This window comes from Oncorhynchus mykiss, chromosome 2, assembly GCF_013265735.2.
Source record: "Oncorhynchus mykiss isolate Arlee chromosome 2, USDA_OmykA_1.1, whole genome shotgun sequence".
In the NCBI taxonomy this organism is placed as follows: domain Eukaryota; kingdom Metazoa; phylum Chordata; class Actinopteri; order Salmoniformes; family Salmonidae; genus Oncorhynchus; species Oncorhynchus mykiss.
The window spans coordinates 70706149-70994429 of NC_048566.1; the positions used below are offsets into that span (position 1 = coordinate 70706149).

The window sequence follows — 288281 nt, forward strand, 5'->3', positions numbered from 1 at the left end:
GCAGTTAACCCCCTAGGCTGTCATTGAAAATAAGAATTTGTTCTTAACTGACTTGCCTAGTTAAATAAAGTTAAAATGAATAAGGCTTGAAAGGACTTCTTTTATCTTTTATAAATCAAATAATACAAAAAATGTTTTCACCTTCCTTATAACTGTAGACCACATATTTGAATATTTAGTGTTAGAGAAAATGTGCATATTTTCTAAAGGTCTCTCTTGATCAAAACGTCTGCCCCCATCTCTGTGAATGTCTCACAAAGCTCTAGCTTAGCTTCCTGAACTCATTTGTGTATGACAAACAGAAAGTGTTATTTGCTTTAAATCTATGAATTATTTTTCGATTAGCCTACTAGCTATAAATCAATCTCTGAATGTGCTTCACCAACAAAACCACTCTCTCCTACTGCTGATTCCAAATACATGCGTTATTCATCCCATCTTCCAGTGGTGTCAGATTTCACATCCTGCTTCATTCAGTCAGTAGAGACACTCCTGTGTCCATTAGAATAAGGGCTACTGCTCTATGCAAGCCATTTCAATCAACGGTGTCCACAGATCGGTCGGAACTGTTACCAGAACCATGCAGGTCCCCTAAACAGGGGACTTTAAATCAAATAGGTTTTATGTGGACCTGCAGCTCTACATTTCATAGTTCCCTTCTCTAGGAACAATGAAAAGTCACTCTCATTATAATGTTGATTGATTCAGACTGTGCAGCGATACAGAATATCTGTCTCAAAATAGTAAACACAATTATGTTATGTCATTGTCATCAGCTGCTCTGCCATTTTGTTAATTGCTCCGCGTGAAATTAGAAGTAAACATTTAGTCACTGCTGTTAACCGCTTTCCTCGTTGGATTGCCAACACTGTGAATACAGTTGAGGACTTCGCTTCACCCGTGGCCTCCTCTTTCATGTTCAATAGAAATGTATTTTTTCTTTATACTGAACAAAAATATAAACTCTCATGTTTCATGAGCTGAAATAAAATATCCCAGCAATGTTCCATACACACAAAAAATATATTTCTCACAAATTCTGTGCACAAATTTGTTTACATCCCCTAAAAATACAATTTATTTATTTATTTTGTTCAGAAAATGTGGCCCTCCCTGCTATAGTGAGACAACATTCTTTAGTTAGTGTTGCTGTATAACAACTCTGTCATAACCAAGAAAATTACACTGAACAAAAATATAAACGAGTGTTGGTCCCATAATTCATGAGCTGAAAAGAAAAATCCCCTACATTTTCCATATGTGCTTATTTATCTTAAATTTGCTGCACACATTTCTTCACATCCCTGTTAGTGAGCGTTTCTCCTTTGCCAAGATAATCCATCCACCCAGACAGTTGATCAAATCAAATCAAATGTTATTTGTAACATGTGCCAAATACAATAGGTATTTTACCGTAAAAAATAACAATAACGAGGCTATATACAGGGGATCATGTACTGAGTCAATGTGCGGGGTAAAGGTTAGTTGAGGTAATTGAGGTAATATGTACGTGTAGGCTGGGGTAAAGTGACTATGCATAGATAATAAACAGTGAATAGCAGCAGCGTATAAAAGGGGGTCAATATGCAAATATAACATTTGATTAATGTTCAGCAGTCTTATGGCTTGGGGGTATGTTAAGAAGCCTTTTGGAACTAGACTTGGCGCTCCGGTACCGCTTGTCGTTCGGTAGCAAACAGTCTATGACTTGGGTGGCAGTAATCTTTGATGATTTTTTGGGCCTTCCTCTGACACTGCCTGGTATAGAGGTCCAGAATGGCAGGGAGCTCAGCCCCAGTGATGTACTGGGCCGTGCGCACCCTCAGTAGCACCTTGTGGTCGGATGAAGAGCAGTTGCCATACCAAGACGTGATGGCAACCATAGGATACTCTCGATAGCGCAGCTGTAGAACTTTTTGAGGATCTGAGGACCCATGTCAAATATTTTCGGTCTCCGAAAGGCATTGTCGTGCCCTCTTCACGACTGCCTTGGTACGTTTGGACCATGATAGTTTGTTGGTGATGTGGACACCAAGAAACTTCAATCTCTTGGCCTACTCCACTATAGCCCTGTCGGTGTGAATGGGGGCGTGCTCAGCCCTCCTTTTCCAGTAGTCCATGATCAGCTCATTTGTCTTGCTCACGTTGAGGCAGAGGTTGTTGTCCTAGCACCATACTGCCAGGTCTCTGACATCCTCCCTATAGGCTGTCTCATCGTTATCGGTGATCAGGCCTATCACCGTCATGTCATCTGCAAACTTAATGACGGTGTTGGAGTTGTGCGTGAACACGCAGTCGTGGGTGAACAGGGAGTACAGGGGGACAAAGCATGCACCCCTGAAAGGCCCTCATATTGAGAATCAGCGTGGCAGATGTGTTGTTGGCTACATTTACCACCTGGGGACAGCCCATCAGGAAGTCTCGGATCCAGTTGCAGAGGGAGGTGTTTAGTCCCAGGGTCCTTAGCTTAGTGATGAGCTTTGAGGGCACTATGGTGTTGAACTCAGTGTTGCTTGCCTCAAAGCGAGCATTGAAGGCATTTATTTGAAGGCATTTATTTAGTCTTAGTCCTGTGTTGACACATTCATTGCCTGTTTGATGGTTCATCGAAGGGCATAGCAGGATTTCTTATAAGCGTCCGGATTAATGTCCCACTCCATGAATGCAACAGCTCTAGCCTTTAGCTCAGTGTGGATGTTGCCTGTAATCCATGGCTTCTAGTTGGGATATGTAAGTACGGTCACTGTGGGGACGTGGTCAATGCACATATTGATGAAGCCGGTGACTGATGTGATATACTCCTCAATGCCATTGTATGAATCTCGGAACATATTCTAGTCTGTGCTAGCAAAACAGTCCTGTAGCTTAGCATCCGTGTAATCTAACCACTTCTGTATTGAGCGAGTCACTGGTACTTCCTGCTTGAGTTTTTGCTTGTAAACAGGAATCAGGAGGATAGCATTATGGTCAGATTTGCCAAATTGAGGGCGAGCTTTCCACGCATCTCTGTGTGTGGAGTAAAGGCGGTCTAGAGTTTTTTTTCTCTCTGGTTGCACATGGGACATGCTGGTTGAAAAGAGGTAAAACGGACTTAAGTTTTCCTGCATTAAAGTCCTGGGCCACTAGGAACGCCGCTTCTGGTTGATCATTTCCTTGTTTGCTTATGGCCTCATTGAGTTTGGTCTTTGTACCTGCATCGGTTTGTGGTGGTAAATAAACAGCTATGAAAATTATAGCTAAAAACGTTCATGGTAAATAGTGTGGTCTACAGCTCATCCAGTTTATTCTCCAGTTTTTGCACGTTCGCCAATCGGTAAAGGTGAATTATCCACTCCCCAACAATTTCTCACCAAGCATACAGATTTTTGGCCCCTGTATCTGCATCTCCTCTTCATGCGAATGACGGGGATTTGTGCCTGGTCTGGGAGGAGATGTAAATCTTTCGCCTTCGATTCATTAAAGAAAAATCTTTGTCCAGTCCGAGTTGAGTAAGCACTGTTCTGATATCCAGAAGCTATTTTCGGTCATAAGAGGCGGTGGCAGAAACACTATGTAATAAAAAAGTCACAAACAACTAGAAAAAACATACTGAAAAGCACAATTGGTTAGGAGCATGTTAAAATGGCAGCCATCCCCTCCGGTGCCATTTTCATGATTAAACTGTGGGTTTGCACAACCGAAGAATTTCTGCTCAAACTGTCAGAAACCGTCTGAGGGTTTAGATTAGATTATTGCCTAATGAATGTATTTCAATTGACTGATTTCCTTATATGATCTGTAACTCAGTAAAATCTTGGAAATTGTTGCATGTTACATTTATATTTTTGGTCAGTGTAGAATAACAAAAAAAACAATAAAAACAATGATAAATAAATGTCATGACGGGATGTAATTTGAAGTTGAAGAATGTATTTTTCCTCCAGTGCACAGGCTAATAGTCAGGTGTGGTATATGTTTATTTTAAAGCTTGGCTTTGAAATGTGAGTGTGGAGTGTCGTGGTTGGAAACAAAAACAATGCAGTGTTATTTCTGAGCTCCTGCAAGCTACAGCAGAACATGATATATGGGACTTTACAGGACTCCAGATTTACAGGACTCTTGAGGATATCTGTCAGGCACCACTGATGATTTCATAACATAACCATATGTCTGAGAGAAGCATGTCAATTCCATATGGTTTACACTTGATATACAGACAGTACAGACAGTGCATGTTCTTACTGTATGTCAATTGTCTCTTATATCCCCCCTCTGGAGGGGCCTTGTTGTTGAGTTACATCAGGGATACACAGAAAAAGGCTGGGTGGAACTACATTTTTTTCCTGAGTTTTAGAGTTAAACTGTTTGAATTTAGCATGTAGTATCATCCATTCTTAGTTTTGGGACAACGTTTCAATTGAAGATAAAATAACAAACATAAGATTCAACAGAGGTGGGGTATGAGCGTTACTATGTTGAGAGACAACAAAAATATACTGAAATATCTACTTTTACTGTGGCATTATTGGAGTTGTGTGAAGTTGGTGTTGTGGCCTTCTGCCTGTCAGCCCTCCCTGCTGAAAAATGGACTCATTCCATTCTGCTTCTCCCACATTGACCCTTGGGGAGAGGTTCTCCCTGGCAGAAAGGAGAAACTTCTAGACTTTACCAAGCCCTAATCAATGCTTTGTAGACAACAGATGGAACTACATTTGAAATTCTTCCTTACAGGTCATTTTCAACAATGATCATAAAGATCATAAAATAAAAAAATAAATAGAAATAGTGACACAAGGAATAAATACACAGTGAATAACTAATAAAAATAATCAGTAAAAGATTATTATACTTATTTTCCACCATCATTTGCAAATAAATTCATTAAAAATCCTACAATGTGATTTTCAGGATTTTTTTTCTCATTTTGTCTGTCATAGTTGAAGTGTACCTATGATGATAATAACAGGCCTCTTTCATCTTTTTAAGTGGGAGAACTTGCAGAATTGGTGGCTGACTAAATACTTTTTTGCCCCTCTGTAGGTATGAGTAAAGTGACTTGGCAACAGGATAGACAGGATAGTTAATAGACAGTAGCATATGTGGTGTCAGCATGCATGTGTGTGCATGTAAAGGGAGGTACCTAGTCAATTGCTCAAATGAATTCAACCAAAACCTGTCTTCTGCATTTAACTCAACCGCTCTGAATCAGAGCATTGCAGAGGGCTACCTTAAATGACATCCACGTCATCAGCACCCGAGGAGCAGTTGTTGTTGGGAGTTAACTGCCTTGCTCAAGAGCAGAACAGCATCATTTTGGGGGGTGGACTTCCTCTGATACCGTTTGGTATAGAGGTCCTGGATGGCAGGGAGCTCGGCCCCATTGTACTGAGCAGTATTCACTACCTTCTGTAGCGCCTTATGGTCGGATGCCAAGCAGTTGCCATACCAAGCGGTGATGCAGCCAGTCAAGATGCTCTCAATGGTGCAGCTGTGCGTAGAGGGTCAGCGTGGCGGATGAGTTGTTGCCTACCCTCAACACCTGGGGGCGGTCCATCAGGAAGCCCCTGGCAGGCATACCTCAGACAGACCAGTTATTCTAAGGGCTACACATCACACATCAGTCCCTTATTCTCACTGCGTTGTTCTGTCTTATCTCTTGTTTATCCTCCCTGTTGAACACTTTCCAAATCCCACACATTACCATCTTTGAGGCAGAGTTAGATATGAGCCATAGAACCATCTCCACCACAATAAAAGCTGTCTTTGTCAAGGACAGGTCTCTGGCTCACTTCTGTGCCTTGTATTCTCCCTGATTAGTATTTTCTGATACTGCAGCACAGCACTTTCCCTTCAGACGTCCCTCCAACTGTATAGAAGAACTTCCAATTGGCCAGAGATACATGTCCAATTAGCCTGGCAGAAAAGACAGAGAAAAAGGCATTTGAAGAGCACCAGATGTAACACAAAGAAACTCATCGGTAACATACTCTGTAAAGTACATCAGATAAACTTGATGAAATATAGATTGGAGTAAAAATGTATTAATAAATACACTGCAATTCCTCAGGGCAGGAGTATCAATCTTCATCTGTTTACACTTAAAGTAATAGGCTCTGCCTTTCTTTGAAGTTTCTAGAGACCCTGTGTCTATCGTGAAACTACACCCATTTAAATGATAACACAAACATGTTTTTAGCTGAGGAATGTGATTCTGTGCTCATCCCTGCATGTGGCCAGTAGTCACACCATGATGGGGTCAACAAGAAAAGACAAGGCCAGATCAGATGTGGTGCTGGCATGTTAGCTAAGGTCAACAGGCAGGGGTTGTATTTTAAAACAACAAGGACCACCTGGAGCAAATGTTTTTTTTATTCTGCTCCCAGCTGAAGATTAGAGCCATTCTCCCACCGATATTCTGGCAACTCTGTGAAATGTTTCCTTTGTGGAGTTAGTTTGAACTGGTTGAACGTAGATCAAGGTCTTTATCAGTGTCATTAGTCAAACCTCTGTGTCCTGGAGAATATAATACATTTAACCCCATTTGTCACCTCAGAGAGATCAATGTGCAAAAAAGCCAAAGAAGGGGAGAGGAGATGATGACATGACCACAAAAAAACACAGTAGTTACATAATCGCCGAGGACAACGTGGCATATGCCATAAACTGATGAACGCAACAAGATGAAAGATGTGTCATTGGAAGTGAATGTACAACTGCTTTGTAGAAGGAAGGCAAGGTTTCGAGGAATTACATAACATGTGACTGTCAGCCCATTCTGAGTCATCTTATCCAGTCATCCAATGGAACTCTAATTGTTCATACACTTATCATTGATCCAGCACTTTGTCTACTTATTAACATACATCATTGACCATGATGGTGCTGGCCACACACAACGCAGAACAACAGTTATGATAGGAACTACTGTATTTCTTATGTTATCTCTCCTTCTTTGTCTTTTTTGACAGAGATTAAACAATGTGATTGGCGCAAATCTATGGTACAATGTCACAGTGAATCATATTTCCCCCTCAGTTATACAGACTGATTTGCAAGAATACACGTTTTATTTCTTTATCTTTATTGTAGTACTTGTGCAAAGCAGTAGAAGGTACAGTAAATGTATATAATGAACTTGCCATAGTGGTACATTTTCAAATGACTTGACCCTTGCTATTTACAAGGGAAGAATTTATACGGTACATATTTTCTTATTTTAGTGTATATCTGCATAGCTATCTTTATAGGTAAGCCAGGCTAAACGTTTGCACTCACAAAATAGAGCAGTTGGGATCCTTTCACAACATATACAAATTTGACATTCAGTTCAATTATCCATAAGATTACAATATTCATAATCAACAATATTCAGTGTAATGTAGAGGAGCTCCTTCTTCCCTCATGTTTTGATAATCAATCGCATGTTATTTGATCTCTGTATTGAATGGCAAAACATGAAATACAGCAAGGATATAGTCAGAAAACTGTATGTGACACTGTCAATTACAATTCCATTTGAATACATTTGGATCAATTCTTATTTTATTATCTCAAACTAATAATATAGCATGAAAGTGAGGTGTAATGTACATACAAATATACACAACATATACCTGAAAATGGAATGTAGTTGATCACACAATAATGATATAGCAGGTGTTGAGAAAACAGGAGTGAGATGTGTTTCAACAAGGAAAGAGACAACTTTCTTATTAAGAAAAATACATATTCCATTTAAGGAAAACATTTAAAACGTTATCCTTAAAAATGCAACTGGTCAGGAAAGTGCCACTCATCTCGCTCCCAGGCTAATAGCGTATGAGCATAGGGAAGAAGTGTCTGGTGAATGAGATTGAAGTGCCACTGACATTGTAGCCTACGCAACAATGTCATTTCAAAGTGAAGGCTCATATTTGTTTCAATATTATATTAACCAGATTAAATAAACATGTTTACATAAAACAAATAGAATGATGAAATACAGAATAGAAATTCATATTAAAACAGCACTAATTATCACAGTTTGGTTATGAATTTTTCACAAAAAAAAAGTAAAGTAAATATTTCCAGTCCCCAAACACATTCTAAATATATCATTATACATATTAAAGACCTCTACATGAGGATTTTTTTACAACTTATTTACAGTTCTTCTCACAACTACATGTGCAACTGTTTACTCCAGCTGAATAGCACAGTAAGCATCTCTATTGTTTGTCTGTTTGAGTTAAAGCTGAGAGCGTTCCTGTTTGCCATTTCCTTACTTATCCAATGTACTATCTGTGATATATTCAATCAATCAATCAAATGTATTTATAAAGCCCTTCTTACATCAGCTAATGTCACCAGGTGCTGTACAGAAACCCTGCCTAAAACCCCAAACAGCAAGCAATGCAGGTGTAGAAGGACCTGCATTTTCATAATGAATATATCTGTTTGAATACCAAAACCATTTCAATGACCTATTCAGAGCTGATACTCTTACTCTACACAATCCCCATCTATTGTAAGTACAAAGTAGGGTAGTGAGGTCACCATTACTACACTCTTAGAACAAAAGGTGCTATCTAGAACCTTAAAAGGGGTTTTCAGCTATCCGCATAGGAGAACCCTTTGAAGAACACTTTTTTCAAAGAGTACACTGTGTTTCATGTCACATTTATCAGATTATATTTACAGTACTGCAGGTGGGGAATGCTGTTAGCCAGAGACGCACCCATCTAATTGGTGGCTCCAAATATTTCCATATGCAAGTCATCTTAGAGGAATTACTTTTGATAAAGAATGAAGGAAAACTGAAATGTATTGGATGGATGCAAAAAAACTAACAATCAATTGAAACTGAGAGTTTAGTTATTTGACGTATGTTTTGAACCTTGCTCTTATGTCACAGAAAATGTACTATTGCCGTTGGGTCACAGATAAGAGATTACTGGGTTTTCAATAAGCAAGGATTTTTAAGGCTCATTGAGACTTCTGATCTTTTGAGCTACGCCAGAACATTTCCAAACAGGAATGGACTTCCTGGGGATGTAACTTACACCTCCGTTCAGAATGAAGATTTTTATCCCTGTCTTAATCTTCCTGATGTTCTTTGAAGAAAAGACAGGCCAAGAACAATCTTGACCCTGTGAGCGTGTGTTATAAAGGAGCGTAGTATTGTGCAAACACTGAGCAGCGATGCATGGGGCACCAAACCAGATATTCATGGTTTCACTTTGGTCCATGCGATACCAACTATAGCGAGCGTTTCATTCCCAAAGCACAGGTTCGCTATTAAAGCATGGTCCTACACCCTGATTGCCTGTCTGCATTATTTTCAATTAAGCGCTGTTAATCCATTCATCCTCCACCTCCTTGTTACAGTATGTGGTCCCTCGCTTAGACCCCCAAGCTCCGTTTCTGCTCAAAGTATGCATCAAACCTGGCCATGGCATACTCCTGTGGACAGACAAAGGAAATAAAAATATTGGAACATTTGCACAGAATGGATTTCAGACAATGGATAAAGAGAGAGAGAGAAAAGGAATCAAAATGAAAATCCGCCTCGCACAGTATGTGTGTCAGTTATATATATTTCAGCAAAGAAAGGAAATATAACAGAGATAATCTTTACCAGGTTGACCATGGAAAATATTTGTGTATAGTTCAGAGTAGTCTATGACACCTAACATAGCAAGGAACACACTGACAGTGCTTTCTGATTGTCTGGGTATAAATTGTATGCTTCCATGTCCTGTCTTATGCAACATGCACTTCTGATTTATTTTGTTTGAGGGAGAATGGCTGTGTTTTTTTATATCACACATATAAATGTGTAAAACAAAGGCATGGCAACCAGATAATGGACACTCACCATGTATCCAAACTCAATGGTGGAGATTCTCGCCTGGATCATCGACCACAGACCCCAGAAGAAGTGCGAAGCCAGAGCAAACCTGTGTAATTACCAACAGACAAATGTTTCAATAAAACAGTGGACGAGCACAATGGCAGTATGGTCCATTAAACATACATATGGGTGAACTGAGAAAACCTTTGGTCCATAGCAACTGCCACATGGAAATGTGCTATTTCATCACTACTGGACTGATTGCAGAGTTTTATTTCCCAGGGAGCATTTTACAGTAACCAAGAGGCCCAGTCTGAGGGGTTCATTATTATTAGGATTTACTGCTGCTCTCTCAACAGGAGGCCATTCTAAGTACTAAACCACAGGTGTCCTCAGAGTTGTAAAAAAAAACAGTAAGTCAACTTGTCCTCATGTGTCATGATGACTCATATGGTGTGTCAGAGACACGTGAGAAATTTCACCCCTCATTCACATTCCAGCAAAAAGCCTTGGCCACTTCAACGTGGTGCTCACCTGTTGGCTTCCACAAACAGCTCCTCTTTGAGTTTCATCTGGTCTTCAGCACTCTGATTCTCAAATCCCTGCTCAGTCTCTGACAGGTAGCTTCCAATGAAATGTAGCTGAAAAGAGGAACATCACAATGTTATTGGCTGTCTTTTGCCTAGAGAGCCACTCATTCAGATTCAGAGGACAAAAAGTCTTACTTACTCACCTGTTGGGCTTTAGTGGGATAATTATTTGAGTTGACATGGAAAAATGGGAACTTGTCATTTGTATAGTCATACATCCATTCACAGAAGTGGTTTCCTATGTCAAATCCCCTGAAAACACAAAATATGGAGAGAAAAAACATTAACAATGATATCACATTTGCCAGGTCAGCAGTCCTGTCAGTTACACCTGATATTTGATAAGCGTATTTTCAATGTTGCAGAACTGAACATTCTTGCAATGTACATTGCATTGCCACATGGATTGAGGATTATGATTGTTTGGGCTCTTTTCCTTGTATACCCAAATGAAAACTAGGGCTGCAGTAAACTGTTACCATAGCAAAGGAAGAGAAATATGAGATGATTTCTCACAAAGGGAACGAAAATGGGTAGCTCTTTGTGAAGGGAATCACAGTTGCTGCTGTGGAAACCAGACAAGAGGAACAACTTGGAGGATAAACTCTTTCCCAACATTTCTCTACCCCTGGCTGCGGCATTATGGGTTAGTGCTGAAAACCTGTTCAGTTCAAACCCTTTCAAGCAAACCACACCTGCTGCTAAGGAAACCAACTGAGAAGAAAACAGTGGGAAAACAAACAAGATGTGAGTTTGACATGGGCCTCCTAGGACTGTTCTCATTGTGTACAGAAGTCCATGTGACATAACCATTTTTTTTGGTATGAACACAGCTTGTGACGGCCCTGAATTTTTCTGAACCGTCTCAGTGCTTCTCCTTCCAATAGGGCGCTTCCCCTTCAATTCCCATTTAAATAGTGCTTCTCCTTCCAATAGGGCGCTTTTCCTTTAATTCCCAATTAAATAGTGCTTCTCCTTCCAATAGGACGCTTTCCCTTTAATTCCCAATTAAATAGCCAGCATCAGCTGCGCAAAAGTGGGGTTGTGATGGAGACGGTGTGAATGAGGATGTGGTCAACCCTCAGTTCCAAAGCGTCTCTATTCCGTGTGTTTTGTAGCCTAATAGAGTTTTACCCAGGATCGGATCCACTCTTGCGTCCGTGAACTACACAGCTCAGCGAATTGGATTGTCTGACTGACCGACTACTACAACCTTTTTGTATACGGTATTTCATTTGATGTGATGTATACTGTGATGATTTATGTAGTTCGTTGTAGTTGAGGACTTAGTAAGAGTTGATACCTTTAAAGATCTGTGGTAAAATAATTGTTATATTGATTGTATGGTTAATACTGGGTTTATGCTACACTTGAATGAACTGACAAACATTACGTGACAAAGGTCACTTGAGTTCCCTGAACTCCTTTACCGGGCTGGACTCTTTTTTTAGGCCCGAGGTACAGGACATTTCTGGAGGAACCAGAACTCATTGTGTTATTTTTTTTTAAATCTCTGAAACTGGAAACACTTATCTCCCTCACTAGCTTTAAGCACCAACTGTCAGAGCAGATTACTGCACCTGTACATAGCCCACCTATAATTTAGCCCAAACAACTACCTCTTTCCCCACTGTATTTATTTTATTTATTTATTTTGCTCCTTTGCACCCCATTATTTTTATTTCTACTTTGCACATTCTTCCACTGCAAATCTACCATTCCAGTGTTTTACTTGCTATATTGTATTTACTTTGCCACCATGGCCTTTGTTTGCCTTTACCTCCCTTATCTCACCTCATTTGCTCACATCATATTATTGTATTACTGTATTATTGACTGTATGTTTGTTTTACTCCATGTGTAACTCTGTCGTTGTATGTGTCAAACTGCTTTGCTTTATCTTGGCCAGGTTGCAATTGTAAATGAGAACTTGTTCTCAACTTGCCTACCTGGTTAAATAAAGGTGAAATTAAAACAATTTGTGTAATCATTTGTTGGTAATACAACCCACGCAAAATAATAGTTGTTTTGAAGTTATTTCCAATGTTTTTAAGGGTTTATGAAAAGTTTATTTCCATCCTGACTTTTACATAAGTCCTTTTGTATTGGTGTAGCCTTGACGGACCAGATGGGACTCATTCCCTTCCAAATCAAAAGGAGAAACCAATGTTTTCTCTGGTAGGCACAACCTACCTGGCACCCCTATAAATAATAACCTCAAGTCAAAACTGTTACAAGCTTCCTAATGGTGCCCTGTTCTACCCTACCATAGAGGTTTGGGAGGGAATGAGTCCCATCTGGTCCGTCAAGGCTACACCAATACAAAGGACTTATGTAAAAGTCAGGATGGAAATATCAAAGCTTGGAGAAGGTGAAACCTGAGCCGTCTTGCGAGTGACGAGCACATGTGGTGACGTACAATGACTACGAGGGAGCCCGAGGGTCAGGACAGCGGGGCGGGGGGGGGCTGTTTTGACGGAACTAACTTGGCTGTGAGCAAAGGCCAATAACCGTGAAGGTCCTTTCTGAAAAATAGGGCACTCAAGCATTCCATGTTTTACAAAGAAGGCTGTGGTACAGGAAAACATACAGTAAGATATTGTGTGGAAGTTCTGGATGGCTTAGTTAGAGTCTGAAATAAAACTCAGTAACCCAGATGAAGACAGCTTGCTGCTGAAATATTGGAGATTTTAAATGAATCTCTAAAATATGTGGCTACATTCTTGTCTTAAATACAAAATACCAGGGTAAATTCCTTCCATCAATAGCTGTGTTGCAGCAGACATTACATTAGAGTTCCTATGAATATTTCATGAGGCAGAAGCTGTGAATGATAAATGTGAAGGAATATGGTTGGAGAACAGTCAGGGGAGCTTTGGGAATCCACTGTTAGATTCTGTGCATAAAGCTAGCTGGATGATTAGATTGAACAGGTTGTCTGGCTCTGCTCCACCAGCCCAGTCTGCTTGATTCCAGAGACTCAGACACACTCAGAAGGGTGAAAGAATGTCACAATGGATCGGCCATGGGGGGTATGATTTACCATCTGCCGAGACAGTGTCACCTTGGATAGACACAGCCCTCCCACATCGTACAGTGTGGTCAATGTTTACTGGCTCTTAGACACCCAAAATGTTGTACATTCACTACAATTTGTGACCAAAGTAGTTGAATCGGTTGTAAAGGAGATGATTACAGTATACACTGACTAGTGCCCTGAGCATGAACACACCTGTAGTTGTAGCTGCTGTATTCAAAGTCAATCAGCATGAGCTTCTGTCTGTCAGAGCCTTCACAACCACTGAGGAGAAGGATATTTCCTAAAGGATGAGCGAATAATTATTATACCACACACACATACACAGTGCAACACATTAGCAAGGGATTTCAAAGATTTTCTTCACTAGCTTTATACAAACTGCAATACTATGCCTAACAGAGGCCTAGCACAGTTTCACGGGGTCTCCGTAAGGTTGGAGCAAGGACAAACCCCCTCATAAACATGGGGCATAGAGAAAAATGTACAGTTTTATAGCTAATGTCATGCTATTCTACATATTTTGCCATGAGGCTGAGAGAAAATTCAGCAGCTTTAAAGCTAATTTCCTGTCATAGGGTTGGCCCCCCGGTGTGTGTGTGTGCTATGCCAGTGTACACACTCCTGTGTACACACTTCCCATCCGAAACAGATCAGAACAGTTAGTGCATATATTATGACAACATTTTGTTGGTTTTGGTCTTTGGCCAGGTTTTTTTAGGCTGTTTGTCCACACAACATTTTATCTCGAGGCAAGCCGAAAATCTACACCCCTTCGTCAGTCATTGGTCAACAGTAGGGATTCTTCAATGAGGTGTTTGTTGCCATTCAACGATAGACAACTTGTTTTCATATACAGTTTTTTCACCTGAGAAATACTTCACCAAACATCTTATTTAGATGTACAGTTCTGTGACTAAGATCTCCTCTGCAAAAATGTACAAATGTATGACAGATTTCTTGAGTTATCTTAGATTCCTTCTGACTATTTTCAGGAAGTGTATACTGGCTACAGAGTCTCAATATGGACAAACAGTACTATTGTCACTTTTTCCTTGTTTTTCAAGCGACAGTCTTTTATTAAGGGAGTATGCAAGCACACTCGTTCGGTTCGCCTAGCCGGGTTCGGCGAGGTGCCAGCCAAACCGAAGCATGCAGAATCCTTCAGACCCCTTACCTTCTTGACAGTCATTGTGGCAGAAAACCACAGGGGAATGACTGGAGTCCAGCAAAGACCTACAGAGACAAACAAGCCATATTTAAGCAGGAAAAAAGCAGGAGATATAAGTCCACTAATTTACTGTTTACCCCCAAAAACAGGATGCAAAATGCCCAAACATATTTCAACCATATTTTAATATAATTATTGGTTTATTGTTGTTGACTGGATTCTACACCAATTTAGTGGAAAACACCATATGACTAGTCCATAACTGAATTACTGCATATACATGTAATCATGTCCGTTCATGTGTGCTTAGTGTAAATACTGTTGTGTACGTTATGCAGGGACCAGGGTGGATGTGATGTGGGCCTTACTTGAGATTCTCCATCTCTTGGGGCAGGTTACAGCTCATCAGACGGGCAAACTTGAGCATGTGGGACTCCCTGGTGAAGGTGAGTCTCATCACCTGGTTCAGGTACCTGTGGATGGGGGAAAACATCAGGACAGTCAGGGTACTGTATGTATGGGAACACTGGGATACAAGCCGTTGAAGAGTTAATAGATAAGACGGATATCACTATTTTATCACAACGATGCACTTCGATGCACAGCACTCGTACAAATCACACATTATTTTTGCTGACAAGCAACCTTTCCCTTGTGATTTACCTGAAACTATCCTCAGACCACGACGAAGGACACTCTGATAAGCGAATCCCTTTAACAACTTAAATGACTTTAGTGTAAGCAAAGAAGACATTCATAAAACACATCAGAGGGGGCAATTTTTTTTGACCAAGACTGTTATTGATGTGTAGTTTTACTCTACAAATGCCATAGGAAAACATAATTTGTCTCTCTGTTATCCTCAAACCAGGTGACTAGAGAATCAACCAACAAAAGCAAACTAGCTAACCATTTTGTAAGAGGAGATATGTGTGACAGCTAATGTTTGTTTGGAGTGTTCAGTGAGGTCAAGTTAGGCAACGAGGGTTTACAGTTTCTAATAAGATACCAACTCACTTGTCAATAGTTCCAAACAGCCATTTGGGCTCCTTGTTGAAAGGCATCCTCATACCATGGAACTTGGCCATCTTCTCAGCTATTTCAGCAGATATGCTAGGCATGCTCAGCTCATCCGTATCCAATTTACGACTCTATTAACACAAAGAGGTCAAGGAAGTAAGGTCTACAAGTCTTAGCTGAATACAGGTTGTCTTCATTCCCCTCACGCTGACAGCTTTATATGCAACAATAAGCAGAAACACCATTACCAATAGACTGCTGACAGTGTTGTCATAAAGAATGGAGGGTATAACCTGTTCCAATGCCCTTAGGCCCTCTAATTTGCTCACCGTCAACCTGACAGTTTAAGATCTTATCAAAGAGGAAGATGTTTAAAGGCCACACGCTTGACCTCTGTGGATTCTTGGTCTCTGAGTACTAGTGAATAACTCAAATGTTTCATTTTTACTGCTATTCTCAAAAATGATTAATAATATACAGGCCATTTCATTAACCCTGTGTGGATCTTCATGCACCATTGACCTCAGTGAGAAGAGGAAGAAGGTAGGTCACAGGCTATACATTACCAGTCAAAAGTTTGGACACACCTACTCATTCAAGGGTTTTTCTTTATTTTTTTACTATTTTCTAAGTTGCAGAATAATAGTGAAGACATGAACACTATGAAATAACACAGATGGAATCATGTAGTAACCAAAAAAGTGTTAAACAAATCAAGACGAATCAAAACTTCTTCCCAAGTAGCCAACCTTTGCCTTGATGACAACTTTGCACACTCTTGGCATTATCTCAACCAGCTTCACCTGGAATGCTTTTCCAAGAGTCTTGAAGGAGTTCCCACATATGCAGAGCACTTGTTGGCTGCTTTTCCTTCACTCTGCGGTCCAACTCATCCCAAACCATCTCAATTGGGTTGAGGTCGGGGGATTGTGGAGGCCAGGTCATCTGATGCAGCACTCCATCAGTCTCCTTGGTCAAATAGCCCTTACACAGCCTGAAGGTGTGTTTTGGGTCATTGTCCTGTTGAAAATCCAATTATAGTCCCACTAAGCGCAAACTAGATGGGATGGCGCATGGCTACAGAATATGGTGGTAGCCATGCTGGTGAAGTGTGCCTTGAATTCTAAATAAATCACAGACAGTATCACCAGCAAAGCACCATCACACCTCATCCTTCATGCTTCACAGTAGGAACCACACATGCGGAGATCATCCGTTCACATACTCTGTGTCTCACAAAGACACAGCGGATGGAAACAAAAATCTCAAATTTGGACTCATCAGACCAAGGGACAGATTTCCACCGGTCTAATGTCCATTGCTTGTGTTTATTGGCCCAAGCAAGTCTCTTCTTATTGGTGTCCTTTAGTAGTGGTTTCTTTGCAGCAATTTGACAATGAAGGCCTGATTCACGCATTCTCCTATGAACAGTTGATGTTGAGATGTGTCTGTTACTTGAACTCTGAAGCATTTATTTGGGCTGCAATATCTGAGACTGGTAACGCAAATGAACTTACCCTCCACAGCAGAGATAACTCTTCCTTTCCTTTCCTGTGGCGGTCCTCATGAGAGGCAGTTTCATCATAGCGCTTGATGGTTTTTGTGACTGCACTTGAAGAAACTTTCAAAGGTCTTGAATTTTGTTTAACACTTTTTGGGGGTTACTACATGATTCCATATGTTTTATTTCATAGTTTTGATGTCTTCACTATTATTCTACACTGTAGAAAATAGTAAAAATAAATAAAAACCCTGGAATGAGTAGGTGTGTCCAAACTTTTGACCTGTTATAACACATTCATGAAATGCCTATAGATGTGTAATAAACGTTATGGATAGTCAAAGTAAATCATTACCCACTTGAGTAAATGAGGGATACAAAGTATATTGAAAGCAGGTGCTTCTACACCGGTGTGGTCACTGAGTTAATTAAACAATTAACATCCCATCATGCTTAGGGTCATGTATAAAATGCCCAGTTGCCCATTATTTTCGCTACCATGGCTAGAAGAAGAAATCTCAGTGACTCTCAAAAGAGCATAGGGGATTTACAGGGTGTGTGTGTGCGCGCGGGTTTGTGTTTATTTTATTTAGGCAGTTACCTGTACATCATACAAGCAAAACTCGTGATTCAGATAGAACATGACTATTCTGATGGTCTATACGATATAAATTCAAACTGTCTAGCCTAGGCGTGGGTTGAATTTAGCAAGAGAACTCTCGCTATGGGAGAATGCCTGGGCAACGTGGGCGTGTATTAAATTTACCAATAATACTCTCGCTAGCACAAAATGTTAAATTACAGAACTTCAAGCTATTTTTGCCACTTTAAGTAGGGAATAGATTTAGCATGGTTCATGTATTCCCTTTTCTATCAATTAAACACACATCATTGAACAAAACACACATAGACACATGCAAAGATCCAGACACCTATACGCACGCATGCACACAAGCAAGCATGCAATCACATAGTCATTAATGATTTTTTCAATGATTATCACTCCACATAGAGTAACTTACTGGGACAAACTGCTCCAGTCTGCCCTGAGGGAAGATGCCAAAGAGTTTGGGCCCAAGCTCCCGCTCAGCCAGAATGGCAAACATCACACTCTCCAGCACCATGGCCTCAGCACCCTGCAGACACAGAGAACAGGAATTAGCATGCACACAAACAGATAGCTGAATGAGAGAAGGTTGTGGTTGTTGACTTCTCTTATTAAACCTTGTGATTGTCAGTCACTGCTGCCTTGCACAATCAACCCCGTCCTTAGAAATTATGAGGTTAAATGACTTAGTCATTGGTTAATGCTTTCATGGCAACCGGACGTGAGGACAATTAATAGGATGAGCTGGATGACTGCAGCCAAACTGTGGTCCATTGTTAGCTGAAACTGTCCGCAACTATCACCATCAGGTGGGGGTCAGTTGGACAGAAACTCATTCAATTCCATAGGATTAAATGAGGAACAGCTTAGACAGAGGAAGCTGATGATGAGCACATGACCTTGCGGCTGTCTGGAAGAGATGGGAGTATATTTTTTCCAGGGATCTAGCATTCACAATTGATAAATCAACTATACACAGATCCAGATCTTTGAGGCATGTTAACTGTAAAATGTAAAATGGCTACCTCAATTAATCAAATTACATTCCCAACTCTGTCAGTGAATTGGCAGGTATTTTTATCCGTCACGGTGGTAGGTTTAAAAGCAGATTTGGACCAGACGGGAGAATTGAGTTGCGTTCCACATGATGAGAATGATAAAACAAGGGGCCAATTGTACTGAGAGAGGCAGAGCCTGCCAACAGCATCAATCGGTAATTGTGGCTGCTTAATCGAAGAAGACACCTGGGCTTTTCTACTGGGGAGGAAAAATGGTGTCAGGAGCAATTATCTGAGGCCAGAGCTCTGATATAGCTAGCATTCAAAAGATAGGCCCACAAAAAAATGTGTTAACTTACAAATACATCTATGTTAGCACTTCTAAATACAGGGTCCTTGTTACTGTGTAGTTATTAATGAAAGTACATTAAAAAATATTACTAATAACTATTTCCAATGTTACACTGTACAGTAGTAACTCTAATAATAACCCATAGCACTGGGTGCAATCCAAATGGTGCCCTTATCTAGGTCTAGTGTAACCTGCTATGAGCTGGCAGTGACCTGTGGACTCTGACAGTTGGCCAAGGAATGTGCTAAGTGGTGCACTTCAAAGTGGCTTGGCGCTTCCTGTCGGAAACCAGATAGGAGGAAAACAGATCATAGTAGTGCATTGCTTATGACCTGTTGTATGCACTGTGGACCGACCTCATATGACTATAGACATGGGAAAAACATTATTAGTCAATAATCAATGACAACATGGGGGGTATTCTATAGTCCTCATCTAAGATATCTTTCCCTCTAGTCAAAAGAGAGATATTGTGATCATCTTTAGGGACAGTATATCCACTGTGTGGATGTCTTGCCTTAAAAGGGGTGAGACCCATCAACCATAGACAATATGCGTATATGAGACCATAATGACCCTTGGTTTGGCAGACCTAAAAATAAATAAAAAATAAGCCAAAAAACTAAGCCAAACTCTGCAAAGTATTCATATACATTGACACATTTACAGATGGGTTCTGTAGTGCTGATAAATGACAAATGCAAATCTGCTCAACATATTATCTCTGTTATCATGATCATCCTGACACACATCGTGGCCTTGCAGCCTGTATGTAGGTCTATGTGTTCAGTGCATTTCTATGTCCAGAAAGTCCCTCTAAAAGTGGGTCAGCAGCCAGCCTCAGTTTTCCAATTACTTTTATTTAACTTTCTATTACCTATTTCTATGACCTACTGGTCAACAGCAACCTAACAGGTTGTCAAATTAAACTGGCTAAGTAGCCTACTTTTCAGGTTAATAATCAGCAATGCTATCTACTGGTCTGTTGACATTGTTGTGAAATTGTTCATCATTCCATTCCGCCAACCTTCCTCATTATTGAAAAAAATAAAAAGTGAATTTTTGAATGGCTATCACTTCCTTTGTTGCAACTCAATATATGATTTGTAAATCAATTTAAAAAACTTGATTACATTTATTCTGTGAAACAGGAAGGGAAACAATGAAGTGTCCCTTTTAGCAGGATGCCATAGTCCACTGTGGCCTGTCCTAATGTTAACACTACTATCCTGAGAAATGGAAGGAAATCACACTTCCTCAAAAACACTACTGAGGTCCATGTTTCATAATGTTGACAAAATAATGTATTTGGAAAATCATGTCACTTTTCTAGCCTTAGATTTGTTTCCCTGTAGCTCTGACCTGGATATCTGTGCATGTGGATAACAAGACAGATAGCAATAATGAACTCAATCAGTAGTAGCCATGGCCATGGGTAATGAGTACCTCTATTGACTGAAAATAAGATTGATCATATTCCACCACCTTAAAAAAAATCATTGTTGACAAATGTGTGAATGAACTCCTTAGTTTCACAATTCTCTCACCTTCTGTAATATAAATGAAGCATGAATAGTTTCAATGCTAATTTGAAAGTTCTGCTAAAAACACATTAACAGTAGGTTCAATGTCACAGTACCATCCCCTGAATATCACTTCCCCTCCCTCTACCCCCTGTGTACCATGGCTACGGTCACATGACCATGGAACAGCAGCTGTGGGGATTTTCCAGTTGAAGCTCCAGTTATGAGCACTGTTCCCTCATTACTGTGCTCAAGCAGAATAAATATCAGACCACCTAGAGAAGCACAAGATTGAACCTCACTCGACTTTCTAGAGTTTTCCCCGTTAGTTAACACTATCAACGTTTCCCTTTATTGTGGAAATTGTGATCGAATCAACGCAATATTCGCCACTTTCAATGTAACATACCGAAACTAAACGAACTATGCAAGACTTAGTATGCAAGACTTAGTAGATTTTGTAGAATTCTGTTACTACCCATACTATCTACACAGACATGTGCGGCATAACCAATCAGAGCTGCAGTAGGCCTATATTCAAATAGACCATTGCCATATATGGTCCTATGACATTTACTTTGAACTGGACTATTTACAGCATGAGCGGTCCTGAGTAGATACGCTTGTTTTGGGATTAAAGAGAGGTGCATGTACCCACTTGTGCACATTTAGTTAATATCCTTTGGTACTTAGTGAGTTATTAGTCCAGTTATAGATAATTTGTAGTCAGCTATAGGGGAGTGATTGCTACATTTCTAGCCATCTTTGAAAAGCAAGTCAGTTTAAGAGCTTTTTTTTTTCTTAAAGGGGCAGTGTTGTATGTTCACACAGGCTTGAATAAGCTAAGTAGCCAATAGGCAGAGGGTAGCATAATTTGTCTGACTCTCTGTAATAATGGTTTGGGCCTACATTATGATCAAATAGCCACAGTAGCCTGCTTGGCCACTGTTAAAACTGTAACTTAAAGTGGGTACAGCCTCAGTGTTCACAGTAAACGCGCACTGGAGGTTGCACAGAATTTTCACAACGTTCAAATTTCCCCTCAGCAGATCTCAAATTTGCTCAGTGCTGAAAATTTTTTTGAGGGAACATTGGTTATGAGTGGTGTGTTTACTATTACTGGAATTAGTCATCATATAAAGGTGAGAGTCTATAGTGAAGTATGCCACGTTGTTCTCAAACTGTATTTTGAAAACCTAATTGGCAATCTTGTTGTCAATTTGAACTTGTTTCAAGACGGTATAGGGAAAAGGCCATAAACATGCAAATGAAGGCTAAGGAGTGGTGAGGTTTACGAGGGGACAGACTGGCTAGCCAAGCTAGGATTAGCCTCTATGGGATCAAACTCTATGTGACTCTCATGCAAAAGATAGTAATTGCAGATTTACGCCATGACATCATGAATATTAATGTTTACCCTCTTTTTATCTTGCTATCATCAACTGACTAACAGAGGTCACCTCAATCCAAAGAGATGACTCAACAGTGCTATTTTTTTACACCATTTTACACCATCCAGTTGGGAGAAAGGACTGGGATTGACATTTTCCAAAGTGATCACTAAGTCCATTGGCAATTACTAAAACCTTTGATGCTAAACTATACAGACTCATTTGATCACAGACTCCAGAAAATGTATACAAAAACATAGTATCGAGGCCAGAACAATGACACATGCTGTGGGGTCATTTTCACAATCAGATAGCAAATCTAACTAATAGTCTGGGTAAATCACCTTTGCCATTAGTTACTTACTTGAAAGAGATTTTCTTTGTTTGACTGTCTGGGCTCCCCCTTATTACAGGACATCTATCAATGAAAGAAAAAGCAAGAAACTAACCATGAGTACATGTATTTTCTCAAAAGACACATCATGCTACATAGCATTCTCACAAAGAGACAATGACAGAGTACAGTATAGTCCCCAAGTCTGACGGCCAAAGAGGCAATAGGAAAACTCTCAGTGCCTTTAACAACCTCCTTGTTGAGAAAGTAAAGTTGTAGAAAGAAACAAGCTCTCGCTCTCTCTCTCTCTCTGAAAGGCATATATTATCTCCTGATCAAGGCAGCTGGCACTGACTGTATGCTTTGGCATAAAATGCAGATATTGACATTGTTGTCCTATCTATGAACTAGCACTTTTAATATTTTCTCCTCTGAGGAAACTCGGTTACTCAACGAATTTCTGAGTTATTAATTAAATGAGGTATTTGATAAGACAGCAGTGTATTTTATCTGTGCATGTGCTAGCTCCAGCTTAGCGAGCCTCCCTCTGTAGTTCAGAACAACTGAATGTATACGTGCGTCTTAGAAATCGTTTTCACATATAAACTTTACATGTCCGAACTCAGAATCAAATATTCTTCCCAAAAATAACTGTCGCTGTGGAAGAAGGTTGATTTTGATTGCCAATGTTCTGCATTTATCCGAGTGCCACCAGGTTGCCTGATTTCACGTGTCCATGTAAACAGGATTATTAGGGAAATCGTTCTTTTGCAAAGCATGTAAACGGTTTAATCGAACTATGATATTAATCTGACTATCCACAATAATCACATTATTGTGTGCATGTAACCATGTAACCACTCATACGCCGGATTGGCGCGCATTCAACAAATCTGATCTAACAAAGTGGATATTCGTCAAATCTGTCATGATTGATGTATAACAGGCCCACAATGTGGGAACTAAAGTCAGATTTGGATATTTGTCTGGTTTTGCTGCATAACATTTAGAAGTGGTCTCTTTACAGGTTTAGAAGAAGTGACTGCTAAATGCTAACTCCCTTTCGTATAAGCTGGTAGCATAGCTAGCATACATAATTTGGTGGTGGTAGTCAGTAATTTTTAACTGTAATGAAGTTGACATTAACATGTATTGGGGTTGAAATCCATACAAGCATTATACTATTCAACATAGTGTGAAATAGACATATAAACAATAGCCTAAATGTAGGCTAATTTTGCTGGGGGGCAATGAGGAGATTCGGGGCTCTTTCCCCCATGTGTTTCCATGGCATTTTCATTGTTTTGGTCAAGTTCAATTGATCTCTTTACCACATGTATTATCAATTAAAAAAACTCAAACTACTTGAGTCTATAATGTATAGATATTAATATTCCATTCTATTCGATTCTTCCAATAGTCGTGGGTGCTTTACATCTCCTGGCTTATTGTAAATGTTGAATTAATGGGTCCTCCAGTTCCAAATCGTGTATTACTTCTTACTAGAATTGTGGCATGTCTCTTTTATTTTCTATTTCATAGTGTTACTTCAATCATTTATCACTGAACTGTTTTAGAGCAGGGCAGTTGCTTTTGTCATCCCCATCCAACTTACATAAACATCCAGTTCTTTGTCAGCTTGACTGAATCTTGACCTGGATTTTCTGGTAATCTAAATTTAGTCAGGAGGTTAACTTGGGGTTGCCCTAACTAGCCTACCATCATGTGACCTATGAGTAATGTAGTGTGGACCTACTGACACATCATCAGGAATGATATCATCCTGTGTCCTTTGGCTGTAGCTCATGATGCACACTCTAAACAAAAATATATCACTGGTTGTTATCATTATCATCATGGGTGGTAGAGTAGCCTAGTGATTAGAGCGTTGGACTAATAACCAAAAGGTTGCAAGTTCAAATCCCCGAGCTGACAAGGCACAAATCTGTCGTTCTGCCCCAGAACAGGCAGTTACTGTTCCTAGGCTGTCATTGAAAATAAGAATTTGTTCTTAACTGACTTGCCTAGTTAAATAAAGGTTTTTTATTTTTGAAATAGAGCGCAACACCTTATATATTAATTGCTGTCAGGTTATACTCCTATTGATTTACACCTGGAGTTCTCCTTTGTATAACTATGGTATTTAACAACTTACTTCCAATATGAAAATAAAAGGATAGGAGAGGTAAAAAAAAAACATTCCCCCCATATCTTCACAAGTGCATCAATTCACAAGCTGACTTCCATTACAATGTGGGTGAACTTTGTTGAGGACAATACTGAGACTTCAGGGATCGCATACTGTACCGTGTATGGTATGGTGGAATCACCTGGAAACAAGTGTGCTCAAGGCACGCTCCTTTTGGAAGGCCTACGGCAAAAAACATACGCATGTACAGCCATGGTGGTACATCACACCACAACAACAGAAACACACACACACACACACACACACAGCTTGAGCCACCATAGACCATGCCATCATGTGGGTATTTGCCCCAAAGGACCTTTCAAAGATGTTTGAGGAAGAAGATATATCTCCTTTCCCTTCTGTCCAACCCCAAATTCCAGCAGCAAAGCAAAGACCCCTCCAGCCTGTTCAGAACCTCTCAGGGAATACATGTACGCTATGTCTTTTCCTAAACTTTTATATTATCACATTCTATTATATTCTAAAGCATGACCAGAAAATCTGACTAAATCAAATTGTACTTTCAAGGGTCCAAGAGTGGACCTTTTCGGTAGGCTACGCATTTAGCCTAAAGAACATTGATTACATTTTCAGATTCAGAACCAGGACGTTTTTAATTAAACTGAAGAGAAAAAAGGTAAGATGTGACTGACTCACTCAACATTGAATTGTCTGTTGTCATACACACCTGTAGAATAGCTCCATACAGACGCAAGAGGACGTTGCGGGGTTCGTCACCTACACTGGTTTGGATGTCGGGTAGGGCGCAGAGGAAGAGCTTGTTGCTGAGGCCACCCCTGTCACAACGTCACAAAAAACAAATGAAGTTCATAAAAGCCTCACATTTCCCTATCTCCAGCGTGTACACATTAGACCAATCGATGTGGCAACCTAAATTACGGTTTTATTCTAGGATAGAAAGCCCATAAATAAGAAGTGATGCTTTGAAAACAAACACACACAATACAATCCCATTTAGGCAAAGCTACCATTTTAATTTGAAATAACATTAGGTGTAACCCAGTATCAAATTATCTGCTTATTAACCCCATCATGACCATTCATTTAAATTATAGGGCGAGAAAATGTGGCCTATATGCAGTTGCAAACGCAGCAACTGTTTATCTGTGTAGTAGGCTATATGACAAATAAATAGTGATAAATAATGGTGAATGTCCTCAAAGAACATATCTACCTTATTATGCTGATTTGAAAATCCTCTTCTGTCACCGTTTTCCACGCACCGTGGAGAAAATCTTTGCACCATAAATACGCCTTGCGCTTCGTGTCCTGGTCGGGCTCATCCGGTCGGATGATTTCCTTGCATTCATCCTCAGTGTCTGGCTGGACCTCAAGTGCGTTTTCAGTGACCAACAAACCCAAGGCCATAGAAGGGGAGGATGACACCCCGTTGATAAATTTTGTCTTCATTTTGTCTTAAAATGAATACTAAATAGCGTACAGTTATGAATTAATTAGATTAAAGTCAATTTATAATTACGCAGCCTTGCGTTGAGGAAGAAAAATATACGATTTGATTTCAAGCAATGTGTCTTTAATCCCCAGCAAAACAATAACACGCGTCCGTTTTATTCAGACAGCAGAATAAACAGGTTCGTTCCGTGGCAAAGAATGAAGACTGAAGACACACACTTGCTGGTTGAGTCAGGCAATAGGCTGAAATCGAGGGGATTTGCATCTACACGTCATACTACCGCACTCATTCTCTCCCCTCATTGGTTGGCACGGGCACGTCCTTTCACGAGCAAACAAAGCCAACCCAGCACCATTTCCCATGCACAATGAAAGCCTCCTTGTAGTTATTTCGCAAATGATAGATAGCAAACCATTGTCCTCTTGCTATTGCTTTTATCCGTGAAAACAATTATTCTGTTTGCCAGAGTGGTGGGCAGACAACTGACTTTATGCCATGCTATGAATTATGCTTTTGTTATTCAAGATCTAATTCAACAAGACTTTCTATAAAACAGTTTACACCTCAATGGGAGACTTCTGGGAATTTCATATTTTCACAATGCATTTCCTACAAATGTTGTGACTATGTAATGTTTGTGCTGATCTGTGTGCACAAAAGGGTCAATTAATATGGCAAAAGCTGAGGTCAAGTCTGTGTACCCAAGGAGTAGTGTAGACTTCAAATGCTATTTGTCCCATTACCCATTCTCAAGTATCAACTCTCACTAAAAATACTACATATTATTTGAAGACACCCCCTACAGTTTACAAATAATGTAGGGCAGCCAAATCTGTTTTGCCTTCTTGCCAGGTCATCCTCGCAAAATAGGTTTTTAACCTCAATGGGTCTTACATGGCTAAATAAAGGTTAAATAAATAAAACATATCCTATATTTCAGGGAATTCACATGATCTTTGTGGGGGCAGCAATTAAGAATGGAAACTAAAGTTCCTCGATTTGACCACGTCTCCATAAAGAGCAGCGAAGTGCATCAGGTCATGAAGACATTACATTTGGAAGAAAACTTTAATTTGAGTACTCAAACTGTAAAATAAAAACAAGATTTTGTGATTTGCATAATAAACTACATTCACCAGAAATAAGCACAAGTTTACTATTGTTTTTCTTTTCCAAAGTAGATGAATGTTAAGAAAAACAAAGTTATAGAAAACACAGCCATGTTTTATCAAATTCAGCTGTAATTCTCAACATTATGCAAGCAACTCAAAAAGGTAGCTTAATCAAGACTACAGACAGTAGCCTACATATGACAGAACACAGTATTAGTGACAGGTCCAAAGTTGTACAACATACTTTAAATCAACCTAGTATAAAAATATACAGTACCAGTCAAAAGTTTGGACACACCTACTCATTCAAGGGTTTTTCTTTATTTGAACTATTTTCTACATTGTAGAATAATAGTGAAGACATCAAAACTAGGAAATAACACACATGGAACTATGTAGTAACAACAAAAAGTGTTCATTAAAAATTAAGATTCTACAAAGTAGCCACCCTTTGCCTTGATGACAGCTTCACACATGATTGGCATTCCCTCAACCAGCTTCACATGGAATGCTTTTCCAAAAGTCTTGGAGTTCCCACATATGCTGACACAGCCTGGAGGCTGTCCTGTTGAAAATCAAATTATAGTCCTACTAAGCGCAAACCAGATGGGATGGTGTATCACTGCAGAATTCTGTAGTAGCCATGCTGATTAAGTGTGCCTTGAACTCTAAATAAATCACTGACAGTATCCCCAGCAAAGAACCCCCACGCCATCACACCTCCTCCTCCATGCTTCACGGTGGGAACCACACATGCAGAGATCATCCCTTCACAAACTCTGCGTCTCACAAAGACACAGCGGTTGGAATTCAAATCTCAAATTTGGACACATCAGACCAAAGGAAAGATTTCCACCGGTTCAATGTCCATTGCTCGTGTTTCTTGGTCCAAGCAAGTCTCATCTTCTTATTGGTGTTCTTTAGTAATGGTTTCTTTGCAGCAATTCGACCATGAAAGCCTGATTCATGCAGTCTCCTCTGAACAGTTGATGTTGAGATGTGTCTGTTACTTGAACTCTGTGAAGCATTTATTTGAGCCACTAAAAATAAAATAAAGAAAAACCCTGGAATGAGTAGGTGTGTCCAAACTTTTGACTGGTCCAGTATATAAAGAGCAATTTAAAAAGTTGAGACATGCACCACACCATTCACAATTCAGACACAGCAGACAGGTGAACTGATGATCAAATGGTGAACAAAATAACAAAGTGAAAAAAGTGTTTGAATATCTACACCACCTAAGCCAGACCAAGTAAGTTCTGAATTTGTGATTGCTAAATAAAGACTGAGAAATTATACAGTTCGAGAATTGAGTGAAATGAATAGAAAAATAAAAATGTGATCAAAAAATAAAATAAACATCCAAAATAACCACATCTACACAAACTAAAAAGTTAACAAAGAGAATCATTATGCAAGCACCAACACATTTTGATTAAGGAATGAGTGATTACAACGGGACTAAAACATCAGAGACCAGCTCCCAGGAATCACTGGGAGTCAAACATTTTCACATACCTCCAGCAAGAAACAAGAATTATGTTCCTTTCAAAAGCTCTCAAAACAATATATAAAATGCTTATTATTTTATATGCACTGTCATGTTGACAAAAGCACATTTTGTTTGCAGTGTGTTCCCAAAAGGGTCCATTCTTGCGATGTCAGTGGAGCAACATTTAGCATGTTTACCAACACAAACTAGAAAATGCTTTAAATATAATTAACAATTGTACAAAATAAAGCTGAAGATATAAAAATAATTGCCTAAAATGTACACATTCTACAATAACGAACCAAGTTCCACCATGTACAAAAATAGTTAACATTTTACAACAGCATGTGATTGTACTTTTATTGACTTAACAAATGAAGACCCATAGAGCTTATGGATTGACTGTTCGTGACTGATTTTCACGTCTCCTTGATGCGATATCAATATCTATAGAGTCTTTACCAACAATGAGCCGGAGGCGTTTTGTTGGTGGAAGTGGAATAAAATCGTCAAACTCTTCATGGTCAGATGCATCTTCATCCTCTTCTTCTGAAGAGGACGAGTCTTCCTCTGTGTCATCGTGCATTCCAAATGTTGCTACTGTGGGCCCAAAGACCTCCCCTGCCTCCCTCTCTACTATACCTGTGAAGGGCCCACTACCATGGCAATACTGGCTTAGCCTCCTGCTGTCCCACTCATGCTGCAGGTGAATCTTCAGTTTGGAAGAGCGAATGTGTTCCACAGGACTGAAGCCATGTTTGGAGGAGCGAATGTGTTCCACAGGACTGAGGCCATGTTTGGAGGAATGGATGTGTTCCACAGGACTGAAGCCATGTTTGGAGGAGCAGATGTGTTCCACAGGACTGAGGCCATGTTTGGAGGAGCGAATGTGTTCCACAGGACTGAAGCCATGTTTTGAGGAGTGAATGTGGTCCACAGGACTGAAGCCATGTTTGGAGGAATGGATGTGGTCCACAGGACTGAAGCCATGTTTGGAGGAGCAGATGTGTTCCACAGGACTGAGGCCATGTTTGGAGGAGCAGATGTGTTCCACAGGACTGAGGCCATGTTTGGAGGAATGGATGTGGTCCACAGGACTGAGGCCATGTTTGGAGGAGCAGATGTGTTCCACAGGACTGAGGCCATGTTTGGAGGAATGGATGTGGTCCACAGGACTGAAGCCATGTTTGGAGGAGCAGATGTGTTCCACAGGACTGAGGCCATGTTTGGAGGAGGGGATGTGTTCCACAGGACTGAGGCCATGTTTGGAGGAGCGGATGTGTTCCACAGGACCGAGGCCATGTTTGGAGGAATGGATGTGTTCCACAGGACTGAAAGTCCCATTACTCCATCTGGCTGCATAAGAGCTCCTTTTGGTCTTTGCACGGTGATGGCTCTTCCCAAATTTCATGCTGGTCTTTGTGGAGCTGGAGGACTTGACAGGGTCAGACTCAATCCTACTGCTGCCGCTGTCCCTTCGTCTCCGCAGGGTTAATTTGGGAATGCCTGAGCTGTTGTTGGCTAGGATCAGCTGGGAATCATAGCGCGTAATCTGCTGTTTCTTCTTCCCCTTGCCAAGGTGGAGAAGCTGGTCTCCCTTAGACAGATTGTCGTGAGTACTACAACAATCAGGCAGGCATTGCAACTCTTTCCTGCATTCAGCTATGTCTGGGGTACGGGCTGCATGGTGCAGGCCTGGAACCTCCTCCTGGAGAAGGGATGCTGGTCTGAAAGAGTGCTGCTCCTCCTGATTTATCATTTGCCTCTGTCTGGGACAGGTCTCACTTGGACACTTGATATCCAGGCTTGGGCTGATTATCCAGTGACCATCTGTGACATAATCTCTGAGGTCTGTAGGCTTGGTCTTACTAACCACACCACAGTTTGGTTCAAGTTTAATGTTGTCAGACCCCTGTGTGCCAACTGATGCTCTGGTTGAACTGCGAGTTCTGTGAGTGCAAGCTAAACCATCAGGGCACCTACTACCATCTTTCATTGAGTTCTGAATGTGTTCCTTCACAGTGTAGTGCACAAGACAACCCCTTGTTCCCACCACTTGCATGGGTCCTTGCTTATCCATCACACTCTTTCGCGAGACCCTGTTACTGACTAATTCTGTGGGGTCCTTAAGGCACAAACCCATAGCTTCCACCTCAATGGGGAACCTGTGAGCAGTTACCTGACACCTTCTTCCTAGCTTGTGTAAAGGCTTTACGGACTTTGAGTTTCGTCTCTCTTGCACGTTGGAGTTCTTTGAGTGTCTTTGATTGAATGATGAGGTAGGCATAGGCATTTTGGACAGAGTTTGCCTGCTTAGGGCTTGTGCGTCACTGAGCCTGGTCACACTGGAGCAGGCTGTCCTCCCTACTGCTAAGATGTGGACCGGAAAAATAAGAAATAACAGCAGAACAGTCATCAGAAAGTTGGACAATCATTACTAAACCTAATGACAATCATTGCAAAATTGCAATGTATTAGAATATTATTATGTAGCATGTTATAGTTCCTAATGCAAGTATGTGTGTCCAGTAAATCTTATAATTGACCAATAGCATCTATACATCCTAAACCCAGGGATTGACCCTAAGGTCTGAAAATCACTTGCCCATTGGGGAAGTCAGGACTCTGGAATATTTTTTAGTTGCCCGAAGATTATGATCACTTGCCTGAAAATGTAAATTAGCTTTTTACATGCAGAAATATAATATATAGCCTGCCTTTCTCCTATACATAGCGGAGGAACCAGAAAGATCACCATTAGAAATCATTGTATTTTGGTTATCAGTAACCATGTCCTGAATTTCCTGGGGCAACCACAAAGTAAACACAACTTGCCTAACTGCCATAAAAGCCAAAAATGGTCCATCTTCCACTTAAACAATGGGGAGAAACTAAAAGCTCAGTTTAAGGCCACTGGAATTCTTTGCATTTTGGTTGTTTTCAGTTTTATTGTTGAAATCACCTGCTCAATGGGGCAACCACAGAGGAGGCTCAACTTGCGTGACTGGTTCAGTTCACTCGCCCTAGCCTAGGCAATATGTCACCCTTAATGTCAATCCCTGCTCAACCTCAAAGGTGCACTTACATGAATGTGTGTCACGATTTTCCTGAGAGTCTGGATCCATATTAGAGCCGTCCAACTGACTGTCAGAGCATTTGCTGTCTTCTAATTTCTTAAGTCGATGGAGCCGTTTGTCTGTCTCTCTCAGGCCATACATGCTGTTGATAATAGGAGTGGCCGTAGACTGCCCAGTCTTCGGTTTGAAAGCACCAGCACTGCGTCTGAAGGGACCAGAAGATGTGAAATAGCAAAATCCTAGCCAATGTAGGACTCATTATTATACATATAAAGTAACTACAAGTTTGATATTAAATCAATAAATTATACCTTTCACAGGTGTAACATTCACAGAGTTCATTATTTTCCCCAAAGAAGCCATCTCCATAGTAACAGGAGATTTCTTCCCCAGGTTCAATATCCCTCAGAACCTTGACACATGCTGTATCTCGCCCAGTGGAAACAAACTGTAATAACACATACATAAACATTTGTTAGCCATTTGTACAATTCACTTCATTTTACACAATACTTTTGATTTGCAGGCATTGGTATTACTTGCCTTGCAATTTGGCCTGCAATCTGGAAAACAAACATATGTTTAGTCTTTTAATATAGGTATTTGAATTCTATCATAAGTGTGTTGAATGAGGCAGACAGTTATTGTCAAGTGCATGAGGATGTATACCATGGTTGATGAAGGCTGCAGGTCCCAGCCACAGTTGAGCACAGTTCTTGCGGGTGGAGTACATCACACTGAAGTCATTTTCACCATGTCGCAGTAAAATGCTTTCCTCATGGTGTGATAGCTCAGCAATGCAGCCCACCAGGTATTCCATCTTATCATTGGTTTTCCTTGGGAAAATATGAATGAGGGATATTTGAGAAAATGTAAAATGACTATATACACAGTGCAACATTTTCTTTAAACAAAATGTATCCTACTAAAATTATGATATCCTTACCACTCTTTTGTTGCTACAATTTTGGCTCCATTCTGCTCAGAGGAATAACGATTGCAGGGAAGTATTTCAAACCCACTGTTAGTTGCAAACATTCGTAGGTAAACAAAAACCTGCCAAAACACACACAAAATAATAGTTTCCACATATTTTTGTTTCGATTATGGTTCATGCTTTTTGCGCAACAACAGATATTTCTAGATAACTTACATGCTCTTTGAAGAGTTTGCCCTGAGCCTTCGTCTTGTGGTGAAAGTGGGGTCTTGACCAGTCCCCAGCAGTCAAGGCATGGAAGGCCTTCTCGAGGTTATCATGTTTTTTAAAGCACTCTAGCACCTCCTTCAAATGTCCTTGTCGGTCCTTGATGGGTCGAAACCTAAGCACACCATCAGTCCATTTTTAACCACCTTCCAAACCATTCTCAATACAAATGTTATGCAGCTGGTGCAGAGTCATAGCCTATCGTGATAGGCAAGTTTGTCTGAGGCATACGAGTAAACCGCCTCCCCAGATGTTGTGAAACTTTGGCTGCTGACTTATGCACAAGCTATTATGACAAATGTGGACAATTGTGAGCCAGAAAGAGACAAACCTGCTATTCATCTTATGGGTCTGGAAGCCGAGGTAGGGGTCCAGAATAAGACTTGTAGTCAAGTCATCATTCTCACAGAGTTCCTTTGGAGTCATACCTGACGACGGGGTATGACGTCTCTCTGCCTCAAGGGTAGAACTGATGACACCTGAGGTGAAAAACGTGAAAAATTAATGATTGAGCCCCCCCCAAAAAAAATTACAATTCAAAAAATCTGCCAATAGCCCAGTGTAATTTATTAATGAAGCTGAAAGGGGTCATTTATGGTGAGCATTGCCAGAGAACAGCACTTACGTTGACTACATCTCCTACTTCTTAAGGAGCCCTTGCTCTGACGCAGGGACCTGGCCGAGGTTATGGATCGATCACTGGAGAATCTGCTGCAATGCCGCCTGCCATTCAACACCATGTTCTTGGATTCCCCCATCTACCTCATTACGCCAGATCCAGCAGCATTTACCCTAGTCTGTGCTTGAAGATCTGCAGTGAGGATGAGGGGAGGTTAGGAGGCCAGGGTGGTTGAATCTTATCTTGATACTGACAGGGATCGAGAACTATGCATTCTGGACCTAGACAAAGAAACAAAATGGTTTGAGAGTAAAGACTTGAAGGCAATGAACTTCAAAGATCAAATAGGGGCTGCTTATGTTTCTGTCAAGTTAGAAATAGCTCTAAGGTATGCAATGACTGACATGACAAGGGGAAAACTGATGATGCACTTCCAAATGTCAAAGTTTCACCTTATATGTGTGTTTGTGTGTGTGTGTGTAGGGGGGGGGGGGGGTAGTTGAAATAGTAGGATGTACAAGTTGTAATTTCCCTCGTCATGTCAGTCATTGCATACCTTAGAGAACTAGTTATACCTTGTCAGAAATGACCTGATCGACTAGCCAGCTAACGATTTTTAGCTAGGTTTTAAGCCCATATATTTTGTTGTTATGTTGGAGTCACTCAAATATCTCATAAATACACATTACACATGGAGAAAGAAAATGTGCTTTAAGACGGCAAAAAATTACCTGCACTACATGACATGTGTAGAATTGCAGGGAATAAGCTTTAAACCTGCAACATTTGCTCTCCGCCAACAAGAGGGGTGTGAACAATCGGTCATGAACAGTGTTTATGCCCATAGAAATAGACGTGATGCGCACAAGGGGGGTGCGGGATGTTCCCCAATTCAGGAAGGGAGGCCTGAGTGAAAACGTATGGGAACCCCTGCTCCATACCATCAGTTGAAAACCTAAGACAAGTTTAAAATGTTATGGTCACATACGCAGGATACAGCAGCTTTAAACAGTACAGTGAAATGTTTAACTGTAAGCCCCTTGAGTTATCGATAGTTACTCCTGAAGGAGAAACTGCAAGCGCATCAACTAAGCAGAAAGTGGGGCCTAATAAAGATACGGAACAGATGGTAGCTAATGGTTTATCAAAGGCTGACACCTTGTGGTTGCATGTCAACTTTCATGAGTTTCCATATCATATTATTTCATCTGGTCTATTTATTAATTTCGTCTTTCTCGTCAGGTAACTTTACACCTGCACACATCGGGTCGTCCTAGCCAGTGTAACGTGGCACAACAATCAACTCAACTAGTTAACGCAATATCCCAGTCGAATTAAAAATCTAGGCTAACGTTAGCATGCTAACACCACATGCCTCAGGACTGATGCAGATGCTATGCGCGTTCTAGTTACCAAGTTAGCTGGGGCTTCATGCTGGCTACATGTAGTTATTAGTACTTACTCTGCTTTTGAAAATATATGCTTCCCACTTAGCTAACGTTAGCTATATACATGAAAGCTAGCGAATGCTAAAGCTTGGGCCAAGACATCACAACGAACAATGCCACAGCTAGCTAGCTAACGTTATTCCACCGAAACAAAGGCCATGAAATCTCCGTTAAAAAAAAGTGTCGCTGATGAGACACACTGTCCAAAATACTCACTTTGTTATTCCTGCGTTTGTACTACTATGTGATCCATCATGCACGACGAGATCTGAACAAATATAAATTGCTACCTTTAGTTAAAACGTCAATCAGAGGAAACAAACATTTACATTTCAAGATGGCGTTCAGGGGAAGATGGGAATAAAGATGTCTGGACATACAATTGGCAGTGTTTGATGTTACGGCAGTTTCATAGATTAATCCGTGAGTACATGAAGTTTAATAACTGTTGTATTAGCTAACTAAATTGTAAAACAAATAATAATAATAACACCACAGTAGCCGACGCTTTATAAATTGAAATAGCCTGCGCACTGCTTACTCAAACTTGAAACACATGAACATTTGAGAGAACCTTGGCGCGCGATTTGATGACGTTGTCAACAATAACACCGCATCACCGGTCACTGCTAGAATGGATACGATTTTGTAAAAGTGACGTAACAGTCCAGTTTGTGCCAATCGAGCTGCATCAGGTATAGTATTTTACTTGTCTACAAGAAGACAGTCTGAACCATTATAAACAGGAGACAAGGACCACATTTGTTGTAAACAAAAATGATAAACCGTCTGCACAGAAGGGTGACTTCGAATTTAATCAAGGAGCGATATGAATCTAGGTCGTTAGTAAACTAGATAGCAAACTCCGTTGACTAGTAACGTTAGTTAGATTTATTGTATTTATTTATTTCACCTTTATTTAACCAGGTAGGCAAGTTGAGAACAAGTTCTCATTTACAATTGCGACCTGGCCAAGATAAAGCAAAGCAGTTCGACACATACAACAGCACACATACAGTTACACATGGAGTAAAACAAACAGTCAATAATAATACAGTAGAAACAAGTCTATATACGATGTGAGCAAATGAGATAAGGGAGGTAAAGGCAAAAAAAGGCCATGGTGGCAAAGTAAATACAATATAGCAAGTAAAACACTGGAATGGTAGATTTGCAGTGGAAGAATGTGCAAAGTAGAAATAAAAATAATGGGGTGCAAAATAAATACATAAAATCAAATAAATACAGTACGGAAAGAGGTAGTTGTTTGGGCTAAATTATAGATGGGCTATGTACAGGTGCAGTAATCTGTGAGCTGCTCTGGCAGCTGGTCCTTAAAGCTAGTGAGGGAGATAAGTGTTTCCAGTTTCAGAGATTTTTGTAGTTCGTTCCAGTCATTGGCAGCAGAGAACTGGAAGGAGAGGTGGCCAAAGAAAGAATTGGTTTTAGGGGTGACCAGAGAGATATACCTGCTGGAGCGTGTGCTACAAGTGGGAGATGCTATGGTGACCAGCGAGCTGAGATAAGGGGGGACTTTACCTAGCAGGGTCTTGTAGATGAGATACCTAGTTAGCTGTAAGTAGAGAGACATGTGTGTTTATTAACATTAATTGATGTTAGATTATCCATCAAACTTGCATTGGGAACTAAAATATGTTCCCCATGACGGAACCCCCTTCCTGGTGGTCGGGAGGAAAACCTACGCCTGCCACCAGGGCGAGGATAAACATGCGAGTGATAAGAAGAGGGAAGCAGAAATGGTAAATTGGCTAATGTTTATAAAGGTGCACAATAAAGGTGATTATGATTGACTGATATTGGGAGGAGGCGATGTCGGTTAGGAAGGTTGAGTTTGAGAAGGGTATGTGTTAGAAAGGGAAAACAGAAGATAACCACAAGATGCAGGACTCCTTGTTCCCCCAATATCTAAGAAAACAGATGGATACAGGGCTCCTCTTTTATGTTGAGAGAATCATACTTGGTTTCAGTCTTGTAAGTTAAAGTAAGTAACTTGTAGCTAAGCCTTGGTCAAATAATCCTTGTCTGAGCATGAATGACCCATATGGGCAGAAGCCTATTTCCTGTTTCTGTCATGTAAGGCAGCTTGAGGTACAAGTAGCCTATACCCCCTGGACAGGACGCTAGTTCCCTAATTCATTAATGCTGAGAACCAAACAGAGAGGCATCAGGTCCATCCTTGCTGTCTCTACTTGATTGACTCTCAACTGGGATTCCATACCACTGACTCTATTACATGCACTGAGTCCCTGGCTTTTTGTACTCAGTTTTTATTTGCCATGGGGCCATGGTCAGCTTGTCTCATCTGGTGTACTGTACTGTCTTTATCTGATGTACCTAAGCATGCTCCCACTAACCCCCTTCTTTTGTCCTTTTCTACATCTAATAACTCCCGGAAGTGTCTGGACTGTGCCTACCTGAAGCCTACCTGGAATGTGGCTGAGGACCCTGGGCATGCCTACCCATAGCCCCTCCCCACACTCCCTAGCATGCTTGTACCTAAGCTAAATTCTGAGTATTCCATCTCACCCTCTTCCTCTCCTCTTCTGTCCTCTCCTCCCCTAAGCCCAGTCCTGGGCACAAACTATTTTATATTGAATTTATATTGAGCATGTTTTTTTGTCCAGGACTAGGTGTAATCTGAGTCTGGGAAACCAGTCCATACTCTAGACAATGAGATTATTCCAGAATACTATCAAAATAAAGATTGTTTTCTATGATTGTTCTATGGTACATTTCCATTCTACAATATGGCCTTTGACAAAGAAAACTCTCTCAAAATCCTATTGTATTTGTGGTATGGTTTGTCTCAGAACAGGAGGCCGGGGAGAAAAGCACAAAACCAAGAGGCTGAGAACAAGGTAAAACAAGGTAAGGATAATATATAAAAAATGAACTTCTGTGGGAGTTTACACACACACACACATCTAAATATACATAACACATCCAAACATACAAAACACCACTCTAAATATAGCAGATAAAACACATCTAGGACTACACACTAACCAATCAAACAAGGGTTAGGGTTGTATCAACCATTATCATAATACTTACACCTATGCAAAAATCTCCATAAGTGCAAAGGGGGTAGTTCTAACATATCCATCCTCACACAATTTGCTACTTAACAGGAGAGAGAAAGGCGAGAACATTTAGGGGAGAGGAGTGGTGAGTCAAAAGAGGGGAGGGAAGAGAAAAAGGAAGAGAATAGGGGTGGATAGGGTACGACTTTATATTAGGAGAGAGAGGGTTCCACTCTTTTAAAGACTTCCAGTTATTTGTCATTTTTAAAGGGGGGGGGGGAATGAAACTAAGCAGCCAATGACTTTATTCGCTTTTTTTCTATCTCGTGGAAGCAGGTAGCCTAGTGGTTAGAGCGTTGGGCCAGTAACCGAAAGGTTGCTGGATTGAATCCCTGAAATGACAAGGTAAAAATCTGTTGTTCCGCTATAATGCAGTTAACCTACTCTTCCCTGCTAGGTCAATCATTGTAATAATAATTTGTTCTTAACTGACTTGCCTAATTAAATTAAAAAGTCACATTGCTAACATTATACTTATTGCTATTCCATTACTTCAGTTCCATTGCTATAGTTTCTGTAGTCTGGTGGCCAGTTAGTATATGAAAATAAATAACTCGTAGAGCTGGGACACCACGTGGGTGCAATAATTGTGAAGAAAAACAGCACTACTCAGAAGCTCCATACACAAATCTCTAGCAGTTGTCCTCTTAAGTTCTACGAGGGCAATATTACTAGCTGATAGCGAAATTCGCGTTTGTATTTACATCATGTAATGCTCAGTAGAATGATATTTATTGCTGAATTGTAGCTAGCTTTTCCCCAGTGGTTCCGCTAGCCAGCAAGTGCGAATTGAAATCAAGTCCAGTCTGCTGTAGAACTCGACGCTGTGTGAGACGCAGTCTCGTTGTAGTGAACGGGACTATGACATAACTTTGACAAAATTGGTATCTCTTTTAGCCCTGACCCAACTCATCCACAGTTTTCCATCAGATAACTACTGTGTTTGACTGTTATCCAATTGGTCTTATAATTAGACATTTGATATCGGCACCCTATGTCATTTAATATTATTAACTAGCTACCAAGAAAAAACTACCAAGGTTGCTCTTTAACGTTAGCTAAGTCTCTTTTTGCATACCATTTCAAGCTGGCTAGCTAAGTTACATGATTAAATAACGCTAGTAAACATGCGGTACAAAACACCAGTTGTTAGCTAGCTATATAACGTTAGATTTCGAGGAGGTAAAAACTGATTTGTTCCATTCTTTCATTGCCACATTGATGACAACCTCAGGCATTTATGTTGGGTTTTTTTCTCAAGCTAGCTAGCTAACTTACTACTTTTATACAATCTCTCACTAGTCACTCTAAACAATGCCACTCTAAATAATGCCCCTTTAATCATGTCTACATATCTTACATTACTCATATCACATTTATATACCATCTAGTGCACCTTGGCTATGCCGCTCGGCCATCGCTCTTCAATATACTTACATGTACATATTCTCATTCACCCCTTTTAGATTTGTATGTATTAGGTAGTTGTTGGGGAATTGATAGATATAACTGCACTGTCGGAACTAGAAGCACAAGCATTTCGCTACACTTGCATTAACATCAGCTAACCATGTGGATGTGACAAATAAAATTTTATTTGAATTGTTAAGTTAAGACTAATGTTATAGTTACAATAGTTAGTATACTATAGATGATTGCTGACAAACATTTGATTCTCTTTCTTAGCTCTGAGAAGAACCAGACCAGAATCTTTTTTGCATAGCTAGCTATATCAGACTTGTGGGGATTTTGACCTCCACCAGTGAACACCATGTCCCCAAGGAAGAAGCTTGTTCCTGTCAGTAGAAGAATAATGGCCAAAGCAGGGGACGACTTCTTCCCTTTCAATCTTCTGCCGGTGGAATGCCAGCTCCCTGTGCTTTCCTTCCTGAGGTTGACAAGTGCAATTCTGCGCTTGTATGCTTCAGTTGGAGTTGCCTTGTGCGATCAGGGAAGCTTTGGAGAGTGGCAGACTTTTCTCACCATAGAGTGCTCAACCTTAGACAGGAAGGACTGCTGGTGTCCAACAGAGAGTTTTGAGCTTTGGAAGGCATGGTTTCACCACTACACCCACCACCTCATATCCTGTGGTGCAAGCCTACTCACCCTAAAAGCCAGCTTTGACCTGGGGGACCAATGCAACAAGTGGGGGGAGCTTCTCTCTGACCTTCTAAAAAATGTCCACTGCAGGGATCTCCGCCAACTGGAATTGAACTAGACATTCACACTACTGGAGCCACTGGACCTGCGGGTTGGCTCCATTTCCCACCACAACAACATTACCAAGATCACGATGGACCAGTTCACTAACTTTCAGGTACTACTGGGCAAACTGTCCCACAGCTGCCCTCGGATCACCTAGATGCGCCTGCACTTTGACTGGTCTGAGACATCAGTGTCACTCCTCACTCAGTTCCAGCACCTCCGTGTCCTTGAGCTCAAGTACTTTTGGGTCTTCAAAAGGATGAGCCCAAGCACTTTGTAGATCCTGACCAAGTCACTGCCTAACCTTAAGTCCCTGACATTGCATATCCTTGTGCCTCTCAGAAACCTTGACATATCTTACATGCTGGAGTCCATGTCTCTAGAGTTCCTGGATGTATCACCTAGTCGTGGTCTAGTCTTCTCCAGTCTTAATCTGCCAGCATTATGGGAGCTAAGGGCCAAAAATATTGCCCGTGGCATTACTTTACGTCAAACCAGGCTTAGGATACAGAGCAGGTGGCGTCTGTACCAGGTACTAAGAGAGGGGACCACCAAGCTACAGGCCCTCAACAATGAGCGACTGCTTCCTGATTGGAGAGGGCAGAGTTCCAAATAACTATCCTCTATCCTCCAGCAGTCCTGTTATTGCCTCCAACACCTGGACAGTTGACTCTGGTAAACGAAATGCTCAGGCTCCAATCCAATGTTAGCTGGAACATTTTAGCTCATTCCCTCACCATTCCATTGCACAAAATTATTGTGCATTTGATTTTTGATCCTTATTTAAAATCCTTATTTAACCTGTCTCCTCCCCTTCCATCTACATTGATTGAAGTGCATTTAACAAGTGACCTCAATAAGGGATCATGGCTTTCACTTGGATTCACCTGCTCATTCTATGTCAAGGAAGGAACCTTAATGTCCTTAATGTTTTGTATACTCTGTGTATTTTATTTCACCTTTATTTAACCAGGTAGGCTAGTTGAGAACAAGTTCTCATTTGCAACTGCGAACTGGCCAAGATAAAGCAAAGCAGTGTGACACAGACAACAACACAGAGTTACACATGGAGTAAACAATAAACAAGCCAATAACACAAACAAGTCAATGACACAGTAGAGAAAAGAACGTCTATATACAGTGTTGTGCAAAAGGCATGAGGAGGTAGGCAATAAATAGGCCATAGGAGCGAATAATTACAATTTAGCAGATTAACACTGGAGTGATAAATGAGCAGATGATGATGTGCATGTAGAGATACTGTGTGCAAAAGAGCAGAAAAGTAAATAAAATAAAAACAGTATTGGGATGAGGTAGGTAGATTGGGTGGGCTATTTACAGATGGACTATGTACAACTGCAGTGATCGGTTGGCTGCTCAGATAGTTGATGTTTAAAGTTGGTGAGGGAAATAAAAGTCTCCAACTTCAGCGATTTTAGCAATTTGTTCCAGTCACTGGCAGCAGAGAACTGGAAGGAAAGGTGGCCAAATTAAGTGTTGGCTTTGGGGATGATCAGTGAGATATACCTGCTGGAACGTGTGCTAAGGGTGGGTGTTGTTATCGTGACCAGTGAACTGAGATAAGGCGGAGCTTTACCTAGCATAGACTTATAGATGACCTTGAGCCAGTGGGTCTGACGACGAATATGTAGCGAGGGCCAGCTGACTAGAGCATACAGGTCGCAGTGGTGGGTGGTATAAGGTGATTTGGTAACAAAACAGAGGGCACTGTGATAGACTGCATCCAGTTTGCTGAGTAGAGTGTTGGAAGCTATTTTGTAGATGACATCGCCAAAGTCGAGGATCGGTAGGATAGTCAGTTTTACTAGGGTAAGTTTGGCGGTGTGAGTGAAGGAGGCTTTGTTGCGAAATAGAAAGCCAGATTTGACTTTGGATTGGAGATGTTTAATATGAGTCTGGAAGGAGAGATTCCAGTCTAGCCAGACACCTAGGTATTTATAGTAGTACACATATTCTAGGTCGGAACCGTCCAGGGTGGTGATGCTAGTCGGGCGGGCGGGTGCGGGCAGCAAACAGTTGAAATGCATGCATTTGGTTTTACTAGCGTTTAAGAGCAGTTGGAGGCCACGGAAGGAGTGTCGTATGGCATTGAAGCTTGTTTGAAAAAGCTAGCCTTTGCTTTCCTGACTGCGTGTATTGGTTCCTGACTTCCCTGAACAGTTATTTTTTTCAGCCTATTTACTGAGGGCTAATGACATTCCAACAAGTCATTGAATTGTATGCTGACATTTCCTTTTTACCATTGATTATATAAAACTCCTTTGCTGTGATTTTAGAATATGGATCCATTAAAGGACCCATGTACAGTTTTTGCTGCTCTATTGTTTGTAATTTAAGGGGGTGGAGGGAATATAATTTACCGTATGTGTGATTGCATATGTGCCTAGGGATATTTTACTTAAAGGAGGACCATTAACTAGTGTAGGGTTGGTTAGTTGAAAGTGAGCCTTTCCTGTCATGGGAAATAAAATACCTAATGGCAACGTTTCTCACAGCTTAACATAAGTCACCTTGTTCACAGTAAGACAACACTGAATAAGGGGGTGTCCAAATACAGTATTTTAACTTTTAAAATGCAGAATGCAAAGAATATATTAACGGTAAACTTGGGAACCTTTTCACTTTCTTTGTTTTATTCTATGCAATGATCATGAACTTGTTGTTCCAATTCTCCGAATCAAGCACATTAAACTTTCTACCATGACTAGATACAAATTAATTACTACTGGAAACCATTGTAAACACGTACCATAATGTCTGGAAAGGTATTATCATGCTTGGATTTATTTGGTCAGGTAAAGGAGGAAAACAATCTCAAGTATTGATACAAAGTAGTTTATATCAACAATATTCTAAATAGTCTAAGGGTTTACAAGCTTTCTTTGATTTGCTATAATAAAAACATCTACAGGTACTTCAATCTATAAACTTTATTTACAGTAGGCCTATGCGTCTATTTTTGTAGAATCTTGGTTTACCACGCAAATATATTTCCTACAGTGTAATTCTATTTGTCACAGACCCAATTTCCCATAATGTTTTGTTTTCTTCAATTTTTTTCTCTTGAGGTAAAGAATTTGTGGTGAAGGGGAGGGGTATATTCCAAATAATAATATGCTAAAATCCCTTCCCCCATAACTCACCCTCCTTGCGCAAACACATGCTCCTAATTGTCCCTGAATACATAGTAATCCAGTGCTGGTGGGACACAGACCTACCAGGACACTCCGACGTTGTTTGGAAGACTAGTAGGGAACTCTTGAGGACTTAGAGGGCTGCAGCTCTTGCTGCTGTCCCACACAGCTGGTTCTATCATTACTTAGAACCGTGAGGATCAACATGCTTCTTTTCTTGCTCTTAAATGCCATTTTTCTTTTGAGAGGAGCTTACACGTTATAAAGTATCACTTTTTGTACCCAGCACTTATTGAGAGGCTTGGGATGGTTGGGAGACAAAGCGGTCCCTTTTGAGGTTCACCTAACACAGGATTGGTGGTATGAGAGGATAACCAATGCCAGATGTGTGGGAGAACAATCTGACTGATTTCTTTTAAATGAACATCGACCTCCTTCAGTATTACTCTTTGCTTGCAATGGCAAGTTAATGCTTAATCTATGAGCAATAACTGGTTAGCACATGCCCATAGCCGTGTGCATGTTTATGGGAGGTCAGATGGAGACAGAGCCAATTAAAAGCAGCTCAGTTCTGTTTCAAGTTCAGTTCTGAGTTTCAAGCTTTACCAACACAACAGGAGGCGGGAGGCTCTTCCAGAAGGACTGGACATGGCCATAGGAATATATATCTCAAAGGTACTGGCCATAGCCACAGTGGTAATGACCGTCTCATCTATTGGAGGAATAATTACAATGATGATTGTGTATGAGACCGAAAGAATCAAGATAAATCCTACACCACCACCAACACCTAATGCTACTATTCTGTATCCAACTGGACCACCACCCAACCTGAGACTCCCTGGAAACCTCATTCCAGAGAGATATGAAATCGTCCTACAGCCTCGCCTCTACACCTTTATAAACAACGCTACCAACCAATCTCTCATCTTCACTGGAAACTCCACTGTGTATTTTAGATGTGTGGAGAAAACCAAAACGATCTTCCTTCACAGTAAACAGAATGTGACTGATGTAACAGTGAAAGATCTTGACAATAAAAAGACCATCAACGTTAAGAACACCATACTGTATAATAATGAAAGCAACTTCTTAGAGATTCGACTGGAAGGTGTTTTGGAGGAAGATGGGAACTACAGTCTCTTTACTGCATTTGAGGGAGAGCTCCTTGATGATCTGGCTGGTTTTTACATGAGTTCATACAAAAAAGAACCAGGCACAAAGGATGACACTAAAACGTAAGTGTTTCTTTGATAACTGCTGAAAAATGAAAAATATCAAATATTTGTTGTCAGACAAATATGAAAAGAATGCTGTGAGATGGAAAATAGATTTGACTCTTATATGAAAACCCATTTACAGGTTGGTCGGGAATGAAACTATTGTCGACCTTGACGAAAGGTAAGACTTGTACAAATCTGATTAATATATGTTTACATCAATTATATTACATAACTGTATTGATCGCCAACCGCCACCCTAACAGTGCTCTAGAGCTTTCAGTATGATAAAGGCATGATCGCATGGGAAATTTACAGGTAATAGTTGTCCAGCGATTCTGATTATGAGAGAAGCACACTTAACTCCTGAACCTGTAAAATGTCCAGACCTTTTGACCCACTGTGTCATTAGATCCAGACCTCTTTTGGCGAAGGCTGTTCTATGGTTACATCTAGGTGTCTATAGTATGAAAGATGATTCTGTTTCTGTCTCTTAAGTCCTGACAGGTTAGGTAAGGCAGTAGCTTACTCTTTTAATATGCAGTGCTTCCTCAATGTATTAATGGTTCTGAAACCACTTGGTCATTACACCTTGACACACATTAATATGTGATCATTACCATGCTGTAAATCAGTGACCTGCTAGTTTACAGATCACAGTGCTTGAACAGAGAGCGGACACAAAGTTTCTCATGATTTGTATTCTATTGTACTCTTGTTTCTCTAAAAAACATGGCTAGTCTGTAAACTAGCAGGTCACTGATTTACTGCATGGTAACGATCACATATTATTGTGTGTGAAGGTAAAAAGACCCCCTGAGAGAATGTTGCACATTTTTCCTCTGTTCACTTCAGCAACAGCTTTGCTTCTATTCCTTGAATAGATCAGGACAGTCATTTGACACAAATTGTTACTTCCTCATGGCTTTACAATTACAGTACTGTATCACGATAAATGTCATGTATCACAGTTCATACTGTAGACATTGGAAGCTTGTATACTTTAATAACTGAAAAGCTAATCGAATCCAAATGAACTAATAAGCAACTATTTTCTGTATTGTATTGCTGTTGTTCAATTCTAGTTGTAATATTTATCCTATTTTTCAACAAATACTTTCCACACAGATTCATTGCTACTAGCCAAATGCAGCCAACAGATGCCAGGAAAGTATTTCCTTGTTTCGATGAGCCAGCCATGAAGGCTGAATTTAAAGTCACTATCATCCATAGGTTTGGCACTCACGCACTAGCAAATGAGAAAGCCACAGGTGAGAAGCACATTTCATTCTATTGTCAGACAAGGCCAAAAGGTGTAGGCTATACTGTATATTCAATAATATAGACATACACTTATGACTTCTCAATAAATTAATAATTTTATATGCATGACTTTGTAAACTATAACAAGGTTTCCATCCAACCTTATGAACCTTTTAATGAAAAATCCCACGACAGGCCTGATGGAAACAGCACAGTTTTCTGTAAACTTTACAAATGTTGACAAAACTAAATACGTTAGACAAGATGGGATCTTTTTGTGTCGTTAAAATGTATTATGCGAGAAATAGTGGTGGACAGCTATTATCCGCAAATGTTGATATAATAACCATCATATCGAAGTAAACTTGGGAGTCATGCCTTGTGTGGTCCTCCCACTACGACTCCACAGTTTATTACGCTACAGATGAAATAACTTATGAACTTCACAGGGTGGTGAAAGTGCACAGTGATATTGATGCTCCTTTCTAATTCTGGTAACATATTGATCGACTACCATTTGACAAATAAAAACGTTTTGCTCTTATCCATAATAATCTCATCATGTAGACTAGCCTACCAGCACAGCCTACCCGCACTGTATCCGCGAGCTTTTGGCTCGAGCGCACGTTCCAGAGTTGGCACATTTGCTATTTAACACAACAGTTTTTGTGACAAATAACGCTATCGTTAGACTTTTTAAAATGCGTTGGAGACACACTGAACTTTAGATTTTTATTCGGCACATGAAAACTAAAGCGGAAAAGTACATTTTGTGTGTGCTATGTCATCACTGAGTGTCTTTTATCCGCAACAAGTCCATTTGGTGGAAACGCCACTGGTGGGAAAATGTGCGTTTTAGAATACTGATTGATATTCCCATGAAAATGTGTCACCTACTGTAGCTATAAATTCACAAATTATGAGGCTAATGCATGCATATACTGTTCCTATTCTTTTAGCTTACATTGAGTAAGCTATTTGCTGTAGATTGTGTCAAAGAAAAGCTATTTTCTTTCTTATTTTCACAGTAATGAATACGTATTTTTTTAATTACTTTTAGGTACAACCCTTGTGGATATCGATGGAGAGTACTGGGAAGTCACTCGCTTTCAAACGACTAAGAAAATGTCAACATACCTCTTAGCTTTCACAGTATCTGATTTTGATTCCATAGTTTCTAATCATGAAAGAGTTGACATTAAGGTATGTATAGTTGCTGAATCATAGCTGTAATAGTGTATTATATGATATCAACAAAATGACTTGTATTTTGTAACATAGGTATAACAAGGACCATGTGAAAAGGTTTGTATTTCAATGGCCATGTCAAAGAAAGTTGATACTGTAGTAAATGAAAAATGAATGGCAATTCCAGCTAGATTTCAGGCAAACCACCATACTATTTATATGTATTCAGTTTAGACTACACTGTTGATTTTCATGGTAGAGATGTGTTTACTCACCATATCATTGAAATGATACTAAAACTCACGTTTTTATTCTCTGTTTGGTTTGTTAAAGACATATGCTAGACCGGAGGCCATAAAAGCTGGACATGCAAAATATGCTGCAGATATCACTGGAAATATACTGGCGTTCTATGAGAGTAAAGAAGTATTTGGCATGATTTATCCTTTGAGCAAGCTAGGTATGTGCACTATTGCACCATAACAATCTAAAATAAGCACTATTCAACAATTCACTTTGATCAAATCCATCTAATCAATTGAATTCTTTACTCCATAAATTACCTGTCTAAAACATTGTAAGAAGAACACTGATCATTTTGTGAAATTCAATTAAATCATCAGCTGAAAGGTATTCAAACCGCATACAACTAATGCAATATAAAATAACCTCTTTCATATCTACTTTAGATCAGATTGCTCTACCAGACTTCAGTGCAGGTGCCATGGAGAATTGGGGCTTGGTAACATATCGTGAGACAGCTCTGCTATATGAGGAAGGAGTGTCTTCCACATCAAACAAAGAGTGGATTGCTACAGTTATTGCACATGAGCTTGCCCATCAGGTATGAAAACTCATAATTACTGTATGTCAAAATGTAGTAAAAGATGTATAATGTAAAGTTAACTACAATTCATTAAAACATGATATTGTAATGTAGTGGCATTTACTGTAACACCACTTATATATTTTTGTTCAGTGGTTTGGAAACCTGGTGACAATGAAATGGTGGAATGACCTGTGGCTGAATGAGGGATTTGCAACATATATATCCTATATGGGAGTGGATCACATTGAGCCAAAATGGAACATAGTATGTCCCCATCAACATTTAATAATATGACTTCCCATTCTCAGTATATTTGTTTTGCATCTATTGCATAAGATTGCAAATTGTGGTCACACTGAAGAGGTTTCAAATGTTTTGTTTTTCCAGAAAGATATGATTGTTCTAAATGACATCCAGACTGTGTTTCAAGTGGATTCGTTGGCCTCATCCCATCCTCTAAGCTCTAATGAGGACGATGTTCAAACTCCTAGTGACATCACTGAGCTTTTTGATTCCATCACCTACAGCAAGGTCTGGATGCGACCAAGCCCAATGGGGGAAGAGAGACAATATCAAAAAAATATTTGTTTAACATTGTACAGGAATGTTCTATATAGTGACGCAAGGAGTTCATGTACTCTATGAATATGAATATATCTTTCCACTCTTCAGGGGGCAGCTGTGCTGAGAATGCTTTCAGATTATCTGAAGGATAAGGTGTTTATGGATGGTCTAAAAGTAAGTCAAAATATGTCTCTGTCCATTAAAGGTGTAGAATGACTTATTGTCAGTGTGTGAAACATCTATGTGGTATATTTGTTTTTTGCAATTTTGCATATGGATGTATCAAAACTAATGGGAACCTTTTGTGGATCAATAATCAATTACATTTTTGTATCCAAATCTTAAGAGTGTGTGTAAATAATATTGCTTCAAATTGTTTCAGAAATACCTTCAGGCTTTCCAGTATAGTAATGCTGTACACAAGGACCTGTGGGAATATTTACAGAAGGTAAAAGATGATACAGTAGTTTTACCAGGCCTATTAACGCAAAACTCATATATATGTATTTCTGTGCTTTCAAGCACGTAAAAAGTATGGAATATTTTAGCGGTATGAATACATGGTCTAAAATGCTAATGACAAAAACTTTTTAGGCGGTGGACAACGACGGCAGCCACATTAAAGTTGCTGAAGTCATGGCAACTTGGACAATGCAAATGGGCTACCCAGTCATCACCATCAACACCACCACTGGGGACGTTTCTCAAGAACATTTCCTCCTAATTCAACCATCTGACTACAAGTAAGGCCAAGAAACACCACAGAGAGAGAAAACAAATGGAAGAGGTTTCCTGAACCAACGACCATCTCCTCCATGTAGAATTAGATGCTTATATAGCCCCCCAGTTTATGTTGCGTAACTTGAAAAATTGTATCTTAAATTCTATTTTTTTTTTAAATCAACATATGTCCAAACACCTGTCATAACTGTTTCTAATACATGCAAAATGACACTGCCTTAACATTCAGTTATGACATGTTTATGACAATATTATGACGCTGTTCTCATCTATATTTCAAATAAGATGTTACTATATTATTATCCTTTAAATTGGATTACATTGTAATGAGTTAGGCCTACATTGAAGCATTTTATTCACATATGTAAATATCAATGGCTGTAGGTCATAATAGTATGCCATTGATTTTTTATGAATTTATCTCTTTCATTAGTTATACATGGCATGTCCCAATCAAAGTGATGAAGGAAGGTTTAGCTCCCACAGCACTACCTACACAAGTACTGGCTGTTCCTAAAGGTAAGGAATATTACATTCAATTAACTTACGTACACTATGTATATTGTTTATGTGTGTCTTAGTATCACCTAATGAATAACCTTTTCCCCAGGGTAATTGAGAGATCTGATCGGATGAGCTATGTAATGTGCAGTAAATCTCCATTATTATAGATAGACTGAACATGGAAAATATCCTTCTGTATACCAGTGTTGTGGGTCTCGAGTCCGGTCTCGAGACCACATATATTGAGTGTCTCGGTCTTGTCTTGGTTTTTAACTCGGTCTTGACTCGGTCTCGAACAGTGGGGACTCGTTATTTCTTCCCGAGACCAGCAGAGTAGAAAACGCATAATTTTCAGCTCCCATTCAGTCAACGGATTAAAACGCTTCCACAGGTCAAATATCCACACTCCTGTCATGATACATTAATATCTTGTCGCCTATTGGAACCTGGTTGGTGGGACATCCCAAGGATTCTGTTATAACACGGACCGAATTTCTTTGCTGCGCTAATGCAGGTTGGCATTTGTTGGGATGACTCATGTACTGGAGGAAGGTCTGCAGGGTAGTCAATAGCTGGCACAGTCATACAATCTGATTTGAAACCTAACCACGCTGATAACATTATGCCTAACACTGATCTTGAATAAAGACCAAAAATCGCATTTTTGTTTTCATGAATTTTTAGTATACAAAGACAATTTTTACTTTGCCACTGACCAATCTAGTGGAAATCGTTTAGCTCTCTGCCTCCAGGACACGATTCATCCCAATAAACGTCACCTGCGCAGCTAGTAGGGAAGTATGGGATAACTATTAGTAAGGGCCAGTAGCGATTTTAGCATGTACAGTCGTGGCCAAAAGTTTTGAGAATGACACAAATATTAATTTTCACAAAGTTTGTTGCTTCAGTGTCTTTAGATATTTTTGTCAGATGTTACTATGGAATACTGAAGTATAATTTCAAGCATTTCATAAGTGTCAAAGGCTTTTATTGACAATTACATGAAGTTGATGCAAAGAGTCAATACTTGTAGTGTTGACCCTTCTTTTTCAAGATCTTTTCAATCCGCCCTGGCATGCTGTCAATTAACTTCTGGGCCACATCCTGACTGATGGCAGCCCATTCTTGCATAATCAATGCTGGGAGTTTGTCAGAATTTGTGGAGTTTTGTTTGTCCACCCGCCTCTTGAGGATTGACCACAAGTTCTCAATAGGATTAAGGTCTGGGGGGTTTCCTGGCCATGGACCCAAAATATCAATGTTTTGTTCCCCGAGCCACTTAGTTATCACTTTTGCCTTATGGCAAAGTGCTCCATCATGCTGGAAGAGGCATTGTTCGTTACCAAACTGTTCCTGGATGGTTGAGAGAAGTTGCTCTCGGAGGATGTGTTGGTACCATTCTTTATTCATGGCTGTGTTCTTAGGCAGAATTGTGAGTGAGCCCACTCCCTTGGCTGAGAAGCAACCCCACACATGAATGTTCTCAGGATGCTTTACTGTTGGCATGACACAGGACTGATGGTAGTGCTCACCTTGTCTTCTCTGGACAAGCTTTTTTCCGGATGCCTCAAACAATCGGAAAGGGGATTCATCAGAGAAAATGACTTTACCCCAGTCCTCAGCAGTCCCTGTACCTTTTGCAGAATATCAGACTGTGCCTGATGTTTTTCCTGGAGAGAAGTGGCTTCTTTACTGCCCTTCTTGACACCAGGCCATCCTCCAAAAGTATTCACCTCACTGTGTATGCAGATGCACTCACACCTGCCCGCTGCCATTACTGAACAAGCTCTGTACTGGTGATGCCCCGATCCTGCAGCTGAATCAACTTTAGGAGACGGTCCTGGCGCTTGCTGGACTTTCTTGGGCGCCCTGAAGCCTTCTTCACAACAATTGAACCCCTCCCCTTGAAGTTCTTGATGATCCGATAAATGGTTGATTTAGGTGCAATCGTACTGGCAGCAATATCCTTGCCTGTGAAGCCCTTTTTGTGCAAAGCAATGATGACGACACGTGTTTCCTTGCAGGTAACCATGGTTAACAGAGGAAGAACAATTTTTCCAAGCACCACCCTCCTTTTGAAGCTTCCAGTTTGTTATTCAAACTCAATCAGCATGACAGAGTGATCTCCAGCCTTATCCTCGTCAACACTCACACCTGTGTTAACGAGAAAATCACTGACATGATGTCAGCTGGTCCTTTTGTGGCAGAGCTGAAATGCAGTGGAAATGTTTTTGTGGGATTCAGTTCATTTGCATGGCGAAGAGGGACTTTGCAATTAATTGCAATTCATCTGATCACTCTTCATAACGTTCTGGAGTATATGCAAATTGCCATTTATACAAACTGAGGCAGCAGACTTTGTGAAAATTAATATTTGTGTCATTGTCAAAACATTTGGCCACGAATGTACATCTTGGTGGGGTAAAAAAAAAAAAAAAGTTGGATGCATGCCAGAAAAGCCACAACACTAAACAATACATTAATTGCACTATAATGGTGACAAACAGTGCCCACAGACTGACAAGGCCTACATAAAGCTGTCTCAACAGCAGTCCCAACATCTTACCACTGCTACACCTGGCTATCAGCAGAGCCTTGTCTGGCAGCGAAACAGTTAATTCAACCTCATTTACTGCCTTTAAAAAAACATAGCTGATATGGCTGACTTGCTTAAACAAATGTGGTTTCTAATGACAATTGAGCTGTACAAACTATGGCGCAAGGGGATGAGAAGCGGATAAGAGGGCAATTCGTATTTTAGATTAAGACATTAATGAGTGAGCTAGGACTGACGTAGTTAATATAACTATTTGTTTAGCACTTTTGAAATGTACAGAGACAGAATTCAGAACATGAGCCGTTCTTACAGTGTTCTCCCTGTACACCAAGTCAGAACCGTTGGATAAATAAAGGGGGTATATAAGCAGACAATGAAAGCTCTTACAATATTCGATGATTGCATTTCTCTAAACAGGTTATAGGCTACATGTGCACTACCAAGTCAGAACAGTAGGTGAAATTAAGAGCGGTATATAGACCAAATTATTAGGGTGAGGCACATGGGCTACTAACATCTTACTACACAGCATACACGTAGTATTGCTTTGTTAGTTACAGTATACATATCTCCCTGGCATATTACATAATTTATGTAGCAGCATACAATACATTTTTGGACTCATGTTGTTGTACTATGCTCACTTGAACAGGAAGGTGGTCTGGCAGTCCTTCATGGGCAAATTTTGTCATCAAATTCTGGCATTCTCTAGATTTATGGTGCTTTCAAAACAACTGGGAACTCTGAAAAAAACATGGTCAAATCATGATGACGTCATTGATCTTCGTAGCTCTAGAAAGAGGCCGGACTTACAATTCGGAGTTGGATGACTGTTCAAAATGTATTTTCCCTGTCGGAGCTCGTTTATTCCTGACTTCCCAGTTGTCTTGAACTCACTGAAGTCAAGTTTCCGCAGTTCCGAGTTAACAGTTGTTTTGAGCGTGGCACAAATCATGCTTAATTGACAGCATGGCCAATGTTGAATATTTACCATTTTAAACTTGGAAAAGAGACCCAGATTTGGGACCACACAGCCACTGTCACTGATTCCTTCCAAACCACTCATTGTTGAATTTGCGATTTCCAACTTGTTGTGTAATGTTTATGTGCAATGGCTGATGAGCACCGATACGTTTTATCTATAATTTCTCTTAATTATTTATCTTCATATGACAAGGATTGAAAGGATTTGCCAGTAGATTGTCGACTTGATTCATGATGATGACTGCTAGCTAAGATTTTGAAAGTATGATTTTGACATGATCAGTCCAATCAAAGGTACTGTAGACATAACGTGATTTGACATCATTTTATCTGTGTCCAATGACCTTGAGCCATCTTGGATGGGCACTTTTAATGTAACTCTATGGCAGCACCCAAGGGGCTTGAATTTTCTAGCTATACCCTTAGACTTGGTGGTGACGTAGTGTTCCAATGAGTGAAAGAACACTGAGCCAATCACGGCGCAATGCTCCATATTTTCTGCTGGCTTGCTCCACCATCACAGAAAGCACTGAGCTAGGCTGAAACACCTGCATTTTGGAGCTGCCTTACTCAAGAAAGCAAAAAATAAACCATGTTTGTATGCAGCTTAATTAACTCAATTATATATTTTTTACATTGTTTGCAAACTGATATGTGACACATATTAATGCCAAAATAACACGCAAAACAGGCAAGCCCCCTCAACAAAAAAAATAAAAATATATATTTTATATATACAGATATTTTTTTGTGCTAAAAATCTGGGTCTGATTGACAGGTCGCCACTGGTAAGGGCTGAATGAGGAAGTTGTTGCATATTTAGTATTTTTATCTATTATTTAGAGACCCGTTTGGGTTAGTGATCATTTGTAGAGTGGCTCTCTATTTTCCCTCTGCTTGCATTTTTTCACCATTCTGAATGTCAAAAAAATCCATATGTTCTTCTGAAATATGAACACAGAAACACTAGGAATTTTAATATGGAGGTGATTTGAAACAATTACAATAATGTCCTTAAATTGGACTCGCATTGATTTGGTCTCGGTCTTATCTCGGTCTCGGCCCCCTCGCCTCGGTCTTGACTCGGTCTCGGGCCCCACGCCTCGGTCTTGACTCGGTCTCGGGCCCCATGCCTCGGTCTTGACTCGGTCTCGGCCACCTTGCCTCGGTCTTGATTCGGTCTTCACCCCCTCGCCTCAGTCTTGAATTGGTCTCCCTTTAGGTGGCCTCAAACACAACACTGCTGTATACTGTATGATAACAGCAAACCCAACTACTTAAATGGTGCTAGTCAGTAGTTCTGTCAATAAAAACCTAATTGAGGCAAAATGTAACTTTCATGTTCTGTATTTGCTCAACAGAGCGGAAGTCAGCGTTCAAGTCTGATGATGGCAAGTGGGTGCTTGCCAACATAAACTGTATGGGATATTTCAGAGTCAACTACGATCCAGCAAATTGGGATAGACTGCTCTCTCAGCTGGAAACTAATATTCATGTAAGTCTTCCTCATTTGTGTGGAACAGTATTGTTCATACAGTCCTAGTCAGACACAAAACAGCACATTATTGCAGGTGTTGAGAAGGCTGCACTTGTGTACAATCATGAACTGTCCTTGACAGAATAAACAATGTAGCATTTTCTAAGGAGACTAGGTGATATTTTGTTATGGTAAGAAATATTTGGAGAGAATGTGCTGGACAAGGTTTTTGTATGTACATTCTTGTGAGTACATTGAAGAATGCCGGACACCTGGCATGCATCAGCTATTTGAAACCCCTTGTCACAGACCATGGAGCATGACCCTTTATACGTCAAATAACATAATATGCTAGCTCCCTTGTGTAGTTTACTTTAATAATTAGAATTGATTTGATTTATTCACAGGAAATTCCACTCATCAACCGGGGACAGCTTATTGATGATGCATTCAACCTGGCAAGGTAATCTCATCCAAGACTGATAAGTTAATGGTTTTCCTTCAAAATGTATATTCTGGTACACATGTCTTACACATTATAGGGATTGCATTTTCATGGTTTGAAATCTTATGGAAATCCTGCTTTCATGATGCAATTAATATCCTCTTTTGACTGCTAAGGTCTTCTTACAGTTGAAGTCAGAAGCTTTTCACAATTCCTGACATTTAATCCTCGTAAAAATTCCCTGTCTTAGGTCAGTTAGGATCACCACTTTATTTTAAGAATGTGAAATGTCAGAATAATAGTAGAGAGAATGATTTATTTCAGCTTTTATTTCTTTCATCACATTCCCAGTGGGTCAGAAGTTTATATACACTCAATTATCCTTCCACAAGCTTTTCACAATAAGTTGGGTGAATTTTGGCCCATTCCTCCTGACAGAGCTGGTTTAACTGAGTCAGATTTGTAGGCATCCTTGCTCGCACACACTTTTTCAGTTCTGCCCACACATTTTCTATGGGATTTAGGTCAAGGCTTTGTGATGGCCACTCCAATACCTTGACTTTGTTGTCCTTAAGCCATTTTGCCACAACTTTGGAAGTATGCTTGGGGTCATTGTCCATTTGGAAGACCCATTTGCGACCAAGCTTTAACTTCCTGACTGATGTCTTGAGATTTTGCTACAATATATCCACATAATTTTCCTCCCTCCTCATGATGCCATCTATTTTGTGAAGTGCACCAGTCCCTCCTGCAGCAAAGCACCCCCACAACATGATGCGTGCTTCACGGTTGGGATGGTGTTCTTCGGCTTGCAAGCCTTCCTCTTTATCCTCCAAACATAATGATGGTCATTATGGCCAAACCGTTCTACTTTTGTTTCATCAGACCAGAGGACATTTCTCCAAAAAGTACTATCTTTGTCCCCATGTGCAGTTGCAAACCGTAGTCTGTCGTTTTTATGGTGGTTTTTGAGCAGTGGCTTCTTCCTTGCTGAGCGGCCTTTCAGGTTATGTCGATATCGGACTCGATTTACTGTGGATAAAGATACTTTTGTACCTGGTTCCTCCAGCATCTTCACAAGGTCCTTTGCTGTTGTTGTGGGATTGATTTGCACTTTTCGCACCAAAGTACGTTCATCTCTAGGAGACAGAATGCGTCTCCTTCCTGAGCGGTATGACGGCTGCGTGGTCCCATGGTGTTTATACTTGCGTACTATTGTTTGTACAGATGAACGTGGTACCTTCAGGCGTTTGGAAATTTCTCCCAAGGATGAACCAGACTTGTGGAGGTCTACAATTTTTTGGGATGATTTCTTTTGATTTTCCCATAATGTCAAGCAAAGAGGCACTGACTTTGAAGGTAGGCCTTGAAATTCATCCCCAGGTGCACCTCCAGTTGACTCAAATGATGTTAATTAGCCTGTCAGAAGTTTCTAAAGCCATAACATCATTTTCTGGAATTTTCCAAGCTGTTTAAAGGCACAGTCAACTTAGTGTATGTAAACTTCTGACCCACTGGAATTGTGATACAGTGAATTATAAGTGAAATAATCTGTCTGTTAACAATTTTTGGAAAATTACTTGTGTTGTGCACAAAGTAGATGTCCTAACCGACTTGCCAAAACTATAGTTTGTCAACAAAAAATGTGTGGAGTGGTTGAAAAATGAGTTTTAATGACTCCAACCTAAGTGTATGTAAACTTCCGACTTCAACTGTAATGATATATTAAATGTTTATCTAGGGCCAAACATATCAATGTGACACTGGCTCTGAGAACTACCAAGTACCTCCGGAATGACACAGAGTACATACCATGGGAATCAGCACTGAGAAACCTGGACTATTTCATTCTCATGTTTGATCGCTCTGAGGTCTTTGGCCCAATGCAGGTCAGTACTCAAATACAGATACTGTACATTAAAGCGCCCTATTATCATAGGAAACTGTATTACTACACAGTTGAGTGACAAATATGAGTGTAATAGTATTTTTCCTATGCTATTCCCAGGCATACATGCGAAAGCAAGTTGGTGGCCTTTATCAACATTTTGAAAATTTCACCACAGTCCCCGAGGATCCTTCTGAACAGTGAGATTTTTTTCTTCTCCCATAATCATCTGATATTTCCTCTCTGTAAGTATGTTATTAACATGTTATTATTTGTTCGCAGGTACAACCAGATTAACGCCATCTCAGTCGCATGCAGCAATGACATTGAAGACTGCCAAGAAATGGCAAAAAAGCTCTTTGACAACTGGATGACAAACAAAACCAGCAATCCGTAAGGAATTGAGTTTCATCAAACCAACATAGCCAGATGCACTTAGCTCTGTATTCCACAGTTGAATGGGCTAGTAATATCATTCATAAAACATAACACATTTATAACCTGTAATATGCGTGATATTGATTCAATAACAGAATACCAGAATGTTATATGCTGTTTTTGATATATTGAGTGTATTGATCCTTTTAACTTTAATGAACAGATATTGTTTCTCTACGGTTATCCCCTCTGTCACAGCATACAACCCAACCTGAAGGCCACCATCTACTGCCAAGCTATAGCTGCTGGGGGAGAGAAGGAATGGGAATTTGCTTGGGGCAAGTTCCAGAATGCCACCACAGCATCAGAGAAAGACAAATTAAGATTTGCCCTCTCATGCACCAGGAAGATCTGGCTCCTGAACAGGTTAGATTGTTTCCCTCTGTACCACCATCTTCTGGGACATTAACTTTAGTTACTGTGCAACCATTTAACAGATATTTCCTTCTTATCTTGCAGATACCTTGAGTACACTTTGAACCCTGACAAGATAAGAAAAATGGATGCCATTTCTACCATCAACTACATAGCCAGGAATGTGGCAGGGCAAGCAATAGCCTGGAATTTTGTCCGCGCCCACTGGAACTACATCAGCTTGGAGTATGTTTGTTTCTGTTAAGTACTGTACATAGGGTTAATGTTATGACAAACAAGCCAGAGAACCAAGTTCCTTTCCAACTGAAATAATGGACCCATGATCTACTAGCAATTATATAGCTTATGTTTTTTGTATGGTGTCTCATAAAAATCACCTAAATAAACCTCAAGCAATATACCAATAAGGAAGGCGTAGACCGATCAACCATGTCTGGTACTAAGGTCTCCTTGGGCAATCAGAGGAAATCACCTCAGCTACAATTTATCATCCATTTGTTTGGAGTTGCCAGGCAGTTATCTAATTTGGCTTTTATCAAACTGCTTGCTGAGCAAACATGCTCATCTCACCTCTGCCCTCCGCCCTCTTCCTCAGGTACGGAGGAGGTATCATGTCATTTGGCCGCCTGATTGAGGGAGTGACGCAGAGATTTTCCACGGACTTTGAGCTCCAAGAGGTGAGCTTCTCCCTATTGGTAACAGGCAGGCCTACAACAATATCTGAGTCACAAACCTCTCCTCCTTTGCCTCGATGACTAAATAGAATGTTCAGTTGTAATTTCTGGGGATGAGAGACTAGGTTCAGCTGGTGGGAGTTGAATTTTGAGTAATCGCTCTAATTACTGGTTTCCGCCCTAATTCTAACTTTTTCCTGATTGTTATTGTGCAGCTGAGGCAGTTCCAGAGCGACTATAATGAAGAGGAATTGGGTTCTGCGAGCAGGGCCCTAGAGCAAGCCATTGAGAGAACCCAGGCCAACATTAAATGGGTGAAGGAAAACAAGCAGACTGTTCTGGAGTGGTTTAGAAAAGAATCAAGTGAGAGCAGCTGAACTGAGCTGATGGGATGAAAAACAGATTTTATTTCATTCTAATTACATACGAAAACAGGTTCCATATAATCAACATGCAATATTATTCTAAAATAAATATGTATATTTCAATGTTTGAAAGGAATTACGTCACTTTTAATTCAACAGGAAATTCTGTTTTATTTCAACAACAAATCCACCATGTATTTTTGAGACTTTCCAATATTGTTTACACTGACAAAGTCAAATCCAGAGAAAGTACTTTCTCAGGTTCATTGACAACTACAATTATTCTGTTAAGACTATCAAACAACACGCAACTATAGCAATAATATGTCTTTATGTATTTGTAAAAGTATTATGTACCAAAGTATTGCATATTGCCATTTTCCTTTTTTAAATCAATGTAAATGTTTGGGCTATCATGTTTGGAGGCGTGAGGAATATTCAACAATAAATATGTACATAATTGTATCTAAGTGCATTATTTGTTAGTAAAGGGCTCAGAAAAATTGAGACATTAAGTTTATTTGTTACATGTACACAAGTACTGTATTCATTAATGCTGGTAACCCAAACAGTTTTGAATCTTTTTTTTTTGAGAATGCATGATTTAATTTAGCCTACATCTATTTGGCAACTTCATACATTTGCACACACTAATAATCTGATTAGCAGACAATGGCTACTCTACTAATAAAAGTTATAACTCTGCCCTTGCATGACCACTCTTACCCAATTGATGGTTTACATTTTGGATGACACACATGATTAGAACAACCCCATCAGATAAATTGACATGTGCTTTATTACAAGGTTAACATGTGCAGTACATATCATTTGTACCCTTCTACAAACAAGGATACATTTTCAATAGAGAGAAAGTAGAGAAGAAAAGCATGTATGACGTTTACCAAAGACAGGTTCAAAGCAATACATGTACACCCCTATACCGAAGATACACTGCAATAGCCAGATTTGTCAACTTCTTGTAGAGAACTCTATATTACAAAAGGAGTGCTGAATAAAAAATGAAACGACCCTCTTCCTCTTTAGTGTGCATATGCTGCACAAGCAATGTTAAGCGGGTGGAACCGTAGAGTACAAACCATCACAGGAATAAGGAGGTTTTACTGTGCAATTCCATTCATCTCCTCATTCATCCTAAAAATAGAAACACAGTGATAGGGGTTTCAAAATTGAAATGTGGTGTCATAAAAGATATACAGTACAGAGAAAATGCTATAATGTATGTAGATCATTTAATTAGACTGTAGATCATTTTTGACATGTTCTTCAAAAATTAGCAAGGGGAAAAAAATCGTGCCTCAAATCTCCCACTCCTCTTACCCATTCCTCCTCATCTGCTCCCTCGCCATGGCCTTCAGACTTCGTTGCACTGCTGGCATCGGATTTGTTGGACATTATTTTGTCTGTCCACGATGCTCCTGCTTCTTTGTCTCCGGCAAAATTGCATTTGGTCACTGTGCCTCCATCGACTTTGGCCAAGGAAACTGAAAGAGCAGACCAAAACTAAGTACATAATGCTCATCCTGTCTAGAGCTACAATCAAACTGGGAGTGGAACTTCGGTTTAGGCAAATTATCAAGGGATTGCTGAACATCAAACTTACAAATAAATGGGCCATCGCCTTTGGTTTTCAGTCGAATGTCCTGGCCTGTTTCTAGTTCAGTCTTGCTCATCTCTCCCTCTGGGTACCAGAAAGCATAGGTCCCACTTAGACAGTGTTTCCCTGTCACTTTAACCAGATCCTCCTTGGTCACTAGGTTTTCCAGCTGGACCTCAGTGAGGCAATCAGTCTCTCCTTTAGCCTCCACCTCTGCACAGTAGAAACAAACAAACACACCAGTTCAGATAGCATCACTAGAGTTGTTTTTACAAAGAATATAGTATGGTGGTAAATTAATGTTTTTACATAATTTTGAGAGTCCTTGAACAAGCTTTGACGAGTAAATGTAAGGTGTTACCAATAAGGTATCGTCTGTGAATCATCTGACCTTAGACTGTAGGCCTATTCACAATATTGTACGAAGTGGATAAGAATACTCACTGAATGATGACATGAGATAACCAGTGTTGACCTTTTTGGTATCACTGAAGTTTGGTTCAATTTCCATTCCTTTAGCATCAAATTTCCTTTGGTGGATTCGACTAGGTTTGATGTATAGGACATAGAAACGGTCCTGCCAATACAGCACAACATGTGGCAATCTAGATTGTTTAAATTAGGAGTCCTAGAAAACCAAGTAGGCCTAGTTCCTCATGTGGTCATCACTGATATGATATAATATAAATAAAATAAATACAATATAAATAAAATAGCCTAATAACAATCAAATAGCCTAATCATATTTTATTAAAGAGGTTATTCTATGATGTCAGTTTACCTTCTGATTGTTGACGTCAGTGATAACATGGCGTGAGACATCAACCAACTTTCCCTCTAATATGACACCCAGACCACTGTGGGAGAAAAGGATTGTAGGCTCCAGTATACCATTTTTCAGGACTGTAGTTTAGCCTATATGCACGAGTTCTTCATTCTCTCTCTAGCTCTCTCTCTCTCTCACACACACACACACACACACACACACACACACACACACACACACACACACACACACACACACACACACACACACCTACTGCGTTTAATAAAACATTAGGCATATTTAAGTATTATATTGTAACTCTATGCAGTATTATAGTTTATCTTTATGCAGAATTACAGATTCTCTGCAGGCAGCGTAATAGCTTTGATCTGCAACACGGCATCATACCTCTGATATGAGGAGGGGGCCCACGCGTGCTCAATCTTTTCATTATGAACAGGTTTATTCTGCAAGGACGTATTGTTATAAATTCGGCTCATTTTTTACTCTAGAGAAAGCAACAACCACACCGTTTTGATACTCGAAAAACCGAAGCAAAACTATCCCGTGACTTCCTGATTCTACGTCAAATGAGGAAAAAGTGTCGTTGTGCTCGTTTTGAAAGTCGGTGTGTCCCGAAATTATGTAAACGGCATACCACTGGAATTGACGACCAACAGCACGAAGTAAAACAGGTGAGTAAAACATCAATCAGATCAGAAAAAACAGGAGTATAAATGTTTGATACTGAAATTAAATTATACTGTTTGGTATTGGAACATTGGCTCTGATTCCAATACGCTGACCCATAACAGTCTACAATGATGTGAATGGGCAGGAGAGGAGGCTGGTTGGATGAGCTATAGGAGGAAGGGCTTATTGTAATGGCTGGAATGGAATTAATGGAACGGAGTCAAACGTGGTTTCCATATGTTTGATACCTTTCCATTTACAATGAGTCTGTCCTCCCATAGCTCATATGATGGGCAGCAGCCTACTACCTCTCCTAGGTACAGGACTCTTCACCACTAATGCTTTCTTACGCAGTAGGTATAGAGTTGTTCTGCTAAGCATTCTGCATGTGCCCCCTGTGTATTTTTCTTTATTTCTCATGTATCCTATTTTTGAAAATGTTTACCTGTGTGTGTATTAATGTTGCCCTGCCAAACCCCATACGTTTAAAGTAACTGCCCAGTGTTTCCAGATTTCTAATAAATATGACTTATAAATACAATATGAGTGAAATAGTTTTTCTTCCAAAAACATATTTATTAAGTATGTTAAAAAACAGATTTTCTGTGTTGGAACCCCAGCAACAGAATGGGGTGGGGGCGTATACAAGTCATTAAAAATATGAATGCAAGTAGTCCGCTGATTGGCTAGCTCACTCTCCTCTAGGCCGCTGATTTGCCAGCTCATCCTCCCTCCTCAGGGAGATGACATAATTTTCTATGAGGAAATAGTAAGCATTTTTTAAATGGTCTGTTTGAGATCCAAGTTTGAGGTGGGGGTTTTAAAGTGGTTTTCCTCCAGTTTATGCTTTGGCCACCAATACGAGTATAGGACGAGTCAACAACATTATTTGGATAGTAGTTAACATGAACTTTTAAAAGTGACATTTTCACTGGGCAGTTACTTTAACACCCAATTATAGTCTAAGATGGAAGGAGAGAATGATTACAAAGCAGTAAACACATTGCAACAGACACCCATGTAACCACAGTGATGATGTTATCACTTTATTAAGCAGAATATGAAACTGATATGTAATTATTTGCAGTTTAGGTCCCAAAATTTTAAACATTTTGAACATCCATTATTTCTAGCCTTAAGTCAGCACCTTATAGTTGCTCAAAATAACAACTGACACAAATGCCCTTCTATGTCCTGCTACAAATGTCTTCTGAGGACCATGATCCATCTGTGGTCTGAGGTTTAATTTCAGCCTCGTCTGCCGGTAGCTTCTCTCTTTTACTTCTGTTTGTCATCACAGCCAAACCATCAGAAAACCAATAATCAAGAGACATCTTGAGGGAAGGGTTAGGCAAGAGGCAGATAGTACAGTTATAAATATACAATATCCTCAGACAATGTGAATAGGCTAAATCAGATGTAATCAAATATATTACACATTGATTTCCCTAACCCATGGATACGTTAGCTTATTTTCCTCCTACATATTATAAATGGTCTTAGTTACAATATCCAGTGGTTGCTAAATTTGTTGTGATGGATTCTAAAAGTCACTTGAGGTTGAGACCAAAGCTAAAACAAGGTCATAAACAGTCCCTCCTAACTACTACTCTGTAACCATAATGAAATAGAAAATAAAATGACCTCACCTGATGATATGATTATTTATAGTTTCTCTTCTCCTTGTTCAATGTTGTTGGACATTGCTCCTCACTTGAGCCTACAAAGACAATCCCACTTTACAAAGATGTACTCACATTTAAAATGTATGAAAATAGCATTAAAATAAAACAGCTCTAAAATCCTGACATCGTATAATCAAACATGAACCCTATTTACAAGTGAAGTGCTTTCAAAATGTGCTTTCTTGTCTTACAATTCACAGACCATGTTATGATGTTTACAGTGATATGTCTGTCTCTCATTATCACACAACCTTTGCATTGGTACACCCTGATCCAAACCTAGGGAGGGCCTCACTGTTTGTGCTTCGGTTGAGCTGTATGTTGAGCCATATGTTCCGTCTCTGGCCCCAGCCCCCAGGAGCTTCCACCTCATAGAGCCGGTCCCTTTGGTCCTGGTGCATCTGCAGATACTTGCTGCACACTGGAGAGAGAGGTGGAGACATACCATGTACATTTCAGTAAATGACTGGAGGGGATGTTGGAGATCTACAATGGATGGTCACTGGAATTGAGACTTGACTTAAATGGGGCAACTTTGATGTTGTCCTGAATTGTCCATAAGGCATAATTACTTTAGTAACAATCCTTTGTTTCCCTGTAAATTGTGCTCATAAACATGACGTTATAATGTTTAAAAGGTACATTTCTTGAACATTCCTGCTGAAAATGTCTAATTTTAAAAACCTCATTACCTTATTAACGTTTTGGAGTCCAGACATACAGTATAGTATGGGTATCGCGGTTACATTTTATCTGAAAGTGTTGCCCAATTATTTTTTAAGAAGACAAGGTGACTAGCATTATTTCAAATGTAGTGTCATCTAAAAGTGTTGGTCTATGACTAAATATTAGGTTACATACATTATGATTCAGTAAATCATATCCTGAAAGATAAAGTACAGCTAGTGTGAAGCCCTACCCTATCCCGCCCTACCCTATCCCACCCCACCCTCTCCTGGCTCATAGATCTCTGACTAGGTAAACAGTCCTTCATAACACACCATAAATTGTTGTGCGTCCAAACAAGTGATAGCGTCTGCCATCTCCAAATTGACTGGAAGCACCTCATATTATCTGACTTTGTCCTTATATAAATACAGCAATCTTTACATGGATGACTACAACAGTTACAATCAGCATTGACGTAATTAACCTTTGAATTTCTAATACTGACTGACCCACCTTTAATCATGCTTGGGGATATGGGACAGCTGATTCCGATCACTTCCTCGTTGGGGAGGGATTTACAGAAGTCTGCCAGGATCTGCAGTGCCAGACCACTCCTCCTGCACTGAGTCCTCACAAACACAGTGTCAAGGACAGAAAGCTGATAGCTTCGACGAGTGAATCCATCACACAGACTTCCTGAAAGAGCCAATAATACATGATGTTGCTTTGACCAAATGATCAAAAACATATGCAACCCCCAAAAGAAAATAAATTCCTCCCTGCACTGTTTAGCTTTTATAAATTATTTACTTGAAAACAGGAATGGGATGATTGAATGTGACACTCCTTTAATTCTGACTCACCCAAATTCAACATGTACACATACAAATACAGAGCCTATTGTCTAAACCGAGCGCATACATATTTTTTTTATATTTGGGGGGGGGGGGGGGGGGGGGGGTTGATTTTCTGCCTGTGCAGCCTTACTATTTTGTTGCATTGCCCTGTGTTGACCTAGCAACCCTCCCTGTTCTAAATACAAATTGAGTGCAGATGAGAATATTTTTTGTCAACTGGCAGAAAATAAGAAACTAACACAATGCCTTACCTTTCTTTTTGATGGTGTAGAATCCAACTGCCTCCCCATTATGCCATAGAATTTTGCCAAATTCCCTCATTGGGTGAGGTGAGAAGTAAATCTCTTCCCCTGAAGGCCTCTCCAAAACTCCAAAAATGATTTGACTAAGCAGGAAAAGTATCACTCTCTCCATAACAGACTGCACCTGTGAATGACCTACACATCTAAGCCTTATCCTAAATACATTGACAAAAACCACATTCACTGGTTTAAAACCTAATTGGATGTATTTGTGGGACTAGTAAATTAAATCGAATTATATCAAAAGGTATGGAGGGGCCTTTGCATGTTATTACATGTAATAATACACCCTTTAGATGTAATAACCATGTAAAAAAAAAAAAATAGTGCATATTTAATTTATGTGTGCCTACTCCCTCTCAAAATGAAGGTAATGGGAAGTCATGGCCTAGGCCTATATTTAGAGGGATGCCCTTTACTCTCTTACCATGGAGGACACAAGTGCAAATGTAAATAACGTACCATCACAAGACCAGATCTGGATTTGGTGGATGTCTTCAAAACATCATTTAAAGACCACCACTTTCCATGCAGGTTCAGGGCCACCACTGTGAAAACATAACATTCTATATAACATTATACGGTAGCCTATATAACATCAACCAAACACAGCAGATCTGAAAGGCAACCTTTCTCTGTAGGGTATCAACCTTGAGTTCCATCTGCAGGCATGTGCAGAGTCAGCAGAGTGCAAGGTGGATCGTCATCACCGAACAGCTGGAGTCTGCCCACGTTGTCATGTGTCACCTCCACCTGGTGAAGGGGTTCAGTTTGGCAGGTGACAGATCTGTCACCAACATTGGATGTTTTTGTAAGACCCTTACAAAAAAGATTGCAGTTTAAAAAGTGCAGTCCACTGTTATTTTGGATGCAGTATTTGCAGTGTACTGCAGTTATACTGCACTCTGACTGTAATCTTTAAAAATATATATTATTATGGGGAGATGCTCATCTGTAGCCTACAAAAGCATTATGTTTTATTTGGAGTGAGTGTAACCAGAAACTCGTCATTAAAAAAACATGCCTTTGAGCCATTTGAGGGTAGAAACCAACGCTCTCCTTCATAGGTGTTTGACGCCAGGGAGGTCAATATGTTTTCAGAGGTTGAACTCAGTGCCCTGTAATCTAGATCTGGGAGGTCAATGGGATATATTTCCTTGATTTCCCCTTGGGCAAAAGTAAAACATAACATTAAACTTGAATTCTAGCAAGGTCTAAACGTAACTTGAAACATTGTCTAGCGTCTATGACTGCTTGCAAATGAACTCTGAACTTTACAAGACGAGTGGAATACGACCGTGTAACGTGTTTGACTGTCAGCAACATCTTAAGAGTATAAAAAACGTATAATAAATCGTCTACTAAACATTCTATCCATTTGTGCCACATAATGGTCTTACGTTACTCTTTTACCTGTCTTTTGTGTTTGCGAGGTTCGATTGGATTCCATCTTGAAAATTCTGTCAACTGGACGACGACGAATGTTATATAACACTACCACCTTGTGGCGACAGGGAAAACTTACATCAAAACATTGTTTTTTAGAGGCACTTCAAGTTAGTCATAGGAAGCTGCATCGCTGGAGTGACTTGAGAGAAGTGTGAGAGAAGTGTAGGGGTGGGGAGCAATGGGTTTAAGAAATGGGAGGATCAAGAGCAATTCCAATTGGCAAACCGGAAGGAGGGGAGAAGATGGCGGAAGTGGATGCTGAGTTCGAATCAAGCACCACGTTGAACAGAGTTGGTGAAGACGAATGTTTTGAATGGACAACAGTAGTATCGAAAACTGGAACAAAAAGGAAAGTGTCTAACATTGGAGTGGAGGATACGTGTATGAATGATAATGAATCGCTTCTTGTTGGGATGCATTTGTTGAGTAAGGATGCATATGTGGGAAATCTGTTTGAGGTGTTGAAAATGGTGATGTTTGCGCAGAGTGACCAAAAGTCTGTCAGAGTGACCAAGAGTGGTCTTATTTGATTACAGTTTTTTGTGATTGCTTACACACTTGTTGCAGAATTTGGCTCATTGTGTCATAAAACTCTACACACTAGCTAAATAAGACACAACACTTGGAGATAAACCTCTCACTTCTATGTCAAAATGAAACTCTGCAGTCAAAACCTAAATCCTTTCAAAATGGCATTTTTTGCCACAAAAGGATACACACATGCACCATTTGAATGACTCTTTCAAAGCAGCAACACACTGATGTACTTTACACAAAACACTGCTGTCTTTAGTACTTTGTATACCTTTTTAATGTTCTCATACAGGCTTCTGTGAAAGATTGTTCCAGTGCAGCACATCTACTCACATTTCAATGAACACAAAATAGAAAGGCTTCAGAAAAAAATGTAGACAGCTTATTTTTTGCCATTGCAGGTTTTTACAACAACAAATAAACACAAAGTAGAATTACAGTACAGTAATCAATACAATATGTTACTGTAAACTCACAGGAAAAAAAAAATACAGTAAAATTACAGTGCAATGGTAAACAAAAAAAAATAGTATTGTAATGGATGGGGTGGATGTTTTATGGATCCCACCTTCTGTTAGGGTCTGGCCACATCACCTCATCCACATCACACGCAATATCCCCCCTGGCTAGGCAACGGGGAAAATATCGCCTTGCGTGCCATATCCAACACTGGACTGACCCCACCTCAATGTCTCCACATGCCTATTCCATTGCTTGCAGGCGGGCATGTGGTTGGCGGTCATACACTTTCTAACGCCAAGCCGAAAATAATTCCTCAATCGGATTGAGAAATGGGGAGTAAGGAGGCAAGTATACAACTGTGAAGTTATTGTGGTTAGTGAACCAGTCCCTGACCAGAGCAGCCCGGTGGAAATTAACATTATCCCAGATGACAACGAACCTGGGCTGCTCTGGTCCGTCCTGTACAACTGTGAAGTTATTGTGGTTAGTGAACCAGTCCCTGACCAGAGCAACCCGATGGAAATTAACATTATCCCAGATGACAACAAACCTGGGCTGCTCTGGTCTGTCCTGTACAACTACATTATGTAGTGCATCCAGAAATATGATTATGTGTGCAGTATTGTAGGGACCGAGGGTGACATGGTGATGGAGAACTCCTTGCAGACTAATGGCGGCACACAAGGGGATATTTCCCCTGCGCTGCCCAGGGACATTCATAACAGCTGTTTGTTCTATAACGTTTCGGCCCCAATGCCTGGTTTTAAATAGATTGAATTCAGCTTCATCAATGAAATAAACTAATGAGGCTGTGCAGCTGCATCAACGTCCAGGACTCTCTGCAACAGAAAATGCAAACACTGTACAGTAAATTTGGTGTAACTCAAAACACAGGTCTACAATGTCTACATTTTCACACAAGGATGGGGGTAGGGGTGGGGGGGTTGGGTCAGGCACATTCAGTCAAAACTACAAGCTACAGGCAAGGCAGGTGCCTCCACAGACAACACCCCCCACTGCCTAGGTCAGATACTGCTTTGTCTGAATGTATCTATGCAGTGCCAATAGGACAAAATCTACTGCCATTGCAGTATAGTACAATGACACTTACTTGCACATAGTCATAGTGAGGGTCTTTGACTCTAACACTGTTCCTCTCAAATGGAACCCTGGACAGCTGCTCCATCGTAAGATGCGGCAGAGTGTCGACATACTGACACGGTTGATATTATTGAATGTTGTGGAATCTGCGATAATTTGCTCTCATTAGTTGATGTAGGCGGATGGTGTTGTTTGCCAACACTAGATTGACAATGGCCAGTTCCTGTTCATGGTGAACAGACGTTGCCTTCCACCCTCAGGAGGTCGTCTGGCAGTTCTGTAGAAAATGAAAGAATATGATGTCATTGGTTAGGTTCTTTTTTACATACTGTACTGTCATACTGTACACAGTAACATCAAAACGGTATTACATGTACTTCATAGCACTATACCTATTTTTTTGTTCACTGAGGAGCATAGACCTAATATTGTAGGACTACATTGTATTGTACTGTGATGCAGAATGATGTGCAACAATTACATAGGTACAGTCTAGTGTAGAAAGTTGAAGACATACCTGTTTTCCAGTCTAAATGTCCATATTATGGATGCTACCGTGTAGCGACTTAGGTTGGGCTGGACTCTCTGCCCAACCTCCCTTATCGTCAGGCAATGATTTATGACATGGTCCACCAAACTGGCTCTAATGTCTTCAGAAATATGTCTCTGTCTATTGCTTGGTCCCCTTCTTTGTTATTGTCCTGGTTCTACTCCTCTCGCTCTTCATCTATCTCTTCCTCTTGTTCTCGCTCTCACTGCCACCTTGTTTGCAAAGTTCTCACAAAAGAGGTGATCTTACCTGAGGTCTATTTGTAGTGGTAAGGCTCAGACTAATTGGTGTTCAATTACTGTAGAAGTGTTTTCATGTGTGTGTGTGTGTGTGTGTGTGTGTGGGTGTTGCCAATTTCAGGTATGTTTTGCATTTTGAATAGAAGTGTTTTCTCAATGATTGCAAGAGATTTCATTCTTGAACGATGTGTCCAATGTAAGAAACAGTGTGTAGTGTTTTGCAGAAGTGTGTGTAGAATTGCAAACGAAGTGTAAAGCAGAAAATGTGTTTGTACATTTGGTGCCTTTGATTACGACATAGTTACAAAAGTTAAGGTTTTGATGCTTTTGTTTAAGCATTCACTTTCAGTGTGTAAGCAATCGGCAAAAACTGTAATTGTATTTCTGAAGAACAGAGGAAGATTGAAGTGGGCCTCAAAATAATCCGGACAACAAAAGTTTTGTGTTTTGAACTTCGGGCTAGAGCACCCGTCAAAGGAGTCATCTCAGGGGTGACGACATTTGTTCAAGTTGAATACCTGAAGAGAATTCCTGGTGTGGTTGGTGCCCAGTGTCTGAACACTGCAGTGGTTTGGGGACAAAAGCTCTTACAACGTAGCCTACCATACATAACTAAGCTTCACATGAGTAGGCAGTTGCTCTTTATAAAAATATAACAGCACAGACATACTTTCTTTCTTTTTTCCCATTCACCCAGAGTGAAGAATTGTAAAGGATTTGGCCTTGTTTCAAGTGTGTGCAGAAGGACAGATTATGCTGAAGAACGGTGTGTAGAAGGACAAAGGTGTTGCAATTGTGGTGGGGATCATGGTCCCGAGTTCATGGAGTGCCCTGTAAGGGTGAAGGAGATTGAGGTGGCAACAGTCAGAGCGGTCAATCGAATCTCCTATGCGGAGACGATTAAAATAATAGAGAAAACATATAAAAAACGTTATTCTACCTCTATTTTACCAGGTAAAGTGACTGAGAACACATTCTCATTTACACCTATGACCTGGGGAGTAGTTACAGGGGAGAGGAGGGGGATGAATGAGCCAATTGTAAGCTAGTTGAAGATTTTTTTTTCACCTTTATTTAACCAGGTAGGCTAGTTGAGAACAAGTTCTCATTTACAACTGCGACCTGGCCAAGATAAAGCATAGCAGTGTGAACAGACAAGAACACAGAGAGTAAACAATAAACAAGTCAATAAAACAGTAGAAAAAAAGAAGAAAAAAGAGTCTATATACATTGTGTGCAAAAGGCATGAGGAGGTAGGCGAATAATTACAATTTAGCAGATTAACACTGGAGTGATAAATTATCAGATGGTCATGTGCAGGTAGAGATACTGGTGTGTAAAAGAGCAGAAAAGTAAACAAATAAAAACAGTATGGGGATGAGGTAGGTATATTGGGTGGGCTATTTACCGATGGACAATGTACAGCTGCAGCGATCGGTTAGCTGCTCAGATAGCAGATGTTTAAAGTTGGTGAGGGAGATAAAAGTCTCCAACGTCAACGATTTTTGCAATTCTTTCCAGTCACAGGCAGCAGAGAACTGGAAGGAAAGGCGGCCAAATGAGGTGTGGCTTTAGGGATGATCAGTGAGATACACCTGCTGGAGCACGTGCTAAGGGTGGGTGTTGCCCTCGTGACCAGTGAACTGAGATAAGGCGGAGCTTTACCTAGCATGGACTTGTAGATGACCTGGAGCCAGTGGGTCTGGCGATGAATATGTAGCGAGGGCCAGCCGACTAGAGCATACAGGTCGCAGTGGTGGGTGGTATAAGGTGCTTTAGTAACAAAACGGATGGCACTGTGATAAACTGCATCCAGTTTGCTGAGTAGAGTATTGGAAGCTATTTTGTAGATGACATCGCCGAAGTCGAGGATCGGTAGGATAGTCAGTTTTACTAGGGTAAGTTTGGCGGCGTGAGTGAAGGAGGCTTTGTTGCGAAATAGAAAGCCGACTTTAGATTTGATTTTAGATTGGATATGTTTGATATGAGTCTGGAAGGAGAGTTTACAGTCTAGCCAGACACCTAGGTACTTATAGATGTCCACATATTCTAGGTCGGAACCATCCAGGGTGGTGATGCTAGTCGGGCGTGCGGGTGCAGGCAGCGAACGGTTGAAAAGCATGCATTTGGTTTTACTAGCGTTTAAGAGCAGTTGGAGGCCACGGAAGGAGTGTTGTATGTCATTGAAGCTCGATTGGAGGTTAATGAGCACAGTGTCCAAGGAAGGGCCAGAAGTACACAGAATGGTGTCGTCTGCGTAGAAGTGGATCAGGGAATCGCCCGCAGCAAGAGCAACATCATTGATATATACAGATAAAAGAGTCGGCCCGAGAATTGAACCCTGTGGCACCCCCATAGAGACTGCCAGAGGACCGGACAACATGCCCTCCGATTTGACACACTGAACTCCGTCTGCAAAGTAGTTGGTGAACCAGGCAAGGCAGTCATTAGAAAAACCGAGGCTACTGAGTCTGCCGATAAGAATATGGTGATTGACAGAGTCGAAAGCCTTGGCCAGGTCGATGAAGACGGCTGCATAGTACTGTCTTTTATCGATGGCGGTTATGATATCGTTTAGTACCTTGAGCGTGGCTGAGGTGCACCCGTGACCGGCTCGGAAACCAGATTGCACAGCGGAGAAGGTACGGTGGGATTCGAGATGGTCAGTGATCTGTTTGTTGACTTGGCTTTCGAAGACCTTAGATAGGCAGGGCAGGATGGATATAGGTCTGTAACAGTTTTGGTCCAGGGTGTCTCCCCCTTTTGGAGAGGGGGATGACCGCGGCAGCTTTCCAATCCTTGGGGATCTCAGACGATATGAAAGAGAGGTTGAACAGGCTGGTAATAGGGGTTGCGATAATTGCGGCCGATAGTTTCAGAAATAGAGGATCCAGATTGTCTAGCCCAGATGATTTGTACGGGTCCAGGTTTTGCAGCTCTTTCAGAACATCTGCTATCTGGATCTGGGTAAAGGAGAAGCTGGGGAGGCTTGGGTGAGTAGCTGTGTGGGGGGGGGGGCAGAGCTGTTGGCCGAGGTTGGAGTAGCCAGGAGGAAGGCATGGCCAGCCGTTGAGAAATTCTTGTTGAAGTTTTCGATTGTCATGGATTTATCGGTGGTGACCGTGTTACCAAGCCTCAGTGCAGTGGGCAGCTGGGAGGAGGTGCTCTTGTTCTCCATGGAGTTTACAGTGTCCCAGAACTTTTTGGAGTTAGAGCTACAGGATGCAAATTTCTGCTTGAAAAAGCTGGCCTTTGCTTTCCTGACTGACTGCGTGTATTGGTTCCTGACTTCCCTGAACAGTTGCATATCGCGGGGACTATTCGATGCTATTGCAGTCCACCACAGGATGTTTTTGTGCTGGTCAAGGGCAGTCGAGGGCGTTGTACCTTTTGATTGTTCCATTCCTGTGTTGGTGGACTTTCTTATTAAAACACGCTTCTCAGACATCCCTGCTCTCCTGTGCCTGACTCCCACACCTACCACCTAGACGCACGCTGTCACACGACCTGTATGCTCTAGTCGGCTGGCCCTCGCTACAATTTCATCGCCAGACCTACTGGCTTCAGGTCATCTATAAGTCTAGGTAAAGCTCCGCCTTATCTCAGCTCACTGGTCACGATAACAACACCCACCCGTAGCACGCTCTCCAGCTGGAATATCTCACTGGTCATCCCCAAAGCCAACACCTCCTTTGGCCAACTTTCCTTCCAGTTCTCTGCTGCCAGTGACTGGAATGAATTGCAAAAATCGCTGAAGCTGGAGATTTATATTCCCCTCACGAACTGTAAATATCAGCTATCTGAGCAGTTAACCGATCACTGCAGCTGTACATAGTCCATCTGTAAATAGCCCACCCAATCTACCTACCTCATCCCCATATTGTTTTTATTTACATTTCTGCTCTTTTGCACACCAGTATCTCTACTTGCACATCATCATCTGCTCATTTATCACTTCAGTGTTAATCTGCTAAATTGTAATTACTTCGCTACTATGGCGTATTTATTGCCTACCTCCTCATGCCATTTGCACACACTGTATATAGATTTTCTTTTTTTATATTGTGTTATTAACTGTACGCTTGTTTATTCCATGTGTAACTCTGTGTTGTTGTTTGTGTCGCACTGCTTTCCTTTATCTTGGCCACACACACACACACACACACACAAACACTCTCCCTCAAAACTAGAGACATCTAAGGCATTGTGTTCTGTAACAAAAGTGCACATTTTAAAGTGGCCTTTTATTGTCCTCAGCACAAAGTACACCTGTGTAAAGATCAGGCTGTTTAAGAGAAATAAGCTTTTAGTGTATATGGAACGTTTCTGAGATCTTATATTTCAGCCAACACAGAAAGGAAAACGCTGCACACTGCTGCTCTTGCTCCCAGGTGATTTTATTTATAACCAGGTTTTGACTCTTAGGTCTTCATCAGGCACATAATGGTCGAAATGTTGTTAGAAATAAAATCACCTGGGAGCATGAGCAGCAGTGTGCAGCGTTTTCCTTTCTGTTTTCCATGAGTTTGCCTACAACTCCAGGATCTGCGGAAAGTACCTGGATGTGCGTATGTTCTTCAGCTTTTATCTTTTGTTTCAGCTCATGAAACAAGGGACCAAACACTTTACATGTTGTGTTTATATTTTTGTTTTGTATATATCACGACCCCTTCTGCAAGCCTTCTAGCTACAAAACCAAGAGACTATGCTTGTGTGTGGGCACACATGGATGTTGAATGCTGTGCAGCATAGAGGTAAAAGGCACATACCTACATTCATCACACCAGATCATATAATAACATATGAACATTAGCTATGATTTCCAGCAAGGGGGTGGGGGATTATTGTTAAGCAGCGACTGTGTGTTTAGAAAGACAATTGTTGCTAATTTGGTTCAGTTCAATGTTGACTAATGTCTAGGCTGCTTATTTCAAATGAAAGTAATTTAGCAGACACACTTATCCGGAGTAACTTACAGTAGGGAGTGCATACATTTTTCTGCTGGTCGCCCATTGTAATTAAACCCACAATCCTTGTGTTACAAGCACAACACTCTATCAACTGAGCTACGTGGTATGCCATGAGGATGGCACCATCAAGTCTGGGGGTGTCTCAGTTCACACACTTGTTCACTCTACTGGACGTCCCATTCAGGTAACATACACATAAAACACATTTCAAATATTGTAAATGGATCTCTCGCTCTCTCTCTCTCTCTCTCTCTCTCTCTCTCTCTCTCACACACACACACACACACACACACACACACACACACAGCAACAGAGGACTGCTGTAACCACTTCGTCCAGAAGAGGGACATTTTCGTCATTAAGTTTATATATTAAAGGACTCCGTAGAGGAGAACACAGTGAGGATTTAGAGGAAGATGTCACATATAGGTGATATTCAAGCCCTAAAGAGAAATGGTGTTTTGATCATTGTTCCACTTCACCTTTCACAAAAGTTTAGAATGATAAAGAATAGGGAATAAAACCAGATTATTTTCAACTGCTTAGGGACTCCTGGTTATACAACACATGACCACACCATCAGACCAGGCTAAACATTGATGTGATTTTGACTTCCTCCATCATTACTTGTACTCCATGTCAAATCTGTGTTTCAGGATTGTTTAGCTTAACTGAATAGGCGATATTAAGTTTATTTCGCAGGGACAATCTAAAAAAAGTCTCAGAATGTGAGTAGTGACGCTTTGAACCTGATATGTCCTTGACATATAGCTCACCAAATCATGATTTATATAATACATATACACTACCGTTCAAAAGTTTGGGGTCACTTAGAAATATCCTTGTTTTTGAAAGAAAATCATTTTTCTGTCCATTGAAATAACATCAAATTGATCAGAAATATAGTGTAGACATTGTTAATGTTGTAAATGACTATTGTAGCTGGAAACGGCTGATTTTTAATGGAATATCTACTTAGGCGAACAGGGGCCCATTATCAGCAACCATCCTGTGTTCCAATGGCACGTTGTGTTAGCTAATCCAAGTTTATCATTTTAAAAGGCTAATTGATAATTGGAAAGCCCTTTTGCAATTATGTTAGTACAGCTGAAAACTGTTGTTCTGATTAAAGAAGCAATAGAACTGGCATTCTTTAAACTACAACATTAACCATGTCTATACTGTATTTCTGATCAATTTAATGTTATTTAAATGGACAAAAAATGTATATGTACAGTGCATTCGGAAAATATTCAAACCCCCTTGACCTTTTCAAAATGTTGATACGTTACTGTCTTATTCTAAAATGGATTAAATAACTTTTTCCCTCACCACTCTACACACAATAGCCCATAATGACAAAGCAAAAACAGGTTTTTAGATTTTTGGAAAATGTATTAAAAATATAAAACAGATACCTTATTTACAGTTGAAGTCGGAAGTTTACATACACTTTACATACAGGTTGGAGTCATTAAAACTAGTTTTTAAACCACTCCACAAATTTCCTGTTAACAAACTATAGTTTTGGCAAGTCGGTTAGGACATCTACTTTGTGCATGACACAGGTAATTTTTCCAACAATTGTTAACAGACTAACAGACAATTGTTAACAGATTATTTCACTTAAAATTCACTGTATCACAATTCCAGTGGGTCAGAAGTTTACATACACTAAGTTGAGTGTGCCTTTAAACAGCTTGGGAAATTCCAGAAATTATGTCATGGCTTTTGAAGCTTCAGATATGCTAATTGACATCATTTGAGTCAATTGGAGGTGCAACTGTGGATGTATTTCAAGGCCTACCTTCAAACTCAGTGCCTCATTGTTTGACATCATAGGAAAATCAAAAGAAATCAGCCAAGACCTCAGATTTTTTTTGTAGACCTACACAGGTCTGGTTCATCCTTGGGAGCAATTTGCAAACACCTGAAGGTACCACGTTCATCTGTACAAACAATAGTACGCAAGTATAAACACCATGGGACCACGCAGCCATCATACCATACCGCTCAGGAAGGAGACGTGTTCTGTCTCCTAGAGATGAAAGTACTTTGGTGCGAAAAGTGCAAATCAATCCCAGAACAACAGCTAAGGCCTTACCTTGTGAAGATACTGGAGGAAACAGGTACAAAGTATCTACATCCAGTGTAAAACGAGTCAATATCGACATAACCTGAAAGGCTGCTCAGCAAGGAAGAAGCTACGGCTCCAAAACCAACATAAAAAAAGGCAGACAACGGTTTGCCACTGCACATGGGAACAAAGATCGTACTTTTTGGAGAAATGTCCTCCGGTCTGATGAAACAAAAATAGAACTGTTTGGCCTTAATGACCATTGTTATGTTTGGAGGAAAAATCGGGAGGCTTGCAAGCCGAAGAACACTATCCTAACTGTGAAGCACAGGGGTGGCAGCATCATGTTGTGGGTGCGCTTTGCTGCAGGAGGGACTGGTGCACTTCACAAAATAAATGGCATCATGAGGAGGGGAAATTATGTGGATATATTGAAGCAACATCACAAGACATCAGTCAGGAAGTTAAAGCTTGGTCGCAAAGGGGCCTTCCAAGTGGACAATGACCCCAAGCATACTTCCAAAGTTGTGGCAAAATGGCTTAAGGACATCAAAGTCAAGGTGTTGGAGTGGCCATCACAAAGCCCTGACCTCAATCCTATAGAAAATGTGTGGGCAGAACTGAAAAAGTGTGTGCTAGCAAAGAGGCCTACAAACCTGACTCAGTTACACCTGCTCTGTCAGGAGGAATGGGCCAAAATTCCCCCAACTTATTGTGGAAAGCTTGTGGAAGACTACCCAAAACGTTTGACCCAAGTTAAACAATTTAAAGGCAATGCTACCAAATACTAATTGAGTGTATGTACTCTTCTGACCCACTGGGAATGTGATGAAAGACATAAAAGCTGAAATAAATCATTCTCTCTACTATTATTCTGACATTTCACATTCTTAAAATAAAGTGGTGATCCTAACTGACCTAAGACAGGGAATTTTTACGAGGTTTAAATGTCAGGAATTGCGAAAAACTGAGTTTCAATATATTTGGCTAAGGAGTATGTAAACTTCCGACTTCAACTGTACACTACCAGTCAAAAGTTTTAGAACTCCTACAAGGGTTTTTCTTTATTTTTACTATTTTCTGCATTGTACAATAATAGTGAAGACATCACAACTATGAAATAGCACAAATGGAACCATGTAGTAACCAAAAAAGTGTTAATCAAACCAATATATATTTTATATTTGAGATTCTTCAAATAGTCACCATTAGCCTTGATGACAGCTTTGCACACTCTTGGTATTCTCTCAACCAGCTTCATGAGGTAGTCACCTGGAATGCATTTAAATTAACAGGTGTGCCTCCTTATAAGTTCATTTGTGGAATTGATTTCCTTCTTACAGTTTTTTCCAACTGCTTACACAAGTTTTCAAAACTCTCCTTTTTTTCAAAACTCTACACACAATTCCCAAAACTGCACACACAAAATGCAAAATGCCTCACATCTCCTTCAAAAGGTAACACTGCATTCAAAATGCCATAAACACATGTCAGAATGAAGCATTTGCATCAAATGGCAAACACTGCTTTCATAATAGCAAATTTTTGGATATACCATGTAAACACTGTTGTTCTAAATCTAAAGCTCTTTGGTCTTTCATAGGCTTATATCTACATTTCAATACAATGTTCTACAGTGAAAGTAATCTGCTGAGAGGGGTAACAAGTACACTGTAAACACCAATGCAATGTAGAAACAGAAAATATTTATTAGGCCAAACATTACTGTTGTATTCAGTAGCATACAACAAAACCATAAACATATGTAAATCAAAAGTATATTCTTTAGAATTCAGTAAAGAACACAATTGTGTGTGTGGGGTCCTGGGGGGGCAGTCCAGGAATTGGTAGGGGGGGCAGTCAGCAGTGCTAAGCTACACTTAATCTCTTCTCCGGCCTGGGTCTGGCCACAATACTGTACGGACCCAGTGTGGCATTGTGATGGAGGACCCCGTTTTGAGTGAGGGCAGCACACATAGTTATATTACCCCCACGCTGTCCAGGGACATTGGTAATTGCCTTACTGTCCTATTACATTTCTTCCGCGGCGCCTGGTTTTGGTGAGGTTGAAGCCAACCTCATCCACATAAATAAATTCATGGCGAATTACATGGGCACCCAGCTCCAATACTCTCTGTAACAGACAAAAGGATATACAGATGAGTAAATATGGTATGTCTGAAGTACTGGAAGTAGTGTTGCATACATACCTCTACAAAGTCATGTCGCATATTCTTGACTCTGTCAGAGTTTCTCTCAAATGGCACCTTGTAAAGTTGTTTCATCATCACTCGGTGCCGTTGGAGGATGCGTTGTATGGTCGACAGGCTTACAGCATTGATGTTGTTAAATATGGTGTCATTATTCAAGATATGCTCTCTTATCTCTCGAATCCTAATTGCATTGTTGGCCAAAACCATATTTATAATTGCAGTCTCTTGTACATCTGTAAACAAGCGTCCTCGTCCTCCATGATGTCTTTGCCTTTCCACTCTGTACAGAATTCAAACACAGTATGTGTTCAGCATAGGAACTGTAAACAATGTACAAAAAAATGTAGTACAGCATGATAACCAACCTCATTCATTCAATGCAGTGCAGTAAATGGATGGCTTAGAGTTACAAATGTTTATGCAATACTATGCAGTCATACGTATTTTACAGTACATTACTGTAATGCTAAAATAGTCATTAGATAGTTGCATACCTGTTCTCATTTCTGAAGGTTCGAATTATGGACGCCACTGTAAATCGACTCAAGTTGGGCTGGACTCTCAGTCCAGCCTCTCTCATGGTCAAACTGTGGTCGATCACATGATCAACAAGTGTTGCCCTAATCTCACCAGAGATGGCTCTCCTTCCTTCTCTTCTTTGTCCTCGTCCTCTTCTTCTTCTTCCTCTTCCTCTCCCTCCTCCTCCTCTTGCTCTCTGTCCATTGTTGGCATCCATTGTTCAAAACAGGTAATCTGACCTTTGACCTATTTATAGGCCTATACTACAGTAAAGCAGTGATTGGTTAGTGATCAGTTAAGCTATTAGTGTTTGGAAGATAGGAGTGTGACCTGGTGAATAAGTGTAGCATTTTGATTGGTTGTGTTTTGAAAAGTAAAGCAAGTCGCTCCCTGTTAGATTTTTGTGTTTTAGGTAGAGAATTGTGTGTAGTGTTTTGAAAAAAGTGTTTTATGCAATTGACAACTGAGTCAAAGGCTGAGAAATAGCTTATGGTTTTGGATATTTGGTGTGTAGTTTAGCACTTTGAGTGAGAGGTTTTAAAAATCGTGTGACATGAAAAGATTTTGTGCGTAAGCAGTTGGAAAGAACTGTAATGCATCTGAGCCAAGCAGTTGTGTTGTGACAAGGTAGGGGAGGACACAGAAGATAGCTCTATTTGGTAAAAGACCAAGTCCATATTATGGCAATAACAGCTCAAATAAGCAAAGAAGCTCAGTCAATACGGAAAATTTCAAGACCTTTGAAAAAAAATTCAAGTGCAGTCGCAACAACTCTCAAGTGCTATGATGACCGCAACAGGAATGGAAGATCCAGAATTACCCATGCTGCAGAGGATAAATTCATTAGAGTTACCAGCCTCAGAAATTGCAGCCCAAATAAATGCTGCACAGAGTTCAAGTAACAGACACATCTCAACATCAACTGTTCAGATGAGACTGTGAATGAGGCCTTCGTGGCATTTGTGGTCTTTGTGAAATGCGATGTGGGTGAACGGATGATCTTCCCATGTGTATTTCCCACCGTAAAGCATGGAGGAGGAGGGGTTATGGTGTGGGGTGGCTTTTCTGGTGACACTGTCTGTGATTTATTTTGAATTCAAGGCACACTTAACCCATGCTACCATATCATTCTGCAGTGATACGCCATCCCATCTGGTTTGCGCTTAGTGGGACTATCATTTGTTTTTCAACAGGACAATAACCCAACACACCTCCAAGCTGTGCAAGGGCTATTTGACCAATAAGGAGAGTGATGGAGTTTTGCATCAGATGACCTGGCCTCCACAATCCCCCGACCTCAACCTAATTGAGATGGTTTGGGATGAGTTGGACTGCAGAGTGAAGGAAAAGCAGCCAACAAGTGCTCAGCATATTTGGGAACTCCTGTTAGACTGTTGGAAAAGCATTCCAGGTGAAGCTGGTTGAGAGAATGCAAAGAGTGTGCAAAGCTGTCATCAAGGCAAAGGATGGCTATTTGAAGAATCTCAAATATAAAATATATTTGATTCCATATGTGTTATTTCAAAGTGTTGATGTTTCACTATTATTCTACAATGTAGAAAATAGTCAAATAAAGAAAAACTCTTGAATGAGTAGGTGTTCTAAAATTTTGACCGGTAGTGCATACATACAGTGCATTCAGAAAGTATTCAGATCCCCTCACTTTTTCCACCCTAAGCACACAGCCAAGACAACGCAGGAGTGGCTTTGGGAGAAGTCTCTGAATGTCCTTGAGTGGCCCAGCAAGAGCCCAAACTTGAACTCGATCGAACATCTCTGGAGAGACGTGAAAATAGCTGTGCAACAACGCTCCCTGTCCAACCTGACAGAGCTTGACCGGATCTGCAGAGAAGAATGGGAGAATCTCCCCAAATACATGTGTGCCAAGCTTATAGTATCATACCCAAGAAGACTTGAGGATGTAATCGCTGCCAAAGGTGCTTCAACAAAGTACCGAGTAAAGAATCTGAATACTTATGTAAATTGTATATACAGTGCCTTGCGAAAGTATTCGGCCCCCTTGAACTTTGCGACCTTTTGCCACATTTCAGGCTTCAAACATAAAGATATAAAACTGTATTTTTTTGTGAAGAATCAACAACAAGTGGGACACAATCATGAAGTGGAACGACATTTATTGGATATTTCAAACTTTTTTAACAAATCAAAAACTGAAAAATTGGGCGTGCAAAATTATTCAGCCCCCTTAAGTTAATACTTTGTAGCGCCACCTTTTGCTGTGATTACAGCTGTAAGTCGCTTGGGGTATGTCTCTATCAGTTTTGCACATCGAGAGACTGAATTTTTTTCCCATTCCTCCTTGCAAAACAGCTCGAGCTCAGTGAGGTTGGATGGAGAGCATTTGTGCACAGCAGTTTTCAGTTCTTTCCACAGATTCTCGATTGGATTCAGGTCTGGACTTTGACTTGGCCATTCTAACACCTGGATATGTTTATTTTTGAACCATTCCATTGTAGATTTTGCTTTATGTTTTGGATCATTGTCTTGTTGGAAGACAAATCTCCGTCCCAGTCTCAGGTCTTTTGCAGACTCCATCAGGTTTTCTTCCAGAATGGTCCTGTATTTGGCTCCATCCATCTTCCCATCAATTTTAACCATCTTCCCTGTCCCTGCTGAAGAAAAGCAGGCCCAAACCATGATGCTGCCACCACCATGTTTGACAGTGGGGATGGTGTGTTCAGGGTGATGAGCTGTGTTGCTTTTACGCCAAACATAACGTTTTGCATTGTTGCCAAAAAGTTCAATTTTGGTTTCATCTGACCAGAGCACCTTCTTCCACATGTTTGGTGTGTCTCCCAGGTGGCTTGTGGCAAACTTTAAACAACGCTTTTTATGGATATCTTTAAGAAATGGCTTTCTTCTTGCCACTCTTCCATAAAGGCCAGATTTGTGCAATATACGACTGATTGTTGTCCTATGGACAGAGTCTCCCACCTCAGCTGTAGATCTCTGCAGTTCATCCAGAGTGATCATGGGCCTCTTGGCTGCATCTCTGATCAGTCTTCTCCAGGTCTTGGTAGATTTGCAGTGGTCTGATACTCCTTCCATTTCAATATTATTGCTTGCACAGTGCTCCTTGGGATGTTTAAAGCTTAGGAAATATTTTTGTATCCAAATCCGGCTTTAAACTTCTTCACAACAGTATCTCGGACCTGCCTGGTGTGTTCCTTGTTCTTCATGATGCTCTCTGGGCTTTTAACGGACCTCTGAGACTATCACAGTGCAGGTGCATTTATACAGAGACTTGATTACACACAGGTGGATTGTATTTATCATCATTAGTCATTTAGGTCAACATTGGATCATTCAGAGATCCTCACTGAACTTCTGGAGAGAGTTTGCTGCACTGAAAGTAAAGGGGCTGAATAATTTTGCACACCCAATTTTTCAGTTTTTGATTTGTTAAAAAATGTCCTTCCACTTCATGATTGTGTCCCACTTGTTGTTGATTCTTCACAAAAAAATACAGTTTTATATCTTTATGTTTGAAGCCTGAAATGTGGCAAAAGGTCGCAAAGTTCAAGGGGGCCGAATACTTTCGCAAGGCACTGTATCCGTTAAAAAAATATATACATTTACAAACATTTCTAAAAACCTGTTTTTGCTTTGTCATTATGGGGTGTTGTGTGTGGATTGATGAGGGGGAAAAAACTATTTAATAAATTGTAGCAAAAGGCTGTAACATAAGAAAATGTGGAAAAAGTCTAAGGGTCTGAATACTTTCCGAATGCACTGTATTTCTGTTTCTGAAATATGAACTGTTTGTTTTAATGCAGAGCCTAACTGTTTTCTCTTTCTTTCATGCTGTAGTTTTATTTGTCACTGTTTTTGGTCAGTCAATATTGTGTAACTTGCTCATTAACAATTACTGTCCTGTGAATGCACTGAACTGAGGAGTGTCAGTTCTATTCAGTGTAAGCGAAAGATCTAAGAAGCTATCTGTGTTGATGAGTTGTACTCTAACCTGTTTAAAACCAACAAACCTTTATCCTTCAATATCCTTGTTTTTTATATCTGCCTCCGACAGTTTCCCTTAAATGGGCATACAAGCATTTCGCTACATGCGCAATAACATCTGCCAAATATGTGTATGTGACCAATACAATTTGATTTGATTTAGAACCCATGACTGAATAGATGTTATAACCAGGTCTTCAGAGCATCACCCTAAGTGTAGTGGAGGTGGTTTAGTGAACCATGCACTAACCTTGTCTAAGACCTGAAGCTAATCTGTAGGCTTTATCTCAGGGGGCTTACAGTCTTGTGGCAATATACCTGGCACTAGTTCCTAAGCACAAATCAGAAACAGTGGTATATTGAGGAATGGGCAACTCCAAACCAACCCAACTGATCTCTAAAGTCACAAATCATAAGGGCACATTATGCAGCTCATCATCAAACTGTGAGGAGACCGCAATGAAGGTCACTGTAGCTTTAATGCTCTTGCTGTGCGGTCTTGTCACTATAATTGATGGGGACACGTCCTGTGCTGGGTGTCCTATTTTATAAAGAGCCATTGTTCATTATTTCTTGCAGTGTTTAAAAAGGCATCAGACCCCCCAGGTCTTAAACACCATGAGGAACAAGCAGCACTACAACAGGCCAGCCAAGCATCCTCATTGATAGGTCAAATGTGTCCCACTGGCATTTCATGTGTACATTTGATTGTAGTCAGGTTTTGGTCCCCATTTGGAAGGTTTTGGTCCCCATAACCTATTGGAACTGAGCCAGATTGTAAATATCACCACCAGAGTTGAATGTACTTTTGCATTCTCTTTGTGTGGTTTTGCATGTCATAGCTTGGCTAAAGGTTGGTTATAAGTTTGAATAGTTCAGTCCATTTCTAATGCATGTAAATTGTGTATTTGATGGCCATTTCTTCAGTAAGTGTTATGATAAGGTATTCTTTTCCCATGCCTTTGCCTGTGGTCCCATGACACAGAATGGAATTTAAGTCATGTCTGGTTCACCAGTCATGTCTGTCCTTTTCTGTATTCTGTCTCTTTCACCATTACACAAAACCGCAAGCTTCCCACAGAGAAATAGAATACATTTCTGGAATTCCACTTGCAGGGAAAAGCCGCAGTCTAGTGAGTAAATCTGTTTTTCCACTGCTATGGGTTTCTCATTATCGTGGACTCAATGAAGGTGTTTTGGCAGCAGAGCTATTATACTGGAGGGTGGCAGAGACATAACCTATACCTAGTCTTTGCTTTCCCTGTGACACACATACAAACGCACACACGCACACACACAATTGTGTATGTTACAAATCCAATAAATAACTCAGACATATGTCAATAGGATTAGAATATCATATTGCAAATGACCATCTCCGCATCCCTGTGAGGGAAGTCTGCCTCTGTTGTGTTGTTCAGGTTATTCCAATTCTGTAAACATTTACCCTTGATGAAGTTTGTTAAATATTATATTCAATAAATGACTTGAAATATGCACCTATACTTCTAAATGTAGATAGTTAGGCATAGTGTTTAAGCATCACAAATACATTATGATTTTAGGAATATCACTTTTTGTCTCACACACACAATCATCACTTTCTAAAATGAATTTCCTCCTGCGTGAGTGCTGTGAAGAACAAACAGCCACTCATTAGCATGTGTGACCCTCTGGTGGGTAAACACACTTATTTCCACTTGAGTGCTAGGGCAGAATGAAAGCAAACGAGTGGCGATCAAGGTAGGTGGGCCCTGCCGCCACTCTTTATGAGTAACTGTTTATGATGATTTAACAAATGCAAGTGGACAGGCAGGCCATTCACTGGAGACCAGGGACATTGTGTTGGTAGTACAGTGTGTAATTATGCAAGGATGACTCACCATATCTGCAGTCTGGGTGGCCAGAAATTCTCTGCTTGTTTTTTTTGTCATATTTATTTAAATTAGTGAAAGGATTTATCTTTTTGAAACAGTTTTACTTTCTGATAGAATGGTTCTGCTGAACATCAAACATGCTGCAGATAAAGTATTTTTGTTGGCAGCCATTACAACAAGAACTATTGCATTTGACCTTTAATGAATGACCTTGGATTCATTTCTACCTGATTTGAGAATATTATTGCTGCCTTCTCTAAATCAAGTGATAGGACCACACTACAAAGCTTCCGTGCACCTTTTCCCAGGGACCAGTTAGGATTAAAAGAACAAGGCGAGAGTAGCCTACACTTGTGAATGACTGACCATTTGGTCTATTGGCTTGCAGTAAGATTTGCAATACAACAGGGTCCACCTAACAGGCAGGGCCCACCTACCTTGACTCTGAAGAAGCTGTAACAGAGCAACACACAAGAGTTTCACGCCCTTGTATAAAGGTGCATTGTCCAATGCTCAATGATGCATCAATACTATCTTTGTAGCAACAGAGGGCGCCAGTTACAAAATTGTGCTTGTATATGTTCTTGATAGTGTTGTATAGAAGAGGTCTGGACAGATGGCAAAACAATATTGAAAGGAATAGTTTGCAAATGTTTATATGAGCAATAGTTGATAGAAAAATCAGTGGTGCTGGTATAGGGGTACAGGAGTACCAGTAAAAATGTATTTTATTCTCTATCTCGTGTCTTGCCTTATTCTTTTCCCTTAGGTTTAGAGGCATCATTAATTATATCCATTTAAATATAAACACAGTGATCATCAGTGCCCTCTAAAAAATAGTTGGTGCATGATGCCACTGATTAGGTCTAGTTGTTTATAAAATATAAGTTTGAAATTGAGGTAAACATAAATAAAATGCACACTGTCAGTCAAAGTTATTATGACAGACACTTTCTCATAAGAATTCCTTGATTAAAGAAAAAAATAGTAGGCCACACATCAAACCGTTTTTGCCATGTTTCACATACGATGCTGTAAAAGAGGCAAACATGCCATAATGCCATCTTCTGTAGATTTTGATTATTTTGTCAGAAGTTTGTTTTGTTTTTCATTTTACTGTAAGATTAACATAAATAGGCCTACCTACTTTTCTCAGTTTTAACAATTTCAAACTTAGACTGTTTTCACATTGACGACAGCAAAGGGACATTTTCGAGAGGTTCTCGAGAGAAATCGATTCTCGAGAGACAATAAATATTGTTGTCTAAACTTGCGAAATTATCACATCTCTAGCGCTACCTCCGGAGGTCTCGCACAAAACTCGCTCGACAGTTGCCCCCTCGGAGCAGGGCAGTGTAAACAGAATTGTCTTGTTGAGCTCAACACTCCTACAGTATAAACTGTAATAGTAGAGCTATTCTTGACCGAAATCTAAAGCATTCACAACTATTTACACAAATTACACTATGTATCAATCATTTATTCTTAATTTTGGCAACATGAAATTGATTTTGGCTATACTTACAAACATTTGTAAGTAACAAAATATGGAACATAATTCTCCACATCATTTATTTTGTCATGTTTGAACAAATATGCTATATATTTTTTTTTTACAAATAATTTGTAAGTTAACAAAATATGCAGCAAAATTCAATATGTTAAGATGTTAAGATGTTAAGATGCAAAATTCAGATTTAACTTATTTGATTATTTGAGGCCCGCCCATTGAGCGCTATCTATGCAAAACAAGCCAGAGACAGGCTACGGATGAATGAAGGCTAATATTGAGTCCAATCCGTGCATTTCAATAAAATTCTGTGGCGGATTTTACTATTTGCTTTGGGCAATGGTGTGTCACAGGCAAAGTAGCCTATGTGCGCATAAAAAATTCGGAACTGGGTATGGTTTGAGATAAACCATTTGAAAAAGACGTTCCCATCTATTTAGCCTACAACCAAAATATTCCGAAAAAAATTCAATCAAACAGGCACTGCGGAAATATACTAATATATAGGCTAGGGCGCTAGGCTATTTATATTCTCTGTGTCAATCTATACCAGTAGGCCTAATCTAATATAACAAAATGTTTTGCATTCTAAGAAAGAACAATTCATCAGACAATACAATGTTGCACTGTGATTGTGAAACAGCAACAAAAATATTTTGTGCTTGCTAAATGTTTATCCCGGAAAGAGGGATTAGGGCTGCCTGTTTTGATACAGCCAAACATCAAGAGGGACTGGATTCTAACATTTCTAGGTTTCATATGACGTTTAAGCTACTGCTATAAAATTATATTCCCAGGAAACAACAAATAAACAATATTTCCTTCCAGATATTGCGCTTCTTACTATTACACAAAATAATAATATATGGAATATATAGATAAACCTATGTGCAGAATAATGCCTTTTTCTTTCTACATTTGCTTCCACTAATGAGACCAAATAGCTTAATTTACATGACTTTACATTAAGGTTGGCTATGGTTATAAATGGTTTACATGTAGATTATAAACTCTTAATTATTTGTTTAGATAGTTTATAAATGTAATAAACAGTTATAACACATTAGTTGAAACTGTGTGTTTGTTTTGGCACTTGCCCATGATTGCACTGGTAATAACAGAAGCAGTAATAATTCATAATAGTGTAGTCTGGTCATATGCTTATATAAACACATGCAACCAATGCGTTACTGTTTATTACAGATGTAGGCTATTAACTGTAGCCTATATAAAGGGAGCTATTAATAACAGTGTACAAATCTACTGGAAACCTTTGTGTCATTTTTACATTTTTACATTTTTTTGAATGAATTAAGTGGAAAGTGATCTCAACATTGCTTATCCATGTCAGAGGCTAGGCCTACTCCATTCCATCTTTTCTCCATTACTTGCCTTATGCTTAGCGCTGTGTTTCTATGTGAGCGGACCTGACTCTTGTTTACAGCAGTGATTCTACGGACTAGACCGAGAACGAGGGCAAGTGATAGGATAGCTGCTTACTGGAGCTGTAGGAGAAAACGAAAAAATACACATCATCAACCATACACGGCTCACAGGACATAACGGAAGCTTGAGTTTGGTGCAAGTATAGCATACTCCACTCCAACGGAAGCCCGATAGTCTACTCTCGCGTGGCATAACTATTTTTTTTCAGCTGCAAAGGAGCCGACTGACTGCGTTAACCTTGAAGACAGAAAGCGCAGGGGGGAGAAAAAGGGGGTGCGATTGGTGAAACCATTTATGTTCTGGCGGATATTTTGGATTGCGTCTTGTTGGGAGGGTTTTATTGAGCAGAGTTACGTTTTCATTCATTTCCCATCTCAGCCTCCACCCTAGACTCTATTGTTAATGTCCATCACTCAGACGGAAATTAATGACAGAAGATCGGAAGACTCTTCGGTCTACAAGTGAATCTCGTTCGATTGCCAGTCATAAAAGCCATTACTGATGTTTCAAGAGATGGAGACTGAGGATGCGGATTACTGTCATATGTCGAGTAAAATCAGTGGCACGGATGTCTGTTTTGCCAGCCACCCTTGAATCATTCTGTCTTTGGCAAGAATAACGAATTGTTTTAATTTATTTCATCTTATATATATATTTTTTATAATACCCCTATACACAAAACCCTGAGACTTGGAACAAGAGTAGCCTATCCTCTAAACACGAATTTGTATCAACCTGTCAAACAGTGCATTTTACTTTTTGTGATCTTGGTGGCATCATCTCCCTTTTCCACTTTTTTGGAATTAAGTTATTTGCTTTTTAGTGAGGTTAATAATTGATCAGGAATGAGATCTGGGACAGAGAGGAATAATTCGACCTTGTTTTGGGGTCTGATGCTGTCTGTCTCCGCTATCTGCCTGTTGTCCGCAAATGGAAAAAGTAAGTGTCATTGTTGATGTCCTAATCAAAATAATACTGTAGCTATTCGTTGGCGTGTTTCTTTGGTTTTATCCTCATTCATGCGAGCTGTTACAATGCTTGAACATTTGGCCGCCAATGACATCTGCTGTTACAATGTTTATCGTTTGAGATTGTAGCTATTTGATCTGTTATTATTAATGTTACTTAGTTACAGCTGTATTGTTGGTCTGACTACAGTCAGTATCAGTAGGCTATCATTTTTGGTCCATATCATAGGCCTACATGCTACATGTTATTTAGGCTTCATAGCCAGGCTCACATGAGTTCAGAGATTAAGCACATTTGGAGTAAATAGCCAAAGCAAATGGATGATTAAAACAAATCTTAGCTATTGAAAATTGCTGGACATATGGTACATTGCATAATGTAAACATATCACATTAGTCATTGGAATTGTTAGATTTCCACAGTAGCTTACAAACAAATTATGTTTTTCATTTTGGATAAATCTTATATCTCATATAGCATATTGTAGGCTATGAGTGAATTACACCCGTAACAATGAGTCTTTACAATTATGCTTTTCCGCAAACGAACGAGGATGAATTCATGGATGAAGGTTACTACTTCAACCATGTGGCCATTTTGCATTCGTAGTGGTGGTGGTAAAGCACGGTTTCGAGTCGAACCAATTTCATGCTGCGCATGCACATCCACAAGCATAGTAGCCTAGAGGAAAATACTGTCATATATAGGCCTAATCTTCGCTTTTGGCCTTTGATGTACTGACAACAAATACAGAAAACTATTGTTATTATTGTATTATAATAGTATATAGGACTTGGTGTCACATTCAGGAGGAAACTTATTTAACCTTTATTTAACCAGGTAGGCTAGTTGAGAACAAGTTCTCATTTGCAATCAAAGTAGTAGGCTATTTCACCAGAATTAGTTTAAAATATACAATGGTAAAGTTTAGTCTCTTATCCACTTCTATGTATTCAAATAAAGGTATAGGCATCAATCTCTTTACCACAGGTCTGTGCGACCTGTTAAAAGTGGTGTGATATTCAGAAACAGGGACAAGGTCGTTGGATACCCGCGTAGGCTAAACAATTGTTAATGCCATGAGTAAGCAAGGAATTGGTGGAATACACACGAAATGCAGATGACCTGTTCAGGAAAATCACATTTACAACGGAGCTACTATTCAGTCCTCTCTCTATTTACAATACTTCTCATCCACATGCAAGTTCTATGTTAAAGAAATGAATAATTATCTTTAAATAACATGTAAGTAGTTCCCACAAGTGCAGCACAACGACTTTGAAGGATTGAGCAGCTTGTAAAGAAATAGGTTATTTTCCATGACATAAAACAGTGCCCTGGAAGTGAGCTCAGATCTCCCAATGTTTTGGTCATCCTCTGCTTTGAGGACTGTTGATCTACATTCCCCATCCATCTTGCAATCCTTTCTCACAACAGTTCCTGTAACCTGTCATAGAATCTCCTAATTGTGCTGATTGGTGTAAATAGTGTGCTTCATCATGTTTTGAGTAGTCTCTATGAAGAGGAAATGGCTTGTTAGTTGGTGGAGAAGACAACTGTGGCAGGACAAGAAGGGGCAGGTCTTTTTGAAGAGTGAATAAAGTGGTCATGATGTTTCGAAGCAAGCTCCTTTGTCAATATTTCTCTTGAAGTTGGACCTATGTTAAGTTTTGCACAGTATACAATTCTCCAGTCTTATTCATGTACACCTGTAAAGACAGTTGAAGGTATATGACCTAAATAGAACAAAAATGTTTTATCCAGTCGTGTGTTATCTGAATGGGAAAAGTTGAATGAGCCTCAGTGAGTTTAGGAAGACTTTTTCCCCTCTGAATAGAGTATGGCCAGTTTGTTACCATTAAAAACAATTTCATTTGTCAGTTCCTTCATAAACAACAGGGGTAGACTAACAGTGAAACACTTACTTACTGGCCCTTCCCAACAATGCAGAGAGAATAATAGAAAAATAATAGAAAGATAATAACTTGAGGAATAAATATATTAGGAATATTTACTGTAATGTCTCACTTTGATGTTGTTTAAGTTTGACTGCTGTTAAGCTGCTTAGTGAATTTCCAAGGCTAAACACCGTGTGGTGGAGCAAAGGGACCCAACAGTGACGGAACCATGTCTCCTGCAAAATCGATAGATTAATAAGACCCTTCACAAACAAACCTTCTGAATTGCTCAATAAAGGGGTGTCATTTGTTTATTGGTGAAACAATTACTTAGACAGAGATTGTACTTAAACACAGTCTTTATTATGAGCTACTGTCAGCCAGTTGTTATTTATTTGTTTGTCAGGTGCTGATTGTTTTTGATTGAGGCCTATATCTATAGTACTTTGGTGGTTGCATTTACATTATAAGTGATTATGGGTATTCATCATATATTACATTTGCACTTGGAGACTTTATGAGGGTTTTTTATCTATGTGATTGATTTCTGGTTGATTTCGTATACTTACTAGCTAGTGTGTTTGTGTAGCCCTGTGGATGTCATTGATAAGAATGGCTGTGTGCTGTGCTAGGACTGAGGAGAGGAAGGGAAGGGGATATGGAATAATGGAGATGATTTTCACATGGAAAGAAGACAGGGAACGACCTCAATTAGCATGAAAAAAGGAAGAGGACTCAATTGAGAGCTATTGACCAGTGTCGTCAGGCCAGCGTCCTCACCACTGTGAATCACAGAGTGGGGCATTTCTCAGCACCTTGCTGAGCCCGGCAAAGTCCCACCGCCTCAGTAGGGAAGCCCATGAAAATATTTTATTCTTGAACTGTGTCTTGACACACAGCATGCTAATGACACCTCTCAGTCCACTGACACTGAACTCCAAGCCATGTGGTGAGTTTCTCAACATATAACTCACTATCATGTGTAGGGACTGGAAACAAGCCCAGAACTTTCAGGTCAGACCAATACAGCCCAGACAACAGTAAACAAGTGATAATAAACATGTTCGTTTACCATTTCACTTCAGCAACAAATCTTGTTTACATTAATTTAATGGTTAAACATTTTTGTACTCTAAATTATTGTTGATGCCAGCCCATCTGTTTTTACAATAAACAGTGTACAGAATATACACTATATATACAAAAGTATGTGGACACACCTTCAAATGAGTGGATTCAGCTATTTCAGCCACACCCGTTGCTGACAGGTGTATAAAATCGAGCACACAGCTATGCAATTACCATAGACAAACATTGGCAGTAGAATGGTGTTACTGAAGAGCTCAGTGACTTTTAACGTGGCACCGTCATAGGATGCCACCTTTCCAACAAGTCAGTTCGTCAAATCTCTGCTCTGCTAGAGCTGCCCCGGTCAACTTTAAGTGCTGTTATTGTGAAGTGGAAATGTATAGGAGCAACAACGGTTCAGCCGCGAAGTGGTAGCAAACACAAGCTCAAAAACAGGACCGCAGAGTGCTGAAGTGCATAGAGGATAAAAATAATCTGTCCTCGGTTGCAACACTCACCACCAAGTTCCAAACTGCCTCTGGAAGCAACTTCAGCACAAGAACTGTTCATCAGGGAGATTCATGAAATGGGTTTCCATGGCCAAGCAGCCGCACACAAGCCTAAGATCACCATGTGCAATGCCGAGGGTCTGCTGGAGTGGTGTAAAGCTCGCCGCCATTGGACTCTGGAGCAATGGAAACGCGTTGTCTGGAGTCAAGAATCACGCTTCACCAGCTGGCACGCTACCTGCCCCAATGCATAGTGCTAACTGTAAAATTTGGTGGAGTAGGAATAATGATCTGGGGTTGTTTTTCATGGTTCGGGCTAGTCCCCTTAGTTCCAGTGAAGGAAAATCCTAACACCACAGCATACAATGACACTCTTGACTATTCTGTGCTTCCAACTTTGTGGCAACAGTTTGGGGAAGGTCCTTTCCTATTTCAGCATAACAATTCCCCCTTACACAAAGCGAGGTTCATACAGAAATGGTTTGTTGTGTTTGGTGTAGAAGAACTTGACTGGCCTGTACAGAGCCCTGACCTCAACCTCATCGAACACCTTTGAGATGAATAGGAAAGCTAACTGCGAGCCAGGCCTAATCGCCCAACATCAGTGCCCAACTTCACTAATGCTCTTGTGGCTGAATGGAAGCAAGTCCCCGTAGAAATATTCCAACATCTAATGGAAAGCGTTTCCAGAAGAGTGGAGGCTGTTATAGCAGCAAAGGGGGGACCATCTCTTTATTAATGCCCATGAATTTGGAATGAGATGTTCGATGAGCAGGTGTTCACATACTTTTGGTCATGTAGTGTACATGAGAATGATATTGCTCAGAAGTTTAAAAAAATCTGCTAAATTTAATCAAGGACTATATTTTATGTATAGAATTTACAATTATTCTGGGCATTGCAAATGAATGGTCATGCTCCATTAGGGCTTGTATACTTTTTACCCTGTGCATTTTAATAATCTGTCCCTGCTAATAAAATGTAATTAAGCGCCCTTTTAACTCCCACCACAGTAAACTTTCCATGCCATTGCTTCCAAGTATACAGCAAACAAGGCTCAATGATACATCGAGAGAGAGGGAGAGAGAGGGAGAGAGAGGGAGAGAGGGAGAGAGAGAGAGAGAAAGGGTGAGAGAGAGAGAGAGAGAGAAGAGAGAGAGAGGAGAAAGTTGGTGTTTGGAAATAGAATGTGCAAAAATACACCCGCTAGGGAAACAGACATGGTTTTGTTGATTGGAAGAGTGGAGAGTTTGTGAACTGTTTTATTGGTCTTTGCTGTTCACACGGGCGGTCTCAGGACAGCCTGGCCTGGCAGCAGACACATGCTCCTATCGAACCCCAGCCCCAGCCACACTTTGACACACACTATTTGAGGTACTCCTTTTGGCGAGCATGACTCATAACTTTACTCCACTAACCGCTTGTTGGAGCTCAAGTAAAGGTTTGTGTGGGATTCAGGGCTAAAATTACAATTCAGAATAAGGATGCTATTCTCACCTGTAGGGACTATTGGACTTAAATGAAGACATATCTCACTGTGTGTGTATTGTTAGACTCAGCATCCACTGTTTGTTCATGTCCTGTGACTCCTGTCCCTTGTTTAACACAGACTCCCTGGCATTGCTAATGCATAGTTACGACTGGATCCATTCTTCCTGGAAAGCAGAATGGCAGTAGCTGTCACCAAGGTTACACAGAAAGGGGGGATGTGTAGATGTTTCTCTGCATTTAACATCCAAGTTCCCTCTCTGTCTTAGGTTGAGGGGTACAGAGGACTGCGGTGCTGTGGCCTTTGTGACTGCGACCGGGACTAGTGACTCAGACATTAATTTGTTTTATGTGTATATTGATGTGTATTGATGTGTCTACAGGGCTCATCTGTAAAAAAAAGAGACTGGTCTCAGCATGACTCCTGGTCAAAATAAAGGTTAAATAAAAAATTAAATGCACCCTCTCTCTCTCATGGCAGTAAGACTCCTCTGTCTCTCGCTCTGTGCCTCTCCCCACCCCGTAGCCCTGGATCCGCTAAGGGGGCAGTGATGCCGGCATATCGTTCCTCACCCCCATGAGGGAGTCAGTGGAGTGGGCATGCCTGTGTGTGTGTGTGCCTTGTGCGCTGTTCTGCTCTCGCACTGCAGTACAGCGCAGCGTGGCAGGCAGCCTGTCTCACTGGCATGCCCCTGTGCAGGCAGGGATGGGAAAGTGTGTCACTGTGCTAGTTTGTGAGAGTGCAGTCAAATGCTGTCCTACGGCTTCTCCAGGCCGCAAGCTGAGGTTTACAATGCTTAATTAAACACTTATTTCAAATTTGCGCATATGCAATCTCTGGCCAGCCACATACAACATCATGTGCTGTGGCCCGTGGCTTTAATAGCCCGTGGAGTATTGTACAATTTGCAAGATGATTGCAAATATTATCTCTTCTAATAGATTGCACAGACTATATCAGTGGCAGGCTGCAGATCAAGAGACTGGGCAGATGCATATTGAAATGGGGACTTTCATCATTTGCATCATTGTTCTGGGGGGAACCTCCTCTCTTTGGTAATATGCAGCTTGATTTGTAATACTTGATATGATGAAACCATATAAATAAGCTGTAGATGCTGTAAAAGGGGTGGGGATCTAATGTTTAAGCTGTAGCTCAATAGCTCAACTGTTAATCTAAACTATACTTGGTATTGGAACTGATTGTGCAAAGCTATTAAATATCACTCTAAACTATATTTAAAAGACTGCAGGTATGTGTGTGTTTACCCGTTCTCTGCCATGCTGCGATGGAACCTAGGAGAGGGTTTGGAGTGCATGTGTAGGGGGTGACAGTGTTGTGTTACCAGTTTGGGTCTGATGTCTGAGCCTTTTGAAGTGAAGACCATGCAGGGGAAGTGGACCACCAGACCACTAGTCAGATGACTTCCAGCATGTGGGGGATTAAGTGAAGTTGAGGTGGCAGATGTGAGGTACTGGGATGGACCAGGTCCACTGCCTTTGCACTGCCCATCAGATGCTCACATTTGTCTGCATATCTGAGCACATTTTCTTGGGAGAGTATCATGTGTTCTGATGGTCATGAATTTGTGGGTGATTCAATTCAATAAAGTCCAGCCCCAGAGCTTGTCTCCATCAGATTACTCCCCATAACAACCTTGCTGGGGATTACAGTGTGAAGACCTGAAAAATATACAGTTGTTCGCTTTCCGAGAATGGTCTCATACTAGACTGTTAAATGGTTTCAGTAACCTTTGATAAAGAACTCAACATACTGATCTGTCCCATAGGGACTGACATCCTCTCCTCTTATGCGGCACAGCTTAACCTGTCAGTCAAAGTTCAATGAAAGCAAAATGTGCATTTTTTAGTCTGTTAAAAGATCACGGCTGATATATTGTAATAGTCAAGTTGTTTACTACCCTTGGATTTTTACAGGCTAAAAATGCACTGGCTCTTTTACGGAGTCACGTGTTTGTGTGTGTGGGCATGCTTGCGCGTGTGTGTAGGACTGTGTGTGGGATGACATTTATATGGAAGGTCAGGGCAAGGTTATCAATCATGAACATGAGCCGCTGGATCCCATTACGCGCTGGAGATATGTGTGTTTACTCAGCAGTGTGAACAGGGACAGGGAGAAGCACATTATTCTATGTGTGCTTATCCCATTGTGAGGACAGTGGTTACTGCTAGATACAGCCGTTACACAACAATAGGAAATGACTGCTGTCAGGGCTGGAATTGTATTAATTCCCCCATAATGTCTGTTTAAATGAATTCTTATGCAAGTATGAAGACAAATCATATTTTGTGCAAATGGACCAGGCTTGTCAGGATGCACAGATCTGAAAGTCTACGCCCCTTCGTTGGTGATTGGTCAACTGTAGGGATTATTCAGTGAAGTCTTAGTTGTCATTCAGCTCATTTTCATGCACATTTTTTAAAATGAGAAATACGGTAAAATTGCGCGACTAAGATGTACTCAGCAAAAACGTCTATATTAATGACAGAGTTATCTTAGATTCAGACTTTTTTGAGGAAGTGTATACTGGCTATGGCGTCTCAAAATGGACAAACAGTACTACTGCTGCTTTTCTCTTGTTTTTCAAGTGAAGGTCTTTTAAGGGAGTATGCAAGCACACTCATTCGGTTCACCTAGCTGAGTTCGGCTAGGCGCCAGCCGAACTGAAGCATGCTGACGTCTTTAACAAGGTAGTGAGAAAGCAGTGAGGTGGGATTCGTTATTTCTTTCTTACCTTCTTAATTTCCATCTTTTCTCTCTCCCTCTCTCTGTTGGTTTCAGAACAGAGATGTCGCGGTTCAGGTGTTCAGGTGTAGGAGTGTCACAGGTTTAGTTGTAGTATTAGACAATCTGTTCATCATTTCAGGGAGCATGGTCTCTTTGGTAATTGTCACTATAGCTTCCAAAAATACTTGTAATTCATTTCACCTTCTCCTTTTATCGCTGACGGGTTCACACCGATAGTAAGGCCTCAGATAGACTTGTCTGGCAGAATCCCTATCTCCTCCGTTGCCACAATATCCCCCACTGCCCCTCCTCTTGTCTCTTCCCCACCAGACTCCCACTGATTGTATTAATGCCTCCAACAGGAAGTGAGGCCTAGAGTTTCTCTTTACTAACAAACAAATTAGTCTTTGTGTTTGAGTTGCTCTACCCCTCCCCCCCCTGGCTGTTCAAGGAGCAGAGGAAAAATTCTCAATGAAACAAAGAGGACATGCAGCTCGATGGCTCACAAGTGGTGCCCCAGGGCATTTGTGTCGATAGGAGAAAGCAAATGCTATTTTCTACCCAAGTAATCATTTGCGTTCTAAATTTAGAAAAGTGCATCACACTGACAGGAGCAAATAAAGGCAATTCATCCCGATAAACAATGTGCTCACTATTTTTGGCAGAATAGATAGAAGATTTTTTTTTTAATTACTGAAGTGGAATCTCATTTAGGATACTTCTAGATTTAAAAAAAGTAAATGTTTGGCCTAGTATGGGTTCTATGGATGTCATTCATATGAATGTATAGATGCTATATTTTGTCTTCCATTCAATTCAAATCTAAGTATCAGTAGATAAAATGATAACTGGGAGCTTTTGTTATGGTCATTGTTGTGAGGTTAGATTACAGCTTTGTGGAAATTAGCAGAAACCTTTAGAGGTCGACCGATTAATCAGAATGGCCGATTAATTAGGGCCGTTTCCATAACAATCGGTAATTGGCATTTTTGGACACCGATTATGGGCGATTACATTGCACCCCATGAGGAGACTGCGTGGCAGGCTGACTACCTGTTATGCGAGTGCAGCAAGGAGCCAAGGTAAGGTGCAAGCTAGCATTAAACGTATCTTGTAAAAAACAATCAATCTTAACATAATCACTAGTTAACTACACATGGTTGATGATATTACTAGTTTATGTAGCTTCTCCTGCGTTGCATATAATCGATGCAGTGCCTGCTAATTTATCATTGAATCACAGCCTACTTTGCCAAACGGGTGATTTAACAAGCGCATTCGTGAAAAAAGCACTGTCGTTGCACCAATGTGTACCTAACCTTAAACATCCATGCCTTTATTAAAATTAATACACAAGCATATCTTTTTTAACCTGCATATTTAGTTCATATTGCCTGCTAACATGAATTTCTTTCAACTAGGGAAATTGTGTCACTTCTCTTGCGTTCTGTGCAACAGAGTCAGGGTATATGCAGCAGTTTGGGCCGCCTGGCTCGTTGCGAACTGTGTGAAGACTATTTCTTCCTAACAAAGACAACCAACTTTGCCAAACGGGGGATGATTTAACAAAAGCGCATTTGCGAAAAAAGCACAATCGTTGCACGAATGTACCTAACCATAAACACCAATACCTTTCTTAAAATCAATACACAGAAGTATATATTTTTAAACCTGCATATTTAGTTAAAATAAATTCATGTTAGCAGGCAATATTAAACTAGGGAAATTGTGTCACTTCTCTTGCATTCATTGCACGCAGAGTAAGGGTATATGCAACAGTTTGGGCCACCTGGCTCATTGCAAACTAATTTGCCAGTATTTTACGTAATTATGACCTAACATTGAAGCTTGTGCAATGTAACAGCAATATTTAGACTTATGGATGCCACCCATTAGATAAAATACAGAACGTTTCCATATTTCACTGATAGAATAAACATTTTGTTTTCAAAATGATAGTTTCCGAATTTGAGCATATTAATGACCTACGGCTGTTATTATATTATAACTTAGTCTATGATTTGATAGAGCAGTCTGAGTGAGCGGTGGTAGGCAGCAGCAGGCTCGTAAGCATTCATTCAAACAGCACTTTACTGCGTTTGCCAGTAGCTCTTCGCAATGCTTCAAGCATTGCGCTGTTTATGACTTCCAGCCTATCAACTCCTGAGATTAGGCTGGCAATACTAAAGTACCTATTAGAACATCCAATAGTCAAAGGTATATGAAATGCAAATGGCATAGAGAGAAATAGTCCTATAATAACTACCACCTAAAACTTCTTACCTGGGAGTATTGAAGACTCATGTTAAAAGGAACCACCAGCTTTCATATGTTCTCATGTTCTGAGCAAGGAACTTAAACGTTAGCTTTCTTACATGGCACATATTGCACTTTTACTTTCTCCAACACTTTGTTTTTGCATTATTTAAACCAAATTTGACATGTTTCAATATTTATTTGAGACTAAATTGATTTTATTGATGTATTATATTAAGTTGAAATAAAAGTGTTCATTGTTCATTCAGTATTGTTGTAATTGTCATTATTACAAATATATATCTAAAAATATGCTGAATTAATCGGTATTGGCTTTTTCTGGTCCTCCAATAATCGGTATCAGTATCGGCGTTGAAAAATCATAATCGGTCGACCTCTAGAAATTATAGCATCAGGTAAATGGTGTGTTGACATGGATCAGGGCCGGGCGGTTTGAAGCACGACTGTTGGTCTCGCTGCACAGGCCCTGTGACGCTCACTGAGAGGGTGTCCTAAGCCTCTGGAAGAACAGAACAGGTTCAGCCAAAGGAGTTCATATGACAAGACATTTCTTCAACGGATCGTTTCACCTTCCAAGTAGCATTTGAAACCTCTTGGCTACCTGTCGGGTTTTCTATGTTTTTTTTTGGTGTGGTGTTTTCTCCATGTTTGTTTTGTGTTTATCACACTGTACTGTCTTGACCAGTACCTGCCTTGACATATAGACAGAGACAGGGAGTTGGTAAGGAGCGTAACAGGTCTCCCTCCCACTGTGAGATTGTGTATGTTGATACTGTTTGTTTGGGTTTGTCTTTGAACTACAGTCCTGAGAATCTCATACATTTTATATGTTTTGTCATGGCTACAATTGCAGCTCTGCTCCCCTGGTGTAAATGGACTGTTAGAATCATTATTGTCGTCATTATATATCAATAGACCCAGAGGAGAGGGTTTACTCCAAGTGTTACAGTGAAAGGATTGTCTTGGATTTATAGGGTGACAGGCGACAGGCATTACAGGTGTGATGTTTTGTTTACATTTGGGCAGTATATTCAGTGTCCTACATGAAGCACTTATATAAACAACGGCTGGGTTTTATGTGGTCTGTTATCGTAGCTGTCTTTCAGTGATGATATCCTATTAGCTATTAGCTATACTTGTATCCATTCCTGATTGGTGTAATTGACAGACACAATTGAAAGCAGAGATGATTGATAATAGATGTGTGTGTGTGTGTGTGTGTGTGTGTGTGTGTGTGTGTGTGTGTGTGTGTGTGTGTGTGTGTGTGTGTGTGTGTGTGTGTGTGTGTGTGTGTGTGGTGTGTGTGTGTGTGTGTGTGTGTGTGTGTGTGTGTGTGTGTGTAACAGAGAGAGAGACAGAGGAGGCTTCAGGGACTGTGGCTTTGTGTGTTGTTTTCTGTGTGTTGAGCTGGGAGGAATGGGATGTTTTTAAACCGAGGTGTTATCCAGGTAAAGGAGCGGAACCTAGGATTCCAGGCCTTAATAAGATATATGTCAAGAGAGTGTCTCAAAATATTGACCCTTGTCTTTGAGAGAGAACTTCCTAAGTCTGCTCAGTATGAGGAGCACACTCACCTCAGATGACCCTGACTGTTTGTCTCTCATTTGTCTCAAAATGAATGCCTGCCACAGACCTTGTTGTCATGTTGGACCATTATTACAGACCAATAGTTACAACCACGAAACAAAAGCAACAATAAGCTTTTGTACATGAAGAGAACAAAGCATGGCCTAAATAGTATAACATAACACAAGAAGTCCTGTTCTAAGTCCTGTTGTACTATCAAGTCCATATATTTTCAGAAATGATCTCAATAAGATTAGATTCAGCCCTTTTAATGGGTGTTGTGCTTGTTATTTTGGTGCTCTCATTTGTTTCTTACAATTTCTGGGACTGGCTGGCAGTACGCCTTTAAGCCAGGTCACCCCCTGAAAAGAAACATTGACTTGAAATTAGATTTGCATGGTAGACATGGTAAACAGATGAATACAATGAATAGGTATGCAGACAAATAAATGCATATATAATATAATTAAAGGTTACATTTTATTTAGGCACATTGAATAAGGGACACAAATACTGTGTTTTAAAATGATTAACTATGATGTGTAATAATGTGTGATTTTTCTTTCCTTTTCTCCCTCCTCCAGTCTGTGGTCTAAGTATCGACATCCGTAATGACATCAGTGAGTTCAAGAGTCTGGAGAACTGCACGGTGGTGGAGGGCTACCTGCAGATCCTGCTCATCGGAGAAAAGACCAACAACCTCAACCAGGAGCTCTTCCGCTCCCTCAGCTTCCCCAAGCTGACCGTCATCACCGACTACCTGCTCCTGTTCCGCGTGTCCGGCCTGGACAGCCTCAGCACGCTCTTCCCCAACCTCAACGTCATCCGCGGACGCAACCTCTTCTACAACTACGCCCTGGTGATCTTCGAGATGACCAGTCTGAAGGACATTGGCCTGTACAACCTGAGGAACATCACACGAGGGGCCATCCGGATCGAGAAGAACCCTGAGCTCTGCTACCTGGACTCTGTGGACTGGTCTCTCATCATGGACGCAGAGTTCAACAACTTCATCGCGGGGAACAAGCAGTCCAAGGAGTGTGGTGACGTGTGTCCAGGCATCATGGAGGACAACGCTCAGTGCATCAAGACCAGCTTTAACGGCAACTTTAACTCTCGCTGCTGGACATCCAACCACTGCCAGAAAGGTAAGGAGCACTGAACTTTTCTCTTCACAGTCTGGGCAGCAGAGACCCAGTCACATCAGCACAGAGGACAGCCTGTCCACAGAGCTCCCGTTTACTTGTTTTTTTTGTTGTTTACTCCTGCAGAATTCTGTATTTGTTTGTGTTGGTTTTTTAAGGTTTTAAGCAGAGGTGGGACCAAGTCACTATTATTCAAGTCACAAGCAAGTCTCAATTTGCAAGGTCTGAGTATCAAGTCGAGTCCCAAGAAAAACAGTCAACAAAGTCAATAAAAAATTACATCTATACATGCAATGACAAATCTTTGTCTATTTATTGAGGCTACCAGACACACATTTTCATTATTTTGTCTACAACACATTTTGATAATGTAATAATTCATTTTAACAAAAATTCCAAATGCAATCTTCATAAGTAAATTATACATTTCAAGCGATTTTGATGTACCGAAAGACCAGTAGGCCTATGCTAGTCGTTGTTGCATTGCTGGTGAGCTTGCAAAGTAAACGGTTATTAACAACCAATTCTTGGACCTGCATATTTATTTAGGGCAATTATTGTTCCTACAATTTGAGTTTTGCACTGCAGCCGATCGAAAATCAACAATCTTTTCGCTAGCACCTGCCCTGTGTTGATTGACAGTTTGCTGGTCCAATCAGAGGGCTGAGTGGGCTTTTCACTAGCCATTCTATTGCACGTTTCTTTTACAAGTACGATGCTGCGGCTACTGTCTCTGGCTGCATAGAGAGTAATCCACAGAAACTCTGTGCCACATAATTGGTGACAATACGTTACAAAACCTGTCATGTGACTCGAGTCCCCACCTCTGGTTTTAAGGTAGATTGTTTCTCAAATAACTGGGGTATTTGGCAGTGTTTGTCTATCCAACTTGTGATGCAACCATTTGCAGAGGGTGTTTTTGATCAAGGTAGCTAGGTGGGTTCCAGTCTCGCAAACATTCTCAAAATGTGAATTCCCCAGTGAACAAATCCCATGAATCCATGTTGTTTTTCTTTCATATTTGTCAGGGAGCAGGATTGTCCCCCGCCCAGTAAAAACATTTCCTGTCTGTTTGTTATGGAGGTCTTTTCTTTAGATCAACCTATTTGCTGACAGAACTAAGGATGTGTGCATAATACATTTTCTGGTATTAAATACATTCTCAGTTGAGGTTACTGTTGCTCTGCCAAAAAGCGAGGCAGTGAGTCTTCATGTCTGGACCATATCAGGTCAATATTTACTAAATCTTATCTGGTGTGATTAATGAGTTATGACACAATACACTACGGCATAAGTATTTAAAGTCTATGAAGAAGGAAGGATTTGGTTTTCTTGTAGCCTCTTTATAGTTATATTTTTAAAGGACCAATGCAGCCATTTTTACCTCAATATCAAGTCATTTCTGGGTAACAATGAAGTACCATACTGTGACTGTTTTCAGTCAAAATTGTAAAAAAAATAAACAAAAATATATTATTCGCAAGAGCAATTTCTCAAGCAATAATTTTGCTAGGACTGTCTGGGAGTGGTCTGAGTGGGGAGGGAAAAACAGAGAACTAGCTGTTATTGGCAGAGAGGTTTGGAACTCTCTTTCTTATCGGTCTATTAACTCATTTACTGCCCGATGACATACTCCATCCCACAAAATCTGGCTGAAAATTCAAAGGTATTTTCATACAGCTCTATAATGGGCATTATCATATTTTCACAATTTCACAGTATTATTCCAACCTCATAGTGTGGAAATATATATAAAACACCAAATATTCATGTTTTTGTCTACACTGGGACTTTAATTGTATACATGTCTATTACTCACAGATATAGAATGAGAATTAAACTGTCAATCAGCAGTTGAAACAATAACAAAGCGTTCTCCCCACCCCTGTTTCTGTACAAAGCTGAGGGATGGGGCTGGAGAAATGTAACCCCTCTGAAATTCATAGACAGAGCTAATATAAAAATGATAGTTTAAACCATGTTTTGAGGCAATATAGTGTTTGTTTACATTTACTTTGTTTACAAACATTGGAATGAAAGCTTATATTCCGGGTTCTGATGGGGTACGACAGATGAACTAAGCTCATGAGCATTTCCATGTTTCCAATTGGTACATTTAATTAATTAAAAAGTCCAAAAATGGATGAAGCAACCTCAGATTGCCCCTTTAAGTTAATAAATAAAATTCATGTCAACAATTGACTTATTTAGGACTGGAAGTTAAGGGCAAGGGATAGTGGGAAAAGTTGTTTTGGCCTTGTTGTTTAGTTGTCTTCCTTAGGCATTGTGGTTGGCGTTGTTGTTGTGGATGTGTGGCTGACAGAGTGACATCAGTGCCACGGTATTGGCCAACCAGGCTCCCACCGTAGTGTATTTGTCTGTTTTGTCTAGACGATTACACACTGCAGAGCTTGAGTTGGAATGGCCGCCTGTTTAAAACCTCAAGTGTCTCACTGTGTGGACAGTTTTTCACTGGTCCAAATCAAAGGAATTCAGATGCCTATTTACCCTGCGAAGGAGATTACTGTAGGTCGACCTTGACTTCAAGGAGCTTTGGGGGAAAACACTTCTCCTAGCCTCCTACTTGCCTGTCTGCTCCCCTTTCCTCTCAACATGAAATAATAATGGGGGAAATGTCCTCCCAGCCATGGCCTTTTGAAGACCTGTTTACAGCTCCCATGGATAACTGGTACTTCTAAACATCTTCCCTTCAGACCCAGAAAACAAATAGAGGAAATCAACCTCGAAATAGTGACTTCATTAGTGGCCATTTATGTTTCAAGGAATGGACTTTATTGTTGCGATATTTGTTCTTTGGATGCAGTATTAAATGAATGAGGCTGTTTAAAGTATTTGTTGTAAGGGTCTCTGGTGTATCTAACTGTATGTTGCAGTATAGACAGTCTGGACTGGCTTAAGTGACCTGTGTGGAATTAACTTCATTGATGTACAAAGATTTGCTTGTAGTTTATCTGATGTTGTTTGGAACCAATGTTAAGGGTCAACATTTTTGTTTTTCCTAAGATTTGTTATGGTAAGGAGACAAAGGGCATTTTTGATTTGCTCCCGCAGATCCATTCTCCCACCTTAAAGCCTAGCAGATGTCAGGGTAAATACTCTGAGACTTGAGGTCTCAACTCTGCAAATAAAGACTAACAGAGATTGTGATATCAGGATAAAATGGCTCATTTAGAGGGTGTATGAATGTGGCTTAGTGGTAGTACAGCTAGATTTGTAGGCTCAGTTCTCACCCATACAATGTTCAAGGCTCTGAGTCTAGCAGAGATGAGACTTTCTCTGGCCCTCACTGAAGGGCAGATACTCCACTTGTCTCCACCCCTCTGCATAATTGCCTTGTTTTTCTCCAGTACAGATGTTTCTTCAAGGGCATGCTGTGCAGCGGTTTCCTAGTCAATCCGGACCAATCCTCTACTCTGAATGCATCTCTTTAATTACAGTACATGACTAGGAGATGCTGTTTGCTAGTAGGACTACTTTAGCCTCTGGGGAAGTTTCTTTGGAGAGCTATTGTTTGTTAGGTCAAACATGCATTACTCTATACTTGCCTTGCCTGCTTGTATGAACTCGCTGTGTACAGTTTTAAGCAACACCAATCTACTAAATGTTTAATTAGAAAGGAACAGATTGCCTCAGAAATGGATATGAAAATGGCAACACATGACTTCCGAGGTTAATTCCTGGCTCTATGTTCCTGTCTGGCTGGGTGTGGGTAGGGTAGGATAGTGTTACCTGGCTGATATTAGGCTCTTTGTCTGGAAAGAGGCAGACCCGGGCCATGGAGATTTAAGGGGGTAGTGGGTTCTCTTTAGTAGCGGGCCATGGCATGTGGAGAGGCGCTAACGGATGGCTTATGTGAGAAGGGGGTCTGAGGGGAAAATGTCACAGAAATGTCAAGTGTACAAGCACAACTGCAGGCTCTCACTAACACCCCAGAGGAGGCACAGCCCAGCTCCCTCCTCCTCATCTGTTACCCCTTTCCCGCTTTCCTTCCCTCCCTCAAGTTTGGTCTTTTTTTATTGCACTTCTTCATAGTTTGACTAGTTTTCCCCCTCTCTCTTCTGCCAGCTTTATCAGAGGCTGTTAAAAGCTTTAGCTGTGAGATATCTCCTGACTGTTTACACACTGTGCTCATTCTCTCAACACTCCAGCCGCCAGTTGAGTTGTTTGGCTGGCCGTGGCCCCTGTGACATTGCGTGTTGTTGGCGTGTGATTTTGGGTCTTGTGACCTGCTCTCTGGCCTGCTTCGAATGTGGCCCTCTGGTCACTCTGTTCCAGACGGGTATGTCTTCCTCCCCCAGAGGAGAAGTGAGCAAAGCCAGCCAACGGGAGAGAGAGAGAGGCTGGTTGATAAGCAGCACCCAGGCTGTCCTGACCAACCCTGTTCTGTTAGTGCAGATCACACCACCATACAGCTCGTCTGACCTCATATAGCTAACATTTCCCATTAATGTGTTTAAATATTTACTTACAATACGCTCAGCTTGAATGACACTCTGGAGTCTGGTTTCTTAACCACACTGCCCTTTACTTCCATTCCCCAGATAACACCCTGTTGGCTTGTATCTTTTACTTTGCTTCAAGTGTACAACTTGATATCACACTGCTCTGAGGGCTCTGCCCTGAACTATGTTCATGGTTTAGAGCAGGGGGAGCAGATTTGGAGGAAGCCATTGTGATGAAAGCTTTTAAATTAAATGTTTAGTTTGTGAGATTCGATACATTAAATCTACAGCAGAGCTAGAGTGCGTACTGGACAGGAATGGGAAAAGGGGCTGGTGGTGACTGTCTCTTTAAGGGAGTATATAAGGTAGAAATTCCTGCTGGCTTAGTCATTGCAGCTTTGAGAGGATAAAGATGGGAAACACACAGAACTCCCTGTATGTACAGAGGCCATATGGTATGGTAGAGAAAGAATGTTTGTGAAAAACCAAGAGATCACTGAATGGAAGATGATGATGTGGGTGGTAGAGACAGGCGCTGGGAATGTGTGTGTGTGCGTGAGGCGTTAGGTGGGCTATGTCATATGATCGGTTGTCTTGTTTTTGTTTAACCAACGTAATCCCAGACACTTGCCTCGACATGCAGGGAAGGCTTTACATTTTTAAAGGCTTCTCTCAGGCATATCAAAGGGCCGTGGTGAGGGACAGGAAGGACTCCAGTTCCAGCAGTCTGGCCTTTTCTCCAAGTGCCCGGTACTTTCCTGGGGGGTATGGTAGTGCTGCTGGTGACTCACTTCCTGAATCCATCTCCCTGTGCCAGGCATGCCTGCCCAGCTCTGCCCAGGCAGTGTTCCACTGTGAAGACAGAGCCATGCCACTCTGTTTATCAGCCTCACATATCGTGCCATCCCTCCCTTTCGCTACTCCCTCCTCCCCCACAGTAAAGATGGCATAATCAGATCCCTCATCTTCTCCTCCACTCTCCTCAGCCCTGCAGCGCTCTCAATGGGTCACTACAACTCCTCTTGAGAGGGAAAAAGCCATGGGAAACTGGACTTGCACAACACTAGCTAGCTAGCATAACCACAGTGTTTATTTATTATTTCTTTTTTTATTATTATTTTCTCAGAGGACTAGGGAATATTGATTCCTTGTGTTGCTACTCTATGGTGCCATTGATTGAAATGACATTAGAGATGGATGACAAGCCCTTTCATGGTAGGCCTGTGTGCAACCCCATCCCTATCTTTTGTGCTTTCAGACTGTGATGTATTTTAAAGAGTAGTCGGTGGACAGAGGCCTTCCATGAACAGACTTTTTGTATAGTGCTTAATAGGCTTTAATACCTATGCAGGTACAAGAACAAATAATTGTTGTCCTATAGTTTTTTGTGTGTCTGTGTGTGTATGTGAGTACATTCCATGCAGTTCTTCTCCCCTCTCTCTCCTCTCCTGGCCTCTGACACATTTTCTCCCATTAGGTGACGTTCATAAATGTCATTCTTGAGAAATGTGAGCAGGAGATCTTAATATGTTTAGCTGTTATAGAGATGCTCTTCAGTCGGCCCCAATAATCAGAGCCCTTGCGAAGCAAGGGGATAAAACGGTTTGGTTACAAATTGTTTTTCTGTTCAATTGGTTTTGTAGGTTTCCTTTGGACAGTATGATTGGTCAGACAGTTTGTTTCTAGTTTTCCCCTAAAGCAAATGTTTAATATATTATCTGCTTCAGTGCGTTGCTAGATTGTAGTGCAATGCATGGCAAGTCACTTACATGCTTGCTTGTCTCAACAACACATATACTACTATGCAAAGCATTTTAAATAGTAATGTCTTTCAAATAGTACATTTGTTTTGGTTATCTGTTGTGTATTTGTAAAATTTGAATACCCGTTATGAAAATACTGTCATCAATGCCTCTCTATAATGATTTAAAAGGCTGGACTGTGTAGCAATGCTGCCACCACAGAGACTTCTATAATGATTTAAAAGGCTGGACTGTGTAGCAATGCTGCCACTCCACAGAGACGGATAGAGACACACGCAAATGTGAGCGCTCGCACGCACACACACACACACACACACACACACACACACACACACACACACACACACACACACACACACACACACACACACACACACACACACACACACACACACACACACACATAGGCATTCCATGCCCTCACATTTGCCTTTATCCGCGCCGAGTGTGCCTATTGTGTGTTCGTGTGTGTGTGCGTGTGTGTGTGTGTTTGTGCGTGTCTGTGTGTGTGTGTGTGTGTGTGTGCATGCACGTGGTGACTGGTGCCGGTGTGTGCGAGCCACTCATTGCCTGTGCTGATGGGCTGCTTGCTGCCTTCTGGCCGCTCTGTGCGGAAGCTGTGACTCATCCGGCACTCTTAACACTCATTCATAAATCTGTGTGAATACTATAACTTCCTCTCTCAGCGCCGTGGGGCCACCGCTCTGTGATAGATTCCACTCAGTCCCAGTGTAATGGCAGGAAGGACGAGGCCTATCTCCTCTCCGCCTGTTAGCACTGCTACTCGCTAGCTGCTCCCCACTGAGGTGAGAGGAGTAGCCTCTCTGCTCTGCTCCACGCTGCTTGGGCTGCCTGCCTGAGCTCTGTGCCCGCTGCAGCCACTGCTCACTACTGGGCAGGCTTGGCATTGCCAGGGGGGATAATGCGCCATGCCCGCAAGTAAGCTCTCAGAGCACAAGTTAATTCCACAACGGGGGAAAAAAATCTCCTGCCGACAAATCTCTCCTGCAGAAGTGAGGATGTGTGCGGTATTGGTGGATATATTTGACACACCGCAGAGGAAGAATATTGTTCTGCCATGGGTGAACAGCTAGTTTCAGGGGCAACGGGATCAGATCCGCTTCTCTGCTGGCGTCTTCTCCTTCTCCCTGTATGGCGTGTGTTTATTTGTATATTTTCTGTTCATGTGTGATGCCCCCTCACATTGAATAAATGTGTACCGCTGAAGTCAGAAGCTTATGACATACACACTGAGGGGAAAGTGTGTGGATGTGGCACGTGCGATGACTGAGATGAGGAGGGTGGGTCTTGAGATGCTCAGTGGAGCTACGCGGAGATGCTCAGTTGAGCTACCCAAGTCCCCTTGGGTAGTGAGGAGAGACCAGCTGACCGGTCGAAGAAGGATGCCCCCAGAGATGTCTCAGTTTCAGAACATTGTTTGATCACTGTCTGTCCTTTCTAATGTCTTTTCTAATTTCACATATTATTTTAGCTTGTGTTTTTGTTACTCTTTACAGCTGATATGCGATATAAAAAGGTCATACAAATCACTGCTGCTGATAACAAAGTGTGGCCAATGTCACCATGAGTTCCTATCATGAGGAAATATGGTAAAGGGAATTTGCTAAGCAGTGTAAACATGATGTACATGTTAGGAGTGTGGAGCAATGGAAATCAGATGTCAAGGCTAATGCTCTTTATAGCTTTAGCTGGTCTTTGTCTAGAGAAAAAAGACTTACATTTATGACTGTTCTCTTTTGGAATGAAGTGGGTAGGAACTTCTTTGAAATAACAGAGGTTAGCATAACAACGCGCTTTGTGTTACTTCTTAAGAGCTAAAGAAAAGCCACATGTAGGATTGTGTGTGTGTGTGTGTGTGTGTGTGTGTGTGTGTGTGTGTGTGTGTGTGTGTGTGTGTGTGTGTGTGTGTGTGTGTGTGTGTGTGTGTGTGTACAGGCTGCAACATGCCAGTCTGTTCTTATGCACTGAGGAGATAAAAGGGTGTCATAAAATTACAAAGGAAATCTTATGGACTTACTCAGCTAATTGAAATGCCTCTGACAACCCCACTTCCCCTTTAACCCTTTACTGAGCTTCTTCAGTCAATGTGAAGAGAGAACAGAGTGCCTTGTTGATATAGACCTGTGAGGTCTAGCTGCTGTCTATCCTAGCGTTGTAAGTCATGTCTGCATTTGTCTGTGATTGAAGAGTGACCTTGACCTCATCCGGGAGGACAAGGAGGATGCTTCCCCTTCCTCTGTCTCCTGGTCTGTTTGGGTTTAATACCCAAGCCCTAGAGCAGTTGTCAGGACCCTGGGTAATGTGAACAGGTGTATGGGGCTCCTCTGGTCTGCTGTTGCTGCTGGCCTTCTCCTCTCCTCTCAGCCTGTCCATCTCTCCTGCTCCTGGCAGGACTGCTGCTCCTTGGCCACACCAACTGGCCTTTCACCAGTTGGCGCTCTGTTAGCATCAGGGTGGCCAAAGATGAAATATGGGGTCTTATGGCTCATTTCCACTGAGGATTTACCCCAGTGTTTCACCCAAAAGGCTCAGACTTTTGTCTTTGCTGCTATGTGGGCCAGCACCCGTGTCTCATTGGGCCATGGCTCCGGCAGACCTGTTCCAACTTGGAGCCAAGGCAAGGCCCTGGGTACTTTTCAGCTGGCATTAACATAACAATGGCTAACTGTGAACGTTAAAACCATCTCACAAAGCAACAGTCTTGAATGATGCAAAGCATGTTGATTCTGCTCGCAACAAGTCTTTCGTGTCACTCTCCTGTGTTAACATAATAACACCAGAGCTAACATTACACAAAACACTGGTGTTGGGGTAAGTCTACGCTGCTCCTGTTCAGAGAACTACGGAGGTGTCGAAGTCCTCACATTGACTAAAGAAGAGTTAGACAATGCTGCAGCCTGTTTCAATATCGTTTCAGTCTGATCTTGTGTGAGAAATGCTCTTTAATCTTGGAGGATCTTATGTTATTTGATATGTCTTCATATCAGTGGTGGATTTAGGTGCCATGCCCTCATTCCTATCCTCATCCCTGTCCTTATCTGTGTACTGTCCTCATCCCTGTCCTGTCCTCATCCCTGTCCTCTCCTCATCCCTACCCTGTCCTAATCCCTGTCCTAATCCCTATCCTGTCCTTATCCCTACCCTGCCCTCATCCCTGCCCTGTCCTAATCCCTGTCCTGTCCTAATCCCTGTCCTGTCCTTATCCCTGTCTGCAGTACTATAGTAAGGTCTGGGAGCTGAGGAGGTTCAGCACAGCTGCTCTCTTGTTTCATCAGCGGACGGACAGCGGGCCGCTACTGTGTTAAATATAGACAGAGCCTCCAGAGCAGCGCCAACAGCAGCTCTATCTCAGTTTGGGAGGGAGTGGAGGGAGAGGCCACGTCACCTGGGAGACCTCACTATCCAGCCGGCTAATCTGACTCAGGACCCACAGGGCACTCATTTAGTGTTTCTTACTATCATTTTACAGTCAGAGATTTTTTTCATGTTACATTTTCTATATCCTCCAAAACTTCTCCCAAGGTAACCCCTGGCATCATTACAAGTATATTGTGGGAAAACAGCCCTTCAATTACATTATATATATTTTTTTGTACCTTTATTTCACTAAGCAAGTTAGTTAAGAACAAATTCTTATTTACAATGACGACCTACCCCTGGCAAACCCGGACGACGCGGGGCCAATTGTGCAACACCCTATGGGACTCCCAATCACGGTCGGATGTGATGCAGCCTGGATTCAAACCAGGGACTGCAGTGACACCTCTTGCACTGAGATGCAGTGCCTTAGGCCGCTGCACCATTATGGAGACAGACACTGTTCCTGCCACGTGTGCCCATCTTTTCCCCAATCCTAGAGGAAGTTGCTTATTGGGTATCTGTGCAGATGTCTTACTGAACCGCCCAAACACTGTCTGGCTGGTCTCCCTATCTCATATGTTTGGGTTCTGGCTGATTCCATGTCCCACTCCTCTGTCCTCCCCCTTTCCCCCAGTCCTCTCCTCTGGTGTGGTCGTCTGGCTCCCATAACCAGGCCCAGTGCTGATAGAGCAGAGTAGAGTGGAGCGGTGGGGTGAGGTGCATTAGTCTACCTTTCATCTGCCCGTCCTCTTGTGTCTGATGAGAGCACGTTTGTTGATAAGTGTCTAGCAAGCCTTTGAAGTCCCAGCCTCCGTTACTCTCTCCCCAACCCCCCACCCTCTCCCATTAGTGCATCAATTACTGAGACATGACCAGCCGAGCCAGGCTTGTTTGCACTTGAGTGTGCTTTAAGGTCCACCTCTCTCTGGTCTTCTGAAAAACATGACAGGCGCTAGCCCACAGCGTTCATGTAAACACCTCCGATTCTTATGAATGTTTTATTAGTCCACATTACTTACACTCATTTACTCAAAGCTGCCTCTTGTTGCTAAACAATTTATTTTTAACTATTATTATTTGTAGGTTTTATTTTGATACACTTTCCTGAGTCCTTTGGATATAATTGTAACATTGAGTGGACAAACATATAAATTATTGTTGAGACATGAGTTACAGATGTAGGATCATAATTTGACCTGTATTGTCGCAGCAAAATAGTCCTGCAGCAACAGGATCTGAACGTTTATTCCATAATTTTGCTTGATCGGTGGCAAGGCTATTAGCTGGCCAGTATTATGTGACATGAAAAGTGTAATACTGTTAATATAACTGTGTGTTAGTGTGGGTTTTCAGTGAATTTATGTAAATTCTCAGGAACAAAAGAGTGATCAAATGAAGATCCTACATCTGTACAATGGTATTTTCTATCATGATATGAGGCATCAGATCTCTGCTGTGTGGTCCATCTCCCACCTCTTCACTGCAGCTAGGAGTTGTTTTCATGTACTGCAGTATGCATTGTTCCTTGGCCAGGCATGTACTAACTTGTTAAAAAGCTTGTTTTTTTACATTCCACCCCCTTAACTGGGTGATATATGGTTTATCTTGCCGTTTTGCCGTTCAACTGTGTGTGGTAATGATACTGATGTTCCTGTTGAGGAAAGTCCCCGAAATCACAGGCTGGTAGTTTTAGCTGGTACAGTTGTCTAACTGACCTGTCTGTCTTCCAAGCCAAACTACTGCTCTATCTGTCTACCCAACCAAACTACTGCTCTATCTGTCTACCCAACCAAACTACGTTTTGGTAATTTAGCAAACAATTTTATCCAGAGTGATTTACAAGTGCCTTGCTCAATGGAACATTGACAGATTTTTCACCTAGTCTGCTCGGGGATTCGAACCAGCAACCTTTCAGTTACTTGCTCAACACTTTTAAGCGCTAGGCTACCTGCCACCTAAACTACTGCTCTATCTGTCCATGTATCTGCTGTTGATACTGGCACTGAGGGTAGTTAAAATGTTTCTGAAGAATTTCCAAAAATGGGGAAAAGATGTGTTACGTAAGGTTGCTTTATACAATTATTTTTTCTGGAACAACATTGTGTTCTCTCTTGCCTGGTGCAGTTCAGAGCTCACAGAAAGTTTGTCTGTTACCAGCTTGAGAGTGGCTGTCTGTGATTAACTTTAGGCCTACATGCTAGATGCGTGTGTTTAGACAAATGCCATTAAATGTCAAAGCCCAACTCCAGATGTGTGTCCTCTAGACATAGAGCTAGTTGGGGTTGGGAGGCGTGGTGTGATAGGAAGTGTGTGGGTTGTGTGTGTGTGTGTGTGTGTGTGTGTGCAACACAAAGTGGCATTTGTTCAAGGGGATTGCAACGTTGTGTCTCTGATGTTTCTCACTCAGCGTACCCAAGTCAGTCATTCATCTGCACTGTGGAATGCCGTTTCCTTTGGGTCATATTTATACGTGTGGAGTTTCTTTCTCTCTTTCCCTCCATGGCATTTTTCAAATGACTGGCTAATTTTGTTTACATCAGAGTCATCAAGGGAACGTGATTAGTGCCCCCAGCACCGAAGAGCGTCTGCGTTGTGCCACACAAATGGCCAATTGTAGTGGATGTTGATTGTATTAGATTAAGCACTTAGTTGACCCCCCTCTCCCATGTGCTGTCATCTGTTCTCCTTCACTGCGGATTCATTCACTGTGCTCCCATTGCTCTGCTCAGTGTCTAATACATGGGCAGAACATTTAATCCAATATGTGCTTAACTGTGGTCTGTCCCACAGGGACTGTGAACATCACTGGGCAGTGTGAAATAAAGAGACCATGCAGTATAGATGGGCCACACACACTCAGGTTGATCTGAAGTAAACCAGAAACCAGGCCGTCTGTCAGTCTACTTGCTTTTGTTTGCTAACCACTGGCTGACAAGACGCTTGATCAAATAAGACTGATATAGGAGGACAGTGTGTTTTATTGGCTGGCAGTGAAAGGATTATATGACATATCTTCTAGGGTTGGGAATTGCCAGGGACCTCACGATACGATATCATCACTATACTTACAGTGCCTTGCGAAAGTATTCGGCCCCCTTGAACTTTGCGACCTTTTGCCACATTTCAGGCTTCAAACATAAAGATATAAAACTGTATTTTTTTGTGAAGAATCAACAACAAGTGGGACACACAATCATGAAGTGGAACGACATTTATTGGATATTTCAAACTTTTTTAACAAATCAAAAACTGAAAAATTGGGCGTGCAAAATTATTCAGCCCCTTTACTTTCAGTGCAGCAAACTCTCTCCAGAAGTTCAGTGAGGATCTCTGAATGATCCAATGTTGACCTAAATGAGTAATGATGATAAATACAATCCACCTGTGTGTAATCAAGTCTCCATATAAATGCACCTGCACTGTGATAGTCTCAGAGGTCCGTCAAAAGCGCAGAGAGCATCATGAAGAACAAGGAACACACCAGGCAGGTCCGAGATACTGTTGTGAAGAAGTTTAAAGCCGGATTTGGATACAAAAAGATTTCCCAAGCTTTAAACATCCCAAGGAGCACTATGCAAGCGATAATATTGAAATGGAAGGAGTATCAGACCACTGCAAATCTACCAAAACCTGGCCGTCCCTCTAAACTTTCAGCTCATACAAGGAGAAGACTGATCAGAGATGCAGCCAAGAGGCCCATGATCACTCTGGATGAACTGCAGAGATCTACAGCTGAGGTGGGAGACTCTGTCCATAGGACAACAATCAGTTGTATATTGCACAAATCTGGCCTTTATGGAAGAGTGGTAAGAAGAAAGCCATTTCTTAAAGATATCCATAAAAAGTGTTGTTTAAAGTTTGCCACAAGCCACCTGGGAGACACACCAAACATGTGGAAGAAGGTGCTCTGGTCAGATGAAACCAAAATTGAACTTTTTGGCAACAATGCAAAACGTTATGTTTGGCGTAAAAGCAACACAGCTCATCACGCTGAACACACCATCCCCACTGTCAAACATGGTGATGGCAGCATCATGGTTTGGGCCTGCTTTTCTTCAGCAGGGACAGGGAAGATGGTTAAAATTGATGGGAAGATGGATGGAGCCAAATACAGGACCATTCTGGAAGAAAACCTGATAGATTCTGCAAAAGACCTGAGACTGGGACGGAGATTTGTCTTCCAACAAGACAATGATCCAAAACATAAAGCAAAATCTACAATGGAATGGTTCAAAAATAAACATATCCAGGTGTTAGAATGGCCAAGTCAAAGTCCAGACCTGAATCCAATCGAGAATCTGTGGAAAGAACTGAAAACTGCTGTTCACAAATGCTCTCCATCCAACCTCGCTGAGCTCGAGCTGTTTTGCAAGGAGGAATGGGAAAAAATTTCAGTCTCTCGATGTGCAAAACTGATAGAGACATACCCCATGCGACTTACAGCTGTAATCGCAGCAAAAGGTGGCGCTACAAAGTATTAACTTAAGGGGGCTGAATAATTTTGCACGCCCAATTTTTCAGTTTTTGATTTGTTAAAAAAGTTTGAAATATCCAATAAATGTCGTTCCACTTCATGATTGTGTCCCACTTGTTGTTGATTCTTCACAACAAAATACAGTTTTATATCTTCATGTTTGAAGCCTGAAATGTGGCAAAAGGTCGCAAAGTTCAAGGGGGCCGAATACTTTCGCAAGGCACTGTAGGTGCCTATATGATATGTATTGAAATTCTCACAACTAGTGCTAGCTAACGCTACCTGACAAAAACACACATATTTTATTTGACTTAGAGTCAAAATATCGATATAATATCGTAAAAAAATTTGATTGCGATATATAACTGTATTGATTTTTTCCGCCATCAGTTGTATCTGTATTGCTGACCTTGTATAGCATTGTGTGCTGGAGATCCTGGTGGTCCTTTACTTCATCTGGTGTGCAGCACAGGGAATGTTGATGTAACGTGATCTTGTGACAGCCAGGCAGACAGGGGCTGGCTGGAGCCTCGCTAGGGGCTTAACAGTGGAGAGACGATGTCTCCCTGCCTGACATTTTCCCTCCACTTTGCTGTCACAGCGGGAGACAGTGGTGACCTTAGCACAGTGTCACAGGGTTCCTCAGCACAGCACTGGCTGAGCGGGCAGAGGAGAGGCAGGTGCAACAGGTGCTAAGGTTCACATGTTTCCCAGCCTGGACTGAGGACTGTGGCCCTATAGCTGCTGATGTAATGCTTGCTGAATCTCATTTCCTGTCTCTCTCCTCCCACTCCTCTGACCAACAGAGAAGCTAGGAATGAGTCTGGAAGGATTTTTCTGTGTGTTTTTGACGTTGTGCTCAGATGGCTGTGTTGGTGTTGGTTATCCTCAGTACAGAGTAGCATGGAGAGTTCAGGCCTGAACCCAAGCAGTGATGTGTGAGTGTCTGAGTTTCTTTGTCTGTGTGTGAGAGTTCATCTACACTCTAGAGAGCACAGCTAAGATGGAAAGATACTGCACTAAGACATCGTTTTCCCCCCCTGCATTTTTTAATCCCTTTCTTGGACTATCTTGGATTGTAGAAACATTGTAATCCATGTTGGATTCCTAGTGTGTCAGATGTGAGGTAGGCTACTGTAGGAAGGAGAAGGTTCAGTCAGCCAGGATGAGTCAGATGGTGAGGCATTATGTTGGCATGACTGTCTGGTACATAGTCAGACATGCTGGACTCTGTCCCGCTCCCTTAGTTAGTCAGTGTTGCCATTGGTATTATTTTAGCCTGCTATCCCTCAGGAGACCTCATGATCATAAAAAGACTGAGCCGCCCTCTTGCCTAACTGAGTGGTTATGCTATCGGAGTGACATGGAATGTTTTTGAACTTTTTACACTGTTGGATACACTGGCCATGCTTTAATTAACAGAAAGCATTAAGTGTTGGTGTAATTGTGTAAGTATGCAGGGCTAAGTAAAGGAAATATTTCAGACCACCAAGGATGCTTTTGCCACCAACTTTTTGCTGTCTTTTCATTATATCTGAAAAGTATCGCCGGTAACAAATCCTGTGCTTTTATTTCCCCCAACCAACCTATTCGTGACTGCGGTAATTTACTGAGGGGTTGGCGACCCGCTTTTCATCTTACCGGTCTTTGGCACGCATTAAATCATGAACATTATATTGTTGTCCGACATCAAACCTGTCCTTGTCAATCACAAAGCTTCACAGAAATGCTTTTAAGGCATTTATTCTCTCCATTGAAATGTATGTAGTTCTGTCCTTGAGTATTTCTTGTCTAATGTCACAGAAATGCTTTGGCATTTAGCCTGGGGGAATGTACACTGCCATTTCAACTTTTTTCTTAACTTTATATTTAGCAAATAAATGATGGTAAATAAATGATGGTAAATAAGTGCTTAAGTTTGTAACTTAAACTACAAGTTGCTAGGAGGCTACCTGTCTTCAGCCAAAATAACCGTTGGGGAGTTTGAAAGGAGAGAAAGCACGCGGTGTGATCGCATCCAACATGGATGACAACTTTTTGAAATCATCCTTGAGAGGTTCATCTAGGTCAGTTTTTTAAAATGTCCTTACATGATCGCAAAGAGCAGTTTCTATAGTAAAACAGTTTTATATTCTGTTATTCCAAGATATGAATTCTTACTATATAATACACTACTGTTGAAAAGTTTGGGGTAAGTTAGAAATGTCTTTGTTTTTGAAAGAGAAGCAACATTTGTTGTACATTAAAATAACATCAAATTGATCAGAAATACAGTGTAGACATCAACTGTTCAGAGGAGACTTTTGAATCAGGCCTTCATGGTCAAATTGCTGCAAAGAAACCACAACTAAAGGACACCAATAATAAGAAGAGACTTGCTTAGGCCAAGAAACACGAGCAATGGACATTAGACCGGTGGAAATGTGTCCATATTTGATATTTTTGGTTCCAACCAAAGTCTTTGTGAGACACAGAGTAGGTGAATGGATGAATTCCGCATGTGTGGTTCCCACTGTGAAGCATGGAGGAGGAGGTGTGATGGTGCTTTGCTGGTGGCACTGTCTGTGATTTATTTAGAATTCAAGGCACACTTAACCAGCATGGCTGCCACAGCGTTCTGCAGCGATACGCCATCCCATCTGGTTAGCGCTTAGTGGGACTATCATTTGTTTTTCAACAGGGCAATGACCCAACGCACCTGCAGGATGTGTAAAGACTATTTGACAAAGAAGGAGAGTGATGGAATGCTGCATCAGATGACCTGGCCACCACAATCACCTGACCTCAACCCAATTGAGAAGGTTTGGGTTGAGTTGGACTGCAGAGTGAAGGAAAAGCAGCCAACAAGTGCTCAGCATATTTGGGAACTCTTTCAAGACTTTTGGAAAAGCATTCCAGGTGAAGCTGGTTGAGAGAATTTCAAGAGTGTGCAAAAGTGCAATCAAGGCAAAGAGTGGCTACTTTTAAGAATCTAAAATCCCAAAAATATATTGAGATTTGTTTAAAAAAAATTGGTAACTACATTATTCCATATGTGTTATTTCATAGTTTTGATGTCTTCACTGTTATTGTACAATGTAGAAAATAGTAAAAAATTAAGAAAAACCCTTGAATGAGTAGGTGTGTCCAAACGTTTGACAGGTACTGTAAAAGGCATGACACCGCAGCAGCCTGGGTCAAATAGCAATATTACATGCAACAACAAACAAAAAAATATACACTAAACCCATCCGCTAAAACATTTTTGAGGGGATATGTCAATTTAACAAGCCAGGCAAGTAATAGGGACTTTCTAGACAATGTTTTAATTAGTTGCTAGCTTGTTAGTTAGCTTGTTAGTTAGCTATCTAGCTGGCTATCCAGCTCATACATTACCAGAAAATATCTGCGTTTAACTGTAGCAAACTTTTTATTCACCGTAACAGGAAAATTAACACATTACAAGGTAATTATTTACAAATGCTTCACAATTATGGCAAGCTGCTAACTTACTATTGTGACTGTGAAAAAATAAAAGCATTGGAAAGTAGTGGTGGAGAGTCGACTCCAAAATAATAGATTCCTCAACTTCTTGTCGACTCATGATGTCGCCTTTCTGGCTGTCAATCTTCGATTCGACTCCTAAGATTCAGTATTTTTGCAACAGAAGAGACTGCTGAGTAGTTGCTGTAAGCTACTTCCGAGAAAACATTTTCTCACATCTTTCACACCAAAGAAAGAGCGAGCTAGCGAGGGAAAGAGGGGATGCGCACAACATCTTGCAATGCTGTACATATCTCACAATTTCTGGGCTTGCAATGTCTCAAAAGTTCACTAAAGTAGAGGCTATCAATGAGTAGGCTAATGTAAACTATTCTACACGCAACAGACCGAAGACGGAACACACTCTCACTTCATCTTTCATAGCAAAGTGAAAGAGCAGGCGAGCCAGCAAGGTAGAGAGAAAGGGCAGGCAGACAGATAGACAGTCAGAACTGTACGCATAGGCTATGTCTTGTATATATTGCCAATAGCTTATTTAATGAAGCAATGGCTGTTGATGTCCTAGGCAAAAGATCACAAAGCATGGCATTCCTAATTCCCCACGGGTCTAAACTTTTTCGAAATGGCAAGTTCACGTTCTCATCCATAAACCGTTAAAACCTGTACATAGCCCATCTGTAAACAGCCCATCTATCTACCTACCTCATCCCCATACTGGTATTTATTTATTTATTTAGCTCCTTTGCACCCCAGTATCTCTACCTGCACATTCATCTTCTGCCGATCTACCATTCCAGTGTTTAATTGCTATATTGTAATTACTTCGTCCCCATGGCCTATTTATTTCCTTAACTTACCTCATTTGCACTCACTGTATATATACTTTTTGTTTTATTTTGTTCTACTGTCTTATTGACTGTATGTTTTGTTTATTCCATGTGTAACTCTGTGTTGTTGTATTGTGTCGAATTGCTACGCTATATCTTGGCCAGGTCGCAGTTGCAAATGAGAACTTGTTCTCAACTAGCCTACCTGGTTAAATAAAGGTGAAATAAAAATAAAAATAAATACAAATAAACACATCTCAAGTGCAAATGCTGTTCAGCAGCTCAAATCAGCAGAATGAAGGGCTTTTTTAGTAGGAGGGATGTCTACCATGGATCTCTAAAGTAATGATTATGATCACACTTCCTCAATTTAAATATTATGGGGACACCTATAGATTTTGCAGCCAAGCAAGCATGAGTTATCAGTGTAGTAGCCTATTATTGTCTAGACATGACGTTGAATTATCTTCACCCCTAGAATAAAAAACGCCACTCCAGGCTTCAATCATAAGAATCAATTGAATGAAAAAAATATTAAGAATTACAGTTTGGAAAAATTAATCCTGTGTGAATCGTCCTCTGGAATAACGCATATGCTTGGATAATAATTACATGACCAGCGTCTCTATCAATACTAGTCCCGTCCGAATAGGGGTACACAACACATCAAAGAATAGGCTTATCAGCGTGGAGAATGCGCCATATCATCCCATGGGAATCTGTCAAGGCTGCACACAGCTGAATTATCTCTGAAATAATCTACTTCCTACACATCTTCTATATTCAAACAAAATAGGCCTTTTATAAGTTGATAAGCAAATGGGCAGCATCATGCTCATGCCAATCCTATCCTAGTAGGACTGTGATAATGGAGTGGTGTTTCAGCGTGTTTTAGGAGTCGAGCAGGAGTCGGTGTCTACTCCCAAAACCATGGAGTTGTTTACCCCTAGTGGAAAGTCTGAATTTAAACAGAGGAATATAGAACAAGCTGCTGTCACATCAGGTTACCATGACAACGGTCGCAACAACAGGGTCAAAGTTTAATGTCTCTTGCTCCTTGACGGATAAAGCAATGGCTATATAAAAGGTGAATGCCGGTAATAAATAGGTTAAAATTGGGCTGTTTGAAAGGGGGCCATATAAACATTGCCAAATTGTTTTTATAGGCAACATACCAAGAATCCTTTTGTGAAAGGAGTACAAGACTTGATTTTGAGCTCTCTTAGAATTCAGTATTTCCTAGTTGGTTTTACTTCAAGCTAGGCAATTGTCATTTAATGTTCTCCCCTTAAATGTGTGGTAGTTTTAAGATTTGTATTAGGATCTTTTCTTTGTTTTGGAGTAGATTTTTATTGATAGTGTAAAGAGTCATGCTCCATACAGAGTGAGTGAACTGCTCTGAATCCAATGCTGTGGGGGAGCACAACCTCTCTCTGTCTCCGCTCTTTACCAAGCTTGATACTTTAAAAGTATTTTAAGTGATCTCCGCTTCCTTGTTTCTCTTCAAGCTGCGCAACAGCACACTAGCCCATTGTGATTTTGCATTGAAGTGTATGTAAATATCGAAGGGGGTTGCCATTTCTTAGCGTGTAAGTACGTGCTCTGGAGAACGCACTCTCCATGCTGCCATGGAGACAGACACCTCTGTGCACTGCGCGTCACTTTGTGCCTGCGGGTGTTAGAAAGTGCTGCACACAAGCATATGTTTAAACTCTTGGCTCAAAACAGGCCAGCGCAGTGGGAGGAAGCGGCCTCTTGGAGCACACCAAAGAAAGGCAGCGCAGCGGCCTCTTTTCAAGTGGACGGCGGAGACGCGGCCTGTGATTTATGGAGTGAGTGTGAGCTGGGCGGGTCACGTCCTGCCGGAGAGCTTGGCTACTGGGGAGGTGGACGGACGGGAAAAGCTCTGAATGGAGGGAGGGAACGAGGGCGGGAGAGAAAGAGGGAGAGGGGGGATAGAGAGGAGAGAGAGAGAGAAGGAGGAAGTCCATCTCCCCACTGCACTCATAGGTCTGTGGGCTGGATCACACACAACACTGACATCTCTGTAAGGCGAGGTCTAGATCAAACAAGTCTGTCACCCCCTGGTCCCACTGCTGATTCTCAGGGTTGATATATGGGCAGCTGAAATGGCAAAGTAAGCTTTCCTCTTACTAATCACCAACTAAGGCAGCTGAGAAACTCACAGGAGATAGAAATGAACATCAGAAAGAACAAAACACTTTTGATAAAATAACTTTGATTGATAAAATAACTTTCTTTAAAAGTACATCAAGTGTTTATTTCCAAAATGCTATATCCACCAATTTGTATTTATTTTGTTTTCATCAGAAATGATGGCATACTATGTGTGTGTGAAGTATTTTGTATTCTTTTTTTAACCTTTATTTAACTAGGCAAGTCAGTTAAGGACAAATTCTTATTTTCAATGACAGCCTAGGAACAGTGGGTTCAGGGGCAGAATGACAGATTTGTTCTGTCTGACACTTTTCTTTCTATTCTGGTTAGAGCCAGTTTGCACTGTTCTGTGAAGAGAGTAGTACACAGCGTTGTACAAGATCTTCAGTTTCTTGTCAATTTCTCGCATGGAATAGCCTTAATTTCTCCGAAAAATAATAGACTGACGAGTTTCAGAAGAAAGTTATTTGTTTCTGGACATTTTTGAGCCTGTAATCGAACCCACAAATGCTGATGCTCCAGATACTCAACTAGTCTAAAGAAGGCCAGTTTTATTGCTTCTTTAATTAGAACAACAGTTTTCAGTTGTGCTAACATAATTGCAAAGGGGTTTTCTAATGATCAATTAGCCTTTTAAAATTTGGATTAGCTAACACAACGTGCCATTGGAACACAGGAGTGATGATTGCTAATAATGGGCCTCTGTACGCCTATGTAGATATTCCATAAAAAAAATCTGCTGTTTCCAGCTACAATAGTCATTTACAACGTTAACAATGTCTACATTGTATTTCTGATCAATTTGATGTTATTTTAATGGACAATTTTTTTTGCTTTTCTTTCAAAAACAAGGACATTTCTAAGTGGTCTCAAAATTTGGAACGGTAGTGTAGATTTTAAACAAGTAAATGACTGTCATTAAACAACGCCATGCCATGATTAGATAGTAACAAAACACACCAATCTCTTTCATAATTTCTTTAAAGAATAAACGCCTTGGCTATTTTTGTGGATTACAGCTGTGAGCCCTAGCTTGGAAACTGGGAGAGAAGTGTAAAAGAAAAGCAGCTCTGTCTCCTCACTGTTTGCTGTCTGTAACTGTAACGATTGCATTGTGCTGAGAAGAAGTGCATCTGTCTGTGACATTTTATCTTAGTATTTTTTTGTGTGTAAACTGACACACCCATTCCAGAAATGTTTTGTGGTTTTACTGAGTTTAAGTTCCCCAAGTAATTACATCCCCTTTGACTGGGGGAAGATTAGGGTTATCATAGATTGATTCAGATATTGGCAATAGGCCACGGTGGGGATGGTTATAGTGTGGCATTCTCTAGCAGCACTCAATGGAGGAGGTCTCGTCTGTCTCCTTTTGTGGTGGTGGGGGCAGGGGGTATGAAAAAACAACAGATGACAGCTCTTGGGTCTGTCGCTTGTTCCTTGCCTCTTGGCAGTGAACTTGATCAGTGAAGAAAAATACACGCTCTCCCTTTACAATGAGGCCCTTTGTCTCTGGTCGCCATCAGAACCGTCAACCATTTTGGAAATAGTTTCCAGCTTATTAAAACGGTTCCAGACCGTGACTGTTGAACCAGTGAGTTTCCATTTAATTGCTTGGCATCCATCTCCCTCTTGGGCTGCGGGAATCCATCTCCCTCTTGGGCTGCGTGAATCCATCTCCCTCTTGGGCTGCGGGAATCCATCTCCCTCTTGGGCTGCGGGAATCCATCTCCCTCTTGGGCTGCGGGAATCCATCTCCCTCTTGCGCTGCGGGAATCCATCTCCCTCTTGGGCTGCGGGCATCCATCTCCCTCTTGGGCTGCGGGCATCCATCTCCCTCTTAGGCTGCGGGAATCCATCTCCCTCTTGGGCTGCGGGCATCCATCTCCCTCTTAGGCTGCGGGCATCCATCTCCCTCTTGGGCTGCGGGCATCCATCTCCCTCTTGGGCTGCGGGCATCCATTTCCCTCTTGGGCTGTGGGCATCCATCTCCCTCTTGGGCTGTGGGCATCCATCTCCCTCTTGGGCTGTGGGCATCCATCTCCCTCTTGGGCTGCGGGCATCCATCTCCCTCTTGGGCTGCGGGCATCCATCTCCCTCTTGGGCTGTGGGCATCCATCTCCCTCTTGGGCTGCGGGCATCCTTTGAGATTAAAGGCATTCTCATTCGGATTAAGTTCCTGAGAATGGTGAATGGTGGTGTCACATCACTGCTATGAGCAGGAGGAAGGAGAGATGGATGGATGGGTGACTGGACTACCCCATCAGAGGGAAGACAAATCCTCACTTCAATCCCGTCTGCATGACCCTTTCTTTTGGTTGCCATTTGTCCAGTTTGGCATCAGTCTTCATGAGTCATCAAAGGCCTCAGCCTAACTTTGAGTGTTGTAAGCTAAAGCTAGGCTATGTTCCTCAGCAGACTGAAGCCCCTCTTTTTACTAATGGCCTCGTACTGGGGCGACAGGGTAGCCTAGTGGTAGCCTAGTGGCCTAGAGCGTTGGACTAGTAACCGGAAGGTTGCGAGTTCAAACCCCCGAGCTGACAAGGTACAAATCTGTTGTTCTGCCCCTGAACAGGCAGTTAACCCACTGTTCCCAGGCCGTCATTGAAAATAAGAATTTGTTCTTAACTGACTTGCCTGGTTAAATAAAGGTAAAATAAAAAATAAAAAGTACAACTGGGGATTAATGGGCTGTTTGCTTAGTTTGGAGTCTGTCTAAGAATCATCAACACTGGGAGAATGCACTTATTCTGGACTTATTCTGCTCCATGCAGTTTTACACTTTGCTCTCCCATTGGAGGAGAAGAGACACAAGGCACCAGAAGGTCCAGAGAAGTCCTTCTATTGTAGTCTTGTTGTTACGTTGGTTGGCATTTGGCAAAGTAGCACCATGGCCTTTAAATTGATCTGAATATTGCATTTCACTGCTTCTATCATTATTGAATTGGTTCCAAGATGTAAATGAGCCTATTGTTGTGTAATCCAAGGCTAGTCCGTGTTCATCTGGGCAGCCCGGTTGCTCTTTGCTCTCCCTCTCCTTTTTCTCTCCCAGCCAGTGTGTGACTTGAGGCTGAAGGGCTATAAATCTGCTAATTGAGTTTTCGAGAGTGTGCCGCTCTGTTAAACCCATGGAAGCAAATGTCTCAACCAGGAATAAACAAGCGAGCACACAGACATTATTGAAAAGAAAAGCCTCTCCGGGATTTCATTTAGTCCTGGCTCTCCTGGCATTTTGTCCATGGGGAGGGAAGTACACAGTGCCTTGTATGGACACTGGGTAATAATGCCCTGTAAATCACACCGTGAGGTGCTATTATGACATGTACAGTGCATTCAGAAAGTATATAGACCCCTTCACTTTTTCCACATTTTGTTACATTACAGCTTTATTCTATAATGGATTAAATTAAAGATTTCCCTCATCAATCTACACACCCCATAATGACAAAGCCAAAACAGAGTTTTAGAAAACAGAAATACCTTATTTACATTTGTTATGAGACTCGGTGCATCCTGTTTCCATTGATCATCTTTGAGGTGTTTCTACAACTTGATTTGAGTCCACCTGTGGTAAATTCAATTGATTGGACATGATTTGGAAAGGATCACACCTGTCTATATAAAGGTCCCACGGTTGACGGTGCATGTCAGAGCAAAAACCAAGCCATGAGGTTGAAAGAATTGTCCGCAGAGCTCCGAGACAGGATTGTGTCGAGGCACAGATCTGCAGCATATAAGGTCCCCAAGAACACAGTGACCTCCATCATTATTAAATGGAAGAAGTTTGGAACTACCAAGACTCTTCCTAGAGCTGACCGCCTGTTCAAACTGAGCAATCGGGGGAGAAGGGCCTTTGTCAGGGAGGTGACCAAGAACCCAATGGTCACTCTGACAGAGCTCCAGAGTTCCTCAGTGGAGATGGGAGAACTTTCCAGAAGGACAGCCATCTCTGAAGCACTCCGCTTATCAGGCCTTCATGGTAGAGTGGCCAGATGGAAGCCACTCCTCAGTAAAAGGCACATGACAGCCCGCTTGGAGTTTGCCAAAAGGCACCTAAAGACTCTCAGACCATGAGAAACAAGATTCTCTGGTCTGATGAAACCAAAATTTAACTATTTGGTTTGAATGTCAAGCTTCACATCTGGAGGAAACCTGGCACCATCCCTACGGTGAAGCATGGTGGTGGCAGCTTAGGGTGAAGGTTCACCTTCCAAAAGTACAACAACCCTAAGTACAGAGCCAAGACATCGCAGGAGTGGCTTTGGGACAAGTCTCTGAATCTCTTTGAGTGGCCCTGCCAGAGCCTGCACTTGAACCTGATCGAACATCTCTGGAGAGACCTAAAAATAGCTATGCAGCGACACTCCCCATCCAACCTGACAGAGCTTGAGAGGATCTGCAGAGAAGAATGGGAGAAACTTCCCAAATACATGTGTGCCAAGCTTGTAGTGTCATACCCAAGAAGACTCAAGGCTGTAATCGCTGCCAAAGGTGTTTCAACAAAGTACTGAGTAAAGGGTCTGAATACTTTTGTAAATGTGATATTTCAGATTATTATTTTTAATACATTTGCAAATATTTCTTAACCTGTTTTTGCTTATGGGGTATTGTGTGTAGATGATGAGGGGAAAAAACGATTTAATCAATTGTAGAATAAGGCTGTAACGTAACACAATTTGGATAAAGTCAAGGGGTCTGAATACTTTCCGAAGGCACTGTATGGTGACTGAAAATCAAACAGCTACTCATAAAGGTTACTGTGAAACCAAACGGTCTATGTTTCTTGGAACGAATACTGGCCTGGAGAATGTGATATGAGCCACGGTGGTGCATTCTTACCTAACCCAGCACCCTGTTGGTGGAGCCTTGATCCCCTCAGAGAGACTCACCTCAGGACTCAGTTGACCCATGGCTGGCCTCCCTGGTGGGCATTCCTGCTACATTTGAGGGATTCCTCGTGCTGGGCTGTAGATAAGGAGAGGAGACAGACAGTGGCCTCTGGGCCGGAGAGAGACAGCAATGAGAGATGAGGCTCTTCAAACCAAAGTCAAGCAACAGTCAGATTCTTGGTTAAGATAAGTGTGTGGTGTTGGCTGGTATAGACTCGGGCTCTCAGAGTGCCCTTACTTGATTGGCATGGCTTTGTTATTATTCATCGCCGGGTGATGTCATGTCTAGCTTATGAGAGTTTGTGTCTCTTGTTATTTTAAGTTGCAGCTTTACATAACAGCACAATAGGAGGACAGAGACCGCTAGCTCCTCACTGTTATTGCTTTTGTAGGCCACTGCTAGGGGTGCTCATTTCATTGTTTTGCCCTCGCAAAGAGAAGAATTCACGGAATGTTTATTGTTTTCTCATTACTTGTCTTGTCTGATGACCTCTGGGTCTGCTCTATCTGGACCAAAAGCTGTTAGCCTCTCTCTTCACTTAGTCCACCTCTCCTCCTCTTCATCTCCTCTTTGTCCTCTATTTATTCTTTATCCACTCTTCTCATCCTCCTCATCTTCCAACTGCTCTCCCTGGCCTGCTCATCTTTAGTAGAACAGCTGCTGAGCAGGGCAGAGCTGGGAGACCTCTCCTCACCCCGTGGGCACTGCTGGCCTGCTTACCCAGGATAAAAAGCCCTGATCTGGACAGGATTACGTAAAGGCTACTTTTACTCTCTCATGTCATGGCTGATGCAGTTGTTGTTACTTTTCTATTGTTACAGAGGACACAGTGTGTGTGTGACTCTTTATGTAGTTACCAAGGCAAAAATAGGACACAACCTCTGTCCTCCCAAGACCCCGTTCCTCAATTCACCCTCAGTCCAGACAGACAGTTCTGTCACAGCTGGCACTTTTGTGCTCATCGTTTCCTACCCTCCTTTCAGTGGATCAGTACAATGTAAGCCGGGACAAAACTTCTTAAGGATTGGCGTTCCGTCAACGGGACAGTTGTAAATCATGCAGCGCATGATATCAAGATTGCAGATTTTAGAGTAACAACAAATGTCGGTACATAGAAGTGTCTTATATCGTCCGAAAGCTTAAATTCTTGTTAATATAACTGCACTGTCCAATTTACAGTAGCTATTGGTTGAGGAGAACTCCTAACAACAAAACACGTTTTTTCAGGCCGATAGGTTTGATAAATTCACCTCTGAAGGTGAAATGTGTACTTACATTCTGAAATCTTGCTCTGATTTATCATCTAAAGGGTCCCAGAGATAACATGAAGTGCCGTTTTGTTAGATAACATATTTTTTCGTATCCTAAAAAGGTCCATATAGCACGATCGATTTTGTATTTCCAATCGTTCAATTTGCAAACAAAGGAATATGTGAAAATCTCAACCTAAACGTTGTTTGAACGAGTCAAATCACGTTCGTATCTATTCCTCAGATATCCTAGAAGGTAACAAGACTTCACTATTTCACTAGGGGTGTAGTATATCCTATAGGACACCATATTTGGTCAGAGAGCGACGCCTTCATGGCACGCCGATGACGCGGGCGGCCATCGCTTGAACGACTGTATCTTTGTCAAATAAGCACAAATCAGGGTCAAACAAAGCTAGCTAGATAGCCTATGAGCTGTGCTTTACGTGAGTATCTGGAAACCATATATTTGTCGTGAAATGTAGCTTCTAACCTTGTACGACAGCATGCCTTTTCATTTTGGACAAAAATTATAAGGGATATTCAGAATTATTAAGTTATGAAAACTGGTTGTTTTGCAAATGTTGAACTTATAATATGGCTACTAATACTTGGAAAGCTAAATCAAAGTCCAAGTATACAGATTTGACGATATTCTTGCAGAAAATTTTTATTTAAATGTGAATGTCTGCTTCACAATTTTCCCAAATGTACCTGGGGACTTCACACTATAAGTCGTGTTGTCCACAAATTTTTCAAGTAATCCATCCAAAACTTTGCACATCCACTGCTGCCATCTTGTGGACACTATCGGAATTACAACCATAGTGATGGCTACAACTGTGGTCTTTCTCTTGCATTTCAAAGATGGTGGTAGAAAAGGACCAGTTGTTTCTTTCTTTGTATTTTCTTCTACCAGATCTATTGTGTTATATTCTCCTACATTCAATTCACATTTCCACAAACTTCAAAGTGTTTCCTTTCAAATGGTACCAAGAATATGCATATCCTTGCTTCAGGGCCTGAGCTACATGCAGTTAGATTTGGGTATGTCATTTAGGTGAAAATTGAAAAAAAGGGGGCTATCGCTAAGAAGATTTTTCTATTGTTACAGAGGGCACAGTGTGTGTGGCGCTTTATGTAATTAAAAAGGCAAAAATAGGACACAACCTATGTCCTCCCAAGACCCCGTTCCTCAATTCACCCTCAGTCCAGAAAGACAGTTCTGTCACAGCTGGCACTTCTGTGCTCATCGTTTCCTACCCTCCTTTCAGTGGATCAGTACAATTAGACAATGTAAGCCAGCGCATTTAACCGATGACTCATTGTTTTTCCCTGTGTCATTTGGTCCAGAGCAAGCAAGTGGAAAATATGGAGGAGTTCTGAGAGGGTATCATCTTAAATTGTCGCTAAATTAAAGAGCGCATTGGGGGATCTGGAGTTCCTCATTGGCTAGCAGTGTGTTGTTGAAGAACCAGAGGGCCTAGTTCTAGTTCTGTCCTGTCACCATGACGATGCCTGCTCTACATATAATAACCCTTTGTGCTCCGTAGCATGACGGGCATTAGAGGAGTTTAAACAGTCACAGGAACACGGCTCAAATAAAGAATGTATGACGGGAAATTAGTCTCCCAAAACATCAGTCCCTATTCAGCCCACCCCAGTGCGTCAGAGCACATCTACTCCAGCATTCCGCATTTAGCCTCTTAGACCCCAACAAATCAGGGTATTTATAGCAAATTCCGCCCTTCTTATTCTTTTTTAAAACAGTTAATCACGATTAGCGGATACCGAATGGTATTTGAGATTTCCATTGTTTCTCCATGCATTGGGAGAATGGGGAATCAGGGTGAAGAGTTAAAGGGCAGTTTCGCGTAATTTCAACCTCATATACACTATCTCGAGCAACATACCAGTGTCTATATATGTGAAAACAGCACGTTTCTATGATTTAAAAAGATAAGAAAGGTCCCAAAAAAGCTCAGTTCAAATCACATTTTATTGGCCACATACACATGTTTAGCAGATGTTAATGCGAGTGTGGCGAAACGCTTGTGCTTCTAGTTCCAACAGTGCAGTTATATCTATCAAGTAATCTATCAATTCCCCAACAACTACCTAATACACACAAATCTAAAAGGGGTGAATGAGAATATGTATATGTAAGTATATTAAAGAGCGATGGCCGAGCAGCATAGGCAAGGTGCACTAGATGGTATATAATACAGTATATACATGTGATATGAGTAATGTAAGATATGTAAACATTATTAAAGTGGCATTATTTAGAGTGGCATTGTTTAGAGTGACTAGTGATCCATTTATTAAAGTGTCCAGTGGTTGGGTCTCAATGTAGGCAGCAGCCTCTCTGAGTTAGTGGTTGCTGTTTAGCAGTCTGATGGCCTTGAGTTAGAAGCTGTTTTTCAGTCTCTCGGTCCCAGCTTTGATGCACCTGTACTGACCTCGCCTTCTGGATGGTAGCGGTGTGAACAGGCAGTGGCTCGGGTGGTTGATGTTCTTGATGATCTTTTCTAGTCAGAGGGAGGGTATTTTCTTACTCCCCAAGTCACCTCAAATCTCATAGTGTTTGGAAATGTGTTTTTAAAATGTTTTAATTTATGATGTTGACATTCAGTAAAACGTTTTAACTGCATATTTTCTCTATAAAACATAGAAATGCACAGTTTGGAGTTGCCCTTTAAGGGCTATGTTAGGCTGTCATGCAGGTGGTGCCATGAGTTGGCAAGTTTATGCTGTTTTGTGGTAACTGGTCTGATGTGGAGGTGTCATTGATGTGTTGGTGCTGGTCAATTCCACGATAACGGAATTGCGCTGATATTCCACTTAAACTGTATGCCAAACAAAAACGATTGTTTTCAAAGTTTAACAAACCATACAACTCTATGCACAAGGACTACTTTGAACAATTTACACAGAAAATAATGGGGTGTCAGCTATGCCATGACACATTGACTTTAAAAAAAATATATATTTTGGTTATTGAACTACAGTAAGTGAAGTGGATTTACACCCGGTAACAGAATTGCGGTCCCTGGTCTGTACTACACAGAAATGCATAATTATGGAAATAATTGTCATTTTCTTCATGGGGATGTATCCTAAATAAGTACACAAAGGTATAAATATACAATATCCTCCTTGGCATATTTGGGTATTATTCTTCTCACTTGATATTATTTTAATGAGCTCTGCCCAAAACAAGACCAAATTTGGTTGGTCCGGACCAGATCAAATCTGAACCAATCATAGACGTCTATGGTTCAGAAGTTTGGACACCAAAGTACAGCACAGTAGAGCTCAGTAGAGAACAGTATAGCACAGCACATTAGAGAACAGCATAGCACAGAACAATGTAGTAGAGTTCAGTACAGTAGAGTATAGTTCAGTACAGTAAAGCAAAGTACAGTAGAGTTCAGTACAGTACATTATAGTGTACTCAACTCTAGTGTGCTCTACTCTGTACTGTACTCTACTGTGCTGTACTATACGGTACTGTGCTGTTATATAGACTTAGCTTTCATTTGACATGCTCCTATGAACTTCACGTGTTGGTTCTCATGGGTCCTTTTACATGGAAATGCCCTGCTCTTACTCTTAGCTTGCTCACCTGTGTGCTGTTCTAACCCTGGAGAAAGAAGAGCTGAATAGTCTACTACTCCTCACTCTCCCATTGGCTCAGGTGGAACCTTTTAAAGTCCCTGTGGAGTCAACAGTACCCTTTTTTCTGTTATCCGTGTGATTGGAACCAATACCTTTGTTTGATTCACTAAATGGATTAGAGGTACCCTCTGGAGAAAGGTGCCATGATGATACAGCACAACAGAACACGGAGGTATTCCCTCAACCCCCCCAGTCTCAGCTCTCACATGACTATTAATCACATGTTAGAGAATATGACACCTGCCTGTTGGCAGATGTATGGGTTTGAGGCCATGAAGTACTGGACACCTGTCTAGAGGGCCAGCCAAGCAAACAGGTTTGTCGTAACAACACCAGTTCAGTTCTTCTCATAGCCATTCCTTAACCTGCTTGCTGTGGAGGCGGCCTGGCAGGCAGGCTGGCAGATGAGGGTAGCCCTTTGCTCTGCCCCCTCAGTGAGCTAGGTAAACAAGACACTCACTCCGCTGGGCCTCCCTGACAGCTGCAGCAATCTGAGAACACCAGTAGTCAGTCAAACGACTTGGAGGGGGTGTAGGGGTGTGGGGACGCACCTTACGGGAACAGCTCTGAGTTGAGGAGGAACAGAGAATGAGACGGAGAAAGAGAGAGTACCATGGGTCCCTCTAACAAAGTGGGGTTAAGTGCCCCGCTGTCCCTCTTATGAGTTGCATTTTAAGGAGGAGACAGAGGGAGCACAGGGACATTTACCCATCAGGACTGGTTGTAAGTGAACGTTTTGACACACACACACACACACACACACAGATCCCCTAGCTATCCCAAGCAATTAATGTAGTCAATCATCTCAGGCTGATACCTGGTTAACAGCAGAGGGAATGTAAGACAGGGAAGGCAGAGAGAGAGAGAGAGAGAGAGAGCGAGAGAGAGAGAGAGAGAGAGAGAGAGAGAGAGAGAGTACTGTACTGCACAGGGATGAGAGCGAGCTCACAGGCAGACTGTACTCTGGTGGTTGTTTTCCTCTTCCCCTCAACTTGATTGGACCTGCTCTCCTCTCCACTACTGTAGCTGTAATGAGATGAGTGTGGAGGGAAATGGCTGCTGAGGCACACACACTGGGGGGACACACTCACTTTCCTCTGATGGATTCTTTCTTACACCACAGCAATGCCATGAATGGCCATTTGAACAGCAGCAGACTAGAGACACGGCTACTGCGGAGCAGCAGAGTACATGTTTGTGTAATACACAGAGAGAGAGAGAGAGAGAGAGACGTGTGTGTGTGTAGCTGCAGCCTTATCTGTAGAGAAGCCCACCGCCATGGCACACGGAACGGGGTGGGGTCAACCACGCCTACCACACATTTTCATTTGCGGAGGCTTTCCAGACAGACAAGCGATGGGCAGAGCGGAACTCTTATCCTGTAGCTCCGTAGGTTCAGTACAAAATCTTCTTGGAACGTTGCAGATAGAAAGGCCGTGAATAGAACTGACATGATTCCTTATAATCAGAGAGGCATATTTGTTCTACATAATACATTTCTATCTGAACGTTGGCCAACGTTGTGTTTGTCCTCCTGCTGAACAATAGTGGAATTTGCGGTTCACCTTCAAAATTCAAGTCCCTCAATGAAAGTGATGCTTACGGAAAAATAGTGGATATGCCATATGTGGACTAGATAATGCTAAACAAGGTTAGAATATTGTTACATAATTAAAAAATTAAATACAATAATGAATTATTCTGACAAGATTTTGGGGGGAAATTCCACTGTGGATGTATTAGACTGCTTAATTGCATTGGGGGCATACTTACAGTATATACACTGTATTGCAGAGTTTACACAAATATTAGCATCTTCGCTCTTATTGCAGGACTTTGACTGTGGGAAATCACCTTTCTAGTCAGTCTATTGTGTTTTGGGCATTCATATTGCCATGTACAGCCTTACCAATGGATTGTGCACCCATGAAATGGGGCATCAGCCTACTCAGTGACACCCACAGAACACAACTATGTAGAGTTTACACAAATATTAGTGTCCTAGCTCTATTGTACAGTGCATATAAGTATGCCCCAATGCAGTTATGCAGTCTAATACATCAGCAGTTATTTTTTGTTGTCAAAATAAAAAATGATTGTATTAATTTTTTATGATGTAACAACATTCCAACCTTGTTTAGCATTATCTAATCCAAATATGCCATGATTCCGCTATCCGTTTACATCACTTTTAATGAGGAACTTTAATTTTGAAAGTGAACCATAAATTGCGCACACACACACACACACACACACACACACACACACACTGTATGTAGCACATGGGGATGTGTGAAACATACTTCTCAGCCTTAAGTGTCCTTCTTGCGTTGCCTCATTAGCTAGCTATTGAGGTGGCATGTTCGGCTAAGATGCTGGAGGAGAACGTGTGTTTGTGAGAGGTCCGGAATTCGTGCCAGGTATGGGCTGAATCGGGAGGAAGTGGCACTCGTTAAGCAAGCAGCATGATGTCCTTTACACACACACACACACACACGCGCAGAGAAAGACAGCCACCGGTGACCATAGCAACGGAGTAAAACATTTTCAACGTGTGAAAAGCGAATTGTTATAACACCATAAGCATGCATATCAAGTATTTACAGTCAACAGAAATGATTAGCGAACCAAAAAATAGATTAGAAAACAAAGATTTGTATTGTGAGATGTGACTCTGTAAACCAATGTTAGCCAGCTAACAAGCTAGCTAGCTGATCTGATCTGTTAACTACAGTTGAAGTCAAAAGTTTACATACACTTAGGTTAAAACTTGTTTTTCAACCATTCCACAAACGTATTGTTAACAAACTATAGTTTTGGCAAGTCGGTTAGGACATTTTGTGCATGACAGAAGTATGTCACTTATAATTCACTGTATCACAATTCCAGTGTGTCAGAAGTTTACATACACCAAGTTGACTGTGCCTTTAAACAGCTTGGAAAATTCCATAAAATAATACCATGGCTTTAAAAGCTTCTGATGGGCTAGTTGACATCTTTGAGTAAATTGGAGGTGTACCTGTGGATGAATTTCAAGGCCTACCTTCCAACTCAGTGCCTCTTTGCTTGACATCATGGGAAAATCACAACAAATCAGCCAAGACCTCAGACAAAAAATTGTAGACCTCCACAAGTCTGGTTCATCCTTGGGAGCAATTTCCAAACGCCTGAAGGTACCACGTTCATCTGTACAAACAATAGTACGCAAGTATAAACACAATGGGACCACGCAGCCGTCATACCGTTCAGGAAGGAGACGTGTTCTGTTTCCTAGAGATGAACGTACTTTGGTTTGAAAAGTGCAAATCAATCCCAGAACAACAGCAAAGGACCTTGTGAAGATGCTGGAGGAAACAGGTATAAAAGTATCTATATCCACAGTGAAACGAGTCCTATATCGACATAACCTGAAAGGCCAATTAGCAAGGAAGAAGCCACTGCTCCAATACCGCCATAAAAAAGCCAGACTACGGTTTGCCACTGCACATGGGGACAAATATCGTACTTTTTGGAGAAATGTCCTCTGGTCTGATGAAACAAAAATAGAACTGTTTGGCCAGAATGACCATTGTTATGTTTGGAGGAGAAAGGGGAAGGCATGCAAGCCGAAGAACACCATCTCAACCATGAAGCATGCGGGTGGCAGCATCATGTTGTGGGGGAGGGACTGGTGCACTTCACAAAATAGGAGGAGGGGAAATTGTGTGGATATATTGAAGCAACATCTCAAGACATCAGTCAGGAAGTTAAAGATTGGTCGCAAATGGGTCTTCCAAATGGACAATGACCTCAAGCATACTTCCAAAGTTGTGGCAAAATGGCTTAAGGACAACAAAGTCAAGGTATTGGAGTGGCCATCACAAAGCCCTGACCTCAATCCTATAGAAAATGTGTGTGCAGAACTGAAAAAGCGTGTGTGAGCAAGGAGGCCTACAAACCTGACTCAGTTACACCAGCACTGTCAGGAGGAATGAGCCAAAATTCACCCAACTTCTTGTGGGAAGCTTGTGGAAGGCTACCCGAAACGTTTGACCCAAGTTAAACATTTTAAAGGCAATTCTACCAAATACTAATTGAATGTATGTAAACTTCTGACCCACTGGGAATGTGATGAAATAAATAAAAGCTGAAATAAATCATTCTCTCTACTATTATTCTGACATTTCACACTCTTAAAATAAAGTGGTGATCCTAACTGATCTAATACAGTGAATTTGTACTAGGATTAAATGTCAGGAATTGTGAAAAACTGAGTTTAAATTTATTTGGCTAAGTTGTATGTAAACTTCTGACTTCAGCTGTACATGTATGTGCTGACTGCTGACATATCACCATGCATGCTACGTTGTGTTGAGCATAGTAGAATGTGAATGCTCCTCAACCCAGTGGTGCCAACAATTTTTCAGTGAGAACCGCTACGGGCTCATTGATTTGTCACTAGCAGTCGCTAGATTATGTTTTGATGTTGCCACGACGATGTCACAGCACCAATTTGCTTGCTGTGATACAGCTGCGGTCCCCAAAGTAGCGTTTTGTTTTTGCACGCCCCCTTATCTTGTGCTTCTCTGCCTGTGTGTGCACCATTTTTTTTTTATATATATATTTTTTAGCCCTTTTTTCTCCCCAATTTCGTGGTATCCAATTGTTGTAGTAGCTACTATCTTGTCTCATCGCTACAACTCCCGTACGGGCTCGGGAGAGACGAAGGTTGAAAGTCATGCGTCCTCCGATACACAACCCAACCAGCCGCACTGCTTCTTAACACAGCGCACATCCAACCCGGAAGCCAGCCACACCAATGTGTCGGAGGCTACATCGTGCACCTGGCAACCTTGGTTAGCGCGCACTGCGCCCGGCCCGCCACAGGAGTCGCTGGTGCGCGATGAGACAAGGACATCCCTACTGACCAAGCCCTCCCTAACCCGGACGACGCTAGGCCAATTGTGCGTCGCCCCACGGACCTCCCGGTCGCGGCCGGTTACGACAGAGCCTGGGCGCGAACCCAGGGACTCTGATGGCACAGCGCCCTTAACCACTGCGCCACCCGGGAGGCCGTGTGTGCACCATTGCTATAACTTCTGTTGCACAGTCAGCTTCTCCCAATCTCGTTTGCGGCAGAATTGAGTGGGACTACTCGGTTAATGCTATCAAAACCATAGAAACTCTCTATCAAAACCATAGAAACTCTCATTGGCAAAACTCTCAGAAGGCAGCCTGAAAAGTAGCTTTGTCGCTTGCCTCTTTTACTAATAAAAGTCGCTGGAGGAGTCTGAACTCCCTAAATTTAGCGACAAAGGCCCTAAATTGGCAACACTGCCTCAACAAATGATACGTGTGGTGTGGTGGGCGGTGCCACCTTCTATGTGCTGTGGCGATGGGTACTTGGATCTCTCCGTCATTCACCCTCTCTGCTCCACGCCCACCCTCCATAGGGGGATGTGGGTGATAATGTTGGCGGCTAACACAGGTTCATATCCCAACTGTCCAGTGGCTGAAACTAAAGATCCCGTCCTCCTTCACTGTCAAACCCATGAACGTCAAAGGCAAACGCTCAGAAGAACGATCACATCTCTGGGATTAAGCTTTACCCTCCCCGATATACTCAAAACCCGTTCAGAACAAACTAATTCACTCAGCAATAATGTCCCTCTTCCATTCATGTAGACTAGAGTGCAGAATCTATAACACCTCCATAGTGTCCATCACACTCCAGCCCGGTAGGTGGCGGTAATGCACCTAATATTGGTATGTACATCGGTTTAAAAGCCCAACGAAGGAGAAGAAGATGGTGGCGAAGGAAAATGGCGGAAGCGGAGGCCGAATTTGCGCACATTGGACCTCACCAGAGTGGGGGCACCAGGAGTGGGGGCACCAAGAGTGATTTTTGGGGTCTCTCGAGAAGTTGATTATGAAGAGGAAAACTCCTGGAGCAGTTGGTGTTCGTCGGTTGTCTCGTATGGTTAATGGAAGAAATGAGAAGTGTGTCAGTGCTACTCTTTTAAAAAAAGGGGGTCTCTCCCTATTCACAAAGATGGGTTATGTGAATTATCTTGTGAGTGCATTTGTTCCCAGGGTATTGCAATGTACAATCTGCAAAGCGCTTGGACATGTGTCATGTGTTTGTAGGAAACTGGATATGAGTGATCATTTTGCTAAGATAGAAGAAGACTATGAATGTTGGAATTGTGGTGGAGAACATTCACATGAGTCCCCTGAGTGCCCTCTTAGGATGAAGGAGGCAGAGATCGCCAGCCTAACAGCTGCGTGTCTCTTATGCAGTGCTGGGAAAAGTAGCCATACTTGAGTAAAAGTAAAGAATACTTCATAGAAAATTACTAATGTAAAAGTGAAAGTCACCCAATAAAATACTACTTGAGTAAAAGTCTAAAAATGTTTGGTTTTAAATATACTTAAGTGTCAACAGTACATGTAATTGCTAAAATATACTTAAGTATCAAAGGTAAAAGTAAAAGTAGAAATAATTTAAAATTCCTTATATTAAGCAAACCAGATGGTGCCATTTTCATCCGCCAGAGCAGAGGCGGTTGGGATGACCAGGGATGTTCTCTTGATAATTGTGTGAATTGGACCCTTTTCCTGTCCTGCTAACCATTCAAAATGTAACGAGTACTTCTGGGTGCCATGGAAAATATATGAAGTAAAAAGTACATTATTTTCTTTAGGAATGTAGTGAAGTAAAAGTAAAAATTGTCAAAATTATAAATAGTCCAGTAGAAATACCCCCCAAAACTACTTAAGTAGTACTTTAAAGTATTTTTACTTTTAAGTACTTTATACCACTGCTCTTATGCCAAGGCAGCAAAAAAGAGTGAAAGACAGTGGGAGTGTGACGGTCACTATGGTGGAGGCATCGCAGTCTAATGCTGTGGACTTTTTGGCATTTATTGCTATTGTGATTGATATTGTGATTGAGAAAGATTGATATCATAATATCTGCAGCTAAACGCTTCTTGGGATTGAAGGATGTCACAGGCGAGGAGCTGCACGGAATACTGTCTGGAGCAGTTCCGTCCTCTCAGGACCCCGGTTCTGTGTAGGGCTCTGAGTGAATTTGAATTACTGAGGATTACTTTTTTTGTTTTGTATGATGTTTTTTGGACGTTTTTGAGGGAGTTCAAAGTTTTAGCTTTTCCTTTTTGGATTCGCCCCTTGTTGTTTTCTGCATCCAGTCAATATTGGCTTTTGTTGTGTTGAAGGAGAGGCTGGCGGTTGGTGGAACAGATGGGAGGGGCGGCCGCTACGCAGGAGTCTGTTTAGCCTCTCAGAGCACTCCCTTAAGTTAGTGCGTGAGTGAGGCGGTCTCTAGCCGTCTTTAGACAGACAGACAGCTGGTCAAACAGGCTTAGGAGAGCAGTGGGTTGTCTGGACACTCACTTAAGCCCATTAGCCCTCCTCCGGTCCCCATTGGTCACTGGACTCGGTTCAAACGCTGCTCCCATGTTTTGATGGTAACGTGGTCTGGGTGATGGGAGGGGAGGTCTGTAACCTTGACCATATGTACAGTAGCCTCACCAGCTGACCAGCACAGGAACATAACAGATATCACAAATCAAAACATTTGCATCGCAGTGGCTGAGGCGTTACTACAAACCCGGGTTCGATCCCAGACTGTGTCACAGCCGGCTGTGACGGGGAGATCCATGAGGTGGCGCACAATTGGCCCAGCTTTGCTGGGGAGGGTTATGGCCGGCCGGGATTTCCTTGTCCCATCACCCTCTAATGGCTCCTTGTAGCGGGCCAGACACCCTCAAGCTGACTTCGGTTGTCAGCTGGACTTAGTTACCTCCGACACATTGGTGCGGCTGGCATCCGGGTTAAGCGAGCAGTGTGTCAAGAAGCAGTGTGGCTTGGCAGGGTCATGTTTCAGAGAACACGTGGCTCTCAACCTTTGCCTCTCCTTAGCCCTTAGGGGAGTTGCAGCGATGGGACAAGACTGTAACTACCAAATGGGGTAAAAGAGAAAAGATGTAAATAAAAACATTCTAGTAATATGTGACATGATGTGGTTGGTGAGAATGTTGTTGTATTGAGGCCATGCATCCTTTTGTGATTGGTTGTGTTGGGACTGGCAGGGTAGGCCTCCTGCCCCTGTGCCTAAGCTATTGTGTGGCTTCACACGTAGCCCTGTGGAATGTCAGATCCTGTGCCCGGGTGGCCCTGGGGGAGGAGCCTCAGAGTGCAGCAGAGGAAGGCATGGAATGCACTCCGAGGTTTATGTATGTACTCTTTTTTTATAACCCTCTTCACCAAACCCAGAGCTACTCCCATTGGTTACTTTCACCCAGTCATATCTACACAACTCAGTTAGTTCAGCAGCAACATGATGTCATTTATTAGCTAACTGAATACAATATCAACGCTGTCATTCTGTGTTACCCATCACTGGACAGAGCTAGAGCACATGGCTACTGTGTTAATAATGAAGACATGATTTATAGAGAAATGCTGACTCATTTGGAGAGACCTGAAAGACCTTTGGAGAGACCTTTGTTCTCTAATCTCCCCCTGGTTAAAATGTGTTTTATTAGTATACACTCTGCCATCCTTATCACTTCTCTGGAAATGTAAGTTAGCCCCCATAGGTCAACAAGACGTGAGTGTTTCTATGAACACTGGACGTGTTGTGGGCACCAGGAATACCTCAGCGTTATTGGAGAGGAGAGCAGACAGATAATTGTATCATTGCACTGACAGTGATGCGTGCAATACTCCTCTGTTCAAAGCTGATCTCACTCTCTGTTATGGTGGGCCACAATTTCAACATGACGTCCAGACAGTTCAGGCTCCTGGTCAAAGCACATATCTGTTGACGTCATGCAGGCTGCTTGCGGGCTGACGTCGTTGTTCATCTCTGGGTATATCAGAGGAGAGCGTGGGCTGCAGTGTGCCTGGGATCTCAATCCACAATGGCTCCTGTTCAGACCTCATACTGACTGATGTCCCACAACCACAAATGTCTGTGTGTGTGTCTGCTTTCACAATGCAGGCTGGTGCAAATCAGATGCAACACTGGATCAAAAGTTCAGTGTGTTATATCCGAGAATACTGATACTGAATACTTATCCATCCACGTCTGAAAATACATGTGAATACTGATCTGAGTATACTTATACTGAATACTTGTCCATGTGAATACTGTACTATGATTATAGAGCCAGAGGTGTGAGAGAGAGAGAGAGAGAGAGAGAGAGAGAGAGAGAGAGAGAGAGAGAGAGAGAGAGAGAGAGAGAGAGAGAGAGAGAGAGAGAGAGAGAGAGAGAGAGAGAGAGAGAGAGAGAGAGAGAGAGAGAGAGAGAGAGAGAGAGAGAGAGAGAGAGAGAGAGAGAGAGAGAGAGAGAGAGAGAGAGAGAGAGAGAGAGAGAGAGAGAGAGAGAGAGAGAGAGAGAGAGGTACGGTTCCTCTCTTATCATAGACCACTGCAGGAGGAGTGAGGGTCAGAGTGAAGACCGCCTGGCCTTTGTGGCCCCTCCAATCCCCCTGTGAGCTGTTGACTAGGGATTGATGATGTGTCATTGGGATCTGCAGCAGATCAATGGGCTAAAGGCCCACAGTAAGGCTGGCCTCTGGCAATTCATCATCAGGGGTCACAACACATTTAGCCCTGTCCCACAAGCCCTCATTGTCATTCAAGTGCTATGGACCTACATGGGCGGGGAGAGCTGCGCTGGGCTAAACTATAGGATATAGGCTCTTCAGAATAGCACTTACTTTATGCTGACTATTTCATAAAATCACCAATGCAGCTTGACCAGGGCCGATTAAATATTAAAGTACATGGAAAGATCCGGAAATGGATTCACCATGGGCCTTTTAGGTGACCTATATTCACTGCGCTTCTCTCTTTGTGTGTGTGTGTGTGTGTGTGTGTGTGTGTGTGTGTGTGTGTGTGTGTGTGTGTGTGTGTGTGCGTGCGTCTGTGTGACTGACGATGGTTGATTTGTTTTGGTACAAATATGCAAGGGCTGTTGGTATTTGCGCTGTCCCGCCCTGCACATCACACAGTACTGTCCAGTCTCTCGTTGTCTCTACATGTCTGTAGCGTTACAGAAATGTATGTACGTGTAACTTTGTTTTCATCTGTACTTGTCCCATATACAGTATGGATGTAATGACCATCTCCTCCTTGTGAACCCATGTTGAGTGACATTAATCAGAGGCCTATCATATCCTACCTGTGTTTGTGTGACAGTGTTCTCTGTTCAGACACAGTAGGCTGCCACTCTGGCCCTGTCTCTTCAGGCTCTGGTTCTGTCTTGTGCCGTCTCTCTGTCCTCTCACATCTGGATTCAATAGGTCCAGCTTCCTCCTCTGAAGGAGGGACACATATAAATAGCCTGGCTGCATAAACCACACTATGCAGCAGGGCCTGTGTGTTAGACCGGCCTCTCTCCCGTGTCGGCCCCTCAGATATGGTGAGTGACGTCGCCATGCCGATGCCTTAGCTCTGCCCCCGTCAGGCTGTTGTCCCTTGGCTCCGCCCCTGTGGTGACAGCCTCTGGTCCCCAGGCTGTGGTGTGGTTGACGCAGGCTGCATGCTAAACACACCGACCGCCACCGAGCCCATGCCCATCTGTGGAAAGTTTGAGTGGAACTGGGCCAGGGCTGAGAGACAGGCAGGCGGTGGGTGGGTGGGCTAGAGGTAGCCTGCGTGGGTAGTGGGTGGGTGGACTGGAGGTAGCCTGCGTGGGTAGTGGGTGGGTGGGCTAGAGGTAGCCTGCGTGGGTAGTGGGTGGGTGGGCTAGAGGCAGCCTGCGTGGGTAGTGGGTGGGTGGGCTAGAGGTAGCCTGCGTGGGTAGTGGGTGGGTGGGCTGGAGGTAGCCTGCGGGCTGGAGGCTTTGTTACTTTGGTCCCAGCTCTCTGCAGATCATTCACTAGGTCCCCCCGTGTGGTTCTGGGATTTTTGCTCACTGTTCTTGTGATCATTTTGACCCCACGGGGTGAGATCTTGCGTGGAGCCCCAGATCGAGGGAGATTATCAGTGGTCTTGTATGTCTTCCATTTCCTAATAATTGCTCCCACAGTTGATTTCTTCAAACCAGGCTGCTTACCTATTGCAGATTCAGTCTTCCCAGCCTGGTGCAGGTCTACAATTTTGTTTCTGGTGTCCTTTGACAGCTCTTTGGTCTTGGCCATAGTGGAGTTTGGAGTGTGACTGTTTGAGGCTGTGGACAGGTGTATTTTATACTGATAACAAGTTCAAACAGGTGCCATTAATACAGGAAACGAGTGGAGGACAGAGGAGCCTCTTAAAGAAGAAGTTACAGGTCTGTGAGAGCCAGAAATCTTGCTTGTTTGTAGGTGACCAAATACTTATTCTCCACCATAATTTGCAAATAAATTCATTAAAAATTCTACAATGTGATTTTCTTGATTTTTTTCCCTCATTTTTCTGTCATAGTTGAAGTGTACCTATGATGAAAATTACAGGCCTCTCTCATCTTTTTAAGTGGGAGAACTTGCACAATTGGTGGCTGACTAAATACTTTTTTGCCCCACTGTATTTATTTTGTTCAAAAGGAGACTGAAAAAGGAGACTGAAAAAATGGGTCATACAGGGGTTGGTATCCATGTTGGTTCATTAGAGAATAGTGATGATATGAGGGGTGACAGCAGGCGGCAGCAGGGGTTGTTTTTGTCCTCAGACTGGCCCCTGTCAGTCACTCTGTGTGTGTCCCATCATGTTCAATAAACACATGCCCCTTTGTGTGGCACACGTGCGTGTCCTGTCCTGCCACAGAGGCCAAGCCCCACCCCTCCCAAATTAAAATGAACTCAGGCAAGAGGTGTGTCCGCTTGGCTTGGCTGTGACCCCCCCCCCCCCCCCCACCCACCCACCCCATCCTCCCTGCACCCTTGTGCCCCTGTCTGGCTAGGGGCTGCAGCAGCAGGAGGGAGGAGAGGAGTGGGAGGGGATAGCAGAGAGGGAGTAGGGTGGTGGTGGAGAGGAAGAGGGGTATAGCCAAGCCTTTTGCTTGAGTGAGTTTTAATTTGTCTGCTCACAGCAGAAGACGCTGCAGTGTGGCGGAAAGGAGGATCAGATGCAGTACCGCTCATGCACTCATTCACCTCAGATCCACGTGCACGCAGGCAGTCACGCGCATACACATACACACTGGCGGATGCAGGATGCCTGCCTGCTCCCTGTGGCTTTGTCTGAACGGTTTTGACGCTGTTGTCTCATTTCTCCAGGAACTCAACCCTGGTGCCTTCTCTCTCCCTCTGATTGATAATTTTATAAGGCTGTGGCAGTCTGGAATGAGCTGCTCAGGAATACAGTCCATTGGTACTCCTTGCCTTGTCTGTTTTCTCTTTTTAGACACAATCTCTTACTGGATCTAGATCATTTTACAGCATCCTATAAAAGAAAAAGATAAAAAACAAAATGTTTCTGTAAAGAGAAACAGCAGGGCATCATACAGTAACAGTAGGTTCTATGTTGCCTTGCCTCAAGGCTCAGCGTTTGATGTGGTAAAATAGCAGACACATGGAAGTTGTGTTCCTGGACTGGAACGTGAGAATGTCCCTGCTCCCTCTCGCTGGCCTCTGAGGAGGATTCACCCACTCCCGCTCCCTGCTGGAGACAGAGCTTCGGTTTCCCTCCCAGGCCATGGGGGTATCAGGTTTGTTTTGGGGGGGTGTTCAATTCTTCATTTTGGAATTGACTCCCATTCAACTCAAGAGTTGCAATTCGAATGAATTGGCCACACCCCACGTGATGTAGAATTTGAAGTGACAGGAAGTAACATTTTATTCAGTACAAGTCAAAGAAATTTCACTCAGTCATAGAACATGAGTTTCATTGAATCTGACAGGTCACACTTCCAGATACCAAATAATATATCACTTTTCTTTGGAAACAATGTTCATATGCTCGTTTAAACTTAGTATTTAGAATAGCCAATTATATTTGCGCCAACTAATTAATTTGTTTGGCTTCTTTTTGAAGGCTTTAAGGTCAACTTCAGGGTTAAAGTAATGCATTCTGGGAAACGTAATATTTTCCCCATATTGAACAAAATGTAAGTGTTTCATTATTTTCCTTGATCATTCATTTTAAGTTTGTCCTGAAAATCAATTGTTTCATCAATATTTTATATGCATGTATGTTTTATGTACAAGATGTACAGTATATTTGTACAGACTACACCTAATATAGAAAGAAGGCATTTGAATTGAATTGAATTTAACTGAATTCAATGCAATTCTGTATCTTGTCAAGAATTTAATTGGAATTTGAGGCATTCGTATTTAAATTCAGAACTGAGCACAACCCTGGAGGGCAAGGGAAAGGGGCTAAGGCTGGCATACGCAGTGAGGACAACCCTGGAGGGCAAGGGAAAGGGGCTAAGGCTGGCATACGCAGTGAGGACAACCCTGGAGGGCAAGGGAAAGGGGCTAAGGCTGGCATACGCAGTGAGGACAACCCTGGAGGGCAAGGGAAAGGGGCTAAGGCTGGCATATGCAGTGAGGACAACCCTGGAGGGCAAGGGAAAGGGGCTAAGGCTGGCATACGCAGTGAGGACAAACAGAGGGAGAATTCTTACATCAGGCGTAATGACAAAAGCGGGTGTGGAATCAGATGCACAGACAGATAGAGAGACAGAGCGAAGAAAAATTGAAAAACACAAACATCCCCTCTTCCCTCTCATCCCGCCACTGGCTGTGACTCTTCATCTATAAATCCCATGCCAGCAGCTGGAGTTGTGAAGCGGCCATTTTATGAATGAGGGTGGGAAGGAGGGAGGGAGAGAGAGAGGGAGCGGGAGGGGGAGTTGGTCAGGTGGTGTGTGCGTGACGCAGCTCAGTGAGGCGATCGTGGCAGAGTGTGTGTGTATGTGTTCGCTGGATAAGGAGGAGCTTGGGGTGGGCCCACACACTGCCTCTCCTCTCCGCTTTGTGTGTTAGTGTTTTGTTCCTGCCTTCTCCAAAGCAAAGAGCAGTGTGGAAAGAAAGACCTAGTTTGGGCTGAGCTTCCTTTCCGCCCCAAACTGCTCACTCTGCAGCCTGACCAGATCAGCCTCCGTCTGGGGTGTTGAAGGAAGAATGCCCCACTCCAGCGCTTTCTGTTTTCCATTCTCTATTTCACATTGTGAACACCTCAATGACTTGCAGGAATGGTTTTATGTATCTGTTTGTACATGTTTGTGTGTGAGGTGTTGACTGTCTCGTATCCCATCTAAAGATATATTTCTCTTTTCTCATATGCCCCTTCAGTCTCCTCAGTTCTCCCACCGGTAGAGTCAAAATCAGCATGTATTATTACAATTGATTGGTGTTTGCTTCATCTCAGTAGAATGAAACACATCAATATTAGTGTGTCTCCCGAAGGCGTCGAGGGAGCGATGGAACTGTGAACACTGGAAGTGCTCTCTTTGTCCCGACCTGAGGGAACATTGTTTGTCACATTTTTCTTATACATGGTCAGTGTGAGGTTACAGTGAGTTGAAACCTCTGTTTTTTGTAGATGCAGGATATTACATGGATGTCCCTGACATGTGGTGTTCAGACCGCCAAGACGTATTGATCCATGCTCTCATTGCTAGAATCCATCCTTAAACCGCCAACAATACTGGCATGGCTGTCCCTCCATCCCTGAACTCTATTTGATGCATGATACGACCAGGGGCCCACGTCAGGGGAAATGGGTCAAATGTTCGCCACCCCCACCAGCCCTCCCCCATTATTATTTTCCAAAGCTCTTTGAAAGAGCCCAGATAACTCAGGCCTGCTGTTGAATAAGCATACAGGGGCTTTTATGGAGGCAGAAGGACATTTTGTTTAGGCAAAGATACAACTACTGGGCATGGGGGAGTCTTTTTCATTTAGGCTGTCCCCTCCTGACGCAAATGTAGATTTATCTCCCCTTTGTTCCACCTCTGAACTTTTTAGCATTTCATTTTCTTCTTATTTTAAATGGCAGCCCATAAAAAGGCAAAGAGCAGGCTCGTTGAGAAATGAGAAGGCATCGTGTAAACATGGAAAGGTAGCCTAATGCTTGAGACACTGGATTAACTGGAGGATATACAGTATGAGAGCCTCAACAGAGGCTCTTCCTTCTCCGCATTATATATACCTGACAATTGGCCAGATTTCCAAGAAAGTTGGTAACTCAGAGTTTGTTGTTTTTCAGGGCCTGTGTGTTGTGGTGGTGACCCCCCCCCCCACCCCCACGAGGAGGATGGCCCCAGTGTTGTTTTCTACTCGCCGCCTGCACTTACTCAACTGAGGCTGCCCTTCCCTTCTCTTGTCTGACCTTACTCTGAGGCCATGGAGACAAACAAACGGCTCTGGCGCTGTTCCTGCACTCTGTTCACTGTTCTAGAGATTTTCTCATTCAAAGTTAAGGCCACCTTGTTCAAAACAACAACAACTGAGCTGTGTGAGCTCACAGGTCTCAAGGTTTTATTTGGCCTGTCTGTGTTCCCTCCAGAGAAGGAAGGGGGGTGGGTAATAAAATGATTCAGGTGTGCCTTGTGTTGCATGTAGTTAGTAAGAATGTCCTCCTGCAGGCAGAATAGGGCCAGGCTGGGACTGGGGAGGAGGGTTGGAATGTGCCTTTGATCTGTAGGCTGTCTGGTGCTAACCTAACCTCCAGCTGGGTTGTGTTCCTGTTCCCCCTCTCTCCCACACTGTGGAAAATACACAGACAATCAATCCCAATCCCACCCCTCCCCTTACCAACCTTTCCCCAAACCCATACTTTCCTGAAAACAAAGTGCTTTAAACCCCTACTTGTCTGAAAGCCCAGTACAGTGTTGTAAGGCCTAAGGCCTTGGAGTGGCTGGCTTGGCAGTATCTGGATATAGCCTAGTAGCAGGTACCACATCAGGCTGCAGGACAGAACATAGGGACTCTCAGACAGTCACAGCACCAGTGGATGTAATCAAATCATCACAAGTGAAACCAATGCTTGGAAAGTCCTAGCCAGCTCCTTGTTTCATTTCTTTTGAGTGCTAGTTAAAGGATATGGTCTCCAGTTTCCTGTTTTTGCTCCCTCTCTCCTCTCCCTCTCTCTCAGTGTGATTGATGGGTCACTGATTGAGCAGCGTGCTCCCGCTTCCTTGCTGAGCGAGGCAGCTATCTGCTCCCTGTCTGCAGCCCGGTCAGGCAACAACACACACAGGTTAGGAGGAGACATGTTAGTTAGAGGAACTAACTCATTGCTCTAGCAAGTGGGATTCCTTGTCTCACCCTGCCACTACGCTGTGATACCATTGTTACACAGTAATAGCTTGATGATATGTGACTAGCAGCAATGTAAAACCAGGGCAAGGTTTAACACATTGAGGAAATATCATTTTGGAGAGAAATCTGTCTCAACAGACATTCATTTGGGAGAAAATAGCTTTTGATTAATCAACATGCCCTTACTTTTAGTTCCCTTAAGTGCTAGATAAACTCCTTATTTTCTTGTTATCTTCAGCCATAGTCATGTTTTTGAACCGATTCCAGAGCGGTACTTCACCACCATGTAACAGTAAATATTTCCCTAGGACTGTGTAATTTGGCATCTTCCGTACTAGTGACAGTTAACTAAACATTAATGAAAAACCCTCAACAAATTATTACATCAAACATCAGAGATAATGCACAATGTAAAAAATACGTCAAATCAGGAGACATACTACACTTGGGGTGATACAGGCACGTAGTGGAGAACATTCCATTCCAGCTGGTTCATTTAATGCACATATGTTCAACATTAAACTAAACTGAAACTTTTATTATCTCTCTTCCTCCTACCCGGACAGGATGGTTTGTTGGTCTGGTCTGTTCATTGGTTGTTTGTAGTAGGATATGGTCTGGGGGTTTTGCTGAATGGGCAGGTTAGCTGTGTTAAATGGGAAGGTCAGATGCAGGAGCCTCCTCAGGTTTACACTGGCATGTGAGTGGAACAAAATATCCTATTTTTGAATGAAGGGAAAATAGAATTATAGTAGTTTGTTAGGGGAAAGCCCCCAGGCAAAATGAGCTAAGCCACGGACTGTACTGCTCGCATGCCTGAAGTGGCTAACAATTGTTCAGTTTCATACAAGCCCATTGAGTAGACTCAATGAGGAATCATTTGTTTGTTATTGTGTCTGATCATGCAACGTGATTGGCTGGTAGTTACCCACTATGTGCTTGAGTGTGACTGGAGAACTTAGTATTTTTCACTTTGGGATCATGTCTGAAAAACATTTTGTTTTTGTCAACATATTAAGATGAAATACTCTAGGGACCATATACAAATATGCTGTAGCTAAAAACATCATAAATCTTTATTATAGTGAGGCCATATAGTGTTAGGGGTGGAACATGGGTCTGGTATTGGTAATGTTTCCCATGATTAGAAAAGTTGCTTCCTACATTTTTGTTTTGGTTGTTCTCTGTGTAATTATGTGGGCGACATTACTCTGTACCTCGTTCCCCAGTCTTAAAACAGTACAAAGTGGCAGCAGCCTGTTTTTCTCCTCTAATCTAGCCTGGTGTAGTCTAGTCTCCTGCTGGCTGGCAGCGGTAGTGCTTCTGAACCTGGATCTGCATGGCTGTTTAGCTCTGTGAGGTCTCTGGCGACATATTTTTCAGAACAGGGGCCGCTAAGTGGGCGGTGGCATTGCCTGGCCTTGTCAATGTCCTATCTGAGAGGGGTTTGGAGAGGGGAGAGGCTTTTTCAAACCGTGTCTTTCGGTCTCCCCTGGCTGTGAGAGCCACAACATTCTACAATGGGATTCATTGTTTGTTTGGGGGAGAGAACTAGGGTATTCCTTTTCAATCATTTCTGGAAGTCTTATGTTTGACGTGGTGGGGTTTTAGCACTTCCTGTGGCTCGGACTCATGTTCTTGCTCCCTGCTTCTTTCAGCAGGACAATAACCTAAAACATGAGGCCAAATACACATTGAACACATGCACATGCACACGCTCACAAACATGCACAGGCACCATTTCACCCATGGCTCTGTTGTGATTTGTGCCTTAAATGCACTGCAGAATGTTCGATTATGCTTAGAGCAGCGGGGGCTGTGGGAGGAGGGGGGGGGGGGGGGGGGGGGGGGGTAATGCCTGTGTGGAGGTTTCTAGGGACTGACTGACTAACTGACTGTTTCCTGTGTTGGGCTGTGGCGTGTCGTGCTGTGGCGTGTCGTGCCTGTGGAGTGGAGCAGAGCCTTGGCCATCTGCCCCTGGCCCACTGTTCTGCTCCCTGGGCCCCAGCTGTCTTGTGTTGCGCTCTCCACTGCAGTGCAGCCCCCTTGATTCCTCCTGCAGTGCTCTGACGACATTTCACCTCTCCTACGTGGAGCTAGCGCTGACTCCTCCTTAATCCGACTAAGGGCTAATCTGTTACCGGGGGGATGTGGGTTGTTGGGCCAGGCCTCAGATCAGAACAGAACAGAGCTGCTAGGCAGGCTGGCTGACTCACTCTTCCCCTCCCCCCTCCATCTCTCAGTCTCTTCCTCCCTGCCCCGCCAGATAAGTGACACCTGTCTGGTACAGAGATCAATCTATTTCTCTGTCTGTCTCTGTATCTATTTTTCCCTGTCTTTCCCTGTCTCTGTCTGTCCCTGTCTGTCCCTGTCCGGGTCTCTGTCCATCCCTGTCTGTCTCTATCTGTCCCTGTCTCTGTTTGTACCTGTCTCTGTCTGTTTCTGTCCCTGACTTTGTCTGTCCCTGTCCCTGTCTATCCCTGTTTCTGTCCCTGTCTGTCTCTGTCCCTGTCTGTCTCTGTCTAACCCTGCTTTGTCCCTGTCTCTGTATCTCCTTTTCTCTGTCTCCCTCGTTCTTGGGTTTCAAATATGTTTGTGAAGTTCAGCTGGTGATGAAGGAAGTTTTGCAACAATACAACTTAAGCTCTATTCACAATAACACACCATAACACATGGTTTTAGCCAGGGAGTACTGGTCGGTTATTAGATTGAGGAGCGCTTGTGTGCAGCTGTGTTTGTGTTTGTGTGTGTGTGTGTGTTCCTGCCCTGTCTCAGCGGACCTCACACTGGCCCATGGGAGCCCACACTGACGGTGGACATTAATGGTAACTGAGTGTGATGTGTCAGAGGGGGTTCACTGGGGGTGGGCTCTGCAGCCCTGCGCACATGCCACGTCCTGTGAATGTCACAGACACAGTGTGCACTTTCCACACCAGCACACGAACACTAGCCTCACGCAGCCCAACCTCAGCCAGCTCCAACAAGAGATACAGTATCAAAACGAGGGGAAGCATGGAGAGAGAACTGCTTGGTTAAGCCTATCTACATTATGGGCTTATATAGTTCTGATGCTCATAATGACTGTACCAGTGACTAAAACTTCTGTCCCTCTCCTTTTTCTTTCTCATTCTTTCCCTCTGTTTCTTCTCATCTCATACTAGGGTGGCCATATGAGCTGCACGGGGTCCCTAAAAAGGGGAAGAGAGACAAAAAAATAGTGGTGGGGAGAGAGAGAGAGAGAGGAAGGGCAAAACTCTCCTCTCACTGAAAAGAGGAGGTGAAAAGGGGGAAGAAAATGATGATGTCACCGGCAGCCAGTAGGAAGTGTGTTCTGTTGGATCGCTGACCAGGGCTAACCAGGCCAGGCTTGCTCTGAGCTCTGTCCCCTGGCCCCTGGCCTCTGGCCCCTATCCTCAATCCCGTGATCCCTGCGTCTGACTCTACGCGTGCCAGCCAGGCGACCTCACAGTTTGCCCCTCTCCCCAACCAACAACAACACTTGGGGATTTCCAAGCAACCCTCTCCATGAACTACTTGTTGTTGTGTACCAGAGCTAGGCTGTGTGCAGCCTCTGTCCTTTTTTTCTTCTAAGATCTTAATATTGTTCTGTCAAACTTAATTATCTGAAGTCAGTAGTGTAAAAGGTGTGGTACAATACCCCAGATTAACTTCAGTTATCCTGCAAAGCTCGGACTGTGTTCGCTCGGTCCGAGGGAGAAACTTAGGTGACGTAACCACTAATTTGTTCAAAGACCGTAAACAGTGACGTTTTTTTGTACCACAGCATGTGTAACTGCAGAGCCTTATTTGGTGCTGTTGTTACCCAATGCTTAATGAGGACAAGCTATTCTGAGTTCATTGTTTACGGCAATATAATAGCGTCTTAGTGTAATCAAAGCCGTCTAATCCTCACCATAACACATACCGGCAGTTTTTATTGTCCTCTCTAACAGAGGAGCATAAAGAAGATTGCTAATATCTTGTCTCCACTATTTGCGTTCTGAATTGGCCTTTTGATAAAACAGGATGAAATTGGAAACAAGGGAGGGTGTGTAACACTCTTAAATATGTATTGTGTCAACAATACAAAAGGAGTGTATCTTCTAATATGACCACACCTCTATAATCTTATCAGTGTGTAAACATGGCAGTAATTCAGTATGAGTGGCCTTTTTTTCTCCTCTGTATTTTTGTTCAAGTGTCCATGAACGTCCAGAGAGTCCTGGGCTTTACAATAGATAGGCAGGTAGGAAATGAGCAGAACAAGCATTGAACCCTTGATATCCATGTGATGTGAAAGATCCTAGGCTACGTCTCTTTCATGTGAAATGAAGCTTATGGTACTTTGTGTTGGGTAGTTGGTCATCATGTTATCATGGCCTACCTATTGATACAGTCAGGCGAACGTTATCAGACCATTACACTTGAAAGGCCGAACATCCAAAATCCAAACAAAGCCCTTAGTCTGCCCAACTTCACTATCTTTCTGCCCTATTTCAACAGATGTCAAGACCAGGCACAACTGCACTTGTTGAACCCTTGGCTGGTCCTTTTTAAAGTAGAAAAACATCCACACACCAACCATGTGAATCCTTGAGAAACACAATATGAAAATGAAAAGACACTGGGAAACGGGGCTCCCTGCCAGATGTCAGATCCTAAGTGGCCACCAATGTTTTCTTGAAGATCGGGATGCCAGCAGGAGAAGTGGAAGACGCTTGCTGGCATTCCCATAACAAAACGAGACAGAGAAAGCCAGTGAAATAGGCAGCAAAACAAAATGTCTCTCGCCAAAGGCTGGTCTGGGTGTGCCAGCTGCCTGGCCACGGTCGCACAAGAGAGAGAGAGAGAGAGAGAGAGGGAGAGGGAGGGAGAGAAATAGGAGGGAGAGAAGAGAGATCGAGAGAGGAAAGATAAGAGAAGAGACTGCAGAGTCAGACGTATCGCCCCTGACAACCTCTGTTAAAGAGTGGCTAAAGACAACAGAACCGTCGTCTGGGTTAGAACACGCGAGCACACACACACACACACACACACACACACACACACACACACACACACACACACACACACACACACACACACGCACACTGCAACTACACATTTAAGTATCATTTGAGGATTTTCTATCCACCAGCTGTCAGATTAGCAATTCATTAATGACATTATCTGTTTTGGTAAAGCACTCCCAATTTATCCAAATGAGGAGGCCTAGAGTGAATATGAATACAGCTTCATCCGCTTTTTAAGTGAGAGTAAATGTTTGTCTGCTTAATCAGGATTAGGGCTTCCTTGAAGTAAATGTAAAATACAGATGTCATTTTAAATCCAGATGTTGTGCCAGCAGTGTGTGCAAGCCGCAGTGCCAGGATGAAGTGTGTGTGCTGTGTGCCAATCGTACTGAAGCCTGCCGCAAAGCTGCAGATGGCTATCCACAAAAATAGGGCTTGGCAGCATCAGAACCGCCACAATCCAGAGGCTCTGATTGGCTCTGTGCTTGTGGACTCTCAGTCTCTGTTCTGTGCAGACAGCGTACTTACAGGCAGAGTAATAATCCAGTTCATGAAAAAGGACGTTTGCAGCCAAGGTGTTGGCCAGTTTTAGTATTAGCTTGTGTTGTGATGTAATGTTCCCCTATAATGCTCCTAGTCTCTGACTCCTGCAGTCTGGGGACAGGGAGGTGCAGAGCCACACTGAAGTGCGTCACTCACCAAAACAAGTCATGGAGAAGGGGACAAAGACCATGTGTAGTTATAGTGTTGTGATTGGAGTCATGTGTAGTTATATTGTTGTGATTGGAGCCATGTGTAGTTAGTTATATTGTTGTGATTGGAGTCATGTGTAGTTATATTGTTGTGATTGGAGTCATGTGTAGTTATATTGTTGTGATTGGAGTCATGTGTAGTTATATTGTTGTGATTGGAGTCATATGTAGTTATATTGTTGTGATTGGAGTCATGTGTAGTTATATTGTTGTGATTGGAGTCATATGTAGTTATATTGTTGTGATTGGAGTCTAGCACAACTTAATAAAATATGGTATATGCTATGGAATGTGCTAAGTGGGAGTATGGGGCATAATTTAGGTGAACATGCAGACACGTGGCAAGAAATCATGTGCTAAGTTGTTTTTGTTCCTTTGGATATAGGGAAATAGTACTGGTGTATATGTCTGTAGTGCTGGGAGGAGGGAATATATGGTCATGTGTTGAGTGGGGGTGTGAGGGACAGACTAGCCAGCAAGCCAGCTAGCAAGCCAGCCAGTCAGTCAGTCAGCCAGCCAGCCAGCCAGCCAAATAGGCAGCCAGCCAAACAGCCAGCCAACTAGCCAGCCAGCCAGCTCAGGGCTGCCAGGAAACACAGTGCATTTAATGAAGCAGATCTGGTAACTCAGGTATTTTTAGAAGCCACTTACAGTGAGAGGAAACACCTCCAAATCGGTGAAAAAAAGCCTAGCCTGGTTTCTCACCGAGTTTGCCCTTTCCCATACTAATGTGTGTTTGAGCCAGTGAGAAGACATGGCTGCTTTGGCCCTGCCAAATATAACCTTGTGTGCCGGAATGCTTCCATGTTTGTGTTCTACCATGAATGTCATCATCTTCATGCCTGACCAGAACAAAACAGACAGTAATTTGATTTGCTCTTGCTGACACTCATTAACATGGCCATTCATTCTTGTGTGAATGGGTTTGCCAGAAAAATGCAGTATGCACTATATTCCCAATGTTTATTTCATGATACATTTAGTTGGCTGTCACAAAACATGCATCTCAATAACTCCTTGATTTGAAAGCGCTCTACATTGGAGGAGAGTGGAGATCAAATGACACGCTGTCGTTAATTTGAGCAATGTCTTAGTAGGCAGGTTAGTCACACCGGGAGATGACAAGACGAAAAAACAAGAATGAGAGGAGAGAGAGAGTTCCGTTCCAACCTGTTTTTCATTCATGACAGCTTGAACTCAGCCGCCGTGAAGAGTCCTCAGATGAACTTGGAGAGTTTCCTGAATTAATAAGGGAGAATGCTGAGGGCACTGTTTGGACAAAAAATAAGATCTAGATGCCTTCTCTGTCTATCTGTGTCTGTCTGGGCATGAGCTGAGAGATTGTGCTGGGAGTCTGGGATGAGAGACTGGGCTGGGAGACTGGGATGAGTGACTGGGCTGGGAGACTGGGCTGGGAGACTGGGATGAGAGACTGGGCTGGGAGACTGGACTGGGAGACTGGGATGAGAGACTGGGATGAGAGACTGGGCTGGGAGACTGGGCTGGGAGACTGGGCTGGGAGACTGGGATGAGAGACTGAGCTGGGAGACTGGGATGAGAGACTGAGCTGGGAGACTGGGATGAGAGACTGGGATGAGAGACTGGGATGAGAGACTGGGCTGGGAGACTGGGATGAGAGACTGGGATGAGAGACTGAGCTGGGAGACTGGGATGAGAGACTGGGCTGGGAGACTGGGATGAGAGACTGGGATGGGAGACTGGGATGAGAGACTGGGATGGGAGACTGGGATGAGAGACTGGGATGAGAGATTGGGATGGGAGACTGGGATGAGAGACTGGGCTGGGAGACTGGGATGAGAGACTGGGCTGGGAGACTGGATTGAGAGACTGGGATGGGAGACTGGGATGAGAGACTGGGATGAGAGACTGGGCTGGGAGACTGGGATTAGAGATTGGGCTGGGAGACTGGAATGAGAGACTGGTATGAGAGACTGGGCTGGGAGACTGGGATGAGAGACTGGTCTGGGAGACTGGGCTGGGAGACTGGGATGAGAGACTGGGCTGGGAGACTGGGATGAGAGACTGGGATGAGAGACTGGGCTGGGAGACTGGGATGAGAGACTGTGCTGGAAGACTGGGATGAGAGACTGGGCTGGGAGACTGGGATGAGAGACTGGGATGAGAGACTGGGCTGGGAGACTGGGATGAGAGACTGTGCTGGAAGACTGGGATGAGAGACTGGGCTGGGAGACTGGGATGAGAGACTGGGATGAGAGACTGGGCTGGGAGACTGGGATGAGAGACTGGGATGAGAGACTGGGATGAGAGACTGGAATGGGAGACTGGGATGAGAGACTGGGATGAGAGACTGGGCTGGGAGACTGGGATGAGAGATTGGACTGGGATGAGAGACTGGGATGAGAGACTGGGATGAGAGACTGGCCTGGGAGACTGGGATGAGAGATTGGACTGGGATGAGAGACTGGGATGAGAGACTGGGATGAGAGACTGGCCTGGGAGACTGGGATGAGAGGCTGGGCTGGGAGACTGGGATGAGATACTGGGCTGGGAGACTGGGATGAGAGACTGGGATGAGAGACTGGGCTGGGAGACTGGGATGAGAGACTGGGCTGGGAGACTGGGATGAGAGACTGGGATGAGAGACTGGGCTGGAAGACTGGGATGAGAGACTGGGCTGGGAGACTGGGATGAGAGGACGGCTGGGAGACTGGGATGAGAGACTGGGATGAGAGACTGGGCTGGGAGACTGGGATGAGAGACTGGAATGAGAGACTGGGCTGGGAGACTGGGATGAGAGACTGGGATGAGAGACTGGGCTGGGAGACTGGGATGAGAGACTGGGCTGGGAGACTGGGCTGGGAGACTGGGATGAGAGACTGGGATGAGAGACTGGGCTGGGAGACAAGGCTGGGAGACTGGGATGAGCGATTGGACTGGGAGACTGGGATGAGAGACTGGAATGGGAGACTGGGATGAGAGACTGGGATGAGAGACTGGGCTGGGAGACTGGGATGAGAGATTGGACTGGGAGACTGGGATGAGAGACTGGGATGAGAGACTGGGATGAGAGACTGGCCTGGGTGACTGGGATGAGAGGCTGGGCTGGGAGACTGGGCTGGGAGACTGGGATGAGAGACTGGGCTGGGAGACTGGGATGAGAGACTGGGCTGGGAGACTGGGATGAGAGACTGGGATGAGAGACTGGGCTGGGAGACTGGGATGAGAGACTGGGCTGGGAGACTGGGATGAGAGACTGGGCTGGGAGACTGGGATGAGAGACTGGGATGAGAGACTGGGATGAGAGACTGGAATGGGAAACTGGGATGAGAGACTGGGATGAGAGACTGGGATGGGAGACTGGGATGAGAGATTGGACTGGGAGACTGGGATGAGAGACTGGGATGAGAGACTGGGATGAGAGACTGGCCTGTGAGACTGGGATGAGAGACTGGGCTGGGAGACTGGGCTGGGAGACTGGGCTGGGAGACTGGGATGAGAGACTGGGCTGGGAGACTGGGTTGAGAGACTGGGATGAGAGACTGGGCTGGGAGACTGGGCTGGGAGACTGGGATGAGAGACTGGAATGAGAGACTGGGATGAGTGACTGGGATGAGAGACTGGGCTGGGAGACTGGGCTGTGAGACTGGGATGAGAGACTGGGGTGGGAGACTGGGCTGGGAGACTAGGATGAGAGACTGGGATGAGAGACTGGGATGAGGGACCGGGCTGGGAGACTGGGATGAGAGACTGGGATGAGAGACTGGGCTGGGAGACTGGGCTGGGAGACTGGGATGAGAGACTGGAATGAGAGACTGGGATGAGAGACTGGGCTGAGAGACTGGGCTGGGAGACTGGGCTGTTAGACTGGGATGAGAGACTGGGATGAGAGACTGGGATGAGAGACTGGGATGAGAGACTGGGCTGCCTCATCTCTGAAGCCCAGGACCTCACACAACCATCATATTTAGACAACACATTTAGGATCCAGGAAGGGTCCCCGTCAAATATGAGGCTCCAAACATTCTCCATCTCTCTATGACCAGAATCCCTTCCTGTATATAACTGTGTAAGACTCACTGCTGTTAGCTGATAAAGGTTAAATATGTTTCCATTCCCTGACTCCTAAAAGTATGTTTGATATTTAAGCCATTTTGAAAAAAAAGTATAACAACAATATTTACAGATGTTTAACAGAAGACATTCTATGTGGCACTAAAGCTGCTTAAAAGTAAGCCTATACTCAAAATGCTCTCCACTATATGGTCTCTCATGCATATACGATAGGAAAACACAGTTCTATATATTAATGTATTGCATATGTGTAAGACAACATTAGCAGGCAGCAGCTCCCTGAGGCCTGAGGGTGGAAGGAAGGGGTGTGTGTTGTTGTGACTGAACATGGGTGATGTGAAATGCCATGCATGCCTGAACACACAGACCAGCACATACCTTAGTGAAAAACACAGTGCTGGTCTTTAGTGGGCATGGGATTGGAAGAGACTCAAAAAAATGCTGGGCTGAGAGGAATGAGTTCACGTACACCTGCAAAACACTGAAGATACTTTTTTCAAGCTTTCCTGAGCCAGCTGTCTGCATGAGAAAACTAGATCAGGTATGATTGTAGACGCTATAGAGTTTGACCATAAAAATACAGTTTAAAGCAAAACATGTAGGCCTACAGTAACTCCATGAACAAACAAGCGGATGTTGTGTCTGTAAATGTGCAAAACATCTGATTAAATCGGCCAATTTGAGCTAGTCCTTGAAACGCTTCGCTGTAACAGCAACAGTAGTTTTGGATTTGTTGGTGCTGTTTGCCTTTGGCTGTTCTAGGCTGAGTGTAGGAAGGAAGCATCCTCTCTCGATCTGGCTCGCTGTGCTGATGTGATCCGCTGGGGGCTCCAGGGGAGGATCGGGTTGCTGGATGAGGATGTGGCCCGATGGAGGCCAGGGAGCTGGGGGTGGGGGAGGACTCAGGCTGCAGGAGCTACACAGGCCTGTGGAGGCGGTTGGTCCAGACGGCTGCAGACTGCTGCTACTGCTCTTGGCTCTGCTGGTAATCTTGAGACGGAGAGCTTTGACACTGTTTACAAAATGAGTGGCTACTTTACCTGACTGCTGGGGTCAGCACTGAGCTCACTAGTTTTAATCTCCATAGATGGTCTTCGTGTATAGGCTGGAAATTGCAATAAATGGATGCATGCAGATTACTTGAACTGTTAATGGGACCATGTTAATAGAGCAAGGAAGGAGATAACAATCTAATCGAACATATGGTACATTGATTTGCCACAGATGTAGGCTTGTTTCCAGGTCAGATGACATACGAGATGGCATTTAACTACCATTCAAAGATCATGGTTGTGATTAGATAATGAGTAGATATTCCTTTGATACTCATTTCTCAACGTTTTTGGCCCCTAAAACATGCAGGTTTTGTTCCAGCGAAGGCAAAATAACATCCTCTACAACAAAGGGGACTTTTGAGTTTTGAGAGTGGAATTGTATTGTAGTGTATCAAACAACATCTTTTCAGGTTTTTTCCTGAAGGTATAGTCACTGTATGCTGAAAAAGGCATATTTAATCACCATGGTTACAGCTCCCCCTCCCACTCCCCTCACCAGAGAATAATTGTTTACCATCTCTACTCCAGACTCAATAACATGCCAATCATCCAGAACCGCCCCTGCACGTCTGTTATTAGTCCACAAGAAATCTCTCCCAGTTACACCCCCTCAAACTCCTCCCCAGTAAATCATGAATCATTTCCCAACTCTGTTGCACACGTCGCACATCCTATTCATGACACTGGCACATTGGATATCTAGGATTATAAGAATGTATTTAATAATAATAATAATAATCCAATGTGTATAATATTAGGTGTTATTTTTATTTAATAACTGCTATTTTTGTTATTACTATAGGATTATATTTATTGTTTTTATTTCTGGCCTTGAAAAGCATAGATATTGCAAAATTGAAAATCAAATGAAAGTGTATTGGTTGTGTACACAGATTTGCAGATGTTATCGCAGGTTCAGTAAAATGCTTGTGTTTCTAGCTCCAACAGTGCAGTAATACCTATCTATACACACATAATCCAAAGAATTTAAATAAAACATGTATAAATATCAGATTGAGCAATGTCAGGCCAGATGGAGGGTCACATCAAGTTCCCATAGGCTACTAAACCCAAGATCGCAACAGCTCCCCATGATCACATGCCCACCGCCAGTGAGCCTTCTCGATGCAAGGATCTGACGCTCTCTCTCTGATGCAGATGCTGCTTGTCAGCCAAACCTCTCAGACCACTTATCTGCATCCTGGCCCTGCAGTAGCATTCCTGCAGCAAGATGAGCATTCTCATCCCTCTACTACAGAACTAGAGGATATCCGGGGTTTATTATAGCCTGTATTTGAGTCTAGTCTCTTGAAGTGTGTTATTGTGCTGGTTCAGAGGATAAAGGGGTTAACATTCTACTCCTTGATTACTGAGCTGCCCAGAACACTCTGGGGATACTTTACATAGGCTCCTCCAGTGACTTCAGACCACAGGCAGCAACATATGACAGGAAAAACATCCAAGTGGGTCAATGGGCTTTTATACAGCATCTATGTTTTCCAGTCTGTTACAGCACTGATTTTACTGTAGCTCTTCGTTCATTCTCCTTTTATTACTTGGAGGGTACAGGAATGTGTGGATGTCTCTGCGGTGAGCCCATTCTCTGTCTCTCTCTCTGTGTTCATTGTGTTGTTTACTACAGAGGAGATGGACCGTGCTGCTCCTCACGTTGCAGTGATTTTGCAGCATGCAGCGGGGGCAGGCTGGGCAGCTGCAGTGTCTATGGCGTCTGACCTGACAGTTTTCACTGGGAGAGGGGAGGGAGAGATTGTGCAGGGATAAGAGTATGGTACAAAACTCCTACACCCACTCCCCAACCCTCTGGTTCACTGCAGCAGGAGTGTGTTGTCAGCTCTCTCTACTGACGGTCACACATGACTGGGCACAACAACAATTCACAGCTAATATTATCTAAGCCCAGTGTTCCAGTATCATAATGAACTCTTTCATTTTTAATGAAGGATAACTGAAATTTCACTTTTTTATACTGTATCTATTTACATTTTAGCCTTAATTCAGTGATATACATGTCAATTGTGATTCATCTCCTTTAGATCAATACTGTGCAATATAGAGCACTCCTTCCTGATAAGGACTATTGGGCCTAACTAACTCCTAAATTGATGAGACATACTCTCTGACCAGTCCTGCGTGGAGCCCCTTCCTTGTTAGGTAGTCTGGTGGTCTCTTCCCTTTCTTCTGAAGCAGTGGGAACATAGCCATGCATAGCTGTGTGTAGAGCGAGCAGCGTGGAAATAGGCTGGCTGCACTTGGAGCATCTATAAATACAGGATTGTATCCTTGATACCACGGGTTGCTTGGTCACACAGGGAAATGGGCTTGACTTATATGGATTGTTAGGCAGCAACTCCACCCTCTTCCTCCCAGCGGAAGGTATGCATGTTTGGAATTTCTCTTCATTGAGGAATCTGTTTAAATGATGCGGAACCTCTCCCAGCGAGGCCCCTTTGAGTTTGCCTGGGCTGCCCCCTTTTGGCAGAGTTCCAAGAAATGAATGGCTTCCTGTTTTTTTTCTCCTCTCTGCTTTTCTTTCTCTCTCTGTTCACCTCCATCATGAAAATATGGGAATCAACTCCGAGATCAATGACTAATATGTGTTGGCATTGGATAGGCTAGTTAAAGGAAAAGCATTTCTCTTCATGGAGTAGGTCCAGAATGGCTGGGTATTTATGGAGCATTGAGCCAGAGCCTGGTTAGAGAGTTGGAATTGGAACGAGGAATGGTGTAGCTATATATAGCTCATAAAAGGACCATTTGGCTATTTAAGGAAGTGTAGTTCTCATTTGCCACCCATACTCATTCCACTGTGATAGGGTTTAGAAAAGGTTTTCCCACATTCACTCCTGTGTGCTAAAGGTGAGGAGCTGATCAGTAATAAACAAATTATCACATTCTGGATGGCAATAAATGGAGTGATTAGCCGAAGTGTTGGCTAAAGGTATCAGAAGAATTAAAAAGGATAATGCCTGTGTTGTTTTAACTAAATAGCTGAAAATGTTAGCATTTTTTGTTTGTTCATGACATTTTTTCAGTTTTTCTAGTTGATTACAAAACTCTGATGGAATGTTTGAGGAACCTCTTGTATGTTCAGCTTGTGATTTGACCAATGTGAGAAAGAATCTCAACTATTTGAGAAATGGTTAGGAGTGGGAATGATGAAAGAGTGTCCTCCCCTGTTAGGAAGATAAGTGCTAGGCTAGTTTCTACTGTGGGAGTATGATGTGTTTGCACTGCAGAATTGCTGTAGTGCATTGTCACGTTCTCCTTAACTTACACAGATGTTTGGTAAAACAGCATGAAATATTCATGTTGAGATTAGTTTAGCCCCACTCCTTCTCTCCCCTGATTCACAAGCACCGCTGATCTTCTGACACCAGACACGTCTTACACAAGCAAACAAACTTGTCTCTCGAAAAAACACCCCTACTATACACACTCCCTCTCTCTCTCTCTCTCTCTCTCTCTCTTTCTTTTTCTCATACTCTTTCTCTCTCTACATCACACTCAGTGATTGAGTATCATTCTATATGTCAGTATGCAGATTAATTACCCCAATAAACACACAATGAGTGCATTTCCTCATTAGTGCTGTGGCATGTATAGGCCTGAACAGACCAGAATGATGGAGACATGTGTATGTGTGTTTGGCTGTGCCCGTCCAGCCTGCAGCGCTTGGCCCCAGGACGCCGTTGCTAAGGGACCAGGAGTGTCGTCGTGTTGCTCGCCGTTGGCCTTCTCAGTTGGAGTTGGTATTTTACTAGCTAGATCCTCTTCACACAGGGGACAATCCTTTGCAAAAAGCACTGGGTCACCAAGGGCACCTGCACGTCAATTCACTTGGGCCCACACCCAGGCCTGTCTCTGTGTAGTAGACTTCCCTTGGCCTCCAGATTAGAGCTCCTATCATTGTGCATGAGTTACCATGGGGATATGCTGCCTCACTTTCCCTCATGCATCCCTGGGGCCCCTGAAAAAGTAATTTTCCCTTTCCTGACCAAACTCAGGTGACCTTTAACACATTAGAACTAGTGAGTCTCCTCTCCTCCTCTTCTCCTGCCGGAGACATCAGCAAATAGCACATAAGGATTATAATAAGCAGTACTAACTATGGGTTAATACCACTTAGGTCTAAACATCTTACAGCATAGGCCTAATACCTGGTCGGATATTCAGAGCTGATTACAGGCGGATTTAAAGTCTTGTAGTTGTAGAGTTGATAGGGCAGCAAATCCAATGGACTGTTTGGAGCCTGTCTTTCCTACTATTGTAATCAAAGTCAGTGTCTGTCTCAACCAGAGGGAATGCTTTGTTATTTATACCACATTGTTGTGCGGTTCAGTCCTTTTGCTATCCTCAGTAAACACTGACTATTCTGTTATTCATGTCGCTAAAAGCTTAATTTGAAACATGCCAGTGTTCTCCACATAATCATTTTACTGTTGATTTTCTCACGGTCTTGAAGGAAGTTCATCTGTCTTGGAAGCTGCTCTGGTAGTTTGGATAGGAGTTCTGAGCTCTGTAAGTGGTGTCATTTTTGTCCCTAGTTAAGGCACAATATTGGTAAACCAATGAAATACATCAATGTTGTTTCTCAAGCAATTGACTGAAAATCAGACCGCTCTGTCTCTGTCTAGCTGTCTGGGATTGTATAGCCTATGATGCATAAGATGAGGGTTTTCTTTGGAGTCTTTTACTCTTGACTTGGGTGGCAAGTCCCTTCATAAAAAACATACTTGAATAAAGGGATGCACTGTAATCTGGTAGGGCTGTACTGTAATCTGGTAGGGCTGTACTGTAATCTGGTAGGGCTGTACTGGGTTCTGGTAGGGCTGTACTGTAATCTGGTAGGGCTGGTAGGGCTATACTGTAATCTGGTAGGGCTGTACTGTAATCTGGTAGGGCTGTACTGTAATCTGGTAGGGCTGTACTGTAATCTGGTAGGGCTGTACTGGGTTCTGGTAGGGCTGTACTGTAATCTGGTAGGGCTGTACTGTAATCTGGTAGGGCTGTACTGTAATCTGGTAGGGCTGGTAGGGCTGTACTGTAATCTGGTAGGGCTGTACTGCAATCTGGTAGGTCTGGTAGGGCTGTACTGTAATCTGGTAGGGCTGTACTGTAATCTGGTAGGGCTGGTAGGGCTGTACTGTAATCTGGTAGGGCTGCACTGTAATCTGGTAGGGCTGTACTGTAATCTGGTAGGGCTGGTAGAGCTGTACTGTAATCTGGTAGGGCTGTACTGTAATCTGGTAGGGCTGGTAGGGCTGTACTGTAATCTGGTAGGGCTGTACTGTAATCTGGTAGGGCTGGTAGGGCTGTACTGTAATCTGGTAGGGCTGGTAGGGCTGTACTGTACGTCCGTAGGTTCTTCTCTTCGACCTTGTTCTGGAGCCCTCCACTGCTCCTGGAGTCAATGGATCTCCAACTACTGGCGAGACAACCTCTATTGCTCTCCACTCTCTCTTTCCCCTCCCTCAAATTCCCTTAATAGTCCCAAACAGCAATAATATGTATCTGTAGTGGGTCCAGCTCTGCAGTTTACTAACAAGGCTGGCATAGAGCAGCGTGGGGCCCTGCGCAAACATTCGCCGCCCTGACGGCACACCACTTCCTCTCTGACAGCGCTCTACAGCTCCCCAGCTCTGCTCAGCGATTACCATTTTACAGCCCACTAATCCTAAAGCCTGCCTCTCCTCGACCTCCAACGAGCACAGAACAGGCTAGGCACGCACACATAGTGTGTAAACGCGCACACACACACACACACACACACACACGCACACACACATGCACACACACACACACACCGTCCAGCTTAATCCGAGTCTCGTCATGTCACCTATCCTCACTCCTGTCCTCAGAACACTTGATATAAGTCTAATAATAGTTAACCCATTTAACCCTTTTTCCTCTCTAGGGGAAGAAGCTCATAAATGTATTCCAGTCTAAAAGCCTTTTCATTTTCATTTATTGTATTTCAAGACTGTATATGAGCTTAAACAGTGAGCTGTGCTTTATCTGTTAGCTGCATTAGTGTGTTTTCTCTCAGACCCTGTCATCCAGACCTATTGTAAAATGATGACTGTTTACTCTGACCCTGTCACCCAGACCTGTTGTAATATGGTGACTGTTTACTCTGACCCTGTCATCCAGACCTGTTGTAATATGGTGACTGTTTACTCTGACCCTGTCATCCAGACCTATTTTAAAATGATGACTGTTTACTCTGACCCTGTTATCCAGACCTATTGTAAAATGATGACTGTTTACTCTGACCCTGTTATCCAGACCTATTGTAAAATGATGACTGTTTACTCTGACCCTGTTATCCAGACCTATTGTAATATGGTGACTGTTTACTCTGACCCTGTCACCCAGATCGATAGTAAAATGGTGACTGTTTACTCTGACCCTGTTATCCAGACCTATTGTAATATGGTGACTGTTTACTCTGACCCTGTCACCCAGATCGATAGTAAAATGGTGACTGTTTACTCAGACCCTGTCATCCAGACCTATTGTAATATGGTGACTGTTTACTCTGACCCTATCACCCAGATTGATAGTAAAATGATGACTGTTTACTCTGACCCTGTCACCCAGACCTATTGTAATATGGTGACTGTTTACTCTGACCCTGGCACCCAGATCGATAGTAAAATGATGACTGTTTACTCTGACCCTGTCACCCAGACCTGTTGTAATATGGTGACTGTTTACTCTGACCCTGTCATCCAGACCTGTTGTAAAATGATGACTGTTTACTCTGACCCTGTCATCCAGACCTATTGTAATATGGTGACTGTTTACTCTGACCCTGTCATCCAGACCTATTGTAAAATGATGACTGTTTACTCTGACCCTGTCATCCAGACCTGTTGTAATATGGTGACTGTTTACTCTGACCCTGTCATCCAGACCTATTGTAAAATGATGACTGTTTAATCTGACCCTGTCATCCAGACCTGTTGTAATATGGTGACTGTTTACTCTGACCCTGTCATCCAGACCTATTGTAAAATGATGACTGTTTACTCTGACCCTGTCATCCAGACCTATTGTAAAATGATGACTGTTTACTCTGACCCTGTCACCCAGACCTATTGTAATATAGTGACTGTTTACTCTGACCATATCACTCAGATCGATAGTAAAATGGTGACTGTTTACTCTGACCCTGTCACCCAGACCTATTGTAATATGGTGACTGTTTACTCTGACCGAGTCATGTCATCTCACTAACCTGTTTCTCTCTGTCTGTTTTGCCCAGTGTGCCCAGAGAAGAAGTGTGAGCGGAGGGCATGTACGGACGGTGGTGAATGTTGCCATGCCCAGTGCCTGGGAAGCTGTACAGAGCCGGACGACGACATGGCCTGCGCAGCCTGCCTGCACTACTACCACGAGGGCCGCTGCGTGCAGCACTGCCCCCCAGACACTTACAAGTTTGAGGGCTGGCGCTGCATCACCATGGACCTGTGTGCCCGCGTGCACCTGCCCAGCGACTTTGACTTTGTCATTCACGAAGGAGAGTGCATGCCTGAGTGTCCATCAGGCTTTACACGCAATGAGAGCAATAGGTAAGAGAGCAGAGAGCACACTTCACCTCAAAGGCTCTAAAGGGCTCTAAAGGGCTCTCCAGGATCAAGCATGGTCCTGTTATGGGTCATCTATACTATTATATACAGCACTATTGTTACTGTATACAGTCCTCTGACATATTGGTTGTGGGGTTTCTCTGGCCCTGTGTTTGTTTTTTGAATTTGCATGCAGAGGTCTTCTGAATAATTCACCTCTATGTGAAACCCTTCCCCACCTGGTCCTCTCAGAGATTCTATGTGAAACCCTTCCCCACCTGGTCCTCTCAGAGATTCTATGTGAAACCCTTCCCCACCTGGTCCTCTCAGAGATTCTATGTGAAACCCTTCCCCACCTGGTCCTCTCAGAGATTCTATGTGAAACCCTTTCCCACCTGGTCCTCTCAGAGATTCTATGTGAAACCCTTCCCCACCTGGTCCTCTCAGAGATTCTATGTGAAACCCTTCCCCACCTGGTCCTCTCAGAGATTCTATGTGAAACCCTTCCCCACCTGGTCCTCTCAGAGATTCTATGTGAAACCCTTCCCCACCTGGTCCTCTCAGAGATTCTATGTGAAACCCTTCCCCACCTGGTCCTCTCAGAGATTCTATGTGAAACTCTTCCCCACCTGGTCCTCTCAGAGATTCTATGTGAAACCCTTCCCCACCTGGTCCTCTCAGAGATTCTATGTGAAACCCTTCCCCACCTGGTCCTCTCAGAGATTCTATGTGAAACCCTTCCCCACCTGGTCCTCTCAGAGATTCTATGTGAAACCCTTCCCCACCTGGTCCTCTCAGAGATTCTATGTGAAACCCTTCCCCACCTGGTCCTCTCAGAGATTCTATGTGAAACCCTTCCCCACCTGGTCCTCTCAGAGATTCTATGTGAAACCCTTCCCCACCTGGTCCTCTCAGAGATTCTATGTGAAACCCTTCCCCACCTGGTCCTCTCAGAGATTCTATGTGAAACCCTTCCCCACCTGGTCCTCTCAGAGATTCTATGTGAAACCCTTCCCCACCTGGTCCTCTCAGAGATTCTATGTGAAACCCTTCCCCACCTGGTCCTCTCAGAGATTCTATGTGAAACCCTTCCCCACCTGGTCCTCTCAGAGATTCCATTCTTAAAGAGAAGCTTCAGAGATAAAAAAAAATAAAAATGCTTCAGGCAGAAAGTCATGTTAGGTCATGAATGATTGAAGCCTGTAGACATTCCATGTAATTCAGAATCAGAGGAAGATGCTGACCTCAGTGCCCAGTATACAAAACTCATCCATTGGTGCATTACCGTAAGATACAAAAAATACTTTATGAATGTTGCTTGAAGGCATTCATGAGGGATTCCTCACAGCAGCGCTGTAACTCGGGACATTTACCCCATTTGACATTTCCCCTGTTTGAATAAGAGAATGTCTTTGTTTGTGACTCAGGGTAACTTGTCTCCATATTTAGATTTTCATTCTCCAAACGTTCCATGTTGAGTTGTTGTTGCCATATATTTGTGGACATATCAGTCTTTTTTTTTGTCTTTAGGGCCATTTAGTGAGTCACTCTCACGAAACCAAGGGTTCAATTAAGCACTCATAAAAGATTACACAGTTCATAAAGAAAGTGAGCTTCTATTTCAAAGCAAACATTAGACACATTTTTTGAAATTTTGGGTGAGTTAGGGGGAGGCATCTTAATCTGGTTTCTTGGAAATTGTAATTTTGTAGCTTTATTTGGTTAAGGACATTCCTTGACTGTTTTCCCTCTTCTCTCTCTTCCTCAATCACAGTATGTTCTGCAGTGCCTGTGATGGCCTGTGTGATAAGATCTGTGACTCCAAGACCATCGACTCAGTGGATGCTGCTCAGTCTCTAATGGGCTGTACAGTCATCAAAGGCAACCTGCACATCAACATCCGCCGTGGCAGTGAGTACCAGTACCAGTAACCAGGACCACTCAGTCTGTCTGTCTCCCCAGAGACCGGGAAGGGAGCACGGGGGCGCTGGGAGAGCTAGTGTGGGCCGCAGAGTCGTCAACATTACATCAGCTGCCTGCACTGTGCCCCAAACCAATTATCACATTTAGCTATTATGCTATGTATTTGCTCAGTTTACAAGGTGACTTACAGCTTATCTTTAGACTGTACAGTTGCCTGTGGGATTTGATGTGTTCAGTACAGTTACCGGTGGGATTTGATGTGTTCAGAGCAGGGGTTCTCACACGCTGACTGTTGTGTCTGAGTATGTGTTTGCTAACTTTCCCCTCTCCTCTCTCCAGATAACATCGCTTCAGAGCTGGAAAGCTTCATGGGGCTGATCCAGACAGTGACAGGCTATGTGAGGATCCGCCACTCCCACACGCTAGGCTCGCTCTCCTTCCTCAAGAGCCTGCGCTACATCAACGGGGAGGAGCTCATGGAAGGGTACGACAGGCCGCTCTCTGAGTCCGACCCATGTCTGGGGATTAGGGGAAGTGTCAGCGTTTATCTCATGGTAGATGTATCCCAGACGGTTTTGAAAGCCTTGTGAATGATTTGTATATGTGGCTTGGGTAAGTAAGGTTCCAGTCATAACATTTTCAGTGAGGAATTCCCATAAAACCACCATAAGACAACATGGCACCTCTCCTTGTGATGTAATGAAAAGGTGGATGAGCTATCAATCTGAATAGAAACTCTCAGGTCTCCCAGCCTATTCTGGCTGTAGCATAACATCACCAGCGGCCTATCCCTTGTCAGAGATAGGGAGTGTGTTTCTAGAGATGACCAGGAGGGTCGTGGGAAAGCCTCTCAGGCCTCTTGTTGTCATCCCTCCCAGGCTAGAGTTACAGCAGGAGGAGTGCTCTAGAGCAGCACTGACATTCTGCTAGTTTCCGAGGTGTTCCATGGAGCTGAGAGGCTCTGAGTCGCTCTGTTTCATCTCTGGCCCTCTCTGTCTGTACAGCTCAGTGTTAGACAGACACAACCGCACAATGACACCCGATCTACTTCCCTTTACACATCCACCAGATGGAAAACTGAGCCAACCACTACACAACATTTTGACAACTTTATCCTCAGTGCTCTATTCTGTGTTTAAAGTAAATCAATGGATTGAAAAGTGATTTGGCCCTATTTATGCCCACAGCACAGCTACTAGGTGTATGAGGAAGTGAACACCTGTCTGTTGTCTCCTTATCAGGATGTATGCTTTCTCTGCCATCGACAACCAGCGCCTGCAGTACCTGTGGGACTGGACCCAACACAACCTGACCATCAGGGCTGGGAGGCTGTCCTTCCGCTTCAACCCCAAACTCTGCATGTCTGAGATACACAAGATGTGGGAGAAGACGGGAATCACTGAGAAGTTTGAGGAGGACGATTTCCGCAACAATGGGGACAGAGCCAGCTGTGAGTACACCACCGGACATCTGGAGTGGGATTACTTTAACTTTCTATGCTCATTCAGTACTTGAATTAATACAATGTAGTATTTTATCATATCGCTATTGAGTTTCCTGTAAGGGGGATATCTAAGATGGGGTTTGTGTTTATAGGTGAGAGCCACATCCTGAAGTTCAAGTCCAACAGCACGGTGAGTAACCGGATCAAGCTGACCTGGGAGCGCTACAGACCACCAGACTACAGAGACCTCATCAGCTTCATTGTCTACTACAAGGAGGCGTGAGTGCTCGCATATAGCACACACAGATATTACACTATTTTACTATAGAGCCTTTATACTTCACATTTACCGAAGGTGGTGTTTTCCATGTATTCCAGACCGCACCAAAACATCACAGAGTTTGATGGCCAGGATGGGTGTGGCTCCAACAGTTGGAACATGGTTGACGTGGACCTGCCTCAGGACAAAGAGATAGACCCTGGTGTGTTGCTGTCCCCACTCAAGCCCTGGACCCAGTACGCCATCTTTGTCAAGGCCATCACCCTGGTGGTGGAGGACAAACACATCCCGGGAGCCAAGAGTGACGTGGTCTACATACGTACCAGACCCTCAGGTAAGACAGTACTAGGCTACAGTACAGCTTCTGTAAACAACAGCAAGTCACCTCAGCCATGGACAACTTTTCACCCAACTAAGATAAACTGAAATACTTCTTATCAGAACTTCATCAAATACATCCCTGTTATTAAACGCTTCATGGAAATGACACGTTTTAAACTGTATAGTAAACACCATTCACAACATTTCAACATGTGTGTGTTTTTGTCACAGAGCCGTCTATGCCAATGGATGCCCGTGCGTATGCCAACTCGTCCTCCAAGCTGGTGGTGAAATGGTCACCTCCCCTCAACCCTAACGGCAATCTCACTTTTTATCTGGTCCGCTGGCAGCAGCAAGCTGAAGACAGGGAGTTGTACCAACACAACTACTGCTCCAAAGGTCAGCATTCCAACCCCTCTTCTTATCCAACCTGTTCTGTATTTTTATCTGTGTACATTATGGAATCGATATAATAGATTTTTGCACTGATTCTCCAATAGAAGTATTGTATATGTTCTACCCTTGTATTCAGATCCCCTGTACACAGGGGATTTGTGCTTTCTTCGGGTAAGTAATTCACTAACGGGTCCCGTTCCCCTCCCACTGTACAACAGAGCTGAAGATCCCCATCAGGATATCAGCCACGGGGTTGGCAGACATGGAGGAGGACACCAAGCCCACCAAGTCTGACCTGTCTGGGGGGGATAAGGGCCCTTGCTGCCCCTGCCCCAAGACCAAGGAGGACCTGAAGGCAGAGATAGACGACGCCTCCTACCGCAAAGTCTTTGAGAACTTCCTGCACAATTCTATCTTCACCCCCAGGTAGGTGCCAGACAGCAGGCAGCATCCCTCTATGGAGAGAGATCACACAACAGTAAGATAGTAAAACTCTACCTTCCCCATTGTTAACAGCTTTTGGACCAAACCCTTCTCTGAGGCTTTGTAGATGATTATCAAAGAGCTGAGCTCACAATCTGGGTCCTGTTTTCTTTAATAGCCTAGAGAGAGATCCAGGGTCAGGACACAGTGGTGTTGTAATTACCCAGCCCTGGGACTGGGACTGACAGGATCTAAACATCATCAGGGTTTAGAGGGAGGGAGGTAGGGAGCAGAGGGGAGGGAGGTAGGGAGGGGAGCAGAGGGGAGGGAGGGACGGAGCAGAGGGGAGGTAGGGAGGGAGGGAGAAGAGGGGAGGGAGGGAGCAGAGGGGAGGGAGGGAGAGAGCAGAGGGGAGGGAGGTAGGGAGGGAGGGAGGGGAGCAGAGGGGAGGGAGGGAGCAGAGGGGAGGGAGGAAGGGAGCAGAGGGGAGGGAGGGAAGGAGGGAGGGGAGCAGAAGGGTGGAGGTAGGAAGGGATTGGGCTGGAACTGTGTCAGAGGACCCTGACAGAGAGAGAGACACGGGTGCAGGGATCAAAGGCCTGCTTACGGCACTTGTGGATTCCATCACCATGACGACAGCGGCGGCAGGATATTAAGGCCTAGCAGGCTGTAATTTAGGCAGCACAAACAAACCCGGGGAGAGGGATCTGATTAATGAGTCTGAAGGGCCTGCGCTCTGCTCGCTGGCCTGGCTGCACACTATAAGCCCGTTAGCCTTTTGTTTGCCAGAATGGGGACTGACATCTGTGTTGTGTTATCATTTTACCTTGCTCGTGGCTACGGATGCTTTACAGTTTAAAGACTCCAACCCATTCCCACACACACACTCACTCTTTGTCATACACACACACAGACACACAGATGTACTCACTCACACTGAGAGACTGATTGCGTTTTGAAATTGAGCCTTTTTCAGGGTAAACTCAGGCCACTTGTTTCCCCATACCAGATGGCAGATCAGACTGTGTGTGTGTGTCTGAGGTAAATGAGTGCATGAGCAGTACTGTGTTTGTGTATTCAGGGTACAGTTTTGAGTATTCACTGAATTAGTACCAGTTTATCTCAAAACAAATGGAATGGAAAACAAATTCTAGTCCCCTAGTTAACCTCCAGAGTGAAGCCTCTAGTGCTTGATAAATCCCAGTGCTTATACTTTGTCCTGACTAGGGCTGTTGCGGTGACCGTATTACCGCCACACCGGTGGTCACGAGTCACGAAGGCAGTCAAATTCCAGGTGACCGTTTAGTCACATTAATTAGGCTTCTCAAGCTCTGATGCTGCTGCTGGTCATTAGTAGACTACCAAACCTGCCAACTGCCTGGTACTCAAATCAAAGCAAACTTTATTTGTCAAATGTGCCGAATACAACAAGTGTAGACCTTACGGTGAAATGCTTACTTACAAGCCCTTAACCAACAGTGCAGTTAAAGAAGAGTTAAGAAAATATTTACCAAATAAACTCAAGTAAAAAATACAAAATAATAAAAAGTAACACAATAACAAAACAATAATGAGTCTATATACAGGGGGTACCAGTACCGAGTCAGTGTGTGGGGGTACAGGTTAGTTGAGGTAATTTGTACATGAAGGTAGCAGAGAAAACAGTCCATGACTTGGGTGACTGGAGTCTCTGACAATTTTATGGGCTTACCTCTGACACCACATATTGTATAGGTTTTGGATTGCAGGAAGCTTGACCCCAGAGATGTACTGGGCCGTACGCACTACTCTCTGTAGCACCTTATGGTCAGATGCTGAGCAGTTGCCATACCAGGTGGTGATGCAACTGGTAAGGATGCTCTTGATGGTGCAGCTGTAGAATCTTTTGAGGATCTGGAGTCCCATGCCAAATCTTTTCAGTCTCCTGAGGGGGACAAGGTTTTGTCGTGACCTCTTCACGACTGTCTTGGTGTGTTTGGACCATGATAGTTTGTTGGTGATGTGGACACCAAGGAACTTGAAACTCTCGACCCGCTCCACTACAGCTCCGTTGATGTTAATGGGGGCCTGTTCGACCCACCCTTTCCTCTAGTCCACGATCAGCTCCTTTGTCTTGCTCACATTGAGGGAGAAGTTGTTGCCCTAGCACCACACTGCCAGTTCTCTGACCTCCTCCCTATAGGCTGTCTTATCGTTGTCAGTGATCAGGCCTACCACTGATGTGTCGTCAGCAAACTTAATGACGGTGTTGGAGTTGTGTTTGGCCACGCAGTCATGGGTGAACAGCGAGTACAGGAGGGGACTAAGTACACACCCCTGAGGGGCCCCAGTGTTGAGGATCAGCGAGGCAGATGTATTGTTGCCTACTCTTACCACCTGGGGGCGGCCCGTCAACAAGGCCAGGATCCAGTTGCAGAGGGTGGTGTTTAGTCCCAAGGGCCTTAGCTTAGTGATGAGTTTTGAGGGCACTATGGTGTTGAACGCTGAGCGGTAGTCAATGAACAGCATTGCCATATAGGTGTTCCTTTTGTCCAGGTGGGCAAGGGCAGTGTGGAGTGCAATTGAGATTGCATCATCCGTGGATCTGTTGGGGCGGTATACGAATTGGAATGGGTCTAGGATATATTGCTGTTGCTGATTGCTGATGCTGTTGATATAAGTCATGACCAGCCTTTCAAAGCACTTCGTGGCTACCGACGTGAGTGCTACAGGGCGGTAATCATTTAGGCAGCTTACCTTCACTTCCTTGGGCACAGGGACTATGGTGGTCTGCTTGAAATGTGTAGGTATTACAGATCAGTCAGGGAGAGGTTGAAAATGTTAGTGAAGACACTTGCCGGTTGGTCCGCACATGCTTTGAGTACACGTCCTGGTAATCCATTTGGCCCTGCGGCTTTGTGAATGCTGACCTGTTTAAAGGTCTTGTTCAAATCGGCTACTGAGAGCGTTATCACACAGTCATCCAGAACAGCTGGTGCTCTCGTGCATGCTTCAGTGTCGCTTGCCTCGAAGCGAGCATAAAAGGCATTTATCTTATCTGGTAGGCTCGCGTCACTGGGCAGCTTGCGTCTGAGTTTCCCTTTGTAGTCCTTAATAGTTTTCAAGCCCTGCCACATCCGACGAGCGTCAGAGCCGGTGTAGTAGGATTCAATTTTAATCCTGTATTGACGCTTTGCTTGTTTGATGGTTCGTCTGAGGGCATAAGCGGGATTTTTTATAAGTGTCCGGATTAGTGTCCCGCTCCTTGAAAGCGGCAGCTCTAGCCTTTAGCTCGATGCAGATGTTGATGTTGCCTGTAATCAATGGCTTCTGGTTGGAATTTGTACGTACGGTCACTGTGGGGACGACGTCATCGATGCACTTATTGATGAAGCCGATAACTGACTGAGGTGGCATACTCCTCAATGCTATTGGATGAATCCCGGAACATATTCCAGTCTGTGCTAGCAAAACAGTCCTGTAGTGTAGCATCCGCGTCATCTGACCACTTCCGTATTGAGCGAGTCACTGGTACCTCCTGCTTTAGTTTTTGCTTGTAAGCAGCAATCAGGAGGATAGAATTATGGTCAGATTTACCAAATGGAGGGCGGGGGAGAGCTTTGTATGCATCGTTGTGTGTGGAGTTAAGGTGGTCTAGAGTGTTTTTCCCTGTGGTTGAACATGTGACATGCTGGTAAAAATTTTAACTGATTTAAGTTTGCCTGCATTAAAGTCCCCGGCCACTAGGAGCGCTGCTTCTGGGTTAGCATTTTCTTGTTTGCTAATGGCCTTATAGAGTTGGTTGATAGGCGGTCTTCGTGCCAGCATCGTTTTGTGGTGGTAAATAGATGGCTACGAATAATATAGAGCTCTCTTGGTAGATAATGTGGTCTACAGCTTATCATAAGGTACTCTACCTCAGGCGAGCAATACCTTGAGACTTCTTTAATATTAGACATCGCGCACCAGCTGTTATTGACAAAGACACACACCCCCACCCTTCGTCTTACCAGATGTAGCTTCTCTGTTCTGCCGGTGCATGGAAAATCCCACCAGCTCTATATTATCCATGTCGTCGTTCAGCTGCGACTCGGTGAAACATAAAATATTACCGTTTGTAATGTCCCATTGGTAGGATAATCGTAATCGTTGGTCATACATTTTATTTTCCAATGATTGCATGTTAGCAAGTAGAATGGATGGCAGTGGGAGTTTACTCGCTCGCTCGCCTACGAATTCTCAGAAGCCCGATCTGCGTCCTCTTTTCCGCCGTCTTTTCTTCACACAAATGATGGGGATTTGGGCCTGTTCCCGGGAGAGCAGTATATCCTTCTCTTCAGACTCGTTAAAGGAAAAATCTTCTTCCAGTTCGTGGTGAGCAATCGCTGTTCTGATGTCCAGAAGTTATTTTCGGTCATAAGAGACGATAGCAGCAACATTATGTACAAAATAAGTAAAAAAATAAGTTACAAACAACGCAAAAAAAAAAGACAAAATAGCACAATTAGTTTGGAGCATGTAAGATGTCAGCCATCCTCTTCAGCGCCATTAAAAAAACTCTATTGTCCCTCTAGTCACTCTGACATCAATGCAAATCTAATCGAAAATCTAATAAAACACTTCATGAGAGCTCATGAGCTCCTGTTGCGCAACATGTCTACAGGTAATGTAATTGCGTGAGAAATGGTGGCCTCTATTAAAAAGAGGAGGATCCCATCAGCTTTCTATAGGCTAGACCAGGGCTACCCAACTCTCTTCCTGGAGAGCTACTGTCCTGTAGGTTTTCAGTGCAACCCTAATTTAGGGTATCTGATTCAGCTAGTTAAGGTCTTGTTGAGCAGCTAATTAGTAGAATCAGGTGTGTTAAATTAGGGTTGAACTGAAAACCCACAGGACGGTAGATCTTCAGGAAGAGTGTTGGGCAGCCCTGGGCTAGACCTACTATATTTATTTATCCTAATATTAAGCAAATATTAAGCACATTGCTTATCTTTACAACAGGAGTATAGCCTACCTGACTGGCATGAAAATAAACCACAGGAAAAGCGTCCCCCATTTGCTATTTAAGTGCAGAGATGGCATGCATTTTCCCCCCTGCCCCCGTTTCGAGACAGGTGAATCATAATAGTCCATTCTAAATGAAAACACATTTCACACATATATTATTTAGTATATGTAAAGACAAGATTACATCAAGAATATGGGTCAATATTAGCCTATCACTTGTGAATTATATATTAACACTTGTGAATGATGCCCAGCTTAAGGCAAGAATTGGTTGTATTAATTTGGAATCTATCGCATCCCACAACTGTCCCAGACTACGTTTGTAATATATATTTCTCGCACAGAATAGAATAGGTTGACTTTTGTACTATGGGGATTAGTAGATTGACATAGACTAGTGCTTTTGCTGTTCATTAGGCCCACTCATCTTGTTGGCTGATGAAAAGTACATGTGAACAGTTCTTCCAATATCTTTAATATGCACCTCGGAATTGGATAAGGATATGCACAGTTGCGTCCCCGATGTGTCGGTCTTCACTTGTTGCCTGTGAGAAAGACCTGATCACGTGATGGAGAACCATGTGAGTGAGATGAGAGGTGTTTTGGAGCAGGCAGCATTTAGGGAGAATGGCTGCAAAAGGCATGTATTTTAGGGTGCATTACGGCCACACAAGGGGGATGCCACCTGGAAATTCGAGGCATTATCGAGTACTTCTCAAATTGTGACTGAGAGACTGACGAAGTGTGTACAGCCTGTGCAAATAACAAAGCAGAGCTCATGCCTTTCAAGCAACTTTAAAAAAAATCATCATTAGAGTCTCATCATGCAGCCTTAGAATGTATTAAAAATCAGAACATATAGCCCAACGTTTGTAGAACAACTGAAGTTACATTAATAAATGAAGCATATAGGAGTACCTATTTCTATGTTAACAGCTCAACACAGAATAGTCGCATGTGCACACTCCCTTAAATGTCCTTTCTATTTTATTCAGCTCTGTTCAATTATTTTCTTCATACTATAAAATAATGCCACGGAATTCTAAGCAAATCTTGTCTGCTAAGTGAACTAGTGTAGCCCGCAGCCATATGGCATAGTCACATCAGGACTTAACATAAGGACAACTATTCTGTTCTTCTGAAATAGACTACATTTTATTCATATAATGTTTCTTTAGACCTGTCTAAAATGATAAATGGATTTGTTGTGAAGGTGTAGGCTACATTACATGGATTTATTAGACTTTTTAAAATGTAGATGTTCCAAAGGTCTGCATGTGTGGAAGCCAGGAGATGCTAAATGTGTTTATGTTAATTAACGGTCAATTATCGTGAGACCGACAGTTATTTGCTTGACAATCATCGGCTGATGAAATTTTGTGATCGCCACAGACCTAGTCCTGACTCCAGCCTGCTTGGTACAGATTGCTCTTTATCACCTGCTGGGCCAAGCTCATGCATTCATGTAGTGTTATGAATCCCTTTCCTTCTCCTCTGTGATGCGATCTTTCACAGTATTAAAACAATATGTCCAACTCAGAAAATAAACAATAAAACAAGACCACTATTGTTAGTAGTTGTTTTCATTCTCTCTCTTCCCTGCATTTGACTGTGTTGATTTGTTATAGTATAGCTGTCTAGGAAACCGAGGAGTACCAGGTCTCTGGCCTGCCTGCCTGCCTCCCGCTAAAGGCTATTATTGTGTATGCACAGGCCCTCCACCACAACAGAGACAGCATTATCACAGAACACTCGAGGGAAGTGCCTCTGAATTAGTGTGAGTTTATTGAAAAGTTCAAGATTTACGGAGAAGGGGCGAGGGAGCGAAGGGAGGGGGAAACAGAAACAGAGGGAAGAGGAAATGTTTTCCATTCTGTCGCCCTCCTCGCTGCTCTCCCTCCTCCTCCACTCACACGCTCTCTTTGTCCGCGGCGCAGTTCGGAGTGACCGGCTGCCAGGAAATGTACAGCGAAGCCATCTGGAATTCCAATAAATGAGAGAAGGGAAGGGAAGATCCCCTTAGAGCTGGCCAGACCAGTGAACACCATTCAGTGGGATAGACTGACTGGCTCGAGTAGTAGAGGAGAATAGTCAGGGGACAGGGATGGGTGATGACCGATTAGATTCACTGACTGGACATCAGCTGATTGGGCTGTTGCAAACATGACCTCATGTAGAAGGAAGTACAGTAAAGCTTTATGTGTGTTTTGTCCTGTTGTTGGCACTGCCCTTAGCCTCTGGTTATCTCTCTATGTATCCTTCAGACACCACTAGCTTTGATACTGTATATGAGCATGAAGTAAAAAAGTCTTGGGTCCCCTTTCTCTGGCCTCACTTTTCACTGGCATGAGAGACTGCTGTGTTCAGCTGCTGTGGTAAAAGAGTAGTGTTAAATCACGCTGTTCTGGCTCCAGACAGAGTGTGCAGTCATGTCCCACTCAGGATCTCTCGCACAGCAGAAAAGGTGAGAAAGTAGAAGTGGAGCTGGGGAGGGAGGACACCAGCTGTAGTCAGCACCTGGTTAGATGGTCACGCTTCAGCTTAAGTCCTCTGTCTGGAGTTCATCTGAGGACAGGTCTGCCCTTGCTCTGCTCTGCCTGGCCCTGGCTGCTCTCTGGCATTCCTGCTGTTTGTCCCCTCTCCTGGGCACACTGGCACATGGGGGGGGTCTACCCATCACCCCTCTCATTCATCTCGGGGGTGACCCAGTCTTCAATGGCAGGCAGTCTTGTACTATCTTCCAAGCACTTGTCTTTTATACAAGATGTTCATTAAAGCTATGCCAGTCCTCAGTGCTGTTGTGTTTATTGTTAATAGTAACTAATACTTTTGGAGAGAGCTGGACCGTGGACTTTGCTGGAGCAGTTAAAATGGTCAGAATGGAATGTTGACAGTGGTGTGCGATGGCTACTGTTTTCTTCCCACAGATCTGTCTGTCAGCTGTGTTTTTCCACTCACAGTAAATAGTATTTTCCTGTGGGTGCCCGGTCAGTCTCAAGGTCTTTTGTCACGCGCTCATAATATTGTCATACTCACAAGGAACAGTTCTGAGAGGACATTGTCATTGGCTTTCTACAGTTGCTAAAGTTCTAGATGCTGGAATGTAAAACAAAGCAGAAACAACATTCTCTTGGATTCTTGTGTAAACCCTGCTGGCCGGCACTGTTAGGTGAAGTTAGAAAAGGATCCTTCGGAGGTCACAGTCATTTCAGATTAACTCATCAGTCATTCACTAATTTACCTCTCCTTAAAGACTCAGCTAAGTAAAGATTAACCAACATTACATATTGACTTTATCTTTTCCAAGTGTACTGCAAACACCGCATGAATCTAAATATATTCTGGATTCCCTGTCATTTGGTTCAACATATACAGCACATCCCACCACTGTCAGACAGTCCTGTATTCTCCTTAGCCCACTTAACTGCACTGTGGGCTGACTGTTGAATTCTTTCAGAGACTCAGAGAGAGCCAGTCGTTACGCGTCTCCTAAAATGTGCCTCTAGGTAAGGTCTGCTCCTCTCGGTACCGCCACAGCGTCCCCCGTGTGTTGTGGATTCCCAGTGGCCTCGCCTCGTAGCATCTGGTGAGCTGCTGCTGCCGCTGCCTACATGTTGTCAGTGGCTCCAGCTAGGGTCCACCTGCAGTCGGCCTGGCTCTCCATCATCACACCATCATCCTCCTCATCATCCTCATGACTGTGTATACATCCATCTCCATCGTTCCATGAAAGAGGGCTGCAGTCCTGTTGCAGGCTCTCGTGTTTGCTCTTTTTGGGTGAAATTTACCATTTTGATTTTGTGTTTATTGCTTTATTTACATTATTCTTTATCATATGAAAACTACCACTATGCATCAAACAGGTGGTTATTATTCTCCCATGACTTTTCCCTGAGCAGTGAATTTGTCCCGTGGATGAGGACATGTAGGATAACTCAGTCAGTAGGCGTCTGTATGGACAGGCTGCTGACAGTGTGTGGATGTGTGCTCTCTCTGCACCTCTCTCCCATCCCTCTGACCTCATCACACCACACAGCTCCACAGGGAGCAGACCACTGCAGCTGGACAGACACACTGCAACAACAAATAACACCAGGCCACTTCAACATACTGTACTCTACTCTCAGTTGAGTTGTATCACACTGGAAACTGTCATTTTACTACATGATATGTACTTATGACTACTTCTTATTCCCATTCTGGATTCTTGTAGAGGACCCCACCCTGTCCCGTGAGGTTGAAGGGGATGTTTTTGCTCAGTGTGACTCGGTGTCGATGACGTCATGTGGGCGGTGTATGTAGGCTACAGTATACTGTATGTACAATATTGTGTGATGTAGTGATGGGGGAAGAATTAAGATACAGTAGAGTATCGCACTATTGTTTTTGACGATATTATATCGATTCTATGACTATTGTATTGATTCTCTAAAAATATTGTCTGTACTTGCACCAAAAGTCAGGTATTTCTCCTTCTCTAGCTTTTTTTCCTGTCTTGTTTTTATACTCAACAAAAATATAAATGCAACATACAACAATTTAAACAACAATTTACTGAGTTACAGTTCAAAAAGGAAATCAGTCAATTGAAATAAATAAATTAGGCCCTAATCTATGGATTTCATGACTGCGCAGGGGCACAGCCATAGGTGGACCTGGGAGGGCATAGGTCCACCCACTTGGGAGCCAGGCCCACCCACTGGGGAGCCAAGCCCAGCCAATTAGAATACATTTTTTCCCCACAAAAGGGCTTTATTACAGACAGAATTACGTCAGCCGTCCAGGTGGCTGGTCTCAGACGATCTCGCAGGTGAAGAAGCCAGATGTGGAGGTCCTGGGCTGCGGTTGTGAGGCAGCTTGGACATACTGCCAAGTTCTCTAAGATGGCATTGGGGGCGGCTTATGGTAGAGAAATTAACATTAAATTCTCTGGCAACAGCTCTGGTGGACATTCCTGCAGTTAGATTGCCAATTGCACAATTGAGACATCTTTGGCATTCAAATGTATTTTAATTTTATTTATATAGCCCTTCTTACATCAGCTGATATATCAAAGTGCTGTACAGAAACCCAGCCTAAAACCCCAAACAGCAAGCAATGCAGCTGTAGAAGCACGGTGGCTAGGAAAAACTCCCTAGAAAGGCCAAAACCTAGGAAGAAACCTAGAGAGGAACCAGGCTATGAGGGGTGGCCAGTCCTCTTCTGGCTGTGCCAGGTGGAGATTATAACAGAACATGGCCAAGATGTTCAAATGTTCATAAATGACCAGCATGGTCAAATAATAATAATCACAGTAGTTGTCGAGGGTGCAACAAGTCCGCACCTCAGGAGTAAATGTCAGTTGGCTTTTCATAGCCGATCATTGAGAGTATCTCTACCGCTCCTGCTGTCTCCAGAGAGTTGAAGACAGCAGGTCTGGGACAGGTAGTACATCCGGTGAACAGGTCAGGGTTCCATAGCCGCAGGCAGAACAGTTGAAACTGGAGCAGCAGCACGGCCAGGTGGACTGGGGACAGCAAGGAGTCATCATGCCAGGTAGTCCTGAGGCATGGTCCTAGGGTTCAGGTCCTCCAAGAGAGAGAAAGATAGAGAAAGAGAGAATTAGAGAGAGCATACTTAAATTCACACAGGACACCGGATAAGATAGGAGAAATACTCCAGATATAACAGATTGACCCTAGCCCCCCGACACATAAACTACTGCAGCATAAATACTGGAGGCTGAGACAGGAGGGGTCAGGAGACACACTGTGGCCCCATCCGATGATACCCCCGGACAATGCCAAACAGGCAGGATATAACCCCACCCACTTTGCCAAAGCACAGCCCCAACACCACTAGAGGGATATCTTCAACCACCAACTTACCATCCTGAGACAAGGCCAAGTATAAGATCTCCGCCACGGCACAACACAAGGGGGGGGTGCCAACCCAGACAGGAAGATCACGTCAGTGACTCAACCCACTCAAGTGACACACCCCTCCTAGGGACAGCATGGAGGAGCACCAGTAAGCCAGTGACTCAGCCCCTGTAAGAGGGTTAGAGGCAGAGAATCCCAGTGGAGAGAGGGGAACCGGCCAGGCAGAGACAGCAAGGGCGATTCGTTGCTCCAGAGCCTTTCCGTTCACCTTCACACTTCTGGGCCAGACTCCACTCAACCATATGACCTACTGAGATGAGTTTTCAGTAAAGACTTAAAGATTGAGACCGAGTCTGCGTCTCTCACATGGGTAGGCAGACCATTCCATAAAAATGGAGCTCTATAGGAGAAAACCCTGCCTCCAGCTGTTTACTTAGAAATTATAGGGACAATTAGGAGGCCTGCGTCTTGTGACTGTTGCGTACATATAGGTATGTACGGCAGGACCAAATCGGAAAGATAGGTAGGAGCAAGCCCATGTAATGCTTTGTAGTAAAACCTTGAAATCAGCCCTTGCCTTAACAGGAAGCCCGTGTAGGGAGGCTAGCACTGGAGTAATATGATCAAATCTTTTGGTTCTAGTCAGGATTCTAGCAGCCGTATTTAGCATTAACTGAAGTTTATTTCGTGCTTTATCTGGGTAGCCGGGAAAGTAGAGGATTTCAGTAGTCTAACCTAGAAGTAACAAAAACATGGATTCATTTTTCTGCATCATTTTTGGACAAAAAGTTTCTGATTAGTGCAATGTTACGTAGATGGAAAAAAGCTGTCCTTGAAACAGTCTTGATATGTTCGTCAAAAGAGAGATCAGGGTCCAGAGTAATGCCGATGTCCTTTAATTTGAGACGACTGTACAACCATCAAGATTAATTGTCAGATTCAACAGAAGATCTCTTTGTTTCTTGGGACCTAGAACAAGCATCTCTGTTTTGTCCGAGTTTAGAAGTAGAGTTTGCAGCCATCCACTTCCTTATGTCTGAAACACAGGCTTCTAGCGAGGGCAATTTTGGGGCTTCACCAAGTTTCATTGAAATGTGTGTCATCCGCATAGCAGTGAAAGTTAACATTATGTTTTCGAATGACATCCCCAAGAGGTAAAATATATAGTGAAAACAATAGTCGTCCTAAAACGGAACCTTGAGGATTGTGTTGTGTGACAAAACTGTACATGCCTGTTATTGTCCCCAGCACAAGGTGCACCTGTTTAATGATCATGCTGTTTAATCAGCTTCTTGATACGCCACACCTGCCACACCTGCCAGCTGGATAGATTATCTTGGCAAAGGGGAAATTATCACTAACAGGGATGTACAAAGAATTCTGGCCAAAATTTGAGATAAATAAGCTTTTTGTGTGTATGGAAAATGTCTCAAAATGTCTGTTGCATTTATATTTTTGTTCAGTATATAAATGGTGAGCCAATATGTTTACAGCACTTTTATTTCCATGACTGATAAACACGTGTTTGCTCATGGCTCTTTCTTGTCCCTCTGCAACAGACATGGTGAGCAATATGTTTGGAACATCGAGCCGCAATATAACCACAGTATCGAATCACAATACATATAGAATCCTGGGAATTGTGAGAATTGCAATACAATCGCATCGGTACTTTAAGTATCGTGATAATATCATATCGTGAGGTCCCTGGCAATTCCCAGCCCTAGTGTGCTGTCTGTAACCGATGTTCCAGAGTATATTACTGTATGGTTGGCTGACTTCGTATTCCCCTTTCTCCTCTTTAACTTCGCCTCTGCTCCCTTCCAGAGAAGCTGAAAGCCCACACATCTGCTCTCCTCCTCCTCCTCAACCTCTGTCTTTTATCCTTTGTCTTTCTTTGCCACGTTTGTGCCTTTTGTGCTGCAGTCAGTCAATGGGTCTCTCTCACATTCTTTTGGACCCCCTTTGTCCCTCAGACCCCCAGACCGGCGACGTAGGGATCTATTTGGTGTCGCTAACAGCACCCTGGCACGGGGTGGCAACACCACAGGCCTGGAGGGTAATAGGACAGAAGGAGAGCCCCCTGAGAGGGAGTTCCCCTTCATGGAGGACCGGAGCAAGACAGAGTTTATCGAGATCCCCAACCTGCAGCCCTTCACTGTGTACCGCATCGACATCCACGCATGCAACCAGGAGGTCCGTCGCTGCAGTGCTGGAGCCTTCGTCTTCTCCAGGACCAAACCTGCAGGTGAGGCAGTCACACACAGTCGCTAGAAAAAGGCTTCAACAACAGCAGCCATCTGTATAGATTATCGTTCTAAACTCACTATGCCTTTTTGGACATGGCTAATGAGTAGGAAGCCATCTGATATCCAGTGTGTCTCTGTTCATCAGACAAAGCGGATGACATGCCAGGCAGCGTGATCCAGGAGAGGGATGAGAAGGTGGAGGGGTCGGTGCTGCTGAGGTGGCCAGAGCCTGTCAACCCCAATGGCCTCATCCTGATGTATGAGATCAAGTTCCGCCAGGGCACCGAGGTGAGTCTGCATGGACCAGGACTCCTGAGGCCTATGGGAGCTCTGCAGGGCCTCAACCCTCAGGTTGACACTGTCTGTGTGTATCTTTTCTCCCAGCCTGAGAAACACGAGTGTGTGTCACGCCAGCACTACCGTGTTCACAAAGGAACTCGTCTGACCAACCTGGGCTATGGGAACTACTCTGCCCGCGTGCGTGCCACCTCCCTGGCAGGAAATGGGTCCTGGACTGAGCCAGTGTCCTTCTACGTGCCCCCACCCAAACGTATGGAGAACACATGCATTTCCACATAAATTACCCTCTTCAAAGGACTTTTTATATAGATTATTTTCATGTCCAGAAATGATTTCATTTCCTTTTCTCACTGGTCAGATTTGAATAGTTGTTCTGTTTTCATCTGGTTGCAGGGGACTATGACAACGCATTCTATCTGGTCATCATCATCCCCATCATCGTGATAATTCTCATCGCCAGCCTCATCACTGTACTCTTCTTTATCAACAAAAAGAGGTAAGAGAAGCTGAATGATCCCTAGAACAAATAACAAAACATTTGACTAATGCAATCTTAATCAGTTTAATGGTATAATAGTGCTATTGTGATCATTTTCCTGCCATAGTCAGTTCATAAGATCGTAGGCTTTTCTGCTGAATGAACAATCCCATTTATCTGTTGCCAAATCTGCCTCCCATGGCTCACACAGATGTGTTTGTGTCCACAGGAACAGTGACAGGCTGGGGAATGGTGTCCTCTATGCTTCTGTCAACCCTGAGTACTTCAGTGCTGCCGAGAGTAAGAACCCTCTGAAGACCTACTGTCATTTTAATGATGAGATTTTGTCAATGTCTCCTTAGATGATGGCTGTCTCTGACTGTCCTCTCCTCCTGTGTTCAGTGTATGTTCCAGACGAGTGGGAGGTGGCCAGGGAGAAAATCACCATGCACAAGGAGTTGGGCCAGGGTTCCTTCGGCATGGTGTATGAGGGCCTGGCTAAGGGCGTGGTTAAGGACGAGCCTGAGACCCGCGTGGCCATCAAGACAGTCAACGAGTCAGCCAGCATGAGGGAGAGGATCGAGTTCCTCAATGAGGCCTCTGTCATGAAGGAGTTCAACTGTCACCACGTGGTGAGAGAGTCCAAAACACCAGTTAACATAAGGGATATTGGCTCAGAAACATTTGCTTTTAAATTATAAGGTATTGCCTCAATTTCAAAGGTTAAAAGTTAGAAACAAAGGAAAGAGATCCATCAGCTTGGGAGTTGTAAGTCACCCCTCCTGATGCATAGGGTCAGAGACACCTAGCTGACTGTTGAGGTCAGAGGTCAAATCCAGGGTTCACTACCCAAGGAGATGCAGTATAATTCCAGTATAACCTGAGGCCAGCTATAACTGTGTGACCTGAGACCGTTAAGCTCTATCACAGCCAAATCCTCATTAATTCAGCTAAACGGAAGTGTTAAGGATTTCCCCCCTGGAAAGACTATGTTACAATCTTTTAGCATGTCTGGATGTTTAAAAGTCAAACATTTAATTATTAAGCTCAATTTGAATAATTTAGAGGCAAAGAGGAGATTTTTTTTCTTGCTTTCTTCAAAGCTCCTCAGTAGCTTTAGTTAAGAGGAGCCAGAGTAGTTTCAAAAGCCAGAACATTCCACATCACTTCAGTCAGTTCGATTAATAACACTTAGAAATAATGTTTCTTGTCCAATAATAGCACAGAGATAATGTTTATTGCCCAAAAGCTTCATAAGAAATACTACATCAATGAGAATTGTTTGTACTCATATCTCTGATGCCATATCTGTTCTGTGTTCTAATTGGTGTAGGTGCGTCTGCTGGGCGTGGTCTCTCAGGGCCAGCCCACCTTGGTGATAATGGAGCTGATGACCCGTGGAGACCTGAAGAGCCACCTGCGATCACTCCGGAAAGAGGTACGTACATTACCCCTTCTGCTCTTTCCCACATAGTCTCTCACAGAACTCAAGTCTATGGCCTTGTCCTGAATCTGTCTTGCCTACTACTTACAGAAACTGCATACTGTGTGTACTAATCATACTACATTCTATTTAGAACATACTGTTGTGTAAAAACTTAAACAACAAATATCAGCATACTAGACTCACTCATACTGAGAATGTGTTATCTAATGCTCAATTGCGTTGTTTCCCGCCATTCGTCCATTTTGGTAGAGCGTCTGACCTTATGTCACTATTAGCTGATTATCAGCTGCTGTCAAACACACGTGGATCTGAAAATGCGACTCTCTACCTGTATAATGTGCAGCGAATTATACTAAATGAAAAACCCAAATGTGTTTGACATCCTGGCATTTAAAGCATACGTATTGTTTTTAATTTCACATACTATAAAACATATTTTCGCATTCCCAGAATACCTACAATTTACAATGTAAGTACAGGTTTTTGGACATGGCCATTGTGTCAGTGCACTCACGCACACACAGTCTTGTATACCTAACCTTGTAGGGACACACAATTCAGTTCCATTCTAAATCTTATTTTCCCTAACCCCAACCCTAACCTGTACTATTACCCTAACCCTAACCTTAACCCTAACCTTAACCCAAAAACCTAACTTTAACCCTCGCTCCTAACTCTAGCTCATAATCCTGACCCTAAAACTAACACTCGCTTCTAACCCTAACCCTTAACGTAATTCTAACTCTAACCTTAACCCTAAACCCCCTAGAAATACCATTTGGCCTTGTGGGGACTAACAAAATGTCCCCAGTTGGTCAAATTTGTGTTTGTTTACTATCGCTGTGGGGACTACTGGTCCCCACAAAAATAGTTAAACACACACACACACACACACACACACACACACACACACACACACACACACACACGAAAGACATGGAGGGGGAGATATATCCACACCTCTTTCAGTTGGTCTCTCCCATTGTGTGGTGTGCCCTGGACTCCAGGCCAGGCCATGGTTCAGTGCTGCAGACAGGGAGAGGGAGGTTGGAGGGAGAGACTGAATGGCCTGCTTGTGCTCAGGTCTCTGCCTCTCTGCCACAGAACACATCCAGCCAGGTTCTGCCCCCGCTGAAGAAGATGATCCAGATGGCAGGAGAGATTGCGGACGGCATGGCATACCTCAACGCCAACAAGTTTGTCCACAGAGACCTGGCTGCCAGGAACTGCATGGTGGCAGAGGACTTCACCGTCAAGATCGGAGGTGAGTGCCTCAAAATACAGTAGTACTCATAATCCCCGCTGTAAGTTTAACGCTCAACTCCCTCTGCTGTACTCCAAAGTAAGTATTTTGAGATCACTGAGTGCTTGAGTGGGAGGAATAGCTCGTAAATCTAAATGGACAGGAGAAGGAGAGGTGAGGTGATGGATAAGGCCTCATGTGCCTCCTCTTCTCACATTAGTGGGATATTTAGTGGCCATTTAAACCTCTCTTCTCCTCTTCTTCTCAGACTTTGGCATGACGCGAGACATCTACGAGACGGATTACTATCGGAAAGGAGGAAAAGGCCTTCTGCCGGTCCGCTGGATGTCTCCAGAGTCGCTGAAAGATGGCGTGTTCACCACAAATTCTGATGTCTGGTACGAGCTCCCCGCTGTCCTCCCTGACTCATACACACGCAGAGTTAGCAGGCCTGCGCAGAACAACAAGTGTACTCTGTATGTGTTCTAGAACATTGCATGCCCTAGCTTGGGAAAAAACGTCAGATCACTTCACACACACAGCCCATGTCCTAACCCACTGGGAACAGTCTATTCTGTGTTGGTTCAACGTAATTCCATTGAAACGACGTGGAAACAACATTGATTCAACCAGGGTGTGCCCAGTGGGAAGGAAGATTGGAGGTTATCTGGATGCCATTATAGTTAGTAGATACAGTAAGTCTTGGCAGTGAAAAATAGTTCTTGTTTAGTCATGTACCTTTGTGCTCTCAGGACCATGGAGTGAGTTTAGAACAGCAGATCAAGGCTCCGCCCAGTTCTCTCTCTGGAATGGGCTACATTAGAGAAATATAGCTGTTTACTAGCTCCTTAGTTTTTGTTTCTCAATCGAAAGTGTCCCACGGGTCTGTCCCTACAAGCACACTTAAACTCCTCCAGATGTTTTCAAATTATGGGTTAGAGTGCCAACAGAAACCCACCTCCACATCCCACTCCCTATCTTCCTCTTTGAAGTCATGCAGATGAAAAGGAGCATTGTGGGAACCCATTCTGGGCTCTTATGAGATTTACCAGTAGGTGTCTTTATCTAAAAAAGTCTCTTAATGTGGTTTTGTCTTTCAACACTCTCCTGTTTCAGCCAATTAGATACAAGTCAGTGTTGTAATAGGCTTTTTTAAAGAGTGTTGAGAGCCGTCTTAGATCCCTAGCCAGTGGCCTTGGAGAGCTAACAAATAATAATTGGCAACGATGCACTCTTTGTTTTCTTGTGTCAAGCTTAGGTTTTGGTTTTCTGTTGCAGTTCCTTAGTGGTCTCTGGGTAGTATACAGTCTCATGTTATTAATGAACAACACATGGATAAGGCAAGATGACACAAACATTTACATATGGCAGACATAATGCAGTCTATGTCCTTTTTTGATTAATATATGGAACATGAATTTATGAATAAACTTTTCTTCTGTTCTTTGCACCATCTGCTTTATACTGTGAGGGATCATTCTTACTCAACCTTGTACTATGCAGCGCCATCATTGTAAAGAGCTTCCAGAGACTAGTTACATGCCCTGCTGGGCCCTGTGTATGGATGTTTTAGCCTGTATTACCCTGCATGGTTCTACCACAGTTATGCAGCAGCTAATGTGTTGTCTAATAGGCCTGTATCCTCTCGGTTGTCCCCTGCAGGTCGTTTGGGGTGGTGTTGTGGGAGATTGCCACCTTGTCTGAGCAGCCGTACCAGGGCATGTCCAACGAGCAGGTGCTGCGTTTCGTCATGGAGGGAGGACTCCTGGACAAGCCTGACAACTGCCCTGACATGCTGTGAGTCCCATTCTCTTTCTCTCAATGTCAATCTCGCTCTTGGGCTGGGTCAGGGGTAGGATCATTTCTCAATGACACTATTAGCCACTCCTTCAAGATGCTATGTTTTTCCTTTTTCCTGTTCCACTGTTATGCTTATTCTTTAGGTGCATTTTCAGATATTATTGTCCTTTAGTACCAGCTCAATGTCTGGTATTGTTTCCTAGCTAAATCTAAAGATTTACCTCTTGCGAATATTGCCTCTGCTGCTTCTATTTAGAGTTGAGGGGCCAAATGTGAATACTATATCATGAGATCTGTATGCCAGGGGGGAGCTAAGCGAAGGCCTGACTGGTGACATTTACGTCACGGTTTAAATGAAGCTCAGTGACATCATGGCCCCCATGCTCAGCTGGCGGGACAGGAGCTCCCGCCTCAGCAGTAAGCCGAGGCCCATAGAAGGGATGCCACGGCCCGTAGTGAGGGTACGAGGCAACAGATCAGTGTCTGCTCATCAGCCTTATCCTGTAATAGAGAGAGAGAGAGAAACATACAGACAGAGCCTGAATTTCTAGGCTCATTAAGAAATGTCTGTCTGGAAAGTGGGAGAGAACAGCCTCCTTAGCTGTCAGGTGGCTCTTCTGCGTATATGCATTTCTCCTCTGCCTCTGATCTCAATGTGAGGGCATTCCCTTTTTTTCCTCCACTCTCCATGGCTGACCTCACCTTACAGAGAGGTGAGAGAGGGGCAAGTGTTATGCAGACACAAACCTCAGGTTTCTATGGCAGCCTCACAGTGGTGTCCTGATTGCAGGAGCTTGTGGGTTGTGTTACGCAGGGGCGGGAGGGTGAGGGTTAGGGGGATGGTTTATATGGGAAAAGCTGCTGGTCACTTCTACTGTAGTGAGTTAGTGAAGAGTTACATTATAGAGGCCTGTAGAGCCAGTAGGGTTGCAGTGGTGAACACTGCTGTAATCAGAGTCTGGGGAGAGAGGGGTATTTGGTATTTTATAAGGATCCCCATTAGCTGTTGAAGAAGCAGCAGTTACTCTTCCTGGGGTCCACACAAAACATGAAACATGACACAATACAGAACATTAATAGATAACAGCTCAAGGACAGAACCACATTAATACATGTTTTTTGTTAATAAAATAGAAAAGGCACACGTAGCCTACATATCAATACACACACACAAACTATCTAGGTCAAATAGGGGAGAGGCGTTGTGCCGTGAGGTGTTGCTTTATCTGTTTTTTTAAACCAGGTTTGCTGTTCACTTCCATGAGATAGTTCCATGCAGTAATGGCTCTAATAATAATAGTGTGCGCTTTCATGAATTTGTTCTGGATTTGGGGACTGTGAAAAGACCCCTGGTGGCATGTCTGGTGGGGTAAGTGTGTGTGTGTCAGAGCTGTGTGTAAGTTGACCATGCAAACAATCGGGGAGTTTCAACACATTGTTTCCTATGAAAAGAAGTGATGCAGTCAGTCTTGTTTCTTTTAAAAAGAAGTGATGCAGTCAGTCTATCCTCAACTCTTTACCAAGTGAGACTGGCATGCATAGTATTTATATCGGCCCTCTAATTACAATGAAGAGCAAGACGTACTGCTCTGTTCTGGGCCAGGTGCAGCTTAAATAGGTCTTTCCTTGCAGCACTCAACCAAATGAATGGACAATAATCAAGATAAGACAAAACTAGAGCCTGCAGGACTTGCTTTTTGGAGTGTGGTGTAAAAAAAGTAGAGCATCTCTTTATTACGGACAGACCTCTCCCCATCTTTACAACCAATGAATCTATATGTTTTGACCATGACAGTTTACAATGCAAGTTAACGCCAAGTAATTTAGTCTCCTTAACTTGTTCAACAGCCACAGCATTCATTAGCAGATTCAGATGAGGTCTAGAACTTAGGGAATGATTTGTCCCAAAAACAATGCTCTTAGTTTTAGAGATGTTAAGGACAAGTTTATTACTGGCCACCTATTCCAAAGCCCTCTTTAAGTGTTTCAGTGACTTCAATTGCTGTGGATGCTGATGCGTATATAGTTGAAATCATGCCAGTGGCAGGTCATTGGTAAAAATAGGAAAGAGTAGAGGGCCTAGAGAGCTGCCCAGCGGTACATCACACTTTACATGTTTGACATTAGAGAAGCTTCCATTAAAGAACACCCTTTGAGTTATATTTGATAGATAGCTCTGAATCCACGATATGGCAGAGGTTGAAAAGCCATACCTCATATGTTTTTTCAAAAACAGGTTATGGTCAATAATATCAAAGGCTGCACAGAAATCTAACAGTACAGCTCCCACAATCTTCTTCTTATCAATTAATTTAAACTAAATCAGTCATTTGTGTTTGTGCAGCACATGTTGAGTGCCCTTCTCTATAAGCATGCTGAAAGTCTGTTGTTAATTTGTTTACAGAGAAAAGCATTGAATTTGGTCAAATACATTTTTCCAACAGTTTGCTAAGAGCTGGCAGCAAGCTTATAGGTCTGCTGTTAGACCCAGTGAAGGCTGCTTTACCACTCTTGGGTAGCGGAATTACTTTGGCTTCCCTCCGGGCCTGTGGACAAAGACTTTCCTCTAGGCTCAGATTAAAAATATGACAGATAGGAGTGGCTATAGAGTCAGCTACCATCCTCAGTAGCTTTCCATCTAAGTTGTCGCTTCCAGGAGGTTTGTCATCATTGATCGATAACAATAATTGTTCCACCTCACCCAGACTAACTTTACAAAATTCAAATTTGCAATGCTATTCTTTAATTATGTTTTTTTATGCATGAATATGATGGCTCACTTTTCGTTGTTGGCATTTCCTGCCTAAGTTTGCCACTTTGCCAATAAAGTAATCATACAAATGATTGGCAACATCAATGGCAGAGAAGGCAAGGATAACATAATAGAGAAAGGGATGAGTCATATTTAAAAGGTTTTACCACGTGTAGCATATCCTTAATTAGTTAGGAAATTCTGTTTTTCAAAGGGCTACTTTCCCTCAAAGCTGAATTATGGGCATGAGTGACAAATGAAATATTTATACATTTTTGATATATCTGAACTATTGTTCTATGGTAAAGGATGACTACACATTTGGTCCAATGTTAGGGAGCTGCATGAAAAGATATGGTTTTCTGAGTGGTGATATTGGGGAACATGTTAATGGTCTACAGCTGAAGATTGCTGTTTACGTTAATGGTCTGGCATAGCATAGGTTGCTCTCTCTAGCTCTACTCTGGCCAGCTTTGGTTTGGTTATTTATAATGTTGTGAACGATGCAACGTTTACATATCATGATGTGAGTGAAATCTGCTAAAAGGTCCTGGAATGTGTTTGTGTGTGATGAGGAGCTGAGTGCTGACAAGCAGAGAGGATATACTGCAGCGTATTCACATCAACGAGTGTTACACACAGCGACAGATGGCTCAGGAAGAATTTGCAGCAGGCCAACGCCAAGCAGACAGGTTACTCTGGAGCGTGGGCTCAGCTCCAAGCATTACAGACATTTTCATGGGAGGTCTTGGAGTCGGGGTTTAGTTTAGCCATCTGAAAGACAACTTTAAGAGACTAACTGAGAGGGTGAAAAACAACCCATGGCTGGTTAAAACATAGTTTGAAGTTAAGTGTCTGCTTAACTACCCAGAATGCTTTGGTGCAGAGAGGCTAGAATACCCAGCTGTACAGGCTGTTGTGAGATCAGACAGAGAGAGGTGGCTGCTGGGAGATAGAGGGAGATGACTGAGGTGTTTATGAAGGTATTCTGAGGCTTTAGAAGGTATTCTTAGCTTGTTTGTGTATAATTTAAGATGTGGTGTGTGGGGGAGCACCGCACCCAACTGTAATGATTCTCCTTTTATTATGTTGTTTTGACGTTTTCTGTGTTCTGTCGCTGGCCTTTCACAGTATGTTCATTTATGATTTACTGTCTACACTATATATACAAAAGTATGTGGACATGCCTTCAAATTAGTGGATTTTGCTATTTCAGTCACACCCATTGCTGACAGGTGTATAAAAACGAGTACACAGCCATGCAATCTCCATCGACAAACATTGGCAGTAGAATGGCCTTACTGAAGAGCTCAGTGACTTTCATTGTGGCACCGTCATAGGATGCCACCTTTCCAACAAGTTAGTTCATCAAATTTCTGCCCTGCTAGAGCTGCCCCGTTCAACTGTAAGTGCTGTTATTGTGAAGTGGAAGCATCTAGGAGCAACAACGGCTCAGCTGCGAAGTGGTAGGCAACAAGCTCAAAGAACGGTACCGTCGAGTCCTGAAGCACATAGAGCGTAAAAATCATATGTCCTCAGTTGCAACACTCACTACCAAGTTCCAAACTGCTGCTGGAAGCACAATAACTGTTTGTCGGGAGCTTCATGAAATGGGTTACCATGGCTGAGCAGCCGCACACAAGCCTAAGATCATAATTCGCAATGCCAAGCGTTTGCTGGAGTGGTGTAAAGTTTGCTGCCATTGGTCGCTGAAGCAGTGGAAATGCCTTCTCTGCAGTGATGAATTACTCTTCACAATCTGGCAGTCCGACGGACAGTCTTTGTTTGGCGGATGCCAGTGTAACGGATGTGAAATAGCTAGCTAGTTAGCGGTGGTGCGCGCTAAATAGCGTTTCAATCGGTGACGTCACCTGCTCTGAGACCTTGAAGTAGTGGTTCCCCTTGCTCTGCAAAGGCCGTGACTTTTGTGGAGCGATAGGTAACGATGCTTCGTGGGTGACTGTTGTTGATGTGTGCAGAGGGTCCCTGGTTCGCGCCCGGGTACGGGCGAGGGGACGGTCTAAAGTTATACTGTTACACCAGGAGAATGTTATCTGCCCGAATGCATAGTGCCAACAGTAAGGTTTGGTGGAAGAGGAATAATGGTGTGGGGCTGTTTTTCATGGTTTGGGCTAGGCCCCTTAGTTCCAGTGAAGGGAAATCTTAACGCTACAGCATACAATGACATTCTAGACAATTTTGTGCTTCCAACTGTGTGGCCACAGTTTGGGGAAGTCCCTTTCTTATTCCAGCATGACAATGCCCCCATGCACAAAGCGAGGTCCATACAGAAATGGTTTGTTGAGATCGGTATGGAAGAACTTGACTGTCATGCATAGAGCCTTGACCTCAACTCCATCAAACACCTTTGGGATGCAGGTGTCCACATACTTTTGGACATATAGTGTAGTTGTACACATTCTACAGTAAATTATGATGGTACATTCAAACTGAGATACTATGTATAGTTTGCAGTGGTTGTTTGTATAGAAAGTTCTGGAAGTTCGTTGGTTCAGTGAGTATCAGAAACATTTTCATGGGCTCTATAATATTGGTGTACACTGCCATCTTCTGGTGAGAAGATGTAATGATATATGTATAATTGAGATTGTCTGTGTGTTGCCCTTAGGTTTGAACTGATGCGGATGTGCTGGCAATACAACCCCAAGATGCGTCCCTCCTTCCTGGAGATCATCAACAGCCTCAAGGAGGAGCTGGAGCCTCCGTTCAGTGAGATGAGTTTCTTCTTCAGCAAGGAGAACAAGCCCCCGGACACTGAGGAGCTGGACATGGAGGTGGAGAACATGGAGAATGTGCCACTGGACCCTGCACCCAGCAGACCCCCCACTGCCGTCCCTCAGCCCTCCCAGGGACCTATGGGGGCCACACGGGGCTCAGCGCCCCCTCCTCCCCAGCAGTTATCTCCAATACAAGGCCCTTCTAGTACCCTGATGGGACCTGGCTCCCCCTCCACCTCAGCCCCTGCTGCCTCTGCCTCAGCCTCCCCAAGCCTGGCTTTGGACAAGCATTCAGCACAGGTATCGGCCAACGGGCCAGTGGTAGTGCTACGGCCCAACTTTGAGGACACGCAGAACTACGCTCACATGAACGGGGGACGCAAGAACGAGCGGGCGCTGCCACTGCCCCAGTCTTCAGCCTGCTGATCCCAAGCCCCCCTCCTCTCCCCTCAGCCAGATCACCCTTCTCCGCCTCCTCTTCTCAGACAGGGTAACATAAACTTCTCCTCCGCTTTAGTTCTAATGGGGGGATGGATGAATAACTGACAGACATTATACTACTCTACTGCAGTAGGAGTCTTTTCTTTAAAAAATGAAATATTAACAAGATGTATGATTGAATCCCGAGACTGAGAAAGAGTACAGAAACCTGTTAAAGCATTTGGAGCATGGTGGCTCAAACAGAACTACAACACTGGGGAGCTCTGGTGTTTCCTTCTTGTAGAGTATTTGTTACTTTTTTTACAAATCTTTAAAGAAAGACAAAAATACAGACTTATTAATATTCCCTGACTGACAGGTATTGTAAGTGAGAGACAATAACTTATTTTAAGCATATCTGCCAGCAGATCCGACAGAAGAGCACTTTTTGATGATCTCAGAGAGAAGGTTGTATATATCTGATTGTGTATTTCTATACAAACACATGATTCTCTTGACAGTAAGATAGAGCTCCTCTTCCACACTTCTTTCCATCAATATACTTCTCCTCCCATATTTCAGACATTGATGTGTTCTGGACTAGGCTCATTGGTTTTCCTGTCAATATTCCGGGGTAGGAGGGAATGTTTTCAGGAGTGGGTAGATCGAGGAGGGGCTATTGTAAATCTGCCATATGTTTTGCCAAATCAAACTTAGCAATTTTCTCCCTCCTGCTCTTCATTTCTCTCTTTGATTGGACATGGAGAGAAACACAATCAAGCATCCTAAAACTCCCACATTGCTGTTTTTTTTTTTTTTTTCTACTTCACAATTACAATCAAATTGTAAAAGGAATTTGCCTGTTTTCTTTTCTGGGGGTTTTCGGGTTCACATCAGAGCCCTTATTTGGAGTCCTATTTTATTGTATGTGTCATCTGAGAGATGAAAACACCAACATCACCAACAGAGACATTGAACAAAAAGGACTTGGCGCCAAAAATACAACACATACAGAGACAAACCTGTAGTGGAAGGTATTGGATCAGTTCTGATACAAGGAGAACTAAAGGACTTAACAGAACTCCATGTTGTGAGCATACATAAGACTGCTAAAGGCATTGTACACAACAGGTATTTTTTAGACTAGTCATTAGTCTCTCTGTACAATTCAAACATTTATATAAAGGTCTTACAGTTGTATGTTAGACCTTAGGATCATTGTCACACACACACATCATTGGTTTGTCACTTTTATAACTTTTATACGGTTCAGATGTTCTCTTCTATGTCTGTACAGAATAAAGCTGCTATTTTTTTCTTTTTCTTTTTTGGATGTTATATATATAAAGAAATCCTTCAGGTTGACTATTTTATGATCTCCACTACAGTCCATTTCTTATGCTTCATACTTCTAGCAAAAAAAAATATTTAAAAAAAATGACCTTTCTCTCTTCTTTACCCCAGAACAGGTTGTCTGTATCACAACATATTGTCCATTGCCTTTTATTTTTTTATGAACATGTTTTTCTTTGCATTATTTTTTGTAGATTTCTATATAATTATCATTATTATTATTATTAATTATTATTAGTTCGAATGGACACCGCAGCTCCGTGTGCGAGTGTGTAAGTTTGGCACCCTTTTTGTACCCGTTGTCTAGTACCTAGTTATTGCCCCCTAGGTGCAACTTAATCTCAGGTCGAAGTACATGTTTTGCTTTCTCCATACATTCTCATTACTGTCCTCTGCTTGTTTCACCTCTCTGTTGAGTCCAATAGTGCCCTCTCCCCTCCCCTCCAGCCCCACACTGAAATGTGCAGTACACCTGCCTCCCCCAGTGCCTCCTTTTGAAGTCAGGATTAGTTGCACAGGATCTTCTTTTTTCTACTGGATCTGGTGTTTTAACCCATTCTTTTTCCTGCCTCTCAATTGATAGGGCTAATTGGGTTGTCTTGTTTGCCTTAATGATCCCAACCACTCGCCATCCTCTCAAATAATGCTCATCCATAATCAAAGTTCTCTTTTTGTGTCTTAGATTTCAAGTGCAGCATTACTGCTTATTCTCCTTTATCATTCATTTAATTTGTGTTGTCATACTCATTCTCTTACGATCAAAGTGAAAACAGTTTCTATTGTTTGTCTCCTTAAACATGGCGCCTGTACACCAAATAAGGATGGGTTAAAGTCCAGGGAAGTGGTCACATTTCAATGTCATGAATTGAATAGGTCTTACTGGGGGTGTCAGTATGAAAAGTGTTTTTGAAGGATTTCTCCTCATCTTTTGAAAAAGTTTCCAGCTTTGAAGTTATTCTCTGTAGGATTGTTATTTATTTTTTTATTTTCCTTTTGTGATATCAGTTTAAATCACTGTATAAATGCCCCTTCATTCATTATAAAGTTTGATTTTTGATATGTACTTTCTTTGGTGTCATGGCTGGGGGACTTTTTCCCCCCTTCCCTTCAAGTATATATCTACCTCACTCTTTTTAAGTGTGTATGAAAAGAAAAGTACGTCTCACTTTTTCTCATTACTCTGTATAAGGTTATAACATTATTAACAAAACACACCACACCCAAACCCGGTTGGTGTGGAGATGGGATGGCGCTAGGGTGGCTCTAATTATATCTGGTCCCATGCTTAAAAAGTTCTGTATCAACTACATGTCAAATCAAATTTTATTTGTCCCGAATACAACCTTACCGTGAAAATGCTTACTTACAAGCCCTTAACCAATAATGCAGTTCAAAAAATATAGTTAAGAAAATAATTGCTAAATTAACTCAAGTTTGAAAAAATCGAATCAAAAAGTAATACAAGAAAATGACATAACAATAAGGAGGATATATACAGGAGGTACCGAGTCAATGTGAGGGGGTACAGGTTAGTCGAGGTCATTTGTAAAGTGACTATGCATAGATAATAAACAGCGAGTAGCAACAGTGTAAAAATCAATGGGGGGGGGGGGGTCAATATAAATAGTCTGGGTGGCCATTTGATTAATTGTTCAGCAGTCTTATGGCTTGGGGGTAGAAGCCTTTTGGTCCTAGACTTGGCGCTCTGGTACCGCTTGCCATGTCTGACTTGGGTGACTGAAGTCTCTGACAATTTTTTTGGGCCTTCCTCTGGCACCGCCTAGTATATGGATGTTCCTGGATGTCAGGAAGCTTGGCCCCGGTGATGTACTGAGCCGTACGCACTACCCTCTGTAGCGCCTTATGGTCAGATGCCGAGCAGTTGCCATACCAGGCGGTGATGCAACCAGTGGTGCAGCTGTATAACTTTTTGAGGATCTGGGGACCCATGCCAAATCTTTTCAGTCTCCTGAGGGGGAAAAGGTGTTGTCGTGCCCTCTTAAAATGTTGTGCTGGTCCAAAGATTTTAAATAGAAAACAAAGTATGTTTGTAGTTAAGCTGAAAGTATGAGGAATATAATGTATGTGGTACAGGTTATATTATGGCTTTGATTTAATAAAATCATGTACTGTATTGCACAGGAAATGGCTCTATTCCCACCCTCATGGTTCGAGCACATGCTAACCGGGTTACCTAATAATGCTAACTTAGAACAACATTAAATTACTATTGTGATGGGAAGCATTTATCGAAGGCTACACGAGGTACACTATGTATTGGTAGAGAGCATGACACAGCCACCTCAGACATCCCATCTCCACTCCTCTGCAAATGATTTCACAACTAGAAATCCTCTGATCATACAGCCGGTAAGAAGGGTGAAGCTGAATGATATATTCTTCTTTTTCTATTGTATCATGTATTTAGGTCAATTTTAAGCAAATCAATACATTGCAGTTAAGCAACATGTGGGTAAAGAAAAATGGGAACATTGCATTTATCATCTTTGATCGTCTAAGACATTTTGCAATGTAATATATATTGGGAAACCAGGTAGATCAGAGGATGTTTGGCTTTAGCCTGAATTCTGGACATCTAAACCACTACTGACATTGAAACAACTCCAATAGAATGTTTGCCAACACTGGCTTCTGGTTTCAGCTTAAACGTTTCTTCATGTAAAAATGTTAATTGATAATATCCTATGTACGGTGATGTAAAGTATGGATTTCCCCTGAAGTATAAATGACGGCACTTATTTCTTTGAAACCCTCCTAGTGAAGACAACATACTCATATACTCCAAGACTCAACTGCCCCACAAGTCCTCAAAGTTAGTGCTACAACAACAAACAGAGCTTTGTCGTTTATGTTGCTGGGAGCAGTTGAGTGTAGAAATCACCAGCATTAGAGAAATACTAGGTCAATATGGAGTAGTTGTGTTATATGAAGGCATATGGTTAGGACACCACACACTCTGTCCTGGGAGGGATGTCTCAAAGCAGACTAACTGTATAAAAAAACATCTACAGCCATCTGCTGCTGCTCCACCTCCTCGTGCATCTGTCAGACAGGACACTGTTGTTTCCTCTGTACTCCTTCATCATCTAATCTCTCCATCCTATCCACCTGCCCCTAATGACTAACTTTTCTAAATAACACCTACAACGCTCCCACATTCAAATAATGCAGTTATCTTTTTTTTGTATCCTGTTAAGATTTTTGAAACCATTCCAATTGGCTTGGAATAGATTTATCAGATTTTTCTACTGTCCCTTCATCGTAATCTTCTTCATCGTCATCCTCATTGTGATTATTCACAAGACTGCACCCTCTTTCTCTATTCTACTGCTGCTGATAATAACACTGCTTCAAAGACTGTCTCAATCCATGGGTGTAAATCCTCTAAGACTGTGCCAATATCAATGGAAGTGTGGTTGAGATGGCGGCGTTGGATTTAGACCTCAAATTCTCATTAGATGTATTTTTCAATAGATTAAGGGTCATTGAAAGGGGAAGATCCAATTTTGCCGAGCAAAAGACAAGTGGAGCTGAGGGCATATTAGAGTTTATACTAGTTGCGGAACAATATTAAATTTTTTCGGGTCGTGGGATGCAGAAAGGTTTTTGGTTCACAGTTCAACATAGCCTGGAAGGCTAAAGTGTTCTACAGTATATTCTGAAGTTATTCTTTTTGAGGAAGAAATCCATTGGGGGGGAAATGAGTGCAGCAAAAAAGACTTGGTTGGATGAATGGCACATTTCCAGGAACAAATGGCTTTATACTGTATATATGCTACCAGATTTTAAAGAAAGAATCTAGGTCAGATTTTTAATGCTAGAATCCTTAGTTGAAACAAAAACAAAATAGCCAACCCAACTCTTTTTTTGGTAAAAGCTGAGGGATAGGCCTGGAGAAATGTTACCACTCTCAAATATATAGACAGAGCTATGGATGCAAGAACTGACCATCCATGATATCAAAATGTACATTTTAACCATATTTTGAAGCTACAGTATACAGTGTTTGTTTACATTTATGTTGTTTACAAACATTGGAGGAAAAAAAAAAAAAAGGTTATATTTGGGGTTCTGATCGGGTATGACAGTGGAATTAAGCACCTGAGGTGTTTAAAAGTTATATTCTTCAAGAATCAATGGGTATATATCAATAATTCACAAGTCCAAAAATGTATGTAGCAACTAATGATTCTAGCTTTAACAAGAGCCTTGCGCTTCTGTTGTTGAGTACAGTATAATGGATGGGAGTGTTTCACAATTAGATTTAGTGTTTCAAGTGTTGGTGTCTGTAATGATAAAAGATACAGATATGTGACATTTATTTCTTCTTATTTTCAGTTATCAACATGGGTTAAAGGGTTGTCCTGTTGTGAAGTGAATTATCTGTTTTTATGGAACGCTGCCAGAGTTGTTTAGTTACCAGAAGGTTACAGACCTATTATACCCATAACTCAACCAAACACATGGACATAAATAGTACAGGCATGTCCAGTAGATTACGGGTAGTCATGGCAGAGAGTAAATTACATGACTAGAGTTTTAAGAAGAGTTGTTTACAGTAGATAAATAGTTGCTTTTTGCATTGCCAGTTTGCATGGAGATAAATGGAGATCAAATTGACTGAAAAGGTTGCATTTCAATTCTCATTCATATTCATGTAATTGTATTTTCTTCCGAATGTTTTGTATGTAAACTTCAGGTTTATATGAGATGCATCAGTGCAATCAAATCGCAATAATGAGCTTGAGGTTTATCAGTATAATTTTTCAGGCACTGTTGTTCTGCTTAGCATTCTGACAACTTCAAAATGGGCCTTGATCTACTGAGAATATTTTACTTGTTTTTTTATTTTCTTTACTTTCACAAAATCTGAATCGCTGTGTCATTTCATTGATTGGCAAATAGATTAGGTTAAACAGCGTGGCTAGACTGTCTTCTTGCAAGTTCTGTATCTGAGGCCTCCTGTTTTTTTCATGAGTATAGTTAAGCTGGTGTATTTTTGACATGCCATTCTCTTAATGTGTATCTATGAGAATTTCTTGTATTTTCTTTTTTTCTTAAATTTTGAATAAAAAAGTGAATGAGAAAGATGACTTGTTGTGATGACTTATTACTTATGAATTATAAATTATCCACATCTCAACATACCTGACTGTATAATTGTATATTTAGCAGAATGACTTTCTGTTGATCAAATCAAAAATCAAATAAAATTGTATTTGTCACATGTGCCAAATACAACAGGTGTGGTAGACCTTACAGTGAAATGTTTACTTACAAGTCCTTAACCAACAATTGTTTAAGAAGTTAAGAAAAAAAAGTGTTAAGTAAGAATAAAAGTAACAAAAAATTAAACAGCAGCAGTAAAATAGCAAGTGAGACTATATACAGATACAGTATGAATAGTAACAAAAACGGAGCCATCATCTAACACACCTGAGTAGATGACATCCAGACCCATCCTTGGAGAGGGACTTCATGTCTATGATGGAGTTCAGTCTATCTCGTCTTCCTTCAATGCAGCAATGGTTGACAGGACAGAAGCCACACACATCTCTGTAGCCATTGTTCTTCCCTGTCTGCTCCAGAGAGATAGAACCCAGGGCTATACCAAGATGTATGGCAAACTTTGAAGCAAGCCAAAAAAATGTGACTGTTCAGGTTTGGGTATTAAAATCTTGTTTTTGAGGTTACAAGTGTTGTGCGTGTTCTTTCTGAGTGTTGATTCTAGTGGGGTTAACACCAATAGGATTGAAATTGAAGCTACGGGTGGCGCAGTGGTTGCACCAGCTGAACCCAGAGACTCTGGGTTCGCGCCCAGGCTCTGTCGTAACCGGCCGCGACCGGGAGGTCCGTGGGACGACGCACAATTGGCCTAGCGTCGTCCAGGTTAGGGAGGATTTGGTCGGTAGCGAAATCCTTGTCTCATCGCGCACCAGCGACTCCTGTAATGAGGGCCAGGCGCAGTGCGCGCTAACCAAGGTTGCCAGGGGCACGGTGTTTCCTCTGACACATTGGTGCGGCTGGCTTCCGGGTTGGATGGCGCTGTGTTAAGAAGCAGTGCGGCTTGGTTGGGTTGTGTATCGGAGGACGCATGACTTTCAACCTTCGTCTCTCCCGAGCCCGTACGGGAGTTGTAGCGATGAGACAAGAAGCTACTAAAACAATTGGATACCACGAAATTGAGGAGAAAAAGGGGTAAAATTAAAAAAAGAAAAAAAGAAATTGAAGCTACCTGCAGTGAATAAATGAAGTGTTATTTGAATCACAGTGGAATCAACATTGCTTGGTGTTGTTGTCACTTGACTATGCTTAGTTAATTTATATATGGGAGGGGCTTCATCGTATTTCCCAGCATGCTTTGTTGCAGGTTGATTTTTTAGAAAAGTATGCTTTAATATCTATGGTTCTGCATGCACATTGATTGATTAATTGATCTAAAAGAAATAACTTACATTTTTCTAAACTAATCCAATATGTAAGTGGGGACTTATTGCAAATGTTACTGAGATGATTGTTCTAGTTTAGATGGTTTAGGTAGTCTTCTTTGGCAAATTGCATTCTGAATGCAGATTATGAGTGAAGAAAGGTTCAAATTGTTGACTATATGTTGACTATATGGCTGGATTCCAATAGGAATGACAAATTACTTCACATCCAGCATATTGTGACTCGCGGGTCATGAGCCAGAATTTTCAGACCACAATGTTGGGGGAAAACTTGGCCACAATTAAATGCCTTATATAATGTATGATAATGAAGGGTTTACTTTTAATTCAAACACATTTACCTAAGCAGTCACTTAGTGAAGGCTAGAGGATTGAAAATGAATTCATGAAACATTCATGTGTCTGTCAGTAACAAACACAGTCATAGGTAGGCAGCTCTAACGTTCACTAGAAAGGCACCCTGGCAAATATGTAAATAAGGCTTTACACCCTAAAACAATACTGTAACACTACATATGCTATTCCCTAACACAGAAAATGTTACAACATCAGTTCTAATAAAGTGTTAATTTAAGTCGGAATTTGTAACACACACTGTGTTGGGGACTCAACACTCTGGGGGTGTTCTTTATCACCACTTTGAAAAGTGTTAGTTTAACGCTATTTCAGTGGGTCACATATCATTTCTAAGAAAGTGTTCAATTTAACACCGTGGGTTTTACAATTCTGATCTAACGTGCTGTGTAGGAGCTACCTACCAACAAGGACTTACTAAATAATACCAAAAAGCTCCCAACCCTGATCAAAATAAAACAAAACTGTCGTCCAAAGGTGAACACCAGAGAGCTCCGTTCCAGTAGCGAAACAATAGCATACAAAGCAGACGCCTAAACTTGTTCAGCTGTCAATTAAACATACAATAGACTAATATAACTTCGAAATAAAACTTGTAAAAGTAACCAATACACCAACCAGTTATCACCAAGGCGACTTCGTCCATTTTGCGCAACTGATCCCATCCATTTTACCCACGCGCATTCTGTACATTCAGGAAATATAATCTCTACCTATGGATTACATTTATGTCTATAAAGAGATTAATCAATGATAGTTTAATGAAAGCCTAATTAAAAACAATTATTTGCGCGATATAAGCTATTATCTATGTTATAACCGCGCCCCGTTGCATTGTCAATGTCTCTCCACTTGGGAGCGCTGTAGCCCACCATTGTGAAAGCTAAGGAGATTTCTAACCAACTAACATCTGCCAGGATAATGGGACGTTAGAACACATAATTAAGCCCCCGCCCACCTTCTGCACTTGACAAGTCAAGCCCTCATCACATAGTTGCATCACAGCTCTGCTCACAGACGCACCTGCAAATAAGACCAGTACAACATTTCCCCTGTATAGAAATATAAAGAAGCAAAGGTGTACAATTTGTAAATGACAAAATGTTACAATTCAGGAGCTTCGATGCCGAAAAACATCAATTACAGGAGCTCAACAACAGACTGGGCCAGTATCTGTCAAGAACGAAGCAGTTGGAGCATGAAAATGCAATCCTGATAACTGAAATAAACAAGAGAAGACAAGATAAAACGGTGGAATGGGACAACAAATGTATGGCCGAAATGCGGGACCTGAGGAGAACGGTGGGGCAACTATCCTTCGAGAAGTCCCGAGCCGAGATGGAACGAGAGAAGTTATGGCAAGAGTTTCAGATGTTACAGTCTATGTGTGGTGAGGAGCAGGTGGTATGCAAAGACATTGATGGAGAGATGAAAGGTTGCGAAAAGCAGCTTCAAAAAGCTCAACAGACTAATGGTGCACTTGAGGAACGTCTGTTCCAGCTTGAGAACGAGTGCAGATTTATTGAGGATGCGCACAGACAAGAAATGACCAAGCTTCAGAACCAGGTCCATTCACGACCTAATGTTACCAAAATGTATCATGGCCCTCCGGGAGTCTCGATGGAAGATATGCAACAGTACGCCCTCAGCCTGGCCGATGGATGGATGGACACCTTCGAAATGTATCGAAGGAAGGTCGAAGAAATGGAGGACTCGATCAAAGCCGACCAGATGAGGCTGCATGATCTCCAAAGGGAAAAGATACATTATGCCGCAGAGTTTGACAAATTACGCAAAGAGGCTGACACGCACGGTCAGATTCAAATACACCTGGAGGAACAGCTCATAGACATGCAGGAGAACTTCCACGGGGACATCACCAAGTATCAGGTGAGAAAATTGGGTTTGCAACCCATGTTACTTTAGACATCACTCTCTGTCGTTCATGCTGTTTTTTTTAGAAGAGTTTAAAAAAAATGCAATACGTGTGTTATTTTTGGATCTGTTCATGGATCATAAAATGTATTTCTTCAACGTGATGGGTGCTGCGCACAGATTGCCCAGCCTTTCCATGAGAGCTGACCACCTCCTCCTCTAGGTGCCACACCCACGATCTGACGAGAAAGAGCAGCTACCCCAACATCCACAGTGTTTTTTTATAGCTCATTATCATATTTTATATCATGATGCATAATTATTATGATGACAGATGGGTCTTTATATAAATTATAGTGTTTGGTAATGTCAAAATTTAAATAAAAAAATCTAAATTAAAATGACTGAACTAATTGATCAGCTATGTCTTCACTTATAATGTTCACAGTATGCTGTATGCTTTCAAAGTTATGTTAAACTACACAAAATATGCATACTTGATTAATTTAGTGAAACAGCAGAGGCCACTCTTGCTCAGGTGCTCGTGCACCTCAATCACCAATCATATTGGCCCACAGGAATTAAAAAGAGGGGCAAAGGTTACTGCAGGAGCTGTGGAATTGATACATGAGCCACACCTCCTTGTGGTTCAGAAGTATCACTATCCAACTTGAAGGGTCATGGTACTACTTTGTGATTCTAAATGTGCACAATTACTGCATATAAACTATCATTCAGTGCATGTTCCCTGACAGGCCTGTTTGGACCACAGTGGGGAGTGCCATTCTGTTGTTTCACACCCACTGCCTTCATTCATCCACTGGGGATCACACTTTTATAGATGATATCAACACGCAGTCGCTGGTTTTGAAGCAAATAAATCTAGAAAATAATCTCAGGAGCTTTGATTTATAGCCCATGCCATTAAAAGGACTGCCCAAAACTCCATTCATAACCACAGAGAAAAATGCATTCTGCACCAGTGCAGTGTTCAGGACAGACTAAAAGGATTGCATCAGCCACTTAAACCAATTAGCTGATGCAGAGACTAATCCTTAGTGGCCTACTAATGATAGAGCTATACCAAGCAGGTCAATCATTTTTCTCCCATGCACATTTGCAAGTCAACTGCATTGAATTTAAAGGTACGTTATGTATGATATTGTCGTAAAACTCTTAAGTCAAGTCTAATTGTTAAAAATGATGTTGCAATCCCAAGAAATTAATTGGAAATTGACCCTGACACTCATCCAATGGGATGCCATATTTCACTCTAGGACAGTGAGTGTCAGACTAGACTTAAAGGGACAGTTGTTGAGCTGACTAATTCGTCTGATCTGTTAGAGGGATCACCCATGATTCATCCAGTCCATCCCCCTTCGCCTTTAAATGAGAGGTAACAGTGAACTAGAGCTCACCAGCTTGTAGTCCTAAAAAACTGAAATTAGTTATATCTGGTTCATTCAGCCATTCCTATGGGGGAAATTAATGGGAAAAGAATGGAGTTTTGGGATAAAAGCCAAAAATAAGGTTTGAGGTTAACACAGGCTTACATGTTGACCACACCACTCGCGCTCGTTCATGTTGATTTTGTCCACACCAGACGCGATCAGGACACGCAGGTTGAAATATCAAAACAAACTCTAAACCAACTATATTAATTTTGGGACAGGTTGAAAAGTCAACATTTATGGCAATTTAGCTAGTTAGCTTGCTGTTGCTAGCTAATTCGTCCTGGAATATAAACATTGGGTTGTTATTTTACCTGAAATGCACAAGGTCCTCTACTCCAACAATTAATAAACAGATAAAAGGGTAAGTTTCTAGTAGTCTCTCCTCCTTCAGGCTTCTTCTTCTTCTTTGGACTTTATGTGGCGGTCGGCAACCAATTTTAAGGTGCATTACCACCACCAACTGGACTGGAGTGTGGACCTCAGTTCGTCTTTCAATCACCCACGTGGGTAAATGCTCCTAAAAACCAATGAGGAGGTGGGAGAGGAAGGACTTGTAGCATGTTAAGCATCACAAATAGAACCAAGTTCTATTTTAGCACCTGGCTACACAGATGCTCGTTGGCACGTGTGAGCAGTGTGGGTGCAATGATTGAGTAACATGAATGTGTACATTTATTTTGCAAACCTCGCTCGCGCGCGTCAGTTAACATGACCTTTAGGAATTATGAATCCTTTATGTGCTAGTTGTGATTACATAAATGCTTCAAAATTCACAAAAAGTGACATTAGCTGATGAAGATGATCTACTAGAACAAAACATATAAGGCTCAGACACACCAACAGCGTTTGCTGGCCGAGAGTACTTAGCATCCCTGAACGTAATTTGCAAACCGAGTGCACACCAATTTTACATGTAGAATTGTGTGAAAAAATGGTGTCAGTCAGATGTCTACAGCGGGTGGTCCCTAAAACACAGCACGCTGAACAAACGCTAGATCCACATTCGGTGCAATGTGTTTTAGATCTCTTAAGCCTGTGTTTACCACAGACCTTATTTTTCAGCATTTATTTTAAAAAAACTACAAAAAATCCATGAATTTCCCCATGGGCTTCGGCCGACAAGCCATGGCGAAGTTAGCCCCCCGTTAGTGCATACAAAAAGACGGCATTACTATTGCTCTCTCTAGGGAAGGTGTCTCAAGGGCCTTGAAACAGGTGCACAACACAACAGCACTGCTAAAGTTCACCCTAACACGCTCAATACAATTGAATCGGTTACCTACTTAGGAATAAACAAGGAGGGTCAGATGGTGAACCAAGTACTATTGAAACTGACAAGTAGTTCAATGTATGACCATATAGGTACTGTAGAGGGACAAACCTGGACAGTAATTTGTGACCTGAAATATGTCTTTATATTCATACTCAGGGCACCATCTCTTATCTTAATTCCCTGTACCTGATATTGCAATGAACAAAATAAATGTAAATGTAGTCTCATAGAAGTATGTTAGAACAGGATAGAAGGGAATGTACAGGATCACAATTCTGTTCCATGGTCTCTTTGCAGGTGATTATTGATGAATTGGAGAGGGAGCGGGAAATGTTGGCCAACACCATGGCAGAAAAGGTCAGAGACCACCAGGAGCTCCTGCAGGTCAAGATGGATCTGGGCATGGAGGTGGCTTACTACAGGTAGGTCTTCTTATGTTCTGGTTAGGCCTTTCTGAGTTCCATAGAGACCACTATGGAGACTTGTAGTAGAAATGACTGTAATGCAACCCATAGGAGCCTTACTTCCCATGTGACCCAAGCATGGTTAAATATTTACTGTGACATTTATTCTGCCTCATGGGTTAGGACCTGTGGAGAGCCCCTTTTTACTATCTTGGGAAATCAGAGGAGCTGGCTGAAAATGCTGATTCTAAGGAATACAACATTGTGTTTTTTAATCAACTGTGAGATGACAGTGCTTGTGTAAAAACAATATGTTTAATATCGCAATTTAATAGTACCGTGGAATTACAAAGCAGCCTTATGTATAATAATACAACTGTTTTGCCTGTTGATGCTAGTTTTGTCATGTTAGGCCCAACACAGATCCTTCAATGCTGCAGTGTTGTTGGTCTTGGAATATATTTATAGTGATTTCACCCTTCACTGTAGCTGCAAAGCAAATGCTCTGCTGCCCTCCCATTTGGCAGGGGCACTTAGCATTCCTCCACACAGCCTTTACTTATATTAACTCCTGATGCTATCCACATTGGGGCGGCAGGGTAGCCTAGTGGTTAGAGCGTTGGACTAGTAACCGTTGTAACCGAGCTGACAAGGTATAAATCTGTTGTTCTGCCCCTGAACAGGCAGTTCCTAGGCCGTCATTGAAAATAAGAATTAGTTCTTAACTGACTTGCCTAGTTAAAGAAAGGTAAAAAAAAACATTGTGATATCTGTAGGGATATTTTGGCTTATTTGTTATAGTTTGGTTTTCGGTGAACAGGAAATATATGCTTATCATATCTCTGTTAGAAAAAAGTGTTCAAAAGTGGTTATTACTTGATAGATGTCAACCTGTTGAGCCCTGTAATGACAATGCCAGACTATTACTATGTCACTACAATTCCCATTGGTCACAGTGGATCACTTCAAGAACACTTCAACATTATCATAACAGAGACTACTTTAGTCCCACAGAATAACTATGATCGATGCACGTGGTTATTTATATAAAGCAATGACATTTAATGATATTGTTTTTACCCATTGTCCAGAGTTCTTTCAGAAATGTAATACGAACACTGGTCTCTTTTCGGGTCTGTTCCAGAGTCTCTTTTCATTTCTCCTGGTCTGGGGCTTATTTCAAGGCTCTTTTTGCAGACAATTCCCTGGTCTCCCGAGACTCTGAATTGAGCTCTCTTGTAGTAGGCCTACTTAGGGTGACACATCTGCACTTTGTTTACAATATTTGCAAGAAATGAAATGTCTTCCTTGGAGAGGTAGTGGGAAAGCTGGTATGTATGTTAGCGTACGTGCAGGTTAACACATTAGGATCTATAGTAGAGAGTAGACAGCGGTATTTTGAACCGTTTATTTTTACGTTAGCCTTTTGTGAGGCACACCATGGACTTTCAGAGGGGTTATAGCTTCAGAAAAGTATCCTATGGTAGATTTTGTTTTCCAAAACTTGTTTTGTGGAGCCAATGCTTTGCCGAGGCGTGTGAGCTGGTCAACGTTACTGGTATAGTGTCTTTGTTGTTAATGTCTTTTGGTCTGTTGTAGTAAAGTGTTGTTGTTGACCTGCTCTTTTCTGTATATGGCCAGGTCCATGGGCTGTGTTCATTGTCTGGTAGCTTACCTCTGTGTTTCATTTGAGGTTTGAGATGGCAGAGCAGGATGATCAACATTCTCCTGTGAGGCGATTGTAATTGTATGAAAACAAACCAGTGCTTAATTTTGAAGAAGCAATATTGCTCTAAGAATGCAAATCCAATCATATCATTACCATGTATTTATCCTTGGTTTTAATGCCCTTTTGTTTTTGTTTTTCTATAGGGCGCTTATTGAAGGAGAGCATCAGCAACAACTGCAGTCAAGAGAAAGAGTCCTAGGTATTGTACATTACTTTCAAATAAGTCGCGCTTTTGGCTGGGAAATCTGTGTTACTATACACTTGAGAGTAAATGTACATGTTTCAAATGTTTCAGTAGGTGACATCCTATTGGTAGCAATATTTTTATTTTACTCAATTACCCTAACTATATATACAGTGCATTTGGAAAGTATTCAGACCCCTTGACTTTTTCCACATTTTGTTTTGTTACAGCGTTATTCTAAAATGGATCAAATAAAACATTTTCCTCATAATTTCCCCATAATGACAAAGCGAAAAATAGGTTTTTAGAAAGGTTTGCAAATGTAATAAAAAATATAAAAAACAGACATATGTAATTGACATTAGTATTCAGAACCTTTGATATGAGACTCGAAATTGAGCTCAGGTGCATCCTGTTTCCATTGATCATGTTTCTACAACTTAATTGGTGTCCACCTGTGGTAAATTCAATTGATTGGACATGATTTGGAAAGGCACACACCTGTCTATATAAAGTCCCACATTTGACAGTACATGTCCGAGCAAAAACAAAGCCAGGTTGAAGGAATTGTCCTTCGTGCTCAGAGACAGGATTGTGTCCAAGATCAGATCTGGGAAAGGGTACCCAAACATTTCTGCAGCATTGAAGGTCCCCAAGAACACAGTGGCCTCCATCATTCTTAAATGGAAGAAGTTTGGAACCACCTAGACTCTTCCTAGAGCTTGGCCGCTCGGCCAAACTGAGTAATCGGGGGAGAAGGACCTTGGTCAGGGAGGTGACCTGATGGTCACTCTGACAGAGCTCCAGAGTTCCTCTGTGGAAATGGGAGAACCTTCCAGAAGGACAACCCTCTCTGCAGCACTCCACTAAATCAGACCTTTATGGCAGAGTGGCCAGACGGAAGCCACTCCTCAGTAAAAAGCACATGACAGCCCGCTTGGAGTTTTCCAAAAGATACCTAAAGGACTCTCAGACCATGAGAAACAACATTCTCTTCAACATTCTCTTCTCTGAACTTTTTTGGCGTGAATGCCAAGCATCATGTCTGGAGGAAACCTCAAACCTGGCACAATCCCTACAGTAAAGCATGGTGGTGGCAGCATCATGCTATGGGGATGTTTTTCAGCGGCAGGGACTGGGAGACTAGTCAGAATCGAGGGAAAGATGAACGGAGTAAAGTACAGAGAGATCCTGCTCCAAAGTGCTCAGGACCTCAGACAGGAGCGAAGGTTCACCTTCCAACAGGACAACGACCCTAAGCACACAGCCATTACAAAGCAGGAGTGGCGTTGGGACAAGTCTCTGAATGTCCTTGAGTGGCCCAGCCAAAGTCCAGGGGCCTCATTTATAAAAATGTTCTTAGATTTATACTTGAACTTAGTCATAAGATAATTTCCGACGGTGTGCTTACGTTTGATTCATAAAAGATACTGAGCATAAAAAACCTTGCTTACACAGGTTCTATGAAGCCCATTTGTAACTTACTGTGATCTATGAATCTCAAATTAACTTAAAATTGACAGCACCTGAAAATGCCTTACAATCAGCGATTTCCCCTCATAGAATGCTAGCACAAATTAGGGTTTAGTCAGTAATAGGCATGGACCAAAAGAGAAAAGCAAACTTTTTGGAAGACGAGATCGCGGCGATGGTAGAGGAGATTGAAGACAGGCAACAAAGTATTATTCTGTGGACTAAATAGTGGGTTGACAAACAAAACCAAGCAGGTAGCTTGGGAGTGTGTCGCCACTGCAGTGAACGAGGTGGGGCAGCAAGACAGAACTGTGGCTGATGTGAAAAATAAATGGTCTGACCTTAAACTGCAAGGGGAAAAAATAATAGCCGTACATAAGTAGTAGGAAAATCACTTACGTCAAGTCTAGACTTTGCATAGAGATAACATAATTTCCAGGTCAAATTAAGGTTTTATAAATAACTACTATACTACTTATCGTTTTCTGCGTAAGTCATACTTAAGATCAAAATTGATCGTAAGTCTGTTTTATAAATGAGGCCCCAGACTTAAACCCGATGGAACATCCCTGGAGAGACCTAAAAATAGCTGTGCAAAATAACTACACTCCCCATCCAACCTGACAGAACTTGAGAGGATCTGCAGAGAAGAATGGGAGAATCTCCCCAAATACAGGTGTGCCAAGCTTGTAGCGTCATACCAAAGAAGACTCAAGGCTGTAATCACTGCCAAAGGTGCTTCAACAAAGTCTTGAGGAAAGGGTCTGAATACTGATGTTAATGTGATATTTCACTTTGTTATTTTTTATAAATGTGCTAAATAAATTTTAAAAAACTGTTTTTGATTTGTCATTATGGGGTATTGTGTGTAGATAGATGAGGGGGAAAAAAACTATTCAATCTATTTTAGAATAAGGCTGTTACGTAAAAAATTCAAGGGGTCTGAATACTTTCCAAATACCCTGTGGGTGGGCCTAAGCCCTCCCAGGCCCACCCATGGCTGTGCCCCTGCCCAGTCATGTGATATCCATAGATTAGGGCCTAATTTATTTATTTCAATTGACTGATTTCTTTATGTGAACTATAACTCAGTAAAGTCAGTAAAATTATTGCATGTTGCGTTTATATTTTTGTTCAGTATATATATATATATATATATATACACACAGACACACACACATGTCATACAGTACCAGTTAAAAGTTTGGACACACACACACACACACACACACACACACACACATACAGTACCAGTTAAAAGTTTGGACACACCTACTCATTCAAGGGTTTTTCTTTATTTTTACTATCTTCTACATTGTAGAATAATAGTGAAGATATCAAACTATGAAATAATACATATGGAATTATGTAGTAACAAAAAAAGTGTTAAATCAAATTATATTTGATTTTAGATTCTTCAAAGTAGCCACCCTTTGCCTTGATGATGCCTTGAACACTCTTGGCATTCTCTCAACCAGCTTTATGAGGTAGTCACCTGATATGCATTTCAATTAACAAGTGTGCCTAGTAAATTTGTGGTATTTCTTTCCTTCTTAATGCGTTTGATCCAATCAGTTGTGTTGTGACAAGTTAGGGGTGGTATACAGAAGATAGCCCTATTTGGTAAACGATCAAGTCCATATTATTATTAGGGCTATCTTCTGTATACCAACCCTGCCTTGTCACAACACAACTGATTGGCTCAAACGCATTTTAAGGAAAGAAATACCACAAATGAACTTTTAACAAGGCATACTTGTAAATTTAAATGCATTCCAGGTGACTACCTCATGAAGCTGGTTGAGAGAAAGCCAAGAGTGTATAAAGAAAGCTGTCATCAAGGCAAAGGGTGGCTACTTTGAAGAATCTCAAATATAAAATATATTTTGATTTGTTTAACACGTTTTTGGTTACTGCATGATCCCATATGAGCTATTTCATAGTTTTGATGTCTTCACTATTATTCTACAATATAGAAAATAGTAAAAATAAAGAAAACCCTTGAAATAGGTGTGTCCAAACTTTTGACATGTACTGTATATATACTATATATACAATAGTATGTGGACATCCATTACATTTAGTGGATTTGGCTATTTCAGCCACGCCCGTTGAGAAAGCATTCCACAGGGATGCTGGCCCATGTTGACTACAATGCAACCCACAGTTGTGCCATGTTGGCTGGAGGTCCTTTGGGTGGTGGACCATTCTTGATACACACAGGAAACTGTTGAGTGTGAAAAACCCAGCAGCGTTGCAGTTCTTACCATACCCCATTCAAAAGGAACTAAAATATTTTGTTTCGCCCATTAACTCTCTGAATGTTACACATACACAATCCATGTCTCAAATGTTCAAGGCTTAAAAATCCTTCTTTAACCTGTCTCCTCCCCTTCATCTACACTGATTGAAGTGGATTTAACAGGTGACATCAATAAGGGATCATAGATTTCACCTGGATTCACCTGATCATTATTTGTCATGGAAAGAGCAGGTGTTGTTAATGTTTTGTATACTCAGTGTATATATATGCAGTGATAAACATTTCCCAATGTATTTATATAAAGGATTTATAATCATATTAATTTGGTCCTTAACTCTCTACCTCAGATATTAAGATGAGGCCTCCACAACACTACAAACCAAGAGTTTCCACCTCAGCCAGACAGGATGTAAGGAAGCATCTGGATGTGAGATACATGGAACCAACCTCAAGCTTGAGAAAATCACCTGTTCCATCTCAGTATGGTCGCACCAGTCCTTCCAGGGTCATACCTATCTCAGTCACAGGCAGCAGCTACAATAGGAATCAGAGTCCTGCAGCCAGAAGGGACATGGTCTCGTTCACTAAATCCCAGTCTGTATCCTCCAGCTCTTCATCCTCTACTATTAAATCTGTGGCCCAGAGTACCGACAAGAAGAATGTAGATGCTCAGAAAAAAGTTGTGGAGGAGAGGAGTGTGAGAATCAAAGAGGTGTCACAACACTCGGCTAAGGATTCTCTCGGCCATTCTCCAGGCACAGCAAACAAGTCCAGTCCCATTGCCTCACCCACTGCTGACATCAAATCAGTGAGAATAGTGTCACCACCAATGATGAGTCTGAGCAGAAACACGGAGGAAAACAGCAAAAAGAAAGTAGAGAGGCAAGTTGAAAGAGAGGTGAGAGGCGATGTATTTCATCTTCAGAATGTCAAGATGCATGCCAAAGAGGGCAGCGTTGCAGGTACCACAACAAGTGATGAGATGGTCCTAGACTCTGTGTCTATGGAAGAACTTATTGATAAGGTCATGAAACCTGCTGGTTTTGATCGAATGGTCTGCAGCTCTTCTCCAGACTCCAAAATCACTTACCATGTGGAGAAAACGGAGCAGGAGGACGGGTCAACAAAGACACAGATTATCCTGGAGTCCAAGGTCCAGGAGGAGCTGGATATGTCAGAGGACTCTGCACTGGAACAACTGCTCAGCAAGGGAGTGAAACACGTGTCACTGGAGGATATCAAGGGCAGTGAAACAGGAAACATGATTCAGAACCTGCTCAGCCTTGGGTTGCATGGAGGAGAGGACATGGAAAACAAGTCTGTCAATGTGGAGATCATTGAGGAACCAGTGGAGGGTTACAGTGACGAGGAGTACGAGTTTGAGGAGAAGTCCACACCCAAGTTCTCCGAGCCCTCTTCAATGTTCTTCCAGATTGAAGAATTAGAGAATGACCCCCACGGCACCAAATACCATGAGAGTGTTGATGAAGTAATGAAAACCTCCATGACAGATGAAAACTATGGCAGGAATGGTAGATCTGTGAAGGTCCATGAAGACTCCAGAGATAGTGAATCTCCATACTACAGCCACGACCAAGAGTCTCAAGAGTATTTTGTCTCTACACCTGATGCCAATCTGTCAGAGCCTGAGGAGGGTGGTGGTATTGCATCATATGGACATTACGGAGTGGTGGACGACCTTTCAGATGAAAGGTACTACCAGGATGGGGGACTTTCAAGGAACAGAATGTTTGTTGAGGAAAGCGATAGTTGCAGACCTGCATCAGACAGCCTGTACATAAAGGGTGACCACTCCTTGGCGCGAGAGAGTTTCCCTGAGTGCATTATTGAAGAGGAGACCATCCATGTCTCCCCCACAGTACAGGAGTCGATGCTTGGATACCTGAGAGAGGAAACTCTGGACCCCAAAGAGCAGCTGAGGGGAGCCCTAGAGCAGCTCCAAGGAACAGTGTCAGGGAGCCTGAAAGAAGAGTTGGCGCTCTTCACAAGAGGCGGCAGTGATAGTCCTCAGAACATATCTGTGGACATCAAGAAAGTACACCAGTCCTCCGATAACGGAACCACGACTATCGTGGCAGAGCTCAAGAGCTCAACAACCCTGGAGGACTCTGGGCTGCTGGAGGAGCAGGGGGATGATGTATCTGAGGAGCAGATCATGGCGGCTCTACGCTCCTCCAACTCCGGCCTTGGAGCAGAGGGAGGATACACCCTGGTCACAAAGGAGATGGGCTGGGCGACTAGCAGTGAGGGACAGGGAGGAGAGTCCACCACTGAAGTCACTGAGAAGCACATCAAGCTGGGGCCATCAGAGAAGTCCTTTTCCTTCCAGATGGATGTGAATAACGGCCAAGGACAGGATCCCCCACTGAAGGTCACTCATGAGAAAAGAGTTGCCACAGTCTATCTTGAATCTAATGAAGATGAGATCTGATTAAAATTAGATCATTGTATTACATTACTCCCCATATTAAGCCACACAATCAGTTGCAACGAACAGTGAGGTGACGTCATTAGTTGCGATTCATAAATTGCGATGCCTACAATCATGGTAAGAATACAAATTATAGCCACTGCCTGTATATCAAAAAGTTAAATAGCATTGGTTTCCCATTTTCACATTGCGCTCTGCCTCCCTTTGAGAATATGTTATATTAATTTCCTGCTAGATACACTCCTCTATTTATTTATTTATACAGTGAAGCTAAAACATTAATGTGGCTCTATACTCCAGCATTTTGGATTTGAGATGAAATGTTTTATATGAGGCGACAGTACAGAATATCACTGCTAATTGAAGCATTTCACTGCAAGGTCTACACCTGTTGTATTCGGCGCATGTGACTAATAACATTTTATTTGACATATCTGTTTTACCATTTAGAAATGAATGCACCTCATTTATCTAGTCCCCCCATTTGAAGGTGTCATAAGTAATTGGACAAATGAACTTATAGTGTATTAAATGAAGTCAAATCTTTAGTATTTGGTCCCATTTTCCTAGCACGCAATGACTACATCAAGCTTGTGACTCTACAAACTTATTGGATGCATTTACAGTTAGTTTTTCGGATTATATGTTGTGCCCAATAGAAATTGATGGTAAATAATGTTTTGTCATTTTTATTGTAAATAAGAATACAATATGTTTCTGAACACTTCTACATGAATGTGGATGCTACCAGGATGTTGGATAATCATGAATGAATCGTGAATTGTGAAACATGCTTTTTTGGGGGGGGTACGATGTTTATGCCTCTAACTTTCTCACTCATCATTATTGAAGATGCATTCATGATTATCCATAATCATGGTAGCATCCAAATTAATGTAGAGCTGTTCAGAAACATTATATTATTTTTTACCGTAAAAGTGGCCCCAAAATGACTCAATACATTATGTACCAATAATTACAATTAGGCACAACATAATCCAAAATATGACCAAAACAAACTTCAAAATGCATTAAACAAATTTGTAGTCACAAGCTTGATGGGACCAAATACTAAACTTGCCTGAATTTAATACACTATTAATTACATTTTCCAAATACTTATCACAACTTCAAATGGGGGGACTAATATGTAGGAAAATACCCACAAATAAAAGATGACATTCTTTACTGTCACCTCATATAAAACATTTGATCTCAAATCCAAAATGCTGAAGTTTAGAGCCAAATTTAAAAAAAGTAGCTTCACCATTCAAATAAATATGTAGGGAGTGTATATAGTTGTGTACTAACTTATACTACACTGCTTAGGCCTCTCTTCTTTTTTGCCTGAGATACTTTAACCAAATATGGAATGATGCTTATATACATGTATATCCTTCATTGTTATGGTTAAGATTGCAGTCTTAAAACAGGTTCAACATGTATGTAGCTAGAAGAAAAAACGTATACCTATTGTTTCCTGTAATGCCATGTTATTTGGAACCACATGCTAGTGGTTTGTTGCTGAGGGACTTCCTGTGGTTAATAAGTGGAATCATCCAATACAGTGCTTATGATGGATATATTGGAATGTGTTTATGATAGGGCATAAAAGTAAGTGTATCATGTCTTGTCAAATGAAATCTACCCTCTATGAATCATTTGAATTGGAAATACAGAACATTTTTTAACTGCAATTTGTCAAATCAAATGGGGTGTTCGAGTGATTCTGATCACCACTTTGCATGTTTGACATTACTAATACGTTTAAAATAATTGTCCCTCAAAATAATTTTTATAGTTTATCCTTCCGGTTCCCTCACCATGATCTTTTAATCTGTAAATGGCTTTAGATCGGCGAGAAGTAATCCGGCCATCTTGAATTCCAAAGAGAGGTGTTTTTCTCTGCTTGTAGAGACAGTGGTAGCAAGACAGACAGAGGCTTTAAACTAGGTGGAAAGAACTTGAGGAATGAGGAGAGACACAGAGAGCTAGAGAGAATGAGGAGGTAAGCAGATGGTTCGTGTCTGAGATGACACCTGTATATCTAATTTCAGTAAACCACAGTACATATGAATTGCCTCGGCATGAGCCATGTTGTGTTGGTGACCAGTGTCAGGATTCACCTTGGCTCAGAGGTGAGTTAGTGTGGTTACCACCGTGGCTATTTTAGGACCAGCGCACCAGCTTAGTAGCACTGCCTGTGTGTGTGTGGTGTGTGTCTGCGTGCGTGTGGAAAAACTAAAGCACCTCCAATATGACTTCACCCCACAACCCCGGTCTTCTTCCTCAATAAGCTGCTTTAGAGTTCTTCTCTGCACCAGTGCAGAAACACCGAACACAGATCTTTCACATTATGCTTACTTGGCACGGTCTTGTTATAACAGAGCATAAAGAGTGTGGAAATACAATATAATTGCTTTACAAATTGTTTTGTGACAAAGCTGAATGCAAATGACCTAAAGTAGAGCACTTTAGAGTTGAAAGATGTTAGCTATAAACAATGGTTTGTTGTTGTACTTAAGTGCCCAGATACATTAGAAAAAGGGTTTTGCCTTTCACAGTACAAGTCCTTAAACATCTCTTTAGTGTGTGAATATAGCGTGAAAGACTTTTATAAAACACCCCGTTTGGCCAAAACACTTACATACTGTAGGTTCATTTTGTGTTTAAGAACATTATCAAAAAGGCAGTCCTTTTTGATACGCAACATTGTAGGTGAAATTAAATCTCCAAATTACCCAATGTGCCATGTTTAAACACAAAACTGGTGCAGTACACATTACAGTGCAAAAGAGCGTTTCATGCCTCAATTTTGAATGTTTAAAAAGGGGATGTGCTACCCTCATGACTCATTGGTGTTGTTCGCATATTGAAAGTAAGTGCTTCATGCATTAGCCTACTTTATTCTTCTTTTAATAAAGATGGGTGAATTTAGTGAGAATGAGTTTTCAACCATTGTTTGGACACCTCTTCATATTGCAAAAACAATTAAATTACTACTTGAGTGTGTTTCCTGAGTTTGAGTCTTTATTAATACAACATAAACATAACATTGAACGTCTTCGTTGTACACACAGAGAGACAGGGAAGGGACAGAGTCCTCCGCTGCAGCTCTTCTCCTGAGCTGTAGAACCTTCCCTTCATTCTGAGGAGTTCTGTCTGCGTAGTCCTGCCAACAGCCTGACACTAATTTCTCAGAGAATGCACAATGAAAACAGAAAGGATTGCCAGGGGTCTTCTTGGTTCATTTCCAATTCATAGAATTTCTCCTTGCGACAAAGGGAGAGGCTTTATTTTCTTAGAGGGCCAAGGCTCATTCATCCAGCTCAGCTCTGATGGCATGTTAGGAGTCCGACATGTTGGCGTTTCCTCCTGCCTTGCTATAAGAAGGTAGGACTGCACAGAAAGGAGGCCTTGTTTTCAGGCTACCCTCCCTCCTCTGTCTCCCAGCAACCTCGGGCGCCCTGGAAAAACATACACTACTGTAAATGACAATGTGGGTTTAATATATTTAACAGGGCAGACAGTGTAGGGAATGCCCTTTATCATTTTGCCAACACATTAAAGTCACTATTTTACTTTCTCTCACAACAATGTTCCTATTGATAAATGCATTGGATGTATAATGTGTTGGTATCGATGGTCATTACTGAGGTTGCAGACTTACTGGGCCAGCATGTCCACTGTCTTCTGCGTGGCTCTTGTCTTCTTATGCTGAGGGCCATACAGGATACTCTGAATGTCCAGACACTGAAACAGAAACAACAAGGTTCACTGTGGGGTAAGATATGATTTTAAATAGGAAAGGATATGACATACTTCTGAATTATTTAGCACAAAATCTGAGGTTAAAGTTCATTCAAATTCAAAGCACTTAGTGACTACAGCGCTTTTGTGTGAACGTATGACAAAAAGTAGGGAGGCTGATGGATTGTTTTTGTCTACAAACAATATGAAAAGGTAGAGCTACACTTAGACAGCTGAGGGGTATCAAAACACTTCCTGTCCAATTCTGTAGAGAGCTCTTCCCATCCAGAAATAACCCCTCTAGTAACCAGGGTTCAGATAACACCAGTATATCTGACTCACCCCGGGGAGTAGACACTGACCAGCACATCTCAGGGTATTTCTAGGACCAAACAATAACAAACCTGGCATCTGATCTGGTTTAATAGGTTTATAAGGTAAACTCAAGAAGCAGTGATGATCAAGAATGACTTTCTTTAATCAATGGAAATGAGTGGGGAACGACCACTTTGTTTATCTATGTCAGAGCAGATTTGCTGAATGCACTGTAACCATAGAAAACAGTAATGTTGTTATCACACACACGTGTGTTTGATAACAACAATGAGAAAGATTATCAAACATTTCCACAATCAACATAAATCACAGGATGTCAACAGAACTTTGTGGAACCAAGGAAAGTGAGTGCTCAATGTTTCCTGCCTGGCGATGGAAGCAGCAGAGTAAAGGGCTCGGGGAAACTCTGGCAGATAGCCATCTGGCCTTGGATGTTTTCGTCAGTTCTCCCTGCTGCACTATGTAATGGAAGGACTTCTATTGCAACAGGAAGATGGAGAAAAACTACAAATGTTTGTGTGAGCCATTGTTTTCCCCTTTCATAAACTCTGAGTGTCATGTCAGAGTCAGGCTTCCTTTATAGTCCCCAAAGAGGAAAAAGTTTAGGATCAGTGCAACTCTCTCACTGTCATGTTTCATGTATTTTTTCCTTTGAGAAATCCTCTTGGATTCTGTCCAGATTTCTAAATCTAACATTATGGCTCCAGAGAGCAGCGGTTGTCATGATAACGGGGGAAAGAACATGATAACACTGCACGTTATCTGTCAGGGGTACTTCAGAAAGGTTACCCATCCCGTCCGGATAAGAAGCAGAGTGTGGGAGCTCTGATTCACTCTGGGATACTTGGACCCACTTTGCACTTAGATACAATAACAAAGCAACATAGCAACAAGGCTCCTTCACTTACAGGCTTGTTATTACTAGTACTCTGAAATCTCCCTGAACTGGACTATTTTAGTGTGTTTCTGGGGATGGAGAGAACGAGCTCAGAAGGCAAGGACGGAGAAAGTGTGTCAATGTATATGTGTGTCATACTTAGTATATAGCTATTGATGACAGGTATTTGCTATAAGCATTAACTGTCTTTTATAAATCAAACATAATTGGCACAAACACAGTTTAAAAAATAAATTATTATTTATCCGTTATTTTACCAGGTAAGTTGACTGAGAACATGTTCTCATTTGCAGCAACGACCTGGGGAATAGTTACAGGGGAGAGGAGGGGGATGAATGAGCCAATTGTAAACTGGGGATTATTAGGTGACCGTGATGGTTTGAGGGCCAGATTGGGACTTTAGCCAGGACACCAGGGTTAATACCCCTACTCTTACGATAAGTGCCATGGGATCTTTAATGACCTCAGAGAGTCAGGACACCCGTTTAACATCCCATCCGAAAGACGGCACCCATCACAGGGCAGTGTCCCCAATCACTGCCCTGGGCCAATGGGATATTTTTTTTTAGACCTACTGGCCCTCCAAAACCACTTCCAGCAGCATCTGGTCTCCCATCCAGGAACTGATCAGGACCAACCCTGCTTAGCTTCAGAAACAAGCCAGCAGTGGTATGCAGGGTGGTATGCTGTGGTGTTGACAAGGAACTTGTAAGGCAACTTTTTGTTACCTGTTTTCTGAGTGATAGTCTCATATTCCATCCGTATACAGGGACAGATTCAGGAATTTTAGATTTAGAAGGACGTAATGGCCTGACAGTATGATTGGGGTCAGTGGCCCCTTTAATTTGACAGTGGTGAGCAAAGTTCCCCTTTCCGTCCACACTCCCCAGACCTATCTGGCTGTGTTCAAAAAGAGAAAGCAGCACAATTTAATTCTGTGTGACTTTTACACCAGAGAGTGGCTGGCTGAGCACACTGTACAGAGCCTAGATTAGCATGTTATTCTCAAGGCACTGAGCCTGAGAGACCATGGCAGAAATAGCTGCTCTCACAATGACAGGGACTCTTTGTGTGTGTGTGTGTGTGTGTGTGTGTGTGTGTGTGTGTATATATATGAGGGAGCTTCATAAACATACTCTCAGTGGTGTATTAATGTTAGGTTGCCCTGTGACTACTGGACTTTAGCAGAGCCCTCTCAAATAGCTTGGCAATAAGAAAGGGCGATACTCTGTACCTGAGTGTATGTGGGTGAGAGAGCGAGCAGTAACTCCACGTAAACACAACATACTCATATTTCCCTACGCTTAAAACATACAGGTAACTGCCAAAATAAAGGAAACACTCGAGTAAATGAGGGATACAAAGTATTTTGAAAGCAGGCGCTTCCACACAGATGTGGTTCCTGAGCAATTCACATCCCATCATTCTTAGGATCATGTATAAAAATGCTGGGCAGGCCCAGTTGCCCATTATTTTGTCTACCATGGCTATGCCCATATAGGATGCCAATGCCCCCATTCACAGGGCACCAGTGGTCACTGAATGGTTTGATGAACATGAAAACGATGTGAACCATATGCCATGGCCATCTCAGTCACCAGATCTCACCGATCTTTGAGCGGTTCTGGAATGGTTCCAACTGACATTTTGTTGTACAAAGCTCCCTGTGAATGTCGTAGGGTCCAGTGCCTTATAGTGCCAGAAAGCCTCATCTGCCTGCTCTCCACTACCACTCTGTCAGTGGAGCTGCCATGAAGTGTCAGGTTTCACACCCCACATTTGCATAGGGAGTGCCATTTTCTGGCTTATCCAAACAAATAATTGATTTGCTCTCCGTCTGAGTGATGGAGCCCAGCCCGGGAGACGGCATAATAAAGGGGACAGTCTAGCAAATCCAACAGTTGTAGTTTCATCTCGATGTCATATTCTCAGTCGGATTTAGAGATCTCAACAGGAAAAAATATTAAATGATTTCATAGAATTGAAACACAACCCCTTTTTTCTTGGTCACACAAATTCACTTTGTACGAAGCTAAAGTTGTAACGAGTCTGCAGCAATTAGAATGGTGTTTCTTCCCCTGCTCAGAGGAGGCTTGGCAGAAAATGCTCTGTTGTCAGTTATATGAAATGGTGCCATATTTGTACTGTCACTAAATATGATCATATTTATTTTACAGTTATAAGGTGAAATCGTATAGTAAGTTGTTTCTAATTTTATTGTTACTTTATTTAGAAAGCATATCTGACATTTCAAGCCCTATTGCCCCACTTGTATAATAGGAAGGGTAAAAAAGTATATATATAGTGTACTATGTGATATAGTGTACTATGTATATATATAGTGTACAGATTGTGTCCTCAAATGGGAGTACAACTCAGCAATGCATAACAATGAGTTTTTCTCCAGAAAAGGGATTTCCGATCTTTCTAGAAAGGAAAGGTCAGTTGTACATCTGAATGCTTTCAACTGAAATGTTTCTTCTGCATTTAACCCAACCTCTCTGAATCAGAGAGGGGGGCTGCCTTAATTGACATTCACGTCGTCGGCTCCCGGGGAACAGTGGGCTAACTGCCTTGCTCAGGGGCAGAACGACAGATTTTTACCTAGTCAGTTCGGGGATTTGATCCAGCAACCTTTCGGTTACTGGCCCAGCTCTCCTAACCGCCAGGCTACCTGCAGCATTGCTAGCTATTGTTTATGGCCAATTCATGAAAAATAATTACTTTTGAGTATGTCTACTCAGGGTGGAAATCTACATTTTGCCATATAATTCGACTGGATTTAACATAATATTGCCCAGTGATCCTCAAGCTGCCTTAAAATGTTCAATGCAGCCGTTTTTATCTCAATATCAAATCATTTCTGTTTAACAATTAAGTACCTTACTATTGTTTTCAATAGAATTTTGCTTGGACTGTCTGGGAGTGGTCTGAGTGGGGAGGGAAAAACTGAAAACTAGCTGTTATTGGCAGAGGTTTGGAACTCTCTTTCTTATTGGTCTATTAACTAATTTACAGCCAGGTGATGTCACCAGGCAGGCCAAAACTCCACCCCACCAAAACAGGCAGAAATTTCAAACAACTCTTACACTAAAAAAGCATATTCATAATTTTCAAAATGTCACAGTATTATTCCAACCTCATGATGTGGAAAAATATACAAAACACAGGGAAATCACATTTTTGACTGCATTGGGTCTTTAAAATCAGTGTTGGGCAACAAAAGGGAATGGTGGGTATAATGCCAGTGTTTACCTTGCTCATGGTCCTATGGGCATGCTTCACCTGGCCCTGGGTCATCTGCACCCCTCCAATCAGCTGCAGAGTGTCAGCCACCTCAGGACTCAGGTCACCAAACGTCTCTCTCTTCAAGGCCAGGGACTCCCTCTGGATCTCTACACACCTCTGACATAGTACATACACAACAACATTGGTTAATGACTACTTAGTGACTGCTTAGTGCATTTTATTTGTGTCTTCCCCTCCACTGATTCCGTATGGCCAGTCTTACGGAGCTTCAGGCAATTGAAGCTCACTATGGTGGCTATTCATTTCACAGACTCTCCTGTCTCAAAAACACCTGTCACCCTCTGTTACCCTCAGCTAGCCTGATCCTTAGTAGCAGATTAAACTATCCCTGTAAACATGACATGACTGACTGCAAGGTGGATTCCCACAATGCCATGTGAGAGAGGGAAGTCCCCTTGAGAATGTCAAACCTCTCAGAGCGACAGAACAGAGATGTCTGTGATGCTGTAAACACCTGGAAGGCATGCTATTAGTGCGATTAGACCACTGGTGTTGGTGGTCTATTGGAGTGTGTGTGAGTATGTGTGTGTATGCAGGACTGACCTCTTGCTGCCCAGTGAGGAGGAGGAAGCGACAGTAGTCATCCTGAAGGTTGAGAGTGACAGTAGCCTGTGGGCCTAGGGAGCTCCTGTATGTACTCAGACTCTCCTCATAGTAGTGTGCTGCTGAGTCTAGTTGCAGATGGAAGATCACGTAATCACTTATGATCTTCAACATATTACAGTATGTTATTTGTTTGCTTATTGGTGCTGCCTGCATTGCTTTTTACGTAGTTTGTCCATTCCTCCACAGCTGATCATTCCTGGTAGTGGTTGCTCATATATTGTTGTTCATGTAATGTAACTATACCGTGAAGTTCCATACATACAGGTCAGATGGGGGTGAACATTGATATGGGGGTGAACTCGCACAACATGCTATTTCTGCAAAACTATAATCAGCCTGCCTTCAAATTTATGAACTCAAAGAGCTTGACATAAGAGAGGCAGAAAAGGATTCATGTCCCCAACAACAACCCCCTATATAGCAGAGTTCCCCCATAGTGCACTGCAGCAGTCCTGTGTTGTATGAATAGACTCACCATTGTGGTGGGGCTCTGCTACAGTAGAGTAGGCCAAGGCCAGGCTGTGAGCGATGTGAGCCCCATCCAGACCCCCAGGGCTCTGACTCAGAGCTATGGCATGAGCCTAGCAGAAACCCAAACGAAATATGACAGATCACATATCACACTAAGGACTGAGGAGAACATTACCAAACAACAGGTCTCAGAGGCATTCTAACAGCCCTCAGCTCATCTTAAGATAGTCATATAGTCTGAGTAATATAGTCAGTATGTGTGTAATGTTAATATAGTAACACTGTTTATGCTAAAGTCTATTGATGCCTTCCCACCCTTCCACACTTAAGTTGTATTACCTTCACTGTTATGTGTTGCTGTTTTGTGCCTGTATTCAGGTCTCATATGTCCCTTACCTTAGAGAGGTGCTCTAAAGCTCTGTCGAGGCGGCCCTGGGCCTGTTCGATGGCAGCCATGTCCTTATAGACGGAGCAGGCCTGACCTGGCCTTTCCCAGCCCTCCAGCAGCTGCAAACTACTCTCACACTGACCCAGGGCCTCCTCTGACCTGCCTTGCCGCTGGTACACCCTGCAGGAGAGATGGATAGGGCAGAGAGAGAAAAAAAAAGAGAATGAGAGAAAGAGGGAGGGAGGGAGAGTAAAGAAAAGCATTAGTGGTCGGGCTCTTTCTGTAGGCATGTTGCAGTGTTGAAATCTTGGCCCAGAGTGTTGGTCAGAACTGTGCCAAGAGTGGGGCCTGAGGAGGAACGTCGAACTAGGCCTGGCTGGGTCTAGCGGACTGCTGCCTCTGATGTCAGGTGCAGTGAGTGCAGACTATAATAGGAGATTCCTACACAAAGAACTGTTTACTCCGTCTCTGGCTGTGTCCTTTCAGATGGTCTCTAATGGTCTCTCCTCTGGGAAGACTGAGGAGTGTGTTGCTCTCAGAGCCACATTATAAATAAAGACTTACTGACACTGCCTAACAAGTCCAGCACCTCACTGAGCAACCACACAAGAGCTCCACACCAGGATGTCTAAATTAGGTTTGTCCTGGTAGTCACAACACAGTGGAGATCCTCTGCACCAGTAAAGAATGCAGACAGTTCCTTACATAGGCTGTGAACAGATATCTGATGAGACGAAAACAAAAACTGCACTAAAATGGTCAAATCACCCCTGTTGTAAGACACTGTTGTAAAAACATGTATATTTGCTGTTGATATGAGGCAGCATGTAGGCAGTTAATAATGTGCCACTCCGAGGACAACACCAGCTCTGGATCTCTGTACAATAGGCCTTCAGTCTGTGGTCTAACACCCTCAGTCACCACATAGGGGGGTGGGTGATGGGATGCTAGCAGGAGGCTGCAGCACAGCAGAGACTTGCATCATCCTCAGCAAGGACACTAGTCAGACATCAATCCATCTAGCCTGCTAATAGCCTCAACACCCCACAGGATTCTAATACCTAGTACCTATTTTTTACTTAAGAATTGCACTGTTGGTTAGGCCCTGTAGGTAAGCATGTCGGCGCACGTGACAAATAAACTTTGATTCAGACACTAATGGAGTCTAAATTCAATTCAGCTCTGCTGTTCGTAGGTGGCCTTCCTCAGAGGGAATATTGTTTGCATCAATACCACAGTACAGGACTACAACTGCAGCAGGAAAACACCCCATCATTAATGAATCCCTCTACATGGACAGTAACGGTAAAGCAGGTGATTTTTTTGCTGACAGTCATTTTCTATTATTTACCCCATTAAATAATAGTATAAATGACTACAAATCAAAACATCAGTGTGTATAGTTAGTGCAGTGAAATTTTGGTTGTGGAGGGTAGCACTAAATTAATATCTCTGAGATTTCCCATCAATCCCTGATTATCAAAGCAAGCCTTGATGGGAGCTGGCCTGCCTGGGAATGGGACGACTTCCCCCTTCAGGCATCAGAAATTCCAGAGAACAGCACAGCCTTTTAGGGCAGCTGGGATGGCTGGCTGCATTAGCAGAAACTCTGTGTGCCCATTGCCCAGGCCAGCGTACTGCCTTCTTGTCCACAGACAGACCTGTGGACAATGCCACTGCATCCCCTCATTCACCAGCTGATGCCACCCTCCCAAGCTTCCTGTTCCTGGCACAGGAGGCAGTATGTCATCTGCAGCTGACATCTAATTCACTGTCCACAGAGCAGAGCAATAATGTAATTAGTGATTTTCACATGAACTGCCAAGCAGCCCACACGGCCCTCTGTTTAGTAATGCTTACCAGACCAATACTGACGCACGTAGGGGCCCTCGAAGGTTTGCTCTTTATACAGGGAAAATTATACAGTGTTCACAAAGCCAGGAAAGGAACTATTGGAGGTGGAAATATACAGCAAAATGAATGTTAAACTGTGTTGTTTTGTTGGGCTGTGGGTGCCCTGTTGGAACAAAAGACAATCCTTCATTATCATTTCCTTTCCTGTGCCTCAGGCAGCATCAAGTAAATCCACTGTGACAACACCTAGATTTGAGACCAGAATATGACATGTAGCCATAGGAATGCAAGTCAGTGGGGGATGAGAGCCATAACAGCCGGCTCAACTGAGAACCTCTAATGTCAACAGCAACTCGCATGCAAAGCCCACCTCAGGACTTGTCTTTTCAACCATCTATGTAAAATCTACTTGTCACTTAAATATCGCTGGATTGATTGCTTTCATTTTACTCCTGCGATTCTTTCATACTCCTACTTGTGCCAGACGTTTTTTCCGTTAACGTTAACGACCAAGGAAATGTTCGTAATGACCTGTCAAACACACCCTGGTAATGGCTGAAATGAGCTCAATGGAATAAAGTACATTGTTTTACCATTGAATCTATTAGAACGCTAGCTTCGTCAGGGATTTAACACACCCAGTCGTACTGTTGAATCTATTAGAACGCTAGCTTCATCAGGGATTTAACACACCCAGTCGTACTGTTGAATCTATTAGAACGCTAGCTTCATCAGGGATTTAACACACCTTGTCGTACTGTTGAATCTATTAGAACGCTAGCTTCGTCAGGGATTTAACACACCCAGTCGTACTGTTGAATCTATTAGAACGCTAGCTTCATCAGGGATTTAACACACCCAGTCGACACTTGATGGTTGTTCATTTGTGGAATTTAAAAAAGTTATAATTTAATACAAATTAGATGTGCTGATACGAAAGCAACTTTTGAAAATGAACACTGATTAAAGTGATATGATGTCTGATCTCGCTTTACAATGTAAAGTATGTTTAGATAGGTGTAATCTAGAGCCAAACGTGTTGATTTGTAATCTGAAGGTATCCTGCTATTTACACACTTGTTGAATTTTGCAAGAGAGCGTGACAACAACAGTAATTAATGAGGCAGTCTAGACAGAGCAGGAGAATACAGGTAGGGTAGACAGAGAAGGTAGGGTGGACAGAGCAGGAGAATGCAGGTAGGGTAGATAGCGCAGGAGAATGCAGGTAGGGTAGACAGAGCAGGAGAATGCAGGTAGGGTAACAAGAGCAGGAGAATGCAGGTAGGGTACACAGCGCAGGAGAATGCAGGTAGGGTAGACAGAGCAGGAGAATGCAGGTAGGGTAGACAGAGCAGGTAGGGTAGACAGAGCAGGTAGGGTAGACAGCACAGGAGAATGCAGGTAGGGTAGACAGAGCAGGAGAATGCAGGTAGGGTAGACAGAGCAGGAGAATGCAGGTAGGGTAGACAGAGCAGGTAGGGTAGACAGCGCAGGAGAATGCAGGTAGGGTAAACAGAGCAGGTAGGGTAGACAGAGCAGGAGAATGCAGGTAGGGTAGACAGAGCAGGTAGGGTAGAGAGTGCAGGAGAATGCGGGTAGGATAGACAGCGCAGGACAATGCAGGTAGGGTAGACAGAGCAAGGAGGGTAGACAGACCAGGGAGGGTAGACAGAGCAGGGAGGGTAGACAGAGCAGGGAGGGTAGACAGAGCAGGGAGGGTAGACAGAGCAGGTAGGGTAGACAGAGCAGGTAGGGTAGACAGCGCAGGACAATGCAGGTAGGGTAGACAGACCAGGGAGGGTAGACAGAGCAGGTAGGGTAGACAGAGCAGGTAGGGTGGACAGAGCAGGTAGGGTTGACAGAGCAGGTCTTTGGTGGTTGCAGCCCTGTTCCACCCCTTTATGTTAATTTATATGAGTATCTTCATTCATTGTCCAACTGTTGCATTTGTTAGAATTGTTTTCAAAACCTTTTAACAATAACTTAGTACAGGTGGCAAAATAAACTACAATACTGTGATCAGTATTTCATATTGTGCTCATTACACTGGCACCTTGCATATACTGTACCTCTACAATGAGTTGAATGGAAAATCTCCAACTAGACCTGAAACTGTGTGAAAGCTTGTTTTATTGTTCCAGGCTTTTGTGGGGACATTCACACTGGTCACAACATTACAATCCTGTTGACTGGGGTGCTTACAGAAGCCAGCCAAGTTCAGTCATCCTCCAACAAAAGAGCTTTAGCAAGCTTACACACCAGCGAGCGTCCGCACATTTTTCCAATTTCACAAATTGCGTAAACAAACAGTCAGTCATAAAAACTTAAAAGGATGACCTCACTACCAAGTACTTTTTACCTCAGCTCCCTTCAAGTTGAAACATCTCTAATGCTACTAATATTCCACACTGAGTATCTGGGTATATTGGTACCACATTTGCCTCAGCCATGTCTTGTAATCAATATTGACTTGTACAGCAAATATTGTGTATTCATGAATTACTCAAATTATGTTTTGACAAATCCATAACAGTGAAGTGTGGAAGGGTGGGAAGGCATCAATATACTTTAGCAAAAACAGTGTTACCCTACAACTGAACAAAATGATCAATGCCGTTTAGTGCAAAAAGCCTCCTCAGTACACAATAATTAGCTATTGCAGGCAGAGCAGTGAAGGCAATCATGAAATATGAATGCAGCGCTGGGGATGTGTTATCCTCCCTGCCCCTGCTCCACTGATCCAGCAGACACTGAACAAGTGGGAAGTGCAATAACCCCAGTCACAGTCACCCCAGTCACCGGTCTGCAGCTGCGCATGCTCACACCCCATGGGCTTGACAACAGGCCTGGGAGAACAGCTTGATGTTTACATCAGAAAAACAACAGCTTTGAGGGTACTTTAGGCACTTCTACTGTGAGGACCAGGTTAAGATAAGTCAGAGACTTTCCATGTCACTACTAGTCTAAACTAGAGCAGAAAAGACCACATTGTTTGAGTGAAATGAACCATTAAAATGTATCTCAATAGATGGATTTGCTCAGTGGACATGTTAGACATTGTCTCCATCTTGTGGCCAAAACCTAATGTCTTTCTCAGTGGATATACTCAGATAAACAGTATTAATAACAGGCTGTTATTGTGCCTTCAAGGTAACAGGCTGTATGTTGACATCTGAACATAGGTGTATTTGATACAACAGTCTTATCTGAATCTACAATGACACTTCACATGAACATTAACTTGTTTTTGTTGGAGAAGTGCGAAGGCATTCAGACTTCAACCTGAATATGATACTGAAGGAGGAGTCTGTGGAAATAAATAGAGTAGCATAGCGTATGATACCTAAAGAGGAATCCAGTGAATATCAAAGAGCTCTCTGCTGTCACAGCGGACATTGTAGTAAAGGCCACATTGGTCAGATAGACACAATGCTCCAATCTAGTTTCTTTTGAAAGTGATTTGACGCAAAATATTTCTGCAGATCAGTTTAGTTCTCTCTATAATACCTGGACAGAGATGTGGATATCTCAAACTCAGTCTCCATTTTCTCCTCCTTGCTCATGCCTCCTAGCTGATGAAGTTCGACCACAATCCTCTCTGCTTTTTGATGATTATACTCTGCTTCCTCGAGAGTTGGGATGGTTAAAGAGTATTGCATAATCAACATTAATTAAAGCAGTACTACATTAATTTACCCTTGGACATTTAACCATGCAATTGTTTGAATTCACATTTAGACAATCATTCTCCTAATGTTTTTGGGGCTTCCATTACAAATATCTAATCATTCTCCTAATGATTCTCCTAACGCTCAGGCCTATTTCCTTGAGCCAGAGCTTTCTCCAGACAGATTATCAGGATGCATGCTCAGAGCATGGAACTGACCAGCTGGCATGTGTCTTTAATAAAACATGTAACCTTTCCTGACCTAGTCTGTAATACCTACAGTCGTGGCCAAAAGTTTTGAGAATGACACAAATATTAATTTTCACAAAGTCTGCTGCCTCAGTTTGTATGATGGCAATTTGCATATACTCCAGAATGTTATGAAGAGTGATCAGATGAATTGCAATTAATTGCAAAGTCCCTCTTTGCCATGCAAATGAACTGAAGAGAGAGAGGGGAGCGGTTCAATTGTTGTGAAGAAGGCTTCAGGGCGCCCAAGAAAGTCCAGCAAGCGCCAGGACCGTCTCCTAAAGTTGATTCAGCTGTGGGATCGGGGCACCACCAGTACAGAGCTTGCTCAGGAATGGCAGCAGGCAGGTGTGAGTGCATCTGCACGCACAGTGAGGCGAAGACTTTTGGAGGATGGCCTGGTGTCAAGAAGGGAAGCAAAGAAGCCCCTTCTCTCCAGGAAAAACATCAGGGACAGGCTGATATTCTGCAAAAGGTACAGGACTGCTGAGGACTGGGGAAAAGTAATTTTTTCTGATGAATCCCCTTTCCGATTGTTTGAGGCATCCGGAAAAAAGCTTGTTCAGAGAAGACAAGGTGAGCACTACCATCAGTCCTGTGTCATACCAACAGTAAAGCATTCTGAGACCATTCATGTGTGGGGTTGCTTCTCAGCCAAGGGAGTGAGCTTACTCACAATTTTGCCTAAGAACACAGCCATGAATAAAGAATGGTACCAACACATCCTCCGAGAGCAACTTCTCCCAACCATACAGGAACAGTTTGGTGACGAACAATGCCTTTTCCAGCATTGCCATAAGGCAAAAGTGATAACGAAGTGGCTCGGGGAAGAAAACATTTATATTTTGGGTCCATGGCCAGGAAAATCCCCAGACCTTAATCCCATTGAGAATTTGTGGTCAATCCTCAAGAGGCGGGTGGACAAACAAAAACCCACAAATTCTGACAAACTCCAAGCATTGATTAAGCAAGAATGGGCTGCCATCAGTCAGAATGTGGCCCAGAAGTTAATTGACAGCATGCCAGGGCAGATTGCAGAGGTCTTGAAAAAGAAGGGTCAACAATGCAAATATTGACTCTTCGCATCAACTTCATGTAATTGTCAATAAAAGCCTTTGACACGTATGAAATGCTTGTAATTATACTTCAGTATTCCATAGTAACATCTGACAAAAACATCTAAAGACACTGAAGCAGCAAACTTTGTGGAAATTAATATGTGTCATTCTCAAAACTTTTGGCCACAACTGTACATGTTTCAACCACACCACCAAACCCTGCACCCAAGAATGACTACCGCCCCATAGCACTCACATCTGTAGCCATGAAATGCTTTGAAAGAATGGTTATGGCTCACATCAACACCATCATCACAGATACTCTGGACCCACTTCAATTCGCATACCGCCCCAACAGATCCACAGATGAAGCCATCTCTATCGCACGCCACCACTGCCCTTTCCCACCTGGACAAAAGGAACAACTAAGTGAGAATGCTGGTCATTGACTACAGCTCAGCATTCAACACCATAGTGCCCTCCAAGTTCATTACTAAGCTAAGGACCCTGGGACTGAACATCTCCCTCTGCAACTGGATCCTGGACTTCCAGACGGGCCACCTCCAGGTGGTGAGGGTAGGTAGCAACACATCTGCCACGCTCACCCTCAACACGGGGGCCCCTCAGTCCCCCCCTGTCCAACCACAACTACGTGGCAGCGCACGACTCCAACACCAACATTAAGTTTGCTGACGACACAACAGTAGTTGAACACCGACAACGATGAGACAGCCTACAGGGAGGAGGTCAGAGACCTGGCAGTGTGGTGCCAAGACAACAACCTCTTCCTCAACGTGGGCAAGACAAATTAGCTTATCATGGACTACTGGAAATGGAGGGCCAATCAAGCCCCCATTCACATCGACAAGGCTGTAGTGGAGTGGGTCGAGAGCTTCAAATTCTTTGGTGTCCACATCACTAAAGACCTATCATGGTCCAAACACACCGACACAGTCGTGAAGAGGGCGCGACAACACCTCTTCCCCCTGAGTAGGCTGAAAAGATTTGCAGATGTTCAAAACGTTCTACAGCTGCACCATTGAGAACATCTTGACTGGCTGCATTACAGCTTGGTATGGCAACTGCTCGGCATCCAACCACAAGACGCAACAGAGGTTGGTGCGTATGGCCCAGTACATCACTGGGGCTGAACTCCCTACCATCCAGGACCAGGCAGTGTCATTGGAAGGTCCTAAAAGACTCCAGCCACCCAAGTCATGGGCTGCTCTCTCCGGTAACGCACGGCAAGCAGTACCAGTGTGCCAAGTCTGGGATCAAAAGGCTTCTGAACAGCTTCTACCCCAAAGCCATAAGAAAGCCAAACAATTAATAAAATGTCTACCCGGACAATTTACATTGACCCCCTTTATTGTATCTTAATTTTTCTGCACTGACTCTCTTGCACTGGCTCTACCCACACACACACTACACCAACACTCATACACAAAGCACACACGCTGCTGCTACTTTGTTTATTATATATCCTGATTGCCTAGTCACTTTTACCCTCACCCACATGTACAGTTGAAGTCAGAAGTTTACATACACCTTAGCCAAAACCATTTAAACTCAGTTACACAATTCCTGACATTTAATCCTAGTACAATTCCCTGTCTTAGGTCAGTTAGGATCACCACTTTATTTTAAGAACGTGAAATGTCAGAATAATAGCACAGAGAATGATTAATTTCAGCTTTTATTTCATTCATCACATTCCCAGTGGGTCAGAAGTTTACATACCATACACTCAATTAGTATTTGGTAGCATTGCCTTTAAATTGTTTAACTTGGGTCAAACGTTTTGGGTAGCCTTTCACAAGCTTCCCACAATAAGTTAGGTGCATTTTGGCCCATTCCTCCTGACAGAGCTGGTGTAACTGAGTCAGGTTTGTAGGCCTCCTTACTTGCACACGCTTTTTCAGTTCTGCGCACACATTTTCTATAGGATTGAGGTCAGGTGTTTGTGATGGCCCCTCCAATACCTTGACTTTGTTGCCACAACTTTGGAAGTATGCTTGGGGTGATTGTCCATTTGGAAGACCCATTTGCAAACAAGCTTTAACTTCCTGATGTCTTGAGATGTTGCTTCAATATAGCCACATAATTGTCCTGCCTCATGATGCCATATATTTTGTGAAGTGCACCAGTCCCTCCTGCAGAAAAGCACCCCCACAACATGATGCTGACACCCCCGTGCTTCACGGTTGGGATGGTGTTCTTCGGCTTGCAAGCCTCCCCCTTTTTCTTCCAAACATAACGATGGTCATTATGGCAAACAAAAATAGAACTGTTTGATCAGACCAGAGGACATTTCTCCAAAAAGTATCATCTTTGTCCCCATGTGCAGTTGCAAACCGTAGTCTGGCTTTTTTTATGGTGGTTTTGGAGCAGAGGCATCTTCCTTGCTTAGCGGCCTTTCAGGTTGTCGATATAGGACTCGTTTCACTGTGGATATAGATACTTCTGTACCTGTTTCCTCCAGCATCTTAACAAGGTCCTTTGCTGTTGTTCTGGGACTGATTTGCACTTTTCGCACCAAAGTACATTCATCTCTAGGAGACAGAACGTGTCTCCTTCTTGTGCGGTATGACGGCTACGTGGTCCCATGGTGTTTATACTTGCGTTCTATTGTTTGTACAGATGAACATGGTACCTTCAGGCCTTTGGAAATTGCTCCCAAGGATGAACCAGATATGTAGAGGCCTACACATTTTTTTCTGAGGCCTTGGCTGATTTCTTTAGATTTTCCCATGATGTCAAGCAAAGAGGCACTGAGTTTGAAGGTAGGCCTTGAAATACATCCACAGGTACACCTCCAATTGACTCAAAGATGTCAGTTAGCCTATCAGAAGCTTCTAAAGTCATGACATCATTTTATGGAAATTTCCAAGCTGTTTAGAGGCACAGTCAATTTAGTGTATGTAAACTTCTGACGTACTGGAATTGTGATAAAGTGAATTATAAGTGAAATAATCTGTCTGTAAACAATTGTTGGAAAAATTACTTGTGTCATGCACAAAGTAATGTCCTAACTGACTTGCCAAAACTATTGTTTGTTAACAAGACATTTGTGGAGTGGTTGAAAAACGAGTTTTAATGGCTCCAACCTAACTGTATGTAAACTTCCGACTTCAACTGTACATACTGTATTACCTCAATCCCGTACCCCTGCACATTGATTAGGTACCGGTACTCCTTGTATATACCCTCGTTATTGTTATTTTATTGTGTTTTATTGTGTACTATTTCCTTTATTATTTAGCAAATATTTTTCATACTTTTTAACTCTGCATTGTTGAGAATGGGCTCGTAAGTAGTCATTTAATGGTAAAGTCTACACTTGTTGTATTCACCGATGAAATGTAATTTATCACAGAAATAATGTGGGTAAAGGATATTTTGCCAGCAGCAGAGTGGCGCCTCCCTGTGTTAGGTATATGTTGAGGAGACAGGTGAGAATGTGGACCCTGTCCTCCCGGCTGGTGGAGTTGGGGGTGCAGAAGGGGAGCAGGTCACTGGCTCTGGCTGAGTGCTCCTGGGCCTGCACTGCCCAGCCTGTGGGAATCAGGTACAACACATAGGTAATTCCAAGATTTGGTAAGGTATAAATATATACAATTTTAACCGTTATAAACTCTTTATAAATGGTACCTCATTGTAAAGGCTAATCACAACATAATTCACCTTTAAACTGTAGGTATGCTTTAGCCAGTCTGACATGGGCTTGGGCTAGTTTCAATTGCCCATCTCCATATACCAGTCTTGTAAGAGCCACACAGCGGACAAGGTCCTGGATACAAGCATCAAACTGTCCGGACAAACATTTCATTATTGTTGACATTCATGACCAACATGATGCTGTACTGAAAAAAGCCTGTATGCTGAGTGGTACTGTACATGTATTATACCTTTGATAAGAGAATGATACAATTCCTGAACATGACAGGGTGACTATGACATCTACAGAAGGTTAAGACAACCTTCACAAACTTTGCAGGTACCTCTGGTTATAGTACTTTCCACCTCACCCCATTGCATGCAGGTGTCAGAATGGAAAGCAACTTAAAACCTCTATAGGTCTACCTGTTGAGTGTCTGCAAAGGCTTGGGCCCTGCTATCATACTGGGTAAGTTTTTCCTCAGGAGTCATCATCATCGACTCTCCCGTGTCATCCATTCCTCTCTGAGAGACACTTGCCAGTCCTTTATCACTATGAGGATAAAGGTGCATTCAAATGATCTACCTGGGTAACACAATCATCATCAGCAGCATTTTTCTAATAATAGACATGCACAATCCACATTGACTCGAATACGCAGAATTGATCTCTTCGAAATGATTTTTTTTCTTCCAACATCAGTTTTACAGCAATGCATGCATGCACAAGCACAATGTATAACTTACGATTCTCCACCGTCAACTAATCCAAGTCCTGGTTTGGAGCGTGTGTTTGTCATTGGATAATTATAATTCATTTTTCGGTAAAAAAAAAAATAGAAACCTTTGCAGAATAATTTTATGCCATGTTTGTTTCTTTTTTACATCCGTTGTCGTGGATACGGCAGTATGCGTCATAATCAGCAAAGATTCATCATAAATCAATGCGCGACATTTAACTTTTATTTTGTTGGTTGTATTCATCATATAACCACAAACAGTTCGCTCGGGGTGTTCATACAAGCAAGCATCCACTAATATAAAACTTAAAAATCAAAAAGCGCTAAATGTAGCTTCCTGATAAAATGTCACGTGACCGACAATGTTCTACAGCACCAGACCAACTTTATGCACGTGCAAATATTTGTGCAGACAAATTGTTTTATGTTAAATCAGGCTTTGTTTTTTTTTTAGCTCGAATTAATAAAAATATGAATATGTGAAATAAGGCCTACTTCTCAGACACGGGTGTGTCTGACAACAGCTGATAAGGTGGCAGGATGTAGCTGAAAATAAATGATGGGGAACATGCCGTGTTGATTATTGTACGCTAGCTTTTTAGGCTATTGCTGAATTTTTACTAAATGATTGGCCTACCCTTATTTTGTGTATTTTGTTACCGGTGGTGATAGTGATGGTTTGTCGGGACTGGGGCTTTCGAGTGACGCAGCGGTCTAAGGGACTGAAACTCAGAGTCACTACAGACCCTGATTCGATCCCCGACTGTATCACAACCGATCGGGAGTCCCATAGGGCGGCGCACAATTGACCCAGCGTCGTCCGGGTTAGGGGAGGGTTTTGCCGAGGTAGGCCGTCATTGTAAATAAGAATTTGTTCTGCACTGACTTGCCTAGTTAAATAAATACAAATACAAAATAAAGCTAAAACGCTGTGGTTGTCAATAACTGTTGTCCCCGACGTGATAACTGTATAGAGCTTTACTCCCATCTAGACACAACATTCTGTCCCGACATACCATCAGCCTACCTCATCCCCATACTGGTATTTATTTAGCTCCTTTGCACCCCAGTATCTCTACCTGCACATCCATCTTCTGCCGATCTACCATTCCAGTGTTTAATTGCTATATTGTAATTACTTCGCCACCATGGCCTATTTATTTCATTAACTTACCTCATTTGCACTCACTGTATATATAATTTTTGTTTTCTTTTGTTCTACTGTATTATTGACTGTATGTTTTGTTTATTCCATGTGTAACTCTTGTGTTGTTGTGTGTCGAATTGCTACGCTTTATCTTGGCCAGGTCGCAGTTGCAAATGAGAACTTGTTCTCAACTAGCCTACCTGGTTAAATAAATAAATAAAATAAAAATAGATTCGGTTTGCTCCTAGCATAACTCAGCTAGGCGAAGGGACCGCCTGGACTCTTAAACACACCAAAGACCTTCGCTTGAAAAATGAGATGAAATAAGCAACAAGTATTGTTGTTTTCCCCTCTTGAGACACCTTAGCAACAACATGGCCAGAAACACTTCCTCAAAATAGTCAGAATTCATCTAAAATAAATCAATGTTGACGTTTTTGCCGAGTAGTGCAATTTTAGATTTAGCTAAGATGTTTGGTGCAGTATTTATCAAATAAAAAAATTGCATGTAAACTAGTCGCACAGCTAGAACAATGAGACAGATATTTCACCGGATGTATAAATGTAAAACATCCGCTTGGCGTTTCCACTCACTACCAAAAAGTGGTAGCCCAGTAGGAGAAGTTGGAAGAGATGGATTTTGGACGACATTCTGCACATTTTCTCAACGATGAAGCATTTGATCTCAATATAGTTTTCTGTTCCCAAAACTAGAATATGTTATGAACAGAGTGGATTACGTTTCGTAAACTTTAACCTTTGCCAAAGTTGTTTAGGAGTGCAAAGGGGAATTGAGTTTTTGCACACGCGCACTTCAAAGTAGGCGTTCCCTAAAGGAAATATGCAGACGTTTGCTAGAACGGGCTAATAGGATCTCACTAGCTCGTGCTTGGCTCTGCCCCCTCCTTGCTTGTTCTGCCCACTATGATTAATTTGTTCCCATTGGAAAAGACAGGCTGTGGGCTATCTTGGTCTAGTTATTCAAATCTTGGCTAGTCGTCTCTCAGTTGAATGACAACAAACACTTACTGTTCCCACTCCTAAATCAAATGTAATTTTATTTGTCCCACACACATGGTTTGCAGATGTTAATGCGAGTGTAACCGATGTGAAATGGCTAGCTAGTTAGCAGGATGTGCGCTAACGGCGTTTCAATCGGAAACGTCACTCGCTTTGAGACCTTGAAGTAGTTGTTCCCCTTGCTCTGTGAGGGCCGCGGCTTTTGTGGAGCGATGGGTAACGATGCTTCGAGGGTGGCTGTTGTCGATGTGTCCAGAGGGTCCTTGGTTCGAGCCCAGGAGAGAGACGGGAGCTATACTATTTTGTTACACGAGTGTAGCGAAATGCTAATGCAGTAATATCTAACAAGTAATATAACAATTTCACAACAACTACCTTATACACACAAGTGTTAAACAGCCACCACTAACATTGAGTGGCTGCTGCCAACACACTGACACTGACTCAACTCCAGCCACTTTAATAATGGGAATTGATGGGAAATTATGTAAATATATCACTAGCCACTTTAAACAATGCTACCTTATATAATGTTACTTACCCTACATTATTCATCTCATATGCATACGTATATACTGTACTCTATATCATCGACTGTATCCTTATGTAATACATGTATCACTAGCCACTTTAACTATGCCACTTTGTTTACATACTCATCTCATATGTATATACTGTACTCGATACCATCTACTGTATCTTGCCTATGCTGCTCTGTACCATCACTCATTCATATATCCTTATGTACATATTCTTTATCCCCTTACACTGTGTACAAGACAGTAGTTTTGGAATTGTTAGTTAGATTACTTGTTGGTTATTACTGCATTGTCGGAACTAGAAGCACAAGCATTTCGCTACACTCGCATTAACATCTGCTAACCATGTGTATGTGACAAATAAAATTTGATTTGATTTGATTTGTAAGGAATTAATAAGATTATGTACATATAAATATATGGATGAGCGATAGGCAAGATGCAGTAGATGGTATAGGGTACAGTATATAAATATGAGATGAGTAATGTAGGGTATGTAAGCATGATATAAAGTGGCTAGTGATACATTTACTACATCCAATTTTTAATTATTAAAGTGGCTAGAGATTTGAGTCAGTGTGTTGGCAGCAGCCACTCAATGTTAGTGATGGCTGTTTAACAGTCTGATGGCCTTGAGATAGAAGCTGTTTTTCAGTCTCTCGGTCCCAGCTTTGATGCACCTGTACTGACCTCGCCTTCTGGATGATAGCGGGGTGAACAGGCAGTGGCTCAGGTGGTTGTTGTCCTTGATGATCTTTTTGGCCTTCCTGTGACATCGGGTGGTGTAGGTGTCCTGGAGGGCAGGTACAGCTGTTTCAGTTAATGATTGTGTTTCAACCTAGATATTGAATTGATGATCATTAGCACCTGTTTGGCATAATGTTTAATCATACACCTGACTATATGCCTACAAAATCCCAGACTTTGTGCAAGTGTACCTACACCAAATATAGATTTGATTTTTCTTCTGATCACTCACTTTGCATTTAGTTCATTTATAAATATAATCTATTAACATGTCTATTTTTGAAATCATTCTTACTTTATAGCATTTTTTCACACCTGCCTAAAACTTTTGTGCTGTACTGTACTTTTTAAAGTTTTGCTATCATTCATACAATAAACTGTGAAGGTTATTGTACCCCCATTCATGTCAATGGTGGGATGCAGGCTTCAACATTCTAAACTGAAATGCCACAGAACTTTCAGAATTTAAAACTAAAATATAAAAACACATTCTGAAGGAACGCATTCAAAGGAAATGGCATTTTCTAATAATTTGTATTATTGCTTTGCCACTTGTTGGAGCTTCCAAGTGTGGACAGTGTGCCGATTGTGAAATGTGTCCCTGTGTCGATTATGATATGTGGCCCATGTACCAAATGTGAAATATGGCCTCTGTAGCCTATGCCAATTGTCTGACAAAGAGGGACAAAATACCACAAACAATCACAAAATATTGGGTTTCAGAAAGACTAACAGTATGGGTTTCAGGCCTCAGGACTCTGAAGATATGGCGTTAACCCAAAAAATCTGCCAAAGTATAGACATGAATGCTGGTTAGCCAATGAGCGATAAAACCCCACCTTTGATTTACAGTGCAATCTGAGGCAGGCACAGTCCATTTAATGACAAATCAAATAAATAAATAAATATTCTGTGTGTTGCCACCTTGTCTTGGTAGAGGAGCTTGTTAGTCCCAAAGATCCCAAGAGGGGGAGGTTCCAGACTAAGAGTGATCCTAAACAAATTTCCAGAATGGAATACATTGCCATCAGTTTGTCAAAACCACTCTTACTGCAACACACAGTCCTTTAACGCTTAAGTTACACCTAATGTAAGCAGGCAATGCAAAACCAAAGTACCTGGATCTGAAGACAAATATGACTGTTTGATGTGCTATGTTGTTGCATCATTCCCATGCTCAAATCCTTAATGTCAAGAACATGTGCTTTTTGGTGCTAGCTCTAAGGACCTCACCTCATGATACAAAAGGTGGCGTAATACAGCTCTATAGGATGTGTCTACTTATTGTTAAATCCAGAGCAGGCTGGTAGGAGGAGCTATAAGAGGAAATGCTCATTGTAATGGCTGGAATGGAATTAATGGAGTGGTTCCAAACACATGGAAACAACGTGTTTGACTCCATTCCATTCCAGCCATTACAAGCTTGAGCTTGTCCTCCTAAAGCTCCCCGCACCAGCCACCTGTGGTTAAATCCTTTATGAAAAATGTAGCATTTCTAGTTTTCTTGAGAACTGACTTTACAATAGGCATATTGTCATAATTGCAGCAATAAATAATATGCTTTCTTATTGTTTGATTCAACAGCTCATAAAATTCCTTATTTTGGCGAGGATCTTTAAAGGGCACTAGGGAAGGAGGAAATTGCTCCTATTACTACTCCATTCGTTTCTAATATGGGTGATCTTTATGGGTTTATTGGTTTATAGTCAACTGTCCTGGAGTGTGAGGATATACAGACCACCTTGGTGCGGTCCCACATGGGACGGTGTAATCATTTTCCAATGGAGACATTTAATAAAAGCTTTCTCCAGCCAAGTGGAAATCCAGTTAGAGGAATCCCTATCCATCATCATTACCTAGTTTCTTTGGGTCTGTGTATTTGTCCCTTTTCAATGGGCTATGCCAAATCCCTTCTTTTGCTGAAGATGTCAATAAGGTAATATACTTAGACTGCATTAAATAACGTGTTCACTTTATTAGGTTAACTAGCAGTAAATAATCCAGGCTGTATCACAACCGGCCGTGATTGGGAGTCCCATAGGACGGCACACAATTGGCCCAGCCCAGGGTTTGGCCTGTGTAGGCCATCATTGTAAATAAGAATTTGTTCTTAATTGACTTGCCTAGATAAATACATTTTAAATTAAAATAAATAACAATACACACAAAATAGTGCCAAAATATCAGTATTTTGAGTAGACCTATTAATTAGGATTTAACACAACTAGAGCTGGGATTTCAAACTCTGTAATACAAGTGACTCCTGATAAGTGCACTTCAGATAAGTGCTATAAAGTTTCATTCCGATAACATGTGTTTTAGTGCATGCTGTCACAACAGCCTCAATTTATTGCATTTATTTGGAGTTGATTAAACTGTATCAAGACAGATGTGACCATGATCTCAATTGCCATGCCTGTAATAATGTATACACGCAGCATGCTATAATCTAGTGGTTAGAGCGTTGGGCCAGTAATCTGTCGTTCTGCCCCTAAGCAAAGGAAGTTAACCCACTTTTCCCCGGGAGCCGAAGATGTGGATATTGATTATGGCAGCCACCCGCACCTCTCTGATTCAGAGGGGTTGGGTGAAATGGGGCAGACACATTTCAGTTGAATGCATTCAGTTGTACAACTGACCTTCCCCTTCCTGCTTTATTCTTTCCCTGATGATGGGGCTGCTGGACCATAGACTGTATTGCCCTTCTGGAGAAGTAAAGTTTTCTAATGATCCAATAGATGTCAGTAAAGTACCAGACATCCATCCCTTTCACGCCCTGTGGCCTTCTTGAATATGGTGTGTGTTGGTGATACATTGACACATTTTGAAGGGAGACATTTGTGCTGCTGGCAATATACTGACTTTTATTTTACCTTGGGGGTTGAGTCAATACTTTAAGTATACTTTTTATTTCTAGAAGTTATTACAAATATTATTTAAGGTTACTAAAGAAGACAAGACAGATTTCACAAATACGCCTGGATGTTCATGAAATCTCTGTACTGGACAAGCCCCCCAAATGTAAACTGTATCAAGTTCCATCTGAGAATGTCCTGCAGGTTAGATATAGTGTATCAAGTTCCATCTGAGAATGTCCTGCAGGTTAGATATTCTGCTTCAACTCTATGATCTCTAGGGTGGCATTTTATCCATGTCCTAATCAGCACTTAAACAGCATACATAATGCCAACTGCATGAGAAATTAGAAAATGTAAATGTACTTTTATAAATATCAATCTAAACATCCCTGTCTTAAAACCATGCTAAACTAACACGAATTGATGTCTCTGTGGCTGCTTTAAGAAATTGGTCTCTAGAGCGAGTTTGTAGGTTAATTTATTCTCTATCAGGTTGGCAGTGTGTGTGTGCTGTCACCAGTTTTAAACCTGCGGCAGTGCTCACCTTGTTTGCAGAACTGCCCAAGATAACTTATAATAGCTCCTTAGGGTGGCTGCTGCCGGTTGACTCTGGCAGTGCATAAGAAAGCAGTTTATTTGTTTGTTTGTCCCGTGAGTTTTTGGCCGGGCTGTCCTGGGTCCTGTTTGGCTTGGGTCCCTGTTGGGCTTCTATTTCTGAAACCCAAGTGGCTCTTAATGAACCTGGCAGGGCTGGCACGGGCCCTCAGCAAACCCAGGCCTGAGCAGACCCTTCTTCTTCTGCCTTGGCAGACACCCTCCGTTTGCTCTCTCTGGCTTCCTAATTTAGTAACGGCGGATAAAAATATGTGCTAACGAACAAGGTCTGGTATGTCAGGCTGGCGTCCAGGGGAGAGAGCGAGGGGGAGCAAGAGGGGGAGAAAAGGGGGGTGTTGTTTTCACAGCAGGCACCCAGTGACAGAGGAGTGAAGCCACGGCACAGACTTCTCCTACATCTGTGTGTGCTCTGAATTTCTTCCCCCAGCCAAACACTCTCTCCCCTTTACCTTTAAATCCCACTGTTAGTAGCTTATGTAAGAAACCTCCACAGTGAGTGCTGTTATAGTGAGTCTGCAGTGAGTTTGGGCTCCTGGCTATATTTGTAAAAATGTCTTGTGTGAAAATGCTGGACTCTCTGTGACACCCGGCTTCTCGGCATCTTTCCTGTGCATCATAGGGCATTCTAAAGGGGAGCTGCTGTTTGATTATTATTTGAAAACGTTTATATTTTCATGTATGTCAATGATCAATTAGGCTTATATGAAGAGTTGTCTAACCTCCCTAGTGTTTTTCTGCTTGTAATTGCATCCTCACCTTTATACATTGTCATGACAATCTCCCCATCCTGTTCACAGTTCAAGGGGCTCATGTCAACCTTGTTGACTTCACTTGCATGTCCCACAGCTACAAATTAAATCAACCCCCCCCCCCCCCCCCCCCCCCCCCCCCCCCCCCCCAGCATGTGGTTAAAGGAGGCAATAGCACACAGACAGTCAGTATTTTACTATGTAGCATTTTTAGGCAGTGTGATTATAGTTTAGCATTCAGTTCTTGGAAACATAGCTAAATGAGTGACTCAATAAGATATTATTAGTGTCATAGACCAACCTGTGCGATACCTCTGTGAAAAATAGAGAGGTGAACAGGGACTACAGGTGATTTCCCCTGGGCTGCACTGTAGGTACAAGGCAGCGCCTCTGTGTTTGTGATCATGAGCTGTTTTCATGTTGACAAACCGCTCTGTCTGCTTCTCAGCACCCACCTTTCCACCCCCCACCTGGTGTGGTGCACTGTGCTCTCTGCCACACAGACGCCAAGCCACAGGACCTTATTTGAGTCACGTAACGGAGACAGGTTTCACAATAACATTATCTTTATTGAGTTGAAGATGAAAATAACTTATTTACACACCATCAATAGTTGTATTTTGTAATTAATATAATTGCAATGCATCATTTACAGCTTTGAACCCATTTATATCTCATCAAGGACAGTAATTTGTTTTTGATTTACCCTCAGATATCTCTAATTGTTTCAGGATTCCAGCATGGCATTCAGGTTGTACATGTTTTCCTTTTGAATTGTTACAAGCATAACCTTTTATACACAGGTCTTATGTTTATGAGTGAAAACATAACAACTGGAAAGGAGCATGACAGACTAATTGACATATTTCAGGAATTTGTCTAATCCTTTTCGATATCATACTCATGTTTGCTAGGGACGTCACGGTTATTTGTCTGAGCCACAAACTAACACTTCACTTTCAGTCATACAGATGTCCCCACTTCCTGTCTTAGTTTACCAACAAACATTCATCCCTCGGCCATATGATCCCCTGCATTGTTCAACCCACGTTCTCTAAGGTGTTTCCAATCACAAAACTTAAAATGTGCTCTTTGAATATGATACATAACTTGGAGTAGTACCGTGGAAACATTAGAGACACCCTTCCAAAAAAGGCGATAGTTTAACATATAATTTAACATATGATCTAAAGTTGTATTTGTTGAGTGCTTAGTCTATGTGTTTGTACTGTTACATGATACTATACCGTCATTTTGCTAGGATAGCCAAGGCTTTGAAATGCAGGTCACTACCAGGTAAAAACTCATCCGAGGAGCCACATCTATTCCTAACTTTGAGGTAAAACAACGTTGAAGTTAAACAACACAATGCTGTCTGCCAGAGAGGAGGAAAGATTTCCAACTTGCTCCGAATTTATCTCCATCTTATGATTATTTATAATGAACTGAAACCAAATTTTGGGAAAAAGCTGGAGCACATTCTTGGCTGTAAAATTGCATAAGTGGTTTAACACTTCAACAAAGGTGTCTTATTCTGACTCACAGCACATATGCTAATAGCTTCACAGCTGCTGCACTTCAGATAAAGGCCGCTTTTCACACGCAGAGTGAGTAATGTGTCCCAGTACTTTAATCAAATCGTTTGTGCAAGTAATGCAGCAGTTAAGAAGAAGAAACAAAGCCAAACACTTAAGCCAGGCGCCCCTAGCTTTGAATCAGAGCGAGACTGTCCATGGCAGTAGCATGATACAGTTATGATAAGATAAGCTGTGTTTCCATCCAACAGAAGTTCATTCCATGCCTGCATTTGGGTTTTAAAATAGCTTCACATTCACATTTGAATTGTTCTATACTATGGAAAGTCTTAGAATGGCTTAGACTGCTGTTTTATCCTCTCAAACCTTGGCCTAAATGTAGGCGTATGCCGAGAACAAATATCCCATTGTTTCAGAGCTAAAGCCTCCACTCACACTCCTTTTTGGTGTCAAAATCTATGATTCTGGAAAGCTTTGGAGGTGATATTGTCTGCCTTTTGTTTTAGACAATGGCACAGTAAACCAATAACCATGTTTTGTTTGTTGACAGTGTGTAAATTCCTTTGTAATTGCAGTTTTAGCAGCGTTGTGACAGGGAGATACATGTGTTGGAGAGTTTTGTCAGCGAGCGATGGCTGTGTAGCGTATCCAGGCTTAGCTTTGCTCAGACACAGTCTGTTTTGTAAACATACAGCAGGCTGCTCCAGGAGTGTGCTCAGGTGTTTGTCTGCTTGGTGAGGCTTCCCCTGAACTGTGTAGCAGAGGGCAGTGCTCCAGGTAAAGAGGGGGTCTAGTAGCCCTGTGTCCCTGGAACACCCTCCTGCTCATGCTAAAACCACTGCCCTCTGTCATCCTGGTGTTAACCAATGGAAAATGTGAGAGATGCTATTTCGCTCACTCAGGGAGCAGAAATTCATGGTTTATTGTGCTAATGCCATTGAGAGGTCCAGCGTCAACACACCATGAGGCAACCTCATTTCACCTATTTGTTTAGCCAGAGTTGTGCAAATGGATATCCAGGTGAAAACTAACAATCTTTGCCTCCAGCTTTTTGCAGCTTATAGGGTTTTTGTCCTTACTCAGTTTATTTAACAGCATCTGAGATGTTAGATCTCCGATGTCTCACAAGCTGCATGGCTACAGGCACTGTTGCCAAGAAAATAAGACTTTCCCCTGTGCTTAGATAGAGGCTCTTTTGAGAAAACTCACACATGTTCTTGTACATCAATAAACAAGTGCACTTTGATGATACTGGACACAAAAAGCAACTGTACTTTTTACAGTTCCTGTTATTTTGAGCTTGAGTTAACTAATTACACTAGTTATGTAAAACATTTTTTGAAGTAAAATTCATGCCATGAAGTTTCTGTCAGATCCTTATATGGCCTGCTGTGTATTGAAACCATAAACAGTCCTAGTGATCTCAGAGGGAGTTTTGTCACCTACTTTGTGACTGTGAGTGAGAGGCTAAATGTCTGCCCATGGTCCTCTGACCTTTGTGGCTTCTCTGCTGTGTTGGTTGAGAAAAGTGGGCGTCGTGATGCAGTGGTATCAATAATGGGGTAAAGGCACTCCCTTTGCCATTGGCTGCCATGTGGGTTAGAAGAGGCTCTCGGCGGACAGGGGAAATTGATGAAGAGCACCGGGGAGAGATTCTAAACGCCACCTCAGTGCCGAGCTACCCCAGACTCTCCCCCTGCACTCGCTCACAGCCCCCCTCCTGAGTAAACACAGCCTGACGCTCTTCAAACAACCTTTAAATTAGCCTTGTTTTTCAGAGCTCCAAATCCGTTAGGCCTTTCCTGGAAAGATGCTTGTTACCTTTTTTCACTCTCTCTTTTGTTTCCCCCCCATCGTAAATGGATGCATGATACATTTATTGGGAGTCTGGAGTGTAGTGGATGGTAGGGGGCTGTGTGGCAGACTGTCGACCAGTCTCCAGAGAGACTTGAGGAGACTTGAGACTTTACATTTACATCTACTGTACGAAATGTACTGTGCAAGTAACCACACGCGGAAGTGCACCAGAATTGAAGCTAAATTCTGTCAATATTGTATTGTGCCTCAATATCTGTGCGACAATGCTCCATTACACATATGTCTGACCATCTGTGTCCGAGTTTGACCATGGAGATGAGTGTGTGATGGGGTAGATTTGAAATCTCCTAAGCTGAATCACACAGCAACAGTCTTACACACAGACCATCCATCACTCCTCCAGTAGTTTATGTTCACACAGCAGGTCTTGTTTGTCTGCTGTCCAAGCCATGTGTGTTACAAGTCTTGATCAGTACTTGTAAGAGGAACACCTCTCCCATGCTGGAAATAATATGTGCCCCTATTGAGAAATGCTTCATTCTGTAGAATAGTCTTCTGCAGAAAATAGTTACAAATGACATAGAAATCATTGCCTCACCGAAGGATATTTTGAATGAAGAAGCAAAATATATCTTTAAAGTTATACTTTCAAGTTCCTCCAACTTCACTTGACGAACAGTGTGGTAATATTGTTTTCCTTAAAAATCAGGTTCAACTCTCTGTGCATGGCTAGCTCTACGGGATGGCAAAGCCAGGCATCAAATCAAATATTATTTGTCACATGCGCCAAATACAGTATATGTAGACCTTACCGTGAAATGCTTACTTACAAGCCCTTAACCAACAATGCAGTTAAAGAAGTAGAGACTAAATAAATGAAAAGAAAACATTTAATAAAAGTAACACAATAAAATAACAGTACCGAGGCTATATACAGGGGGTACCGGTACCGAGTCAATGTGCTGGGGTACAGGTTAGTCGAGGTCATTTAAACGTGTTTGCGCTTGCAAGGCGGCCGGCGCAGATGGCATCCCTAGCCACGTCCAAGAAGGCAAAGGTAACTACACTAAATGACTATCGCCCCGTAGCACTCACTTCTGTCATCATGAAGTGTTTTGAGAGGCTAATCAAGGATCATATCACCTCTACTTTAGCTGTCACCCTAGACCCACTTCAATTTGCTTACCGCTCCAATAGATCCACAGACAATGCAATCGCCTTAACACTAAACACTGCCCTATCCCATCTGGACAATAGGAATACCAAAAATAATGTCTACAGTTCAGCATTCAACACCATAGTACCCTCCAAACTCATCGTTAAGCCGGAGGCCTTGGGTCCTAACCCCGCCCTATGCAATTGGGTCCTGGACTTCCTGACGGTCCGCCCCCAGGTGGTGAAGGTAGGAAACAACAGCACCACTTTTCTGATCCTCAACACTGGGGCCCCACAAGGGTGCGTGCTCAACCCCCTCCTGTACTCCCTGTTCACCCATGACTACGTGGCCATGCACGCCTCTAACTCAATCATCAAGTTTGCAGATGACACAACAGTAGCAGGCTTGATTATCAACAACGACGAGACCGCCTACAGGGAGGAGGTGAGGGCAGCAAAACATCCTCTCACTCAACGTCAACAAAACAAAGGAGATGATCGTGGACTTCAGGAAACAAAAGAAGGAGCACCCCCCCGGATGGGACAGCAGTGGAGAAGGTGGAAAGTTTTAAGTTCTTCGGCATACACATCATAGACAAACTGAAATGGTCCTCCCACACAGACAGTGTGGGGAAGAAGGCGCAACAGCGCCTCTTCAACATCAGGAGGCTGAAGAAATTTGGCTTGTCACCTAAAACCGTCACAAACTTTTACAGATTATTTTACAGACTGTATCACAGCCTGCAACTGCACCGCCCACAACCACAAGGCTCTCCAGAGGGTGGTGCGGTCTGCACAACGCATCACCGGGGGCAAACTACCTGACCTCCAGGACACCTACAGCACTCGATGTCACAGGAAGGCAAAAAAGATAATCAAGGAGAATAACCACCCGAGCCACTGCCTGTTCACCCAGATACCATCAAGAAGGCGAGGTCAGTACAGGTGCATCAAAGCTGGGACCGAGAGACTAAAAAACAGGCCATCAGACTGTTCACTGTTTAGACCATCACCAACACAGAGAGGCTGCTGCCTACATACAGACTTGAAATCATTGGCCTCTTTAATAAATGGATCACTAGTCACTTTAATAATGCCACTTTAATAATGTTTACATATCTAGCATTACTCATCTCATATGTATATACTGTATTTTATTACTTATATTGCATCTTGCCTATGCCGCTCTGTCATTGCTCATCCATATATTTATAGATATATATCCTTATTCCATTCCTTTACTTAGATTTGTGTGTAATAGGTAGTTGTCGTGGAATTGTTAAATTACATGTTAGATACTGCTGCATTGTCGGAACTAGAAGCACAAGCATTTTGCTACACTCGCAATAACATCTGCTAACCATGTGTATGTGACCAATACAATTTGATTTGATTGGATATTGGTAGGGGTAAAGTAGATAATAAACAGTGAGTAGCAGCAGTGTAAAATCAAGGGGGGCGGGGCCCTTTTGGGCCTTCCTCTGACACCGCCATGTTTATAGGTCCTGGATGGCAGGAAGCTTGACCCCAGTGATGTACTGGGCCATACGCACTACCCTATGTAGCGCCTTATGGTCGGATGCCGAGCAGTTGCCATGTCAGGCGGTGATGCAAGCGGTCAGGATGCTCTTGATGGTGCAGCTGAAGAACCTTTTGAGGATCTGGGGACCTATGCCAAATCTTTTCAGTCTCCTGAGGGGAAAAGGTGTCGTAGTGCCCTGTTCACGACTGTCTTGGTGTGTTTGGACCATGATAGTTTATTGGTGATGTGGACACCAAGGAACTTGAAACTCCCAGTTTTGTTTCCACATAAACATAACCGATGGTATATGAGTTACACTGCCCAGTTTTAACCAATGTAGCGCTGACGGGCTGCCAGCCTGGTCTCAGGCGGCAGGGTAGCCTAGTGGTTAGAGCGTTGGACTAGTAACCGGAAGGTTGCGAGTTCAAACCCCCGAGCTGACAAGGTACAAATCTGTCGTTCTGCCCCTGAACAGGCAGTTAACCCACTGTTCCCAGGCCGTCATTGAAAATAAGAATTTGTTCTTAACTGACTTGCCTGGTTAAATAAAGGTAAAATAAAATAAAAAATAAATAGACTAAATCTGGAACACTCAAATTAGTATGATATGTTAGGTTTGGTATCGTTACATAAGACAGATCGTTATTTAAGGCAAAAAACTAAATTTTGTTGGTTGGCCTGGGTGGATAGATGGGCGTAACCTTAACCTTAACCCTTTTAGTTAACCCTTCCCCTAAACTTAACCCTTTAACCTAACTCATAAACGTAACCCTAACCTTAACCCTAACCCCTAACCCTAACCACTAACCTAGCCAATGCTAGCTAGCTAGCTAACCTTAGCAACCTAGCTAGAATTCATAACATATCAGACATTGTGCAAATTCTGAACAAAAAGTACATTTTGGACATTTGTAACATAGTCTACATTTTGCAAATTCATAACATATAATACGAATTGTAATTCGTAACATATCATAGGAAATTGGTGATGGACACACAAATGAATAGATACCATACGAAATATAAAACATACCAATACTAAATGCAGTGTCATGGATTTACAAACAGAATAATACGAAATGCTATGAGACCAGGTTGGGCCTGCCAGTTGTGCAGACCGGGACAGAGGTGATATGCTGGGTATGTACATAATCTGAAGAGGGATGTGGGAGGGGGAATGTACACTGAACAAAAATAAGAACGCAGCATATAAAGTGTTGGTCCCATGTTCCATGAGCTGAAATAAAATATCCCAGACATTTTCCATATGCACTAAAAGCCTATTTCTCTCAAATTTTTGACAAACATTTGTTTAGATCCCCATTAGTGAGCATTTCTTCTTTGCCAAGATAATCCACCCATAGGTGCACTTTGTGATTTAGGGAAAATAACGCAATCGAAAATGTGCAGTTTCGTCACACAACACAATGCCACAGATGTTTTGAGGGAGCGTGCAATTGGCATGCTGACTGCAGGAATGTTCACCAGAGCAGTTGCCAGATAATTGAATGTTCATTTCTCTACCATAAGCCACCTCCAATGTCGTTTTAGAGAATTTGGCAGTATGCCCAACTGGCCTCACAACCACAGACCACGTGTAACCACACCAGCCCAGGACCTCCACATCAGGCTTCTTCACCTGCAGGATTGTCGGACAGCTGATGAAAATGTGGGTTTGCACAACCAAAGAATTTCTGTGCAAACTGTCAGAAACCGTCTCAGGGAAGCTCATCTGCTTGCCCGTCATCCTCACTAGGGTCTTGACCTGACTGCAGTTGACCTGACTGCAACTTCAGTGGGGCAAATGCTCACCTTCGAAGGCCACTGGCACACTGGAAAAGTGTGCTTTTCACGGATGAACCTGTACCTGGCAGATGGCTGACAGTGTGCATGGCGTCATGTGGGCAAGCTGTTTGCTGATGTCAATATTGTGAACAGAGTGCCCCAATGGTGATGGTGGAGTTATGGTATGGGCAATCATAACCTACGGACAATGAATACAATTGCATTTTATCAATGGCAATTAGAATGCACAGAGATACTGTGACATGCTCCTGAGGCCCATTGTTATGCATTCATGCGCCGCCATCACCTCATGTTTCAGCGTGATAATGCACAGCCCCATGTCACAAGGATCTGTACACAATTCCTGGAAACTGAAAATGTTCTTCCATGGCCTGCATACTCACCAGACTTGTCACATGTTTGGGATGCTCTGGATCAATGTGTAAGACAGCATGTTCCAGTTCCCGCCAATATCCAGCAACTTCGCACAGCCATTGAAGAGGAGTGGGACAACATTCCACCGGCCTCAATCAACAGCCTGATCAACTCTATGCGAAGAGATGTCGTGCAACATGGGGACACCAGATACTGATTGGTTTTCTGATTCACGCCCCTGTGACCAACAGATCTGTATTCATAGTCATGAAATCTATAGATTAGGGCCTAATGAATTTATTTAAATTGACTGATTTTCTTAATATTCACTGTAACTCAGTAAAATCTTTGAAATTGTTGAACGCTGCTTTTATATTTTTGTTTAATGTGATAATGTAATATTTAATAGTTCAAATCCCAAAATGCATTCTGATTGGTCACTTAGCCATGCATTGTCATAAGATATGACCTTCATTGCCTTTTTTAGGAAGCTCATTGGATCCCAGTTGGTTGGGATCTAATTGAGAGGGGAAAAAGTTGTTCACTTTTGCAGTAGCTACTAGGTTCGTTAAGTTTTGGTAGCAGCGTGCTGAATAATTATAACAAGGTGGCTAAGCTTTGATCAGCATGGATATCCGAAAATGGCTGGCTGGGCAAAAACCACCATGTCGAGGGCGAAGTCAAGCTCACCGACCAGCTTGCAGGCCCAACCACCGAGGTTGAGGAGCATAGCAGTAAATGTAATACCCGCCCATCCTCCACGCCGCCTGCTGACCAACAAGATCGAGAAGAGCCACGGCCTAGCACAAACAGCACAAGGTTAACATCACAACAAGCACCTGCACTTCCGTTACCTCAGCCACTAGCATCTGAGGACCTGTTCAATCTAATGAAAACTGAAGCATAGTTTATTGTGGCTCACACATTTTTGCAAAGTGAAATCGCAACCACAGCCAGCAACAACAAATGGACTCCACTCAGCGTTCTTCAAAGATACTGCGGGTCTTTATCAGCAATGCCAACTGTTGGCACTGAAACACAAGAAAAGATTTTGGGGCATATACAACAATGTGAGAAAATGTGTTCTCCACACTGAAGAACGTATTCAGTGAACAGAGACTCTGAACACAGAGCATGTTACATCAGTGAAAAACCCAACTTGTCCTGCTGGCATTTGAGAGGGACCTGACAAGTACGTTTTTCCAGGAAGGATAATGGAATCAGAAACTTTTCACCAGGTTCGACACAACATGAATGAGGCTGCAACTCTTCTAAATGGTAAGCTACAACCTTTATGGCCCTGGCCGCCGTGCCAGAATTCCTCATGTATCGGTAAACCTACTGGATGTTTGGCTCATTTTTGGATGTAATGTATAGTTTAGGCCTTTGCGTTTTACTGCAATGCATCTTTTAGATTTATCTGTGATTCTTGATGTCATTACTTGCTTTTGCCAGTCTAATTGATAGATATACAGCTTTGTATTATTTGATGGGTATAGGGACAATGACCAATGTAGCCTAGTTGGTTGTGTTCTGAGGTGAGCCTTGTCCTAGCGGTCCACATTGTTGGTGCTGAAATCCGCAGAGCATCTAAAGTTATCCTTTCATCATGCTGACTGGCGGTAGCCTTCTGTCCATGGTCCTGAATCGATGGTTACGGTGTGTGTTGTTTTAATGAGCGCATCATGGGCTACCAGTCTTCATGGGCCTTCTCTTCAACATCACATGCTTTCAGTTGTATACAGTTGTGCATATGGCTGCCTTTCAGACAGGCCTACATTTTTGTACATTTTGTATGTCACAGTAGTAGGACAAATATAATGTGTAGCCTACTTAAAGAAGTTCATTCTGTTATCATCTATTTGCATTACACAGTCATTGTGTGATAAGCTACTGTAAAACGAATGTCAATACTATGAAAACGACTCATAGCCTACTTTTTTTGCCACGTCCCTAATCTCTTGCTATAGCATGTGTGTTTGTGTGAAACTCTCCCACACAGAAAATATTGCGCACCTGGAGAAGTGGCGACTTGGTTATGCTCATTGCATAGTGTCACAAATGTTCGAGAGCAATGAGGCTCATAATTGTAATTATAGAAGTTTAAGCTATGAAGCCTGTAAGAATCTTTGATAGGGGTGCTCATTCTGTCGAGCTGATCTGTGCATGTTGGTAGGCACTAATTGTGTGTAGGTGTACGGCAGCTATGGCTGCTATGGCTGCATATCTTTCTTGTGTTAGATACACTTGTATATTGTAGTGGGGCGCATATCTTTCTTGTGTTATTCTACAAAACAGCGGTTGTTGACATGAATGGCTACATTTCAGATACATTTTTGTATATTTGAACAGTAGTGCGACCAATCTACCCTGTTTTATTAGGGATCTAAAGCAATACTAGTTGTCCCCCCATGGATTCAAAATTCTCCCTCATGTCACACCCTAATCTGTTTCACCTGTCTTTGTGCTTGTCCCCCCACCCCTCCAGGTGTTTCCCATCTTCCCCATTATCCCCAGTGCATTTATACCTGTATTCTCTGTGTCTGTTGCCAGTTCATTTTATTTTGTGAAACCTATCAGCGGTTTTCCCCTTGCTCCCGTCTGTCCTAGTTCTTGTTTTCTAGTTTTTCCCGGTTTTGACCATTCTGCCTGCCCTGACCCTGACCCTGAGACTGCCTGCCGTTCTGTACCTTGCCACAACACACTGGATTATTGACCCCTGCCTGCTCTGACCCTGAGACCGCCTGCCGTTCTGGACCTTTTGTATCTTATCTGGATTACTGACCTCTGTCTGCCTTTGACCTGTTGTTTTGCCTGCCCCTGTACTAGTAATACACTTTTGTTACTTCGACACTGTCTGCATCTGGGTCTTACCTGAAACGTGAAATCTCAGGCATGTCATCCTGGAGCCGGGCCTGTATCTGCGACACAATTTTTTGTTGTTGTAAAGGACAAATTACAGAGAATGAACTACGGTTGGCAATTAATTCCTTTCAGACTGGGAAAACCCCTGGCCTTGGTGGCATTCCAATAGACATACACTACGTGACCAAAAGTATGTGGGCACCTTCTCATCGAATATCTCATTCCAAATCATGGGCATTAGTATGGACTTGGTCCCCTTTTTGCTGCTATAACAGCCTCCACTCTTCTGGGAAGGCTTTCCACTAGATGTTGGATAATTGGTGCAGGGACTTGTTTCCATTCAACCACAAGCATTAGTGAGGTTGTGCACTGATGTTGGGCAATTAGGCCTGGCCCGCAGTCGGTGTTCTAATTCATCCCAAAGGTGTTCAATGGGGTTGAGGTCAGGGCTCTGTGCAGGCCATTCAAATTATTCCACACCAATCTCGACAAACCATTTCTGTATGGACCTCGCTTTGTTCATGGGGGCTTTGTCATGCTGAAACAGGAAAGGGACTTCTCCAAACTGTTGCCACAAAGTTGGAAGCACACAATGTATTGTATGCTGTAGAGTTAAGATTTCCCTTTTAGTGGAACTAAGGGGCCTAGCCTGAACCGTGAAAAACAGCCACACACCATTATTCCTCCTCCACCAAACTTTACAGTTGGCACTATGCATTGGGACAGGTAGCGTTCTCCTCACATCTGCCAAACCCAGATTCCTCTGTTGGACTACCAGATGGTGAAGCATGATCCATCACTCCAGAGAAGGCATTTCCACTGCTGCAGAGTCCAATAGCAGCTTGCTTTACCCCACTCTAGCTGACGCTTGGCATTGCACATGGTTGATCTTAGGCTTGTGTGTTGCTGCTCGGCCATGGAAACCCCTTTCATTTAAGCTCCCGACAAACAGTTATTGTGCTGACGTTGCTTCCAGAGGCAGTTTGGAAGTCGGTAGTGAGTGTTGCAAACGAGGACAAACTATTTTTACGTGCTACGAATGTCAGCACTTGGCGCTACCGTTCTATGAGCTTGTGGCCTACCACTTCGCGGCTGAGTCATTGTTGCTCCTAGACGTTTCCCCTTCACAGTATTAGCACTTACAGTTCACCGGGGCAGTTCTAGCAGGGCAGAAATTTGGCGAACTGACTTGTTGGAAAGGCATCCTATAACAGTGCCACATTGAAAGTCACTGAGCTCTTCAGTAAGGCAATTCTAGTTACAATGTTTGTCTATGGAGATTGCATGGCAGTGTGCTCAATTGTATACACCTGTCAGCAACGGGTTTGGCTGAAAAGCCAAATCCACTCATTTGAAGGAGTGTCATCATACTTTTGTGTACATACTGTATATAGTGTATATCAAACATTTGATGAATTACTGAAAGATACACTACTAGCATGTTTTAAATATTCATATACTTTATCATATGGTAAACTGTCTGACACACAAAAAGAGGCACTGATTTATCTCTTACTGAAGTAGGAGCCTGGGGACAGACCCAATCTCCCCAAAATTGGAGGCCCCTCACACTTCAATTTTAAAAATATTGGCAAAATGTATAGCTCATAGAATTAAAAATGTCTTACAGGATATTATTCTTCTCCGATCAGACAGGATTTTTAAAAGGAAGATGTATTGGAGATAGCATTAGACCATTTCTTTGAAATAATTGAAAACTGTGAGAATTCAGGGAAACCAGGAATAATCTTTATAGCAGATTTTTCTGAAGACTTCGATAAAGTACAGCTAGAATTTATTTATAAGTGCCTGGATTATTTCAATTTTGGAGAATCTCTCATAAAATGGATAAAAGTCATGTATAACGTCATGTATAACGTATGTAAAATGATAAATAATGGTTATTTCTCTGAGAATTCTCAATTGTCTAGAGGTGTAAAACAAGGTTTCCCTCTATCACCATACATGTTTGTTATGAACATTGAATGGTTATCTATCAAAATCAGATCCAATGATAAAATTAAAGGGTTAGAAATTAATGAGTTAGAAACAAAGGTATCAATGTATGCTGATGATTCAAGTTTTCTCTTGAGTCCACAATCTTTAATCCTGAAGGGTCTCATTGAGGACCTGGATAATTGATCCAGTTTATCTGGATTAAAACCCAACTATGAAAATTGTCCTATATTACGGATTGGGTTTCTAAAAGACACAAACTTTAAATTGCTATTTGGTCTCCCGATTATTTGGCAGATGGTGCAGTTGATGTGCTTGGTATCCCGGAAATGTTTAATGATCTTACAGCAATCAATTTTGATAGAAAACTTAGCAAAATAGATAGGATCTTGAAAGCATGGAAAGGGAGACACCTGTCCATCTATGATAAAATTACCCTGATTAATTCTCTAGTGATATCGCAGTTTACATATCTATTCATGGCTCTACCGACTCCAGGATAATCTGTTTTCAAGTCATTCATTTTATTTGGAATGGCAAACCAGAATAATTAAACAGGTGTATTTATATAAAGCATATGAGTTTGGAGGGCTAAAACTATTAAATATAAAGACATTAAACTTCTCTCTTAAAGCCTCTATTATACTGAAACTGTATCTAAATCCAGTTTTTCCAGAGAGGCACATCTGATGTTTTAAAGGTGTCTCTTTGCTGTTTTAACAGATTAAAACAATCAGTTTCCGGTGGATTGACAATGGAATCCCGTGTAAAATATCCTCCTTTTTAAACAAAGCCATACAGAATTGGTTTCAATTCCAATTTTATCCTCCAGAAGAGGCAGAACATGTATTACAGCAAATAATGTGGCTATACTCCAATGTACTGATAGAGGATAAACCAATTTTCTTGAAGAGAATGTATAAGGAAGGTAAGTATTATGTTTATGAATGACATTGTAAAATGATGTCACTCAAGTAATTAATCAATGTGTATGGAGATGTATGCTCAATATAAAATTATAACCAACTCATCACTGCACTGCCACAAAAATGGAAGAGGCAATTGCTTAAAAGAGAAAGGAATTAATTAGTTTGTCTGCCGCCAATTAAAAATGATAAATGGCTTAAAATGACCAATATAAATCGTAAAATATATCAGTTTTACTTACGGTCAAGAGGGTTGACAACTATGCTGCACAAATCTGGGAACAGATTTTTGAAGTTACCACAGCATCGGGTTTATGAACTGATATACAAAACTCATCATTCCGTTCTTTTCAATTTAAGCTATTATGTAAAATTCTCGCTTCAAAAAGAATGCTCACTATGTGGCATTGAACAGTTAGCCCTGTGCAGGCTTTGCCATGTAGAAACAGAATCAATATAGCATCTCTGTCTATCAGTGGCTGGTTTTTGGAGTCAGGTCCAGGAATGGTTATTATGTCATAGTATCAGGGCGCTGTTGCACCTGCAAATGGTATTGTTGGGGGATTTGAAGGACCACAATCTTTGAATAGGAAATACCAATGTACTCTTGGGTAAAATGTTTATTTTTGGGTCAATTTCAGCAGAAATGTTGCAGATGGGGAGGTTCAAGTCCCTATTGAGACACCAAGGAAGAATGAAGGGATGTATTGCAAGAGGAAATAGTAGAATGATGATTTACTGGGAAAGATGGGTGGATCTGTGGCTGTCTGAAGGTGGAATTAATGAGTTTTGGGTTAAATACATACACATGCACAGTATAAAGGTTTGAGGTCCTCCAATCAGGGGTTGGGAAATGATTACTGTATGTTTTGCGATTAGTTATTTATGTTTTCTGTTTTGGTTTCATGCTGTGAGCGGTGGGTGTGCTCGCTTCCATGCCCTCCCGGGCGTCGGGTGGGGCTTGGTCCTTCCCTCCCTTGGAAAATCCCTTTGGGCTGGGGGAGTGGGCAACCCACTGCCGGGGTCTCAGGGCAGGTGTGGGCGAGCGCACCCACTGACCAGAGCACCCACTGATGGGGGCAGCCATTCGTATTGTCTCGGTATTGTGTTGTGTATATATATACACAGTATATATACAGTATAATAAACAATGCGTTGTTCAGTGATATTCAAGACATGTCCTGTAATACAAGCCCACACAACAATGTTAGAAACACGTAGAAACATCTTGTTTTTCTATATTCCTCAACAATCTATAAAAGTCAGAGTGCTAACAACGATGTAGGTGTTGATTTGTATGTAAGCTAACACAGAGGCTAATTGCCACAATGACAGACAGTTGTATCATCCTGAGGCATTTAGAGTAGTCAACACAGAATTGTTGAATACACAAGTTAGTCTGTATGTTTTGGCAGAGGCTGGAGCACAGCAACCTTAAAAGTGACCTTTTGCGACTCAGCAGGGTGAACAATGAGCTTTTCACAGGCACATGTATCACACTTTTGGGAAAAGCTGTAACTTGTCTTATTTATGTTACAACAGGATGAGGCATTACATTTAGGAAGACAATTTCTTCCCTCCAATACCACCATCATAAATTTGATTCATGCAAGTGGTTATTTGTCTTTCATGCAGTGGTGTCCTTGTGCTGCTGTCCTTGGAGTTAGTATGGAATCGTTTTACCTCGCAATTGACCTGACTCAAAGGTTTTCTTTTTCTAGTTTTTACATTTATACTGGTATTCATCTTCATCTTCCATTGAGAATGGTGATACATTTACGTAAATATTGTGAAGATTATTCAGGCTCAGTTGACACAGGGCTTGTTTGTCTGTGAGGTCAGGGGTATCTCCTTTACCTTGCTGCTGTTTTGGATCCATATATCAGTAGGAAGCTGGAGCACAAAGGGATTTGACATCTATTTTCTCCCCAGGTTGCTGGCTGAATTCTGTTGAGTTTTCTGCCTAACTGTCTGTGCAGCCTTTACTGTACGCCGGTCATCCCAATCATAGGTGGGCTGTGGATCAGAGTGGGGGACTATTCTCCAGTAAGCACCTGTGTTTTGCTGATGTATGAGGTGATAAAAAGTAAACACTGACTGTGGCTGAGGGATTGGACCTGGTGCATTATTACTAATGGCATTAGGGACATACAGGTTTCGGATCTTAATTTGGCCCACAGCAAAATCATCCTGCAGCAACAGGATTTCAACATTTAGTCCATCATTTTGCTTGATCATGGTAAGGCTATTAGCAGGCCAAAAGGAGGCTACTTGAAAAGTGCAAAATAGTTAATATGTGTATGTGTGTTAGTGTGGGTTTTCAGTGAATTTATGTAAATCATGAGGTTAATTTGCATTTCCTGAAGTTCTCAATTCTCAGCAACTAAAGAGTGATAAAATTACGATCCTACACCTGTAATGGTGCTGACTGTTGAATGATATGTTGTCTCATGATGTGTTGCATATGATATGATTGAAGGAACAGACAGGGATTATCTGGGAACACAAACAGGGATGAGAAGCTTGAGTAATGGCCACTGGCCACATACTGACCAGCTGTCAGAGATTCACAGTGGGAAAAGGAATGAATGTAATGTGTCTTTCTGTAGAGAAGGTGCAAAGATTTTACGCTCCCCTGGCCCTGTTAAAATCAGAATAGGCTCTTTGCACTCCTCTCCCTTCTCATGTGTTTTAAGGGGAAAGATGTGTATTTTTTGGTAAGATGAATATTATTCCCGGAGTTCTACTGAAGGAGAATTACCCCTCAAAGCTAGTAATCTTTCCCTGAGGTTTTCCCAGCTTGCTGACTGACACCCTGCCAGACATTTGGAGCTAATTCTCCACCTATTGAGATGGAAAATTGGGGAAGGGGATCGTAACTCACAGGCAGAGAAGTGAGAAGGGAGTGTGAGTGCAAACAATGTGGGGAATCAAGTTGGTGGAAAACATAATAACTCATCATGTTAGCTGTGTGGAATGAGAGAAATGGTGTGAAAACAGGAGAGAGGACAACCAGAGGTAGGACATGACTGATGACTGGATGTGATATGAGCTTGTTGCTCCAGAAGGGCAAACCAAGCTGATTGATTGGCTAGTGTTTCACAGGGGCCCCAGGCCCATTTGCCTATGCTTCTTTTCTGGAGTGAGAGACTTTTCCAAAGTGACAGAAAGATAATGACAGAGTGCTGAAGTTGATGAGTCCGCTAGTGAGAGAACAAACACCCCCTCCCAAAAGAGGAAGATTCAGACTAAGAGGAAGAGATCAGCATAATCCCCTAATGTTTGTATTTATATGATTTAGATCAGACAAAATGTGTATAATCTGAATGCTTCCATTTTAACACTCTCCTACTCCATAGCGGCCCCTTAGTTAATACGATACAGGGAGTCACATGCAATATCACACCAAAGGGCTCTGACCTGAAATGATCTTATCATACAATATGCTCTGCATTATAAAGTTTTAAAAAACACCACCTGATATTTCAGCATGTGACCAATACACATTAATAGGTACACACTAACCCACTCATATGCACTTGCAGGTCATGTTGAGAATCCGACTTCATACAATTTACAGACTACTGACTGTCCATGCCTTAGAGCACTGAAATAGCTCTCCCCACTGGGAACAGACTACAATGCAACATCTATTCCACATTGTTTTAACGTAATTTCATTAAACTGACATGGAAACATGGTTGATTCAACCAGTGTGTGCCCAGTGGGAAGAAAAAAATACAAAAATAAAAGTGGGTCTTTACTGTGTATTTATTTACCCCATGTCGCTCCTCTGTATGCTCTCCTGGGAATGCTTTCTATCTGATTCATGGAGGTGTACCATTACAAAGTGTATTGAAATGTATTCCAGGACCCCATACATTTACATCAAATGGTTTTTCCTTGCTGACATTTCTCCCCCACCTTTTATTCCTGTAGAATAATTATTCATAAAGGTCCTAGAAAAGTATTTACCCTGGAATAGGGGTGACATGAAAGAAATCTGAAAGTCGTAGTGGTTTGGGTATGTTAGAGTAGTTCAGATCTGATCTGATGTCCCAAATCTCTCCTGATTAGTGTATGGCAGTTATTTTAGAGTGGGCTGCAGCGTGCCAGTTCTGCCTCAGCTGGCCACGGAAACATTCCTTCACTGTTGGAAACACAATGGCTTTTCTTCATTTAGTTAAGTGGGATTTGCTGTTTCCAAAACGATTGTCCTACATCCATCAGGTGGGTTATTGATAGATTGAAAACAAAGCAGGTGACCCTCTTTTACATTGCACATTAATCACATCAATGCACTGAGGAAAATATAACATTTCCTCATACTAGTGTATTTATTTAAATCTTTTTTTTCAGGGGACGTGGTGGTTGGCTGGACAGTTGGCAGATAGCAGGGCTTTTTTTTAAAGGAGGAGACCTATTCATGAGTTGCTTCCACATTGCACTCTGTCTCTCACTGTGTTCCTATGAACCTGCTTCAAACAATAGCCAATGCGGACTGCCGACTACAGTGTGAGCTTTGATCCATGCCAGCCATGTGGATGGCATATGCCAGGGATGGTCAAAAATCGGAACTCATCATGAGGGGCCGCAGTTCAGCGTGGGTCTGCGTACAACTGCTGATAGACAACATTTGAAATTCCACCATGTGTATTCTACTATTCTAACTCGCAACAATAGCTTGAGACCCCGACTGAGTAAGAAAAACATAATTATTATTCATTATTATTACTATATATCCATTCATCCGAGGACCTTCAAAAAAGCCCTGTTATCTGCCAACTGTCCAAATTCCGCCAGGTGCCCATCCCAGGCATATGCTAACATTATGATGTAAAGAAGCTGAGTGGACGTTTCCATAAGGGGACCAGTAGCTCCTGGTCATTTCCCCACACTAGGGCTTTGATCTGAGGGTGGTGGTGGTGGTGGTGGTGGTGGGGGGGGGGGACAAAGGGGAGAATGGAAACATTTCAGAGGCAAGCAGTGTTGTTGACAGTAACCACATGAAAAGAGGCTTTGTAGATGGACACCTACCCTCAGCCATTAAAGAATAACAGTAAATCCTCCTCCAGACGAGATGTGGTGAATCATGGTCACTCTCTGGCTGATCACAACTAGGTTTATTTTCCTCCATTGAGTGGACTTTACTAACCCCAATCCTCTCCAGTCTGCCATCCTGCAATGGCCTGTCACTTGTTTAAAGAGCCTATAATCGAAGTCAGCCATTCATGAGCAATCATACCCATACTCACCGCAACCAAAATGAAACACTTTCCAAGCATTTAAGTAAAGAATAAATAGTACTGCCTTGCTATTATTATGTGACTGTGCTTTTTCCTTTGAAAGAAAAACACATTGACTAATCCTCCTCCCTGTTTGTGTATGAAAAGGTTATTTGAACAAATATGTTGAACAAGACATTTTGATTACAGACCCATCAAAGCTCCGTATGTGGGTGGCCATGGGTCGCTTGAAAGCATCACACTTACAGTATTTGTACTCTCTGACCCTGCACAGAGGTAACACATGTAAGAGCAGCAGCAGCAGCAGGGAGGTCGGCCTGACATCTTTATCATAATAGCCCTAAATACCCCCATTAGAGCAGCGACCCAGTATCTTCAATAACACTAGTCATCTCTGGTTGCACCGCTGCATCTAATTGCCTGCCCCTTTATTTTGAAAGATTGCCTGGCTTGAACACGGCTCCCCCGGCTGGCCCTCTCCATTCCCTGCCCAGCAAAGCATATCGTCATCACAGCCTGCACAGAGCCCCTGCCTCCATGGTCCTGGATAATTAACTGTGTAGCTTAACAGCTTAATGGAAACAGAAATTGGTGAGGTGCGGTATAGTTACTCAGGCAGGACTCTTTAGAGTGGTGCTGTGAGCTGGACTGGGGTCGTCCCACTCTCTGCTCTGGCCTGACTGAGTGGGGAGAGTGATACAATGATAGGGAGTAGAATGGCAAGCAGAGAGAGAGCTTTTATGGGGATTGGTTCCATATGATAATGAGCCCCATATGCTGATAGTGGAAGAGTTTTGCTGAATTCTCCCAGATCTCCATTCTCCCAGTGATGGGCTGGCATTCCCATCAGCTGTCCCCAATGTCCTCATCTTCAAAGGGCTCCTCCATCCTTACATCTGCATGGGATTTACACTCCAGGCTATACACAGCCATGTCGGTGCCTGAGTGGGACGGGACACCCAAACAAACACAACAACAACAAACTACTGCCTGTGTTATGGATATGCTGTGTTTGACATTTAAGTCTTTTAGTGTTTTGCATGATGCATATGCTCCTCTATTTAATTAGAGCAGTGCAGGATGGGAGGTATTGTTTTTGTGTCTTTGTGTTGTGTACCATGGTGGGAGGCATCAAGGACAATTGCATTAATGAACACCTGGAGGAAAGAGAACAGCTTGTGTGTCTCCTGGTTAGGGTGACCTCCAGCAGGGCACAGACTCCTTCACTGAGCCAGATGACGTGACTGATGGAGGGGGAGAGTGTTGTCAGATCTGGGGCACTCCCAGGAGCTGCAGTTTGTCTCCGCTGACAACAGCTAGCACCCACCAAAGGGCCCTGCATCCCATCCAACACAGCAGCTCTAGTGGGGAAAGAGGATGTGCACTCCTGTCCTGTCCTATTCTCCTGCTCTCTCGGTTTCTTCTTTCCTTTTCTCTGCTCTTTTCTTCCCCCTCTCAAAAATGGCAAAGCAATCAGTCCAACTCTGAGGGATGTAAGGTACGTACAGACATGGAAATATGTGAGTTGTGGGTGTAACGTAATGGTTGCGTCTGTGATGAGTTTTGTTTGGATAGTGTCCAATACTTGGATACGTACGATCATCATCTGACATAATGAGGAATCTGTACAGTAGGGGGGGGGGGGGGGGGGGGGGGGGGGGGGGGGGTAGCCATTTCCTTGTGCCGTGATGAAATGTCTTGTCAATTGAACTTGAATCATAAATGGCTGTTTTGTGAATGGCAGAGGAACAAATAGAGAAATATAAAGAGAGATGTCCTCTGTGACATATGGATTCAACAGGATGCACATGGACCCACTGAGAGTTGGACTGATGGAGTTGGATTTTGGCCAAGTCTGGCATGCTTGGAATCTATGTCTATGATCCACAACAACAATGGAGTGATGCAATGGATGAAGGAGTTGTGCCACTGGAGGGCAGACCTGTAATAACGGTGGACTCTGTGTTGTTCTGTGTCCTTTGTCCTTTTAGTATTCCTGTCCCCAAATATGGTCAAGTTATCTCACTTTGCCTGTGGCCCACATATCTGCACAGAATATTACTTTTAAATGCAAAAGCTTCAGAGAATACTTTAACATCAACAGAAGAATTGATCAAAAGTCTGAAATCTCAGTCCAACTCTGAGTTCTGGACTGAATACAGCGCCATACAAGTAGTGTTAGCCTGTTGATTTGAAATCTGGTACAATGGTCCTCTATGGAGGCTCCAAGCACACAGGACTCATTACACTGGAACATTTCTGCTTTTGCTTTCTGCTGGAGAAAAACGAACATGCTTGGAAAAGTAATTGGAGCAGCATACCTAAGCATCCCCGTGATTTAAAAAAATATATATTCTGGCTTAGTTCGACCCATAAAGGTGAAATCAAATTTGGCCACAGCGAGCCAAACACAGTCTGGAATGGAGCAGGACGAATGAACTGTAGGTGTTGAGACTGAGACAAGTGTTCTGCATTGAATTATGCTGAGCTTTCAAGTAAGCCCCAAGTTCTCCTGACACTCTTGTGGAGGCACAGCCAGACATTCACCTCAAACTATCTGCTGGTAACCATGAAGTTGTTTGAATTAGACATGCCTTGAGTTTACAGGCTTTGCATATTGTGAAAATGATTTCCAAGGAGATAAGACGATTACTATGTGGGCGGAAGATGTCTTTCATTCTGCAATACATTTCTTTCTTCTCCTTCGTGTACTCTGATTGAATGTTAATGTAAACATACGTGGGGGAATAGTTGCTGAACGTCCCCCTGTCCATGTCCCTGCTCAAGGCCCCCAGCAGTGCCTGGTGGGACAGTTTTGCCACTGTTGCAGCTGCCATGTTTACCACCATCCACCTCAGGCTCTTTCCACTGAGAGGGAGAGGGAGAGGCAGAGGGAGGGGGAGAGGGAGAGGGAGAGGGAGATGAGGAGAAAGGTAGGGGAAGTGGGAGAGAAGAGAAAGGTAGGGGAAGAGGGAGAGGGTGAGGGAGGGAGAGAGGGAGAGGGACAGGGAGAGAGGGAGAGAGAGAGAGGGAGAGAGGGAGAGAGGGAGGGAGGGAGAGGGAGGGAGAGAGGGAGAGAGGGAAGGAGAGAGCTGGCTGGCTGGCTGGGGTGCAGCAGTGGTAATCCCACCTGGATGTGGCATTTGTAACAAACAACCTACAGGCGTTGCTGTATGGCTGCCATCCTCCACCATCTCACTCTCTGTCTTCCCCCTGAAGCCCCCTCCCCACATAAGTCTCTTTACAAGCTCACTGAACAGCCCCCTGATTTGTCCATTGAGGATTAAGGCCATACATGTTGTGGTTTCTGGTCTCCCTCCATTGGTAACATGTGAGATGGGTGTTTTCACTGGAACGCCTCACAGTGCTGCAGCCCTGCTTCATGGTCTCGGTCTTTCCTCCCTCTCAGTCACAGGGAGTGCATGAGCAGTTCCAGATATTCAGGGAATTAAATGGCTCATTGCTGCCGTTTCTCATCACATGTTTTAGTGCCAAACGGCTGCGTTTCCATAGCGCTGGGCTGTGTTTACTGTGACGTGCTATGGCGGGGTCTATTTGGTATGGAGGGTCTTAGTGTGCAGCAGTGGAGGGTATTTCAGTCCCCGTCTGGAGTTTTGGAGCTTATTTCTCTATCTCTCCTCATCTCTCCTCCCACCTGCTCTCATTGCTGTTCTGTTCCTTGGCTGGGCTGGGTGCCTGCCTGTGCTCTGGTGCTCCTGGCCCTCCTCTCAGACAGATGAGGGCTAATTGAAGGGGAAGGCTGCTCTCCGATGATCTGCTCTGACAGCAGTGTCTTGCCAGAGGTGGGTGTGCCACCCCATGCTGGGAGTTTTCACAGTGAAATAACAAAAAACACAGGCAGTCAGCCAAAGAAGCCAGATGAGTTTTGGAGAGGGAGGGAGGGAGGGAGGGAGGGAGGGAGGGAGGGAGGGAGGGAGGGAGGGGGAAAACCCCCTTCTGTCTGTCTTATTACTCTGGGAAGGAGAACTGTATCAGTGTTACGTGGCAGTCAAAGAGGCCCATGTACGTACCCATTCCATTAAAGGTTAGAGTTCAACAAAACAGCATATTCCCTTCAAGGTGCACAGGAGCTTTAATCACATGGATCTCCATCAGTCCCAAATATTTCCCATGCTGACCCATTCCCACTGCTGATGTAATAGGCCCTAAGCATATACAGTAGGTTAATCAGTTTCATGAGCTCTTAGTCCCGGACGGGGTGCAGTCTCTCTTTGGAGCTGGGTGCTGTTTGCTTGGCCCACATGCAGGCCCAGGCCCGGCTCGATGCCCGTGTCAGTGGTGTCAGGAAAGTGTGAATGGATGCACCCAGACAAGCTGGGACCCCTCAGCGGTGCCCCAGTGGACAGCTGTGATTACTGCTGACAATAATTGATGGTCCCCCCCGAATTAAAACATGAGAGCGCAGGAGATAGGGTGTCGGGTGGAATAGGCACCACCTTAAGATATAAGCTGGGGCCACAGCTGCTGTTGGGAGCAGAACTCCTGCCAAGCGCTGCATGCCTTCTGCCCCTCCAGTCAGAGGGGCTTTCACTCTCTCCTCTTTCTTCCCCTCTCCTCTCTTTCCTTTCCTTCTCCATGGCTTGTTTTCCTTTGACCCCGTTATCACTGATATTCTTCAGTGCTTCTGCATAGTCTCACCATCTACCAGTCATCCCTGTAGTGCTGTGTGTTTTGTGTTTGGTTCCGGTTAAATGTGTGCTGTGAACAACATCTTTGGTTGCACCACACAGCAGCCCAGCTACCTGGTGTGAGGGCACACTCATGACATTTGGATCAATGTCTCAGTTGGTAGAAATATGCGGCTCATGTTTTTGCTGACTGCAACAGCCATGGAGTTAGTGGAACAATGACTTATCCACCTAGACTAATCATGTGTCTTTATGATGATTACTTTCAGTGTTACCTTGTGCTGAGCTCCTCATCTAAATCCCAACCTGTGAACATTCGTGCCGCTGGTTTGAACAAGAATCGGCACCATTGTTTACATTGTCATCCCCTCTGGGTCTGCCTCACAGGGGAAATCATTTTAGTGGATTTGTACGCACAATACCATGTAAATGGTATAACCAGGAATGAAAACATCCTTTGAAACAAGGTTCATTGTGTAGCCCACGGTGTAGCCTACAGCTTAAGAGGATTTGTAACGCATTTGACTATCATCTTAATAGAAAAGGGGACAGCAAAGTTCTAAAGATCTATTCAACTGTTTGAAAAAATATTATCTGTACTAGTACAATTTGCCGTTCAAACCACCATCGCAGTGTATCACTGGGGTTATATTACCTAGAAGCTTCAGTCCTCCCCTCTCATGGGTAATATTTAGTCCTTACGGACCTTGCAATAGAGGCACCGTTACTGTCTTCCGAGTCTGGGGGATTTCTTCTTCTTAATCTACTGTGATTACCCTTTGCCACTGGGTTGTGGTCATTAATCCCATCCCCTACAGTGACTGACAATAATCCCTGCACTGTGCGAGGGACAACATAGCCATTTGTCATTCTGTCATCTACTGGCTCTCACGTGGGACAGTGCACTGTCCATTTATCTATGTGAGGAGGGAATCGCTGGGCATGCAAACTGAAACCACAGTCTCTATGACTACAAGTTTGGGATATGTTTCACTGCAAAAATTCAACAGTGTATAAATCATGTTCACAAGTTGTTATATTTAGAAAGCTGACAATGAATCATAATAATAGAGTGGAGTGAAACATATGGCCAACGTATGGGCAACGTATGGGCAACGTATGGGCAACGTAAGGTCATGGGCAACGTAAGGTCATGGGCAACGTAAGGTCATGGGCAACGTAAGGTCATGGGCAACGTAAGGTCATGGGCAACGTAAAGTCATGGGCAACGTAAGGTCAAACAGTGCAGTATTTCCATGGTGCTTGTTCTCTGTGTCTCTTGATTGTTCAGTGTGTTGTTGCCCTCTGATGCCCTGTTTTCCTCCCATCAGGCCTCCCATCGCTCTCCTCTTTCTCTGCCACCTGCAGACACAACCAGGAATGCTGCTTGTTGATGAATACATTCGTATATTTTAAAGTGTACCCCCATTTCTGTGACTACTCTCCAGGGAACCATCTATTCTTCTAGACTCCTCTCTCTTAAGCTCCCTTCCAACCCAGTGGAGTCATTAGTCCCCCAGCAGTGTTGAACTCTTTAATCATCTGTGTGTGTTATATAAAAAGAGGACTATTCCTCTGTGAAACGCACATGGAGCCACCCACAGTTAGGGCTTTGCTTTGATGTACTTACTGTACACAGGCTTTTGGGTTGTGTCTTACTATTACTCCTCTTGGGTTGATCTCAGTGGCAGTCCTGGTGCAGTCCTGGTGCTGTTGCAACAGAGAGAGCAGTGTCAGTGTTCCCAGATGTGGGCTTGTGTAGGCTTGCACCTTCTCACAGTGTACCGTAGGGCTGGTCCCAGATGCCCCTGATCTGGTCCGCTGGTAATAATGGTTTGTCTACAGATCCATCCCCCAAAGTGTGCTGGTAGGGAGTTAATGTAAACCCCAGTATATCTCCCCTATCCGAATCTAGCGAGGATCCAACAATCACACAATAAATTAACATCCCTCAGATGATACCAATGTCTCCATGCATCTTATTTAACACCCCCCTCGTCATCTCTTTCCACATTAGTATTGTTGATAGTGAGCTCTACCCCCAACCGATGCATAAACTCATATATCCTTATTCAATCACCCAGCTCCTCAGCTCTACAGCGCATGCACATCACCACACACACACACACACACGCACACACGCACACACACTCCGCATCACTCGTCCACTGGAGGGAGGCAGGCGCCTGCTGCCATGGTATCAGGTTGCAGGTCTGTCAGACACAATGGTGAGGTGTGTCCTGTGGTGGGGCTTGAGCGGGCAGAACAATGGGTCCGCAGTGCAGGAGGAGAAGCAGAGGCCATGGAAGGACAATCTGTCAGCCTGGCTGGGGCATTGGGCTGGCTCCTGGCTCCTCTGGCTCCTCTGGCCTCAAACCCCTTACTCGTTCATACAATGGGAGGTGGGAGGTCAAGAGCATGGGAAATGGTGGGGAATTCCCAGCAGGCTGTCATAAAACTGGGACTTCTATTTTAGTGATTGAAGTAATGTCATTGGGCTACACCCAATATATACATCACTGCAGGAAATGTGCAAAATGCAACCATTTTCTATGGGTTAGTCTGTAGCCATTGATAATTTATTCATTCGTGAGTTAGTGTGTCACGTTCGCTTGAATAAATATCGGACCAAGGCGCAGCGGATGTTGAGTTCCACATAATTTAATGATAAAGTGAAACTTAGCAAAGACAAAAACAAATAAACAATAAACTAACAATGAATCATGACTACTGAGGTGCTACGTGCACTAACTCAAAACAATATCCCATAAAACACAGGTGGAAAAAAATGCTACTTAAATATGATCCCCAATTAGAGACAACAATTACCAGCTGCCTCTAATTGGGAATCATACAAAATCACCAACATAGAAAAACAAAACTAGAACCCCACATAGAAATAATAAACTAGACTAACCCCCAGTCACGCCCTGACCTACTCTACCATAGAAAATAAGGGCTCTCTATGGTCAGGACGTGACATGGTGGTTCAAATGCTAATCATTGACTGAAACATTTCATGTTTGATCTGTAATCTCTAACTGCTAAAGCGGGGAGGGGGGGCATGGAGTGTGGGGGCCCCCAACCCCTAGAGGTCGCCCTCCTCCCCAGATAGCATATGAACATGTCATAAGCCATGCCAAAATGGTTAGAATTACTGAAAATGAGCTGTAAAACTGCAACATTTTCTCTTAGCCCCATTGCAAAATGTGTAGAATAGCATGATATTAGCTATAAAACTGCACATTTGTCTCTATACCCCATGGCAATATTATGGGTGTCCTTGCTCAGACTGTGAAACTGTGCTATGCCACTGAGTAAAATAAGTCACTGTCGTGTGAGCAGAATGAATGAAATATCCTCTATGTTCCCTCCATGGCGGTCAAAATAGAGCTTGTCATTGATTGCATGGCTACTGCATTAAGGAAAATTTGAGGTTTCAGAGAGAAAAAACGATTGTCCGTTGGTTTGCGCTCTCTGAATTCTAAGTAGCATTTGTAGTAAATACGAATATATTCGGCTCAATATAAATGCTTTTATGATGTAAAATTTAATCACGTAAAAGCATGACATTCCCTAAAGATGAGGGGTTATTGTGTTTGTGGATGCGGAGACCTCAGCCCTGTCTCTCTCCAAGCAGTCTGCACCAATCGTGTTTCTTCCCTACAGTACGTGTCTGATCCCTCTCTTCTTATTACAGATACTCAGGGAGAGGGGATGGAAAGCACAGGGCCAAAGACGCATACAGAGAGAGAGGGTTATCAGTTTGGACCACTTCTGTCCTGAGCTCATTGAGCTGAACCATGACTTCTCCATTCTTCCCCTCAAATATGTGTCTTTTTATCTATCGCAGAAAATGTACTCTTCCAATCTATTTGGGGATACTAGTGGGAATTAAGGCAGAGTAGTGTAAAAATGTACTTCCTGCCTACCTGCCTGTGAATAAAGGGGGGGATGGGTGTTAGTGAAAGCCAGATTTTTTAAAAGCTCTTAATAAGGAAGGCACAGTGTGATCTATTAGCCTGGAGACGGCACAGCTCTCCGTGGGCAAACACTTTAGCTGCTCCTGCGATAGGTCCGTCTCTGTGTGGAGCAGTACACGGCTCTAACATTTGGCCTCCCTGATATCCTTCATTTTGTGGGGGGTATTTGATATGGTGCTGCGAATATTTGCTTAGGCACACATTAAAACGGTTCGCTCTGGATGTTTAGATAAACAAACCACGATGGTGTACTGAATGAAATAAATGTTAAACAGTGTATGGAATTGTAGACTTCACATATCTGGCCCTCCACACTGAAAGAATGCCTTTGTATGCTGACGTTCTATTCTGACAGACCGTTATTCCTCTTCCTGAGCTGCTACTATTACATCCAAAGATGAACGGTTTATTAGCTGTGATTAAACACTCGTGGTGCATGATCAATTGAAATCGAAATCTTCGCCAGGAAAACATATTTTGATATTAAAATGTTGACGATATCATAGAATTCTATGGCGACTGATCAAGTAATGTTTAGACTTGATGGCTGCATTCTGAATACACAGTAAAAGGTCTGTTTGATATTGGATTTTAGGCTAATGCTATTACAGTCTGGGCTAGCTGTTACCTGCTAGCTCTATGAGCTTCCTGTCATTGTCTTAGCCTTCCTTCCTGCACACACATTAGTTTATTCCCTTTCGTTGGTCTTGCTTTCCACAGTCCTCTTCCTTTTTTAAAACCTTTCTATGCTGCCTCACGTCTATGTCTGCCATCACTGTTCTGGAGCTGGGAACAGGAACAATCGCCTTCTCCCAATGTCCTGACTGGACCATCGTGCTGTGATGAACGAAGGCTGCTGGATACAATAGATCTAGGCCTTGGGTAACCATCGCAATCTCAGAGCCTATTTTTGTCAGTATTGCAACCATTCTTTCTTTTTAAGACTATACAATGACATTGTCACATATTGCCCATAAGTGGCATCACTACAAAGAGATCTCAGATTGTATAAGGGAGGACGCTGTAACAAGCCCAGAATTTTTTTTTATGATATACATATCAACTTTCTTTTAAACCAACACTCTTGAGTGCCACTACTTGATTGTTTGGTCACCTGATTGTTCAAATACAGTACACGCCTATCAATACTTTTCTCCAAGATCGCATAGCAGTTCAGACGTCTTTTGTCCTCGTCTTGTCGTGTCCTGTATATATATATATTTACAACTTTTTTCACATGCATTTTATTTTTATTTTCCATCAACTCATCTTCTAAACACTCTCCTGCAACCAGCCTCACCAATTTATATTTTATTGTGTTTGTGGATGCGGAGACCTCAGCCCTGTCTCTCTCCAAGCAGTCTGCACCAATCGTGTTTCTTCCCTACAGTACGTGTCTGATCCCTCTCTTCTTATTACAGATACTCAGGGAGAGGGGATGGAAAGCACAGGGCCAAAGACGCATACAGAGAGAGAGGGTTATCAGTTTGGACCACTTCTGTCCTGAGCTCATTGAGCTGAACCATGATTTTTTTTTTCTGATATACATATCAACTTTCTTTTAAACCAACACTCTTGAGTGCCACTACTTGATTGTTTGGTCACCTGATTGTTCAAATACAGTACACGCCTATCAATACTTTTCTCCAAGATCGCATAGCAGTTCAGACGTCTTTTGTCCTCGTCTTGTCGTGTCCTGTATATATATATATTTACAACTTTTTTCACATGCATTTTATTTTTATTTTCCATCAACTCATCTTCTAAACACTCTCCTGCAACCAGCCTCACCAATTTATATTTATAAAAAATTATTATTTACCTCAGATCTGTAATCCTCCAAGAAGCTAGCCAGAAACTCCAAGAAGCTAGCCAGAAACTAGCTAGAAGCTAGCCAGGAGCTAGCCCAGAAGCTAATCCAGAAGCTAATCAGAAGCTAGTTAGCTTCTTTACTGGCAAATCGTTAGTATTCAGCTAACCACGGTTTGTGGTCATCAGCTATCCTTTAGCTCGAAAATCTATCGCCAGTTTTGTACGGCGCAGCGCGGCTCGGAACGGAACATACCGGACCAATTTTTCTCTCCATGTCCCTGGATTTCAACTGCTCTCTGGACATTCATACCCGGATCTCACAGCTAGCTAGCTGCTATCCGTGTGACAGTCGGCTTTCGTCGATTCCGGAGCAAACATCGATTGTTCCGGTGCTAGCCAGCTCCGTCAATCACTCCTGAGTTCCATCATTCACTCCTGGGCTGCAGTCACCTATCCGGACCCGTTTCACTGCCTACGCGGAGCCCCACCGGGCCTTCACAACTGGACTGCCGACGTTATCTACCTGAAGGAGATCCGGCTGGCTCCTCTGTCGCGACGTTACCTGAACGCCCATCTGCGGCCCGCTAACCGTTAGCTGTCTTACCGGCTGCTATTCTGAATAGACAATCGGACAATTTATTTATTTTTCTTATTATTATGTTTTCTTCTCGGGCCTCTATAACTATATCTATTGTTCTTATTTTTGTTGTTGTTGTGTGATTTGGATTAATCCCCTCTACCTCACGGAACCCCACTAATCTACTGACCGAACGCAAGAGGTGGCTAACAACAGACTCCATCCTATGCTAGCTTGCTACCGGTTGGCTTGGCTAGCTGTCTAAATCGCCGTGACCCTCAACCAACCTCTGCACTCACTGGACCCTTTTGATCACTCGACTAAGCATGCCTCTCCTTAATGTCAATATGTCTTGTCCATTGCTGTTCTGGTTAGTGTTTATTGGCTTATTTCACTGTAGAGCCTCTAGTCCTGCTCACTATACCTTATCCAACCTATTAGTTCCACCACCCACACATGCAATGACATCTCCTGGTTTCAATGATGTTTCTAGAGACAATATCTCTCTCTTCATCACTCAATACCTAGGTTTACCTCCACTGTATTCACATCCTACCTTACCTTTGTCTGTACATTATACCTTGATGCTATTTTATCGCCCCCAGAAACCTCCTTTTACTCTCTGTTCCAGACGTTCTAGACGACCAATTCTTATTGCTTTTAGTCGCACCCTTATAGTCTTTTAGTCGCACCCTTATTCTACTCCTCCTATGTTCCTCTGGCGATGTAGAGGTGAATCCAGGCCCTGCAGTGCCTAGCTCCACTCCTATTCCCCAGGCGCTCTCTTTTGACGACTTCTGTAACCGTAATAGCCTTGGTTTCATGCATGTTAACATTAGAAGCCTCCTCCCTAAGTTTGTTCTATTCACTGCTTTAGCACACTCTGCCAACCCGGATGTTCTAGCTGTGTCTGAATCCTGGCTTAGGAAGACCACCAAAAATTCAGACATTTTAATTCCAAACTACAACATTTTCAGACAAGATAGAACTGCCAAAGGGGGCAATCTACTGCAAAGATAGCCTGCAGAGTTCTGTCCTACTATCCAGGTCTGTACCCAAACAATTTGAACTTCTACTTTTAAAAATCTCTAAAAACAAGTCTCTCACCGTTGCCGCCTACTATAGACCACCCTCTGCCCCCAGCTGTGCTCTGGACACCATATGTGAACTGATTGCCCCCCATCTATCTTCAGAGCTCGTGCTGCTAGGCGACCTAAACTGGAACATGCTTAACACCCCAGCCATCCTACAATCTAAACTTGATGCCCTCAATCTCACACAAATTATCAATGAACCTACCAGGTACCTCCCCAAAGCCTTAAACATGGGCACCCTCATAGATATCATCCTAACCAACTTCCCCTCTAAATACACCTCTGCTGTCTTCAACCAAGATCTCAGCGATCACTGCCTCATTGCCTGCATCCGTAATGGGTCAGCGGTCAAACGACCTCCTCTCATCACTGTAAAACGCTCCCTGAAACACTTCAGCGAGCAGGCCTTTCTAATCGACCTGGCCGGGGTATCCTGGAAGGATATTGACCTCATCCCGTCAGTAGAGGATGCCTGGATATTTTTTTAAAATGCCTTCCTAACCATCTTAAATAAACATGCCCCATTCAAGAAATTTAGAACCAGGAACAGATATAGCCCTTGGTTCTCCCCAGACCTGACTGCCCTTAACCAACACAAAAACATCCTATGGCGTTCTGCATTAGCATCGAACAGCCCCCGTGATATGCAGCTGTTCAGGGAAGCTAGAAACCATTATACACAGGCAGTTAGAAAAGCCAAGGCTAGCTTTTTCAAGCAGAAATTTGCTTCTTGCAACACTAACTCAAAAAAGTTCTGGGACACTGTAAAGTCCATGGAGAATAAGAACACCTCCTCCCAGCTGCCCACTGCACTGAAGATAGGAAACACTGTCACCACTGATAAATCCACCATAATTGAACATTTCAATAAGCATTTTTCTACTGCTGGCCATGCTTTCCACCTGGCTACTCCTACCCCTGTCAACAGCACTGCACCCCCAACAGCAACTCGCCCAAGCCTTCCCCATTTCTCCTTCTCCCAAATCCATTCAGCTGATGTTCTGAAAGAGCTGCAAAATCTGGACCCCTACAAATCAGCCGGGCTAGACAATCTGGACCCTTTCTTTCTAAAATTATCTGCCGAAATTGTTGCCACCCCTATTACTAGCCTGTTCAACCTCTCTTTCGTGTCGTCTGAGATTCCCAAAGATTGGAAAGCAGCTGCGGTCATCCCCCTCTTCAAAGGGGGGGACACTCTTGACCCAAACTGCTACAGACCTATATCTATCCTACCATGCCTTTCTAAGGTCTTCGAAAGCCAAGTCAACAAACAGATTACCGACCATTTTGAATCTCACCATACCTTCTCTGCTATGCAATCTGGTTTCAGAGCTGGTCATGGGTGCACCTCAGCCACGCTCAAGGTCCTAAACGATATCTTAACCGCCATCGATAAGAAACATTACTGTGCAGCCGTATTCATTGATCTGGCCAAGGCTTTCGACTCTGTCAATCACCACATCCTCATCGGCAGACTCAACAGCCTTGGTTTCTCAAATGGTTGCCTCGCCTGGTTCACCAACTACTTCTCTGATAGAGTTCAGTGTGTCAAATCGGAGGGTCTGTTGTCCGGACCTCTGGCAGTCTCTATGGGGGTGCCACAGGGTTCAATTCTTGGACCGACTCTCTTCTCTGTATACATCAATGAGGTCGCTCTTGCTGCTGGTGAGTCTCTGATCCACCTCTACGCAGACGACACCATTCTGTATACTTCCGGCCCTTCTTTGGACACTGTGTTAACAACCCTCCAGGCAAGCTTCAATGCCATACAACTCTCCTTCCGTGGCCTCCAATTGCTCTTAAATACAAGTAAAACTAAATGCATGCTCTTCAACCGATCGCTACCTGCACCTACCCGCCTGTCCAACATCACTACTCTGGACGGCTCTGACTTAGAATACGTGGACAACTACAAATACTTAGGTGTCTGGTTAGACTGTAAACTCTCCTTCCAGACCCATATCAAACATCTCCAATCCAAAGTTAAATCTAGAATTGGCTTCCTATTTCGCAACAAAGCATCCTTCACTCATGCTGCCAAACATACCCTTGTAAAACTGACCATCCTACCAATCCTCGACTTTGGCGATGTAATTTACAAAATAGCCTCCAATACCCTACTCAACAAATTGGATGCAGTCTATCACAGTGCAATCCGTTTTGTCACCAAAGCCCCATATACTACCCACCATTGCGACCTGTACGCTCTCGTTGGCTGGCCCTCGCTTCATACTCGTCGCCAAACCCACTGGCTCCATGTCATCTACAAGACCCTGCTAGGTAAAGTCCCCCCTTATCTCAGCTCGCTGGTCACCATAGCATCTCCCACCTGTAGCACACGCTCCAGCAGGTATATCTCTCTAGTCACCCCCAAAACCAATTCTTTCTTTGGCCGCCTCTCTTTCCAGTTCTCTGCTGCCAATGACTGGAACGAACTACAAAAATCTCTGAAACTGGAAACACTTATCTCCCTCACTAGCTTTAACTTAAGCACCAACTGTCAGAGCAGCTCACAGATTACTGCACCTGTACATAGCCCACCTATAATTTAGCCCTATCAACTACCTCTTTCCCAACTGTATTTTATTTATTTATTTATTTTGCTCCTTTGCACCCCATTATTTTTATTTCTACTTTGCACATTCTTCCATTGCAAAACTACCATTCCAGTGTTTTACTTGCTATATTGTATTTACCTTGCCAAAGGCCTTTTTTGCCTTTACCTCCCTTCTCACCTCATTTGCTCACATTGTATATAGACTTGTTTATACTTTATTATTGACTGTATGTTTGTTTTACTCCATGTGTAACTCTGTGTTGTTGTATCTGTCGAACTGCTTTGCTTTATCTTGGCCAGGTCGCAATTGTAAATGAGAACTTGTTCTCAACTTGCCTACCTGGTTAAATAAAGGTAAAATAAAATAAAATAAATAAATACTGAAGGTAGGCTTAACAAGTACACTAACGCTAGTTAGGACCTTACTTCAGACAGCACGCAGAGGCATACAAATGGTATCCACGAGTTCATCTGATTCATGGGGAAGTAGAAGGCTTCATTGCCCAAATCCTGAAGTATCCCTAAACAAAGTCAAACACTGGCTGCCTCCTTTATGTACAATGTCAGCTTCAAGGACACCCTTGCAACAGCAGATACAACTGAATAAATCTGGGAGCAGTTTAACCCGCTGAGTTCTGACAGGATACTGCACTGTAAATTCAGTTCTGGATTCCGGGACTTGCGAACTGATAAAAGCAGAGTATCGGCAGCCAATCGTATTTGGTTTGTAATTTGAGGCGCCTGTAGACTTTATTATTATTTTTATTTTTTAAAAGTAATTTTACCCCTTTTTCTCCCCAATTTCGTGGTATCCAATTACTATCTTGTCTCATTGCTACAACTCCCGTACGGGCTCGGGAGAGACGAAGGCTGAATGTCATGCGTCCTCCGATACACAACCCAACCAGCCGTACTGCTTCTTAACACAGCGCGCATCCAACCCGGAAGCCAGCCGCACCAATGTGTCGGAGGCTACACCGTGCACCTGGCAACCTTGGCTAGCGCGCACTGCGCCCGGCCCGCCACAGGAGTCGCTAGTGCGCGATGAGACAAGGAGATCCCTACCGACCAATCCCTCCCTAACCCGGACGACGCTAGGCCAATTGTGCGTCGCCCCACGGACCTCCCGGTCGCGGCCGGTTACGACAGAGCCTGGGCGCGAACCCAGGGACTCTGATGGCACAGCTGGCACTGCAGTACAGCGCCCTTAACCACTGCGCCACCCGGGAGGCCGAGGCGCCTGTAGACTTAGCTCTTCCTTTGCAATGCTAGTGTACGATCTAAATCTTGTGTATCCAGGAAACCTTTTCTGATGTAGGATGGATATGAGACAGAGAGACTCAGTGCTTTGTCACAACAATACATTGAGGAAGCCCCTCTGTACCAGACAGCAAAAATGAAACATGGTTATAAGGCCCAGTTTTGATTGGATTGAAAGCCGTGGTGTACCACAGGTATGACAAAACATGTATTTGTACTGTTATAATTACGTTGGTAAACAGTTTATAATAGCAATAAGGGGGTTGTGATATATGACCAATATACCACGACTAAGGGCTGTATCCAGGCACTCCGCGTTGTGTTGTGCGTAAGAACAGCCCTATGCCATGGTATATTGGCCATATACCACACCTCATCGGGCCTTATTGCTTAATTATACTTTTTCCAGGTATCCAAGAGCTTGACAAATATTGGCTGATTTTCATGCTGTAGTTATAGAGAGATGGCCTGAGAGCTGGAATAGAGTTAGGGACTCTCCCTACATCTGCCTGCTTTTACACGGGTAGTACAGTGCTATGCACTGTGTATGTCCCAGTGGTCTCTGTGTCTAAGGAAGCTCAGTCGAAGTCTGTTAATGGCCTGGAGCTGCTGTGAAGGGCTTGGTGAGACTTGGTTTCCCCAGCCTCCTGGCATCATGCAACACAGAGGAAAGCAGGGGAAGACAACGCTCACAGCACTCTGAGGCTCCATGTGATTAATGGCAGTGTTGTGTGTTGTAGTGAGCATCCTCAGAGCAGGTACAGATCAGTCTTCCTGTAAGACAAATCTGACACTGCCCCCCCCCCCCCCCCCCCCCCCAACCTCTCCCAACTGCTCTTTCACCACTATCAAACCCTCAGCTAGTCACAGCCAAGTGCACCCAGGCATCAGAGCTATAAATCATTGCTAAACAAAGCATGTTTCATTTGTGACGCTCAGGCCTGACATGCACGTTTATTACCTGTTGTAGGAAAACTGCACGAGTCCCCTGTGTCTGTCTCCTGTTTACCTTTGAGAAAATAGCCAAATAAGGGGAAAAACCAAATCCATGAAGAAAAACACAGGAAAGCTTAGATTATAGGGTTTCTATAGAATTCCAGAGACAAAGCCTGGCATTGCTGGATCATTTCACTGGCATTTTATGGTGGAGGATGTGCTTGCAATTTGTTCGACTGCTCTTGCCAAAGTTATTTAGCTAAGGATCTTTTGCACATTTGTAAGACATGAATACCAAATGATCTTTCATGGATTAGAATTGGATAGTCTGTGCCTGCTAGAAGTCATAATGCTTAGCTGAAATTGTGTTCCTTACATTTTATGGCAACCTTTTACGTTAGAGTGGGTTAATGGAACACACGTTTAGTGTATACAGTGAAGAAATGTAAACTTGATATTCTAGTCATTATTCAAATTGAACAAATGCAAGGTATTACATAGAAATGCAGTACGCAGTGTACTGGAGTTAGACTGTTACAGCTATTTTCCTCTAAAATAACATCACAATACCCTCATTAAAAAAAACATATGCACCTGTTTTGTGGACAATGCTCTATTCTACTATGAATCTATCCCAGAAAATGTAGGACAAAGCAGGCTGTTTATTCTGGGTGCCACACAATCAGTGGCAGGTGAACAGATTGTGCGAGATAATTCAAGTGAAAACGGGTCTTAGATGTTAGATGTGAAAGGATTGGAACAGATTAATTGTTTGAAATGACTCACAACAAAAGCAACACTAATGATTGGGTAGACAGTAATGTCAGTCTTTTTATGAACATGGCATGATTAGATAACATTCATTACGTTTTTATCATATGAGCATAATTATAAGTTTAGACATTAAGCTTTGATACTCTTTATCAAATCCATACTTTCTGATAATACTTTCTCAGATATTTTATACAGTATCACATATCAGTTGCATTGTCCTGGTCTGTGTGGCAGTCTTAGTACAGCAGTACGCTTTAGGGGCCCCGACATCTGGAGAAGATTTAGCTGCTTTAGGCTCAGTTGGCTCAATGCAAGAGTAAAAAGGGTTGTGTCTGGGACGATATAAACTGTGAGGTGCATCTCACTTTCAATAATGTCATGGCACCTTCCTTTGAATGACTAAATTCATGCAGAAATTGCTCCTTCTCGGCTTTCAATATATTTGACTTGCAACCGATTCCTTGTATATAAAATAATTGTGAAATTGAGTATACAATAACAAGATGAGACTCAAAAAGAATGTTTTTTTAGTGCCATCTTTAATGAGTTAACAGGTAGTATAAATTGACTTTTTATTTAATCATCTATCTTCCCTTTCTCTGGAGATGCATATTGGGAATAGATAACTGACAACAAGAATCTTGTTCCAGACAAGCTTTTTATATCTGTTATTTACGTTCAGTTTTTGCAGCATTGATTAGGTTGTCCAAATGGGCTATCTGCATTGGGGTTTTTAAACTAGACAAAGGTGAGGTTCGAGATAATATCGACTCTCACGACATTTTTACACAGTTCAATGTTAGGTGTAACGTATGATTAAGTGAAGGCCATTCTAACAGCACTGAACTGTCACTCAATAATACAGCTTACTGTTTATCCCATGTTGGCTTACCTGACAAATAATACCACTGCTTTCAAAATATCAGTCAAAACCCAACACTTTCATTTTAGGTAGGACTAGTATTCACAAAACCATTGCATAACAATGTATTTTGATTGATCTGAAGTATTTTTCAAACAATTACAGATGGTTTCTTTCAATTGTCATTCATAAATTATAGCCAACAATTCACTAGTGAATCATACTTCACATACATAAGATATTACAAAAATATGTCTCTAATTGTTTCATATAATGGGTAGGACCTCTTGTTTGGTCAGAGTACAACATCACATTATTCCGATTTTTGATCTGTGTTTATTGTAGAGATACTGCTAATGTTACCTGACAACAAAATGCCAGAGTGATTTATTTGGTAGTCATCTTAAGTGATAAATGAAATGATACTTGAAATTAAGGACAAAATGAAAAATGGGAAGAGGAGTTTCATTTCTGACCTTGTTAAATTTTTTATGAGCTCAGTACGAGGGCTGGCACATTTTATAAATGAAGCCTTAGTCTGAATATTTAAGATAATTAAGGAGCTCATATTGTTGCTGGGAATTCTGTACTTCTCCCCGAGAAAGGGTCTAGCCAAAACAAACAGACAATAAGCTGTTTTGTGCTCCTCCACCCTGCGGAGTTCAGAAGCACTGAGCAGTGTGAAGAACAAAGCAGTATGGGCTAGAAAACCAAAGCCCAAGGGTTTAGAAATCCCCAGGGGAGATCATCTACTCATTAAAACAACGTGCTTTACATGCCACCTCAGTCACTCCTAAGAAGAGCACAGATGCAGGTACTAATTACAATAACCTACCTCTATGTATATTGTCAAAGTTACTCCACTAGAAAAAACATGCATGATATACAGTATATACAGTTGAAGTCGGAAGTTTACATATACCTTAGCCAAATACATTTATACTCAGTTTTTCACAATTCCTGACATTTAATCAGAGTAAAAATTCCCTGTCTTAGGTCAGTTAGGATCACCACTTTATTTTAAGAGTGTGAAATGTCAGAATAATAGTAGAGAGAATTATTTATTTCAGATTGTATTTCTTTCATCTCCTTCCCAGTGGGTCAGAAGTTCACATACACTCAATTAGTATTTGGTAGCATTGCATTTAAATTGTTTAACTTGGGCCAAACGTTTTGGGTAGCCTTCCACAAGCTTCCCACAATATGTTGGGTGAGTTTTGGCCCATTCCTCCTGACAGAGCTGGTGTAACTGAGTCAGGTTTATAGGCCTCCTTGCTCGCACATGCTTTTTCAGTTCTGCCCACAAATTTTCTATAGGATTGAAGTCAGGGCTTTGTGATGGCAACTCCAATACCTTGACTTTGTTGTCCTTAAGCCATTTTGCCACAACTTTGGAAGTATCAAGCATACTTCCAAAGTTGTCCATTTGGAAGACCCATTTGCTTTAACTTCCTGACTGTTGTCTTGAGATGTTGCTTCAATATATCCACATACATTTCCTGCCTCATGATGCCATCTATTTTGTGAAGTGCACCAGTCCCTCCTGCAGCAAAGCACCCCCACAACATGATGCTGCCACCCCCGTGCATCACGTTGGGATGGTGTTCTTTGGCTTACAAGCCTCCCCCTTTTTCCTCCAAACATGACGATGGTCATTATGGCCAAACAGTTCTATTTTTATTTCATCAGACCAGAGGACATTTCTCCAAAAAGTACGATCTTTGTCCCCATGTGCAGTTGCAAACCGTAGTCTGTCTTTTTTTATGGCGGTTTTGGAGCAGTGGCTTCTTCCTTGCTGAGCGGTCTTTCAGGTTATGTCGATATTGGACTTGTTTTACTGTGGATATAGATACTTTTGTACCTGTTTCCTCCAGCATCTTCACAAGGTCCTTTGCTGTTGTACTGGGATTGATTTGCACTTTTCGCACCAAAGTACGTTAATCTCTAGGAGACAGAACTTGTCTCCTTCCTGAGCGGTATGACGGCTGCGTGGTCCCATGGTGTTTATACTTGCGTACTATTGTTTGTACAGATGAAAGTGGTACCTTCAGGTGTTTGGAAATTGCTCCCAAGGATGAACCAGACTTGTGGAGGTCTACAATTTTTTGTCTGAGGTCTTGGCTGATTTCTTTTGATTTTCCCATGATGTCAAGCAAAGAGGCACCGAGTTTGAAGGTAGGCCTTGAAATACATCCACAGGTACACCTCCGATTGACTCAAAGATGTCAATTAGCCTATCAGAAGCTTCTAAAGCCATGACATCATTTTATGGACATTTCCAAGCTGTTTAAAGGCACAGTCAACTTAGTGTATGTAAACTTCTGACCCACTGGAATTGTGATACAGTGAATTATAAGTTAAATAATCTGTCTGTAAACCATTGTTGGAAAAATTACTTATGTCATGCACAAAGTAGATGTCCTAACCGACTTGCCAAAACTATAGTTTGTTTAAAAGAAATTTGTGGAGTGGTTGAAAAAACGAGTTTTAATGACTCCAACCTAAGTGTATGTAAACTTCCAACTTCAACTGTATAACATGTAGAAATACCTGTACTTTGTCTTCAAAGATGGATCGTACTCATTTACTGTGCTCCCTTTTGTGTTCTCCCCTGCCCTGAGGATATTCACCAATTGTACAGAGTAGCAAGGGCTTGTGACTCTTCAACTACGGTACATGACCCTAACCCTCACCCCTAAACTGTTTTCATGGATCTGACAGGATTGGATGGGTGTAAGCAATATGGTGGAACCTCTGTCTAGGCTACCAGAGGACCAGGTGGAACCTAGGGGTTTTGGATAGGGATGTATTTTGGACTGGGTATGAAGGTGGGACTTGTGTTTTCGCCCATGGAAGGTGAGACTTTTTAATTCATGAGTGACATGTCTCTTGGCCAACCCACATGGTTATAGATCTTGTTCAGCCTGACCCGTGTGTTGTGGTTGTGTATTCCCCTAGCTATGTGCTACATCTCGTTCCTCTCCCTCAGGGAACTAAGATTACATATCGTAATGAGTCGTTCTCATTACACATGTCATACCTCTACATTAACAGTTGTGTGCTGCTCTACGCTGGGCTTGGTTAGTGTTAATTACAGTTGGTAATGAGAGAACTCATCCAGACTGTGAGACATTGGGTATTTTTAGATGTTCGACAGGGTTATCTAACATTCAACTTACTTACTGCTTTATTCCTTTAGAAATAAACAGAGTGCTTACACCTGTAGACTTCCTTCCTATGTTTTGTGAAATAATATGTTTGCAGCCAATTACATGCAGTAAGAATGTAAATGTGTTAATGATTATTCTTACTATGAATTCAAGTAATATCTTTAACAAGCTTTAATACATGTTGGGGGGAGTTCTATATTAGTGTATTGTTACATTCAGACATTACTGTATGTACAAGTTCTTACAGTTGCTTTCAAAACAAATTCTGTCAAAAAAAAACATTTCAAATCAAGTTTCAAGACAATGTATTGTATGTGGTTTGTTGACTGTCTCTGCCCCATGACTGGATTTGGAGAGTGCCCCCATTGAAAAAGCAGAGATTGAAGAGTCAGGGATTGGAGAGGGGCGCTGAGGTCTTTTTAGAGGGGCTGTTTTAATGAGCCTCAGATAAGTGTTATTTCAGAGCTGCATGGCCAGACCAAGGTCTCTGAAAAGTGTGTGACACAGGGAACTTTGTGGTGTCCTAATTTACAAAGTAAACATCTATTTCTTTCTTCAATATCATATACCAGATCAAACTGGACTCGAATGTACTGTCTGAGGGGTATTTTCTTCAATCCATTTTTTAATTGGAAGGAAAGTCTCTGGAGCTATTTGTGGTATGGTGCAAAGTTGGAAATGCCAGCTGTCTCCCATCAGAGCTCTGATGGAACCAGTTGTTATCTTTTGTGTTATTGCGACTTAATATTCATGCCAAATATATGATTTGATATTAATACATAATTCATGCATATCCATTTTTTTATAGAAATGTAACTTTGTTAACATACTTTTTTCATACTTCATGATAATATGCTTCCTGTGGAAGAACCGACTGAGTTGAAAGGTGTTGCGTCTACTGCCGTTAGGTAGAGATGAAGGATCTCTTTCCTGAACCTTACATTAAAAGTACTGTAAATCATGTTTATGGGTCATTTTATTGACCAAATAGTCATCAGCTCATGAATACACTAGAGCCACTTTTTATCAGGAAAAGTCATTTTTACTTGATAAGTCATGATGTTTGCCCGTTGAGTGTACAAAACATTAAGAACACTTTCCTAATATTGAGTTGCACTCCCTTTTGAGAACAGAACAGACTCAATTTGTTGGGGCATGGACTAGAAGGTGTCGAAGGTGTTCCACAGGGATGCTGGCCCATATTGACTCAAATGCTTCCCACAGTTGTGTCAAGATGGCTGGATGTCCTGTGGGTGGTGGTCCATTATTGATACACACGGGAAACCATTGA

General features: G+C 42.5%; 9 protein-coding genes and 1 long non-coding RNA gene across 29 annotated transcripts; 4 read left to right on the forward strand and 6 right to left on the reverse strand.

The window, feature by feature from the left end:
• Positions 1-7040: 7040 nt before the first annotated feature.
• On the reverse strand, positions 7041-27732 carry chka (choline kinase alpha). 4 transcript variants are annotated; one of them, XM_021570532.2, is made up of 12 exons: positions 25722-27732; positions 25215-25323; positions 22366-22419; positions 18153-18266; positions 15627-15760; positions 14978-15082; positions 14616-14674; positions 13634-13721; positions 10545-10653; positions 10346-10452; positions 9836-9917; positions 7041-9420 (listed from the first exon to the last, which is right to left on the reverse strand). In XM_021570532.2, exons 1-12 carry the CDS (start codon positions 25955-25957, stop codon positions 9361-9363), a joined length of 1257 nt encoding a protein of 418 aa, XP_021426207.1. In that variant the 5' UTR covers positions 25958-27732; the 3' UTR covers positions 7041-9360. The 4 variants fall into 4 exon arrangements, 3 of the variants coding, with proteins under 3 accessions (XP_021426207.1, XP_036810645.1, XP_021426211.2); XM_036954750.1 differs by lacking the exon at positions 22366-22419; XM_021570536.2 differs by lacking the exons at positions 25215-25323; positions 25722-27732 and adding an exon at positions 24666-25207.
• A 296-nt stretch (positions 27733-28028) lies between these two features.
• Positions 28029-35487, reverse strand: kmt5b (lysine methyltransferase 5B). Of its 5 annotated transcripts, XM_021570540.2 has the most exons (12): positions 35294-35486; positions 35130-35181; positions 34197-34420; positions 33472-33746; positions 33178-33325; positions 32796-32961; positions 32589-32698; positions 32312-32478; positions 32186-32205; positions 31954-32090; positions 31651-31847; positions 28029-30935 (listed from the first exon to the last, which is right to left on the reverse strand). In XM_021570540.2, the coding sequence occupies exons 4-12, from the start codon at positions 33602-33604 to the stop codon at positions 28957-28959; spliced, it is 3057 nt and encodes a 1018-aa protein (XP_021426215.2). In that variant the 5' UTR covers positions 33605-33746; positions 34197-34420; positions 35130-35181; positions 35294-35486; the 3' UTR covers positions 28029-28956. The 5 variants fall into 5 exon arrangements, with proteins under 5 accessions (XP_021426215.2, XP_021426228.2, XP_036810669.1 ...); XM_021570553.2 differs by lacking the exon at positions 34197-34420 and having other exon boundaries at positions 33472-33657; positions 35294-35487; XM_036954774.1 differs by lacking the exon at positions 35130-35181 and having other exon boundaries at positions 33472-33657; positions 35243-35487.
• On the forward strand, positions 35274-40901 carry si:dkey-12e7.1 (uncharacterized protein LOC557553 homolog). The gene is given in 5 exon segments (XM_036954776.1): positions 35274-35336; positions 37745-37802; positions 39704-39903; positions 39906-40051; positions 40053-40901. Coding segments are annotated over 3 exon segments (1110 nt in total). The 5' UTR covers positions 35274-35336; positions 37745-37802; positions 39704-39788.
• Positions 40902-43536: 2635 nt separating this feature from the next.
• Positions 43537-59354, forward strand: anpepa (alanyl (membrane) aminopeptidase a). The gene is made up of 21 exons (XM_021570565.2): positions 43537-44615; positions 44740-44778; positions 45726-45868; positions 46921-47063; positions 47382-47508; positions 47738-47892; positions 48028-48141; positions 48265-48408; positions 48550-48615; positions 48824-48889; positions 49036-49184; positions 49616-49701; positions 54589-54722; positions 55112-55167; positions 56891-57038; positions 57158-57237; positions 57320-57430; positions 57674-57841; positions 57935-58075; positions 58446-58527; positions 58740-59354. The coding sequence occupies exons 1-21, from the start codon at positions 44026-44028 to the stop codon at positions 58899-58901; spliced, it is 2904 nt and encodes a 967-aa protein (XP_021426240.2). The 5' UTR covers positions 43537-44025; the 3' UTR covers positions 58902-59354.
• Positions 59355-59396: 42 nt separating this feature from the next.
• On the reverse strand, positions 59397-61861 carry arpin (actin related protein 2/3 complex inhibitor). Its single transcript, NM_001165128.1, is given in 6 exon segments — positions 59397-60044; positions 60231-60394; positions 60514-60720; positions 60952-61084; positions 61289-61364; positions 61682-61861. Coding segments are annotated over 6 exon segments (681 nt in total). The 5' UTR covers positions 61774-61861; the 3' UTR covers positions 59397-60035.
• Positions 61862-62991: 1130 nt separating this feature from the next.
• fam169b (family with sequence similarity 169 member B) lies at positions 62992-67134 on the reverse strand. 12 transcript variants are annotated; one of them, XR_002469415.2, is made up of 9 exons: positions 66893-67132; positions 66504-66646; positions 66130-66298; positions 65942-66045; positions 65429-65603; positions 64834-65016; positions 63931-64072; positions 63616-63686; positions 62992-63250 (listed from the first exon to the last, which is right to left on the reverse strand). XR_002469415.2 is itself a non-coding variant. In XM_021570612.2 (9 exons), exons 1-8 carry the CDS (start codon positions 66927-66929, stop codon positions 63654-63656), a joined length of 978 nt encoding a protein of 325 aa, XP_021426287.1. In that variant the 5' UTR covers positions 66930-67134; the 3' UTR covers positions 62992-63300; positions 63616-63653. The 12 variants fall into 12 exon arrangements, 10 of the variants coding, with proteins under 10 accessions (XP_021426287.1, XP_021426318.1, XP_021426302.1 ...); XR_002469414.2 differs by having other exon boundaries at positions 62992-63300; XM_021570612.2 differs by having other exon boundaries at positions 62992-63300; positions 63903-64072; positions 66504-66610; positions 66893-67134.
• Positions 67135-67743: 609 nt separating this feature from the next.
• LOC118941475 lies at positions 67744-69833 on the reverse strand. The gene is made up of 3 exons (XR_005037732.1): positions 69543-69833; positions 69036-69302; positions 67744-68763 (listed from the first exon to the last, which is right to left on the reverse strand). It is a non-coding gene; the product is annotated as an uncharacterized LOC118941475 (long non-coding RNA).
• An 18548-nt stretch (positions 69834-88381) lies between these two features.
• On the forward strand, positions 88382-199129 carry igf1ra (insulin-like growth factor 1a receptor). 2 transcript variants are annotated; one of them, XM_036954830.1, is made up of 21 exons: positions 88382-89343; positions 101513-102076; positions 166827-167133; positions 168905-169041; positions 169393-169537; positions 170295-170503; positions 170650-170776; positions 170876-171111; positions 171330-171497; positions 171713-171920; positions 184741-185012; positions 185159-185301; positions 185398-185563; positions 185707-185809; positions 186021-186091; positions 186194-186423; positions 187125-187229; positions 188322-188502; positions 188750-188879; positions 190144-190278; positions 195663-199129. In XM_036954830.1, exons 1-21 carry the CDS (start codon positions 89250-89252, stop codon positions 196195-196197), a joined length of 4266 nt encoding a protein of 1421 aa, XP_036810725.1. In that variant the 5' UTR covers positions 88382-89249; the 3' UTR covers positions 196198-199129. The 2 variants fall into 2 exon arrangements, with proteins under 2 accessions (XP_036810725.1, XP_021426333.2); XM_021570658.2 differs by having other exon boundaries at positions 188343-188502.
• Positions 199130-205348: 6219 nt separating this feature from the next.
• Positions 205349-220487, forward strand: synm (synemin, intermediate filament protein). The gene is made up of 4 exons (XM_021570668.2): positions 205349-206258; positions 209268-209392; positions 211247-211302; positions 215371-220487. The coding sequence occupies exons 1-4, from the start codon at positions 205470-205472 to the stop codon at positions 217473-217475; spliced, it is 3075 nt and encodes a 1024-aa protein (XP_021426343.2). The 5' UTR covers positions 205349-205469; the 3' UTR covers positions 217476-220487.
• ttc23 (tetratricopeptide repeat domain 23) lies at positions 220484-239211 on the reverse strand. The gene is made up of 11 exons (XM_021570677.2): positions 238466-239211; positions 238145-238271; positions 237746-237869; positions 237460-237616; positions 232595-232720; positions 227242-227413; positions 226850-226955; positions 226312-226439; positions 225715-225864; positions 221146-221228; positions 220484-220942 (listed from the first exon to the last, which is right to left on the reverse strand). Exons 1-11 carry the CDS (start codon positions 238534-238536, stop codon positions 220822-220824), a joined length of 1365 nt encoding a protein of 454 aa, XP_021426352.2. The 5' UTR covers positions 238537-239211; the 3' UTR covers positions 220484-220821.
• Between the last annotated feature and the right edge of the window lie 49070 nt (positions 239212-288281).

What these genes read in the sequence shown, in the direction of transcription:
- chka (XM_021570532.2), bottom strand. Translation starts at nt 25,957, where the DNA reads ATGAAGACAAAATTTATCAACGGGGTGTCATCCTCCCCTTCTATGGCC. An exon ending in TACAGCAGCTACAACTACAG is followed by an intron (nt 10,654 to 13,633) that starts GTGTGTTCATGC and finishes TTGTGTTTTCAG; the next exon opens with GGGATTTGACATAGGAAACC. An exon ending in CCATTGAGTTTGGATACATG is followed by an intron (nt 9,421 to 9,835) that starts GTGAGTGTCCAT and finishes GTCTGTCCACAG; the next exon opens with GAGTATGCCATGGCCAGGTT.
- kmt5b (XM_021570553.2), bottom strand. Translation starts at nt 33,604, where the DNA reads ATGGGGGAATCCAAGAACATGGTGTTGAATGGCAGGCGGCATTGCAGC. An exon ending in ATTGCAGGCCAAATTGCAAG is followed by an intron (nt 32,091 to 32,185) that starts GCAAGTAATACC and finishes GTGTTATTACAG; the next exon opens with TTTGTTTCCACTGGGCGAGA. An exon ending in GAATGTTACACCTGTGAAAG is followed by an intron (nt 31,848 to 31,953) that starts GTATAATTTATT and finishes TGGTCCCTTCAG; the next exon opens with ACGCAGTGCTGGTGCTTTCA.
- anpepa (XM_021570565.2), top strand. Translation starts at nt 44,026, where the DNA reads ATGGCCATAGGAATATATATCTCAAAGGTACTGGCCATAGCCACAGTG. An exon ending in CACATGAGCTTGCCCATCAG is followed by an intron (nt 47,893 to 48,027) that starts GTATGAAAACTC and finishes ATTTTTGTTCAG; the next exon opens with TGGTTTGGAAACCTGGTGAC. An exon ending in TGTGGGAATATTTACAGAAG is followed by an intron (nt 48,890 to 49,035) that starts GTAAAAGATGAT and finishes AAAACTTTTTAG; the next exon opens with GCGGTGGACAACGACGGCAG.
- fam169b (XM_021570583.2), bottom strand. Translation starts at nt 66,929, where the DNA reads ATGGAATCCAATCGAACCTCGCAAACACAAAAGACAG. An exon ending in TACCCTCAAATGGCTCAAAG is followed by an intron (nt 66,299 to 66,503) that starts GCATGTTTTTTT and finishes CTTTTTTGTAAG; the next exon opens with GGTCTTACAAAAACATCCAA. An exon ending in GCCTGCAGATGGAACTCAAG is followed by an intron (nt 66,046 to 66,129) that starts GTTGATACCCTA and finishes AATGTTATATAG; the next exon opens with AATGTTATGTTTTCACAGTG.
- igf1ra (XM_036954830.1), top strand. Translation starts at nt 89,250, where the DNA reads ATGAGATCTGGGACAGAGAGGAATAATTCGACCTTGTTTTGGGGTCTG. An exon ending in GTACTTCAGTGCTGCCGAGA is followed by an intron (nt 186,092 to 186,193) that starts GTAAGAACCCTC and finishes TCCTGTGTTCAG; the next exon opens with TGTATGTTCCAGACGAGTGG. An exon ending in CTTCACCGTCAAGATCGGAG is followed by an intron (nt 188,503 to 188,749) that starts GTGAGTGCCTCA and finishes TCTTCTTCTCAG; the next exon opens with ACTTTGGCATGACGCGAGAC.
- synm (XM_021570668.2), top strand. Translation starts at nt 205,470, where the DNA reads ATGTTACAATTCAGGAGCTTCGATGCCGAAAAACATCAATTACAGGAG. An exon ending in GGGACATCACCAAGTATCAG is followed by an intron (nt 206,259 to 209,267) that starts GTGAGAAAATTG and finishes GTCTCTTTGCAG; the next exon opens with GTGATTATTGATGAATTGGA. An exon ending in ATGGAGGTGGCTTACTACAG is followed by an intron (nt 209,393 to 211,246) that starts GTAGGTCTTCTT and finishes GTTTTTCTATAG; the next exon opens with GGCGCTTATTGAAGGAGAGC.
- ttc23 (XM_021570677.2), bottom strand. Translation starts at nt 238,536, where the DNA reads ATGAATTATAATTATCCAATGACAAACACACGCTCCAAACCAGGACTT. An exon ending in AGCATACCTACAGTTTAAAG is followed by an intron (nt 237,617 to 237,745) that starts GTGAATTATGTT and finishes TGATTCCCACAG; the next exon opens with GCTGGGCAGTGCAGGCCCAG. An exon ending in GCCACTCTGCTGCTGGCAAA is followed by an intron (nt 232,721 to 237,459) that starts ATATCCTTTACC and finishes AACCATCCCAAC; the next exon opens with TCTCGAGGAAGCAGAGTATA.